Consider the following 223,710-nt stretch of genomic DNA (forward strand, 5'->3'; position numbering starts at 1 on the left):
GCCGTTTTATTGATGTTGCCTACCCCAGCCCATTATGCTGTCGCAGTCATTTAATCATTTTGTGCTTTAGTTGAAGCCGACTAAGTGAATTCTTAAATCTAAGTTGAATTAAAGAAAGTTGAGGTTTTTTACTTGTTTCACTAACTTTACAATTCACATAGATGTCGCTAAAATATTTTTTTAAATGAATATTTTTTTGTAATATTGTAGACATTATTTAAGAATCGTTAACGAAAGGAAACATAAATGCTATCCCAAATCGTGTAAATTCATATACATTTATATTACGCATTTGTATGGCATCGCTAAAGCGATACTTAATTAAGCATTCTCTTGAAAATGTCTTAGCTAGAGACAGTTGATGTATGCAAACATTTGGTCTTATTATATAGATTTTACTTTTGCATTTCTTTACAAGAAGAGAAGAGTCCACAAGTAAACGTTAAAAGGAAAACTCATTAAAGTTCAAATAAGCACGTTGGCAGAGCAAGGAAGCAAGTAAGCCGAACATTAGATCCTCCTCAAATTTGTAGTAAATACAGGCGTGTGAAATAGAAAGGTCAACTGTCTTCTCAGCTTTGTTAAAATATCTTTGTTAGTATTCAAAATATGTACTTTAAAGACAAGCGTACTAATGGAAACTAGTACGTTTAGATACCGTGAGAGTTAATGGAAGAGTGAAGGGTCCAAGTAAGAAATTTACAGAGTCAACATAGTCAAGTAATGTGTTTAACATGTTTTAAATTTTATCCTATATATAATATAACAAGCCAATATGAAGACTTATTATATTATTATTATATAGTACTACTCGTATATTATTTAGGGAAATTATTTCGAAATATGTGATATTAATTCAACCAATCTAAGGGTCTAGAGGAATGTCGAGACCAATTTTATCCTTTTTTGGTACTTTTGGACACTTATTGACCGATAAAAATAATCTTAAGGGTTACAGGAACATACTTTGGTACAATAATAAAATCTATTGACAACGATCTATTTTGAGATATCCGAGAGATGGATCTATATATTTCGAAAGGGGACTTAAGGAAAACCCACTTAGCATATGTATAAGGAGTTAGTTTTATTTTAATATCTGCAAACTGGTGGGACACAAAATAAGAGTAGACGTCTTCCCACAACAGCCGGTTCTGCAGTACCGAATTCTTTCGAATTTTATCCGTCCAGCGATCTAAACCCGTTTGGATCAGTAAGGTTAGTAGACGTAGTTATGATGTGATCTGATAAATTTTTAAATCCCGAAAAGCGGTCATCGTGGTAATTAAGACGGTTAGATAAATGTGACAGTTAAAACTCATGTTAAAGATCAGCGACTTATCGAATTTCATAAGTCCCTTCAGGGTTCTGTTAAAACTGGGTAGAGATTATCATATCTTTAATAGTTTCGTACTCATAAGAACTTTATATTTTACCGGTTTTCTTCCAAATTAGAGTGTTTGTAGACTGTGGTTAAAATGTTATCGCTTGCATAGTCGTACATCGAGATAGTCGAATATTCGGAAGAGACGTCATTGACTTAGGAACATGTTATACTCTCTGTGAAAGTCAATGTCCAGTTTTCGACAGACTAATTTCTAAGCATCTCTGTAGGCATTCTGTCGGTGAACTCAGCAAACTAGCTGAACTCAAGAGATTTTTAAAAGTTTCAATCGCTTTGTCGATTAGAGAGGATAGTATGGATCCATTGAAAAGACTGTTTTTTGTTGGCATCAAAAAGGGGCAGCATATCTAGCTTTCCAATCCAAATAAGATCCGCTGCGACCTAAACCCCAAGATCGGCCTTTCAACCTAATCTAACTTATTTCAATACGCTATCTTCTCGTATTATTTCATGGTGTACAATGAAATATAAATAAGCAAAGTAGTGTATTCTTATATTCTTCAAAATTATACTTAATTTCTTTTAAAATGTCGTTTAATATATTTTAACATTGGAAAACCATTTCCCTCAAGCAGCAAAAAGTCGTTAATTTGTATTAAAATATATGCATTAAAACAAACAGAGACACTAATGAATGCGGCAGCCTGCTGTGGTCACTTCCAGGTCTCGAAACAATAAAAACATTTACAAAATAAATTGGTTGCAAAAAATGTAGATTCATATACACCTACAAGCAAGCATGAAAGCAAATACTTCAAAGGCAATGTTTTTGAAAGGAAACGACATTTTGTTTAACCATTGAATACATTAAGGGTACATGAAATGAGTAGCGCGACTGATCCGACGCTTGCATTTAGCACAGCAACTTAAGCGCTTCGGATACACTCGCGCTTTGCGCACCGCTGCTTTGCCAATTGAGAACCCTTTCATGGCGCACTTGGACAATTAGAATTGTCGTAATTTAATTTGCTTTGTAGCTAAATAAAATACAATAATAAAACGAAATGAATAAAAATTAAACAAAAGAGCAGCCGAGGGCGCCGAAAGTGGAGCACATGAAAGCGTAGCAGCCTTTCGGTATGAGAACGCAAATAATTCGTCAATTAAATGTATTACTTACTAAAGATTGTGTTGAACGCAGTGGAAATAAATGCTTGATTTATTGCTAAATATAAAATGAAATTGGTTTAGAGGTATTAATCTGAATGGGACTGCATTTGCTTAAGCAAACGTAATACAGCTTTAAAATGCACATAAAAATAATGTTTAATACTTGTCCGCCAAAAAATAGTGTGTTCAAAAAATAACGGGAATTTTCGTTTTTTTATTTTTTATTCTTCTTTAATGTTCACGCCTTCAAAATAGTTCCATTCGTATCATATATACTTGACGTTTCTCACACTTCAAACCTTGTTACACATTTACATTTTCTGATTATTTATATATATATCAATACATATCTGATACTCTTACACACATATGTACGCCTACTCAAACCGCGCTCAACCACCATCAAAGAGCCGCTACCACCAACCTTTATCGCATACTGCTGCACTCTGTGGCATGATAACTTGCAGCGAAATATTTAACTAACGGTTGTCATCTTCATGTACTCGTATATACATAACTCAAAAGCAAACTGTTATTTCCATTGCCAACGTCAACGTATTCGGGTCAGTGGTCAACGTAAAGTCCATTAGCATTTTAATCTCGTGACCACGCGCAAAAACACTCGTGACCCCCATTGTGAGCATTACCGTAAATTTACGCATATCCATATGAAAGTGAAAAAGTGCAGGCGGAAAGGAACAGAAGTATTTTAAATATACATAAATATTATCTACATAAATATTTCGTATATCTACAGCTGTCATTGCGTAAAAAAAATGTGGTTTATGAGGAGCTGTAATGCAAATTATGAATATTTCAACTAAATGAGGAGACTAAAAATATATTTGTACTTATGCTTTAAAATTCATTCTTTTCCTTGATATTTACACATATTTAATGGTAGCGTATTAAATTCGAAAATCACTTCCCGGAATCGTTTGTTTCGAAACAACATGAAAGCTTGATGAATTGGCATAACTAAAAATCAAAAGAAAGACAAGATAGAAACTTTTAAAATTAATGATGGATGAACACAACTACCTCTCGAATTAATTTATTAGCAGAAAATTTAGAAGTGGTAAATCGAAGACGGAACTCGCATAAACTAAATATAGAAGCAAATAGCAAGTGTTTATACTGACTCTTTAATGGGTATGTAAAAATTGTCTTGTATTCTAGTCATCCCGATAGCTTACAAAAGTAATTTTTCGAACCAGAGAACAGTATTTCAGAACATCGAGCAGATCCAAAATATATTGAGAAGTAGTAGAGGCAAATCATTCTCGGAATTCTTACCTTAATTGCATATGTATGTACTGAACATTTTTATGCAATTTAACAGCGAATTATTCATATATTTTTTTAATTAATTGAATCTCAATAGTCTCAATAGTATTGATATCTCAAGAGAACTTTAGATATTTCCATATAGTATTACTTATTTACATAAGATGGTACAGGTTCAAGTTAATGATTATCTATTAGAAACTGCAATCGAAAGCTTAAATTCACGCGAACAAATGAACGCGTCCATGCAAGCGACAACTTAAGTAAAATTTGAGATATCTTTATGAAACTTGGTACAAATTTTCCTTGACCAAATTGGACCAAAGCCAATGAGCAAAAACTTGATTACGACCTCTAGTCTTTAGTGTCCGTTGTCTTTCTCTCTAATTATGAATGCGTTGAAAACGCTCAGAGTTCGTCGTTTTGATACCCTCACCTGGGAATTATTTCCAGAAAGTTGAGATTCTAGCAATAAATATAGTCTATGTTACTCGGGGTGAATTTAGCTTTCCAATGGTGTAAGATTTTTTGAAACTTTTTAACTTCTGGTGGACTTTATAACTTATATACATATCAGTTGTTATGTGAGATGCATATCAAATTGAAATTTAATTGAATCTTGGATATAATGAAGCGAAAATAAAGGTATTTCAATTATGTAACGATTTCGATTACTTAAGCTGGACTTTCACTTAGTCACAATATACCCAATAGCGTGGTGACATCGTTCTAGACCTTGGTCTAGTCCCTATATTCAGTGAAAATAACGAAACGATAAGTAGTAGCTGAAATCGTGCCAACATTCGTCATTGCAAAACCGCTCTATATAAATTACGTGTGCCTGTGAAATGGCTGAAGTGGAAAAATACAATTATTGTCGATCTACTGATTTCGTTTATGCCTATATATCAGTCAATCCCACATATTGATCTAAAGAAATTTTATCGGTGATAATTCGATGAGTCTGTAATGTGGTGGTTAGGTAGCGATTCAGTTGGTTCCGTCTCCCAACAATCATTTTGAAACAAGATGTTTTAATCAAACCAAGTGGATACGTGATTTCTGCCATAAGTTATTTAATTTTATAACATCTTAGAAATACTCAATTCACTCTTTTTTAATACCTACAAATAGCGAGAGTACTATATTTCATATTCGGCTGCTCCCGAACTTAGATATTCCTTACATTTATATGTTCGCACAGGTTTGCTCCATCGCCGATTTCTATTTCATTTAAATAAACAAGAATTCTGTGCGAATGCAAATTGTGTTGTCTTCTTATTGCACTTTCACTTGCATGCAGCTCAAAACTTATTCCCTAATTCGGCAACCAAGGGCAACATTTACCCGTTCAACATACAGCAACAAATTTCGTTTCCGCTCAACTGAACTGAAAGTTGATAAACTACAGCTAAAGCAAATCAAATGTTATTTTAACTCGCTTGTTACTATAAAATCGTTATAATATTGTCGAGCGTAAATCCGATTAGGAACTTGTCACCAACACACCTACGAATTTGCGCCCAATGTCGATGAAAATGCTGGTGCAAAGAAAAAAACATGTCGAGCGCTAATGAAAGCAATGAGTGCGCACTCGATATAATTGCATTAAATGCAACTAGTAAAAATAAAATAATTTCGCAAAATTTTTTGCTACAAATTATTAAACGGAATTTATTGGGAAATTTTATGCTACAAATGTTATTTCAATTAGCTGTCAGGCAGTGGAATTTAGAATATTTAAGTTGTTAAAATCGCACTTTGCCATATTGCTTTGCGAATTACCCACAAATTAATTAGTTATTTAAAGGCTTAGCCTCAATTAAGTTGCATTTAAAGCGAAATCTACACTATTAAATTAGTATTTAATATCGCGTTTAATATTTGAAAAGGAATTTGTACTATTTCTAGCTACAATTAAACAGCTGCTTACAATAAAAAATTCTGTCGGAAGTGGATTAAATTGAAATCCCAAAAATCTGCTTTTCATAATGCAGCCAGTTGAATTTAGCTTTCAACAAAACGAAACACCTTTCACCAAACCTGTTTTGAAAATAAAAATTATTATTTTTAAAGAGCAAAAAATCGCAAACTTTGCATATTGCAATTATCTAAGAGTCTTAAACATATAAGACACTCGTTTATATGCAATTCACCACGTGACACCATTTTGTTTCATGCATGAGACTTGAAAATGACGTACTTTTATCTACTTATATTCTGTATGGTTCTGTTATACTTGTGCTTCTACAAAATTAACATTTTCTTTGCTGATTTTATGCCACATGAAGTCTTAGTAAGATATGTTTAAGCTCTGGCCGGAGTACATCCCGAAATTTGCAATTCCAATTACACATCTGGCGCTGGCATGCTTGTAGGCGAAAAACAGGGGTATGCCCTTTTTGTTGTTTTCAAGATTCTTTTACGAAACTTTAGTGTTAGGGACGTCTCCACTCTGAGAGCAAAATATACCGTAAACAATCATAAAACTGGAACTAAATAGAACTAAATTTGTACATAATGTTTTGTTTTAATATTATATAATACACAATTTGACCCACATATTCGTCATATATATTGTATAAAGTCCATTGAAAGTTGGAAACCATAATATTAGGTTAGAAGCACCGAGGTCCTCGGGTTCGATATATGGGGCCTTAAAAACCTATGGTCCGATTTCGGCGATTTTTAGAATGGGGCTGCCACACTATTAACATAGTATTTGTGCAAAGTTCTGTTCCTATATCTTCACTAGTGCTTACTTTATATATTGTAAAGTAAACGATTCAGATCGTCTTCAAAGTTCTGGTATATAGGAAGTAGGCGTGGTTGTGAAGCGATTTGGCCTATTTTCACAACATATCATTGCGATGTAAGGAAACTATTATAAACCAAGTTTCATTGAAATCGGTCGAGTAACTCCTGAGATCTGGTTTTTGACCCATAAGTGGGCAACGCCACGCCCATTTTCAATTTTGTAAAAAAATCTGAGTGCAGCTTCCAACTGCCATTTCTTATGTGAAATTTAGTGTTTCTGACGTTTTTCATTAGTCAGATAACTCACTTTTAGTAATTTTCAACCTAACCTTTGTATGGGAGGTGGGCGTGGTTATGATCCGATTTCTTTCATTTTTGGAATGTATTAAGAAGTGGCTAAAAAAGCGACTGCAGAAAATTTGATTTATATAGCTTCATTGGTTTGCATGATATATACAAAAAGAAACGAGTTCTCGATGCAAGGCAGATCTCGAGAAAATTGTCGGTATTAAATGTTCGGTGTACGATATATATCGTTTAATTCTCTTATTGCTTTCTTTCAAAATCAGAATATTTTTCAAAAAATAAGGGCAACAATTATGACTAAGAAAAAAACAAAATGTACTTGCTCATAGTATTTTCTAACATTTTCACCAATGTGCCACACTAGTTTCTCCTCAATAACTATATAGAGCAATAAAAGTACTGACACCTTAAATATTCAAACAAAAGAAACAAGCTCACAAAAACAGCGTCAAAGTATTTTGCTGCTTGTCACTGTGGTCAACAACATATGTAAGTGTTAATTTGATTATCCTGAATATATTATAATATCGACAGCACTTCTGGAATAATAAGTGTTAACAAAGAACATTTTATGGAGCATTGAAAAAGTCGATCATTATTTCGCATGCAGTCAATAGGTTTACTCAGATACATATACAGATTTTACATATGTGTGCACATATGTACCTATGTGAGCTCTGTACCAGCTGCCCTATAAGGTGTTAAACAAAATGCTTGGCAAACCAGGCCTATACAAACGAATACAAAACAGTTATGGGTTTTTTTGTTCTGCTGCCGCTCACTCTGTTATGGGGCCATAAGCTTGTGGTGATTGTATTGTATATTGCATTTGCAAACAGGTGAACGAAGTGTTGTGGTCAAATGTCCAGGGAAGCTGTCACTTTTCCGCTGCCAGTTACAGCTGCTGCCCATATGACCTTTAATGTTTGAAGCCTTTGTGTGCGCTCTTCATTTGGAATTCAATTTACAGCGCCGCATGAATACCACAAGGTGAAAAAGGTGAACAAAGAACTTGTCATAAGGTAGGCTGTGTTGTACACTGCTTTACGGTTGCTTTGTTTATAAATTATTTCGTTTTATGTTGTGCAACTGGATATACTTGCCATTGGATGGAAATAAACTAATAAATATAATTAAATTTGTGAGCATGTACTTGAGAGTGTAAATTCGGAGAAGAAATCATACTTATGATACAGATTTCCGAAGGTTTATAATTTATTTAAATATAGAACAGGGGTAAATGAAAGATATAAGAGGTTGATAAATCAGATGGATATTGTCGATTATTTGCCTTTTTGAATTTTGAATTTCGCGGCTTTGTATAAAGCGCTACAGAGTTCGTTTCTGGCAATACTACACATCTTTGAATGGTCTTGACATAACCTACAAAACGACGCTTAGCATTATTAGTTTGGATATTGCATTCAACAGTTATAGACGTGTAAACATGGAGTTCACAAACGCCGAAATTTGCGCTATTTTAAAGGTTTCCTTCGTTAAAGGCAAATCCGCTAGAGAAACGTTCCGTGAGTTTAATGGTGTTTTGGGGGATGGTACTCTATCACTTCGAACTGCGGAGGAATGGTTTCGACGATTCAGAGCGGATAAGCCAACCGGCGGAAGACCTGTGACGACGAATACCGATCAAATCATGGAAAACATCGAGTTAGACCGGCATGTGACATCTCGTAACATCGCCTAGGAGATGGGAGTTAGTACCAAACCATTTTAAACCATCTGCAGAAGGTTGGATACACAAAATATCTTGATGTTTGGTCCTTCTGGACCGAATCAACGACTGCTGAAACGGAACGAACTCGACCCATTTTTGAAGCGGATGGTGACTGGCGACGAAAAATGAATCACATACGACAATACATCAAGCGAAAACGGTCGTGGTCGAGGGCTGGTGAATCGGATTGACGGCCAGGAAAGTTTTGCTGTGTGTTTAGTGGGATTGGAATTGGAATTAATTCACTATGAGCTGCTCCCATATGGACAGAAGCTTAATTCTAACATCTACTGCGAACAACTGGACCGCTTGAAGCAGGCGATCGACTAGAAACGTCCAGAATTGGCCAAGAAGTAATCTTGGGTAACCCATTTTGAAACAAACGCTTCTTCAGAAAAGAGCTTTTTATTGCGCTTAGAGTTGGACGAATGAAAGATTGTATGAGTTAGAATTGTATAACTCGGTGCCAACTTGCGAACCGAATACATAAGCTAAAAGAGTTCGAGTGGTTGCCGCTCCATCCAGTTCCTAGTTTAACACTTTTCCAGAATCATATGAGAGTATGCGAACATCTCCGCCCCCTTTTTAATTTCGCTTTTTTCTTGCTAGCAATGCATTGCAATGGAGCTATTTGTAGAAAAAGACAACCTTACACCTGTCAGCATATATTTCGGAGGCTGAAAAAGGGCAAAGCGTAAATTCATGTTTACAAAATTGAATCTCAAATATTTTACAGCGCTTGGGGTAAATGGAGACAAGTGCACAGCATTCGCATATCGCAAGCACACATGCAAACACTTGAGGTATTTACACACAAATAGGACAGAAATATTCACACCTGCGATAATCCGGTAGCAAGAGCACATAAAATATGAGTGGCATTACAAACACGCACAACCGATGCCGAAGTTTTTCACCTAATAAATCAATTTTACCTCCAAATTTTCACTCAACTGACACCCAAATGTGTGGCATGCAAGCACGATACATATGTTGGGAGGTATGTAAGTCTCAAATATAGGTATATGTTGCTTTGATATACGAAACTCAAGAGCAAAGTTGTATGCTCCGCTCCATTTTAATTTGAATAAAAATGCACCTTCTTCTTGTCTAACCCCACTTTATATACAGACTTCTTTAACTTCCATTTACCGTTTGTTGTAACTTTTATTTGTCATAGATTCTCAACATTTAAGTTAACAAATTTTGATGTCATGCTACATATACCTACATATAATATATAGACAGATATACGTACATGTGTATTAAGGGCTTCCACACAATTCATTCAACCCAATCGCAAAATTAAATTGAACGAGGCCGGAGGGTTGTGCCCTTTATTTTTGCACTTGTCTGTGATCTTTGAAAAGGGATTTGCGCTAAATCTCTCTTGAAATATGCGATACACATAATTGAAATATGCTCAAGACAATAATTCTAATAGAGGCTTTGCTCTATCTACTCGAAAATCTTAAACTTTAATGTAGGCGTGCTCTTGCCATACAGCTGAAAATGTATGTAAAGTGCATGTCTATGTGCCATAAATGAATTGTGGTGTTGGTTAAACATGAATTTTATATTAAAAGGATTCGATCATTAGGAAAATTGGATTAGTTGAAATCAGAGAAAGTTATAAGGGAGAGTTTTTATTATGAGACAAATGTACATATTTTGCTTAGTCATTTTACGAAAAGTTTGTTTCTTTTTACTAAACCTCTTAAAAACTAACTTCAGAGTTAACTAAATGCTATTAAGGACCTGTTAAGACAGAGAATTTTCTGAGGAAACCATCAAAATCAAAAACATATTTTTTATAGAACTAACCTTCAAAAAAGTCTTATTAAAATTCCACAGATTTCGGAAAGTTGATTCTGTGTAAGTGGCAGTTTGAGTTACGGAAATTTCTGATTTTATAAAAACAATGCATCCATAGGTCTTTCCTGTTTGAATTAAAAAGACTGCTGATACCAAAAAATGGTATGAACTAGATAAAGATGAACTAGTGCCAATGTTCAGAATTCGTAAGGGTTTTGCAAATTTTCGTACATTTCATATGGGTACCAAAGGCGATGAACCAATGAACTTTCACAAATGTTCAGAGTGAAACTATAAAACACATTTACAATACGATGTTTGATGTCTTTGAAATTTGCGTTTTTGAGAAATCTAATATTCGAAATATATTAGAGGATATTTTGCACGAGTTCCGAAGCGGACGTCTACGTACTAAATCCTTATCTCTCACTTAATTCCAGACTTGTTGCGATTGGATCTTGTGCTGCACTATATTTCCCGGAGTTATTTGCTCTTTTAGGAATTTGTCTAATTGATCTCTTCCACCTTCATATTGCGAAATAGATATGTACTTTTTTCACTTGCAGTGCCACATAAGGAGAACTCAGCCCCACCCCATGAACTTATCTTTGTATCTATTTCATGAAGAAACCCAGTCAGGAACTGCGTCAAATAACAATCGATTTCGCCATACCACTCTTGGCGCATCTGATGAGCCTAAGTGCCCATTTACCCATCTTGTCTCATCTCTGCCAAGAATTATGGCACGTTTGTCTTTCATCCTTCCACTCTTCGATTGTTATACGTCAGCCTACGATTTTAGTCTTGTTAAAGCTTATTTTTTATTTCAAAGCCATAATGCTTGGTGGCATGAGACCGGCTAGAACCCTGACAGTGGGAAAGAGTGCCACGAACATTAGTACAGACGGACTCACTTTAACCAAGACCTTGCTTTAGGTCAGTGGTCGGCACGAGAGGAATTGCGACTGTATAGGTGAGCACGAAATAATGAATACCCAGTGAGAACTCTGTAGCCTAACATTTTAAGAATGTTTTTAATTTTTTCATAAAACATGAATTTTTGCGCTCATTTATTCATTTTAGTTATTTTATTATTTAAAAAAATATATTAGAACACAAAAGCATTAACTTTTCTGTCTTTAAATAGCTTAAAACCATACATATAATACATAACATAAAACGGCATTCATTAAATTTGGCATTTCGCGCAGGGTACTTATGCAAAGTGCCATAACCATGCGCGATGTTTACTCGTTGCTGGTTCGACAACGACTGAATGATAAAGCCTAAGAGTACGTGTGACTTGAGTCGGCACAATTGTGGTATGGAATGCCGACCACTGCTTTAGGTCCACCAATGTTGACCATTATCATCGATAATGCCGACGTTACCCTTGCCGTTTTCTCATAGGCTTCGACAATGTATATAGATATTCCCATATGTTCTACAGTACATTCCACACAAGTGTAGTTATTGACCGATTATATAATGTAAGTACAATGCTTTCACTGGGCTTAGTTGAAAAAACTCCGATGACTTACGAGATGATTGCAATATACTGCACCTTTCAAATCACATATGACTCTTATTTATCCTTAGTGACTAATGTCGGAGTTTCCTTGTTTATCGGTTTATTATGCAGTTATACACTTTCAATAATATTCGAATAACTCCGTATTCTGAGCCCATCCATTGTCTTTTATCTTAAATATCATAGAACGAGGGTTTATTATGTACGATTTGGAACAAGTTTAAGTCTATCTTATATACAGAAACGATGTTTATGAAAATATTCTGGATTGATTTACCATCAGATTAAGGACAGATGACGCCATACACTATGTATATCAAATGTGTCTCTATCGTGCAATATATATTTTATATCAATTATTTATAATTCCAACTGAGGTTTCCCTCCATCCTTCAAGTATCCCCCTCACAATAAAAAGCCCAAAACATGTAAATTACCCACAATTTTATTCCACTTATTAGTGACAGTTCTGTGACTTATCTGTGACAGGTCTTAAATAAAATTCTTTCGGATGTTGCTTTGTATGTCGCACAAATCTGCAATTTCCTTTGTATGAATTCTATTTCCTAACGAAGCACAAATATCCTGTCGCACAGTAACTTCCTACACCCCAAACCCAAATGCAGATCAAACATGTTAACAACAACTTGCTTTAGGCATTTTGATGAGCCCACATTTATCGACGACATTCGCATTTATTCTGATGAGACGCAATTCGACAAATAATTGTTGGTCTTTAATAGCTATTAATGAAACTTTGCATTTGTACAACAATAAATACTTGTGTGTCGAACATTAAAATGTTATCGTACGCAATTTTACACATAGCCATATGTACATATGCATGTACTTGGTATTGACACGACAACATGACATAAAATTAATTTACCGGAAATAAAGTGTTTAACGAGGCGTGAAGATCTAAGCAAATGTTCACGGCTAATCACAGAAATACACACAGAAACATATATACATACATATGTATGTGTTGTGAGTAGGGAACTGTAGGGAAAAGTCGCAAACTTTATAATTAGACATTGATTCGAATTCGCGACAATTCCTACTCTAGTTAATATTATATTTGGAATTCTTCTGTTCATCGATGGCTACAGATTCGAAATTTTATTTTGGAGAACCAGTTCTTGAAAATGTGAGTTAAATTATTTATTTCTTATCAAAGCAATCCAAAAGAAATTCATTGGATTTATGTCCCTTCGACTAATCAATAAAGTATTCACAGCAGATTTACCCGATCCACTGATGTAGTCCACACCGTACTTTAATAGATATTTATTCGACCAAATTTATTAGAATTGTGCTCTGCCCAATCCATTAAAAGGGAGACCCCACAATCTGTGGCAATTACCGTCGGATAAGCCTCCTAAATATCGCCTATAAGGTTCTATCAAGCGTACTGCGTGAAAGACTAAAGTCCACCGTCAACAAACTGATTGGACCTCATCAGTGTAGCTTTAGACCTGGAAAATCAACAACTGACCAGATATTCACCATGCTCCAAATCTTGGTTTCAGACAATGATGCTGGAAAAAATAATACCAGCTGCAGAGCTAAATAGAGAAGGAACAATCTTCTATAAGAGCCGCGCCGTTTGTTCTACTTTTTACCGTCTGGATAAGGAAATGAAGCGAATGTCTGGAGGTGAATGAGAACAAGACGAAATATCTCCTGTCATCAAACAAACAGTCGGCGCACTCGCGTCTCGGCTCCCAAGTCACTGTTGACAGTCATAATTTTGAGGTCGTAGATATTTCGTATACCTGGGAACCGGCATCAACAACATCTCGAAATCAAGTGCTGTATCTCTGTTGTTTGGCTGAATAGGCAATTCAAAAATAAAGGCCTCTCTCGACGAACCAAAATCAAACTCTACAAGTCGCTAATCATTCCCGTGCTGTTTTATGGCGCAAAAGCGTGGACGACGTCAACATCCGATGAGACGATACTAGGAGTTTTCGAGAGGAAAATTTTAGGCAAAATTTAGGTGGAGAGCGACCACCAGTTACACTTGGGATTTCCAACTGGCGTCGAATTGCGAAGTAAAGAAAGGAATGCCGCGCTGTTGTCGATTAGGCTATAAACGGCTAAATGCTTTCTACGCCTATTACATACATACATATATTTCATTAGACACAAATTTTCTCTCAAACTGACGAGGTCAGTAATTGAATTAGGTCTATGTATGGATTTGAAATATTAATTTTAATAGTAAGCACCTATTCGAAATTAAAAGTGAATGAATAGTCCAGATTGACTATTCAGCATTTTTCAACCCAGTTAGAGACTTCTTATATCTATGCCGCCATCAGCTGTACCTTTATTTTCAAAACTGGAGAGCTGACATCTATTAAAAATATTGTTCCTAATTTTTACAGCAGAACCTTTCAAATAACCTAAAAAGTTTTAGGGCCTTCCAGTATACCCAAAATATAATCGAAGTTTGGCAGAAAGTGCGGTTTTCAATACGATCTAATGGAGTTTTATAAAGGTTAGAGACTTTTTCACAAAAAGAAAATACTAACAGCCCTATTCTGAAAAAACCTCATAACTGATTTGTGAGGAAAATTTTGTGAGGTTTCTTGTGACGTATATTTTGTGAGTCTATTCTGGCGCGAACCTCATAAGAAAAAAGCTTAAAGGAGTCACCAATTGAGGTGAAAAGCATTTTGCTGTCAAACAGTTGTTTCAAAAGAAATAAATTCAAAATAAATACAAATTGATGTAAAATTTGTAAACAAATGAAACAAATGAAATTGCGTATTTACAGTCGAAAGTTAAAAAACAAAAGAATTATAAAACAAGTAAGGAAGATATGGGTTTTGACCCATAAGTGGGCGGAACCACGCCCATTTACAATTTTGTATACCATTTTGAGAGCAGCTCTTCTCTACCATCTTTACAATGAAATTTAAGGTTTCTGATGGGTTTCCTTACTGAACTTACTGCATTTTTTAGTAATTTTCAATATAACCTTTGTATGGGAGGTGGGCGTGGTTATGACCCGATTTGGACGGTATAAGGTAGTACCTGAAAGAAACAGCTCTAGAAAGTTTCCTTGATATAGCTTAATTAGTTTGCGAGATATGTACAAAAAACTTAGTAGTGGGCGGGACCACGCCCAATTCCCCAAAAAATTACATCCAAATATGCCCCTTCCTAGAACAATCCTTTGTACCAAATTTTCGGTTATCGCCATTTTGTGGGCGTGGCAGTGGTCTGATTACGCACATTTTCGAACTTAACCTTCTTATGGTGCCAAGAAATACGTCTTCCAAGTTTCATCAAGATATCTCAATTTTTACTCAAGTTACAGCTTGCACGGACGGACGGACAGACATCCGCATTTGAATTTTTTTCGTCACCCTGTTCATTTTGATTTACATATATAACCCTATATCTAACTCGTTTAGTTTTGGACTTGCAACCAACCGTTATGTAGACTATAAAAATAACCTGGGTGTAAATCTTCGTCTATAGAGGCTGTGCGTCAGTGTCCTTTGCTTTACAAAAATAATGCGTCCTTATCGGATCGTAGAGTTTTAGGACTCTAGAGTTTTAGGACTTAGGCAGCAAATCGCTAACAAATGAAAATGCAAGGTACGTCCAAATTGCTCCAGATTCGGTTAAACACAATTATTCGATAACTGAACTTTTATAGAGGCCATTATTTCAAAGAACAATTCCTCCATGCTCGTTATAGCACGCAAGTATTTACACATTTGTTTACAAATATTGCTAAAAACCAAAACAAACACAAATATTTTTGAATTGTGATGGCTGCTTTCACACGGCACAGATATTTGAGAAAATTGTGAGCATTTGAGCTTTTGAATTTTATCCAGCATAAGGTAATCATCACAAAATCCAAAAACCTCACAATAGTGAGTGTGGTGATTTTTGTGAGGGCATGAGAATAGGGCTGTAAAGTAATATTCAAAACGCTCCGAAAAAATTAAATCAAAATATTTATATTATAGTCAAAACACGTCGAGCTGAAGGTTTTCGAAATTCGGGAAAATTAAGTGATTTCCTATTTCGAAATTTCCTACAGGGCATTCAAAACAAAAAAAAGTTGACACTCGCTAATGTATGAGTATGTCTATTCTGATTCTATGTATGTATGAATGCTTTTCTAAATGCACATAACTAGTACGCTTAATGTGATGAATCGTCAACTTATAATTTCGTGAATTTAATTGAATATACATAAATGGAGCGATATGTGAAAGCCTAAGTACATAAGTACATATGTATATATACATAAGTACATACATTGGTCATGGCATTTGTAGAAATGCGCGTTTTAAAGACGTGCGTGCGTGCCTTTGACATATATACAAGAAACACATGAATATGCTTTGATTGTTAATACAAAGGAAAGCAAAGCCTTGATTCAGCAAAACTTTGCTTCGTTTGCCACAACTAATTGCCAACGGCTGCAATATTGCTTTGCGCTTGTTTAAGATGCTCAAATGCCAATTGCAGACACATAAGTAACCGGTCAATTGTTTTTTTTTTGTGTTTATTTATTGGCTAACGCAAGCATATTTCGATTTTATCGTCATAAAACAAGAAATTTGATCGAAATCGCGTTTATTTATTTCACTAAAAGTCACCGAAAAAAAAAATATATGAAGTTATAAATATTATATTTTATTGCTCCCACTCTTGTCTTGTTGTCAACTCTTAACTGAATTAAGTATCTAGTTTTATTATGATACTTAAATTAAACCGGTGTGACTAAATTTAGCACTTTCAATATATTGGCGATGGGTGTCTTGGATCAAATGGTTCTCTTTGTTGAAAATTATCTCATCATTCATATTCGTCATTATCAGGAATTTCTTGCCATCGAAGATTTTCTTAAAACCTGAGGAATAGAAAAATTAGCTAGTGTCCTAAGATTCACACATTTTGAAAATAGTGGTGCCACATCTCTGGACAATCATGTAAAATAAATTTTGTTTGTATGTGATTGGCGTTGCAACCGTTTAGCCGGTTATAGCCGAATCGACGATAGTGCGCCACCTGTCTCTCTCCTTTGCAGTTCGGCGCCAGTTGGAGATCCCAAGTGTAACCAGGTCGCTCTCCACCTGGTCCCTCCAACGGAGTGGAGGCCTTCCCCTTCCTCGGCTTCCTCCGGCGGGTACTGCATCGAACACTTTCAGGGCTGGAGTGTTTTCGTCCATTCGGACAACATGACCTAGCCAGCGTAGCCGCTGTCTTTTTATTCGCTGAACTATGTCAATGTCGTCGTATAACTCGTACAGCTCATCGTTCCATCGTCTGCGGTATTCGCCGTTGCCAATGTTCTGAGGACCGTAAATCTTGCGCAAAATTTTCCTCTCGAAAACTCCTAGTGTCGTCTCATCTGATGTTGACATCGTCCAAGCTTCTGCACCGTAAAGCAGGACGGGAATGATAAGTGACTTGTAGAGCTTGATTTTGGTTCGTCGAGAGAGGACTTTACTGTTCAATTGCCTACTCAGTCCAAAGTAGCACCTGTTGGCAAGAGTTATTCTGCGCTGGATTTCGAGGCTGACATTGTTCGTGTTGTTGATGCTGGTTCCCAGGTATACGAAATTATCTACGACTTCGAAGTTATGACTGTCAACAGTGACGTGGGAGCCAAGACGCGAATGCGCCGACTGTTTGTTTGATGACAGGAGATATTTCGTCTTGTCCTCATTCACATCCAGACCCATTCGCTTCGCCTCCTTATCCATGCGGGAAAAAGCAGAACAAACGGCGCGGTTGTTGCTTCCGATGATATCAATATCATCGGCGTACGCCAGGAGCTGTACACTCTTGTAGAAGATTGTACCTTCTCGGTTTAGCTCTGCAGCTCTTATAATTTTTTCCAGCATCAGGTTAAAGAAGTCGCACGATAGTGAGTCACCTTGTCTGAAACCTCGTTTGGTATCGAACGGCTCGGAGAGGTCCTTCCCAATCATGACGGAGCTTTTGGTGTTGCTCAACGTCAATTTACACAGCCGTATTAGTTTTGCGGGGATACCAAATTCAGACATCGCGGCGTAAAGGCAACTCCTTTTCGTGCTGTCGAAAGCAGCTTTAAAATCGACAAAAAGGTGGTGTGTGTCGATCCTCTTTTCTCGGGTCTTTTCCAAGATTTGGCGCATGGTGAATATCTGGTCAGTTGTCGATTTTCCAGGTCTAAAGCCACACTGATAAGGTCCAATCAGTTTGTTGACGGTGGGCTTTAGTCTTTCACACAATACGCTCGATAGAACCTTGTATGCGATATTTAGGAGGCTGATCCCACGGTAATTGGCGCAAATTGTGGGATCTCCCTTTTTATGGATTGGGCAGAGCACACTGAGATTCCAATCGTCAGGCATGCTTTCTTCCGACCATATTCTGCAAAGAAGCTGATGCATGCACCTTATCAGTTCTTCGCCGCCGTATTTGAATAGTTCTGCCGGTAATCTATCGGCCCCCGCTGCTTTGTTGTTCTTCAAGCGGGTAATTGCTATTCGAATTTCTTCATGGTCGGGTAATGGAACATCTGTTCCATCGTCATCGATTGGGGGATCGGGTTCGCCATCTCCTGGTGTTGTACTCTCACTGCCATTCAGCAGGTCGGAGAAGTGTTCCCTCCATAATCCCAGTATGCCCTGGACATCGGTTACCAGATTACCACCTTGGTCTCTACATGAGGATGCTCCGGTCTTGAAACCTTCGTTAAGTCGCTTCATTTTTTCATAAAATTTTCGAGCATTCCCTCTGTCTGCCAGCTTCTCAAGCTCTTCGTACTCACGCATTTCGGCCTCTTTCTTTTTTTGTCTGCAAATGCGTCTCGCTTCCCTCTTCAGCTCTCGGTATCTATCCCATCCCGCACGTGTTGTGGTCGTTTGCAATGTTGCGAGGTAGGCAGTCTGTTTTCTCTCCGCTGCGAGACGGCACTCCTCATCGTACCAGCTTGTTTTTTGTCGTTGCCGAAAACCAATTGTTTCGGCTGCAGCGGTACGCAGTGAGTTTGAGATGCCGTTCCACAGTTCCCTTATACCGAGATGCTGATGAGCGCTCTCAGAGAGCAGGAGTGCAAGTCGAGTAGAGTATTTCGTGGCTGTCTGTTGCGATTGCAGCTTTTCGACGTCGAACCTTCCTTGTGTTTGTTGACGGGCATTCTTTGCTGCACAGAGGCGGGTGCGTATCTTCGCTGCGACCAGATAATGGTCCGAGTCTATATTTGGTCCTCGGAGCGTACGCACGTCTAAAACACAGGAGACATGTCTTCCGTCTATCACAACGTGATCGATTTGGTTCCGCGTGTTTCGATCAGGAGACAGCCAAGTAGCTTGATGTATTTTCTTATGCTGGAATCTGGTACTACAGACGACCATATTTCGGGCCCCAGCGAAGTCGATCAGCCTCAGGCCGTTTGGCGATGTTTCGTCATGGAGGCTGAATTTTCCGACTGTGGCGGGGGCAGCGCTCATAGGTGCGTTCTAGGCGCTCATAGAAAGCATCTTTGGTCACATCGTCCTTCTCTTCCGTTGGGGCGTGGGCGCAAATCAGCGATATGTTGAAGAACCTCGCTTTGATGCGGATTGTGGCTAGACGTTCATCCACCGGGGTGAATGCCAGGACTCTGCGACGGAGTCTCTCTCCCACCACAAATCCAACACCAAATTTGCGCTCCTTTATATGGCCGCTGTAGTAGATGTCACAAGGACCCACCTTCTTCCGTCCTTGTCCCGTCCATCGCACTTCTTGGATGGCGGTGATGTCAGCCTTAAGTCGTATGAGGACATCAACCAGCTGGGCAGAGGCACCTTCCCAATTAAGGGTCCGGACATTCCAGGTGCATGCCCTTATATCATTATCCTTAAAAAGTTTGCAGGGGTCGTCATCAAAAGGGGGGTGTCTCATCCGAGGCTTTCGTAGATTTTTCATTGGGGGGTGTTTTTATGTGGTGGGTCCCAAACCCTACGCACAACCGCATAAGCGGGCTTCGCCTTCTCACTTTAGCTCGCCTTCAAACGGATGTCTGTTGGCTACCCAGAGGATACTTGGTCTAAAACCGGAAGTCGTGAGCTGCTTGAACCATGTGGAGAAGAATCGTTTCTGGCCACTCCCAAGTGAGTGACAATCAAAAACTTTCCTCACTTGCGTGAACGTCTACACATGATCCCATCCTCCCATTTACCACTTTTAAAATTTACCAAATTTAACTGCTACTACTCCAATAATTTAACTCATCACTAAATTTGAATAGATAGTCCCGTCATGACTACATTTCAAATATGTAAGATGTATTATATTTATGAGCAACATTATGTACAAAATATAATTATTCTGTGTATAAATTATAGATATTTAAAAAATTTATATACTTCCCTTTCAGGGTGGAAGTGGTCGGATTCTACCTCTACAGCTAATGCAGGGTGGCAGTATTTTAAAATCACTTGGAACATTTTATTGAAATTTCTCTATTTTCCTTCAAATTAACTAATGCAATTACAATTATTTTGTTTTCAGTATTTCTTTATTTATTGAATCTGCTCTTTGAAGCCTAACAATCTATACAACTATTATATAGAGGAAAGATTTATATATATGTTTGTAATGAATAAACTCAAAAACTACTGTGCCGATTTCAAAAATTCTTTCACCATTGGAAAGCTACATTCACCCCGAGTAACATAGGCTATATTTATTGCTAGAATCTAAACTTTCTGGAAATAAGTCCCAGGTGAGGGTATCAAAAAGACTCCGTGATTGGGATTCTTAATATAAAACTGAGAATCGTCTTTCAAGTCATTCTCTTCGCATCGCAATCGCGTGGCAGAGATTCGAGTAAAAATTGCTCGCATGTGAAGCTTGAAAAGCAAAATACTAGGATTTCGAACTCTGAGCGTTCCCAACGCTTTCATGATCAAAGACAACGGACACTTAAGACTAGAGATCATAATCAAGTTTTAGCTCATTGCAAATAATATATAATTTCATGTTCGAATTCTCCTCATTTCGCTTTTGTAAAATGACCCAAGCAAGAAACGGCAAAGTACATACATATATATATAAGTTTGTAAAAACTTATAGCTTTTGAAATGTTTTTTAAGCCCGTGCGAAGCCGGAGCGGTCTGCTAGTAAGTTATAAAATTTTAAATCTATTCAAATCTAGAGAAGCTCAACCAATTTACTCAACTGTTTTGGTGAAACGTTGCTCTTTAGTGCGATGATTACAGGAATGCACTAAAACATTAGCCAATGGATTTGAGTGTTTTCGGAGTTTGGATATATTATTTATTTCTACTGTCCTCTACTTATTTCTTTACCATGAGAATATCAAGATCTTTATGGATATTTTCATTACGCATGGCGAACACGTGATTGTTCTAAGCATTTTTGATTGGAATCTCTGAATTATATCTGTATTGGTTGCACACATCGTATCCCACAGTTGGATCCCATACATCCAAATCGATTTTATGACCGCGTCATATAACAGAACTTTGTTGTCTGGGCTAGTTTTGTTTAAAAGCGAATTTAAATTTGATGCTCTTATCTACATGCAAGTTGATTTACTCGCAAGTGCTATTCTAGTACTCTTGATGCTATAATGGGGCATTTCTTCCGGCTCACTAAATCTGTATCATCCACAGAAGTGAAATTCAATCGTTCATCAAATATGAAATCTCCTATTTTAACAGTAAATTTGCTATTTTTTAATCGGACTCCAAAGTTTCATGCAATTTGAGAAGTAAACTTTCTTTAATCTTATATAAAATATTTTAAAACGCCTGAGCCACATCTAGAAGTACAGCAGAACAATATTCCCTATGCTCGAATAGTTTTCTGATTTCATTAGTTATTCTATACGTACTCTACAGTGCCATGTTTTGCACGAAAACGGAATTAGAGCGTTGGTATTACATTATTTTCATGAAGTACCTGCCTTCATCTTTGATAGTAACACTTTTTCAAATATTTTAGAAAGACAGGGTAGAAGACTGATTGGTCTATATAAGGAAAAATTAGGGTGATGGAGGAATGAACAGACGTATAACTTAAAATCGAATATTCTTCTAATTTTAAACATTTCGATATATATTCATATAACTATGTATATCGCTTATTTCAAGATATTGAAAACAACTGTTAGAAGAGTATAACATTTATATATTTACAATGCTCAATATTTTTCTGGACTAAGTGATACGGAATGGTAGTTGATCAACATGTCGTATGAGTGATATTTTTATTTCTATTAGTATCTGTGTGGTTTGGCTCTACGCAACGCTTTCTGGAGAACTAAAATGTAAAATTAAGCGTGCATTATTTATGTACATTTGCTTTCCTTGTCAGTGATTACAATACAACAAATTCATCTAATACCAAAATCTTGAATGAAATGCATTTCAACTCAACTCACTTTCTTTCAGTTGAAAATAATTAGCGCCTAGCAAATTAACCTCAAATATTCCCTTTTGCTCACTACGCCAACATATTTTAAATGGAATTCGCTAACATCTTGAAAATGAAGACAACGCAATTTTTACACTCCACGGATTCGCTTTCACTTTCATCTTCAAAAATTCATTGACAGCCGCTTAACGAAAGGCGGAGGAGCTAAAGAAGAGTTGCGTGTTCTTTATCTCCACCTTCGTACTCGCCACAAAATTTTGAACATTTCATTTGCTATGGTATGTGGCGTGCCGTTGAACCGCTGGAATCGCAATTTTCTTTCGCTTTGCAGCTCAATTCACTACACAAACACACACAGCCAAACATACAATCGCACTCAATCGCATATGAAATTCGCGCTGACATTTGTTGGTTGTGTGTACAGGTGCTTATCTACGTACTTTCTGCTGTCATTTATGCTTGCTGCCAAATATGGTTTTGACATGCATTGCGCGCGTGTCGTTTATTTTATTTTCAGACATTTTTGCGGTGAATTATGGGAAAACAATCAAATACCATCGAGACTGAGATGTGATGAATAAAGGGAAGTTATTCGCCGTTGCGGTTTTGCAAAATACACGTAGTACATAGAGATGAAACACATATTTATGTACTAAAATCTTTAAAACCTGTGTACCTATAGTATACATGAAGTCTAAAAAACATTTAATTTATACTAAAATTAAATTCTAAAAAGTAAAAAATATATATCGCATTTATTTTATAAATCACTACATTTTACAAACGCACCACAAATGTTAGCGCAAATAAAAATAAATGAAAGCATTAAGGGATTTATGATAAGTAACTCCGCCGCTAATTTGCATAAAGCAATTTGCTGAGGAAAGAAATGAAAGCGCAGGCCGGAGTAGCTACAGTAAAGGGCCATAATTACGAATACCATTGGCTAAGAGAGACATGAAGAAGACGAAATTATATAGTTTTGCTTAGTTTTAAAGCTTCTTGATACCACAAAAATCTTGCTGCACAAAATCATTCTTTGTAGGCTATAAATTAAGAAAAAGCCATACGTTTGTTTGTGAAAAGGAAAAATAATTAATGAAAACTGTTCAAATTTAAAAAAATTAATGAAATGCGAGGGCAATCCGATGAGCATTTATCTATAAAGGAAAATTAAATTTTTTGAAAAAATGAGGTTTTATTTAACAACATAATCTACATTTTCTTGACCAAGCGATGCTCCGATTACCAGAAGTTTTAAGATATACTGGGTCAAATCTGGAGAATACAGTAAAGGGGACAGTAGGTCGTAGCGTAATCGGGCGTATTTCAATGTGACGACGGCGGAGAGATTATTCATTGTGTTGTTGTGCTGAGAGAACAATTTTTTTTAGCCCAAGGATACTAGTTTTCGCACTTCGACGTCAAATCAGCTCACTAATTTGACATAGTAGAAACCGAAGACCGTTTTGGGCTTCTCCAGATAGTTGATATACATAAATCATACTTTATGAATTCAAAGAAAACGAAGTGACCAACAACTTTCTGGCCAATAGAATAGTCCTCGTAAATTCGCTGGATGAAGCCCAATTTTTCGACTATTGTTTGATCTCTAATTTGTAATAAGATTGATTCTTCGTCGAAGTGTCGTGGAACAGCACACCTTAAATCGATTGATCTGCCAATATGAAATCGGGAAATTCATACAAATGTCCAATAATTCCTCCTCCAACAGGCGTATTCTCATCATCCACGTGACAAACGGACCTTAAGTATGTTCTTCAAATAGATGTTGTTGCCTAGCTCTTAATAAATGATAGGGACTGTAGGAATAATATAAAATATATGTAAATAAAACGTATTTCAATTCGTTAACCTGGGATGGATGAATCGAACAAACAACTGGTATAAATACTACCGACTATCATAATTAAAAAAGGGGTTTTATGAAGTGTCCAAAAACTCTTTTGCAGTGAATACATTTGGATTACTGGATTGTGACGTGTATACGTAATTTTTTCAGAAGTGAGAAGAGCTTAAAAATAGCGAGTAAAGAAGTGTCAAATCGAAGACTGCTAGTAATAGAATAGACAGCGAATATACCACACTTACGATATACAAATATAATATCTATTATAATATTGAAGCGAATAAATTTGTTGTTCCTCTATTATGTAAGTTTATATTTTTTATCAATATGCAGTACAAATCTTTACAACATCGATTGAAATACGAAGATAGATATATATGTATTCTCTGCAGTATTTTTTCCATTATAGCAAATTATAAGATATTTCTCAAGTCTTAAGCGATATTTCCCTTGAGTAAATCGCTTGATGATCTGCGAAAATCCGAAATGAGCTGAAAAGAAATTAGAAATTAATGCTTAGCAGCACTGCGCACACATGTGTTTACAAATTACACAGCGTGCATACTTAGGAACATATATTTGTATGTATGTGCACTTGCAATAAAAGTGAAAACATGTTATTTACACAGATATATGCATGTACATACTCACGCTTAACGCACAATATCCTTGGGCAATAATAAAATCAATTTAATTGTATTCTTAAAATATTCCCCCGCAACTGCTCAAGAGTAGAAAGTGAAATGTTGGGAGCGACATTAGAGTGAGAGGGATGATAGACAGCGACGTGGGTGCGCTAATGGAATTAGTCTTAAGTTGTGTGAATGTGTTGGAAATAAAGTAAATTTTCGAAATGCGATTAGTCCATCGAGAGCAGGTGAGAGTGACAGTGTTGTTCAGTGCAGGGTGTAATATATAAGTAGTCAAAGGTGGCATTACTAGCGATTTGTAAAGGGTTTTTCAAAAGGGAAGGTTTCCAAAAAAGAGTCGACATTTCTGGCTGAATAACTTCGTCAATAAAACTCCACGAGTCATCATTGCATCCCGAAAAAATTACGATTTGATGCGGTTTATGGGCCGGCGCCGTCATTGGGCCGTACTTCTTCCGTGATGATCAAGACCGGCACGTTACTGTGAATGGGAATCGCTACCGTTCAATGTTAACCGAATATTTTTGGCTCGAATTGGATGATATGGACAGAACGACGCCACAAGCCACACGCGAATGTATGTCACAATTGATTTATTGAAAACCAAGTTTGGTGAACGTATTATCTCACGAAATGGCGCAGTCAATTGGCCATCTCGATCGTTCGTTTTGAAGCTGTTGGAATATTTCGTTTGGGGCTACGTCAAGCCAGCGAGGATTGAGGAATTTTAAACAATTATCGAACTTGATATTGCAGCAGTATCGGCCGATTAAAGCTTGAAAACCGTCGAAAACTGGAAACCGTTTTTGTTTTATTAAAAATAAACTTTCGTAGCGCTCTTAATGAAAATCCCTTTATACCTTATTTGTATCTAACGAAATTTACATCTCTCTATAACAAGTGGGAAGGTGGTTGGTGGTTTCCCAGGTGCTATAACAGGTACAAAATTGTTTGCTTATCGAGATTTGTGTTGAATTTTTTGATGATTTTGAATTTTTCAGTTACCTAATAGTATAAGAGGCAGGAATTAAGTGGATGAAATGGAATATCGTAAGAAAATCAGAATCTTTAACGTTTGCGCAAATGATGATACGACTAACTCCGAATTGCTTTCGTCGATTGATGTTGAACAATTTAACTCAATAAGTCTAAAAAAATATAGCATTTTAACTTTTTATGTTAAACATTGATATTATTAATTGCAGAATCATGGAAATGAATTGTCAATTATATTCAAATGTGTTAAAAAATTTGACTGTTATATTCTCGCAACATGTCAGAGTTCTGGTTCGGTTGCTAAAACTAAACTAGATAGTTGTAGAGGTTTATACTAGGCCTCATAAAATTATTCGAATAACCTGAAAAGCGATTATTCGAATATATGGTTTGTAACCTTTCGTATGAATATTAACCGAATGGTAACATTGCGACTATTCGAATAGTTGATATGTTGCGAGTATTTGAATAAATAAACATTGTTTGAAATCCATGTAGTCTTTGATATTTGCTTGTTTTAAATTTGTGAAAAAACCAATCGTAGTTATATAAAATAGTATCGAATAGTGGACAGCGAACGGTTAACCGGATAGTCGAAAATGACCGGTTAATCGAATAGCCGACGACTTGCAACTATCCGGATACTGCAAACCGAATATTCATTTAAAATCATTACACACATTATTTGTTGATTATTATATCGAACAAGCAGTTGATGCCGCTGTCCTCACTATCGTCATAGCGGTTGATGCCGCTGCCTTCACTATCGTGCTAGCGGTTGATGCCGCTCTCTTCACTCGACTCACTCTACTCGTCAACTATATTTCTTTTATTACAAATGGTCGTCTGTGTCGTTGTGCTTTCGTTAAACTTTGCAGGGTTGTAATTAAAAGTAACAACCACTACGTGTGGACCTTTTACCCACAGGTTCCACTCCCACATGTATGCCATTGCGTCCGCCGGTACAGAAGATCACTACAAGAAGGAGATTAATTTCACGAAAATGGGTGTGGCGTCGCTAACTCTTGGGTTTTTCGACCCACATCTCAGAAACTACTCGACCAATTTCAACAAAATTGTGTATATAATATTTTCTTTTTCACCCAAATGTTACGTATGAAATGGACGAAATCGGTTCATAACCACGGCAACTTATATATAATATAATTATGAATTTCAACAAATTTGTTCATTTTACAGATACAAATCAGGAACTAATGAAGATATTGAAATAAAACTTGGCACAAATACTGCAGTGAAATCAATGGTTTAAAAATTATCGGAATCGGACTATAACTTTTCAAGGCCCCAAATATCGAACTTGAAGATCTCAGTGCCAATGTATACTTTTTTTACAGAAAATATGGGTACAATTCTCAGATATTTTATAGAAATTCAGAGAAATGTAATGATGTGCCTTAGTTCGTTCCAAAAAATGATAAAATCCAGTCATAACTTCCACTAGCTCCCATATAGCTAATATATGGATTTTCAAGCATACGGTGGGCTTTATATGTGATAATGAAGGTAAAGTATAATCTTGGATATAATGTAGCTTAGTGGCGAAAATGTGTGAAATCGGTCCAGTAATTACCCCAACCCCATGTATTATATATAGTGATTTCCGGTTTTCTAGCCTTGTAAATTGAGAATGTTTAAAATGTTCACTTACAACTGAATTTAGTCTCCCTTACTTTTTAATATTAATTTTCTTTTAACCTACCAATCAGAGAAGAGACGAATCGCCAACTGATTTTATGTAGTTAGTGCACCTTTTATAACCAATTTATCGTTATTTCGGCAGGAAACTTCTAACAGCATTATTTACATCATTACAAACTAATTACATGCAAACCGTTTGAGAATAAACCTTCGACCTTCGTTCTTAATAAGTGAATTTCTTTCAAAGCAAAAGGCAAAAAGGCTCTTCTTTGAATACCAAAATACCGGTGACAACACCTATATCTTCATAAATATTACAACCCACACTTTGAAGCTTCGACAAGGTCTATCATAAAAATGCACATAATTAATAATAATACAATCACGCTTAAATTATTACTCGCGTTGGCAAAAACAATAAATACAACCAAAAATGGTGGACCTTCAATGCATTCATTGCTTAAGCGCGTAATTAACTGTTTCTATTTGTTTGTAGACAAAACACGCAACGCTGCCACGCTACGAATATATTTAACGGACAATTACGCCAGGATAAATGAGGATATGAAAAACATTTTCGCGCCCGCAGTTACTGTATACCGTAATACAACGACAACAATGCAAACTGCGGCGTCCGTTCGTCCACGGCTGGTTGAATGGTCCATTGGGCCAGCGGCCTTACATTGGCGGTCAGGTGAAGCGTAAACATTTAGCATTTTGTGTCGACGGCATTAGGTCAACGAGTTGCTGCGGTTGACCCAGCAAGTGCTTTGCGTGGTTCGCGTGAAGGATTATTTAAATTTCTGCATGAATAATTCACTCGCTCACAAAGCCGATGAAAGAGAAATAAAAAGATGCGCCAAAACTGTGGGAAAACATAAGGAATAAGGAGGTCGGTACTTATACACCTCTCTCCAAGTGAAATATTTAACCGTTCTGTACTTTTGCGAGCACATGATTTATTCCTTTGTTCGCTTTGCGGAAATGCGTAGATTTGCATTACATAATTTCAAAGCACGAAGTAATGAAACAAAAAAGTTTTTTTCCACCTAGAATTACGCATGACAAAAGTGCAACTTTCTTTGGATGGATCGTGTAACAAGAGCATACAATTCAATGAACATATTTATAAGTACTTTATGAAGTATTTTATCCATTACATTACATGGTAAAATCGATTTTGGATGCTAACTTTGAAAAAACGGATCTTACTTTTTTAATTATAACTCAACCTCCTGAAAAATGTATAGTTTGGTCAAATATCGAGCCAAGTGTAGTATAGTGTTATATATAAACCACGGGAGCTACTAGAAAAATGTCTCAAAAGCGCTCAATTTGATGTCAATATTATCAGATTGGATGACAACATCAAAACACAGATCAGTTTGGATAGTTAGATATTTTTGGTATGCAAAACTGTTTTACATTATTTGCGTATTCATGTAATAAAATTCCAACAGCGTGCCAATTATACTGATTTCCATGTCGTTCTTATTGTTTCAAAAAGGACAACAATATTTGGAATATATTTTGCCACTGACGGCTCTTTAACACTATTATGTTCAAGTCAGAACAAAATGTTGCAAATTTTTTCCTATATTTCTTTTTTCATGTGCTTTAGATCGTTATCCTGTTAAAATTTCCAAATAGCAAACAATTTTCACTCGATAGGTCAACTTAACCCTTTTAGTATATCGACGAAGCTCTCCTTATTTAAAATTACATCAATGGTATGGTCGGTACTAACACTATCCCAAAAATTGAGTTTGAGAAGTGTTTCGACGATTGGATGTAGCGATGGGATAAGCGCATGATATCGATTGGGAACTATTTTAAATGCGACAACATTAATCTAGACGATTGAATATATATTTTTCCCGTTATATTTTTAACATATCTCGAAGCTCTGGCATTAAGAAAAATAAAACCTAGTATATATTTCTGGCCTATTCAACAATATGTGTTGCTAGGTGCAATCTGACATTTCCATTGGAAAGTTTGAAATTTTTTAGCATTACATCACTCAGAACGTTTTGTCATTTAATCGTGAATTGTTTTATTTACAGGGGATTAAAAAATTCATCTCGGCCAAAAAATGGAATTAACTCGTGAACATTTTCGTGCGATCATTTTTCACAACTTTCGACGTGGATTATCGCGACAAGAGTGCATCGATGAACTAAAATCTTTGTATGGCTATGAAGCACCATCCTATAGCACTGTGAAAAACTGGTACAACGAATTCAATCGTGGCCGACGCTCGCTCAAAGACGAATTCCGTGAAGGTCGTCCAAAAACAGCCGTTGTGCCAGAAAACATCGATGCCATACGTGAACTGATAATGCAACACCGTCATGTAACATACCTTCAGATAGAGGCATGCCTATGCATTTCTCCCACCAGCATACATTCGATATTGCATGAACACCTGGCCGTAAAAAAGGTTTGTTTTCGTTGGATCCCGCACAATTTGACAATCGCTCAAAAAAAGGCTCAAAAAAGTGCTTCGAAAATTGGTTTGAGCGCATGCAAAAGTGTATAAATCTTGATGGAGAATATTTTGAAAAACAATAAAACCATTTTCGTTGATAAATATTCCTATTTTCATTATTAGGCCAGAAATATATATAGCAGCCAACGTATCTGCGTCTGCACATAGCCTTTCTTTACTTGTATATTTTGTATAAATTGTCTTTCAATTCTTGCTAAAATAAGCTTAATTATTGACAATATTTAAATTTTTTATAAGAAAACTAGCAGCTAAAGTGCCATTAAGAGCTGGACTAAACAATTATCATAAAATATAAACAAGTAGATATGCAATGAACACATATGTATACGTATACTATACTCATAGTTGTGTACCAACTTTAAGTAAATATGACTCGTTGCCTGAATTTGTGGTCAATTCTGTCACACTTCACACATACTTTAAAGACATTAAGAATGCATGACATTTTCATTAGCATATGCACAACCACATATAAAAACATATAGTAGACAAGGTTATTAGCAGTAAAAGTTGAGGTTGGAATTAACCAACTTAATATACATATGACTCTTAGTCACAGTAAGGTTTACTCAGTATTTGTCTAACATAATAGCATACATACTTACATAAATAATGCTTATATTTTTGAGAAATATTTTAGACTACTTTTTTCCCCAGCTTACCAATTAAAATGAATAATAAGATTAATAGCAATTATAATAAAAATTTCGAGATTTTCCACCAAACGCTGCTCTTATTTATATATGTAGATTTGTATAATAAGAATAACGCTATATAATCGTAAAGAACACAACTTTCACACATGCACAAGTCATATAAATATTATGCTTACTAAACGTTAGCTAAATATTTTGCTTAGCAACGCTTGTAAGTTAAGCGTATTGCGAGGGTGAAAGGTTGCTCATACGTCCCGGAAACTGCTTATGACAAGCACGAGCCGTATGTCTGTCAACCTATGCGCCAGTGTGCTGTTGATTGTTTGTATTAGATTAAACTTTCGCACATTCGCACACATGCACACAAACATACATACATGATTTTTTTCATGTCTGTTCACAGCACAGCACGTGCTTCCTTCGCCTTTTCTTGTGCACACTTAAGCCTTTCACGGCGTATGCATGACTGTGCGTTCTAAGTAAATCGATTTTTCGCTATTTTCATTGGTTGTAGGTTAAGGGCAGTGCCCTTAACAAGGTAAATATGCATCTGCTAAGGTAAGCAGTAATCAAGGTTCAGTGGTTTAGTAATTTGACTTCAATGTTACATACATAATTGTATTAGGCTTAGCTAATTCGCATGTGAGTGCGCGTGGCAAGGTGTATTTTATAATTAAAATGGCAATTGTGCGTTAGTTAAATGGCATTTAATTTGAATGTGATACTGAGGAGTAAAAGTTTACGCATTTAACTCGTATTATACAGCCCAAGTATGCAAGAAAACTCTTTAAAACAAGTGAGGAAAGGCTATGTGAACCGAACATTTTATACTCTCCCAATTTATTTATGCAATTTTATTGAGATAAGACAAAATTTTACCTATATATTCGGCATAAAATCAACTAGAATAACGAAAATTATAAAATGTATATAGTACGAGTATATGGAAGCTGAGATAATTCCTGGACCGATATCACTTATTTTACCATCAAGCTACACTATATCTTTGTCTATACGTTCACTTAATGTTGATAAGATAACTCGCATATTAACCGATATATACGATATTACATTAGGTAGATAGGAGCTAGGAGAAGTTTGGACCCGAATTTATATGGGTACATTTTTAGAAGAAATATATTATCTCGGAATTTTTTTCAAATATCTGAGATATTTACGGCAAAATAGCATTGATAGGCACTGAGCCTCTCACGTTCGATATCTGGGGCTTTGAAAAGTTATAATCGGATTTCGACGATTTTGAAGTTAATGACGTCACTCCTCCTATACAGTATTTTTACATAGTTTTATTCCAATATTTTCATTGGTTCTTGATTTATATTATTGGAAAGTGAACGTATCAAGTGGAACTCAAAATTGAGTCCTATAGGGAGGTGTTTTGCTATCCGTAACACTAAGATATCCGGACATATATTGCCAGAAAGTTCTTGAGGTATGGTTTAGGTTAGGTTAGTCATCGTCGACTCAATTCAATATAGATATATGACTCTAATCTATATAACTCGTTCAGTTTTAGGCAAGTCAAGATGGAAACAAACACCTATTTTGAACATCTCGAAGCGGCAGCAATATTCTCGACACTACGGGCACTTCTTTGTCTCACTAGCACGGGAACATTTTGTAAATTTTTTTGTAAAATTCAAATTTTTAGACGCTCAATTGTTGATCTGACAGGACGATCATAAATTGGACGTAGCGTTCTCCACTGACTTCAAATTTTGTTAGTAAATTTTAATAAATTCGACTCGTTGTTGAAAACCAAACCTTACTCAAGAGAAATGTCAAAGAGCGAGAAAAAGTATGGCTTCGTTTGCTGTCCCTAAAACCCTTTAGAGCAAGTAATGTTAGAGGATCTATTGGAACAAAAGCAATACACTGGAGAGAGATTAAATCGATTTTTCAGCCCATATAGTAAATATATTTATGTATATATGTAAACATTTAGGCAAGGTAAAAATAAATATGCATGCTATAATTGCTATAAAAAATTATGTGAAATGAGCCACATACAAATACATATATATATTGTGATATTCTTATAGAAGCCAAGCATACTCGTATATTAGTCTTGGTTATTTTACCTTTAGGAATTGCCAATAAAGAGAGAACGTTGTATGTATATATAAGTTAGATAATATTAATTTCTTCAGACTTATTTTATTGCTGCTATTATTCTCGTCGCGCTAAATTTATCACCACGCTCGCGAGATTTTATTATGTAGTAAAAAGAAGTCGAAGCTCGATATGAAAAATCTACAAATTAGTAAGTAACATTGCGGTGTTTTAAGGAAGCAAAAAAATTAATACGATGAAAGATGCTATAAATATGTATCAAGTCTGTGAATTAATACTTAATTTAATTTTAAACATTGCCTTCACTCCGTGGAGAATATCTAGTGTTTCCGAGAGGAAAGTACAATCTCAGACAGCTAACTTGTGATTTCGAAGCTTCCGAATGAATGAAATGCGTGGGCGGTCCAATAAATGCTTAACTTTACCACCGAATAGCGCGACTATCACATAGTACATTTTCTTTTACAGTTACATTCGGAATTTCAGCCGAATCGAGAATTATTGACGGCGTGTTAAAGCGAATTTATCCACGGAAGGGTTCTACTTCAAAGCTCTCTGTGCTTTCCACAATGTCTTCTAAGTTTCGCTCTAACAGCACCGAACCATCTCCACTGTCTTCATAAGTGGAAACATGCCAATCAAACTGCAAAATTTTATTAACTTCACTTTGAGATAAATCTTATATGTTAATCTGTATGTAACTCAAAACAAAAAAAAATATTACCACCATGGACCAAAGTTGCCCATAGACAACTTGTGTGATTGAAAAATTCCTACCAGCGCTAAAAACAAACTTACTTTCCAATCAATAATATTTAATATTTATTTTTAAAATTTTGTTAATTTTGTTTTGATAATCATTCTTCAAGTAAAAATATAAAACACAGCGGTTTCTTTAAAACATCAAACTGTTGAAGTTGCTCTTAGGCATGGTCCGTGTCGAAAGGGTAACAGATTAAATTAGGACCGCGGCCTTATTGCCATATGCACATGTTTGAGAGAATAAAATCCCACACCACACCTTTGCCGTCATAATCTTCGTCAAATGCTCCTTCCAAATACTGACCATTCAGAATGCTGGATTTTACAAAAAATTTAATTTACTTTAATTATCATATGAGTTAAAAGTTATTCATAGATATTCGACAGTTAACAGTAAATACCTATTAAGACAGGCATTATACCACCAACCGCCTACATTAGCTTTTGCGCAATTAAACCCAACGAAGTTGTCATTGTCACTATCTCTAGTTGAGAATTTTTGACCAAAGTGATATCTCAGAGAATCTCAAGTTGTGCCATTATACTTTCCAAGTTTATTCAACGCATACTTTTGATCGGCATTGCCAATTGCGAAACTATCACACTTAGCAATACGTGTCTCATTCTCAAAATCTCTAAGTGAATCCACAGCTCATGTGGTCGCGTTTGTGTCAGTGCATGTATTTTATCTAAGCCGAAGAAAAAATTGGCGCTCAAATTACCAAATCCTTGTTCGTAACCAATCCAATCGCGATAGAAGTCGGTCTCGTTGCTTTGTCGACGTTGAATTAAAGTCCATGGTTCACCGCCATCGACATCTTGCAGGCAATATACTTGGAAAGCATGAGGAAGAAAATCAGCTAAATACAGTTCATACACGCCGCTCGCTGCATATGCGCCATTTGGTTGTAGCGTCGCCTCTGCGCAGGTCGTTGGAATTTTACATGTAGGTGTTAGTAGAAATTTGTAGTCTTCATTATGAATTCCAATTAATTTTATATGATCGCATTTTGTTTTTCTTTCTTTATCTTCACGTGCTAGCTGTTTCTTTATTGTCACCAACTCATTTTGTAAACTAACAAACAAATAAAATAATAAATAAAACAAAAAAAAAATTATTGAAAAGCAAAAGTTAAGCACTCAATGTTTATACTCTGTTAACTTGTTGTTCAGCTCATTGATAGTATTGACGGCATCATCACAAAGCTTGTTGCAGAATGCCTGTGTTGGATTACATAAATAAAAAAAGTCAATGATGATTAAATGATGACTTTCTTATCAAATTTATGAATATAATATATACATATGTAATTAGCTATGCCAGGTTTCTACTATGGAGGAATTCTGTAAGTGTAAATATGAAGCTAGGAAGTGATAAGTTCGGATGTAATCGCAAATTTTATACTCTCGCAATTTATTTATATAATATTTTTAAGATAACACACAATTCGTCCCGTATATTCGTCATATAGTCCACTAGAATAACGAAAATCATTATATATAGTATATGTCCTTGACCGATTTCAACCTACCCAATATACATCCAATATTATACACTCACTTACTTGGGACTTAAGATTTCTTACATATCAACCGATATAATTACAATAAAGTACACACCGGAGTTTGAGAATTCACTTGAAATAATATTTCACAACCCGCTGCGCACAAGATAAATGCAAAGAAGCTATAAAAATGTAGAAAACAATGTGCCATCTTCTGTGTCTAAATCGTTACTGAAATATAAATGGCAAATCTTCGATTATACTGAACGCTGAACGTGTGCCATATATTATTCATAAAAATCAAGTTGTGATAATGAATGACCTTTTGATCAAGCTTACTGCACAAAAGCACTTTAAATATTTTCTATACTCTGAGAGTTCAGTATTGACTCTGGTTTTCTTTATTTAAATATCTTTCTTTTATACATTTTATACTCTCGCAACATGTTACAAAGAGACTATTACAGTATTGTTAACACAACGGTTGTTTGTAACACCTAAAACTGAAAAATTCGGATATAGAGTTATATATACCAAAGTGATCAGGGTGGAGGGTAGATTTGACATCCGAATGTCTGTCCGTCCGTTCGCCGATGGAACGGATAACTTGAAACAATGGGATATCTCGACGAAATTTATCTTGGTACACATGTTCCTTGAAACTGTGATAGAGTTTCTATTGAAAATGGGCGAATCGGAGTGGGCGTGGCCCCACCACAAATTGGTTTTTTGTGAATATCTCGCAAGCCAATACAGCTATATAAACCAAACTTTCTACAGTCATTGCCCTTATACACACCATACAAATAGGTGAAATCGGATAATAACCATGCCCACCACTCATACAAAGGTTAGGTTGAAAATTACTTAACTCACTAATGGAAAACATCAGAAACTCAACAGTTTACAGAAGAAATGGCAGAAAAAAACTTGCACTCAGGGTTTTTTAATGGAAAATGGTCGTGGCGTCGCCCACTTATGAGTCAAAAACCGTATCTCAGAAACTACTCGACCAATTTCATTGAAATGCGGCATATAATATTTCTTGACACAAATGGAAAATGGGTGAAATCAGTTCACAACCACGCATACTTCCCATATAACACAATTTTGAATTCCATCTGATTCCTTCACTTTATAATATACACCTATGGAAAAATTGTCGAAATCGGACTATAAGTTTTCAAGACCCCGGATATGGAAAATGAAGAACTAATTGCCTAAGGATAATTTTTTTACCGAAAATATCGGCAAATTTCTCAGATATTTTAATGTAATTCAGAGGGAATCTTTTTCTTCTAATAGTGCAAAAATAGTTGAAATTGTCCAATAATTGTCAAAATCGGACTAGAGTCCCATCCATCATATTCTCCAGATTTGATCCCATTCGACTTCTTATGGTTTTTAAACTTGAAAAGTCACTTGCCGGGCAGAATTTTCAAGGAAAAGGAGAAATAAAACACTTTCGTTTTTCTTTGGGAAGCTAAGTACTTATCGGATCTCCTTCGAAGACAACGTCATGCATGAATAATTTTCTTTAAAAGGAGTTTTGAAATTACGGTCCAGGTGTGTTTACATACGTATTAAAGTATTTACTCTGGCCATTCACTAAAGACTCACTTGATTTACGAGTTCGAGCATACACATTTCGCCCAGTAACTGCTATTTGCAGTCATGCAACTACTAATGTAAATTCAGCTAAGTAAAGCTATGTGCCAGTGGTATGTTCTGAAATGAATGAATGAATCGCTATTGCAAACTGAAGCAGTATCCTGTTGGTATTTACATATGAAGAAATCACGTGTGAATTGAAAACAAAAATACATTGATGTGTTTACATGAATGCAAGTGCAGATGCAAATGAGCGCTGGCTACTCTGCATGGCAAGTGATTTAATTTGTCTGTGTAATTGCAGCTAACGGTTTGGCATGCTCGCCTGCATCCCACGTGTATGGAAAACAGCAAAATCAATTAGTTTAATGCATGCAAATGGCTGCGGATTGTGGATTTGAAGCACGTTTGTATGTCCTACTTGCAGACATATCACACGTATTCGTATGTGCTGGCGCTTGTAAGCAATGCAAATGATTAAATTTACGAAAAAAATTATAGAAGCGTGTATAAACAGCTCAACAAAGCGGAACAAACTCGAACTCCATGCTGTTAAAGAAAGCGGAAACTCACAAACACTGTGTTATTGCAATTTACGCTTTGTCTACTTTCAATGCATTCAGGCAAACCAAAAAAATAAATAAAAACAAGAACTTTCAACTCTTTTTAATCAGCACTTAAGCCCTTAGTATTACAGCGTTCAGTTTTTCACTTATTTATTTTTATTATTATCTTTTTTTTAAGTAATATATTTTTTTCATTTATTTTTTTTTTTTGTAATTATTTTTTTAACATATTTTTTATTTTTTTATAGTTAAATTTTTCATGCTCATTTCAATTTTCCCCACATGTATGCTAGTGGTATACATCACGATTTGTATTTATACATATATCAATTTGTATATAACTATTTACATACATATGTATATGTACATATATAGCAAATGCAACTGACTTTGACAGCAGAGGCGTGTAATTCTTTGTTTGGGTGCAATTCACATTTGTGAATTTTGTATGCCATAAGCACAATCACAACGAACACCAAGCGAATTGGCTTTATTTCCCCCAAAACAATAATAATGGCTACACTTGCATTTTTGCCCCAAACAATTCGCCACGTTAGTTGAACTCAACATTTTTATACTCTCGCAACATCTCTTTCAGATAAATCGGTAAATCTTTCAGAGGCCTGGAGGCCTTCTCCTTCGTCGGCTTCCTCCGGCGGGTACTGCATCGCCACTTTCAGAGCTGGAGTGTTTTCGACCATTCGGACAACATGACCTAGCCAGCGTAGCCGCTGTTTTTTTATTAGCTGAACTATGTCAATGTCGTCGTATAAATCGTACAGCTCATCGTCTGCGGTATTCGCCGTTGCCAATGTTCAGAGGATAAATTTTGCGCAAAACACCAAGAGTCGTCTCATCGGATATTGTTATCGTCCACGCTTCAGCGCTAAAATCAGGACGGGAATAATAATCGACTTGTAGAGTTCGATTTTGGTTCGTCGAGAGAGGACTTTACTTTTCAATTTCCTAATCAGTCCAAAGTAGCACATGTTGGCAAGAGTGATTCTTCGCTGGATTTCGGGTCTGTCATTGTTGGTGTTGTTAATGCTGGTTCTCAAGTAGACGAAACTATCTACTACTTCAAAGTTATGACTATCAACAGTGTCTTGGGAGCCAAGACGCGAATGCGCTGACTGTTTGTTTGATGACAGGAGATATTTCGTCTTGTCCTCATTCACCTCCAGACCCATATGCTTCGCTTCTTTATCCAGTCTGGAAAAAGCAGAACAAACGGCAATTTCCATTAATAGATTGAAGCAGTCGCACGATAGTGAGTCACCCTGAAGCCTCATTTGATATCTAATGGCTTGGAGAGGTCCTGCCCGATCCTGACGGAGCTTTTGGTGTTGCTCATCGTTAGTTTATGTGCATAGTTAGTATTAGTTTTGTAGGGATACCAAATTCAGACATCGCGGCATAGAGGCAGCTCCTCTCCGTGCTATCGAAGACAGCTTTAAAATCTATGAAAAGGTGGTGAGTGTCGATTCTTCTCTCTCGGGTCTTTTCCAAGAATTGGCGCATGGCTTAGCAAAATTAAATGAACGAATAACCCTGGATATAGTGTAGCTTGGTGGTGAAAATGTGTGAAATCGGTCAGGGATTATCTCAGCCCACATATACTATATATAATGATTTTCCTTAGTGAACTTTATGCCGAATATTTGGGTCAAATTGTGTTATCATAATAAAATGGCATCAATAAATTGCGACAGTATAAAACGTTCGATTACACCCGAACTTAGCCATTCCTTACTTGTTTTTCTTAGGACCAGTTCATATATTTAAAAATATTTGGATATTCACCAACGAGAATTGAGACACTTTATTTTGATTTTATTTTTGATTTTTTATCGCTTAAAATTTTCGACCCAAAAGAAACTATTTGAAAGATAAGATATTCCCTTATCTTTGTCAAAATATCGATAGGGATTGATATACATATATGATGCAAACCTAACCGGAAGTGCCAAAATCATTATATTTGTTAAATGAGGTTTGGAAAAGTACTGAACCGATTTTATATATTGTTAATACCAAGTCACATTATTATCTGGTAAAGTTGTTCTTTTCATTTCTTTAAGATAACTCGCCAAATGTTCTATATTTTATTACTATAGCCTTGGGCCTCATTGTATAATATAAAGTGATGGAGTTTAAAGTTGTGATGTAGGGCATGTAGGTCTGAAAGTACTTCGATTACGTCCATTTTCATATTGTAACATAAAAATCATATCAGAATAATGTTATGCGCCAAATTACTTTAAAATCGGTCGAGTTGTTGCTGAGATATGGAATATCGATTAAAAAGGGGTGGTGTCCTGTCATACAATCTTTACTGTAAATATTAATGTTAGTGATATATTTTCAGCAAGTATTGTATGGTCGGGGGGCGTGGTTATAAACCGTTTTCAGCCATTTTCATACTGTATGATTTGTGAATCACATAGTAGTTGGTAAGATATGTGTGATATTCGCTCACTTTTTACAAAGTTTTAAGCCACAGCTGTCGTTCACTAATAAAATTTATAGACTAACGGCATTTTGAGGGAGTGTCATTGGTTCGATTTCGCCCATCTGCATTATCAACCAGTTCAAAGGATACGAGTACTACATTTTAGTTTTATTTCTCATACCTCAGTGCATTTCTTAAATTGGTTCAAATAACTAAATTTCTATATTAAAAAAATGTTTATTATTCTCTTACTACTGCAATGAACTCTCTTGCAATGTTTATACAAATACATATGTACATCCTTGTGACTGAAAAAAATGGCGACACACACGTTAAATAGCATTACACATTACTTGGATTAGAAATGTAGTTATATACTGTATGTGTGCATTTATATTTACTAATGCAAAAAAATATGTTGTTACAGTCAAAATAAAAGTTACAACAATAAGTGTGTTTACATCTACGAATATATACAATTGTATGTGCTTGTGTAAGTGCGTTTGCATGAAAATGTATTTTTATAGCAGTCACTTGTTTACTATTTTACTACGTACAAATGTAAACACTTTTCAAAGTACATAGTTAAACGAAAATGTACGTGTGTGTATGCTAGTGAACAAAGGGCAGCACTTGACATGCATTTTATATATGTATTGTCAACAGTGAGTATGCAAATGTCAAGTGTACATGCCCTCTAGGGAAAATATGCGAACTAGTATGAAATTGTAAGAAGCTTTCTAGAAATGAAAGTGGTGCAGTTTAGTTGGGGATGTTTACTTTTCTGTTATATGTAATATACTCGTAATACTAAATATTTTCCATAGCGCCTCAAAAGTCCTGTTACTTGGTTATTATTAAATAACAAACTTTCAATCGTTAAATTAAACAAGGAAGGGCTAAGTTCGGGTGTAACCGGACATTTTATATTCGTACATTACGTTATATGGAGCTACAGGAAGTATTGACGCGATTTTGCCCCAATTTTGGCATAGAGGTACACTAGTAGAACAAATAATTTTAAATTTGTTTAGAATATCTGAGAGATTTATGTATATTTTTTGTAAACAATTTGTCACAAGCACTGAGATTCTCATGTCGATATTTGCGACCTTGAAATATTATAGTCCGATTGCGGTGATTTTGAGATGGGTGATGTCACATAAGAAATGCAAGTATTGTTCAGATTGGTTATAGATTCAATATTGGTTATAGATTGCTAAGTGAATCAGATGTGCATCAAAAATCTGGTTTAAGGAAAGTAGGGATGCCATGGTAATGTTACGAACCGAATTTTGCTGAAATTAGTCCGTTTTTCGAACTTCGAATCCAAATATTTCGATTTTAGAGGCTAACATCGAAAAACGAAGAATACGCTTTTTTATTTATGACCAAATCTCCCGGAAAAAATTTGTTTGATCCAGTACCCTGCCGAGTCGTGTGCAGAGTATATTTTTTCGCCATGTCCTATGAACTAAGTATTTCTTCAGACTAAATTATCTAGAGAATTATTCTGACATTTTTTCGTTCTCAATTTTTATATATAAAATTAAAAAAATTTAGATTTTGTTCCAGAGTATAAATTTAAGATCAGAACGCTACAATGACGTCAGGCCTATAGTAAACCAACAAGATAAACATTGGTTTATATAGATAATATAGTGTACTCAACATATATTTTTGTTATTGTTCTAAAAAAAAAAACTTGATTTTTTGTCGCATCATGTGACCCCTTAACCAATTCCATACAATGAAACCCTTAAATGCATGAAATCAGCCTCTATATGAAGACTTCCGACCATATTCGAGAATATCAACTTCTGAAAGCTATTTTTTAAATAACTGTTAGCATTTATAACGCATATTGTGAGTAAACCAAACGGCGACACAGATTAATTTAAACGAATTACGAACCCTTAATTGCCTTAAATCGCATGTACCATATATGGTACGCCATGCATTTAAGGGTTAAACAACAATAAACTTGTAATTTAATAAATCTTTTGGAGCTTTTCCTGTTTATTCGACTGAAGTTCTTGACGATTCATGAATCATAAACAAATACTGTATGGTTTTAAAAGAAAACTTGTACTTTCGAATTACTTCATTTATATCAGATTTTTTTGCTAATAGTCTCATTTACTTTAATTTCATTGCGATCCAAGAAAACCTTAGATTTAACTTAGAGACTTAGATAAAAATTTTAAGTTTTTCCTTATTGCTTCCACCGAACTGACAAGCTACCTTTAACGTTTTATCATCTTCTACATATTTTTTCATTTTTCGCTTTTCTTAATGGATCGATTTCTTATGGGGACTTTTAATATCAAACCTTTCCGGATATACTGACTTTAAGTTATATTTTCGTATGTAGGTGGATTAGAAGATTATATTTTTACATTTTGTGACTTGAATGTATAAACTCTTTCAGATATTAAATGGTTCTTGGGATAACTTTATACGGCTAAATTCCTTTAAATCCATGATATCTTACTTATTTAACAAATTTTTGCTAATATTGCCACACCTCTTTAGAAAGGTTTTATATTTTTTACTAATGGACATATAGAGCAAGATAACATTTCTTACAGAAACTAAAATGATTCTATAAATGGAATTTCAAAGCAATTTGATTAACAAAAAAAAAATCGATTCTAGCTCATTCGATTCATTTATATAATTTTACCTCAATTACTTTCGATATTCAAAATTAATATATTCATACTAGCAACTACAACACTGTTAAACTTTATTTTCCGAGCAGTTCTTTGCGGAAATACCATTTTTGAATGCGCACAGATTGCTCCAAGTTTTCTATTTCTTCTCGCAAGTCATCTTCATTGTGTTCTGGTTATGCATAAGCCGTTATTTTTATTTATTTGTACTATAAAATGAATTTCCCTTTTATGAACTTTGCTGTTTCATTGTGTGGATGAACTTTCTGAACTCAACCAACTTTCAACTTGTTGCATTTGTAATGGTTTAACTGACAACGTTGTGTGCATTTGTAAGTAGGTGTCTTTCTACGTTGTGCCCTAAGTGATGGGTTACAATAGCGCCTCTGCAGCTACTGGTGAGCTGACTAATTTTTCTTTGTCATGTTTACGTAGAAATTAATCAGGTTAAAAGGATTGCTTTCAATTTTCTCATTCACGCGGCTGACTTTAAATATATAATAGAGGTGTCTTCAAACCTAAATGCATAAGAGTATTTTTGTGAAGCTTTTAATGTGTAAAGTCTTCTTGTATCGTATTAAATTTTTCGTAATTTTAATCTTTTGGTTGGAAAACTGAAATTCAAAAATAAATCATTCAATTTGTCTATTTGTTTTGGGTGCATCACTTTTAAATTTAGCTTTGTACCTTATTTCATAATCTCGACGAAACAAACCAGCCGTTTCACTTATAAACTCAACACAATTATGACCCTATTCAATTTTTGAAAAGTAATTTTAGAAGTTTGAAAACTCCCCCTTCCTTGCTGTCAGTCTTCTTCGCCATAAAATGTGCTTCCATTAATGATGCTTGTTAAAGCTGAGTTGCTGTCAACTTGCGGTCAATTTCTATTTTTAAATTCATAAGAATATTTGTAGACATGTAACTCATGCTCGTTTATATTAATATCTGTTTAGTTGCAATTTATCGAATGCGAAATTATTTGAAAGGCTCCTTTGCTTTGATTAAATACATTAATTATACTGACCTTGATATTCAGTATGGCTAAGGTAATTCATGTGGCAGAGAGTTCTCTTCAGCTTTCTGTTTTTGTTCTGGACAAAATTTCAAAACATTGGTCGAGGAATTCACTACACAACCGATTGCTAGAACATATTTCAACATCAAACTTTTGTAATGCTTTGCGCATCTACTACAAAGGAAAAGAGAGTGCTGTCAGAAGCAAATGTAAAAGCGGTAGAATTGGCACGCTCTGTTGAAATAAGGGACGCAGACCCCATGAACAACCCAAGACTGTTCAGCTCCTTCTAGTCTACTCGAAGCAATAGAGAATGAAGAAACTCCCCAGCTCTTGGAACATTACTAATAAAGGATATCTGTGAATACCTAGATTTCAATCGCTAACAATACAAAAGAAACTGAGCGACTAGTTGAAAAAAATGTATGAAGAATTTAGTTGAAGTTGAGATCCTCTTAGGAGCCCTATGAGCTTAATGACAGTTAAAGTGTGGCAGCTTGCAGCTAGTTCTGCTTTCGACCTCCATTTTCAATTCATGCCTATACGAATTTAAATTTTAACAAATTAAATGAAATCACTCAAATACCACAATCTTAAATCGTCTTACCAAATACATCTTCAACAAACTATTCACAATCTTTCATAATCTCTATTTGAATAATTCTCATTAACAAAGTCACATTAACACCCTTGAATTATTTACATTATTTATTCGCTGTTGGAAACGCTTGGCATAATTCGAGAGGCATGAAATTACTTTCTCACTGAGCAAAAACGAGTATTCAAGTACGGCTTTTGTCAACAGCTATGAAATTAATTAAAATCTTATTATGTACCTATAATTAGCCAAAAGTTTTTGTCTGCCACGTAAATTCATACACACAAACATATACATATACATATGTATATGTACGTATGTATACTTATGCAAACAAGCAATCAGTTTTTTTTCTTGTTTTAAATAGTTGACATTTAATGCGTTTATAGCAAATAATTGCCTTGATTTGTAAAATTTAATTAGAATTTAATTGAACTTTGATATGCTTTAATACATACATACATATATGTATATATATAGTAAGTTAAAATAATTATATATTCAACACCTCCAGCTTAAATAGATAGCAAGTAAGGATAACGTCGCCTCATTTTCCACTCAGACTGGGAAGGAGCTGTAGTCACTTTGTCCTCATGCATTCTAACACTAGATCTATGGAACTCGCATTGGTCAAACGAGCTCTCTGCTCTTAGTAGGATTGTAACTATAAAAGTTGTCGAAATCGATTGTCCAGTTTAACGAATCAAAAATAATTTTTCAGGAAATCATCAACTAGTTTGCGATTTCACTTAATTCATTGAAAATATAAAGATAAACACGATTTTATCTACATGTATCCAAAACTGTTAGTTTGGTGTTTGCACCCATTGCAACATGTTGCAGAAGTTTCAACAAAATTGTAAAATGTGTATTAAAGCCATTGTGTTTGAGTACATACACTCATTGCAACATGTTGCAGAAGTCATAACAAAATTGTAAAATTTGCATAAACTGGTAACGCTATGGAAAATAATCGATTCAATTTTTACATATCACACATCCCTATCACAGCTGTTTTTATCCCACGCGATATAGATGTTTCTGTTATCAATCGCACATATTACTTAATTAAAATGTTGAAACAAACTAAAAATAACGCTTTTCTTAGTATATTTCGTTTATACACATCGGTGGCGGCAACGGCAATTAAACCACAAACAGTTGCAGCACCTGCCAAAAAGCAAAAACCATTAATCAGTTGTAAGCGCACGCAATTTAATTTATATGTACCCGCACCGGTAGATAGTGAATTTGGCACAATACCGCTAGCTGCCAGTGGTTGGAAGCATTACAAATCGAAAGATGACTTTATGATATTTAATGCTACCTTAAGTAAGGCAGCTATACAAGCTGAGATGCAAAATATAGCAGAATTTCTCAGCACAAATAATATTAGTTTGAACGAAAAGCTGTTGGAGAATCTCAAAAATGATTTCAATATAAACGCATTTACCAACATACAAACCAAAGCTATACCGAAAGTTTACGATAGTCATCATGTATTGATTGCGGCCGAGACTGGTTGTGGCAAGACACTTGCATATATGCTGCCTATCTTACAACAGGTTATTGAACGAAAGCAAGCATGGAATTCAACGCAACCGGAGAAAAGCAAACGAAAGTTCAATACGCCATTGGCGATCATCATAACACCGGGTCGTGAATTGGCAGCACAAATAGGCACTGTAGCTGAAAAACTTTGCCAGCAAACAGATGTGCAAATAAAAACAATACTTGGTGGAAACACAAAACGCTTAATGGTCAATCCAGAATTCGCTGATGTTGACGTGATAGTCGCCACTGTAGGTGCGCTCAGTAAGCTTGTAACCACCGGTATATATCGCATGGAAGAAGTACGACATGTTGTGCTAGATGAAGCAGATACATTGTTAGATGATAGTTTCTCCGACAAACTGGGATATTTTCTGAGACGCTTTCCGGTATGAACTTTATTAATTATTTTTAAATATGTTTACTAACTAAAATAATAAATCCCCAAACAGTTTCACAAAAATCACACGCAGGATGAACACACTGTCGGTACCCAACTAATACTGGCATCTGCCACAATGCCTACGAATACCGAGGAAATATTACAAAAAGTGATAGATGTACAAACGCTGCACGAAGTCGCAAGCCCAAATTTACACAAATTGATGCCACATGTAGAGCAACGATTTATGCGAATTTCGAAGCAAAGCCGTCCCAGCAATTTGCTAAATTTAGTCAAAAAAGATATCGCTAAAAAACAACCCGTCATAGTGTTCAGCAATAGATCGGCCACAAGTGATTTTGTCGATATATTTCTCAATAATAATGGTGTGCGAAGTGTGAATTTAAACGGAGATATGCTTATGAAAATACGTATTGGACGCTTTGAGCAATTCCAAGATGGCAAATATGATGTGCTGTCGACAACGGATATTGGCAGCCGTGGTCTAGACACTACAAGCGCACGACATGTAATCAATTTCGATTTTCCGCTGCACGTCTCTGATTATATACATCGCTGTGGACGCATTGGACGTGTAGGAAATTTGACACAATCCTTAGTTACAAATTTCATATCGTCACGTCGCGAAGTGGAAGTAGTGCAGAAAATTGAACACGCGGCTCGTACGGGCGGTCTGTTACCGAACGTGAATGCGAACATAAAAAATATTATAAATAAACGAATATTGAAGGATATGCAAGCGGCGGGCATAGCAACGCCAGAGGAGGAAGCCTTCTAATATTAAAATATCATTTTACTAGTCTTCGAGCGTAAAGTTTTGTTTTTAATAATTAAGTGTCTTAAGAAAATACATTACTTAGTAATAAATATAATATTTATATTCTTACGTAATAATAACTACTGAGTGGTATAATACGACGCTCGTTCGTTAGTGGTTTATAAAGTTTGCGCCGAGCTATAAGTATATCGTTATGTCCACTTAAAATACCTGATGACTTTGTTTCCGTGGACGTTATTGCAGCATTTGTCGCCCCTTTCGACTTAATTATTACTGGTCGACAGCCTGCAAACTTGAAACGTATATTGCCCGCACGGTTCAATTGTAGATTCGGTGCTACCAAATCTGGGAAGACCTCTTTGATTTTCGGCTTGGGTTTCAATGCCTTATTAGGATCATCGCCATGACACATGGCCGCAGCCAAAGCGTTCCATTCTAAACGACGTACACCTGGTTTAGAGTATATTTTAAATGTACCCAACTTACGCCGCAGGAAGCGCGTAGTCAAGAACTTTTCAAAATATTCTATGATATAAAAAATAAAATAATAAATATAATATGTGACGAGAATATAAGTACATACGCGCATAATATAGTAAATAGGGTTGTAGTTTGTCTGCGCCACATAAGTATTCCAACCACTCATATAAGAAAATATCATCAGGTCCCTTAATAAACACGGCGCTGAGCTTTAAGCATAAATATTTTCAATTAACAATAAAAACAAATGGATTTATTTTTTATAATACAATTACCGAGAAATCATTCCAAAAACTTTCAGGTACATCATCTACATTGAATTTGTAGATGAAAGGTATGAATTCACGAAAGGCGAACTCACCCAAAGCAATCAAACCACGCACAGCACGGCTTATGTATTTAAAATCTGTAGTGAGAAATAATTTTGTAATTGCCATTAGTTTAAAATATTGTTGTTATTATGACACTCACCCCTTTCGTTTGATACACGACGCCCATCGAAGAATCGTTGTAATCTTCTCGTTATGTGAAATATGCATTCTTTCTGGAAGTAACCATTTGAAGTTGCCAAATGACCTAATGTATCACACAAATCATCAACATGCTTCCACTCAACGGGACTGGCAAAATAAGGTGATACTTCAGGGCGCATTTCAACGTCTCCATCGTTATCATCATCAGTTTGCAATTTATAAACCTTTTCTTCATTCGTATTTGGTATATTAAATATATCAGATTGGTCCATAAATTCTGTTTTTACTTCCATTTTATCCTCAGCCTTTACTTCTTCTATTTCTGTTTTTATGGTCGCCTCATTGCAGTGGTCTTCTGTTTTCGTATTTGGTTGTACTTTTATGCTCTCATACGGCGCAAGCAGTTGTGATATAAGTATCTCTGATAAATGAAAATATTCCACACGTACGTTTTGCAGACGTGAATGTGTATTACATGCGCATGCGCGTAGTAAGCGCCAACAGCGCAAACTGATATCTTCATTTTGTTTAAATGCCAAGACTTGTATTAATTTAGAAAGTATAACACGATAGCAAGCACCAAGTAGTGGAGAAAACGCAGCTTCTGAGAGAGCGGTATCTAATTCATCCTCATTCCCGTACAGCACAACTTTGTTAAAAAAGTTCAATTATAGTAAAATCAAAAAAAGGTTTAAACAATTTACCTTTCATCAAACTGGGAATAAATTTTTTCATCAGTTCATTTTGCTTTTCGTCAATGGGCCAAGTGCATTCATAGTCAGGACCATCAGTTATTTCCATGGTAACTTCTTTCTGATATTCGTCTCGTAACTCTATAATTTTATCCTAAAACAACAAAATTGCAACATGAAAATTCACTAAATCATTTATTTATTTACCGAGTAAAAGAAGTAACTGCCATCATAGTCAATGCGATCCCATTCGCTATCCATTGCACCCAATGCAGGTGGTACATCAGCATCTGTTAACACCTCGTTTACCAAATCGTATGTGACAGTGCCGCCAGAATGTCGCGCATATGTTTTAATATTCTTAAATTTAAATATACAAATTTTCATTAATATTTACAAAAATAAAAACACAATCAATATTAAAACACTTACATTCACTAATTCCCACAGTTTATAAGATACATCTTCAGCAACACGCGTACATACTTCTGTCGATAATTCTAAATCACTCTGATCATGTTGCTCCCAAATAATTTTCACCGATCGCCCTTCCAGTCCAGCATAACTCTTTGCATGATTCTATACAACAATTTTATGTTTTATTGACGGCAAGTATAAAAATCCCACTAAAACTTACTCTGGAATTGCTATTGGCGTCCATGCCACTGCCGCCACCATTTGTTATGGTATTTAAAGATGTATCAAATAAATGGCTAGGATTGCTGGTGGTAGGCGTAGTTGGTGTAGTTGCAATATTGTTCGACGAAACACTTGTTTGGTTATTGCTAGGACCGGTCGAATTTTTCAGACCGCTACCACTGGCACCGGCTGTGTCAGTTTTAGTTGCTTTAGCACGAGATTTGGTAGACTTTTTGCTGGATTTACTTGACGGTGTCTTTGCAGACTCTTCTGCTGAATTAGAATTATTAGCCTTCATTATGGAATTTCTTTCCATACAATAAAAAAAATATAATATTCACATAACTTCCAAACGAATTATATACAACTAAAGATGTTAGTCGCAATAAATATAAAATTATCGTTAATTCCCAAACCATATCGATTATATTTCGATAACTTAAAACTATCGTGAAGAAAGTGATTAAAACACTTTCTATTAAAAGTACTTCATAAAATAGTTTAAATAGAATCTATATATGTATTTAACTTAAGAAAATTCCGAAGTTTTCAACAATTTAGCAGAATACCTCTGTTGACAAGATTAATTTAATATATTCCGTTGATCGGTTCTCTTTATTCGTAGTTGTAATAAATTATATGCTATCGCTAAATTCACATCTCTAAATCAGCTGTATTTTGTTTTGATAAGAACTAATTGCACATAATAGACTGCTATATTTATTTATAAAACTTTAAATTACAAGAATTAAGATGTCAGAGAGTGCTAATTTACGTCAGAATTTACAAAATGTACCTTCAATATTTGAAATAAGTGCCGCTGAAACTTTGGATTCCCTTATTTATCCAGCGCTTAGTAAAATATTTGATTACCTCCATCTTGGTGTGGACTTTAAGCTTTTGGGTGCATACAGATTAAAAGGAGAGGTGTCACCTGTATTGACATGGGTACTCCAATATTTATATTTGCGCAACAGAGGTTCTTCATTTGGCGAAAGTTTCTATGGTTTGCACAGAACTGGCATGACATCTGGTGAATTAATGACGCGACAGCAGAAATTCATATCCGCCACTATCTTAACATTAATGCCCTACTTGGAGCGAAAATTAAAAACACGCAGCGCTCATCATGAAGATGTTTCGTTTTGGGAACGACAATTGCTGAATGCATTACATGTATACCATGCTTCAAAAGCCATACACACCTTTCTATATCTAATAAAGTATGCCGGAAGTCATTCTCCAATTTTTCGCGCTTTAAATTTGTCATTGCGTTATCCTACCGAACCACCAAAAGATGATAAAACCACCTATGTCTTTCTCAAGTTACTTGAAGTCTTTGCTTTCTTTCTGCAATTCATACAGTGGTGGTATTCCAACGACCAGCGTCGTAAAATAGGAGGAACGTTAAAAAATCCAGAACCATTTAAAAATAAATCAGACATGTCAAGCGAAAATTTACCAGAAAAAGGTAATTGTCCGGTGTGTCTTATGAAAATTCAAACACCCACTGCATGCAGCATATCTGGTTATGTTTACTGCTGGAAATGTATAATTTCGCATTTAAAAGGACGTTCTACTTGTCCAGTTACTGGACACCAAATCACCTTAGACGATTTAGTACGAATTTACGAAACATGAGAATATATCAGTTGTTATTGTTTATCACACATTTATGAAATAGTTTAAGCATTGAATTTGTAGAACAGTGGACTTTAACGTTACTGTTTTGGTGGCTGTGCGATGTAATGTACCTTGTGTTTGTTCAAAATAAAAACAAAATATATTTAATATCTCAGCTAGATTTATTGTTATTGCTATCTATCTACTTGTATAATTTTATCACTAAAAAGTGTTTTGAGCAAAATATAATATACAAAGCACGTACATATGTATGTATGCATGTACACTGTTTTGAGCGTGCATTAAATTTTTTTATTATTTATAAATCACTGCTAAAGTTTCGGTAAAAAATAAGTTTTTCAATTGTAAAGTTAAGTAATCTCTCGACTTAAATTAGTTATACATATATATACTTGCACTAAAGCTGATAGAGTAAAAAAAATTATATATGCTATTGCAATTATTACAATTATTTAAAATTGAGATAAGTAAAGCCCTCGTTCCCAGTCAAAAGTAACATGCATTGCATGAAAATCCCAGTATGCAGTCATATGGTAAGCCATATTCGTTAGCACAACGATATACTCGAAGAGTGCAAAAAATGTGTAAACTGCATAAGAAGATACAAAGTTCATTTGTTATTAGATTACAATTACTTTTTCTTTCATTTTACAAACTTACCGCCCGGCTCGCAAGACGAATTATGCCGCAAGAAGCAATATCCCGCCAAAACAAAAGCTGTTACATTTGTTATAAACAAATTTCTTTTGTACAACAGTGATTTTTCTTCCATTTGTAAGAGCGGTACTTTACGTCCATTTTTGTTGAGGAAGTAAGATAAGAGCATATACATTTCACTACAGGCAATAAACACAACGAAAGAGTTTCGATGTATCGGATAATTATCTAACGATGTCCACAATGATAGACTTAGAAGCGCGAAATTCTCCACCATATTTAGTAGGCAAGCAATAATAGCATAAACACGTCGATTACGTCTTATTGTATCTTTATAGTATTGCATGTACATTTTGACAACAGCTATTCGAAAGGGTAGTTGCATTGTGATCGCCAAGCGCCAAACGGTTTTTTGTGGTTCATAATTTCCAATCGCCGCTGATATGGAGGGTAAATAGTTGGGTACATCACAGTGTGTCGACGTGGAACGGTCAAATTCGAAGATTAACGACCAAATTACACAAAATGCAAAACTGCCAAGTGGCAGACTCACAACTGCAAGTGCAATTTTTCCAAATGGAACGCGGAATAACGGTTTTGAACCATCCAAACGGGTATATGTGGTTAATGTTGGTAACATATCTTAAAATAGTTTTGTCACAATTTCGTCTACTTAATAATTAACATTGTATATTAATATATTAACTCCATATATTTTCCACGCCCTCAATATGAAGACATTTTTGCTAAAATCGAGCTGAGTTAGCACCCAAAACAGCTGAGGAGTTTGACAACTTCTTGTTATTGATTTTGGTAAACAAAAACAATAAATAATAAGCGATAATTCGATAAGCTGATGTTTTGTCAGACGATAAATAATCAACATTGATCTACATGATAGTTGGCTCCAAATTTATTTCCTCATTAAATATGTATACGAAAAGCTCGAACTTACAACTTTATTTGATCAACGAGAATATAAAGTATATCTCCTTAAATCTTAGTTTTACAATAATTACAAAGTTGAAATTAATTTCCTAAAAACGTCTAATTTTTTTATAATTTAATTACTTGCAGTATAATATGAAATTTATACAAATAATTTGTATATTGGTAGATTAATAATAATTAACAAAATTTTACAAAATATGTTAAAATTTCATTCATAGATTTGTTTTGAAATGCAACTCTACATTCAATCGCATTACAGCCGTCTTCATAATTTTTTCATGTTTTTCATTTCTCTGTATTCATATTTTCGTTGCAGAGAAAAGAATTTAGAACGCAAAAATACTTTGAGAAAAAGTACTGGAATTTAATTTAAATTAAAATATTGGAAAAAGGAACACTTGTATAACATTTTTTTAAAATTCAAATACATTCGACTGCTATAAGCTGCGGTAAAGATGACTATTTTAACAAAACCATCGAATGAGAAAAAAGCGGAGAAGGTACCACTGCCATTGGCTTTGGGTGGCCATGACGATGCACCAACATTCCGAGGAGGAGCCGCACATGGAAATCTTTTGGGCGTAAGTTTGTTTTTCCTTTTTTTGTCTCCTTTTTTCTTCTGCTAAGTACAACTAAATTGAAAGTGAGTTTTAAATACAAATATATTGCATATATATGTATGTAGTAGGATAAATATTTGTATGCAAATAAAGGGCACAAATTCAAATTAGTTTCCACTTTTATTTTATATTATACAACAAACACAAGTGTTAACCTTCCAATTATTGCATTTACAAGTGTAAACAACAACGTAAGTGGTCGTAACACATTGAAGTTCATTTCATGCTATATATGTAGTACATATGTTTATATATATTATAGTTGCAATTGTGTCCTTTATAGTAAGGACACTTATTGATTTTCCGAATATAAGAGAAATATCATAAATTTACCTATTGCAATTTGACTAATGCGTATTATATTAATGTGTAAATGTAGGAAATATTTTTTACAAGTTCTTGCAGACAATGTCAAGCTCTTGGCGTATTATGTGCAATGTATTAACAAAAAAATTATGTAGAAAATACAATCCATACATAGTGTGCAATCAATATAAACAATTACACATTAGTTTAACTCTACTGTACTTTCTTATGTTGTCATATTCTGAACAAAGATTGTTGCTGTTTTACGTTTGTGAAATTTTCACACATGCAATCAATTAGTTGAATTCATTTTTTAACTACTTATATACAAACATGTATATCTATGTAGTAGTATATGCAACTCTATGCATTTTTTTGTTTTTGTAAAAAAAACTTCAACAATATTTCAAATACATTTAAAAATATTTTTTATAAAATAAATACTACAACAGAAATAATGAGTAAAATAAAAACATATATCGGCTTTAAATTATATTTCTGCCGTTATTTCCTAGGAAAATAAATAACCACTTGTTCAAATCCACAAATTCCGACATACAAACTTATGTATTATGTTTATAGCTGTACATAATGGTTATAGTCTGAATAAGCAATTTTCGTAAGCGAACTGCTTTCGCATCAAGTTTATAAAAATGAAGTACATTCAGCGTTATTCATTGTTCTATTGAACTTTAGCACCTTTTGTTTTCATTTTTGTTATGCCTTCATTTTTATATATGCATATATCATATATTTAGATAAGCGCAATACAAATGAAGTTATGGAAAGCAATGTAATTGAAGTGTTGGCGGAGACCCCATTTTACTACCCTAATGTTCTTTCTTCGTACAATTTGCATATAGGACAGCTCATTACTAAAAAATTGCTTACATATAGGTTTTCAGATATTATACTATGAGACATGTTTGTGGTATTCAGAAAAATGAGTAATTTGATCAAATATGGGTTTTTAAATGTATAAGAAAACTTATTATTGGCAATATTGGATTTAAAACTTAGTACAGCTTATGTCATAAGAATATTATTAATTTGCTTTTCTATATACATATTATACACCCAGCCCCGCTATCACGGTGACTTAGATGGCGAATCTATGGTTTTCAATCGTCCACCATCGTGCATCAAAACTGTGTTGTTATTCCTAATCGCTGTTGTGGTCATGATGATGGGCCTGCTCGGTGGATTTTCCTTATATCGCGCATATGCGCCCACCCCTTCAAATTTACATTATCGTGCACTTTGCGATATCCCATACATGCAGGCTGGCAACATAAGTATGCCACGTCTATATGAACAAAATGATGATCTCGATTGGCGTAACTTCTTTACGCGGTTCACAAATTATAATGGTAATAATGATTTGACTGATGACTTCTTCCGTGAGGAGATCGAAATGGATATGAGTGATAATGAAAGTTATGCCAAAATTGATGTACCCGATTTCAAAGATGGACGCCGTGGTCGTTTTATGCATGATTTCAAAAAGAATCAATCGGCCATTATTGATACGTCAGCAAATCGTTGTTTCATAATGCCACTTGATCGTGACACCACATTACCGCCAAAGAGTTTCGTAGATCTAATGCAAAAGATGGGTACCGGTTACTACAACATTGACACTGATCGCGTACGTCGCAATATGCGTGTGGTCACACCACCTGTAACCGATCTCACAATGATCTCGGAGCGTATTGCTAACGAATGTTACGATATGCGGGTTTACATGTTGGAGAACTACGTTTCAGGAGGTTAGTATTTATTAAATATATAACTTAAACTTAACACACACGAAAACACAAAATTTAATTCTTCAATTTTTTTTAACTTTCAGTATTTAAACGCGAAGCTAATCCTGTGGCCGATTCGGGCAAATTCGCTGAATTCATGGGCAAAGGTGTTGTTGAATTTAATTTGGTAAACATTGATGATATCGAGCAGTTCGAAAAGAATCAGGAGTAAGCTCATTTAAGCAAATGCAATGCTGTCAAATATTCAAAATTTATTTACAAAACGTATTATTTCATTTCGGTGCTTGCAACCATTTTTGTAGTATGTAGTTTGTATGATTGTTAAACTTGATGTTGATAAAACAGCGACTAACTCTAAATTTAATATTCGACAACAAAATTATTTTTACTGACATACTCAACGACTGAATTACTGCTTATAGCGAATTATTGAATTATTGTATGAAAAGTATTTGCAATTTTATATAATTGTACATTTTTTATCATTCAAAATTATCATTATTAGAAAATTATTGGTCGATGATCAATACTTATTTTTATTACAAAAAAAATTTTAAATAACTATTAGCAGAAATGTTTATGAAAATTCATTTTTTTTCATTCATACAAAATTGTATTTTATATATTTACCTCAAAATTTCTTGTATTCACTTGGCTATATATTATTAAATAAAATCGAAATAACAATCAAAATTGCATCAAGTTGAGCGATCAAGTATGGTTAACAAATATAATAAAAAAAAAAACAAAAATGAAAATTTAATGACAACCAAATTAAACAACCCGAAATATTATCAATTATTGTGCATAAGAAACAATGGCGTACCTAAAAGAAAATTAATTGTGACAAATATTTAAAAAACAAATCATGCTAGTATATATATAATAACATATATATGTATGTCATGAACTCGCAGTGCGGCAGCACCAACAGCTGTAGGTCTCAGGCAAGTTGTTAGTAAAATTGGGAGAGTCTTCAACAATATGACTAAAGATAAAATATGCATACTGAACTTCATTGTCGCACTGTTTATACATTATAATTATTTCCTATTACAACTTTACAAATGCTTTAGTAATATACTTTAAATATTCCAATGTACTATAATAATGTTTACACATATATTCATATTTTTATTGGGAACCTCTCTTTTTAACTCATAAATTGTTTTACATAATTGTAAAAGGTATTGTATTATAATCGATTGTGATGCACTAGTTCCATTTTGTATCATTTGAAAGTGCCCCAATATATATATTTTATAATATATGCATATGATTGCCGAGTTTTGTTTTGAATCGTTTGCAGCAACTACTAAAGAATGCTCTCTCGATTTTCGACATAAAAATTAGTTGAACAATTTAAATTTTCAACATATCAATATAATTGCTTTTTACGATTCATTCGATATTTAATGAGAACCAGAAATGCAATAAATCAACTTTTCAATGTTAAAATATGATGTTAATAAAGGAAAATCCACTTCAAGTCTTAGTTGTTGTTGTCTTATTATTTCACTAATTAGAGGACGGTTTCATACTTGTTAGATGTACTGGGAAATTATTTTGATGAATTTTTGGGATATTACACCTCGGAAAAACCATTGTTTAACCTTGTCAATGGAGGGTGGAAGGGCCACAAAATTTTACCTTTGACCTTAGTAGATATATGTATGTAGATTTAAACGTTTTATTTTTTAATTTATTTATTATGCTAAGTTTGCTTAAAACTACTTAAAATATATGTTTCCAGTTATTCAACCTTCAATACAATAGAAATATTTATATAAATGGCCGACACAGTGCCAATGTATGATCAACACCAAAAGCAACTTTAATTACTTTGCCATTCACTGCTGTTTTGAAGGGGAAAAATTGATCTTTTTTGTGACCCAATCCAAGATGACCGAAACGGTTCTTGCCCCACATAAAGAGATCACCATCAGAGTTTATTGCACCCATGTGAAATACACCACACCCGATAGACGTCACACTAGTTTGGTCACTGAAGTCATTACGCCCAAACAAAGGTGGTAATAATTGTTGTGGTTTCGAAGTTTGCTCCACATAAGGACCAAATCCGAGTATACCGTAACCCCAGGTATATACAAGTCCCTCCTCGTTTAATAACATGCAAAATGAGCCGCCGGCTGCTATATCTTTCACCTTTCCTATGCCTTTAGTTAAGGTTAATGCGCGCGGTGTATTGACTTGAGTCTCGGCATTTTCGCTATCATCTAGTTGTCCATATTCAGAATTTCCCCAGCCAAATACTTCTCCTTTATCGTTTAAAGCTAAAACACAATCGGAAGCGCATGTCAATTTCACTATACGTTCGCCAGTGATATCTCCTTTGGCTAAGTCAATTTCACCACTTGTTTCGTAATGCCCTTTTCCTGTTTGGCCATCTGCACCCCAGCCACATGTGTATACACAACCCAATTTTGTTAGGAACATAGTGTGATCTTGTCCACATTGTACAGAGACAATTTCATCATCTGGCTTACAAATTTCCGTTTCGGATATACGGTGTATAAGCGCACTACCACGATAGTCTTCATTTTCGATTATAGCACGCCCGCACTGACCATAGGCATTGTTACCCATTGTGAAAATGGTGCCATTTTGTGTAATTACAACCAAATGTGCGCGTCCAGCTGCCATACAACGCACTTGCATGTCTGCGTCAGTTTCATTTTCGCGCCTTGGCAGATTTATGGCGGTAGGATAGATTATTACATCTAATTTTGTGGGCTCCTTTATGCTACCCTTAACTTGAAATCCCAACTGGGAATCAGTGTTTAATCCAGAACCAAAGAGTGTCTGACCATCGGAACGCTGCACTGCAAACGCAGAGAATCCATAACCGGCTGCAATATCTGTAATATCTGTGTTAACTGAGAACTGCATTCGTGTTGGATGATGTACCATTTCGGTGTAACGCTCCTTCGATTTGCGGATATTACTTTGTAGACCCAAAGCTCCTGTCTCTTGAAAGCCCCAAGCATAAACCCGACGCTGTTTCGGATCTGATACTTTGGGAGTGTAAGCTGTAAAGGCAGTTAGTAGTTAAACATTTCGCGCCATAAACCGGTCTACTTACTTAAAATCTTCGATTTGTCTTGCATTAAAACACTCCGTTTTGCTTTCGTAGTATATTGACGATCTGACAGTCGGTAAATTATTTTTAAGTTTCGCAACATTTTTGCAATCGATTTAAGGATTATTTATTATGAAATTTAGCAAAGGAGAATCCACCCCACCTGAATTGGAATGAATTAGAACAGTTTACAACAACTGTTTCCGTATCAACAGCTGTTTGTGGGCATGTCAAATCGTGTACATATATATATTATGGTGGTCCATTTTCCAAACGGCGTTTGAGTAAAAGTGGTGATATTTAAATTTATTTTCACATTCAGTTTCTGAAGTTATCAATGCAGACAGTCATTAAGGATATTGTAATTGGAATCCTGTAGGCGGTGCAGCACGAAATTGTAGGCATATACATATTTAATGGCAAAATCATATAATTTTGTTATATATATTATGTTTAATCCTTTTACTCTTTTTTATACATATGTATGTTTTTAAGTGATAAGTAAATAAGCTTTCCCACTTCCAAAGAGTAAGTATAAAACGTAAAAAAAAATTTATATGACAGCGCCATCTATACTTTGGACATAATAACATTGATAGTGTGATTAATTCACGATAATATCACGTAAAAAATTTTGATTTGGTAACACTAGTGAAATATATGGAATGTTTACTTGGATACCCTGGTTCAGGCCGCAGACAGATGGCGATGAAAAAGAGTTGTTGAAACGAAGTTGTCAGAGTGTCAAAGTGTCGGAGAAAAATCGTGAACCAGTGAAAATTTGATATGATTGAAAATATTTAAAATACTTAGTTACAGTGAATATATTAAGGCTCATATATTACAGCGGTATTTAATGATATGAGTAAAGTGCATTAAACCAATTTTTACGTTAAAACGTATTGGCTAATGGGCAAAGTCACTAAGTGAAAATTTCAGTGAAGCAGCTTAATTAGCTATACAAATCAATATTAAATTAATAAAAAAATTATAATAAATACCGTGAAAAAGTGTTGAAAAAAAGTAATTCACTATTATACCGGTAAAAGTCAATTCGTCGATTTTCCTACTCGGTGAAAAATTTGTTATAATTAACGAGCGCCGCCCTTAAATAGTGTACCAAGTACCGAGCGCTAAGCGAATACATTCATATAGTTCATTGAATTTTTATTAAAACAATTTCTAGGACAATATAACTGGATTAACAACAATCATTTTTGGCAAATCAGCGTAATGTTATTGCATTAAAAGGCTGGGGCTGTGCGAAATTGCTTTTGCCATAAAAACCGAAAATCGTCTCCGGTAGGTACACACAAAAATTCATTCTACTTTTTGCTCCTCTTTTCATACTCTGTACACATTCGCTCGTGTGCAATATGCGCTCCTGTTCCACAATTATACTTGTTCATACTCTCCACTCAATATATAGGGAACCTTCCTACCTATAAAATCCTTTGCCAATAAAGCCGTATCTTTGGCTTGTGAATCTACACATGTACATTGATACAAAATTTTGAAAATTTTTCGTATGCCATACGTTTGGCCTTCCTGTTACGGTTTTTCACATAGACATATGGTGGTGGGTGGATAATGGATAGGGTGGAAATCCGTTTAAGCTCATTCGGTATGTTTCGGTTTCACGAAAATACGAACACAGCGCTTATGATTGGAGTATCTGGTTCTCCAGTAGTGGTTAAACTCACCACTCAATGCTCAATATGGCTTATAAGTTTTAAAATAAATAAATATAAAACTAAACAGTTTTAAGCACGACTTTTTAAAGATAATTTTGTATTTTATAAACAATTTTATTGGAAATAGAAAAAAGCAGTTGGTATGATGTACAATTTGAAAATTAATAATCTTCCTTTTTCATCCCTTAAGGAGTTTCTCTTTTGCATTATGAGAGCTATATTTTGCAGACTTCGGATGGGAGTATGTGTTCATATTCACCTTATTTGTTTTCGCGTCTTCTCACATTCTACCATCCCAAAAGTTAATAATGCTCCTTTCGCACATTTAGCGCCTATTTAATAATTATTATGTTTTTACTCCATATGTTTAAAGTAAAAAAAAAACTTGGGCGTGGTCGTTTCCATATTTTATAAAATTAATTATTAAATTTTGCAAAGACATATTGAAAAGAGATAAGTATAACTGAATATTACAAGTGCACATTGGAAAAATTCATATATTTTTTGTATAATTATCTGTATTTTATACCAATAGTTAATATGTAACTGGAAACAGAAAATAAAATCTAATATCGTTTTAATTTTAAAAGTATGCCGCGTCTCAATAAGCGGTAAATTCATAAAAAGTTTATTTTCGTGTTAGTATACCAGTAAGAATAACTAACATACATTTGTGTTAAATAAAAAGCATTTATATATATAATATGGCACACGTTTAGGAAGCATGTAGTTACATATTAATATGCGCGGATTCACATCGGTGGTGGTGTGACAAACGATAATTCATTTGTGCTGCATTTCCTTTTGTGCCAACAACTTAACCTTTGCCGTATACTTCCAAAATGGGGGTTATCGGTAGTGCACATAGTACATGTTGTCATTCTCAATGTTTGCCATACTATATTCCAAAAAAAAAATAAAATAAAACACCACCTTCCTCCTGGCAAGGTAAAGTGATATTCTCAACACACCACCCTTCAAAGCACTTTCTTTAAATTAATGTTTACATACTACTCTTACTCAGTGTCAATATATTTCTATAATATATCTACATATGTATGTATGTTCATACATAACATTCATATCACATGCCGTCTGCAACAATAGGCTTTGGTACTTCTACTACTACTGTACCTGCAGTGACCAATGTTCAGCATCCCTCTGCTGATTACCATTATATAGATTTCTGTCTAGCCCTTACTTTATGTCCAATTTTTGACGTTTATATTACAAATTAAAACCTTGTTGTAGATAATATGTCAAGCCTGTTTGTACCAAATAAACTTGAATATCGGAAGTGATATTTTTATATTATTTGCAAAGTTGTGCCAGAAAGTATTTTAGTATTTTTGATAACATAAACGTCTCTTATATGTACGTAGAAAGAATGGACCCGAATAAAAGGCAGTCAGCTTAAGATTTTACTTATCAATTTTTGAAATTTTTTATTGCTAGAACAACAATAAAAACAATAATTACAACCGATTTTTGGGTAGTTTTCGTAACATGTTTTGGAAGTATTTCATCTTTTCAAATAACCTATAATATGTTGACCACCCTAATGCCCCCTAAAAGCATACATACGAATATACAATACGTTCTATATCCTTGTATGTCCATTGAAGTGTGCGCACGGCAACAAGCAATCAGCAGCAAAACCGGCATCAACAAATGTATACCAAAAGCAAAATGTCCATGCATAAAGTACCGCTGCCTATGTAAATTTACCGATTATTTACAAATTTTACGAACATCAGTTTACGTTCTATATAATACATATGCATGTATGTATGTCAGCCTATACAAGTGCAAATTTTCATTTTTGTGTACGTTGAAATTCTGATGACATTCTCTTTCAAAGGATTATTTCGCAAATGCCATTTCATTAACCGCCGACATACATATGTATATGTACATATATACATACTTACATATGTATGTATAAGCCAATTTTAGTTTTTGTTTACTTCGTAACTCTTCTGGCTTGTTGTCATTGCTACAGAGCATATAAAAGTTAACTACTGTGCAAACTGCTGTAATCATGAGGAAAACAGAGTTCAGCAAATTTACTTTTCCAATTTCAAATATTGACATCCAAATATTGTCTGCAGATTTCAGATATGTAGTCAGTTCTAGGGAAACTATTTGGTTTGGAAGCAGTTAGGAAATCTTTGGAAACAATTTATTTTACAGTTTTGTTTGTCAAATAATTAAAACGTTTGAATATTTATTTCAAACCATATGAACTATGAAATATTGCATTCCTCTGAGGTTCTTTATTCATAATTTGCGAATAAAACACTGCTTGTTAATGGAATGTAGAGAGTTTGTTGTGGAGCTTCTGACCAGGCGTTCACAATTTTCAGAAATCGTTATAATTCGTCATCATATGATCGAAAACAGTGAGAATAAGTTTTTAAGCACTTAAAACATGACGTGTTTACATCTTGAGTCTGGATAACTATTACAACAATAACAGAAACAGATTCTTCTTAAGTGGGTTTGGCAGAAAAATACCTCAGTTCGTGACGTCATAAACAAAGAAAGCGGAATTATTTGTTTACAGTTGCTAAAAACGATTGAAAGTTAGTTATGACGTAGTACCTCACACTCTTGTACTTATTCATTATTGCAAATTATCAGTCTGGAAAAATTGTTAATTTCTACTTTCTGGCAATTCAGTGTGTAGCTGTTCGAAATGCGAAAGAAAACTAAGAAAAGGTTTCGTAGAACTATCCAATAATGAATTTCTAAAGTAAACGGGCGAGTGTGAACAAACAAATGTTAATCTAAGTCAGTGCGTCAGTCCGTGTGTCAGTGTTTTAATTACTACTGTACGGAAACCACTTTCTTTAGAGCGGCATGATGGCATGTTACTACTTCTTCAACACTCAATTTATTTTACGTGATTTTCTCATTTTTCTGTAAAGTTATGCAGCCAATTTAAATTACTGTCAGCAAAAAATATATATTTTTATTTCCTATATTTAAATTTACCCAACTTCACGTGCCATCTCGGTTTGTGCCAGTTCTACATTGCGTTGGTATCTTCCATTTCACTGTTGTGGGTTGACATTTTGACTTTAAAACTTTTCTATCTCGTAAACTTCGATGTGCATACTCGTACATTAGAAATTATGTTGACTTTTTTGTGCGCTTTCAAGGCGTACCCGCCACCGTTATAGTTGTCTGCCATTCACGTTTTGCTTCAGCAGAAGAACATGGCACAGATTTTGTGTCATTCGTCATTTTCTCTATACTGTAAACTGAAAATATTATTGTAACGTACCGAAAGCCAACGACTGTGGTTATTTGCCGCTTTGCTGCAGAGACCTGAAGGTCTTCACTTCATTCTAATGAAGATATGGTGTGGTCATAAAGCGAAAGAGTGACGAAAAAGAGCTACAAACAATGCAAGAACTTAGAAACAAGCACTTTGAATAATAATCACACTCAGGCAGGAAAATATCCACATACATATCTACGTTCATATTTACATGGAAGCAAGTGCTGCGCGAGTGAAGTGAAGTTCATTGGCCATAAACTGCAGTCGCTGAAGCGCCAAATGAGGAGCTACTGTGGCAAAAATAAATTAAGTAACAGCAATGCTTGTCAGCAGCATTCGTTTATTTACTATATACAAACATACAGACATACTTACAGTCTATGTATGTATATGGTGCATGCAATTAGTAAGGTGCTATATTGCTTTTGTCGTTTTCTTGCCTCTGTTTGTTATTGTGCGGCACAATGCGATCTCTTAGCTGGCGCATGTGCCCCAAAGTTATTGATTGACGTCCACTATTTTTCACAACAACAACAAAAACACATAGATAAATAAATAAGAAAATGCAAAGTGTTGAGTGCGTGTGCACCAAACGTCGGTTAGAAAGTCAGCCGCAACACAGTCCCTTGGCAATCAATATTTATGTGTGCTTTACACGGAGGCAGTTTAAAACACTTCAACGTTGCGCCACAAATTTAAGTGAGAATGAAGTGGATGCTGTGTTATGATTTAAAGAATATATACTGAAATCTATGTAGATCTTTCTTAACAAGTCATTTGGTTCCCAAAAAATACTGATGGACTTTATAATCTATATATTTGTCTATATATAAAATTAAAGCAATTTCATCGTATGTATATTTACTGGTCGCCTTCATGTTTTGCAAAAACTTTAATTTGCCAACATGTTTATATTAAAACAGGGTTGCCAGCTTTTCAATGTTCTAATTAAAAAAGCAAAATAGTACAGTTATACAATTAGTTGAAACTTTTATTATAAATCAAATTTTTGTTTTTAATTAAAAAATAAATAATGTTAAATTGTTTAAAAAGGTTTCTAAGAATCAGCAATAACCTAAATTAATAATAAAATTGTTAAATTATAAAATTATTAATAACAAGTAAGGAAGGGCTAAGTTCGGGTGTAACCGAACATTTTATACTCTCTATTTATTGATGTAATTTTATAAAGATAACACAAGTCGACCCATATATTTGGTATAAAGTTCAATAGAATAACGAAAATCATCATAAATAGTATATGGGGACTGAGGTAATTCCTAAACCGATTTCACTCGTTTTTCCCACCTAGATACAATGTATCGAAGACTATACGCTCACTTAATTTAATATTACTTATAATTAGGTATATGGGACCTGGGGGAAGTTATGACCCGATTTTTACCATTTCAGGCACAGAGAGAAAATGTTATAAGAAAAAAATTCAGAGGGAATGAATTACATTAAAATATCTGAGGGATTTACCGATAAATTAACCTTAGGCACTGAGTTCTTCATGTTCGATATCAGGGGCCTTGAAAAGTCATGGTCCGATTTTGACAATTTTTCCATAAGTGATGTCACAGCTCAAATACAGTATTTGTGTAAAGTTTTTTTCCGCTAGCTTCATTGGTTCCTTATGAATACATTATAAAGTGAACGAATCAGATGGAATTCAAAATTGAGTTATATGGGAAGTAGACGTAGTTGTGAACCGATTTCGCCCATATTCCACCCGTGTCATCAGGGTGTCAAGAAAGTGTTATATACCGAATTTCATTGAAATCGGTCGAATAGTTCTTGAGATATGGTTTTTGACCCATAAGTGGGCGACGCCACGCCCATTTGCCATTTTGTAAAAAAATCTCAGTGCAGCTTCCTTCTGCCATTTCTTATGTAAAATTTGGTGTTTCTGACGTTTTTCGTTAGGGAGTTAACCCACTTTTAGTAATTTTCAACCTAACCTTTGTATGGGAGGTGGGCGTGGTTATTATTTGATTTCTTTCATTTTTGGACTGTATAAAGAAATGGCTAAAAAAAACGACTGCAGAAAGTTTGGCTTATATAGCTTTATTGGTTTGCGAGTTATATACAAAAAACCTATTTGGGGGCGGGGTCACGCCCACTTTTCCAAAAAAATTACATCCAAATGTGCCCCTCTCTAATGGGATCCTATGTTCCAAATTTCATTTTCATACCTTTATTTATGGCTTAGTTATGACACTGTATAGATTTTCGGTTTCTACCATTTTGTGGGCGTGGCAGTTGACCGATTTTGCCAATTTTCGAAAGCAACCTCCTCAGGGTGCCAAGGAACATGTGTTCCAAGTTTCATTAAGATATCTTAATGTTTAGTTAGCAAGTTATCGCTTGCACGGACAGACGGACAGACAGACGGACGGACAGACATCCGGATTTCAAATCTACTCGTCATCCTGATCATTTATGTATATATAACCCCATATCTAACTCTTATATTTCTTGGTGACACAAACAACAGTTATGTGAACAAAACTATTATACTCTGTGCAACATGTTGCGAGAGTATAAAAATATAGAAAGAGGCGTGTATGTTGTAAATATAACTGTAAATAAATACACACCAAGTATTTTCAACAAAATGTTTATGTTTAACACTACATCATCTCTCGACATTTCAATTGCTTGCAAGTGATAAACTACCATGATCCGCGCAATGTACAAGTGTTTACATTTACATATTTCTATGCACTCGGTAACCTAATTAACTTCCTTTACACTGCTATCGGTCTGTGGATATGTGGTGTGTGTTTATTTTGAATAACTTTAATATGGTGTTGCCATGGATTGGTTCTTTTTTTTACGCCCTTGAATTTTTTGTAGACGCTTGCCCTAACACAAAATGCATGTGCATAAACATCCGTAAATATGTTTACATATGCGTGCTGAAATCGTATCTGCTGTCAGTGTTAGAGATAATGTTTGGTTTTCGATTTCATTTTTACATTAATTTTACATGGTCTATCAGCTAAGTATCTAATTAATTATGTTTACACATGTAATTAGATAAATCGTTTTGAGTTCTACCGGAAGAATACGTATTACATACGTAAAAATCTGTCCAAAATCCATGTATCTTCATTCGGTACAAAACATTTCGGCATAGAATTTCAAAACTTGATTAATAATTCTACTTGAATAATTTTCAGTATGCAGACCAAATAAAAAATTATGAAAAATACTGCTTCATCGTATGTCAACTCCACCCCGTCGAAATCCCCTTTAAAAAGCTGTATAAATTTAAAGAAAGAAGATATAAGCATAGGTGTTAGCTATTTTTAGGAAAAAATCTTGTGATGCTAAAGAATTGGTTTTATTTCCCGTCCTTATGATTGTTATTAAAAATAAGTTCTTTGTGATCCAAAAACATTTCTTGACGAATATGGATTCCTCTGGATAGTAAAAGAAAATAGAGTTAAATTGTTTAAGCCTAAACTGAAGCTACTGTTAATGGCATGTTGATGACAGTGCTTTAATGGTCCCACCTTTTAATTTTACAGTCATAGGTTAGGTTAAAGGGCTCATCCAATTGATGTTAGACGGCTCTTAAATATAAATATCGCAGACATTCCAAGAGTCGACCAAACGCTTTGAGCCTGCAACGAATTTGTTGAGGCGGTTAATATCTATTCAGGTAAATTCATCCGGTTCGCCGAAACTAGTGTCTTAGTCTGGCGAAAGTGGGACAGCGATGGAGAGAGTGTTTTGAGGTTTCAAACTCGTCCTCCTCCATACATCATTGACAACTTACGTCCTGCAGAATGTTTAGCCTCACGGCATGCGAGTCCATTGGACAGTGTTCAATAAGGAATCCTACGCCTGCGGAAAGCTGTACTTTGCTAAAAGAAAGTACCCGTAAGACAAAGATGATCTAGCAGTCATGCAGGTGCTGATCGTTAAACAGCGTCTACAGAGCTCGTGCAAGATCCACAGATCCAGGAGGATAGTGGGGCACCAGCTCGTTCCCAGTCTGATGAGATTGCGTCTATAGCGTCTTTATGTACAATATTCACATTCATAATATGACTAACAAGTTCGGTATATTACGATTTTTGTCTCTTTAATAATACCCTTCAGAGAATGTCCCGTGTCACTTATAAAAGGCATGAATGTATCAAATTTCATTCGCAAATTGACTCTTCATTCCCTCGTTTACTTTATACAGGGGAACGTCTGATTTCCCATATTAAGTTTAAACTAGTGTTCTTGTTTTGCAAATCAACCCTTTGCATTTTCAATACACTTCACACAGTGAATTTATTTCAATTGAGAACGTAGTAAATTTAAAGCACTCTCTGCAGGGGAAAAGTGCTGAAATATTCATTGAATAGCAGTAAAGTTATTTTAGTGACTGATGTCTAAACTAAATAAAGCAAACATAAAATAATATTTAAATTGATAATCAGTATTCATATAAATTTGGCAATACTAAAAAGGAAACTCCTAAATTATGTATTATTTAGTGAACTCAGTTAATACCAACGAGAAAAATAATTAATGAAAAAATTTTAATTTTTTTTACAGTTTAAGTAATCGCATTATCTTTGCTTTTGAGTTTATTTCAATAATGATTTTTCCCAATACCCTTGGACGAAATTAAAGTAGAATCTATAATGTGACCACTGCAGACTACGGTGTCATCTGCACAAACTGGGAATGTATTCGTCGGTTCTTTGCCGATTCTGTGATACCAGAGCACTTACTCCTTGACTGTCCGGCGATCGCGAAGATAATGGGACAGACAATTGGGGCTCTATATCCCCAATGAGGAAGTATCACATGCATCAACCCTGCAGCACTGTGTGTTGAAGGGGGTGCTGTGATAACTGGAGAGGGCACAATAGACCTTAGGTCGCGGTGCAATCCTCACTATATAATCTAATCTAATAATGTGAACACAGAACTTCTTGTTTTTACCATATATGTGTGATAATTGAAGGACCAGGGTACTCACAAAGAAAATCGATAAATCTCTATATATTCATATATAAAAGAATACATTACATTGAAATATTTATTAGATCACTTGTATTTATCTTCTCATATCAATTTTATTATTATCTTAACATATACATTAATTCCAACGGTGAACTATAAAGAGTAATGCTATATATTGGGGCGTTTTTCTGTTAGGTTTGTGTGGCATTCAACATACAAATAAGAAAAGATATATCATATTTGGTTACTTATTCCGCAGAAAACTCACCAATTTCAACATAATACTGCCATCAGCATATTCACATTTGTTTAAAAGTTCCGGTCGCGACCTTCACCTTTAATGCTTTTCTCTTTAAGGTGTCAATGTGCACATTTTGCGTGGACGCACTGCTGTAGACAAATGGAGTAAAGCAAATAAATGTTACGCATATATTAATGTAAACCAATGAATGATTTGCTGACACAATCGAAACAAACCAGTCTTGCATTTATGTTTTCTTTCTCACGCTCTTCCGCTCCCGATCTGTCTTGACTGCCCATACGTAATTTGCAGATCTACAATCAAACCTATATACATATGTATGTATGTTTAAATTAAGTAGATCGTTTAAGCCGAAGTGCTTGTGATTCATTGGCTTTTGTATATTCATAGGTACAAAAATATGTTTTATTATAAATTTGTATTTATCATAGACACGACACGACTGTATAGTAAATTCAAAGCAGCACAATGGATTAATAAAAATTCAGAATTACTCAGCTTACTCTGTTTAGTATACGAGTTTACTGGATTGTAAAAGACATATGTTTAACAATTCGTTCTTCTCGAGTTCATTTGAGGTCGTGGGTGTATCGGAGTTTCCTTGAACAAACAGTATTTCTTATGATTTTCATTTGCTTATTTGAGTTATGTGAGTTGAAATCATAATTATTTACATATATCTAAGATCTTGACGGCTTTGCTCCGGTTTCAATTTCTACATACATATATTTGGCCTATAAAAGTAAGTTAAAGATACAAAAATTGCTTGTGATTAGTTCAATTATTTAGATTTCAGAATAGTCAATTGTATAATTCATAAAATAATGAGGTCATACTTGGGTACAACATTTATGGACATTTTCACATGACATTTCAAAATTGTTTTCCTAAAATGTTATTTTGTGTTTGGATTCTAACATGAAAACTGTTCTAAGATGTCCTCTCAAAGATTCTTGAATTCTTTATACCAACGAAGCATTCAACTTCTTACCAATCTTCGAACTGTATAGATTATCACATTGGTTTATCTCACGATTCAAATTAATTATTTTTACTGAGTTTAATACTTCAGTCAGGTGCAAAGTACTAGTTCTTTATAATTGTGGGTTATGTTTAATAAAATAGAAATGTATAAATATTTAACAAACCTAAAAAAGATTAAGTATATTTTTCTCATTGCGAATACATATTTATCTACTCGTATAAGGTTTAGATGGTGTTTCCGTTGGATCATTTCCGGAGGCCTCAGTCTGTGTACCAGAGCTATCGGTCTGTGTAGTGTTCGAACATTGAGAAAACGGCTCGGTCCGTTTTATTAATTTCTAATAAGAAGATGATAGTGGATAAATTCTGATCGAAATACCGTTTTCGAATCTTGGACATATTTACACCTTTAAGATCCCAGATTTTCGGGATGAAAGGAATTTGTAATTTGAAATTTATCATCAAGTCTAAATATTTATCATAAAGTCTACAGCTTCTCAGTAATATTTGCCCAACCATTACTTATAAAATAAAATAAAGTAAAAAATTTAACTGATCTGAAGAAGAATTAGGAGATAACTAAGGAGTATATTATAATCTTACCAAATATTAATGTTCGGAAATAATTTTATTCTGTATATAGGGGCTGGGGGATTTATGGAACTCGGATGTAATCATCAAGCATAAAATTATTCGGGGTGATGAGTTATAAATATGTAAATAAATGCAAATAAAGTTCTAGCCTTATAAATATCGTCACACATAGGTAATAAAATATAAATAAAATGTCCTAGTACTGGAATAATGTAAAATACCGTAATGATCAGATCGCTGACTCATTAACATACGGACTTTTATTTTCATATAACTAAATGAGGGTGAACACGATATTATTGTAAGCTGTACATATTATAGGTTTAGCTGTTAATTTTTCCTTTATATGCTATAAATACTTTCCTCTGACCCATAGCGGAGTCTGATAAGCAACTTCGTCGTTGTGAGCCACACAATGAATGTCTCTCTTTGAGAACCAACAGCGGCAAGTGTGTCGAATTGCATGACGAAGTTTTATTTTAATTTTTTTCCGATAGTGGAAACCGCATTACAAAATATTATATGAATGCATATGCAGGTTGAGTAATGCAATAGAGTAGGACTTTACATACGTACAAGTTGCATTTGTGTTTAAAAATAATGAGTTTAAACTAAATATTTCATTTAGGTTATGCACCCGTAAAAGTTTTAATAAGCCTACAAGTTGGCATATTCACTTTTACAACTAATTACTGTATACGAGTACAACAAATAGGCTCGAAATAGAGCTTATAATTAAAGTCAGCTCGCCTACGTATCAGACGTGATTATTGGTTTGATATTTTTTGTCGCCGACATAAAATTAATTTATGTCTTTTAAATTTTGATTTTTTTCTATGATAGCAGTATAAGTGAAAAGTGAATCTACTAATGTTTCGTTTTTTGTTGTTGTTAAATTGAGTTTTCTATTTGGCAAGCGAAATGTTTTACTTTTTCCAAGCACTTTTATAACCACACTTGTTGTAATTGTTAACTTTTTGTTTTTGCTGCGGTTGCCTACTGTCGTCGTCGTCGTCATATGCCAGTAAATGTAGTTTTTGCTCCCAGATACTACAACTTTCACTTGTTTTCGTTTGTTTGCATTTTCAATCTTGTCATGGCTGCAGCTACAGCTACAGCTGAGTTGAAGCATAACATGAGCCACATGCAATTACGAATAACCAACAATTATTATTATAAGTTTCAAACTGATTTTTTACCTTTTTCGGCTGTTATGAGTGGTTCATGTCTGATAAACGGAATTTAAGCGCTTATGTACAAGTATATGTATGTGGGTATGTTTATATGTGTACGAACTTCTGTTTACTATTTTCGCACGAAACAAATGATAAGCATTTAGAAAAATTTTGTCAGTTTTGATAAAACGAAATTTAATATATACATATGTATGTATGTATTTACATTTTGTATAAAAATAGCTAATTTTGCAATGACAATATTTTCTTCTTGCCTAAAAAGTTAAAGTTATAAAATTATAGAAAAGAAAGTTAACATTTTTCCAAAGTACCTACTCATTTTTTCTCAATTTATCTGTGAGTGATTCAACATTTGTAATCAAAATTAATAAGAATTGATTTCTATGATTGATTTTCGGTAAATCTCAAATAAGTAATTATTGTGTACTAATTTCTTCACAAACACATAATAATTTTATTTAACTATAATATTTTAATATTATGTATTATTATTTATTCGAAGAATATGGGAACTGATTTCATGGATTTTTAGCTGTAAATTACAATATTTATGGAAATTCAATTAACATCAGTAAAATCGCTTATATATTAACCGGTATATTCGGCATAAAGTCAACTAACGGGTGATTTTTTTGAGGTTAGGATTTTCATGCATTAGTATTTGACAGATCACGTGGGATTTCAGACATGGTGTCAAAGAGAAAGATGCTCAGTATGCTTTGACATTTCATCATGAATAGACTTACTAACGAGCAACGCTTGCAAATCATTGAATTTTATTACCAAAATCAGTGTTCGGTTCGAAATGTGAAATCCGCTTTTTTATCGACAAATTTTGTTCAGCGATGAGGCTCATTTCTGGTTGAATGGCTACGTAAATAAGCAAAATTGCCGCATTTGGGGTGAAGAGCAACCAGAAGCCGTTCAAGAACTGCCCATGCATCCCGAAAAATGCACTGTTTGGTGTGGTTTGTACGCTGGTGGAATCATTGGACCGTATTTTTTCAAAGATGCTGTTGGACGCAACGTTACGGTGAATGGCGATCGCTATCGTTCGATGCTAACAAACTTTTTGTTGCCAAAAATGGAAGAACTGAACTTGGTTGACATGTGGTTTCAACAAGATGGCGCTACATGCCACACAGCTCGCGATTCTATGGCCATTTTGAGGGAAAACTTCGGAGAACAATTCATCTCAAGAAATGGACCCGTAAGTTGGCCACCAAGATCATGCGATTTAACGCCTTTAGACTATTTTTTGTGGGGCTACGTCAAGTCTAAAGTCTACAGAAATAAGCAAGTAACTATTCCAGCTTTGGAAGACAACATTTCCGGAGAAATTCGGGCTATTCCGGCCGAAATGCTCGAAAAAGTTGCCCAAAATTGGACTTTCCGAATGGACCACGTAAGACGCAGCCGCGGTCAACATTTAAATGAAATTATCTTCAAAAAGTAAATGTCATGAACCAATCTAACGTTTCAAATAAAGAACCGATGAGATTTTGCAAATTTTATGCGTTTTTTTTTTTAAAAAAAGTTATCAAGCTCTTAAAAAATCACCCTATAGAATAACGAAAATGGTACTCATATTCGATATCTATGGTTTTCTGCTGTTTTCATTGCTTCTTGAGTTATCTATTTTAAAGGGAAAGGATACAAATTTGTACAACTTCATACATTAATACATTAAGTTTGAACAGAATTCCGAATTTGTGAGTTTTTTCACAAGCGGAGGAAAGGATATATCGCCCTAATGTACATATATACTTATATATGTATGTATATATATACAGCTGTGTTCAAAATAATAATAGTACTAAGAAGTCAATGTTTGAATTTCTTATAAAAAGTTTATTAATTTTTTTTCTGTGTTGAAATTGAGTACGAACATAACAGAAACTTTAATTTTACATATTATATGGATTTTACTAATCAATATTCAATAACGTTAATAAAACTAAAATAGTTTGAATATTCGTTGTTTAAAAAAAGACCAGTATTTTACATCTGGTTTCAAAAATTATTTGAAACATGGTAAATCTAGAGTAAGGAAAGGCTAAGTTCGGGTGCAACCGAACATTTTACACTCTCGCAATTTATTGATATATTTTTATTAAGATAACACAAAATTTGACCAATTTTGAAAATCCTATAATTAGGTATATGAGAGGTAGGGGAAGTTACACTATTAGAAGAAATATGTTTCTTCTAAATTAAATTAAGATACCTGAGAGATTTACCGAAATTTTTGATGAAAAATTGCCATGGGACACTGAATTCTTCATATTCGGTATTCGGGGCTTTGAAAAGTTATAGTCCGATTTCGACAATTTTTTCACAAGTGATGCCACAAATCATATACAGTATTTGTGTAAAGTTTTATTTCGCTATCTTCATTGGTTCCTTATGTATATATTATAAAGTGAAGGAATAAGTTGGACTTCAAAATTGAGTTACATGGGAAGTTGTCGTGGTTGTGAACCGATTTCATCCATTTTCCACACGTGTCATCAGGGTGCCAAATATATACCGAATTTCATTCGAATCGGTCGAGTAGTTCCTGAGATATAGTTTTTGACCCATAAGTGGGCGATGCCACGCCCATTTTCCATTTTGTAAAAAAAAATATGAGTACAGCTCCCTTCTGCTATTTCTTCTGCACAATTTAGTGTCTCTGACGTTTTTCGTTAGTTAGTTAACCCACTATTTTCATGGTGTGTGGTGGGGTACGTAAGAGAGTCGACTGCAGATAGTTTGGTTTATATAGCTTTATTGGTTTGCGAGTTAAATACAAATAACCGATTTGTGGGCGGGGCCACGCCCACTTCCCCAAAAAAATTACATCCAATTATGCCCCCTCCTAGTGCGATCTTTTATTCCAAATTTTACTTTTATAACTTCATTTATGGCTTAGTTATGACACTTTATGTGTTTTTGGTTTTCGTCATTTTGGTCCGATTTGGCAATGGTCCGATTCCGCCCATTTTCGAACTTAACCTTCTTATGGTGCCAAGGAATATTTGTGCCAAGTTTCGTCAAGATATCTTAATTTTTACTCAAGTTACAGCTTGCACAGACGGACAGACAGACGGACAGTCAGACGGACAGACGGGCGGACGGACAGACCATCCCTCCGAATTTCAAATCTACTCGTCACCCTGATCACTTTGGTATATATGACTCCATATCTAACTCTTTTAGTTTTAGGTGTTACAAACGACCGTTATGTGAACAAAACTATAATACTCTCGTAGCAACTTTGTTGTAAGAGTATAAAAATTATGTACAGATACAAAGAAATGGGTCCTTGGTCGAATAGCATTACAGGGGCGCGGCATAGAGTTGACTAGGCCTTCATAACGGGCTTTAGGTATTTCTTCCCAAGAATCCTTCACTAATACCCAATATTGCTTTTCTGAATATCACCCCATAGGTTATGTATGGGATTTAGGTCGTACTATTGCTCAGACCAAGGCATGGCATTAATCCCTTTGATACGAAACTCCTCCTTGGTTAGTCGACTTTTATTATTCGGGTCATTATCCTGCTGGAAGACCCATTTCAGAGGCATTTCGTTTTCAGTATAAGGTATAAGGCAACATTGTGCTATTTAAAATATCAACGTACGATATATGGGCACCATAAAAATAAAAATCCAACTAATATTTTTGATCCACCATGTTTACCGTTATGATAGTGTGTCTAGGGTCTTCGGTGGACGATGCACATAATGTCGTCAACCTATACCTCCAAAAAGCACGTAATTATTACGTCTTCTCTCAATTCGTCTCTTTTTTCAATTTCAATGATAAAACTCTAACAGACGCACTATTATTATTTCGAACACAACTGTATATATTTTATATTGTAGAAAAATCACATCCTAGAGGCATGATGGTCTAGAACGTACCAAAAAATCTGACTTTATCCTGGTTTTACACCGAAACCGTTTTTATTTTTTTCCGACTCTATGAAACATATATCTGAGTGTTTATATTGACAAAATGTCGGCTACAGAGGCAATATTCGAATTCAAATTTTTCCAATGGATTCGGGCCTTGCTGTTTCTAGGAGTTTGTGGAACGAAATATTCTACATAAGGCTTGCTAAAAAATTACGTTTATTGGTAGCTTTAAATAAATGTCTCCCAAAATGGCATAGTTACCCATAAAGGTGCATTAACAAATTATTTCTAAAAAAGGAAGGACTCAATTCGGCTGTAACCGCTCATTTTATATTCCCACAACTTATTTACGTAATGTAATAAACAAGAATAACGAAAATCATTATATATGGTATATAAGGGCTGGGGTGATTCCTGGACTTTCACTTATTTTCGCCAACAAGTTACATCATATCCAAGATTATCCGTTTACTTAACATCATTACGATATCTCACATGTTTATCGATTTATACGGTATAAGGCCCACCAAGTTTAAAACCCTTGGTACATAAATATATGGGAGCTATGAAAAGTGTTTACCCGATTTTAACAATTTTTTGCACAGAGACACATCATTCAAAGAAAAGTGAACAGATTAGGCCCATTTTCCACCGATAGTATCAGGATGTTGAGAAATTTTATGTATCAAATTTTATTGAAATGGGTCCAATGTTTAGTAAATGAGTAGTGTGGGTGGTTATTATCCGTTTTCAGTCATTTTCATGGTGTATAATTGGGTTGCTATAATGGCTGTAAAGCAACAATTATTAAATCTGTTATAGTCTCCGAGTATCATCGATGTCAGATTTGAAAAATGCAGGTTAGAGAAAAATTATCGGACTCTAATAGAAATAGGAAATGTTTTTTGTACTTTCAGCAAAAAAAAAATCGATTTATTGGAAATCCTATGAACTAACGCCTTAATGTTAATAAATATAAAAACCATATGGAAAAATAAATGATTTACAAATATAATTATTATCTATTTATATTTAGTTTCTGTCAGATAATTTTGCAAATATACCATTATCATTCATCCCATCATTGCATACATATCTACATACCATGCATATTTGAACTTATGTAACCTCAGTTTATCGAAATGACGCAAGAGCAGACGCAGTGACGTTTTTCGCCATAACATAACATAATAGTATAGAAACGTACCGTAAGAGCATATTTGATGTCAAATATTGCATCTGTTGTAGTGTCGGAAGATTTGTATGTATGTGACATGAGATAATCAAAACTCTGATAGCAGATGTGTTATGATATCTCAGTGATGATTTATTAAGAATCAACTTAACAAACAGTATGTAGGTTCGCACATATATCATACAGAAATCGAATTTATTCGCCTTTTATTTGAAAAAAAAACATTGCATAAGTGTACAATACATACACATACACATACTACTACGTATTTATACAGCACATCATAATTTGAATTTTTTTGCAAAATATGTTTCTTTGCATTTGCTATTTTATTGTATATAATTGTTATTCTATATTATTGCTTATTAACTGCTAGTGAATGGCTTCATTTTAATTTGTTGGCCTTTTTCTCTTTCTTTATTTATTTTCTTGCTGCATTTCTTGTTTGATCACATCAACTACAACTACAACAACAACTCGTATGCACAACAACAATTTCGCTTCACACACATCCATACACATCGTTTGACTGTCTGTCGTCCAATTCGTTGTTGTTGTTGTTGCTAACGTTATTATACTAGCAATGAATGAACTCAATTGGCAACGAGTCAGACTAACCGAGGGCAACATTGAAACTATTTTCACTTATACTCAGGACGCGATTCGCCAACGTTGTGAATAGCAAAGTGCAACAACTGCAAGGCAACTAGTGAGCACCCGTAGGACGTCGCCTCCTCCGCGCTTAGAGGAGCACTGGAATGTTGGAATATCCCCAACGCTTTGCTCGCAATATCCCCGATTCCTCAACGGCGAGTAACGTACCGATAAATCAACAACAACATCAACATCAACATCAATTACAACATCACAACAATCATAATCAACAATCATCACACGTACTAATAGGCAATAGTAGTGGTGGTGGCTTAGTCGGTGCCCACTACCACCAACAATATCCACCCCAGCCATATCCAGCGACACCGGGTTCACCAGCACACCAACATCGTCACATACCACAACAACAAGCAATTGCCGTGGCTGCCTCATATCAACCACGTACACAGTCGCAACAGCAACAGCAGCAGCAGCAACAGCAACAACACCAACGCACCCTGTCGACCGCGTCCAGTTGTAGTGCACAGCACAAGAGCGTGACCTTTGGTCAAGTGACGGCAGCGTCCAATATCGCCGGTTACGCAGGCGATTACAGCGGCGGCAGCAGCAGCGGTAACTCCAGTTGCGGTCAACAATCAATGGCGGGCAACATGAAACACGGTGGGTACAAAAACAAAATTGTAGCTCGCAAACATACATACATACATGAACAGTTGCATAAGTGGGTCGATATTTAGTAAATATGCATATAAGTAACGCGCTGTGGCTTGGTTAGGCCACAACTAAATTAAACTGTTGCAAAAAATGTTGTTCCGAAAAGATTTACTAAACAATTTTTAATCAAAAATAAAATTTTTAAAATTAAGAATTTTTTTTTTTAATTTAAGAAATTATTTTTTTAAATTTAAGAAATGTTTTTCTGTTAAAACATGCTTTATGTTTTAAATCAAACACCCAGCGCTATAATTATGTATGTGTGTGTTGCTGCTTTCAATTTCAGTCGTTTGTAATTGTTTATATTGAATGCAAATGACTTGTTTTGATATTTTTCTCTGGTACTTCACAGGCAAATCACAAGAAGACGTTTGCTACGTTGTAGCCAAATACGATTATGCGGCGCAAGGTGCGCAAGAATTAGATTTGCGAAAAAATGAACGCTACTTACTGCTAGACGATTCGAAGCATTGGTGGCGCGTGCAAAACAATCGCAATCTGTCAGGTTATGTGCCCAGCAATTATGTGAAGAAGGAGAAACCGTCATTGTTCGATAGGTGAGTTGGCGCGCCTACTATATAAGTACTTAGTAGGAGAACATTTACAATTTACTGCAACTGCAACACTTACACTTTTTACTGTTTAATAAATTCTATTTGCTTTTTTATGAATGCAACACTAATTAGAAATTTTAATTTCTGTAATGTGTTAGTTTTATTGTATATAATTTTATTTTATTTTGGTATTCATGCTGCTTTTTATATACTTTATGGTTTATTCGTATTCGTAGTTTGCTCGCGTATTGTTTGCAATCATTACACAAAAGACACTAAAACCAAATTGAAGTCATCTTTTTTTGTAGAATGATTCGATTCGATTTATTCTTAGATTGGCTGACTGGAAGTCTGTTAAGTGCAATCTTTGTTGAAAAAACAATATTTATATTTCTGGCATGTTACAAAAGTAATTCGGTCCTTCTAAAATCAATCTAAAACTTACCGCTCCAAACAACCTTGGGCAGATAACAAGCAAGGTTTGCTTTTAATTGACGAAATTTGTGGAACAATTCGATGTAATAGGGGAAACTTCAAATAGAACAACATTGGGCTGTAATTCCGATGTCAAATTCTATTCTCTCAGATAGATTATACAGTTGATGATATTTGGTCCAAGATATTTTGATTAATATAAGAGTGTCTCGTTATTATAAATAAATGTTTCTAAAAATATAAAATTTGGCTTTGAAAACGGTAACAACCGATGTTAGAAAAACTATCTTACACTATTAAATCGTGTTTATAGTTTCAAAGCATGTCCCCCGAATTATGCAGTTCTATTTTTTTCCGCAAAATAAAAGTCACTCCCATATTTGGCTACTATTTTTTACTTTTTACTTTTATTGAAATTTGAACATCTTGTGATGGGTAATGCGACAGACATTCTTTCTGTCAAAACGAAAGTCATTCCGTGACAGAATAGTTTACAGCATAATTATATAATTTCAGTCTATTCTGCAGTTTGAAATCACTAAATTATGTTAAGATTATTCGCGGACGAAGCACGATATTGGCTTCTGGTTGACATATTGGGGAAAGAGCAACTAAGTGTAGTATTAAAAACGTGTATTAGTGTATTATTAAATTCTATGTTATTAATATTGGGTCGTTCACTAAGTAATATCGTTCTTTTAGTGCAATTTAATCAAGATTTAAATAAGACAAGTCATCGAACAACGACTTTATTTTATCCACATCGGCTTCAAGAGGCCTAAAGCTTAACTCACACCAGATTAATCAAAAACGTATTTCACTAATAAGACATACAAACATACTTTGCTGTAGTCAAAACCAAGCGAGCATGCGTTTTTGACTCGTCACGTTTTTGGGTTGTCACATATGAAGCAACTTGCAACAAGCAAGAAAAGACGTCTGGACTAATACGGTGAGGGTTAGGACGTGGACATACTCAGGTTCGAAATTTTCAGAACAGAATTTTGAAATCAATTTTGGCATTGGCGTTTTGTCAACATATCTCCGTACTCATCCTTCTTAAACTGCATTTTTAAACTTTTCAATAGTAAAAAGTAAAATTAGTCGAATTAGAAATTGTGTTCCGTTCTATATCAGCTGTTCAAATATATAACGGTATATCGGTTATACGGTAAATCGACTGCGAAAAACAGCTTTTATCATCAAACGAAATTGCTTAGGAAACTACCAAATAACTTAAATAAAGAAAAACTAATATTAAAGTTATAATATTTTTCAAGGTAAAGAAATGTTTTAGTGAAAACATAAATTGTAAATTATTCTAAAAATGTATATAAATGACCTCACGACTTCATACAAATTTATTATACTCAAAAACTTTGGGTATCACTTTTAATTTGACAAAGAAAATTATTTTTTGAGAAAAAATTATATTTTGTAAAATTAAAAAAAAAATGTAATTCAAATATAATTACATAACCTAAATAGTATTTAAAGCTCCCTCCTGGTATATACATTCGTAAAGGATTTTCAAACCTGTAGAAATGTTTCATAATTCATTTACTCGAATTTCATTTATTCGAACAATCATGTAGTTATACAGTCGTCAGACATGTACAACCCTATGTTTTGTAGATATCCTGCCTCGTTAAAAGAAATGAAATTCACATATTCTATGCATATATTTTGAATAAACACATCACCCTTGAATTGCATTCCATGACTTGTAATCAACCCCCATATTGAAGTTGTGGCGTTAGCCAATATTTTATCCAAGCATTAAAGCATTCATTCTTAGCTTTGTTCATTAAAAAAGCATTCATCCTTAGCTTAGTTCATTAAACAATTGATGAAAACATGTTTTTAAAGTAATTGTTAATTTCAAATTTATTTACTTGCAGCATTAAGAAAAAAGTGAAAAAAGGCTCGGGTTCGAAAACTTTACCCAATTGTTCGCCCTCAAGACAAATTGAAAGTCCAACAATGTCACGACGTTTACCACCAGATCCAGCCGAAGCTATTGGCACTGCAATCGTTAAATATAATTATCAAGCCCAACAGCCAGACGAACTGTCACTGAGCAAAGGCACACGTATACTCATACTCGAAAAGTCAAACGATGGCTGGTGGCGTGGCCAGAGTGGCAATGCCGTCGGCTGGTTTCCAAGTAATTACACAACTGAGGATTGTGATAATGACGGTGAAATACACACATATGCCATGGCGGAGAATGTGCTCGATATTGTGGTAAATATTTGTTTTTTTTATCTAATTGTACAATTATTTGAGAATATGAAATATCTTACAATAATTGCATTTAATTCACTTTAGGTCGCGCTCTACAGTTTCTCATCGAACAATGACCAAGAGCTGTCATTTGAGAAAGGCGACAGACTCGAAATTGTCGATCGTCCAGCTTCGGATCCAGATTGGTATAAAGCCCGAAATAACCAAGGTCAAGTCGGTTTAGTTCCACGCAACTATCTCCAAGAGTTAAACGATTATCTAGCTACACCGTTCCGCAATAATAGCGGTGGCAATGGCAACGGCGGTGGCGGCGGCAGCAGTGGCGGTGACTCAATCGATCGACGCAATGACGGTATGTCAGCGCAATCGTCACCACCTATGGCACCGATGGAGCGTCCAAATCTCGCTGGGAAATCTTGGTATTATGGCGCTATTACTCGCAGCCAATGCGACACAGTATTGAATCAGCATGGACACGATGGTGATTTTCTTATACGCGATAGTGAGACTAATGTAAGTGTGAATATAGGAGTCGTTTAAAAAACGAAACTTTTTTGTTGGTTATTTTACGAAATTCTTGAAGAAGACTATATTCTTAATCTATATCGGTAAATGATTGAGATCTTAGCTGCATTAACCAAAGCAAAAACGCCTTCTTTAGAGAGGTATGCATTCACTCCGACAGCAGAGCGGCAATACTAGCATTGAAATCGATGACAGTACGCTCTAGGCTAGTTAATGACTGTCTAACATCCTTATCAATATCTTCTAGCTACTTTGCTCTCCGACTTGGGTGGGAATCGTTGTCAACCGCTAAGCGGAAAAGCTTGGAATAGAGGATACCCTAGCAATATTGACGTCGGAATGGGAGCGTATTGGCAGTACATGGCTCACTTCCGTAAGGGGCAGGACATACAGACAACGCATGAACTCATCAAGCGCTAGGCAACAACCAGCACCTGTCATTTGGCGGGCAGTGGAACGTAAAGGTTCTTCGAACTGTTTGCTGTGCTTACAGGACATTGTCCGATAGCACCCATGCTTTGAGAATAGGGATTATGGCTTCTTCTAAGCATTTCCTCCTCCAATGACTAGCTATTGACTGAGATTAAAACACCTTGGAAGGCTCACCTTCGGCGAACTTAGCGAATTGGCTAGAATTGACATTTGCCGATTCAAGAAGTTTGTAACAGATTTCAAGCGTATTGTCGATTCATAAGGTTCTTTTTGATTGATTAGAAGTTTATTAGTTTCACAAAGCGCGGCGCTCAAAACTGTCTAAGACCTTCCTTCATATGCCTATTAACCTAACCTAGCCTAATCTATACCATATCCATCCTTTATGGAATCAATCGCCAGTTCCTGGCCCTCAGCACTTTCTCTTCGCTGTGCAAGTCTTAACTACATCAGAACTTGCCTTGGGCCAGGCTACATTCCTTACATGGCCGGTGTTAGTTACAACAACAACAGATGTAGACTCGACTGTGGTCCATACAGGATTCTTTTCCAGAAACAAATTAAATTGAGCTACAAAACTACATCCAGCTGCGACAACCACTCCAACGGGTTCTATAGTACTCAAAATTACCATATATTAGACTTCTCCAATTTAAGATAGAATATATACAACCGGTTTGATAATTATTTTAAACTGAACCCCCTCTAAGAAATTTCAATCAGTAACTCGTGAAATTGACTACAAGTACCTTTAAGCCTTGAATGATTTTATTTGAGTGAAAACTGTACCAGTACTTGGTTAAACTTCTACCCTACCAAAGATGATCCCCAAATCTACTTATTCGTTTTTTATGGGTCCAACAAGACGAAAGAGTTCCTCTCTTAACGCTTACGTTATACACCGACACGTCAATTTTACAATACAGATATCTCGTCAGCAACATTAATCATTCTCTAATCTATTACTGAATTGCCATACAAATGATTCAAAACTGTTTTAATTTCTATAGTTTGCTTTAAGAATCAAAAATACTCAAAAAAGTAATTTAAATATAATTCCATATATTAAAGAAATTTTATTTCAATTACAGATGGGCGATTATTCCGTTTCTCTGAAGGCGCCAGGCCGCAATAAGCACTTCCGTGTACACGTTGAGAATAGCATGTACTGCATTGGACAACGCAAATTTCACACACTAGATCAATTAGTAGATCATTACCAAAGAGCACCGATTTATACGAATAAGCAGGGTGAAAAATTATATTTGGTACGACCGTTACCAAAGGCAAACGGCACGTAAGCAAACTACATTTGCACGGCAGCAGTTTGGCATAAATCTCGTTATGCCAACACCATTACATTCATCAAGAAGAAAAAGAAAACTCAAGCAACTATATAAATACACACAACTCATATACATCATCTATACAAATATTCATCGATACTAAGCCACTACAGGAAGTTGGCTGCTGCTAACAGCTGCTACTACCCGACTGCGGCGGTATCACCAACAAATCTAGATATTATTATATAATTTTACTGATATACATAAATGTAATAAAAAAAGAAAATACGATATTACTTACTGATAACGATTAATGTGTAAATGAAAAGCTACAGCAAGCGCTAAAACGAAGTAAGCAAATTCCAAAACAAAAACCACAAACAACAAAATATGCTAACAATTAGAAAGAGATGAATATCGTCAAATTATCACAATTTAATGCGAAACCTTTGCTATTTTAAAAACTATAAAGAGCAAATTAACGTAGAAGCGACTACCAAAAAACGAAAAAACTTAAATTTATATATATATATATATATATACATAAATATATATATATTGCATAAACTTATGAATCAATTAATGGATAAAAAATACATATATATATATACAACAAACAATAAATGAGCGTAAACCACTGGCACTTGCATAGTATTGTATTATATAATTTAGTTGTTTAAACATTAACATAATTATTAATTTAGATTATTTGTGCTTCTTCAACTCGACGAAATGAAGACAGTTTTGAAGAAGGCAAGCACGGAAAAAAGCGGGTTAATTCGATTTAAGTTGCTAACAATTTTCAAGTAGCCAGCATTTTCGACAACATTTGTTGGAGCACTTGCAAAATGCGTACGCAAGCGCACTGAAATCTCATTGTTTATTGCAAACATATTTATATAGTTATTTATATAAGATTTGGTAGAAGTGTTTAATTTTAAATAACAGTTAGGTTTTTTACAATATATACGAGAGAACAAAACTTTTGGTTGTTGCTGGCATTATTTTAGATAGATATGAAACGCAAAATTAGCGCTTAATTGACTTAAGTAAATGCTGCACAATTTTCAAATTTATTGCCGTATCTAATTTGAGAGCAATTTTTTAAGCGCGAAATTTGTTGTAAATAATTAAATTAGTGAAAAATAAAATTTGGCGTAATATTTTCGAAAAATAAATTGAAAAGAAATTAAGTAGCATTTAACTAAATTCTATCAAGGAATTTATTATGAAATGCATACTTGCCGATTTTCTTAAAATTTTTTAAAATACTCAACGTATTGCTTACTTTGTTTATTTTTATAAAAGATAACTGCTTGTAATTTAGACGAATGCAAATTTTCAAATTTTTTAAGTTATATGTATGTATATTGGAGGAAAATTCGAAAAATCAATTTTGGTTGATAACACTGTACAAAACTCGGCTGGGTATTGAACCAAATTAAGTTTTTTCAAAAGAGTCAGTCATAAGTAATTTATTGCTAATTGCAGGATATAACTACTAAAAAATCCACAATATAGAGAAAAGCTAAATTTTATTCTTAAATCAATGATATATAAAACTTTTTCGTCTAGCTTATATGACAGATATTATAAGGGGTATTTTTCGATAAATATTTTTTTATTTTTTTCGAAGATCTAACTTTGACCTTTCATAACCTCTAACATATAAGCTTCACAGAAAAATTGTATACAACATTGAATAAAGAGGTAAATGCAGATTATAAACATATTATGGATCTATATTCAGTAATTAATAATATTTTTTTTTAAAGTCCTTTTTTCGAAGTTCGAATTCAAAAAAATCGATTTTGGCGACTAACTCCGAAAATGGAAGAATATAATGTACATACTTATGGCTCAATCTCCTGAAAAAATGTAGTTTGGTCCAATACCCAGGAAAAAAGTCGATTTTGTCGTACAGTGTAAACTCTGTTTGTTTTTGCAGTTTGTATACCACTTTTATGAATGTAGGGTCTGGAAATATTTTTTGTAAATTTTCTATGAATTGTTTATATGCGTTTGAACTCATTTGTAGCAGTAGATATAAAGGCTTTTATACTAAAGAATGTTGAAACATTCAAACGTTTATTGGATCAAAGTCAGCAGAAGGGCTCATAGATACATATTTTTAATTTGGTGAGAATTATTCAAAAATCTTTTATAATATTCTGACTATTCTAACCTATATATTTTGAGACAAGATTGCCTAATTTCCTTTTTTCCATGTATAAAAATGAAAAAAAAAATTGCGCCATTTACTACGTTTGCTGAAAATTTATTAGTATTTTCGACACGCTCTCGCTGGTTTAGTGCAGTCCAACTTAACAAAATGTGAATATAATTTAGTGAATTTGAATTTAAACTAGCTTTTAATACGATTTTCACTACATAGTAATGTATGGTATGCTTTGAATGCAATTGTAAAATAATATAAGCAGATAATACACAGTAAAAGCTTTTTTAAGGCAGGTCTGATATGAAGTCATAAAATGTCACAAATATAATTAGCATATACCGTAATTAAAAAAAGACAAAAAATCATGCCACATGAGAACGTAACGAAATAATAAATGTATGAGGCCAGAGACTTTGCAAAAATGTGCTAAGAAATTTAATACAAAAAAAAAAACGGAGAAACGATTTTGAAGTGTTTGTGTTTATGCTGTTACGAAATTATGTAACTTTTGAGTTGTGCAACTAAAAAAAAATACTTTCGCAAAAAAACCAATTTCAAAAACTAAATTAGCTTTTTAGTGAACATTTAATAAAGCGAAACCGGCGTACTCACAAACCGCACACTTCAACTTCGTACAGCTTGCACAGACATACTAGTGTGTTTGTAAGCTATATAAAGTAAAATAAAAACAAAAAATAGTAATACTTTATACATACATACACTATAAAAAATATTAAAATATGTATACTATACTATGCAAAAATATATGTACGAATTTTCATTACTATATACATATAAAAATTATTCGAAAACTTGAATTGGTGATGATTACAAATGCATATACACGTACATAAAATATACAAAAACACTAAAAATATAAAATAAACATATTTTAAATAAAACAGCGTAATGTAGGCAAGTAAAATATAATGTTTATATACACATACATACATACTTATGTACTCGTATAGTATGTGTGTTAAAGGCATTCGTGGTCTCATGCACCTCATGTACTCTCGTATGTTTGTAGCCGCTCAGCGCTGTAGTCAACTATTTAGCACTAAAAGCAACTATATAACGGAGCGCCAAAACCCGCTTCTACCTACCTTACAACGGTAAACACTTTCGAACCAGCCCAGCTGCTTCCTTTTTATTATTAAATGTATTAAATTATTATATTATAAATATAAATATTATATAAGTAATACGACATAAAAAAAAAACAGTAATATTCTAAAAGTCCCACTTGCGAATATAAATAGTTTAATTCTTAACTTTTTAAATTTATAATATTTGAAGAAAAAAACTAAAAATAATTATAAGACAGCTAAATGAATGCAGACAACCACTGCTGTGCTGCTATGTAGTATGCAAAATGTGCAGGAGTTATGAGTTTCAATGATAAATGACGAATATTTAGATGAAATAATATTAATTAGCTGCGTATTTTAAAAGTAAAGTAATTTTTTAATTTGTTTTAGTTTTTCACTGTGTTCAAAACGGAGTACATAGTCATTATTGTTTGTATGCTAAAACTTAAATGCATACAAAGCAAGTTATTTATGTTCGTAATTTTAAGTTTTTTGTTTTTTTTTTTATTAAAATATAAAGAAATTGTACAGTTTTGTTTTTGTTTTTGTATTTAAATATAAAACTATTTTTTATACCAATGTCTTTTCAAGCGTAATCTCTACTAGATGTTAATGGCCAAGCGCTATGCTTCCATTTCTTAAGCATATCTCATTCTTGAACAAAATATTAGGCGAATCATAAATGTACTGCGCTCATGATAATATGAACATTTCGTTTCGAACAAATATTCATATATTAAACACAAGCGCTCAACCGACTGTAGCTAGAGTAAACGTGCCGCAAGCAGTATATTACAGCCGTTTAGCAAATTTCCAACATTCACTGAGCGCTGTACTTGATTGAATGACATGCTTAGCTATTGCTTTCTCTATATACTATACTATAACTAATAAAATATTATTTTATACTTTTATGTAAGTATTGTAAAAAAAACGTTTTTTATTTGTTAAATGAAAATGAGTAAGCGAATGTAAAAGAAAATAAATATAAATGAATATACAATTAATATATAATAAATAATTATTAAATGACACAGTAAACCGAATTAGTACCATGTGTAGTTGTATCTTTTTTCTACTTATTTAATATGCGCAATTTTTTACTATTGAATAATGAATGGAAAACATGAAAACTATAATAACAAAAAAAAAACACAAAACAAAAAAAACAGCATACAAACACGCGTGTGCAGTAGAAGATATCGTGTGCAAGTTGAGTAAATAAATGCAGCAAGGTGAAGCGCAAAAATGCTACTAAAGATATTAAAAGAGAAAATAAATGAAATGAGTGAACAAACTAGTAATTAAACCGAAATGGAAATACGAATAATAAAAATGCAAATACATATGGAAATAATTGAAAAATATATATTTGGCTTTTTATTTTATTCCAATAAGTGGCTCTTAAGAATGGTAAGAATTAATTTATGTATATTCTGTATTTAGTAATATTTTTTTTTAAAGTCCTTTTTTTGAACTACGAATCCAAATATTTCGATTTTGGAGGCTTTCGAAAATATGAGAATACAATTTACTTATGACGCAATATCCTGGAAAAAATAAGTTTGGTCCAATACCCAGAAAAAAGTAATTAATATAGTACACATATGTATATTATAACCTATTCGCACAGCCAAATTAATTTAACATAATAAGATTATATGTAATTGAGAAATGAGTTTTTGCCTTTCGTACAGCTGACTACTCAATTATCGATCAGCTGTTATACATTTTTGTTTTTGCTGTTCATAAAAACTTGTTAAATTTCATCATCTGATTGCTATTTTATCAATAACTACAATCAAATTTCCAGCGTGGTCAACAACGCGGAGAGTTGCATTCCAATTTCAACTCGATTTGTATTCGATTAAAAGTTAATGTAGTAAAGAGAGGAAAACTCTATCATGTGTGGTAAACTATCGAAATCAGCGCTTTGATCGATCCCTAGCCCTCAGATAAAGTGCAAATACAATACCCTTCACGTTCTGGTGACGAAGTGAGATTGAAAATCAAAGGAAAGGGTAATAAAACTAAATTTTAATATACTAGGTCTACAACTTTGCCTCCGCCGTTTTCCAATAGATGTCTCTAGGGTCAAGCACTGGTCGATTAAATCGTTTTATATCGATCTTGGACATTTGTGCCAACATTAACTCAACAAAATATTTGTAGAGATCTGTTTGCATCCTAAACTTATTCTCAGTTGAAAATGTCACTTTTTGAGCCGAATTCTCGACATTTGCGGGAAATTTTACTTTTCTTTTTTAATTCCAAGAAAAGTGCGGCTGAGGCTCATCGACATTTGTAACCGTTTTTATACAAAAAAATTTAAATTTACGAAAAAAAAACACTTCCTTCTATACAATTTTCTCAAAGGTTCACTTTTTTATATCCTTTTATTTGCATAATTATCTTTTAGTTTTTTAAATAAACTGTTTGGACGTTATCAGTGTAGCTTTAGACCTGGCATCTCCACCATAGACTACATGTTTACAATAAAATCGTCAATTCCTGGAAAAGACCCTCTCGATAGCAGCGAGAGGAGCTGCCTATTCGACGACATGTCTAAATTTGTATCCCTGCGAAACTCATACGATTATGTATAATGACGTTGAGCACAACTATTAGCTCCGTCAAAATCGAGAAGAATCTCTCCGAATCGTCGATACCAGGCGATGTTTTACCCTTTGGTAAGTCATCTGAAATATAAGACTGGAAAAAGTTATACGTTTCGCTAATCTGAACCACCCTAACACTATCTATTCTAAAAGCACTGGGATAGGCGGATGACAAGCAAAAGTGGTTGGTCTTAAGGAGAACGAGTGCAAGAAAAAGACCACACTTGGAGGCCACACACAAAGATTCCTCGCATCTTGGGGAACTATGCCACTGTGGGCAGCTTTAAATTTGAAAAAGTTAAGGACTTTGCTTAGCTCGGAACCGACATCAATTGAAAAGCAGATCCCTCTCTCGACGAACAAAAATTAAAATTAGAAACATGGACGATGACAACCTGAGATCGTACTTGGTGCATTCGAGTGAACTGTCCGCAAATCCGCAAGATCTTTAGAGCCCTTTATGTGAGCGAGGAGTACCGAAAAAGACGGAAACATGAACTGTATGAGCTCTACGCCGACATGGATATAGTTAATCGCATACCATTCTAACGAATGCGCTGGTTAGGCCATGCCGTACGTATGGAAGACGATGTTCTAGCGAAAAGATCCTTCGATGCGAGACACATGGGTGGGGAATGGAAGCAAGGGCGCACACGCATCCAAAGGAAGTGAGGGACCTACCTGCACTTGGGATGTACAAATGGCGTGACTTCGCAAAGGATAAAGGAAACTGGTGAAATTTCGTGTTCTCGTCCAACCCGATCGACCCGACCCACGATAGTAGTGCCAAAGAAGAGGTATCTTTTTTAATGTTATATGTCCGGAGATAAAACTCCAATGTAACTTTTGCAACTTACCAGAAAAACAACTACCATATGCGTTTATGCATAAGTAACTCGTACTAAGATCGGTAATTTATGTAAGTATATTTATTTATTTATTTGTATACATATAATTTCGTTATGATTTAAACTTTTGATTAGCCATGTAAATAGATACATTGCCACAAATGTGACAGATGTATAAATGCGTATTGTTGTAATGAATAAATGTATGCATTCTCCACAATATGACTTTAACTACATAGAGCATAATGAGAAATTTAATTTTATTAGTTATTTAAGTTATCGCAATAATTTTTTTTTTCAAACAAATTCGAATACAAAAATATTTTATAGACATGTAGTCATTGAAAACGTTTAATTTATACGAATAAAACATGTATTCGTTGACTTAACTAATTAAGGCCACAAAGCAGTTAATTAATCCTTGCATAAGTAACAAAATTCATATTTTTGTTAATTAATTTTAAAACAACAAGCGAGTAATTTATATTTCGCTAATTATTATATATACAAAATTTAAATATAATTATATTTAATAAAAAACAATTTTATTCTATTCCAAAATTATGCTTTTAAAAAAATGCACACAATTGTATTTCAAGTTTGTTGAAAAATATACACATTGCACTGAAAAGTAAAAATAATAAAATAAATAATTTTTTTAATGTTGCTTTTATATTTAAAAGAACTCTATGAATCTTTTTCTTTAACAAAAAAAATGCGTTCATCAATGTATGACAGCTGTTAATGGGGTCTGTTGTGTTTGTTCTTGATAAACTGAGTGTTGCCCGCTAATAAAAACATATTTTATTTTTTATTCTATTACGCTATATGGTGCTGTAACTTCCTTGCTACACGAAATAACACCCTTTTTAGCTTAAAATAAACTATACTTTAGGAACTGAAGTTGAAAGAGGTTGAAGTAAGGAGTTATTTGGAATGTCTACTGTTATTTGGGACTATTTGATTCAGTTATTCTAAAGTTCTTTCATTTGACGACCATTACACAGCCACAAAAAAAATTTTGGGGTTGCTGAATCCGAATCCGAGGTCCATTTAACCCCATCAGATCAGGATTGTGACATAATTCTTGAAAACCAATATGGCGGACAGCTTGAAACTCGCTACTCGTGTGTTTTCGGGGTCGCTGATTACGAATCCGGTGTCGAATTTTAAAAATTCATAATGGCGGATTCAATATGGTGGAGGCTATTTTGAATAATTCATCGGAATTACTCGAGACTTGTTATTCGGGGGTTATCGGGGTTGTTGATTACGAAGTTGACGTTACTTTTAAATAAATTCAAACTGTCGAACCAATAAGGTGGTCAAATAAGAAAAAAAAAATAAACAAGTAAGGAAGGGCTAAGTTCGGGTGTAACCGAACATTTTATACTCTCGCAATTTATTTATTTAACTTTATTAATATTATATAATACACAATTTGATCCACATATTCGTCATATATATTGTATAAAATCCATTGAAAGTTGGAAACCCTAATATTAGGTTAGAAGCACCGATGTCCTCATGTTCTATATATGGGGCCTTGAAAACCTTTGGTCCGATTTCGGCGATTTTTAGAATGGGGCTGCCACACTATAAACGTTATCCAAAGTTCTGTTCCTATATCTTCACTAGTGCTTACTTTATATATTGTAAAGTAAACGATTCAGAATGTCTTCAAAGTTCTGGTATATAGGAAGTAGGCGTGGTTGTGAAGCGATTTGGCCTATTTTCACAAAATATCATTGGGCTGTAAGGAACCTATTACAAACCAAGTTTCATTGAAATCGGTCGAGTAGTTCCTGATATATGGTTTTTGACCCATAAGTGGGCGACGCCACGCCCATTTTCCATTTTGTAAAAAACTCTGAATGCAGCTACCATCTGCCATTTCTAATGTGAAATTTAATGTTTCTGACGTTTTTCGTTAGTGATTATCCGATTTCTTTCATTTTTGAACTGTATTAAGAAGTGGCTAAAAAAGACGACTGCAGAAAGTTTGGTTTTTATAAATCTATTGGTTTGCGAGATATGTACAAAAAACCAATTTGTGGCGCCCACTTCCCCAAAAAAATTACATCCAAATATGCCCCTTCATAGTGCGACCCTTTGTACCAATTTATTTCCATAGCTTTATTTATGGCTTAGTTATGAAGCTTTATGTGTTTTCGGTTTTCGCCATTTTGTGGCCGTGGTAGTGCTCCGATTACGCCCATTTTCGAACTTAACCTTCTTATGGTTTTTTACTCAAGTTACAGCTTGCACGGACGGACGGACAGACAGACATCCGGATTTGAACTTTTCTCGTCACCCTGATCATTTTGATATATATAACCCTATATCTAACTCGTTTAGTTTTAGGACTTACAAACAACCGTTATGTGGACAAAACTATAATACTCTCGTAGCAACTTTGTTGCGAGAGTATAAAAAGTTATTTGAACTATTGTTTTTGTTAATATAACAGTGAACTCTTTAAATTGTTTGTTTTTATACCTATTCAGTAAGATATTAGAAAGCAGAAATAAATTGTAGTAAAACATTACATAAAATAAGTTTTGGTAATCAAGTACAACAAAATCGCACTTTAACATACCCGTCGAAATAATGGGTTTCGTGGCTGTAAATCTAGTGTAAACAACCATTGATAACTGTCAAAACCCTTCACCTCTAGCTCTCAGCATACTACATATGTTCTATTTTGTTATTGTTGATATTTCGAAAGATTTTGACCATATTGCATTTCCATTTATCATTACAGATTTACAAAATCTGTTTGGAATCTAGTATTATTTTTTTTTTTTTTGGGAAAACAATGTCTTCTGTGTCAGAAATATAATTTTTTTAGTAGCTTATGGAGTAGACATAAATATTGTATTATTTTAAGTTTTTCATCTTGAAAATAACAAAACACCTGGACGGAAAGATTTTCAAGCATGAACTGCACTTCGATTGACAAAATATTTTGGAATCGCAATGGAACACAGTTTTTCACTTTGCTAACAATAAATTGAAGAAATAATGGCAGCGCTTTATTTTTCCAACCTTTAACGCTTCGAAATGCAGAACATGCCTGTTAGATTTTCAGGTTCAAGTTTTGCATATTTTTCCATATCCACTTTATTTCAACTATTATAGCATTCAACGAGACACTAACTACTACTATATTTTTCAGTTTAAATAAAACAAAAACAATTGTATTTTTCACATGTTAAATATGATGTGTGTGTGTGTATATATTTCGTTAAAAATGTAAAAATAAAATTTAGTGCTTACAAATGAAAAGACTATAAAGTAACGTAAAAATATTGCATTAATAGAAAAAATAGGCTAACAAATAGAAAATTAAAAAAAGTCGTACGTGTATACATACATACATACATATATTTAATTTACAAAAGAGAATACAAATTTTTTTATATTTATTTTACGTTATACATACATATACCAGAAGATAAAAGGCGAATAAAATGGTGTTTCGAGTATTAGCTAATTTGGTAAATAAACATACACACGCACATACTCTAGTTTATATCTAATTTGCTTGAAAATAAATATTAATTAAGAAATTTGATGGTTGTTTGAATGATCGTTTGAAGCATTTACAAATTTTTAAAACTTCAATTCGTTAGCGCTTTAAAATAAAGAATGTATTAACATTTGGTAACTATACAAAGCCACATTGGACAAAGCTTATCGATTAAATTAACTGTTTCGTAAAGCGATAATATATATGCATATACTCGTATGTATGTAAGTTTAAACATTTCTGTTGTATTTTACATTTATGAAACCGCCTTTCCGCATATGAGATTTCTGCAAAACTTTCTACATGTTGTGGCTATCTAATTATTATTATTATTTTGTTTTCATAATAATCAAAATATTTCATTTCACTTATTTATGCAACGTTTCTATTTAATATTTAATATTTAACATTTTTGATTTACAGTTCACTTTTTCTAGTTGAAAATTTACATTTTTTGTTAGGTCGCTGTTAAACCTAAGTATATTTTATTTAGTATTTAGTTAGTTTCATCTTAAAGCATTTCCGTTACATTTTGTTCTATACAGCTGCTAGAGCATTTTTGTTGTATGTACGATAACTCTATGGATTTGTTCTTTTCAATGGCCAGCAAAAGTTTTTCTTTTGTTGTTGTGTTCGACAAAACTAAAGGAAATCCAATACTAAAATTCCAAATCTTCATTGATTATGTGTGTATAAGTGTTTCGTTTTGTTTTTGTAATTATATAGACGAATTTATGCATATTAAGTTATCCGATTATTCATACATATTATTAGTTGTAGATGTATGTAAAAGAGCTTTACGCCTACTAAATTTTTTTACTCCGCATGAAATGGACTATTTTACGCTTTATTTATAGATATTTTAATGTTTTCACTATTTTAAATTTTTTCCGTTTTTTTGGAGTTTCTTAAACACCCGCTGAGCAATTTAAATCGTGAGCAATTCAGGCAAATCATTTCTACTTCTTTTTGGTTGGTTGTCATAAAAAGTATCGTTATTAATTTTTGTTTTTGTTTTTTTTTTTTTTCGTATATATATGTATATATACAACAATTATATATATACATATATAAATTTCATACGCACGTTCGCAATTTAAATATATTTGGAAACAATTAATTTGGTTTAATGAACATTATCAACTTTCGCCACAGCATTAAACTAAACTATTCTTCCTGGAAATCAAGTATGTGTGCTGTCCTTGTTGCAGTACCACACGCTGGGCCCACAAAATTCCACTTAAATATATAAGTAATATTTTTTATATAGATTTAGTAAGGATGCGCTTTGTAGTTGCGCTTCGGCTCCGTCTCATAGCGATTACCGCAAATATCTCATAAGAAGGGATTATTGGTGGCCATCGCGCCGCTTGCCTGTGAATGGTAAAGCAAATATTCAGTTATTTAAGAAAATTAAAACAATTAATGGCTACATACCGCAAAGGGATTGTTGAAAGCTGCACCGCCTCCGGCGCCAGTGGCCGCAATCGCCGTTGGCTGTAGTGCACCTAGACCGAACCCACAGCCGCTTGGTCCAGCCGCCATTACAGTGTGCGGAAACATAGCAGTCGCTGTGCCGGCCGTAGTTGCTGCATTGCCAAAGCCATTGGTGTAGTTGTAGAATTGGGCGGCGGCTGTTGGTGCGTGTGACGGCATGCCATTGCCGTTCGTTATCACTGTCATTTGACCAAAATAGTTTTGTGTGGCTGTTGGCGATGTGCCGTGATTGACTGCCTGGAACGGATTTGCCTGCTGATGCTTAAAGGGATTAACGCCGTTACTAATGCCAGCTGCAAAAAAAATTTAAATTATTTTTTAACATTTTAATTGTGTAGTTAATAGGGTTTACAGTACATTAACTAATCGTTTAATATAAGAATCATCACGTTTTGAGGTGTGACAAATATTTGCTTGTTTACCTTGACTTGACTTTGAGTTTTATCTATAATTAAGAAGATATTTTGTTGTAGAAATAAAAAAAATTATTTTTTTTTTTTAAGTTTAACTTTTTAAGAATACAATCAATCAAATAAAAATTCTAATTATTTTTAGAGATACAGGTATTTTTCTGACGCAACATCCAAACTGGCTCGGCTTGACTCGAAACTTTAAATGAGTTTATCTCCAAACTGTCTTTATCAAAACGATAACCACGAATTATCCATTTTATTGGAACGATTTATCGGAAAGTTTTGGAGAGCCTTCTTTATAGACATATCTATCGCATGAACGAGTCTCATCTCCAAATTTTAATTTTTACCATTTTTTTAAATTTCGAAGGAGTCGGAAAAGTTAAAAAAAGAAAGGTACAAAAATATTTTTTTAGGCAGTCGCCTTTTTGTGAATTTATTTTTTCAAAATTTCGGTAGTTTCAACCAAAGCAATGTAATCTTTTTTTGTGTATTTTAGATTTCCTGGAGGATTGGAAACGTGGGTATGGTCATTTATTTGATCCAAAAATCAATCTCCCGGTTTGGTTCAATACCCAGCCGAGTGTTATACAGTGCAATCCAATAACAATCTCAATGTTTACTTACTATTTCCGAATGCGTCCACACTATAGGCATTCACAACTGTGGCCGCTGCTTTGCTTTCGCGCAATTGCTCGTCCAGATCTTTGAGTGCCGCATATCTATCCTCGCTGGGTGTTGAGCTAAGTGCATTATTGTTATTGTTGTTGTTGTGGCTATTATTCTGGTGAATGTTCATCGTTCGAGAGTTGTTATTATTATTGGGTATCGGTAGACCTGTTAATAATTAATAATTTAAAGAATTTGTTTAACCATCGTAAATATTGCAAAAATATGTTAGTTCTAAAAATGTGTGTACGTGCGAAAAATAATTGGTAAATAGTTATAAATAATTAGTTTATACAAATCAGGTATTAATATGGCATTTGGCATTTTCAACAGTAATTGCAGTAATCGCCCCAATACACATTTGCACCAGGAAACTGTGGTAGGTAGCCTATAAAGGAGAATATTAGTTCAACAAGTTGGCAAATTGACGATATACAACGAAAAACCTACCATTTTGAACACGACGGTACTAAATAATCGTTCTTGCACAAAATTAAAAAAAAAAATAAAAAATCTAAAAATACTTGTTAGCTATTATTTTTTACTACAAAAATGGTGTCAAATGATAAAATTATATATCATTTACGTGTTTATGCAAAATATTTTGATTTGAGTGTGGAGAAAAAATTTCAGACCTCAATTCGAAGCAAAAATGCAATATATTTTCCAAAATTGATGTTTATTTAACCCTTCCAATTTGGAAAAAAAATATTGATTAGAATTTAATAAGAGTTTTATTAATTAGATCTGACAATTTAATTGGGATTTTTCGGGTATTCAGATATTCGAATCTAATATTTGACCACATATGAGCTATTAATGATATTCGCAGTAATTCAGTTGTGTTCACTACAAACTAAACGCCAAACTTGAAAAGAAACCAAAGTTCAACAGGTGCTACTTTGGACTGAGTAAGCAATTGAAAAGTAAAGTCCTCTCTCGACGAACCAAAATCAAACTCTAAAAGTCGATCAGCATTCCCGTCCTGTTTTATGGTGCAGAAGCGTGGACAATGTCAACATCCGATGAGACGACACTAGGAGTTTTCGAGAGAAAGGTTTTGTGCAAGACTTATGGTCCTCTAACGAATACCGCGAATACCGCAGACGATGAAAATATGAGCTGTATGATTTATACGTCGGCATTGACATAGTCCAGCAAATAAAAAGACAGCGGCTACGTCATGTTGTACGGATGGATAAAAACACTGAAGAGGACGACCTGCACTCCGTTGGAAAGGGACCTGGCTTCACTTGGTGTTTCCATTTGGCGTCAAAAAGCAAAAAGGAAGAACGAGTGGTGCGCTCAGGTGGATTCGCTCCGTAAGGATTCATATTTCATATACCACCGGCTAATTATCAACCAAATCTAGTACACTCCAATCATACTATATGTTCTCTTAATATATATTAGAAATCGACAAAAGTAAGAACTTTATTAGGGGTGTTAACAGGTCAATGTCTGATTTGGAAACACGCCAGCAGACTGGGATACCTTACATCGATGATTGTAGAAGCTGCCAATGAGTAGATGCAGATGCAGATCCTTCTATGCGAATGTAAGGCTCTGCGTACGCGGTTTCCTCGATGATGTGGCGGAAATTCGGAATGGCGGAATTATTTAATATTTCATGACTGGGTGGTTCAAAGAAGACATATGTAATATGGGAGTGGATTCCAGTACCGATGGTATCACAATGAGCCTCCCAAAGGCCAAAGTGCGGCGACAGACAACCACTTAAACTAACCTAAACTAAGTGAGGTCGTTGTTGAAACATGGCAACTGATACAAGTTGGACACGAAAAATTATTGAAATCGATCTATCCCCGACTTATAAAAAATTCGTCGCGGTAAAGTTGAATTTAGCAACCTTATCTTATAGGCTGGTCAAGGTATCAGAGCACTGGGTTTAAAGAGTAAATTAAATATTTGCAATTGTAAGTTGCGAGTTACACTTTTAAAAGTTTAAGCAGCAACGAATAAATATGGCCAACTTGAATACAACGAAAGCAATAATAAAATAAAATATGCAACAACAACTAAACAATACAACAACGTATCGAACAAAAGCAGCATAATCAAAAAACAGAAACCATAATAATAATAAACACAAACGAACGGGAGTAGCAAAAATGAACGGCAAATTAAAACAGAACTAAACAGAACTTACACCAATTGCTACAGAAGCAATTACTATAAGGTGAGTGCAAATTGCAGGATGGATCTATTATTGGATCCCCCACGGGTATTGAATTAATTGGCATACAACCCTTCGCACAACTTCCTGAAATGCAATTTGGATGAAACGGATTGTAACATTCGGGGGGCACTGGCATTGGTGCCAGCGGTTGCATTTGTGTTTGTTGTAAAAATGGATTCGAATATGCAGACGCATGTGGCTGACAGTAAGATCGATTATATAACGTACTGTACGATGGTGTTGGTTCCAAACATGCTTCGGCATTGATTTCAGGTCCATGTTGTGGTCGATTCTGCGCTGTATTTATAATGGTCTGTTGTGGTATGGCGGCATAACTGAGACCAGCGACAGTAGCGTCCACTTGTGGCGGTGGTGTACAGATATTTGGGGAGCAGGGTGTGGCAAAGCCTGTCGGACCATAAAATTTTGGTTGCGCGCAAAATATTGGCGGACACTGTTGTGGCTCGGCATTTAGGGAATTCGGAGCGGGCGCAACATTTGATACCATGGGTGTATTGCCTTGCATATTTGGATTATTGGGTGGCCAAAAGGGTGGACTATTTGCATATTGACACCAATCCATTTGCGGCACATTACCATTACCAGCACAGTAATTGCCCTGATCTTGATTCGGCTGTTGACTGAGTGCTTGATTACACATATCAGGCGATTGCGGCACACAATTGACCTGTGAACCATAGGCACAATAATCAGCTTGTTGTGGTGTCGGACAATGGTCCGGTGGTAGACAGGATTGTGTATTTCTCAGTTGCGATGTCAATTCGCTGACGGCATTTTGCATTGTTGCACCAAGCACTTGCGGTGATTTCTCTACACTATTCAAGATTTTAGCCGGTTCCATTGGAATATTACTGACATTTTCCACAATGATTACGCTCGATTTACGGTTGCCATTGGTGTCACTGGTGCTGGCAGTTCCAGAATGTGTTGAGGCTTGTCTAATGTCGGCGTATAGATTTTTATCTAACACATATTCTGTAGCTGATACAGACTGTGGGGTAGATCCAATATCGGTGTGAACTTCCGAACTTTTCGCACTTGAGACAGAATTCTTTTTACTGTCTTTTTGCGAGCTACCGACATCCGAACTTTTCGCACTTGATATTGAATTTGGTTTACTATCTTTTTGCTGGCCACCGACGCAACGTTTAATCACAGTCTTCCTGACAAAACTAAAGTTGGCTGTATGGAAAACAATTATAAGTTGTATCAAAGGAAGGCAAAACACAATGACAGCTATCGAGGTGAAAGTGCAAAAGTTGTGTGTTTTTGGAAGAAGATGAAATGATAATGTTTCCAATTTATAATTCGTATGCTTAGAAAATATGATGAATAACCGTTAGTCATAGCACAGAATATTGATAAATATGGCAAGCTTCATACAAAATAACTAACCTTATGGATCATGAGTCTTTTATATATAATATAATATGATTTTCTTAAATTGCATTCGAAATTAGCCTCCAAAATCGAAATATTTGTTTTCGAAGTTCGAAAAAAGTTTTTTTTTAATATTAATTATTAATTTCAGGATATACTATTTCAGGATAATCTATATATTCTTCTTAATTCAATGATGTATATAATTTTTCCACCAAGCTTATTTGACAGATGCTATTTTTTGAAGATCTTACTTTGACCCTGTAAGTAGTAATCATTATTGAAAACTCGAACTTCGAATAAAAATTTCGAATTTGGGGCTAACTTCGAAAATCGGAGAATCATTTTTTTTATTTATGTCTCAATCCCCCGAAAAAGTAGTTTTGTTTGGGCTAACTTCGAAAATCGGAAATGCATTTTTTTATTTATGTCTTAATCTCTCGGAAAAAGTAATTTTGTCCAATATCCATCCGAGTTATGTTCAGTGTAATGAATAGTTTTGTGAGAAATCTCGGCTAACTTCACATTTACTTTGACCTAACAATTAGATTTAACTTTGAACTCAACATCCAATTGATTCTACAACACACAGAAATATTCGAGGTAGTCGATGAATACAATTCTAGTTCTTCTAATTCTAATTCTTTAATAAAATATTGCCTAATTTTTGCTGTCTTCCTGAACATGGTTATGTTGATGTTTAAGAGCAGATATATTAGTTTAGTGTCTATAGTGTTACTAAATATATGTATCTATCAATGGTTAATGATTTGAAAATGATAATTATTATAAGTTATTTGATTTATTTTGACTAGCACCTGACAAAAAAATGTGAGAGAATCAAATTATTCAAGTTAAGCGCTGAGCTATTTGTGTTAAAGCTACCACAGCCAAACAGGCGCAGAGGAATGCAACGACTAAAATTCGAAGATTGAACAGATTTTCAATGTGGGTTATCGCTGCATTACAAATTCACATATACTATATACAAACATTTACATATGTAGAGAGAAATGAGTAGAGTCGATTATATTATATTGCAAACAAGCTTGTATGTAAGTACTTACCAGCCGCATTGAAAATGGGCGCATGCTCGAAATCGGCAAAATTCTCCGATGTACCATTGTCGATCGTATCGCCGTGAGAGCTATGACCATTCGTCTGTCCATGGCCATTTAATAGTTGGTATTGTTGTTGTTGCTTCTTCAATGGTTGTATTCTAGCATAACAGTTACTGGATATCGCACTGACACCGCCATTCAATATTGGAGGCGAACTTATTTTGTTACGGCTCACCGTTGTGGCATCGAAAATATTCGCCGAACCAAAATCGGCAACAAAGTCTGCGTCCGCGCCAAAACCATTCACACTTGTCGAGCTGCTACTGTCCGACATACGGCTGGATGTCATATGCAAGACATTGAGCTCATTATGATTGCTACCGCCATTGCCGTTGTTTAGATTACTGTTTTTCGGCATAAACGCATCCTGCAAATGGCTGTAGCCGTTTTGTTGATGCTGTTGTGGCCGACTTATGGCGGACGTTGACTTGCCCGAACTATTTGGTGCCGACACCGATGTCGTAGTGACGGATTTATGCAAACCATTCATTGTGGTACGCTGTGTACTGGGCGGCGTCAATTGAAAGCTACGCTCTCCATTTTTATATTGATTTTTGGTATTGTGCCCATTATGACCAAAACCATTAGACACGTGCGCAAAATCGATTTGCCCATCACCGTTGCTCTTGTAAGTGCTGCTGCCGTTTGTTGCTGCTGAGGAGCTACCTGTTGTCGTAGCCGCCCTTACGCCTGATGTTGTTGCCACATCCACACCCGTTGCCCCTGACGTCGAACCGTTTTTGAGCGAAACCGCATTCGTCAAAGATTTAAGTGGACTAGCTGGCTCCAAATAGTAACGTTTACGCTCGTATTTGTCAATCATCAATTCCCGCTGATCTTGATGCACGGCACGCTTGGGATCCCAAAGGCCCAGCCAGGTTTTAGCGCATTCATCATTTCCATGACTTTTCAGAAAATCGACATCATCTTGTGTGAAAGTAGCCATAGAAATTGATTTGACTCTATGTGGTGGGGTGAGACCGCGTCTGTGAACAATAAAGTGAAGAGGCATGTTAGTGACTAGGTTAAGCTGGTGTAATTAATATAGAATAATTTTGAAAATATTTTTTTTAAATAATATTGAAGTACAGATAAATTTCAATATTAGTTAATTTTAAAACGGAGGCCAAAAGGAAATTTCAAAATTTAATTTGAAAGGAGTAGAAAGGTAAAAGTTTAAATTTAATTCAAAGGTAATATTCTAGAGTATATTTGAAATACGCACATACATATACACAATGTACATATGCATGTGTAAGTTAATAATTGTGAAGGATATAACCAAGCAGGATCTGTCCTCTCTCAACGAACAAAAACTAAACTCTACAAGTCCCTCATCATTCCCGTCCTACTTTATGGTGTAGAAGCGTGGGCGATGTCAACATCCGATGAGACGACACTTAAAGTTTTTGAGAGAAAGGTTTTGCGGAAGATTTATAGTCCCTTAAATATTGGCAACGGCGAATACCGCAGACGATGGAACGATGAGCTGTACGAGTTATACGACGACATAGACATAGTCCATCGCATAAAAAGACAGCGACTACGCTGACTGGGTCATGTTGTTCGAATATACGAAAGTGCTCCAGCTCTGAAAGTGTTCGATGCAGTCCCCCCTGGTGGAAGCCGAGGAAGAGGGAGGCCTCCACTCCGATGGAAGGACTAGGTGGAGAAGGGCTAGTCTTCACTTGGTATTACCAATTGGCGCCAAACTGCCGAAAGGAGAGATGCGTGGCGCGCTGTTGTGGACTCGGCTATGACCGCGTAAGCGGTGTCTACGCCAGTCAAGAAGAAGAAGAAGGAACTGACATTAAAGTTTGTATTGCTTGAATTTATGGATAGTTCGATTTGAAAAATCAGGTTTCAAAGAAATGACCAATTTTAATAGTATTCATAATTATTTCGGAAGATATATAAAGTTAAATATGTATGTATTATTTTTATTATTATTTTCTTAGTACTAAATTTGAACTAGCCGAAAAATATGAATTGGTAGTTGCGTTATTTTATTTACATACAATTAAGATTATTTGAATAGAATTATTAAAATTATTATTATAAAATTGTCCCTTACTTTATTTCAGTAAGTAAATTTTGAAGATATTTGGCATTCGCTAAATATTGAGTTGGTTAAAAAAATGTTCGAAATCTCAACTTAATAAGGAAAAATATCGCTGAAATAGTAATGTTTTACCATGGAAATTCTCATTATAGTTGTACAATCTTAAAATTAAAGCCTACGGGACTCTTTTCACACCTTCTAGCGACAGTCAGTACATTGTTCTTAAAAGGTATGTTTTTGAAAAGAAAGGTGAACTATTTCTGAAGTAATCATTTATAGATCCCATATTTGGAATAGGTTTGGGATTAATTCCCGACTAGACTATTTGTAGTTTTATTATACTTGCTTGCTTTCTTATTTAGACTTAATTTCTAACAATAGGCGATATTGATAGATAGATAGATCCAGATTTGTACGAAACAGACAAGGAACAAATTTTGAGTCAAACGAACCCTCATTCCAGCACCTGTGATCTTCAGATATATCAATTTGGTCTTCTCTTAAAAATAATTTTCTCAAAACTTTATTAAGGTAATTCTAAATCTTTGCTCTTGAACTGTTTGTTTCTTTAGCTGAGCTGTTTAAGATCTTGACGGTTAAAAAAAACCCTCTTTTCGACCCCGCGTCATTTGGGCGCGAGGAGCGCAATCGTTGTGCATATTATTATGCTTCAGAATATAGAGAGTAGCTCTGATTAAATTCAACTCTACCTTGCAGTAGCTTATACTCAAACATAAAGATTAGTGAAATGACTTTGTATTCACCTTATCCGGTAAAATTCAAACACACGAGGGGAAAAAGCTCAAAAACTGTTTTATGTATTTCCGCAGTTAAATGAGTCATGAAAACTTTGAAAAGACAATTTGACTTCAAAATAACGCTTTGCTGCAAGTAATTTGGTAGATAAGAATGTTTCAATTTACTGCGCTTTGAAGTACACAAACGACCATAGTTTTATTGCCATTTGTACATACTAATGAACATAACATACATATGCATGTGTGTGTGTGTGTGTGAGTAAATTTGTGCCTGAGTTATTAACTGCAGGAAGTCACTACAGCATATGGATAGCCGCCACTCAGCATGCCGTTCCAGTAATAGCGCTGACAACAAAGACACACAAAATACTTTACAACCGCCTACGAAAACGTATTTTTATTTGGAAATTTAACGCCTGTTGCACACAAAATCCAGCTGGCACAAATGTTCAGATACTAATCGTCGACATATATTAGTAAGTACTTGCATAGGTAAGACATGCGGTAGACATTATATCCAACAGACAAAGGCATCAGGCGGCAACTGCATAACGGACCGACAGAACGGCAATCAGTTTGGAAAGGTCGTTGTTAGTCGTGTTGTCTGGTCGACTGGAATTACCTACCGCTGACAGATATACATATGTCCATACATACAGTAATACTTATATGCAAGCATGCATAAGTACTTAAGTCCGTATGCTTTATATACATATTTAAGTTCAGCAAAGGTACGTTACGGTCTGTTTGCTTGTCAGCAAAGACTGAGACAGTAGCTTTACGTAGCAGTCAATTAGACAAGAGTCATATTGATATGTACATACGTAAGTACGTAAGTACGCATGCATATATTAATTCCAAGTTTGTTTGTGTGTATTTTGGTGCATTATTGTCGATTCTTTAGGGCAACAACCCACAAGCAGGTCAGTCCACGCAGTTGTTGGGCGCATTACAGTCAATCGTCTTTTGAACTCTTGTGTTAGTCATGTACAAGAATAAAGTGACAGCAGGCAAATGCTGCATTGGTTGCAATGAATTGAATTTTCAATAATTATACTATAGACATTGCGGTTTCTCATATCTATATATTATTCTAAGACAAGGCGCTTATTTCCAGAGATCTACAAAACGTACAGAGACAAATAATACATCAAATTAAAGTGTGCGATCTGAAACTTTGCACAAATTTTACAGATTTTAAATTCATTAAACCACTTTTGATATATTTGCGTTTAAAGTTCTTCAATTTTTACATTAAGCTAATATAAGCAGCGCTTCTACAGAAAAGAGCATATATGTAAGAGAACGAATAATTACAAATGTTTCTGTCATTTGCTTTCGTTACATACATACCCACCAGAGAGCTGCAACGGATATATCATTTTCGTGCACACTCGAATGTCCACTCTGATTTTGTTTGATTAAACTTTTCGGTATGAATATACGTATTGATCGTTTGGAGATATGTTCAAAACGAACGAGCCTTTCGCGACACTCGAAACACAAGCATATATGCTTGTTTTAACAGAGTGCCGAGTTGACACTCGTTTGTGAACGAGCTAGCACTCTAACCCGATCGTATTGAATGTGATCGAGTCACACACGAGTGTGCACAAAATTTCAGAATATGTATGTATGTAATTGGCAGTCATGCTATTATTGCGTAGTGATTGTCAACGATTATTGGTTTTGTTTGTTTTGTTTACTTTTTATAATTCATAATGACAACGATAGAAAATTCGGGTTGTGAGAACATTTCCAATGGCACAAACACCTTATCTGGTCTACACCTGAAATTTGTGATTTAAAAAAAAATTAAAATATTTAAGTGCAATAAAATGTTTTTTATTTATGATTTATAAATTAATAAATAAAATAAGTCTTGAGTGAATTCTATTCTTAAATTGAATTATTCTTTTATAATATGTACTATGTACGTCTAATATTCAAATTATTCAACCAAAAAAGCTAAGACAGAACGCGTCATCCCGACGCCAACATATGTACATACATATGTGTTTACGTATGTTTATCTATTATTTTTTGGTCTTCGAGTGCCACTCGAGTGTTTCGATCACAATCAACACGTGCACGACACACCCGAAAATATAATATACATAAAATCCGAGTTTGCTGCTTGCACTCGAAGATAGGACCGTCTTGATTGTTCGTTTGCGTTATTTTCGCTTCGGGTTCTAAACTCGATCGAACACGTGTTTGAAGAGTGTTACGACACACTCGTACCGAATTTAAGCTAGTGTGATTGAACACACTCGAACATACCCGAAGCTGCTCTCTGATACCCACATACGCGAAGGCGCAAGTGCGAAATCTAACAACAACAATGTTGCCTGCTCGGTAGCAAAATGACAATAAGAGATGCTAAGAGAATGTTTGCTTTGGCATGTGCAGTGCGTAGTTGTATGAATTGTACATACATATGGGACATACATACATATGCATGCGCTAAGGCGCTATCTACGATTTGACATGCGCTCTCTTCTATGTTGTATATTCGTACGTATATGTATGTACGAACTAAGGAACACTGCGCTTTGACATGAACACTCTACTTTGTTTTATACATACTCTACATAAATACTTACAAATATATATGGGCGAAGACGCAAGTGAAAAATATAACAGAAATATTGTTGTCGGCGTTATTTTGATTAGAAGTGTTATTGCGTTAGGTAAGCTTTGAGTCAGTTCAGTTTTCTTCCAAAAGTCAAGGCGGCTATTACCAGCGAATACATACATACTACATCGAATTTCAGTGCAGATTCAGATTAATTATTAAAAATAAAATGCCAAACCAAAGGCGAATTAGACGAAAAAGGAGTTTAATAGGTCGAAGAGAAGAGGTGAATGTTATAGAATTTTTAATTGTTAATGTATGTATGTATATGAATTGACCTGTTTTATTAGAGCCGTAGTCATACAGGATCTATGGCAAGTTATTTCAAAGCTGCCCTAAACTCCGTAGTTCTTCCGGAGTATAGTTCGCTTGGGGGTTTGACTAACATATGTGTACACTGTAAAGCAAAACATTTCAGAAGTGAAAAGGTACCTATACTTTTCATTGTTTTATATTCGTAATGTATGTATATATATATACATAATTATTGTATGAATTATGTTTTTGAAAGCTGTGTTAGAAAATGATTTGAGCTCTTGGCGGGGACACTATTTGGAGAATATTCGGCAGCTAAATAGTTCGTTTGCTTTTGCATCATTCGAAGCGAAAATTGCGGAGCCTACAGGGCGCGGACCATATTGCTTCCGAATACATGGATCAATATATCATAGGGTAGGTCCATTGCATGCAGATCATCCTTCAGAATCCTTTTGGTGGAAAGGTTATTTTGTTAGGTGGTGATTTCAGGCAAGTTCTTCCTGTGGTGCCCAATAGCTCACGCGCCGCTATAGTTGGTAATTGTTTGAAACGGTGCTCACTTTGGAAATTTTTTAGGTGTCTCAAACTCTCAACGAATATGCGTTCTAAAGAATCCGTATATAACAGTTTTCTTTTGCGTGTTGGAGAAGGTCGAGAGCTCTCTCCAGAGTCGAAAATTAATATACCAGAAGAGATAATTTTGCTAAATGAAAATTTAGTGGATTGGGTATTTCAGCCTCAGTCTGGTGTTATAAGTCAAAACCATTTGGAGGATCGGGCAATTTTGTGTCCAAAAAATGATCACTGTACGATAATAAATACCGAAATAGTAAATATGTTGCCCGGTGAAGAAAGGGTATATTATAGCGTGGATACTGTCGTTTCTGAAGATCCTCAAGAGCATGTCAGATTCCCTACAGAATTTCTAAACTCCCTTAATTTCAGTGGAGTAGCGCCTCATGAATTAAGGCTTAAGGTTGGAACAGTTGTGATGTTAATCCGCAATCTTAATACATATGAAGGGTTGGTCAATGGGACACGCTTGATAGTAAAAGCACTACATTGTAATTTTTTGGAGGTCGAAATTTTAACCGGTGAATCACAAGGGAAACAAATTTTATTGCCCCGTATAAATTTACAGCCCAGCGAATCAACACTTCCTTTTATTTTAAAGCGTCGCCAATTTCCAATAATTGTAGCATTCGCAATAACAATAAACAAATCTCAAGGGCAGACTCTAGCAAGAGTTGGTGTTTTCCTCAAGGAGGATTGTTTTACGCATGGCCAGCTGTATGTCGCATTGAGTCGAGTACGATCTTCTCAAGATATCAAAGTTAAGACTTACGACCAAAATAAAACCACTACGAATGTAGTTTTCCATGAAGTACTTGAATAAATTGAGTTTTTATAAAAAAAAAATTGTTTACTTTTTTCATTTTAAATAACGGAGTCCCCCGATTATCGGGGGTTATTACTAGTATTTATTATTCGATGTCAAAGATTTTACAGTTTTGGCTCACTAAATGAGCTGTTTTGACCGGTGAAAATGGGTTTGGTGTTTTCAAATTTAGTTCAGTTCAAATTTCCGTTTTGAAATTATTGGATTATTATTCTGATTGTGTTCATCTTTAACAGATAATATTATGAATATATTTCTAATAAAATATATCAGTTTTTGGCGGCCCATAACTATGTATAAGGATCCTTCATTTAGTAGATATCTAGCAAATTCAAAATTCAGAATTATTTTATGAGAACAATCTGTTGTTTCTTTTGGAATTTACAGCATAGATTTTGTACTTTCATATTATAGATTTTATGTGAAGAGAGTTTAAGAAAATAAAATATTGTTATGATTTAAATGTTTATATTGTAAACTATGTTTCGATATCTCATGTAAAAAGATAAAACAGCGGTTCTAGGACCCATGAAAAAGCCAATGAGAAGACATGATGAGACGAATCATTTTTATTTTTCCAGTAGAGTTAATTTACTAAGTGAGTGAATGGTATTGTCACTTCGAGACTTAACTCCTTTAGGGATATGTATTGGAACCTTTGCTAAAAAAAATGGCACATTGATATAATAGCATTGTAATAGATGATCTTATGCGCTTTGGAGCTGCGGAAATCGTTATTACATCACTTAACTTCATTTTAAGTTCGTGATGATTTGTTAGAGCTTTTTTACTCTACCCACCAACAAATCGTGAGTTCGCACAGTTATCTTAATCAAATTATATTTGATTTGAAAATGGTTTAATGTTTTAAATTATCAATAGTGGGAATACACGTGAAAGGAATTAGGGATTGAACTAATTTTTCGAAAACAAGAAAGGAAGGGCTAAGTTCGGGTGTCACCGAACATTTTATACTCTCGCAATTTATTTATTTAACTTTATTAATATAACAAACAATTTGACTCACATAATCGGCATATATATGGTATAAAGTCCATTGAAAGTTTGAAAACCCTAATATTAAATAGATGGGAGATAGTGGAAGTTATGACCCGATTTCACTCATTTTTTGCACGGAGGCATATTATTAGAAGAAACATATTCCCTCTGAATTTCCTGAAAACTTATGGAACGATTCCGACGATTTAGATACCGCTCTTTAAATGTAGTATGTTTGCAAAGTTCTGTTCCGATATCTTCACTAGTCAGTGAAGTCGACTTCAAAGTTCTGGTATGTGGGAAGTAGGCATGGTTGTGAACCGATTTGGACTATTTTTAAATAATATCATTGGGAACTAAGAAGATATTATGAAACGAATTTCATTGAAATTTGTCGAGTAGTTTCGGAGATATGGTTTTTAACCCATAAGTGCAGCTCTTCTGTACCATCTTTATAATGGTATTTAAGGTTTCTGGTGGTTTTCCTTACTGAATTAAAGCATTTTTAGTAGATTTCAACATAACCTTTGTATGGGAGGTGGGCGTGGTTATAATCCGATTTCCTCCATTTGTTTGGACTGTATTAGGTAGTACCTAAAAGAAACGACTCTAGAAAGTTTCATTGATATAGCTTAAGTAGTTTACGAAATATGTAGAAACTTAGTAGGGGGCGAGCCACGCTCACTTTCCCAACAATTACATCAACATATACCCATTCATAGGGCGATCCTTCATACCAAATTTTACTTCAATAGCTCAATTTATGGCTTAGTTATAGCTCTTTATATGTTCTCTCAAGTTTCATCAAGATATTTCAATTTTTACTCAAGCTGCAGCTTGCACGGACGGACAGACATCCGGATTTGAACTTTACTTGTCACCCAGATCATTTTGATATATATAATCTTATATCTAACTCGTTTAGTTTTAGGACTTACAAACAACCGTTATGTAAACAAAACTATAATACTCTCTTAGCAACTTTTGTTGCGAGAGTATAAAAAATCGCTATATAGTGTCAATTTCAGTTTGATATTAGTTCTTTGGATAAGATGTATGGGTTCAGTGCCGAATATATTTATTATACAAAAGAAAATAAGAGAGTGTGGAAAATGCATTGAGTTTTCTTGGAGTCAACTAGCGACAGAGAGAATGCTGCTGAGTTACTATGAATTCTATAAAAATTTCAACGGCGGTCTTCAAAAATAGCAAACATTGTTAATTGATTTTTTTGCTGCCTTTAGAAGTTAAGTGTGAGATTCTGCATTAGATACGCGTTAGAATAAACAAACATTCGTGCATATACGTATGTGCATTTGTGCATATCATAGAAAGGTGTGTATTTGTAGAACTTCAATGTAAATATTTTCCCTGTATGAGTTGATCTTGACACAGTTCACTTAAATGCACATAAATAAACAAAAGTATCCAAACGTAAACGATTGCATTTGTATACAGGTATATCTCTGTGCATAAGTATATTTACCTAGAACAGCGACCACACGTGTATGCATGCCATTTTGCGCTTAAGATATGTATTAACCACCTCATGCGCGCATATGTGAGAAGCAATCTTCACATCTGTGATAATTTTTTTTTTCTCGAAACTTGCCTTGCATTTGCGCAGAATTACACAAAAGAATCAGCGCCATTGGACTTCTCATTGTAGTGAAAAGAAAATAGTTTCTAAACGCCTGCAAAGTCATTAACAACGAGACAAAAGCGAACGAAACCAACGGACACAACGAGGAGGAGGTGGCGTAGGCGAGCAGGGAAATATGTAAGATGAAAAGGTAAAACGCAAATGTGCATATTGGATTGTGTTGTAAGAATGTAAGAAAAGACCGGCCATCCGCCTCAGTGGCAATTTTTCGCATTGACATACAAACACATATCCTAACTGCGTATTTTTTTTACGGTGCATGTATGCATTAAAGATACCTGCTACGCATTTGAAATGTGTGCTAATGGCCAATGTCATAATGAATGCATATTTACCATGCACTATTTCATGCCACACATTAGAAATTGCAAGGCCTTTATGGCGTTATGGTAATTTTACAATTTTTTGTGGTGACTACTATTACATTTTGCTATAAATACATACATATATATATGTATTTAAATTTAAGAAATTATTAACCGATGTCAGAGGCTTTAAATATATTTCGTTGTAATTCTCACATCTTAGATGAAACCGGTAACTAATTTTCGATAGAATTGATCTGAATATAATTCTAAGAGATATACCCTGTGGAAGTTTCGCCCATCTCGGCAGGTCAGTTTCAATTTCAAACTTTAATGAAACGATTTTGTTCAAATTTTGCACAGTTATTTGAAATTACATTATCTAGTTGTTGAACGAATCATTTTAATTTTTTTGTTTTTCGAGACAAGACACAAATTTTACTAAAAAGTGTGTTTTTCTGTTCAAAGTCTGTCAAAATGTAAAATTGTAATATTTTTTGTTTCCTTCATTCAATAACGAGATTTAACGAGTGTTCGGGCAGAAGGGCACGAGCAAAACCGACCACTGACCGACCCAAAAAAACCGGTTCTTCACAGAAAACCGACTACCCACTCGTCGAAGTTTTGCCCCAAAACGCCCCAAAGCCCCACCCAGCGACCGCCTACACTGCCACGAGTGTGTCCCAAAAAAACCGGTTCTAAAAAGTAACCGGTTACTGCAGTACTAGGCATATGCCGCAAAAAACCGAAAAAATTCGGTAGCAAGTGGGTAGGAGTATAAAATAGCGAACTCAAGAAACATACCACGGAGTGTCATATCAGTCATATTTTAATTTTGCATGTGAAACAACAACAGTGTTGATATGACAGTCATAAAAAATATGACAATATGACGAATCAAAATGTTAAAATATCCTTGTTTTTAAACTCTGAAAGCCACATAATCCCTTAACCCGAATTAACCCACGATTACCATATAACGCAAAATTATCCCTATATTTTCATAAATAACTGGAAAATTTCACTATAAAACAGCAAATTAAGCTGGTTTTTCGCATTTTCCGAAAAAAAATTATATATTTAATTTATATATTATAATGAATCGCAAAACTGATTTCATTTTCGTGCACAGGCGGTCAATATACATAGGTGTATTTCATTTCAGAAAACTCTGAAACGTAAAAAGTTCTGGGCATTACTGGGTTAAATGTTATGTAATACTATAATTGCTATTAAATAATGTATTCAATGCACTTCAAGCGCCTAGCGCGCCTTTTAGCCACGGTGGTCTTTTATATCTTAAACCCCAAAAAATATGAGAAAAGGATGAGCTTTAGTAAATTTTTTAGTATTCTACAAGAGTGTTGACTTTTCTATGCATGGTTTCATTATCACTAAGTTTTAGGATAGACCTTTTTCCATGATGTAGTAAATAGCAAAGCTGGAGTCCAGAAAACTGATGAGTGATTCAATATTCTCAACATATTCCACTTTCATAACGATCTTGTATTTTTTAAACTCGTCGTATATCTTATTTTTAGAAGATAAAATGATATAGTAAGGGTTCTCTTACATTACATAAAACTTATTTATGGATACAAAAGTTCTGAGGAAATACATAGATAAAACCCGATGCAGTAATATACAATTTATTCTCTGAATGCAACACTGCACATTGAGACTTTCTCTGTAACCATAATTCTAACAACCTGTGTAGTACCAAGAAAACTATAAGACGACTGTTGGCAACTCTTGCCCGAATACATATATACACATGTTAAGATTTAATTTCTATGTTTATTTTACAGTTGAATGTTTCATTCTCATTTATCTTTAAATAGTCGTGAGCTTCATATTATGTACATTATGCCAACTGTGAAGTTCCCGCTTGCTTGTTTGTGCGATTTGTATATTTGTCATTTCCCTTTCTTTCGCATAAGCAGGTAAGCGCGGACTCCAATTAGTTACATGAGCTTATGTACTTGTTGTTTGTAAACTGCAGTGTGCTGTTCCATTTTCCAAGCTGTGCTGATCTATACGGTAAATGTAAATGCCTTTGTGCATATATGCCAGTGCACATCATTTTTGAGCTTTGTCATCGATCAGCCAGGAAAGTGGAAGGACATACTGCGGTAAGTATTGAATTATTTGTACATGCATATTTTAACATACATCTTTTAGAAATAAACCATTTGACCATTTGGAGTGCCATTAGCCAACACAAATCAAATGCGTTAAATTCGCCCCACTTTATCGATGACAAGTCTTTATTTCGCATTCCAACTATTTGCAAGTTTGGTTTGTGATTTCTTTATTTCGGAATCCATTTGTGCCGTATTATTCGATGGGTAAGTCGCCTCGCCGCCAAACTTCTGTTAATTCGCCAGTCATGGACAGTGGTGCTTCTACGTCATCAGCATCAAAACCCAGCCAGGGTAGCAATGCATCAGCCACCGTCAATACAGCCAGTGATTTACCAGCCGGTCCTACAGCCACAGGAGCCACCACTCGAGCATCATCAGCTGCTGCCATTGCACGCCAGGATAACGTGATCGCCGCTCTACAAAAACGTATCGCCATGCTAGAGATTAGTTTGTCGGCCTCCCAGCCACAATCACGTGCTGAAACGCTCAACGTGGGTACATCAAACAATAATGTTGCCGCCGAGGTTCAATCGAGAACACAATTGCCAACGGTTCAATTGCCAGAATCGCAGTCGCCAGCTATAGCTAACTGTACAGTACCATTGTCACAGCCTACCGATATCCGTTACACGCCGCCGCTATTTGCTGCAAGTACCGCTGCTGCAAACCACATGTACAGTTCTACAATTTTAGGGATCGATACTCCTTCGATTCACTCTAATTCAACGACTGTTCCTACATTCGCCAATACAAGTGCTACGTCTACTCAGTCATCGAGTTTGCCCAGGAAATTGCAGGATTTGCCAGATTTTTGTGGAAAGCCGGAGGATTGGCCAATATTTTATACAGCTTTCATAGAGTCAAGTGCAATTTATGGGTACAGCAATTATGAGAACAACCAACGATTATTAAAGAGCCTAAAAGGATACGCGCGTGAAGCAGTCAAGTCACTGCTAATCCATCCGAACAATGTCGGTAATATAATTGAATTATTAAAGTTTCGGTTTGGGCGCCCTGAGCAGTTAATCCGCAGCCAGTTGTGTCAGATAAAGGAAATCGCACCTATATCGGAAAATGCCATGATCAAAATTATACCGTTTGCAACGAAGGTATGTAACATTTGTGTCTTTTTACAATCTGCTCATGGTGGTGACTTACATTTGTCAAATCCTACGTTACTCGACGAACTTGTCTCGAAATTACCAATGAGCAAACGTGTCGAGTGGGCTAGCTTCGCAGCGCTTCTGCAGCCACATGCAACAGTAAAACATTTTAGTGATTGGCTCTCGAAATTAGCTAATATAATTTGTACAGTTTGTGATGATCCATACAGGGATTCGAAGGCGCGCATGGTATTGCATACAGTTCAGCCTCAACGATCTACAAGGTGCCCAATTTGTCAGGAACAACACAAAGTAGCAGAGTGTGCGCGTTTTTTAGAATATTCGGTGCCAAGAAGATGGACAGAGGCGAAACGACTTCGATTGTGTTTCGCTTGCCTCAATTTAGGCCATTGTACACGCAATTGCAACCGACGCATGTTATGTTCAGTTGAGGGTTGCAGGAGAGTGCATCATAAGCTCTTACATGAAGTTGTAGAGAATATTAACAGTTCGTCAAGGCAGTTAAGTCCGCCTAATGTAAACACATATGCCAATCGTAAGACTACATCACCACATCGTTCACTCAACAGTCAGCAGTCATCACTAGAAGCAAGATCAGCAGTTTTAAGTTGCAGTTCTACCGATAATAAGCTTCTGTTTCGTATTCTGCCGGTTACCCTATACGGAAATCAAAGGCGTGTTGAGACATATGCACTTCTCGATGAAGGTTCATCCATCACAATGATCGATAGTGCTCTTGTTCGAGACTTAGGAATGCGCGGAAGTGAGCAGTCTTTAAATGTTCAGTGGTTTGGAGGACATGTAGCGCAGGAGTCAACGTTTGTAGTGGACTTATTTATTAGTGGTGCCGGTATGCAGAAACAACATAAACTACGCAACGTGTATGTTGTGTCGAACCTACAACTTCCCGTACAGAGCTTAAACAGAAACGATTTGGGTCACGAGTGTGGACACATAAGCCAACTTCCGGTACAGCCTTACGCCCAGGTCAGGCCCAAGCTGTTGATTGGTCTTGATCACTGCCATTTGGGATTACCATTAACAACTATGAAGGTAAAGGGGCATGGTCCATTCATTGCCAATACGGAGTTGGGTTGGGTGGTGTTTGGCCCAACATCAACTACGCTACCATCTCCTATTTCATGTTTACATGTGAACCGCCAAGCTGATCAGACACTCCACAATATGGTAGCCGAATTTTTCGACACTGAGAGTTTCGGTGTAAGAGCTGCACCCCTGTTAGAGAGTGAAGAGGACATCCGCGCCAGAGATGTTCTGAAGTCTACCACATGCCGCGTAGATGGACGTTTTGAAACGGGTCTCATATGGAGTAGTAACAACGTTAAGTTACCTGACAGCTATAATATGGCCCTAAAAAGATTAGTCAGTGTAGAGCGAAAAATGAGTCGTGATGTGAATTTTGCCGCCGAATACAAGAGCATCATGGACTCTTACGTCGCAAAGAAGTATGCACGAAAACTACCGCCAGCAGAAGCCGCTGTGTATACGCCTACTACTTGGTATTTGCCGCACTTTGCCGTTGCTAATCCCAATAAACCTGGAAAGCTACGTATGGTATTTGACGCCGCTGCTGAGGTAAGTGGAACTTCCCTGAATTCACAGCTTTTGAAGGGTCCACAAGAATATCGCCCATTGCCATCGATATTATTTCATTTTCGCGAGGGTGCTGTTGCTGTGTGTGGAGACATAAAGGAGATGTTCCACCAAGTGCTTATACGAGAAGACGATAGATGCGCACAGCGGTTCCTCTGGCGTGGTGGTGATGCTACTCAACCTCTAGATGTTTACGAAATGTGTGTGATGACGTTTGGTGCAGCCTGTTCACCGTGTGCTGCAAATTATGTAAAAAAAGTTAATGCGCTCGAGCATCAAGATGAACACGGAACTAATTCCCGCGCGGTCAAAGCAATATTAGACCACCATTATGTCGATGACTTCGTGGATAGCTTTAGCTCGGAAGAGGAAGCCATTTCTGTATCAAAACAAGTTCGAGCTATTCATATGAATGCTGGGTTTGAGCTTCGCAATTTTACATCCAATTCACAAAAGGTAGTAGCCGCACTCGATGGTACTGATGTCACACGTTCGATTGGCAAGAAAGAAAGTTTCGTTGGTGAGAGGGTGCTTGGCTTATTTTGGCAGTCATCGTCAGACTGTTTTGGCTTCAAATTGAAATTCCATAACGTTGATGAAGCAGTGATAAATGGAGAGAGACGCCCTACTAAAAGAGAACTTCTAAGCATCGTGATGTCTATATTTGACCCTCTAGGATTCCTGAGCAATTTCGTCATTGGAGCCAAACTACTTATGCGTGAGCTGTGGAAACACGATATACATTGGAACGATCCATTGCCAAACGATATTAATGTCGCATGGGTGAAGTGGCGCAAACAATTACCAGAGGTTGTCAAATATGCCATACCTCGTTTCTATTTTAGAAATGGTGCACCTCAAATACTTCAGCTCCATGTATTTGTTGATGCCAGTGAAAATGCCTTCGCCGCCGTTGCTTATCTTCGATCTCAATCTTCATCTGGTAAAATTGATGTTGCCTTCGTTTGTGCCAAGACGAAGTGTGCGCCAATGAAACCCCTCACCGTGCCACGCCTTGAACTTCAGGCAGCGGTCTTGGGCACTCGTCTTATGCAGTGTATTCGCAAAGAACATTCTCTCAAGATCAAAGACTATATCCTATGGAGTGATTCAAAAACGGTGATCAAATGGATTCAATGTGAACATCGACGTTATAAGCCTTTCGTACAGCACAGAATAGCAGAGATATTGGCCGCTACAAGCATATCAAATTGGAGATGGTTACCCACTAAGCACAATGTAGCCGATGAAGCCACGCGAGCAAATGATCGCACCGATTTTAATCCAGCAGCGCGTTGGTCACGGGGACCCCCATTCCTACAGCAGGATGAGCAAGGATGGCCCTCTGAAGACGTTATAGTTACCGGAAATGATGAACCTGATGAAGAACTTCGCTCTAAATTTACCTTAGTTATCGTGAGTCATAACTTTCTAGATTTTAATAGATTTTCTTCTTTTCGAAGATTGGTAAGAGCCGTTGCCTGGGTCTTACGCTTTGTCGATAATTGCCGTCGTCGTGTGCAGCCAGATCGATGTTATGGTTTAACCGCCAAAGAAGTAGAGAACGCCAAACGCCTTTTATGCCGGATAGTACAACGTGAAGTATATGCAACAGAGTTCCAGTCCATCGAAAATGGTCATGACATCGCCCATGACAGCAAGCTGCTGCAACTTTCACCGTACAAAGATGAGGAAGGCGTTCTCCGAGTACATGGACGCATCGACGCTGCCAGCTGGCTTCCAATCAGCACACGAAGTCCTATTATTCTACCGCCTGATCATCAATTTACGAAGCTATTGGTGTTACATCACCATAGCGCCATGTGGCACCAGAACATAGAGGCTACTATTGGTGTCATCCGCCGCAGTTATTGGGTGCCACGACTGAGGAGTTTGTTGCGCAACGTCATTGCCAGTTGCGCTGTGTGCCGCTTGAATAAAGCTACTCCGTCAGCGCCATGGATGGGGCCGCTTCCGTCAGACAGACTCACTCCTCACGTGCGCCCGTTTAGCTACACTGGACTCGATTACTTTGGACCAGTAACTATCACTGTTCGGAGAAGTACTGAGAAGAGATGGGTTGCACTATTTACGTGTCTTACAGTGAGAGCTGTGCATCTTGAGCTGGCTCACGATTTGAGTACAGACTCCTGCATTATTGCCATACGAAACTTTGTGAATCGACGAGGTGTGCCCATAAGAATTAGGTCAGACAATGGAAAGAATTTCGTTGGCGCCGACCGAGAAGCCAAGCGATTCACTGAAGTGTTCAATTGTCATCGCTTACAAAGTGAATTATCACAGAAAAACATCCAGTGGGTGTTTAATTCACCATTTAACCCTGCGGAAGGTGGCGCATGGGAAAGAATGGTACAGTGCGTCAAGCGAGTTCTACGTCAGACTTTAAAGGAAGTTTCACCAAAGGAGCATACTCTGATTAGCTTCCTGATTGAAGCTGAGAACGTTGTTAACTCTCGTCCACTGACGCATCTGCCTATCACCGTCGACCAGGAACAGCCGTTAACTCCTAACGATTTCATCCTGGGAGCAGCAAATACAGCGCAGACCCCTATAGCAGATGTCGACTTGGAAAAAACTTGTTTGCTACGTAAGCAGTGGCGTATCGCTCGCCAATTGAGGGATCATTTTTGGAAGAGGTGGATTACTGAATATCTTCCTACATTGACCCGCCGTGTAAAATGGTGTCAACGCACGAAGCCATTGAAAGAAGGAGACTTGGTGTTCATATGCGATCCTAACGTTCCACGGCGAGAATGGTGCCGCGGTAGAGTGGAGAAAGTATACCCTGGGATTGATGGCGAGGTGCGAAGAGCAGACATACGAACTTCGGGAGGACTTAAGCGACGAGCAGTCTCAAAACTAGCCGTTCTGGACATTGATGGTGGTGAATCGGGTTGATTCACGGGGGTGGGGATGTTGGCAACTCTTGCCCGAATACATATATACACATGTTAAGATTTAATTTCTATGTTTATTTTACAGTTGAATGTTTCATTCTCATTTATCTTTAAATAGTCGTGAGCTTCATATTATGTACATTATGCCAACTGTGAAGTTCCCGCTTGCTTGTTTGTGCGATTTGTATATTTGTCATTTCCCTTTCTTTCGCATAAGCAGGTAAGCGCGGACTCCAATTAGTTACATGAGCTTATGTACTTGTTGTTTGTAAACTGCAGTGTGCTGTTCCATTTTCCAAGCTGTGCTGATCTATACGGTAAATGTAAATGCCTTTGTGCATATATGCCAGTGCACATCATTTTTGAGCTTTGTCATCGATCAGCCAGGAAAGTGGAAGGACATACTGCGGTAAGTATTGAATTATTTGTACATGCATATTTTAACATACATCTTTTAGAAATAAACCATTTGACCATTTGGAGTGCCATTAGCCAACACAAATCAAATGCGTTAAATTCGCCCCACTTTATCGATGACAACGACTAACCCTACTGGTTTCACCGTCAAACGTCCTTGTTCTATAAATAGAACCAGAACTAGTGACCTTATTGACAGCAATTGTAGTAAGAATTGAATATATTTTTGGCAGTGTGAAAACTTTACAGTTAAAGCCTTGAAGTGCACGTTTTGCTCTTCCGTTTTGTGTTGTGTTTACAGGTTTTTCAGTGTTCTACTGTAACGCTTCGGTTAGTTGCTTATGCTGCTGAATTGGTAATTCATAGAAGAAATGGTGCACTTTGCGACGAAAACGATTTTTCAGCAACACAGTAAGCATACACCTACAAATGTATATGAATATGTATGTGTGTATGTTTGCATGCGCAGTGTACATAAATGCACTTACACGTGTCACTGGAGATCGAGACGACCTTGAGCTGGGCATTTTGCAACGTTTAACTTTATTTTTATACACTTCTGCAGTGCGCTCGTATACACTCATATTATATTACATTACATAAATAAATACATACACATACAAATTTACCCCACTTTAAAAAATCTATTGCGCTTTCGCATATGGCATATGTATGTATGTATGTGTTCGTAGAGTGTTCAGTCAAAACAACTGATTGCGGTGTTTTCCATATTTGAAAAAATACTTTTATGCATATGCAGCAAGTTAAGTGTTTGTGTACCTAAGTAAGTTTGCATGCGGGTATTTGTAATCAGCATAAGCTAAGAAAGTAGGCTATAGGATTGAAATTCCACACTTATGTACTTATGTATGTCATTGGGTACAATATGGAAAGACGAGACTTTAGATTCAAATAAAAAGTAAGAATTATTAGTGTTGGGGAGTATCACGAGGGAAAATACTCAATGGCAGATTTTGAAAAGAATCAGTAGTACGCGGTTTTTAAAAGTACTCTGATTCGAAATTACGTAAGATCAGAATTTCTAAATTTGAAATCTAATACGATATAATATAAATATCGAAGTTTGTAAGAAATCACTTCTTAATGAAAATAAAGACCATTTACTGTACTGCAGAAAGTTGCAGATATTTATTCTATTTTTTGAATATTCAGTTATAATTTTTTTTTTGCCAAGGTGGTATATTTAAGTAAAATTCGCGGTGTTCTGTTAAGTACCCGATTTTTTTAAAGTACTTGTTGCTTCCCAACACTAATTATTATTTGACAGTATCAAGACAACAACAAATTATATCACAATTTATACCGTATCATATGTGCTTTAAAATAAAATAATGCATAATATAAAGTATTCCTTTTCAGCAGTTTGGATTTTGCATAATGCTTGACACACTAGATTGACGAATTGCTTACTACAGCGATTTTCGCACTTTCAATTAAAACAACTAGAAATTTATGAAATTGAGGAAGTCCAACAGGCTCGTTTTACGATTTAAAAAATAATATTTTGTAACTGTAAAATAATTTTTTAACTTGGTTAAAATGCTATTTTCGTTTGAAGTTTACAGATCATGATAAAATGAGTGATTCCGAGGACGACTTGAAAAATATTCAATTACAGTGGAACTTCACTAACTCGAATCACCATAATCCACGATATAGAGGGACTCTTTTAAAATTCTGCTGCGATAGTACAATTTTAAATTTTGTATTATGCCATGGAAGATGATTTATGGAAGGAAATTTCAATGTCACTTCAAGAGTTCGAGTTATGGAAGCAAATTTGTATGAAATTTGATTTCTAAACGTTATTGCCAACTCAAAAGTTCAAGTTATGGAGACCTTCGAGTTATGGAAGTTCCAATGTATATACATATGTACATAAATAAAAATTTGAGTAGAAAATACCTTTTTAATAAAATTTAAATGTTACTTTCAACGAGTACTTTCAATTTCCAACTCATCAAAATAATTTTAGAGAAGTTGGCTGTGGTCAAGAAAGTTATTAAAATATTTTTTTTTGTTTTCTACAATTTGTGCCTCCACGTAATTCTTAATCAACATGATAAAAATAGACACCTTTGTGTTGTTGTTTTGAGATTTATTGTATGTTAATGATAATTTTTTATGTTAGAAGTAATTTTTAAAGAAAACGTTGTTTACGACTTATTTGAATTGACACTAAATATGTTTAAGGTTTGTATATTTACTTTAATTTTAACGATATTAAAAATAATGTGTTAATATATCTACTCATACAATACATACATAAATTATTAACAAGCATTCTATTGAACTGATTTGAATTGTGTTCTTTATTTATATACTATATAATTTATTTAACATAAAAGTGTGAAAATATATAATAAATATTATTTTCGCAATAATTAAATTAGCTGACTGACTAAGTGACAACTTTTAAAAAGTATGTAAAAATGTATATGTAAGTTTATCTTGAATATTAAGTGTTATAAAAGAAGTATTTAAAAAAAATCGGGTCATTCAATAGGGGTATGCCGTTGTTTCATATATTTATAGGCTTGTTATGTGTAACTTCCTAAACTAGAAGCTGCTATGTACCAAAACAACAAAATGGCCTATCTGACAAAGAATTCGAATTTCAACAGCTCTGTCAAAATGGAAATTTGGAAAAACACTTAACCTGGTATTGATGACACATACATTTTAGACCTCCGATCTTGCTATCCATTCACCTGCGCCATTTACAACACCCTTTATGTATACACACGCATATTAAGAGTAACTTTGGAATGAATCTGAGTAACTTAGATGCATACAATTTATTATGATTTGCTCTGAGGCTGTCGTACAAAGATTATTCAAGTAATTTACACTTTCCCTTGTACAGTATACATATGTATGTATGTATATGTATCAACAATGGCATCAAATTTTGCACAGGCGACATGTTAATTACCGGTCAACGGACAACTATTGACGTCAACATCTCAATGATAAACTCATAAATTCAAATATATACAAGTAGATAGATAGCTATATATAAGAATATTATATATACAGCAATAACATGCATATTCAGCATGCAAATATATGTATATGTATGAGTGAATGCACAGCATTATGAATAAACGCATTGAAATGCGAAGTTCAGGGATGGAAGAGAATTTTTATTATTTGATTTTATTATTATATATATATGTACATATGTAGCTTTGTGATATAAATATCGTACGCTTAATAATATACAAATATAAATAATTTAGCAATTTTTGATTGGAATTTCGGGGAGAGATATTAAGGCGTCAGAAAATATGCTATAATATATATCTATAAATATATAGAATATTTCATACTGAATTTCGCGATTAAATTTGTTGGAAATTACATCGAACAAAATTATATAATATTGATGTATTCGCTAACTTTTAAGGCTTAATAAATTATCTTAATTTAATTAATATATTTTTTTTTTCAAATATACTGACATAGAAATCGGTTTCAAAGTTTTTAAACTATCAATTTGATTTTGGTATTTAAACGATCCAATGATGATAGTTTATTTATTGTTTTGTCATATACATAATGATTAATTTTAGTTCAGACCAAATATCCCTCAATATGTTTAACACAGATGGGATTCTTACCCCTCAGATGTCAAAATGCTCATTTTGCATTTCGCATTCAAATAAATATATTTATCTCGTTGAACCTGAACAAAATACTAGACCTACAACTACTTCAAACTACTATTTTAAATTTTTGCAATTTAAGTGAAAATGAAAGGCAAGGCACACAAAGCAACCAGCGAAATATATATAAATAAATATTCATATATTAATCATTAAATATATGCACTCACAGGATTCACATATATAAATTGCCAAAATGCTTGTAGCGGTACTTTCCAGTTGTCATTGGAGCACGTACGAGTACTCAAAAACATGACGGCAGCTGGGCATTCGAATTATTTGTGTTCGTACGCAAGCTGATACACCCCTAACAGGAAACTTGTAGACGGAAGTAAAATTACGAACATGCATCACTTTTAACACGCTCAAATTTTAATTGCGTTCAATGTCATGTTGGTGATAATACGATTCAAACACAAAAAAGTTAAGAAATTCCATTTAGCTGCCATCAATATACCAAATATTGCGTAATAGCGAATCGAACAAGGAATTGGTATAAAGCAAATAGACTGGCATAATTAAAAAGGCAATAGGCAGGAGATTGTAATACCAAAATAAGGTATCTCCATACTCTATTTTATTGAATTGAACTTTATAACTTTGTTAACATTTCTACATATGAGTATTTAGACGAGATCACAGCTCAAACTTAGCGAGCAGAAGCGTCTTCGATGTCTGTTATAAATACAACACTGTCATATTTGTTTTCTACTAAAGACAACATATAAATTTCAGTGCCTTCTTCTCTTTAGTAGATAACGCTCGTAAAATGATTAGAAATCCCTGCAGGGACACTGCTCACCATGTGCATGTGATAAATCGTTGGCGTGAGTCGAAAGCTGCATTATTTTCTCAAGCGTCATATAGCAAACACGTCACAATCAGGTTTACAACACTGTCAACTATTTGGCTTTTGGCCAAGCAAAGACTCATACAACAGCTACAAATAGCACTTGGCACCCAGTCACTTGTACGTGTAATTTGCAGGATATGCTCTTCACCGACAATGGAATGGATATGCTAGCGAATACGAGTACGTACATAAGTATAGACATTTTCGAGTGGGCCTTCGTGTGGCGCTTAAGCCATAATGCATACTAGTTAGATACTTGTATTTTGTTACTTGAACTTGTTTTGTTGGCAGGTCAAATATGTGAAAGAAAGGCATTGTATTGTTATAGTGAAAGAAAATGGTATTAACCTTGCACACATTTTCATAAAAGTTAAGTAACATGCATATTTATATTCAATCCGTTGGTTAGCAGAGTTGTTAAATTGAGTAATTGACAATTTTGCATGAACTTACTAAACCGAAACTTAATTACTTTTGAAAAAATATGATATGAATAAATATTTATTATAGAATATATAATAGTAAAACATGTTTACGTCTCAATTATATCTCATGTCATTCAATGACTCATATACGTAAAATTACATTCTTAGAATTCAATGTTTAGTCATCGTTTCTCAGATAGGATAAGCAACACTACCTATTTTAACACGTACGGTAATATAATATATTTTTTAAATTGTTTAATGTTAATGTCACGAGAAAAAAGTGAATTTCACAATAAACAGGTTGTTTATTATACATTATTGAATAGAAAAGAAAGAGGAAGAAAGAAAGACGTTTTTATCTAAACTATACTTCTACTTGTATCGGAGTTTCTAGTTGTAATAACTTATTGCTTTTGCTTTATCTAGTGTATGGATATATGAAAAGTATCAACAGCAAGGTTGTATCTTGAGATCAACAAAATGGAAACCGATATTTGATAATATATAATTAATTTCCTCAAAATATACTAACTTTTAACACGTGTCTGTATAGTTCTAGAACTATATGTCTTATCTAGGATAAACGAGTTTGTTGCAGAAGTCTTATGTTTTTGGTTACTCGTACATCGAGTTTTTAAATTTCTTTGGAGCCTTTGAAATGGATGTCAGTCACATTGAATGGTGGAAATGTACTTGATTGAAATAATAAAACTGTCTTATAAAAACCATTGCTTAGTGTTTAGCGATCTTTTATGAGATCTTAACCTATTCGGTCTCCAGAATGTACTGATCTGATTATTGAACTTAAGATCAATGCGGAATATCATTAAATAATTGAACGAAGCCACTTTTACAATTTTTAGATTATTATTTTCGTTGGTTAGTAGCTTAAAAGGAGAAATCGAACGAATGTATACCAGAAACGGTCTCATTGGATTGGATCAACAATGGATTTCCAAGATTTGCTTGGATGAAATTCAATAGAATATTTCTAAAAGAACGTAATGTTCAAATAACAGTGATAAACTATCTATGAACAGCTTTTTCAATAGAGCAATAATATTGAACAATCTTACAAAATATCGCAAAATATAGTACATAGATACATGAAATAAACAGTAAAGTATAAAAAAGTTAAAATATATCAAATTTATTGCTGTAGCATTTATCGGTAATATGTCTACAAAATCTAGTAAGTAAAGAGACCGAAAAATAATGACATAATGGAGATGGCTGGCGCATGAAATTATTGCCGCTACTTAAATTGTTACAAGGGTAAACTTTCTACTTCACACAATATTATTTAATATTGTTTATGTATGATATTAGGGTGGTACTAATGTTAGTAAATTTTACATTAGTGTTTATAAGCAATACTTGAGGGCACATTATAATGTATTTAATTAATGGAATTATTTCACCAAAGTTATAATAATAACAAAAATGCACTCATCAGTTTGATTGGAGTTTTTTTTACTGTCAAATAATGGCAAATATTTTTACATACTAAAAAATTCTTAAAGAACACTTCTTTTCGACATTTTATATATTGAAATATAGAAATGCGAAAATTTCGTGATATCATTTTAAGTTTGACAGAAGGGAAGAAAAAAGACAATCAGATTGAAATCCAAAAAATTATTTAAACATTTGAAAACAATTAAAAAAACATAAAATAAATATTAAGTTTTAAATTAAAAGCTTAAATTAATATTTTATCGGTTTGTATTTTAGGACACTCACACTGGAATTGGTTTTTAAAAATTTTTAATTTTCAATAATACATAAATGGCAAAACAGTAAAATTTTGACCAACAAAAAAATGTACCACCCTAACAATGAGCCATTAACCAACAACATCAAAATGAGTGTACATTTGATCATTAAACGTTTGTGCTTGTTTTGAGTTGACACTTGCGGCTGATTGCGCAATAGATGCGATAAAATTACAATAAAGCGTGGTTTAACAAAAAACAAAAACAATTTAAAATGTTACGCTACAAATGCTGACAGTGCGTTACATTGACATACAACCAGTGACAAACCGGTAGCAATTAACTGATGATTAACTACTACTGAACAAGCGAGACACGTAAAAAATGTAACAATAGCAAAGGCAAAAAAATCAAAACAAACCGCACCAAAATTACGAATTATGGAATTAAGTACTTATACACACATTTATAAATACATTGAAATTATATTGAAACATCGGAAGCATTGCGATAAAATCAAACAAATTGGCGTTGATAAATGTGCATCCGCAATGAGTTATCGACAAAAAGTCACAATTTTTAATGAATAATCGCAATTTCGTCTGTGCCAACCACAACAATTTTCTTCTCCCTAGCGGTTGCGACTAATTTGGGGTGTATCATTCAATATCGGATATATGTATATGTGCTTCAAATGTATCACACATGCTAAAAAGTGGCTTGGAAATTCTCTAATTGCAGTTCAATAAACTCGCAGGTTAATTGAGTTTAAAGTTCATATTTTTGTAAGATTTGATTGATGTTTGGGTTCAACAAATGAGACACCCACATCAAACTGTCGCTGATATCTACTGAGGTTAAAACTGAAATTTCGACTCAAATTCTTATTCGCCGAGTGGCTTTTACAAATTTTGCGGATCGTATTAAAACAACAACAATGTTAAGTGGTTTCATAACTAAAAACCATTTCCCATGCCCAGTATTTCATTCAGGTATGATCCACGCGGTCCTTTTAGATGCATATTGTCTCAGCTATTTAGTGCATGCATCGGTGCTCCACAAATTCGGGTTGATGGACGCAAATTTATTGAACAAATGTTCAAAATAAAGCTACTAGTCCGAATTCGACAGTTATACAAGATAGAAAATTTTCTAGATGATAATTTCCACAGAGATAAAGAGATGTACAACACTCATGTCATTGCATCGTAAATCACCTACACAGCTTTGACAGTTGACTGGATTGGATAGGTTTAGACGTTTAGATATTGGAAAGACTGGAACTACCAGATTGAAATGCTGCCAAAAAACCGAGACATTTGTAACCGTCGGGCAAGATCAAAAATAAAAATTTAAAAAAATATAAATATGAGCGGAAACGTGATATTTAGGAGTACTTGAAGAATGTTTTGTGATCTGCAACACCGGGAAATTAATTTTTCATGAAAAATTATAAAAACATCTATTAAATGCCCAAAAATGAGTATTTCGAACGATTTCGCAACAATACAAATTGTTTTAAAAGTGCTAATTTGACCCTAACTTGGCCCTGGCCCTAACTTAACCTTGATTTCAGCAAGAACAGCTGATTGCCACTGGATCACTGAAAAGTTATTTAGATTGAATGAAGACGTCAGCAGTGATCGAATACATAAGATATCGAGAAAAATAGAAAAAAATTATGTTTTACATTTTTATATGTGAGAAATGGAATTTTTTAGATACTCTCGACACTACCATACAACAGAAATACAACTCAATAAAATATTAAAAAAAAATTGTACATACACATTTACATTATAAAAAATTATGCATAATTTGCGTAAAAAATTGTTTGCCTATGACTTATCACCAACACCATGCATGATGTACATTAATACGTATTATGACTTCTTAAGTTTGAATAGCTAATTAAAAAATCTTTAGAGTGTACATATGTGCATACATACGCTTTCCAAGCAAGTTTCTGTTACGTTAACAATAAATAGCTAGATAAATAAAATACATACAGACACAGCGCCGTTAACCACAAGAAAGACTTAAGAAATTTGTAAATTATATGTATGTGTATGTATGTAAATAAATAAATAAATAAAAAAGTATTTTAAGGAGGAAAAGAGAAAACTTAAAAGTATTAACGTGTATGCTTGATAAGCGTAACCACGCGGTAAGCGGCTAAAAGAAAGTGAAAGTCTAATGTTGAATACGTTTGTATATATATATGCATAATTACATGTATATATATATATATATATATATATATATATATATATATATATATCTGTAGGTGCCTTTAAATCTGTGTAAATGCTTGTTTTTCGACATTTTCCAGTTGCAGCGTATTTCGTGGTCGCTGAAGTGTGTAGTATATTGCATTTAACCGCACAATGGCAGTGAGGAAACTTTAAACGAGTCTAAAACAAAACCGCTAAAAATTAGCTACAAAACCGCAGATAAATACTGTAATGTGAACATACAGACATTTCTGACTATATACTTATGTATATATGCATATATTCATAGTAATTGCATTTAACTGGAAGTAAAAGGCAGTACTGTAACCGCTGCAATTTCAAGGCAGGCTGTTATATGTACAATACATACGTATATAACAACACATATGCATATACATGCATATTCATCTCCGTCGACTTAATATCAAATAAATTGAGTTTAAATGGGTTTTACCCTCAATGCATGTGAGAATTACGTCAAAGGGCTGCTTGTCAAGCCATTTTACACAAAGGTCTCTCTGCCAATTTGCCATAAACTTCTTTCAGGCTTGCGCCCTCAACAGCGCATAATTGAATGAAAAGTGTACTGCGTCCTAATAACAAAACAATTATATTTTATATAAAAGGATTTTCCAGTTGCAGTGCCATATGCCGCGTGGGTCCAAGCTAGCGCTTTCTGTCAAGTGGCAGATGTGGGAATTAAAGTGCACGGGCCATTTTTTGTTTTGCTATATACACCCAGTCACGAGTATTTAATTAGCTATTTCTGCTACGTATCTATTTGCCAATTATGAAGTCGGTCATGTTTACACTAACGTGGCAAATATTTACAACGAAGCAATAATAAAGTGGGTGATGCTGATGCATACTTAAGTTCGTTTTTAGCTTAGAGATGTAGAAAAGAGGTTATGTTGAGTATGTGATCGCCAAGTGATAGTTCGTGGGATCAAATGCTGCCCTAAATCTAAAACTTAAATGCAAGTTTTCAAGTAACAATTTGCTCTCAGCCACTATATCAAACATTGAACTCTATTTTTGACTTCAGAATTTTCCATTAACTCTTCGGTAGTAGTATATAATTTGCAGAAACATTATTCATCGATTGAAGCGTTGCGAATCTGGAGTGAGAAATGATTGTTTAAAGATGGAATTATCTATGCTATTTGTAAAATCTTCGGATAATTTATGGACTGAAATTAATAAAAATAATTTGAAGAAATCTTAGGCGAATACAAGGCCACACATGAAGTCTTCCTAGAAGAGCGGTCAAAACCAGACCTACATAGTTGCCCAAATTTCGTGCCTCCGGTGTTTAGATGGGTTTTAATTTTCTACTAATACCTTCCCGAATGTTACAATTTAAAAAAGATAAAATTCCAATAATTCAATAAAAGCAATAAATTCTACGTTTCCACAACAGTCTAGGTTCTACCTAATCGGAGGGGACCCGTATTTTTATCCGGCTGGGGACTGTCAAATCGTCAGCATTACTCAAAATTATTTGCGGAAATGGTAATAAATTCTGATGTCTAAATTTTTTTCAAATTATTTGGAGAATGTTTGTGAAATAAAAATAGATAAATAAGTAATAAATTCAGATGTCTGCTCTACTCTTAATTAGTATAAAATTCTTCTGTAGATACGTGTGTTTGTCACTGAACTCCTCCTAAACGGCTGGACCGATTTAAATGAAATTTTGACAATTGTTTGTAGTCACTCACCATTCGGTCAAATTTAATTAGTGCATTTAATTAACTTAAAATTTCTAAATTTTTTGATGTTTTATAAAAATAGATCTGTTTGTACAAAAATGGATCTGTATATATAGATAGATAGATTACTGTATAGAAACCGCCTGAAGGTATATACAATTTTTTTTGATTGGGAAATGCTTTGTAATTGGATGTCGGATTTTGTTTAATATCCTAATAGCTTGAAATATCATGCAGGTCAAGGTCGTTCGAAATGTATAAATGATATTTGATAAAATCCCAAAAACACCAAACTAGTCCATGTCACTTTGACGTAAACAAACCCCAACAAACACTAAGAACCAACTAAAAATATTACTTCGAACAGAAAATACAATGTTTTTAAAATTCTACACAGTTTTTGTTTAAGTGTATGCGCTCTCAATTGTTTACCACACAAATGCACACAGAAATATTTGCAAATATTACATCATAGCTTTATCGGCACTGGAAATACTCGAACACAGAATTCTTTGTATACATTTGAAGTGATAAACAAATTACGTACGAAACGGTAAAATAACACAACGAAATGAAAAAAAAAAATTAATTGCTTCCGTTAAAGCAATATAGGTATATATAGTATAATTATAGAACATAAAATCAGCCAAACATTACTAATATTTTTATATGTGCAAAGGCATATTTGAAAGCAGAAATTGAGCAACAAGTTCATAAATATGAGTACAATTCTTATCACACCGAAAGAGTTAAGGTTGGTTTTATACTTATACTTTTGACTTTATGAAACAAAATACATAAATACATTATTGTTGGATTAAATTGCCATTAGCATCCATCAACTACACTTAAGCCAAGTGACATTTAAACAATAACAAAATGCGCGCTTAGTTTCAATATGTACATGTGTATTGTATATATTAAGCTGTGTGTACATAAATATATATGTACATATGTATATATGTACTTACTCACTGTGGCATATAAATAAAGTAACGTCATTATTGCAGTCAGCTAAGCACGAAAACCCAACCTCATTGTCGGTCTGCTTTGTACTCGCAGTGTTAGGCACCGGCCGACACAAAAAATTTGCACTAACAAAATTGCAAAACCCAAACAAACCGAAAGGTAAACAATAAAAATAATTACGCCGACGACTCAACAAGTCATACCCCACACGAGTACGTAGGTGTGCGTTTGGAAAGTTTGTATGTAAGGTAGCCCTACACATACTACTTATAGCTTGTTGAGTAGAGTATTCAGCAAAGATTAACAATGACTGATGTTGACAATAAGACAGCTGATAGCAAAGTACCGGCGTATAGAAATGTATAACGAAAAGTAATATATTTACCGAAGTATACGTGAAAAAATACAGATGGGTAAATAAAATCACATTTCAATAACTTTTGTTGTAGAACAGCTGATTTCCTTTGGAATACAGTTCACTCTACGGCTAAAATATTTTAAATAACACAGAAAATCCCAATGATGTTGAAGGTATGCAGTATGTATATATTTTCAAAAATATACAAACGTAGATATATTGTTGGAAAAGTTTAAAATAGCAATGAAAAATACCCAAGATACTGAAACCAAAAGCAGCACAATTAAACTCATTCATATAAGCATATATACATATATGTAGACATATAAGCACATAGTGGATATGTATGTATAAGAAAACTGGTTTTATTTATTATACTAACGTACATCTTCGAAGTTGTTGCTTAAAGTCTTAAAATTTGCACTCGCTTTGTAGATAGTTTCATATGTGTTGTACATTTATTTGTTGTATTATATATAAGTATGTATAAGCAACGAATACTTGTTTTTGTTCCATGCCATCTTCGTGACTTGTTTCCTTTCTTTTCCTTTTCATTACTCATAAGTGTGTGTTAATTGATGAAATACAAAAAATTATGTATATATATACATATATTAATAATAATTATAATATATTTGTAGAGATAGGTAACACTGGTTATAACTGCAATTTGTATGCGACCGGTGTGCCGGCATAGTAGCTACAAATCTCGGCTAAAGCAGAATAATAACAGCACCGGTTTCAATTTGGCAGCAAGCTTATGTGTAGGCGGTGCGTTCGAGCCATTCATCCATACTGAATGTCGCCCGATTCAACTCATCCGTGTCGCGTTCGCGGAATATATCAATGTATGACTTTGTCTTCACCGAGCACATCAAAAAGTCATCAAAGGTGATTTTCCCCTCGCGTGACGTGTAACGTCGTCCCAGCGCATTCAACACACGATTATTCAGGCGGTAACCAGCCGAATTGAGTGCGTCACGCAATTGGAAACTTTCTATTTCGCCACTGTGTTGGCGATCGTAGAATTTAAATACCGCTTTCCATTTGGCAATGTCTGTGAGCAGTGATTCGAATTCTTCGAAACCTAAATTGCCCGATTGGTCTTTGTCCATCATGGCGACCATTGAACGGCAAGCGTCTTTCGAGAATGTGTTACCATCGATCATAACATCGCGCAATGAATGATCCAATATGCGTTTGAGTTCCATCCAATCCACTTCCATGTCGCTGCCAGCGATACTCTTGAAGAGGCGTCGTAAATTCTCACGTTGTGGATCCTCTTCTTTGGGTGGCGGTATATTTGGTTTGATGCGATCATCCACCTCACAATAGCCAACCGAGTCATCGTTCTCATCCATAACGTTCGCAGTTTCAGAGAAAACGCGTATAATGTATTCACCCTCTTCGTTGGGATCAAAGGTTGACGGCACAATGAGATAGTTGCCTGGCGGCAACTTAAAGCGCGCACATACCTCGCGTGTGTTAATAAAATGCGGTGAACGCGCCACAGAAGCGCGATATTTGAAGAAATTTAGACCTTGTGGCCGTGCCTCCATATCGCGATCGGTTAAGTGATAAATTGCAAAACCGATGGTCAGACATTCCATGCCACGATTACGTTTGGAACGACGATTCTTCTGCATCAATGCAACAATGACGGTGCACTTGCCATCATCGTCATCCTCATCCGGATCGGTCAGTGTGATCACATATTGCGGGTTATGCCAGAAAGTTTCTAGGAAATTACGGCAACCGCCAGCTGTAACACCGGATAACCATTCACCTTCAAACATTTTCATTTCCCATTTTCGCTTGCCACTATCTTCTTGCTCTTCGGTCAACGAGTCGGGTGATAAATTACAAATCTCTACGCGATCGAAGTTGTTCAAGAAATCTTGGAAAGGCATCCAAAATTCACCATCTGCATCGAAAGTGAGTCCCAACTCTTCTTTCTGTGAATCGGGTATGTAACGCCATTCTGCTGAGTTATCACTGAATGGACCATTCCATTCGGCATCGTTACCCCATGGATTGCGCATACGTATCATCGGTAATTTGCCTTGACGATTTGGCGTATGTATATCGATCATGCAGACGCGCGATATCGAATAGGCATGACCACGTATCAATCCTCGTGGAGTTTCTGCCTCAAATACATTTGGATCTGGTTCCAAAGAACAGCCCATTAACGAATTGCGATTCATAGCCTTAATGAGTATATTAAATAGATTTGGTGGCGCTTCCTTCAAGTCATACCATTCGGTAACGCCGCCAGTGAAATCTTCCATAGCCTCACATGTGGTACCGCCTTTGAGCGCCTCATAGGAACCATGTAATTTAGCATATGCTTTTTCTAACAAAGCACTCCAGAACTCATTGCGCTCCGTGGAGTGCATATAAATCAGTTCTCCACGGTATGTTGGTAGACGATCATCCACAACTACCTCCACCCATTTGCCATACTGCCAGAAGCAAAAATGAAATATGCCAGCGTAGTTGTCTTCAAAGCTTTGGTCAGGCGGCACCACTCGGAAGAACAAGTTTGGATCCGAAGTCAAATTGGCTGCAGCTGCCAGCAGCCAACAGTCACCCAATTCACCTTGCTGCACATCGAAACGCGAGTAACCGTCAACAAAGAACTGTGGATCATCGGCAATTTCATGCGGACGCAACCATTCAATGTAGCGATCAGGGCGGCGTGAAAACATAAGTGAGTCATTATTCGCTGGAAACTCCGGATCTTCAAACATTGTGCCGTTGTCTAAACAACTACTACGTAGCGTATCATATGGCACGTGTGAATCATCTTTTGCTTGCAATGCAGCCGTCTTCTCCTTCATCCAGAACATATTCTCACTTTCAGGTACCTTCACAGCGGAGAAGGGTATCTCCGGCACCCCCACAGAGGGCTCCTCATCTGCTGATGGTAGTGTCTCATTCGCTGACTCACTTACAATACAACCACCACCACCACCATATGTTGGCATTGCACCATCTGGTAGTGTTGGTATCGTCGGATAGAGGCTGGAAGGTGACGTAGGTGGTGGCACACTATACGGCAATGGCATGCCAGTTGGCATCGATGGATAGGGCAATGCTGGCGCCGCAGACGATGGATACGCAGTCGGATATGGCGCCATTGGGTATGGCGCATACGGTTGTGGCATACCAGTCGGGTAAGGCACGTTTTGTGAAGGTTGCGGCCCCAAGGTCGGATATAGCGATTGTCGTGGGGGATATGGCATAGCAGATGATGGTGGATATGGTGTTGACTGCTGAATTCCAGGCATTTGCGGTGGTGGCGTTGGCATGCCACCATAGCTTAAACGCACCGCATTTGGATCTGGCGGTGCTGTTGGATATGGCAGCGCTGGATATAGACCCGTTTTTGGTGTTTCACTAGCACTTTGTTCATTCTTATTATAGCCCAGTGCGGCTAAGTTCACCAAACCAATTCCAGTGGAATGGTAATTTTTTGGAAAATAGTTTCTTGGATCGTACATTTCGATTATTCTGTACGAATTACAATTAAATTATTATAAATTTGCCTTGTTTTCTTTACTGGCTTTGACACTAAATCGATACGAAAGAGATACACTCGCACAGACGTTTCACTTCATCAACTGTTTCCATACACTAATTTCAACGCATACCACGACAAGGCATCAGAACTGCTGCTGTTGTCTGACATTACAGAATTGCTGACTGGCTGGTCGTGTTAAGTTAATACAGTGTTGCATTGCAAACGGGCAAAAGTATTTACACACAAACGGAGTATACAAAACAATAATACGGAATGCTTTTCGTTCGTATGCTTTCAGTTTTTGTTTTTGCTTTCATTTTTCTCTCTCGCTTTTCGTTTCGTAAAGTTGAAATTCGTTGACAACACGCTCTCTATCTCTCTCTGAGGAGAACTTGACAAATCATCTTGAATGAGAGTGTGCCAGGTGTAAAAATGTATGAGAAAAAGGTTGTGGTTTTTGGGCTCACAGCGAATTTTGACATATTTTTTTATGCTAAATGGTTATGTTTATGATTTTGAGTAAAGTAGAAATATGTAAACTCCCACTATTAAATATCATGTCTGCTTGAGGAAAATATTTAAAATTTGTTAATTTTTAATAGACGGAGCTTTTCGAATTTTCTCAATTATATTCTGTCCTTTTCAAGCAAAATATTGCGGAAAAGCTATATTAGGCGTCAAGTCTTCGAATTGAATTATATTAACTCACTTACAAATCGAAATAATCTCAATTAAAATAACTGTAAAACTAGTATTAGATTAGCTCACAATATTAAATACACTTTACTAATTGCACAAGGGAACATTTCTATTTAGTTTGTGTCAATTGCAACCCTGTGCTTCGTACTAAATACATTCGCTTCGCATACAAATGCAATCAAGGTTGAAGCGACTGTGCGCATTTCATATGCCTGTGTGTCTGTTCAAGCATTTTACTTGCTTGTTGGCGCTCTTGGGGCTAAATTTATTGCTGTTAAACTGAATTTTCAGGTTATTGCTTGCTGCTGTAGTTGTTGTTTATGTTTAAAGAGAAATAAATGTGACTCACTGAGCACTGCCGGGCCAACGTAACATATAATACGCAGAGCTCGTTATACATTCATACCAAAGCACAATTGTACCCACTTTGGAGAGCAGCGGCGAACATATGGAGGCATATAAAAGCAACAGCTGAGTTTTAATAGAAACGAATTGCAAAACAACGCAATTCTTTTCATGCGATAAAAAATGACGATTGGTTAATAGATAGAGTGCATACAAGTACATACAAACAATATATGTATTTGGGTGTGGGGCAATTTAGAAAAAATATCATGTATACATATCTACATGTGTGTATTTTCTAATAAGCTTGTATAAAATGTTAAGTTAATTATGTATTATTCATTTAATGCACAGCATACATATGTACTTACATACATATATAAGCATCGGCAATGCGCTACAATTTAAATTTATTTATAAAATTAGATTGAATTATATATTATATAGCTAATTCGTTGAACTTTAAAATGATAAGCAAAACAATTCGACAGAAATTTGTTTTTATAAAAAACGAATTCCGAAACACCGTATATAATATATCAACAATTAAAATAAGTAAGTTGAAATATAAAATAAAATACAGTAGCGGTCAAATGAAGGGTGCCATAAATCTATATTTTAAAGTAACTTAAAAACATATCTAAAATATATTTTTATTGATAATACTGTACAGCACCCGGCTGGAAATTACACCAAACTATTTTTTCCGGTAGATTGACTCAAATTCCGATTTTCGAAGTTAGCCTCCAAAATCAAATATTTGGTTTCGAAAAAACTAAACAGATTTGGATAAAATCTACATTTTCCTCTTAATTAATGGTGTATAAATTATAAAATCTCTATGCTATGATAGTATTCAGAAACAATAAAATTTTATTTGAAAGTCATAGAACTCAAGAATTGCAATTTTAAAAGCCCAATATAGTTGAATAGTTACCTCTAAGGCATACACAGTACAGAAAAATAATAATTTTTAAACTAAAAACTGCTCATAAATGGTGCCAAAAAGATATATTATGGTGTTAAAAAAATTTATACGTCAAGGGGCGACCACTATTGGGTAAGAATTTTTACAAATCGGTCAATTTCTTCGGTCTTGTGGACAATTGAACAACTAAGAAATTTTTTTTTTTTAATCTTAATTAATTTTCAGATATTTTTTTTTCAATCAATATGTTACTCATACGCCATGCTGTACAAATAACCATTTTGATACTTTCCACTACTACTACATATCTATTTCTTCCTGAAATTATATTATAAAGCTTATTAATTACTGATGAGCCAAGATATTGCTCACACTTGGAAATTGTATGATGATAACCTTTATGTGGCCACTAGTGTACATATAATGAAAACAAATAAAAATTAAAACCTAAAAGTAAACTTTTTTTTGGCAATGAGAAGAAGATTCGTTTCAAATAGTATATTTAAAGAGAAAATATTGCATTATACACATTTATTCAGAAAATATATAGTATATACAACATATTTATGCACATTTATCAAAGTCTTAAAGTAGACAGAGGAAATTTTATGTTGACTGCACAAACACATGCATACACACATAGTTATAGGACAATATTTTATATAAGAAATTGGTTTTTACGCTGTATATCTGTTTCAACTATACTATGTATAACTATTCTCATTGGAATTCCACTCATATCTAATAATTGTTTTCTAAGAAGAAATCTTTGTGTTTAACTTGTGTTAAATATCTATCAGATTGTTAATTTGATTTGACATCTTTCGCTCTTTCTCTCTGATTGTAAATAAAAGTAAACCCCTGACAGGTGACAGATTTTTTTCTAATTATTGATCGACCAACTTCTCAGTAGATAACTAACATTTTTCCAGAATTAAATTCAGCTTAAACATAGGGCGCAGTAAAGTGGCAAGTCGAAGACGATGGTACAATCTTTCACCTTGGAACACAAATCCAAGAGTAATAGCGCAATTTAATGTTAGCGTAAAATAAAGAATTTTGAAAATGCAATGTTCAATTTTCAATTATTCTCGAAAGTATTGGTACTACAAATTTAATTGAAATTGCGCAAAATCTTTTGTCAATATTTATTGAAAACACAACTGAAAGCCATAATTGTGTAGTTTACATGATCACAAAAATTCTCTATCAACAAATGATGATCAAAGTGACGTTTTATGTATTCCACGAGCTAATACGTGAGACGAAAACACTATTTTCATGAATTCCTTTATAAATTTTGCTTTAAATTGCCGCGGCGAAATTGTTTGTTTTATTGCTATTGTTTATTGTGCCTCGTTTTTTGCACGTTTCTTACGAATATAGATGTAAACAGAAGCGGCAAATGATATGAAATAGTGTTTAGAAAATGTTAAATAAATATATGCGCCAGATTTCAAAATATGTATAATAGGTGTTCCCCCCACTCCCATTCTGTAGCACCAAACAATTCATTCGTCATTCAAAACACGCGCTGTCCCATTCTGCAGCACCAAACAATTCATTCGTCGTTCAAAACATCGTGTCTGTCTGCTTTCTTTCTTTTTTATTCATTTTTATACCCACGTAACAATGGGTGCACAAAGGTATTAGCATAGCAAGAACGAACTTATATAGTATAGTAAGATCGAGAACGTGATTTTTACGTCTGGAAATGATTTTTCATAGTAGATCATTAAACTATACTTTAATACAAAATGACCTCGAATAGCGGGCGTGCATATAATGAGTCTCATGATAAAATAGTAAGCTCATGCTCAGACTCAGTTTTTCATTGACGAAATGAGCTCAAGCTCGTAACGGATACTGATATTCGCTACAAATCATAAGCTCATTTTATATGGGTGACAACCAATGACTTTTAGAAAATATTATAAAAGCAATACATATGTATAGGCCATAGTCGTCTTGCAGCGACCAATATTTCGAATGTCGTCTTTTATTTGTTAATGGATACTTAGAAAACATTCTTCTTCTTTTAAATAAATTAAATTTTTTGACATTGAAAAACGCCTCGCGACTGCTGGTAGTTATAATTTGGACTTCATTTACTATAAGTTTTTTATTTCTACAGAGCAACAAAAAATATATTACCAACAAATATAACTTTTTAGAAAAGGTGATATTTGTCACAGTTGTGTCAAAATTTCGTTTTTTTTTAATTTGTCTGACATATAAACATTAGTGTGCCTATATTTTCAACGATTTCTGTACAGTGGAGTGGGGCAAATTGACACATTTGGACTTCAAGAAAATGTGCCAAATTTAAAGTCAGACATAGTCGTCATTTTTGTGAACTTATGACACTTTTCGAGCGAAATTGTCAGTTTAGGTGAAGAAGTTGCTTGCCAGTAAAGTATAAAACTTATTACTATTTGAATATTTTTGCTTAATTATTGTAATATAAACACACCTTTAAATATCACTATTGTCAGTTTAGTGTCATTGAATTTGACATAAACAAGTAAGGAAAGGCTAAGTTCGTTTGCAACCGAACATTTTATACTCTCGCAATATATATATATATATATTTTCGGGGAAAAATTACCCTTAGGCACTGAGTTCTTCATGTTGCAGGGTGTCAAAAAAATATTATATACCAAATTTCATTGAAATCTGTCGAGTAGTTCTTGAGATATGGTTTTTGACCCATAAGTGGGCGACGCCACGCCACGCCAAAATTACATTCAAATGTTAATATTTTCATAACTTTATTTATGGCTTAGTTATAGCTCTTTATGTGTTTTTGGTTATCGCCATTTTGTGGGCGTGGTAGTGGTCCGATTCCGCCCATCTTCGAACATAACCTTCTTATGGTGCCAAGGAACATGTGTTCCAAGTTTCATTAAGATATCTCAATTTTTACTCAAGTTACAGCTTGCACGGACGGACGGACAGACAGACATCCGAATTTGAACTTTACTCGTCACCCTGATCACTTTGGTATATATAACCCTATATCTAACTCGTTTAGTTTTGGGACTTACAAACAACCGTTATGTGGACAAAACTATAATACTCTCTTAGCAACTTTTGTTGCGAGAGTATAAAAATCGCGCATTAGCCATTAAGTTTATTACTTAATAATATTATGGTATGTCCATTTTGTTTCATGTGATCAACGGACAACTAGTAGACTTCTTCTAAGAGAGCACACTCTGATATAGGCTTCTCGTTAACTTTTAATATAGACAATCGCATCGTGCACTGGGCATAAAAAAAGTTTGGTTGCAACTGAGCGCAAGTTGCCTTACTACTTTTGAAATTATTTTTTTTATATTTTTTTGTACCTTGTTGACGTCCACTTTGTTGCGTTTTGTATGCATTTCTAAATCTTTAGTAGCTTTTTGGCTTCTTTGCTGGTGAAACCTAAACAATTGACTTGGTTAGACCATTGTCGCCGTCACACTGCGTGCAGTTAAATGAGACCAGCTGTGAAATCAAATTGTTTTGATTGTGTGGGCGCTGAACACGTACAAAAACATTACAAAGTTGGAGTGACAAAAGTGTGGATAGACAAGTAATGAGTTGACGCAGATAGCGAGCTACCGCCACTGATGGCAGGCATTTATTATGCATGGTGTATGATACAAATGATTTTATATATGTATGTATATAAATAAAAACGCATATTTTAATACATATATGTGTAGTTAAAAGTTATATGTATATACAATATATTCTGTTGTATAAAAACAAAGAAAATTTTCTATAGTTATTCTATATGCTCACTGGCATAATGGAAATGTTGAATAATTTAATCAGCGTTTTTTGCAATTGCTCACTTGTTTCACTTCCTGATAATTTTTTTCTAATTGTGGAATATTTTATAACTTTTACTATATGTTTGGCCAAGCATCTGAATTGATATGTAGTGCATGTTTTGACTTTTTAATCGGCATTCTCAGAAATTCAGCACACTTTTGGCTGGGTTGTATTTTACACTTACGTATATATTGTTATTATATAAAACACATATACTTATATGCTTCCAGAACAGCTGAACTTGATATTGAATTATTGTAGTAATCGTTTTTATATTGCAATAAAACAGCAATCTACGTTTCATTTCAAAACTTAGCTTTCTGTATACTATAGTTTTCTTTTTATAAATACGCAGATGTATAAATAATTAAATAGTTCGAATGTGATAAGAAAATATGTGAAGAATTTATCCAAAGCGCATACCCATGGTTAGAGAGACTGCATTTAATTAAAGCGACGCTAACATTGTCGTTCTACATACATATATACCAGGAAGACAGAAGAGTGTGCTATTAACGGTTGCTACGAGGTTGCATAATAATTTTCGAGATAAATGCAAAACAATATACGATACTAAAAGACGAAAGGTACTGTTATTTAAAGGAATGCAACATGGAATCAAATTTGAGCCGAGCAGCCACCGTCTAAAAAAGGGACATTATTCCATATGAAAAAATAAAATATGGGTAGCAAAAAGGAGCAAGGTTTCAAAAAAACTATATACATATATACCAGCGGATCCGACAGACCTTGCCTTGTATGATATTCAAGCAATTAGGATATTAAACAAAGTATTTTTTATTTAATTTTATTTTGTTGGAACAAACTGGAAATTAATTCCAGTTCCAATAATTGATTGAAGATATGTTTCCAAAACACTTTTGTATACCTTTAGGCGGTTTCTATAGAGTAACAATGTCATCTATTTTTGGGCAATATTTAAAATTATTTAATTTTAATTTTTAAAATTTAAAACTAATTAAATGCACTGCATAAATTGGACCGAATTATGACAACAAACCATTATCGAATCCAGCTGAAGACACATACATATAAACTTTCATTCAAATCGGTCCAGGCCTTTAGGAGTAGTTCAGTGACATACACAAGTAGAGAAGAATTTTATATGTAAAGATATAAACGTGTACTTTGGGAAGTTTAAGACTCTAAGTGCGTCGAAATTAAATTAGTTTTATTACTTATTTATATATTATTGTATTTTACCCTATAAAGCTTGCAGCTCAGGATCGTTCTAGTGATTAGAAATTAGAAACATGATTGAAGGAAAAACAATGTGTTCATAAGATAACGCGGGAAAGGTGAAAGGTTAAGAGGTTTTAATTCCAGGAATACTTAAATTCGTGATAAGACAGTTTCAAGCATATACTAACACTGGAACGTTGAAAGGTTCAGAAGTTTTAATTCCAGTAATATTTAAATCTATGATAACACAGTATTAATACAAATTTATGTAGGTGCGACGCTGACCGGTATTTACGGTAATTAATATACTCAAAGCATTACTAGCAGTAATAATGACGAGAAAATATAATAATACCCTTAAATCAATCAGTCTATTTTTCGTAAATATATGTAAGACAAGTTTTATAATACTATTTATATAATCTATAACATAGTAAACACATGTTACAGATCTTCCTATGTAAATAGTATTTACCATATATGTAAATGAAGCTATAAAACGCATTCAGTTCACAATCAAATGAGTATAAAGTCATTTTATTGACAGCAGCCAACAGAAAAATAAGGCCGTTTTATATAATTGATTTAAATTAAATTAAGTGCTCCTTATCGCACTCAAGCAAGACGATTGCAAACCAACCATTCCGCCAGCGAAAATAGCGATAATGCACTCACCTATTGACTCCGGCGGAGAAATTCAAGGAAATGGAGAGGGCAACAATAAATTTACCTCAGAGGGCAGACATATATAAATACCTATGTTTGAAAAACCCCAAGGATAACAATATGCGAAAATTTATATAATATATACATCTATGTATCAGAATCGACAAACTTAACAGTTTACAACAGAATAACAACGAACTAAAATCGAAAAAGTCAGAAATTCAGTTTGCAGCAGGAATTTTTGATAATCTAGTACTAGTTGATTTCTCGCTGGGTAATTACAGCGCGACACGTACAGTAGATCCAGTGAACTGGATGACGCGCTACGTTGAACAACATGTTAAACTTTAAAATTCAGCGTTTCACAACTGATTTGACTTGATGAATGTGTGTGATAACGCATAACAGGGGATTTATTAATATACGCCTACGGAGGGGCAAATTGAAGCGCGAAATAACAAAATTGTGCATTGAACTTTGTTAATCGGTGCAGATAAGAGTGTTTTTTAAATTACCATAATAATTACCGTAATGATAATTAGCTGACTCATGGGTTTATTGCTAATTTTGGTATTCCAGAGTTTTAGCGAACATTAAAGTTTAAAAATCATTAAATATAAAATATCATTTAATTGTGGTATTATGGTCTGTGGTTTTTTTTTCGAGTTTGACAAAATTCTAATTAAATTGGATTTGTTATCAAATATTAAATTATTGATTAGACTTTCTTCGTACAAAATACTAAATATTTTTTAAGATAGTATGTTGTGGACCAGTTTTAAATATTATCTTATAATAATATAAATTTCAAAAAATGTATTTTTTCGATAGAATCCATTTACATTTGTCAATTCAAGAACATTTTTATTATAACACACTGATTTGCAAAATATACACAATGTCATTCCAATCTAAACTTCATTGTTATGAAACGTTTAATGTAAGATCTAGATGAAATGTCTAAAAACGCAAACGTTGTAACCCTCACTTGGCCACCACTATATGCAAATAGTTACTGTTTGTGGATTAGTATGCATTTAAGTACTTATGTATATACCAAGTACGTTGACTTAAGCAAGAGTTAAATTGTAAACATAGACACTAAATGATATTGCTCTATGAACATCAAGTGCTATAGACTTGAATAAATTCATTCATGGTGCTGCTTCAATGGACAATTCAAAATGCTCGTGTATATAGTTCGTATATATTCTTAGATATATTCAACTCAAAGCAAAAGTTTTTATTTTTAAGTAATCTCTTGTACACACACTACTAGTCTAGCGTGTATGCAAGTACAATAGCTTTGTAAATTGCACTCAATGGAATATCAGCAATTTTTGAATCCATTCTTTCTTATCTCGAGATGGAAAGTCACAAATATTGATTTGCTTTGAAGTGTACTCGGATGTAGTTAACTATTTGTATACATACTTGCGTAAAGTATAAGTACGTACTTGTGTGCGATGAGTCTGATTTCAATATTCGATTAGTTTATATAAACTACTGCTGTTAACCTGGCGGGTCGGCATCTTTGCGCTTAGTAAACGTGAGCTGGCATACAAGTTATTAAAGCATACAGTAATTAAAAGCACTTAAAGGAATGAGACGCAAATTAATATTTATAAATTTATAAACTTCCCGTAAAGCATACATACACGAGTATACATAAATTCAAAATATACCACGTTTAAGAGCCGCTTAATTGCCATTTTCCACAGTATAGCTACATCAGCAACGAGTATACATAAACTTAGCTTATTCAAAGCAATATTACTGATCTGCTGATTTGGTTTTTCTATTAGCCTCGTGTTCCTATTTACTTGGCATCATTTGTTTTGATTATCTATATACATAAGCAAATGGATGTAAACTGCTTTAATGTATTTACTGCTTGAATGCCGATTATATCCCTAACGACTGTTGCTGCAAAAGGTAACTTTTGTTGTTATAGATAATTCCTTGTTACCTTAAACGGTGCAATGGACTCGTGTGGAATGATCAAGAACCAAACTGAAAGTATGCTTCAGCAATTGTATCATGCAGTGGACCATGCGCAAACCGTTCAATTAGTTGAGACAATCAAGGTGTAAATTAACTCAAAATGTTTGGTGTTCAAACCGAACCAATTTAACTTAAATAATTAATACTTGACAATTATTTAATTTAAATTTTTTTTTTGTAAAAACCATTAAAAACGTAACTATTAGTCCATTTTTATACCCTGAACAGGGTATATTAAGTTTGTCACGAAGTTTGTAACACCCAAAAGGAAGCGTCGGATGCCCTATAAAGTATATATATAACTGAGTCGGTTTAGCCATGTTCGTCTGTCTGTCTGTCCGTCCGTCTGTCTGTATATATACGAACTAGTTCTTCAGTTTGTAAGATATCGTTTTGACATTTTGCAGATGTTATTTTCTCTTCAAGAAGCTGCTCATTTGTCGGAACTGCCGATATCGGACCACTATATCATATAGCTGCCATACAAGCCGAACGATCGGACTCAATGGTTTGTATGGAAAACTTCCGCATTTGACGTGGTATCTTCACGAAATTTGGCATAGATTACTGCTTAAGGTAATAATATAATCTCCGAAGAAATTGTTCAAATCGGTTAACTATATAACCTTAATGTTTCTAGCAAACAATCCGGCTAAAAAGAATTACTAAAATGTTTTTTTTACTTACTTTTTCTTACGTCTTTAGATTTGCTTAATCACAGAGTTACTTAAAGAAATGCACCTGTGAAGGGTATATTAGCTTCGGTACAGCCGAAGTTAACATTTTTTCTTGTTTCTTTTGTTTTTTGGAAATAAGGAACAATTAAAGAAGGTTTATGGGGTCTAAGGCAAGTATTAGTGTATTAGTCAGATTGTTACAAATTTTATGTTCCAGGGCACATTATTTATCATTAATATGATTTTAATAATGTAAAGTTAAAGAATCTGAAATGCCAATTATAGTGTAAAATTCACGCAATTCACGCAAAAATGTTACCCGTCGTTTTCATTATTTTGCTATATTATATTTTCATTTCTCAAAGTGTATTCGGTCTTATTCAGGCTAACAATACATGCCCGGTGTGCGATTGCAATTGCAATTGTTTTGTGCAATTAGAAGCGTTAATGATGATCTGGATGAAGATGTGCAAAATAGTGAAAATAAAATCGATACGAAAGCTTCGAACAACGAAAAGCAGTTAGAAATTGCAGATCGGTAAGAAAGCTTTTGTTTTTCTTAACATCTTAAATGTATTCGAATTATAAGTACCTTAATCTATTAACTGTATATTCAGAATATGTAAACCAACTAGTTACGTGCCAGCAAAACCATCAAGCTGTATGGGAGCAGCAGCTAAAAGCTTCAAGAGTGGTTTATATAAAATTAAGCTCGAAAAGTTGAATATTACCGAATTGGAGGTATTTTGTGAAGAAGACGTGGATTTTGGGGGTTGGTTAGTTATTCAACGGCGTCAAAGTGATTCTGTGGATTTTTACAGAGATTGGCATAACTATATGGAGGGATTTGATGACTTAACGGAGAACTATTGGATCAGTTTGGAGAAACTACACGCGCTCACTAGCAGCTGTGAATAAGAGTTGTATATTCAAACAAAAGCAAATAATAACAAAGAATATTATGCCAAATACACAGAGTTTCTTATTAGGGATGAAACAGAGAGCTACATTTTGAAGAAATTGGGTAATTTTAACGGTAATGCAGGCGATAATTTAAAGAGTCATTTGGGAATGAAATTTTCAACGCATGATCGTAATTATGATATTACCCAAAAAATTTGGCAGTAATTTTAAGCGGCGGTTGGTGGTTTAACGATTGCATATATAGGTAATTATTTTCGCTTATCAATGCTTGTTATGATATGTATTTTATTTTTCAGTATTCCAAATGGAATATACGCAGCTCCTATCCCTCGTATGAGAAGGATTAATTTCATGTTTATACAAATGATGATACGACCCATACAAAAGTGCTTAAGACGATTGCTGTTGAGCAATTTAAATTGATGTGTCAAATGCATATAATAACTGTTTGTATTTAAATATTGTTATTTATAGAATTGTGGGAATTAATTGTCAAATATAATTATACTGCAATGGGTTATCTGTCCAAGCACTCAAGATAGATTTAAAGTTATATGTATATAGTATATCAAAATTATTGAGATGACTACCATAGAATTTGAGAAAAATTTATATAGTTTTTTACACGAGTTTACTGGAACTCAAAGATGCTTGGTATTTCATAACGTTGCCACATATACATATATAGAAATAATAAATATTTTCTCAAAAATATCATTAAAAACTGTAGAAACAAGTACGTGCTGTTGAGCGCATAGACCAAACCACACAAACATGAATTGCGGTGAGATAAAAATTAATAATTCTTCACAAAATTTAATTGTTATTTGTTTACGTCTAGGGAATGTCTTAAATTGAAATCACACACTATTAACAATTTGGACAACTGAAGTCAATTAACGGGTATTTGCACAAAGTCAGTAAATAACAACTGAAAACTGAATATTTATATACGACATTTGTACAATAAAGACGGATACATAGATATTTAATGGCATTATAATGGCACTTCTTGAAGTAGTATGTCGTGTGCTCAAGACTTGAAAGTTTGAAAACCCTAATATTAGGTATATGCGAACTAGGGGAAGTTATCACCGGATTTCACTCACTTTTGGCACATCGACATATTATTAGAAGAAAGATTTCATCAAAATATCTGAGAGCCATATCCATACTTTCGGTAAAAAATTTATTGGAAGCGCTGAGGTCCGCATGTTCGATATATGTGGCCTTGAAAACTTATGGTCCGATTTCGGTGATTTTTAGTAGGGTGTGTCTGCAAGAAACGACCCTAGAGAGTTTCGTTGATATATCTTTATTAGTTTACGAGATATGTACTTAAAAATTAAGAAGGGGCGGGGCCACACACTCTTTCCCAAAAAAAAAAAAGACATCCAAATATGCTTCTTCCTAGCACGGCCAGCTTTCAGATCTACTCGTCACCCCGATCACTTTGGTGTATTTAACTCCATATCTAACTCGATTAGTTTTAGATGTTACAAACAACCGTTATGTGAACAAAACTATTATACTCTTTTAGCAACTTTGTTATTAGAAATTGACTTTTAGATGCAGCCATTATTACATGATTAAAATATTTTATTAGAAATATTTATGAATCATCTCCTTTCATATATAGCTTATATAATGTACTTTGCTGCAATTACATATATAAACTAAGCAACTTAAAAATACACCATATATGCATAAATGAGTGTTGTAAAGAAAATCTACATAAACCTACTAACTTAAGTGGCGCTAGCAGCAGTAAAGTGCCTACAAAGCCACAACAGCTGCATTCAAGTAGCTGTCATCCGCTCAGTGTTATGAAAGCGCCGCTAGTGAGGATTACGCAGTAAAACTTTAAGCGTGCCACCTTTGAGAGACTGCAATTTAAAAGACACACAGCTTAATGTACGAGATTGAAAACATATCCATAGCATAAGGATCTACCTGAACTTGACTCACATGCACATAGCACATACATGCATTACATGGTACCAATTGCATACTATGGTTGTGAGCATCTCTTGTACAAATAACCCTGTTAAAAGGACTCATTCGTATGAAATGTGTGTGTGTGTGTCCTACATTGTCTTAATGACTTTGCGTAAACGAAAGAAGCTTTATTGTAATTAAATATGCAGTTACCGAGTAGCGCACATAGAAGGTTAAATATAATAACTTACATGCGTAGGCACACATAAAGAATAATTAAACATGTAGTTGTCGAGAAAGAACTTACCTGCAAAGAAAAAAGAAAAAATGTGAATTATAAAAATTTTTGTTTTGCTTAATTAAGTTTAAAGTTCTTAAAACAATAATTATAAAAGTGAATTTCAATAAAAAATTACCACAATATTTTAAATTAAAAGATCATTGTATAAAAATAAATTATTTTTTACCAATTATGTCTTAATCTCACATCCACCATAAAATCTTTTTCAATTAATTTATTTTACCAACAAAACATATTATAAGAAAGGACCCTTGCTCATGACGGAAATATGAACTTTTACTCTTTTTTTACCCTTACTTACTCCCTTATCCTATAGATTACGTGATTCGTTTTAAAAGTCCAACAAGGAAACACATAAAAACAAGTTGGAATAAAGAGAAGTTCTTTATTCTTTTCAAAATGTTCTGGTACGTTTTTTCTGAGTTTTTTATTATGGAAATAAAAGACAAATAATAATGTTGAAGGTGTTAGTGTTCTCAATATGATATAGACTGAAATTGATTATGCCTGTCTTCTTGAAAATGTACATTTTGCCGACCTAAAACGCCGTTTAGTATAGACTTCCTAAGGATGCGAAAAATCCCAATTATTTTTTTATCTTAAATAAATGGAAAAGTCTGTAAAATTCTTGAGTTCAAAATCCAAAAAAATATTATTTCTGATTTTGTTTACTTTGAAGTTGTTAATAAGTTATGGATTTCTATACTGTATTCACTTTAAAATTGTTGTTAAATATATATACTTTGGGATTATATGAAATGATGAGATGAAATCATTTAGTTCCCAGTCTTGACAATATTCTCATACTTGCAAAGCTTTTCATCTTATTTGTGAATCATATGAATCTGGATGATATGCGAAAAAATTAGAAGTTTGAAATTGCCCTTCGTGAGACGACTACCGTTTTTTATTTCAGGGCGTTTCACAACCGAATTGAGGTTATTAATCAACAATTGCTTTGTTTTTTAGAGGAATTTTCTATTTTAGCGAGTGTTTTTTGTCGCTGGTTTATAAGATAACGGTATTTAACGAACAAGCATAATTGCTTTACTTCATTATAATTTAAAAGATATATAACAGAAGTTAATTTAGATATCAAAGGTTCTGAAAAGCGCCATAGTGGGATCAAATTGATATGAAATAAAAAAAGAAAAAAAATTGATACGGGCCTTAGCAATTAAAGTTTTAAGATTTCAATAACTATAATATCTTTACCCTTTAATGATGACATATTAACGAGCTAAGACGCAATATAAAAATATTAATAATTGCTTCACATAGTCTAACATAGACCACAGCTAATATATCATCAATTTATGTATATTTGTTCTACCAAGTTAAATCAGAATATTCCTATTTATGCCAATCAGCTTATTTTATCTGCAAAGCCAATAGCTTTGGCAGCAATATGCTTGAAATAATATTATGGCAATAACTTTCCCAGCGAGTTTGGCTAGAGTGATATGGCGCACAATATCAAGTCATTTAATAAAATCCACAGTAAGCGGGCGCACACAATGAGGACAAAAGCCTTTGGTTGGTAACTAACTTTTACAGCCACATAAATACACACACACATACATATGTATGTATGTATGTATATAGAAATGTATGTATATATGTTTGTGATATAGTGCAGTATGTGTAGGCGTCCATTAGCACAAATAAATAGGAACTCTGGCGACAAATCCCGTGGGTGGCAAATCTGTAGGCACCGTAACATTTTCGCAATATTACAAACACAAACACATATTTCTATTGAGTTACAAGCTTAAAATAGCACATTTACAGCAGTATTAGTAATAGTAGTAGTAGTGGCATACTGGGCGTCAATGGCTGTTACTATGATGGAAACTTGGTATGAGCATGCCAATTTGCGAAATATGGTTGTATATACAGATTTCTGTGGAAGTGCGTTTCGTGTGTTTCTCTGCGTTTTTAAGCTGGCTAAGAAGTAACTGTAAATTTCTGGAACATTTGCTAAATTTGTGGTTTAGTTCTTGTTTTTATCAGCAGTATTGAGTAATATTTTTTTTAGCCGCATTTCGTTATCGTTTCAACAGTATTCGGTGGATTCAGGTTTTATCTTAGTTATGAAAATAGAAAATTAGTCATATTTATGGTATTAAGCTTGGTTTACTACATTCATTATGGTAGTACAATAAAATAACTGACGGCTAATCAATAGATTTTTTTTTTAAGAAAAATATATATTTTTTATATTACTACTATAAATCTCCCCAGATTCAGATGGTAAAGTATATATTTGCTGAATTTCGTACAAATGATGCGCCCTCTAAGAGACAGCATCACCAGAAAGCAATGTGGAAATTCGTAAAATTTTGTTGGATTACAGAATAATCAATTTAAGTGAGTCTCATAATAGGCCTCCCAAAGGTCCACAGACAACCACTAAACCTAACTTAGTTGAATCATTGCTAGTCAAAGGGACGCACTGGACATACCAATCTCGAATTCTCACAAAAGCAAAAACGTTCCAGTGATGGATGAGCCGATTTTTAAACATCAGAAAAAGACAAAGCAGACTTTCAAAAGCAAATTGGGTACGGATCACACTAAATAGGAACGAGATTGTGTAAATTTGTGACAATGGATGAAACATGGATTCAATTTATTACACACCCGTTTCCGTTTGGCAGTGGGTTAAATGGCTTTTGCTTGAAGGAAATCGTGCAAAGCCCTCAAAAGCACTAACCAGTCTTTATTGGTATTCACGAGAAATAATTTTCATCCACTACCTCGAAAATTGTAAAACAATCAATAAATATAAGAACTATGAGTAATTCGATGGATTGGACACGAGGCCAAAGGCTTTTCAACCTATGAAGTACATACAATTCAGTTAAAATTTTAGGCGATTCGGTTTCAAAAAATAAGTAATTTGAAATTAAATTTCACGATTTAAATTTAAACCAGCCAGGCAAATACGGGAACAAAGTTCGCGTTTAACTTGACTTAAGCTTGTCTTCTTCTTTTCTTCAGCAAATAAATATAGACACTTCATGCAGCTTATCCATATGTAACCAAGTACATCGCAGTCTCATTTAATTTCTCAGCTTCAAAATGTCGGTAGGCAAAATGCACATTGCTGTAAATTACACAACTGGTCTCTAAATGTCTTGTTAATTAAAAAAATGCACTTTGTGCGCTAAAACCGGTTTCAACGTTAGTGCGGAAAATCACGCAAGCTTCAATTTATAATTTTCAAGAAAATCTTATTGATATATACAAACAAATATTTTTTAAATAAATTTTAGAGAAGTGCTTAATTGAGATTGATTTTAAGCGAGTCAAAAAGACAAAATGTTTGTAGAGACCGCTCTCGTCTTTCATTAAACACAAAGAGATTTGCCTGATGAACATTATTTGTTTGGCTTTAAGAGTACCATTTTCGTCGAATGCAGCTAGACATACGTAAAACTGTATGTATTTAAGTGAAAATCAGTTTAGGACGGTTGATTTATTTTGAAATTGGTGCCAATGCTTGGCCGAAAGCAGCATTGTTTAATTTTGGCAATGGCGTTCGTAAGTCTACTCCCAGCTACGAAATATGTCCTTACGTTAAACAGACATATACATATCTATGTATATATGTTTTTTTCCAATTTTCACTCTGCTCCGCCGCTATTCGTCATTAGTAGCATCATAGTGAGGATGAAATATAAAACGAAAACCCAAAAAGGGAAAAGCAAAAGTCAAACATTTCAGCAGCAACAACAGAAAAGTTCAAGGCAAATAAAAAGTTTAGCACATAGCCGAGGTTGCATTGGTGTGAGTGCCGCCACACGCTCGGCGCATGCAAATATGTACAATTCGACAACCCAACTATTTGCATTTACTTGCCTCATTCTTTTTTTTTTTTCTTTTTTTCGGCCTAAAGATTCAAGGAAAACTATGATAAATAAGCTTCACACAAAGGCATCGCATGCAAATAAGTCGAAAACAACATTAGCATTAGCACTGCAGCACTCGAGAGGGCAATGATATTGTCGCCCATTTTATTCGTTTCTTAGTTTCTTTTTTTTTTTGTTTTTGTTGTTTTTGTCATCTGGCTCGGTCGTCTTTTGTCGTCACATTGACAATTTGTACAAAATGAGAAATTCTATTATCATGCAGAGCAACACGCAGAGTTGCAATAAAACCTCGAGAAATGACATTATTGTGTTGCTATATATCCATCTATATGTATGTGAGTGTGTGCTTAAGTCAGGCTTTTAGTCATTCGATCATAAAAACTGGAAATGAAAATAGGCACTGTTTGTAGGGACAACTGAGTGACACATTGACATGAAGACGGGTGACAGCATATGCTTCAGGGAGCAAGCAAATATTTTCAAAGATGTTGAAATTTAATTATATATTTCAAGAAATATAATTATGTAAATTTGTATTATTTGTGTACTCTGCAAAAACAAAATCTTTTTAACGCATTTTATTATATATATATATATATATTAGGCCAAATTTATTTCTCTCTATTTTATTGGCGGGTTCAGAAAAATTTTTGGGGGGGGGTTTTACGAAAAGTTTTATTACTCAACGTATTTTTAATATAGCAGTTCCCTCGCGAAAATTCAGTTATTATAGGACACGTTTTTTATACTCTCGCAACAAATGTTGCTAAAGTGAGTATTATAGTTTTGTTCACATAACGGTTGTTTGTAACACCCAAAACTAACCGAGTTAGATATAGGGTTATATATACCGAAGTGATCAGGGTGAAGAGTGGAGTTCAAATCCGAATGTCTGTCTGTCCGTCCGTCCGTCCGTCCGTCCGCCTGTGCAAGCTCTAACTTGAGTAAAAATTAAGATATCTTGATGAAACTTGGCACACTTATTTCTTGGCACCATAGGAAGGTTGCTTTCGAAAATGAGCAAAATCGGACCACTGCCACGCCCACAAAATGGCGAAAACCGAAAACACATAAAGTGCCATAACTAAGCCATAAATAAAGCTATGGAAATAAAATTTGGTATGAAGGATCGTACTATTAAGGGGCATATTTTGATGTAATTTTTTTGGGGAAGTGGGCGTGGTCCCGCCCCCTACTAAGTTTTTTGTATATATCTCGCAAACCAATAGAGCTATATAAACCAAACTTTCTGCAGTCGTTTTTTAGCCACTTCCTAATACAGTCCAAAAATGAAAGAAATCGGATCATAACCACGCCCACCTCCCATACAAAAGTTAGGTTGAAAATTACTAAAAGTGCATTAACTCACTAACGGAAAACGTCAGAAACACTAAATTTCACATAAGAAATGGCAAATGGAGCTGCACTCAGATTTTTTTACAAAATGGAAAATGGGCGTGGCGTCGCCCACTTATGGGTCAAAAACCATATCTCAGGAACTACTCGACCGATTTCAATGAAACTTGGTTTGTAATAGTTTCCTTACATCCCAATGATATGTTGTGAAAATAGGCCAAATCGCTTCACAACCACGCCTACGTCCTATATACCAGAACTTTGAAGACAATCTGAATCGTTTACTTTACAATATATAAAGTAAGCACTAGTGAAGATATCGGTGCAGAACTTTGCACAAATACTATGTTAATAGTGTGGCAGCCCCATTCTAAAAATCGCCGAAATCGGACTATAAGTTTTTAAGGCCCCATATATCGAACACGAGGACCTCGGTGCTTCTAACCTAATATTATGGTTTCCAACTTTTAATGGACTTTATACAATATATATGACGAATATGTGGGTCAAATTGTGTATTATATAATATAAATAAAGTTAAATAAATAAATTGCGAGAGTATAAAATGTTCGGTTACACCCGAACTTAGCCCTTCCTTACTTGTTTTTCTTTATTTTTTGTGTATTTTTCCCAAAGTACGTATTTGACGCTAAAAAAGCTCGAGAATTATTTTCTTTTTTATGAAAGGGTGATCAACTGTTCAGAACAAAACTTTCTTGCGGAGGTGAAAATGTGGAAACAGCGAACGGAATGCTCTCGAAGCTTTAGAAGCAGTGAACAAAACGTCTTTTGGGAATGTTTTCAAGATTTTATGTATATTGGCGTTATTGCCTGTTTCAATAGCATCACCGGAAAGAAGTTTTTCAAGTTTAAAGAGAATTAAAACCTATTTACGAAATACGACAGGTCAAGATAAGCTTAATGGTCTAGCATCAAAGAATATTCATAGGGATATTGATCTGTCAGTTGATGAAATACTAGAAGAATTCTTTCAAAAACCAAGGAAAATATAACATGGAATGTGAGATCCCGTGTAATCCTCAATTAATCACTGAGCTTCAGCGATACTGCTTGTACAAATGTAGAGAAAGTTCGAATTATATGAATAACAAAAAAATCATGTAACTTATTATAATTGCTTATAATTTGACGTGATTTTTTTGATCAATAACCTCATATCAACAAACATATATTTTTCTCTGAGTTTAGGGGGTGTTTTAACACGTGGATCTGCCACTGGCCGTTTTCCAATAGATATCTCTACGGTCAAGCACTGGTCGATTAAATCGTTTTATATCGATCTTGGATAATTGTTTCAACATTAACCCAACAAAATATTTGTAGAGATCTGTTTGCATCCCAAACATATTCTCAACTGAAAATGTCACTTTTTGAGCCGAATTCGAGACATTTGCGGGAAATTTTGCTTTTCTTTTTTCATTCAAAGAAAAGTGCGGCTAAGGCTCATCGACATTTGTAACCGTTTTTATAAAAAAAAAATCAATTTACAAAAGAACGGAGCAAAGTTGTAGACCTATAATTTATTCAAGGGTCTATTACTGAGAAAACTCTTTCAGGACTAAAAAATATAATATATTTTCGATAATCTCTTCCAATTAAAAATATAAACCTCTACCTGGTGACCTCTAAAACCCTAATATTGGTGTGTTCGATTCACCACCCGTTAGAGAGTAGCGAATTGAGCAAACTATACTATGCGATGCAACATAACACTAACTTGTTCTCTGAACCCTCTCATTTATCAGTAAAACTCGTATATAATCTGATTTACAAAACTCAGAAGCATTAAAGAAATGGTTTGATACCTCTTCAAAACTCTCTTGTATAGAGTTCAAATCCATAACTTTTTTTTTAACAAGAGAGCAGCGCTCGTAGTTAGCGAGCAGAGAAATGGCGAATCGAAGACAGCTATTGTTGCATTAATATTATTCAAATACTAACGGAATTATTTTGTGGATATCATTCATTCTCGATAACAATACGCAAGAAGCAGAGTTTTGAAAAGCAGGAAGCCAAACAGTTCAGCAAAAACCAAAAACAGGCTTAACCAAGCGAAATCGAATGCTTGCTGAAAATAAATAAAGACAGTACACCAAAATCGTAATGTCACGCAGGAAGCTTGATTACAAGAAGCCACACATAAGACACATTACACCTCGGTATAACTTATGCGCATATGGGCGTTTATCATGCAATTCCCATAAGCAGTTACTTTCAATGGACAATTTATACAGAATTATATATACATATGTACATATGTACTTAAATATTCGCAAATAAGTGTACAACCGGCTGAGAAGAGAAACTAATTGCAATTTAGCAGGGAGAGCTCTCATATTACAAGCCAAATGTAAGAATGCATTTTAAGCATTTAAATATATGCACTCATACATATGTACATATTTATGTAAATGCATATATATATACATGTGTACGCGTATCGTGATAAAGGGTGATTTTTTAAGAGCTTGATAACTTTTTTTAAAAAAAAAACGCATAAAATTCAAAATTAAAATTTCATTTAAATGTTGACCGCGGCTGCGTCTTAGGTGGTCCATTCGGAAAGTCCAATTTTGGGCAACTTTTTCGAGCATTTCGGCCGGAATAGCCCGAATTTCTTCGGAAATGTTGTCTTCCAAAGCTGGAATAGTTGCTGGCTTATTTCTGTAGACTTTAGACTTGACGTAGCCCCACAAAAAATAGTCTAAAGGCGTTAAATCGCATGATCTTGGTGGCCAACTTACGGGTCCATTTCTTGAGATGAATTGTTCTCCGAAGTTTTCCCTCAAAATGGCCATAGAATCGCGAGCTGTGTGGCATGTAGCGCCATCTTGTTGAAACCACATGTCAACCAAGTTCAGTTCTTCCATTTTTGGCAACAAAAAGTTTGTTAGCATCGAACGATAGCGATCGCCATTCACCGTAACGTTGCGTCCAACAGCATCTTTGAAAAAATACGGTCCAATGATTCCACCAGCGTACAAACCACACCAAACAGTGCATTTTTCGGGATGCATGGGCAGTTCTTGAACGGCTTCTGGTTGCTCTTCACCCCAAATGCGGCAATTTTGCTTATTTACGTAGCCATTCAACCAGAAATGAGCCTCATCGCTGAACAAAATTTGTCGATAAAAAAGCGGATTTTCTGCCAACTTTTCTAGGGCCCATTCACTGAAAATTCGACGTTGTGGCAGATCGTAAGTCTATTCATGATGAAATGTCAAAGCATACTGAGCATCTTTCTCTTTGACACCATGTCTGAAATCCCACGTGATCTGTCAAATACTAATGCATGAAAATCCTAACCTCAAAAAAATCACCCGTTATATTGCGAAGTGTTGACTTTCAATGCAGAAATAAGTTTAGGGTTTGATGCGTCATACATAAAAATATGTGAGCGTACAACTTATCAAATTAAGGTTGGCTCTACGAATTCTAAAAGGAATTTGTTTGTTATTTTTATCTTTTCGAAAGCTGTTTAGCATTTACAATAAATGAAAATAAATCGCGGACCGTATTTATCATCAAATTTCTACATACATTTTTCAGTTTTTAAATTTCAAATTTTAATTCCGAGAATAAAGATAAATAAAAGCTTCGCTTTATACTGAAGTTTCGAACCAACAGTTTTGACAAATGTGGCACGTAACAGATTGATTCATAAAAAATATATGTACATATGTAAAATGTATCAAATGAATTATACAAATAATTTAATACATTTTCGAAATTTGATGGAAAAGTGCTCTAACTCGCAACTGTAAATCTAAATGACGTTGTTCTAGGCAATTCCACGAAACTATCTTTGGTGACTATGTGCAAACTTTGACCTCATGCACTCAGCACACAAAATTTTGTAATATGAGTCCATATCTTATAGCTGAACTTGGAAGATGACAAGGCGTGACATCAACATATTTTATAAAAATGGTTATAAAACTATGATAACCAAATTTGGTAGTTACATTCTACCAAATGAAATAACCATCTCATACCCACTCAAAAAACAAATTTGTTCAGACTTGTGCGTCTCAATGTGTAACTCATGTTTTTTTGATCGCCGAATCCGATTCCCATCAGATCAGGGTTTTGACATAACAACAAAAACAAAAAACAGCTTTGTTACAATTCAAAGGGTTCGCTTAAAACTAGCTACTCGGTGTTTTCGGGATCACGTATTAGAAATTGGATTTCGGTTTCCGAAAGTTCAAAATTGCGTACGCTTTTTTGAAAGATTCATCGGATTGGCTTGAAACTCTTTCTTGGGTGTTTTCGGGATGACGGATTACGAATTTGATGTCGGCTTTCCAAAATGCAAACTCGTTTCTCGGGGACTTTCGGGGCCGCTGTTTACGCTGTTTGATGTTACTTTTAAGAATTCAAATGGTCGGACCAATATGAATTTATTTTTAAAATGTACCCGTCTCCAAATTGGACAATGGTTGGCGACCGCCAACTTTTAGTTGAAATTTCAAATATCATAAACCACTCGACCAATTTAAAGCAAATTTAGTACATAACACAGTATTCGTATCAATCTTATTACAATAGTTTGAAAATTATCGCAATCGGACCACAATAGTCATTTTGATTCCCAAAAAATTCTTAACCAAAAACCACCAAAAATAAGATGATTATGAATAAATATTTTGCATCCGGTTGAGGGAATACGAATATTGGGTCGGTCAATATATTATATACGGTTTGATAGGAGACGAATAACATCTATTCCGATGGTCTCTAAGTCGAATATACAAAATATATTAGTCCATATATAAGTTATAATAATGAAATTAAGTGGATATAAGTGTGTTCTTGACTATAGAGTAATTTTGAGTAAAGAAAGAGCAATAATAATAATTATCATTAAAACCACATTTTTTCAATTTTATTAAATATTTATTATTATGTATGTAGATTTCAAAGAAAAATTTGCTGTCGACCCTAATGTTTCTACATATTCTAATCAGTTTAATTTGCAAAAACTAGGAAAAGAAAAATATTTATATATTTAAAAGTGTGAAAATAAACAACGGCATTTTACGGCGTAATAATACTTCGGATTGACTTTTGCGCTGGCAAGCAAATTCGCAAGCTCGTACACATTCCTCTAACAAAATATGTAAAATGTGCATTATATACATACGTACATTTATATATTGAACATACATATAAATAGACGTATAAATATATGTTTTGTTTACAGCCTTGCACTTGAATTATTAAAACGCAAAAATAGTCTGTGTGCATTTAAATCTGTAATCGATAATGAAAATGCATACTGTTAACTGATTTATAATTTCGTTATGTACATACATATGTATTATGGAAAATAATTTATAATTAACTGTTTATTGTATCGGTTGAACTTTGTGTTTTGTAGGCTGCTTGTTCGGCTAGTATATTCTTAAAACCGGGTCAGCTAAAAATGACTTCAAGAACCGGTTCTCAATTTTATTAATTTTCTTTTTCAGTCTGTGAGTCATATACTAAAGATATAATATGTATATATACAACGCGATAATGCATATTTATAAGCCAAAAACGCTAATTTTATATTTTTTAATATTTGAAAGCAAGTGTTACTACCAATTTGTATGCGCACTGTAGTGTAAAAGTACAATCCAATTAAACTATAAATATTGAAAAGCCATAATATTTTATAACTGTATTTTACATTTTAAATTTCATACAGTTTTTGCTAACAATTACTAGTAGAGATCTACTATTTGTATGTATGTAAGTAAGTATAAAATAGTAATAATTTATTGCTTGTGTTATCAATACAAGTATAAATAAACTATAACAACCATCTTGAAATCAGTTAAAAAAGACAAACACTGCAGCTGAATGAATTGTATACGTGACTACCATTAGGAAAAGTCGTGGCTTTGGAAGCAAACAAGAATTTACTTTGATACTGTTTCGACTTGAGGAGACGCTGCAAGCCAGCCAGAATGACTATTTCAAGAAAATAATTAATTAATTAAGTAAATACACTCATAACAATAGCAGGGTTGTAAAAATCCATTAATAAGACTTTAAGAGATTATTCGATTAGAATTCTTCTTAAGAAAACAAATTACATATTTTGATACAATTTTGAAAAGCTAGTATTTTACTTATAATGGTAAACACACCGGTCTATTGTTTTTTAATCAATTAGTAATAGAACGCTCAATTCAGATAAAAGTTTCCTAAAGCTATAGAACAACAACGAATATTAGGTAAAATGGGTGCTAGGGGAAGAGACGACGTTATTTCATCCATTTTCAGCACTTAGGCACATCATTAGAAGAAAATAATTCCCTATGAATTTCTTTCAAATCTCTAAGGTATTTTTCGAAGTATTTTCGGCATTGATATATGGAACGTTGAAAATATATAGTCCGATTCCGACAATTATTAATTCAGTTTTAAATGAGTAAATTCTGCGAAAAAGGCATGTAATCCTTAGAACATGAAATACAAAAGCAGGTCTTATGTAGATTAAGACATCTTTTTGGTTTGCATGCGTTCACAGAAACATCATTTCTCATATAGGATCTCTTGGAAAAGGTGATTTCGAAGATTGGCTCAGTAACCGCCAATTTATTATTATTTTTTTAATGTGAATATAAACATTTTTATACACTCAAGTTCGAAAGAGCAGATTTATTTAATTTTGTTCTATGTTCATATGAAATTATCAAAGTTGAGCCTTTTCTGGAAAGGATACAAAATTTCTGAATTCATACAGAATGAAAAACTAGAGTGCCAACAAATAACTTTTGTTTATTTTTTTATATCAAAATTCGAAGTCGTTTTAAAGATACAGCAGTTAGAAGAAGGAGCTGTTCCAAGCGCAGAGTATGGCAGCTAGAAACTTTGTACGCGTTTTTCTCAAAACTCTGTCTTTCAAACGGTCTCAAAAACGGCTTGACCGAATGACTTGAAATTCGTTGGATACACTCAGCTCTAATATTAAACAAAAATTCCCAACTATTTATAGCAGAAAACTAAAACAACGTAAATTCGCAATTTTTTTTTTTCAAATGTCTACCAAAAGTTCAAATTTTGGTAAATTGAAGGTGTTGATTTGAACGTAGTTCATTCCATGCATTTAGGATTATTAAAACGCCGCTAATCTTTTTTGTTACCGATAATCTATCAAAATCATATCTGCCAATATTTTTATAACTATTACTTAAATCTCAAAGTAATTAGAGAATTTGTAGACTGTTATTAAATATGTTCTAATTGCATATATTTAAAGTAAATATGTAAATTTAAAAATAAAAATATCTATGTACAAAGGTTAATTATAGGTTGTATCAGTAGAATTGATATTTTCTTTCAGTTCCACTATGACAACAAACAAAACAAAATAGTTATATTATACATGTACATATGTTTGTATTTTCTATAAAAATATCATGAATTTGTTTATTAGTTTTTGCGTATTTTTTACGTTTTATTTTGATTATTTTTTTCATTTGTTGTATGTGTGACTCAACGTATGCAAATTTAACACAGAAATAGTTTATGAAAACAACAACACGAATTTATTAAATAAATTTCTTCACTACTCGACTCGGAACGATTAGTAATCATATTTACATATTTTCCGCTTTTCGATTCATATTTGTACACTTTCTAATTTTTCATTGTTATGTTTTTGCTTTCAGCTGTTGTGGTCAAAGTACATACATATGTATATGTGATATAGGTATGCCTGTACAAAACAATATTTATTTTAATACATAAAATTTATTGCTCGGTTTATTTATTATTTCTTTTTTATGGCTAGCCAAATGCAATTTGTTATACCGTGCGTTAATTAGCACACTTGAGGCAAAATAAAAGTTGTGTGCCACAAGCTTCCAATAGCCGTGATCGTCTAGTGGTTAGGACCCTACGTTGTGGCCGTAGTAACCCAGGTTCGAATCCTGGTCACGGCAATGTTTCCCAGCAAACATTGTCACGGATGGAAGTCGGAACTTTTTTTTTTAATTTGCGACAATTGATATTAATTCTGCACAACTTCAGAGCTTTTAATTAAGTGAAAATTTAGTAAATATTTAATGATTTTTTTTTAATAATAAAAATAATTTTAAATCAAAAAATATTTTTTTTGATATTTTTTAAACATATTTTTATAGAAAATATTTTATAAGGGAAATTATGACCTTGTGAGGAATATAATTTGCTGCTAGTTGTTCACCCTTTTCAACAGGGTGTGCCAACGGTGTAATCTACAAGCGAATGTCACCAACTCATACATAATTGTTGGCATCAAGCCTTATAAATGTCTGAATAGCTATGTAACGGCTCGAATGACAACAGGTAAAGCGTTTCATTTATCTAGATTGCGGTGAAACACGCAAATACTTGTGACTGATGGGTAAACAAATAAACCAATTTGTACGCGTGTGTGTGTATGTATGAACATATTGAACATTTTGTAAATGTACTTAAGCACTTCAATTGTATTTCATTATTATTTTCATGATAAACGCACTGAACAAACAGCAACACAAACACTCACTTAATTATTGTGATTAATCACCCGACAGGTTGAGGCGCCAAAAAGTCTTTGTCGCAAAGCCCCAAGCACAAAATTTATTGCCCAATTGTTATCACATTCACTTGGCAGTCAGTCTGTCCAGCTGGAAGCCCGTTGATAATAGCGTCATTCTGAAGAAAACACATTTATGCCAAAATAATGCTTCAAGTCAGCAGTGTCACGTCTGTTTAATAAGTTTTTGTCATTCGATTTATTGGGCCAAAAATAAGCTAGGTGAAAAGAAAATAGTTGGCAAAATGACAAATCAATAAATAAGTAGCATAGAATGCTGGCATTAATGAAATCAATTTCTTATACACAATTCAAAAGCGAAACAGATTCGTTTGTCTGGTTTTGAGTAATTAACTGCTTGTGGACCATTATAATTTTGGTATATTGTTTGGTAGATAAGAAGTATATTCCTTAAAAATTTAATTTTTTTAATGAATTTTTTAAAGTAATTATATTCGAAAAAAAAATAAATATTAAAAAAATTAAAAATTTACAACAAATATTATTAATAAATGATTGAAATTATTTTAATTGAATAATATTTTTACTAAAGCATATATTCAAATTTATCCTTAAAAATTTCCGTTATAAATTTGCCTTCATTACATTATTATAAGCATATTATATACAAGAACAATTTTTGCACTTGCTTTGTTTTGAAAATACAAAATATGTGCTAATTTTAATAGCAATTATTCGTTGTGTGTTTCTAAAAATAGGTATTCTGTCAAAATGTCACTTGGCAGCTGAATATAATACAGTGGTGCGTACTAGTTTAAACATGCACAGATTAGTATGGAGATTTAAAGCAGGAAAGAAAATTTAAAAAAGTAAAAGATTTAAAAAACTTCACAACTTCTAACTCTAGGTCCTAACTCTAAATGGTAGAATTAAAAAATTAAGGAGTTGTATGAAATTTCCTCTGAAATACTTCCAAACCTACTTCATTCCATGGCAACTTATATATATTTACAATGTAAATATTAATAATTTATTAAATTTTAAACTAAGTTTTTTAATACAACAAATCCTTGTAATTGCGATTAAGGGGTTAGATGGGATTGGAATTAAAAGACATCTATTAGTTTTTTATTTTATTAAATATTACAATATGTTTAAAATATTCTCCTTAAATTTCAAATCGATCAAAGTAAAATTGAAAATAAGATAGACCCTTTGAAGCTCCGCCCTTGGCCTGATGGCCAGTTTCAATTTAAAACTTTAAACGTATTTATCTCAAAACTCAAATTTTTAAGTCGATGGACACGATTTCTCGAAAAGTTATTAGGGAATTATGTTCGAATTTTGCACACATCTTTGAAATAGCATTATCTAGTCATTGAACGATTGAGTTTTTTATTACAACTATTTTTTTGGAGACCATAAAATTTGACAAAAAATATTTTTTTTTTGTTAAATCTTTCAAAAAATCAAATTTTAATATTTCTTTTTTTCCTTTTTTTCAATAACGAAATATATCAATTTACTATCTCTAAATATTTTTGGTTTATTGATTTTAGATGGACCAGTAATGAGTTATGTTGTCCACGGCAAGAGCTTTTTTTTGAGACGTCAAGGGAGATGAGGTACCCGACAGTTTAGTTTTCGGAATTTTTAAATTACAACTTCACAAAACGTTGTTGTGGCTAAGGTATAAGGTAATTAAGTTGGTCCAATCTCGGCGACGATATTGATTACTCGAGGTCGATTTATGTTACGCAGCATGATGACAACTCACAATACTTTTAATTGCAAAGTGAGTGGTGATAGTACAGGCAATTTTAAATAGTTTGGGATAATTGGCTACGTCATCCTGGTTTGTAGCTCTGTCAACTCTCCTGGACTGAAATTCTAAATTGTCGCATTAAGATCATCGATATCTTTGTTTTTTTTTTTTACCACCAATATAGGTCATTCAATCAGTCATTTATGGTTATCATATTGAGGTTTCATGTCAGGAAAACTTCTCTTTCAAGTCAATGAAGTGACAGAAATCTGTTGGAAATGCTATTAATCCGTCGAGATGTCAACTGCGACCCTACCATTTCCAACTGCTTCTACAATCGCAATTTGATATTGTTACAAAAACTCTCATATGTTAGTTGTTAATTGGCGATACTTTATGTGTCGCCACAAATTAAATGATTTTAGGCATGCGATTAGCCTGTCAGTAACAGTTGATCTAGGAATAATTGGAAGGTCTGGCGTAAATCACCTGCTAACAGAAACCTGGCTCCACCAAAAACGTTCATCGACAATCAAGATCTTTTAAAGTCCTGTGCAGTACTACCAGCGACTTCTTGAATATTTGGAAAATCTTCGTTATAGCGCTATTTTTGGCGATTTTGCCGACTGGTGTTTCGTTCATTTGCAATTTAGGAGTAATTTCAAGACCGAATGTGCCGTTTGTTTGCCTACTAACAGGTGCCAAGTTACCCCTATTCCCGTTAACCTTGGTGGGGAAAATGAGTGAAATTGGTTCTGGAATTACATCAGCCCTCATATACTATATATGATGATTTTCTATTGGACTTTATGCCGAATATATAGGTCATATTGTGTGTTATCTTAATAAAATTACATCAATAAATTGCGAGAGTGTAAAATGTTTGGTTGGACGTGAACTTAGCCTTTCCTTATTTTTTACAAATTGTTTTGGGCTATCGACACAACCTTATACAATTGAACAATAACAAAAATATTTTAACAAAGCAACAATGACAACCTTCAAAATATTATTTTTTTGTTTTCTCTTTTTATATTTTTCTTGTCAACTCGAATAAAATTCTCTTATTTATATCTTTCTCGCAATTTTGCCATATACATATACTAACTTTCTAATCTTTTTCTGGCCTTCCACGAATATTTCAAGACTAAAATTAGCCGGATCGGTTTGAACCTCAACAACCAAAAACTTCCCGATTTTAGAAAATTTTTAATTTTCTTCGCGGAAAGTTAAAAAAATTTAGGGGTGGACCACCCTTAACATTTAGGAGGATGAAAAATAGATGTTGTCCGATTCTCCACCCTAGCCGATATGCACGCTAAGATACACGAAAATCGGTCGAGCGGTTTCAGAGGAGTTCAATAACGTACACCGTGATACGAGAATTTTATATATTAGATGTATTAAATAAAATGGTAAAAATACCCTTTTTTGAACCTCTGAAACCAACATAACCTCTTAAACCTCTTAAACGAATGTTTATCATTGTCGTTCATAAAATGTATTTGGTTTTATATATAACTCATTATCTATAATCAACTTGAGAACTTAATTGTGGCGATTATCTTCTATATTTATAAGATAATAAAATCTTCGAAGTCTGGGCTAACACTGTGGGTATAAGGAGTCTATCAATGGACAAATTTATCCCAGCAGTCCACTCAAGATGCCCTTTGGAAAAAAAATCATACGTTACGAAAAATTTCGTCTAAAACAGTTGCAATGGACGTTTTGTGATTAGATAAACCAAAAATTGTTTAACATGAATATATATCGCTCATTTACTTGAATAGTGTCATAACTCAAAAAACACGATTTTTGAGTTGAGTATGCAGAAATGTCAGTTGTGCCAGGATTAGTTATAATTTTTACGAAATAACGACATATTTTGTGTTCCAACACATATTAATTAAATTTTTCATATTCCTTTTTCCAGCATAAACGACACATTTGACTTATGACGGCGAAATTGATTTATATTTTTCACAAATAACGGCATAATTCAAAGTGAGTCACATTTATGCCCAAGAAAAAGCATTAGTACACTCTATTTGGTCCATTTATGCTCAGCATTGTATTTAATATATTACAGGCAACTAGATTTGTCAATAAACTGATGGCAGTTTTCTATATTTGCTAAATAAGAGACAATTGTAAACTTTAAATCGCTCTCCTGAAAAATCGACTTTTTTGAGTTTTGACACTATTCAAGTAAATGAGCGATATGCCACGCGTTCGATTTACATATACACGTTATACCGGAAGAACCTTGAAACCTTTATTATCCCATTGTGAAACTGATTTTCATACAACCAGGAATCATAATATCTATCTATATGAAAGTCATTTATGGATTATGGAATGACCAACTCGATCGCCTGACCTAAATCCCATACTAAACTTATGGACATATTTTTTAAGAAAACCAGGACATAAAATATTACTGAAGTGGGTGAGGTGGCTCTACACAACAATCAATAGGAAAAAGAAAATGTGAGCATATAGTGGACTCTACGAGGAATGCTGTCAAATATTACATATTTGTACTATACAAGTATGTTTGAATAGAAACTTTAAATACATATCTGACGTTAGAAAATGTAGCTTTCATTTTTCAAATTCAACTAAGTAAAAGTAAAGTGTGCATATTCAAAACTTCATTCACAGTTCCAAGAGCAAAAGTTGAAACAATTAAGCTTAATAAAACTTTCGACTAGAATATATGTATGTCGTCCGTTTTGTGTGCTCACTGACACATTTACTTATTTGTAAGTAAAATTTAACCCCAGTTTAAATGGATCGTTAACGCGCCCTGCACCATAAGAATGTGCTAAATTTTAATATACATGTAAATTCCATTTCCTATTTGCATACATATGTGGAATTATTACATACATATAGCTAAAGTATATACATATATGTCTATTTATTTATACATATCTCCATATTTATATATGAGAAGACTAAAGTGAAGGTGAACTTTGACTAACAATAAGTGCTAGACTATAAAAGTGCAAGATGCTTTAAGGGAAGCAACAATAACCGAAATTGTTGTGAATTGCGAGTATATACAGTGGTGATATTATTATTGGATATACAAAAAAATATATATATTTTATTCTAAACTAAAATTATTTTAAACAAACAAATTATGTTCAAATTTTTTATTTAGTCATTATTATATATAATCATTTTAGATCCAGCCATATTTTGTAAGACGTACTACTTTAAAAAGTGCAAGGCAGTCCTTGGCCAAATAAACATAAATCCGGCCTCTTCCAAGTACGCAGCCCCAACAGTCTTTCGAAACATTATTATTTTAAATCGCATCCAATTCTATGACCAGCACTGTACGAAAGCATGTCGCTTGTTATTTCACAAATAAAGTCAGAAAAAGGTCAAACAAACAAGTGACTTAAGCAAAGACATGAAAATAATGGTGTGTTGAATTCAAATGGTCAAATTACAGTATACTCCCAGCAGCTAAGAAAGCAACTTGCGAAATGTAATGTCTTTAAAATACAAATAAACTCACATACATAGTTACAAGCATATGGTTGATTGTTTTTGTGTATAAAATAGATTTTTATATGTATGCACTTTTGTGTAAGTAGTTGTGGCCTGCTGTGAATTCCCAGAGCTTGAAAGGCCAAATAACTAACTTTGCAAATCGAGCGAAATTGCTCGCATCACGCTGTGTACTTGTCTGCTCACCTACTTGTTTCTTACAACCGGGTCTGGCTGTGCGCAGTCAACAGCAGATGCGTAAAAGAAAGAAATGGAAAATTAAGATACCACCTTATTTTAGCAGATAAAATGCAAAAGAAACGACTGTGTGAATAGACAAAAGATAAGATCCAACTTAGTTTAGAGTTTTGTGCCTTTTATTGAGAGAAATTGAAAGTAAATAGCATTTGAGGAATGATGTGTACGCATGATAAGTTGATATTCAGTAGCTGATTTTGAGAAGGTTTGTTCGAAATTATAATTAATACGAATGGGAATATAATTGCAAAAAAATTTAATTTTTTTAAGATTATGTTAGGATAGAAAATATATTGCAAAGAGTGGCTTAAGGAGGATTAGGATTATAAATTATTTTTAAACTAGCTGCCTTATTAAATAGTACAATATGTTCAAAATATTCTCCGAAACGATCTTAGTCAAATTCTAAGAGATAGCCCTTTGGTCCCTTTGGTTCCGGCTATCAGGCCACGTCCCTTTTCAATTGAAAACTTTAAACTCGTTTATCTCAAAACTAAATTTTTCAAGTCGGTGGACACGATTTCTCGAAAAGTTGTGAAACGTTTTTGTTCAAATTTTGCACACATTATGAAATTCAAATTTTAATATATTTTTTTCTTTCGTTCATTCAATAGATTTATCCATGTACTATTGAAATATTTTTAGTTTATTGATTTGAGATGAACCAGTAAAGAGTTATGCAGTCCTCGACAAGATTCTTTTTTAATTTGAATTAATATGAGGAATCAACTGTATAAAACTTTTCGATCAACCCTTTATGACAGATACTGTAAGGAGTTCAGTATTATATGCTATAAAATTTGTATATTTTTCGAAGATCTAACATTGACCCTTCATAGAATCCGTCTCTAATGAATGAAGAGAAAATGTAGATTATACCAATATTTTGGATATCGAATAATTAATAATATTTTATTTTTTTTTATCTTTTTTTTTAGGCTAACTTCGAAAATCCAAGAACACACTTTTTTCTATCGTGACAATCTACCAGAATAATTAATTTGGTCCAATACCCAGAAAAGAGTATGTTTTATCGTATAGTGCTATTATTATTCATTATTGCCTCAGCTTCTCTCTCTGTATGTGGTCTGATTTCATATTGATTTTTAGGATCCCATACATTTTAATAAATCTCCGAGCAGTTCAGCTTTCCCACCGATGAGCATCTTTATACAATTCTTTATTTTTTTTAAGACTGGAATATTTGTGCATATTTTTACTATACCAAGGCGATACTACCCTTGTTTTTTATTTAAAACATTGGTTTCTTCTATTACAAAAAATTGTAGCTGTTTTCAATTCGATACTTCTTTGCTCGGAACATATGTAGCTTTACTCTGTTGTCAAAAATTTGCAGGTGAACACAAAAGCGAATTTATTTAGAAAGAGTGAACAGATCACTTCAAAAATATAATTTAAACTCTATATTTCTACTTTCGCTATTTAATTGATAGTCTATTCGATTTTGCAGGCTGTTTGATCGATTCGCCTATCTCTAGCGATAATATATATTGTTTTGACTATATCTGGCAAAATGGTTGCATGGAAACCCGGCAATACACCGGCTATTATTAAAAGCCGTTTTCTATGCACACAGCACAAATGTCAATTATGCTATAAAATAATTTTAGGCGATAAGGAATTAATGTAAACTACTAACACAAAATAAATGCCAGTAAATGGTAATAGCCTCAACGAAAACCTGACAGAAATACTATATATGCAGCGTTTGAATAAAACAAGATTTGCGCGTCGATAGCCAACGGAAATTATAGTATATTCGAGAGGTGTGTGTATGTTTTCTTCGGCAAAATGTTTAACTTCGATTATGTCCAATACAAGTATTTGCAACGGATACGTCAATCTCGTCGACGGTAATAGTTTATTGAGCATTTCCGCGTACAAAATGTAGAAAAGGAAATAAAATATTAGTAAATAATGCCATACTATATACATATATGAATGTATGTATGTATATATGTGTGCGTTTGTGTGTGCATTTAGACATGCCCACTTAACTGCCAATACATGCGGGCATACATATGCCTATGTATGTATGTATGTATGTATGAATGTTTATGACTTCTTGTATGTGCACGCCAATGAGACCAATAAATTAATGCGTGTGCACAGTTTTTGAGTGAACGGCAGTCTAACAACTTCCTCATCTGCTCCCTTCCGCGTTAATTCTTTGCTGCTGTAACAAGTTTTTCCACATCACACGACGAGCAACAAGCCATCAACCTATTTAATCTATGCCGCATCAAATGCAACCTGATCGCCGTCACTGTGAAATGCGTCTCACATTTGTGACAGCAGGTAGCGGGGTGGTGCATAGCGGAGTGTGTCGGAGTCACAAATGCAACAGAGGAATTCAGCTTAAGTAAATTGGGTCATTCGATCGTTAGAGCTATGTATGCGCGAGAACATATGCAGAACTAACACAAGGCGAGCAGAAAAAATATGTATGAATAGGTATGTTTTCATGTTCATTGATAGAAAAATAAAAATATAATTCAGCACCACTGAGTTACAAACATACATACATATATAGACATAGAGATATGTGCGTTTCCATGCGCGTTTTCTCATCGCACACAATTCCAAACATTTTTCATATGCTAAGCATACAAAATTATATATGCATCTATTTCAATGCACATAACTGTATATAAATATGTATATTTTACAATTCTGGATTGTTGCATTACATGTGTACTATCCAGTTTACATGTGATAGTCAGCCAAATACACGTGCTACACGGGCCTTATATGTATGTACCTACATATGTTCCATGAGCTCTTGCAAAACCGAAAACTACAATTTCAATGCATAAATAAAAGCTGACATTAAACTAGCGTCAACCTATTTACATTTTTATTGATTTCAATTAACCGATACTTGAAGTGTTTCGAGGTGTATATGCATAGAAATCGTCAAATTATTACCCATGCATACTTACATATATACATACATACATACAAAAATACATAAGTTTGCATATAAATATATGGTAAATGTGATGTACACTGGGACGCCCAAGTTTTGTGACCTAAATATCAATTAACTGTAATAACTAAATCATCTTTTCAATTACCATTGTTTTTATGAAAAGTTTTCCTGCGTTTAAAAATTCTTGAGGGCTGTAATTTTGAAGTTTGTGGACAGTTTGCTACACAAAGCTGCTGACTATTCATTTCATTCACACGGTAGACGGATTTACGTAAACAGAACGGTTCTGTATTTTCATCCAATCAAGGAATGTCAACTCCGCTTAATTTTTTATTTATTTGTGGAATATTATTTTGCAGCTATAACCACAACAAAAACGTCGCAAGTTAATATATGTAAGGGAATTCAACAGAAATATCCGTAATTAAGTTCCAAACTGCTTGCAAATATCTCAAAATCCTCAAAATCAATATCTCAAAAATTTTGACACACGCACTTAAAGAAAGCTAGAACTAGGATTTTCTTCCCAGTTTTCGAATCGAACGAGTTTTCCTATTTCCCCTATAGACTTTTAACCAATGCTTTATGTAAACGGAAAACTCTTCGATGGCGTTTTTATGAAAATTTTCTATTTATGCATAGAAACTACTGGTTCGTAAACAACTAATGTGTGCACACATACATACATATTTAAATATTTACCTACATACGTATGTATATGTATGTATTTATAAGTGATGCGCAATTTGTTCATGCCAACCAGGTAAAAATTTCACTTTTTAAACGCCGAAGACAAATATAGATTATGAATTCGTTTCTACTTATGCAAATAGCTATGTACATATATGTATGTATGTATATATAAAAGTACTTGTTTATGCATGTACATGGATGTGTTGTCGTTTTGCATGCAGTCATGGCCATGACTTTGAACTAAAAAGTAATGGTTTAGAAATCATTAGTAAAAATAAAAAGTTTTCCAATGAACAACTATGTATGAACGCAAAATATACATTCATACATAAATATGCATGTACATAATTAATACTTATTTGAAATAAAAATATCTGTGGCAAGTATCTAAAGTGAGGATTTACATATAAAATATTTTTTTTATTTGTTCTATGTATTTTAATTTACCACTTTCTTGTGTTTCAAAACACACCTTTGCGGAATCAAATTATAACAAAGTTTATTATTTCGGCTTTGTTAAATAACAATTTATTAGCCAAATTTATATCTAGCACTTAGTCGTGATCGCATTTGCTAAACGAATTCGCAAATAGGGAATCATTGCAAGCCAAGAAATGTAAATATCTTATCATATTTGAAGAACTACAACCAATAACGGTTTAACTAACACCCTTATTATACCTGATACCAAAGCAATGCATAATAACTAACAGGCATTATACTAAGCAAACATCTTTTTAAAATAACTTTGACTTTATAACCGGTATTTTCACAAATCACTTAAATTTATTGATTTCTCGGCGATAAAATTATAAACACTTCGAAAATATGTTTCTCCATTGCATATTTCACACAACAGTGAGTTAAACATGCTTTCAACACATTGGAACACTCATTTAGAATAAGTTTAAATAGTTTAAATATTTACTTACAGCACTCCGGAACACCTTGTACAGACGAACGATCCAATTGTCATGTTGACATACGTGGGACCCTTCTGTCCACAATCGAAACATTGCCTATTGCCACCACCGTTGGTCACCAATTCTCGCAATACCTGCAGATACTTGTCATCCTGTTTCTTGCGCACCACAGCTGCCATATCCGTAATTTGTGATAAATGTGTCTGCTTAGTGGTACTAAATTGCGTATGAATGCTGTTGTTTTGTTGTTGCGTTTCTCTGCGTATTTGTTGTATTATATATGGTTCCGCAGCCGATGCCGTCGTTTTGATCCCCGTGGTTGTAGCTGTTGTTGCAAATTCAACTTCACTGTCAGATGACGCAAATCGCTCTGTATCCGATGGTGGATTAGAGACGGACGTCCCTTGGGGATCCGTAGTTTCGGAATGTAATGAAGAGTTGTAAACAAAAACGAATTGAATTTTGTTGCCTTTTTTTGGTTTTTTCTTTAATTAAGTATTGGAAAAGGCGACACAGTTCATTGAAATTTTGTTATATATATTTTTGAAAATCAATTAATTTCACACGGTAGATTTCCCCCTATAATTTTGATAATATACTGCCCAGAATATTAGCTCCAAACCACGGTGATTAATAGAAGACACAATATATTTTGGGAGCACAATATCACAGCACTACACACTTTTACGTACGCTGCGCAACCAACCAAACAACTTATTTATGCAACTGCCACTGCCACTGACACTTTTTACAATGAATCCACACCAACCATAGCAATTCATCGACAAGTAGTTAGGCACGTTATATATACTATGTGTGCATATATATATATATTTGTATTTTGCTTTAATTATTAACACACACTGCACTTTACAAACAAACAAAACACCACTTTTTCATTTATTAGTATTATAATTATTTAATATTATTACTTTACTTTTATTAAACTGACGGATTTTCGTGATTGGAGTGCTAATTTCGCATACTTTCCGGAAATGTTATTTCATAAATATTTGCTAATAACAATAAGGACCGTAATATAAAATTCCACAACAATACACCTATAATTCATCAAATCTAACAAATCTACTACCTCTGCTCTTTTTGCTCAACTGAAAAATAACTTTTTGGACTAGTTAACGTCAAGAGAAAACTTCCGAGTCCAGTGTTGTCAAACACTTACTAAATACTACTTTTGCATGGTATATTATTTTTACCCTGCCTATTTGAAAAGAGGAGTATGCAACTATTTCCCACAAAAAGTTAATAAACAATTATTAAAACATTTTTGTTTTAATTTTCACGGAATTTTGAAAAAAAGAACTTTATACATAATCATTTAACTATTTAATTATTTCACAAAATTACAAGCATAGTTGTAAAAGTCGCATTGCCACACTTTTAAATGCGTTCGCAGATCTTTGTAATGTTATGCTACGCTTACATTTTGAATGTTGTTTTTGCCCAAAATAAACAACACTTACGTATGATTATTGACATGTAAATTAAAAGTTTATAGATAATATATATAAATAAATTGCACGAAATTTATATCAATAAAAAAGTACACCTAAATATTTGGATACTAATTATATGTCATATGTTTCCAAATAGCGCTAAAACTTAAATTTTTGACAGCAACTTGCTGTCCAATGTCATTTGAGCTTCATAACAAAAGCAATTTTGCGGAATCATAGCAAACAAATACGAAATGGAGGTATTAAATGCGGTCACACAACAGCAAATTGGTTTCCAGTCACAATTTAACTGCAAAGTTAAGGAGCATTTAACGAAATTCGTTATACATCGTTTTGCCAACAAGTGTGTGGTGCTAGTTACACAGTATGGTGGTCTCCCAAATTTATACACGGTCCAATTTGATGCCAACGATGAACTCGAGAAACGCATCTCACCGTTGGTAAGACAGACATTTTCAATGAAACAAATGTACTTTATAATTCCCACAAATTTTAGAATATGTCCGAGCTACACACATCGGTGCCGGTGACTATGAAATGCTTATTGGGTGTTGACAAAGTGGAGGTGCGCGCCGGTATACAGTTTTTAATTAACAGAACTAAGCTAAGCCAATGTAAAACTGAAATTTTAATAACGCTTGGATTGAGGGAAACTGACGGAGATGTGCTTAAAGAAATAGCAGGTATTCTGGATAAACAAGCTTTATAGTATAGTAAAATATTCGTTTAACCACAAAAAATAAATGTTTATATACAATTAATATATAAATAAAAATAAATTTAGTACACAAATTCAATTTGTATAACAAATTAAAGCGTATATTTTTTTAAGTATGTGTATGCTTATAAAACATTGAATTGAGAATCCTCAGAAAAATGAAAAACAATGAGCTGATAATTGCAAATTTTTATTGAGCGAAGCCGTTACAGCGTAAACCAAAATTAAAATAGTTTCAACTGGTAGTTCTGAAGAAAACTCCAACTGCACATATTTTGGGTTTCGTATATAGTATCTTACAAAATTATAGAAATATACTAAATATTGTACTTTGAAATCTCTATAAAACCAAATACATATATGTTTAATGCTTAAAACTAATATTTTGCTTTTCATGCTTAATTGTTTTTTTAATATAAAATGTTCAAATGCTTTCTTCTTATAATAATTGCTCATTTATCTGAGAATAGTTAAACTATTTTCTAGATTTTTCTTAAATCCAACACAAAAACGCTACCATCCGAAGCGCTGGCACCCACTTTAGTACCCTTAGAGTTCCAACAAACTTCAAATATACCGCCTGTGCCCTTGTAACTGTGTACTAACTGCCCGGATTGAGTACTCCAAATATGTACACATTTATCGAAACTTCCCGACGCCAAATATTTACCGTCTGGACTAAATGCTACAGAATACACCGGCTCTGTATGTTTTGTAAGCGTGTGTATGCATGTGCCACGCTCAACATCCCATAAACGTACAGTGGAGTCAAATGATGCAGAAGCAAGTATTAGATTCGTGTTGGGATTTTGTGTACCCGGTCCAGTGGGCGACCATTTAATTGTGTAGATTTCCTTGTTATGAGCTTGTAAATCATGACAGCATTTGTCTTGTTTCATACTCCAAATTTTCAATGTCATATCGTCCGAGCAGGAGGCGAGCAAATGACCCTGTGGGCACCACTTTATAGCGTTCACCTCATTAGTGTGACCCTTGAATGTTTTAATGGGTATATCTGAGCCAAGACGGCACACATGAATACGTTGATCAGTACTGCACGAAGCGAATGAGACGTTCGTTTGCCAATCGACATCGAGTGCGGGTGCATTGTGGAACGAAAATTGTTGGTTACATTGCCCAGTCGAAGCATCCCATATTATAGTGGTCTTATCCACTCCAGCAGAGAGTATATAATTACCACGTTTATTCCATTTTAATGCAAATATTGGACCCTTATGTTGGCCCAGAGTTGATGCCAAGCGACCATCAGTTTTCCAAATGCGTGCATAACCATCATAACTGCCTGTAGCTAGTAGAGTGCCATCACACTAGAAATATTTTATATGTGTAGTTATATATCTCTAAACGTTAATTTTACTTACATTCCAATCTAACGAAGTAACATCTTTGTTGCTGGGCACTTCGGCACCTCCCTTTTGTATGCAGTGACGTAAAACCAATTGATTGGGGCTACTGGTTGCATCAGACATATCCCATATGCGTGCTGTGCTATCACCAGATCCACTGGCGAGAAGATCTCTGCTGGGATTCCAGGCGCAGATGAATACTTCGCTCTCGTGTCCACGTAGTACAGTTGCCTTCGATGCAGGTATTTCAATACTTTGATCGATATCCATTGGTTCTGTGCCTGATGTTGAAGTAGTATTACTGATTTGCATTTGTGCCAAAATTTCAGAATTGCCTGGAGCAGGGCAATTATTAGCTGCACTGCCAGTAGCAGCAGTAGTAGTACCTGTGCTTGAGATATTTGTTCCTGTTGTTGAGCCAGTTACTGCCGCATTTGTGGTTGTTGTTGGTTCATTTACATTTGGATTAGCGCCAGCATTATTGCCATTATTGACACTCGGGTTTGTTGTAAGATCATCTGTAGCTAACGAGCTAACCGGTGTTCCTTCGGAGGGGTTGGCCTTTTTATTCCCTGTTGAAGAAGTGTCACTAGTTGTGCCAGCTGTAGAATTAGCACTTCCAACGGATGGGGCGCCAGATGTTGTATTATTACCTGAAGCGGAATTGGCATTGCCATCAGTTTCATTAGAATCAGCAGATGTGGACGAAGCTCCTCCAGCACTTTGCTCGTTAGATGTTGCAGCTCCTGTAGCATTGCTCTCTGCTTTTACTTCCGATTTTACGACACCGCCCGTTGTTGTCGACGATGCAGCTGCATTGCTGCTCTCCACATTAGCTTTGCCAGGCTCTGATTTTACAGCTGCTGGTTTGGGTGGTTTTACTTCGGGCATAACGGCATCAATTAAACTTAATCCCTCAACTGGACGTCCAGCTTCACCATCCTCTCCAACGCTCCATTCTACCTCTGTATACATTAGGCCTTTTTGTAGAATGGTGAGCAGCGCAGCCGGTGGTACCAAAGCGCCATTTATATTACTCTGTGAAATATGAGACTCTACGCCAAAAACAAAAGCCGAATGTACAAAACCTATTAAATTGTATAATGTTTATTAATACAGTGAAATTATTTAACTAACGCAAGTTATTTTACCTGATTCCTGCAGGTATCTATAAACTAAAAAGTTCACCTCATCGCTGGAAAAGCTCATTTTTTGGCTTCACTTCACTTCACTGTCTGATTACACTTCAAAATCCTTGGATTAATGTTCTTTCTTTTCTCCCCTTTATTATACGCTTTGCACAAATTATGTATATATTTTTGTGTGAATTTTCAAGACATTTAATTAGGCTTATGCATAATTCAAAAATATATTTGCTGAAAATAATCAATGTTTGACGTGTTATTGAGATTTTATGTTACGCTGCCGTTACACGGGAAAGAACTTGCTTTCAAGTTGATCACACGAATTACTTGTCAAAATTGGCATAAATTGAAAGCCATGACGTAGGCTGCAGGCAACTTGATATTCAATTATTGTTAGCCGTCGTCAAGGAAACTGCTTCCATTTATCGCCAAAATGGATAAATAAGTCATTATCTTTAAATCAATCTGTAGATACGTCGGAAGATTCAAGTTCCATAAAATGCATTGTTTGTATACAATTTCGTAAAAGGGAGTAATTCACTTATTTCAACTTTATTCGTCATTTATTTCAAGTTCGGAAAGTGAGAGTGTATTAGTAAAAAACTGTGTGTGGCAACTTGAAAGCAATTTTCTGTCTCGTGTAACGTCCGGGTTATATAGCGAAGTTAGCTGTGAATATGTTAAGTAATAGACGTCACATAATAGCAATATCCAACAGAGACCTGTATCTACCATTTGCTTAATAACCGTAACATTAATAAAAGGATAGAAAAAATAGTATTTACTACCTCATTAATTAATGTTTTTGCAATTAAATTTAATGATGCATATTTGTGTTCTTCCAATAAACTTTGTTAAAAAGAAAAAAAGCAAATTTAAAATAAATGGGCATCTCTATATGTTGTAGGTGCCGGTCTATTGTGACTCGTTATCTTTTATCAAGAAGTGGCAAATATCGTATAATGGGCAGCACTGCTGAGGAAAAGCGAAAATCAGAGAAAACTGTGTAAAAAGTCAACGTAAGGAAAAATCAATAAAAATTTTCATTTTCACTAGTGCTGTATTGTATTGTATGAAGAAATTTTGTTAAACAAATTAGCTCAATAATTAATGGCGTTTAAAGTGAATTAATTAAACAATTGTATACGAATACATAAGCTATAAGAAGAGTGGTTTGCTACGCCCATTTTGACCGAATACGCTAGAGTCGCAGAAAGAAATTGAAATTATTGTTTAAGAAGCCGTCGTGTCGAAGTCGCGATCGGTGTCTACCCTTTCGATGCTGTAATCTTCTATAAATCTTAAATCAAGACGTATTTGTTAACATTGCGGTCGCCAGTTGGAAGTATTAAATCAAAAGTAAGCCGTACCAATTAAATAAAAGTGTGCATTCGTTAAAGTTGATTTTGTTACAACTTTTTCGCCTTCGTCATCGCTTAATGCAGTTAGGGGCGTTCAGCTAAAAGTCGATAGAGTCGTGTTAGTAAAACGATTTAATAGCAATTGCTATATAAAGTAGAAAATTGGTGTAATTAACCAAAAATTTTTTGTATTAGCTTAATGAAATGAGAAAATATCTATCAGTTATTAAAATGTGTTTTGTTAAAAAGCCGGCTAATTATTTTTGACTGAATTGTAAAAGAATTTTCAACTTGCATTCTTTATGCTTGTAGGTAGATGTGTATATAAGTATGTCTGACAGTAAAGGTATATCAAACTGTGCCAACGTCACATTACTTTTATTGTTTGTATTGAGATCTTAGATTAGCAATTAGAAAACAGTGATTGCAATATGTGTTAATTATATATATTTTTAAATTACACATGAAACATTTAAATATACATATATAGTTTGAATTTCACCAGACATAATAGATGCATGTAAATGCATTTTGTAAACCGTCAACCGGCCAGAAAAAATATGCATCATTCATTACTTTGTTCCTTATTTCTAAAAATTTTAGTAATAATTGATCAATAGAATTAAATTTATAAAACATATGTGAAATACAAAATGACCACTAAATCGATAAAATTATAATAATACACCCAAACGATTTGTAATCAAATAATAAAATGCTTAAAAATGATAACAAAATAATATTTTTATTAACACAATCATTTAAGTGCATTATAGTGTTGTCATTGTAAGTAAACACTTACTTAACATTAAGTAAACATATGTACATTTGTACTAAAAATATATGTATATATATTACAATTGTACAATTTATTTAAAGCGCAGAATTGAAATGTTTTATGTATTTTTTGGCAAAGAATTGCACAGAGTTCTTTTTTTGGTTCTCGTTTTTTTGTTTGTTTATCAAATATATACGTATGAAAGTGTATGTTTGTGATTATAAGGTCAATAAGCGACTCTGTCCTCTCCATATATATATATATATATATGTATATATATATACATATATACAAACTTATGTTCATTTATAAAAGAAAACATATTTCCGTTAAATTTTAGATTAGTAAAATAATGAATTAACTTATAATATAACTATTAAATCAACTGTGCTTTATTTATCTTTATTTTTGTTCTCTCATTTCTCCGTAGGGACCGATTTCAACGCACAGCAAATCACTGCTTTGTTAATCAGTCAGTCGCTAGTAAAGTCAAACTACAGCAACTCGGTGGGCATCTTATCTGCCTTGATTGCTGCTGTCGTCTCTGCGTTTGTCAGCAAGCTCATCGGCACAAATACTCCAATACGAAGGTTTCGCCGTATTTTAAAAATATTTGTTCTCATTCAGCGTAAACTTTAAGCATCAGCCTCTGCAGCATCACCAAAATTTACGGAATATTGTTGTTCAACCTAAAAGCAAAGGTTTCTTGTCGCAGCGGATTTGCAGTAAATCAGCGAAAATTAATAAATTAACCACAATGGCACCTGTGCGGGGGGACGGTATGAGAGGTTTGGCGGTTTTTATATCGGATATAAGAAACTGTAAGTATTCCGCAATTCATGGATAATTAATACTAATAATTGTTATATGTTTAAAGCGAAATATGCGGGCATTGCTTTTTGTGATAATAACATGTATTCACATGCGTACATATACATGTGTGCATACAAACAAAATTATTTAATTTAAATGGTGTTCGTATCATAGGGGCGTAAAAATACACTACTCAATTGTACAATGAAGCGTTGCAAGCAAGAATTGCTGGTCAGCGACATTTTCCGCCTTAATTTTCGTATCACTGATTTACAGTGGCACTTGTGCTTTATAGGCGTATTTTTAAATATTATTGTAAACGTTCAAGAGAAATTATATATCGTGATACAGTGCACAGCAATTTCCCGTAGGTAAACAATTGTACATACGCTTTATTGTTGTGTTTGTTGGCGTGAATTTTGTGTGTGACCACAGTAAGTGACTGGTACTGCTTGGCGCCACAAGTTTTTAAGAATTGTTTTGCATATCGCAATGCAGAGGACGCATGTTAATTGAATGATAGTAGCAATTCAACAGATGAATGTTCATCGCATTTACACAGTGTAAACAAGAAACGAACAATAAATATATACATTATTTGACTGCAGTGTACATACATATACATATATTTCAGTGAATGGTTCAATTGGTGTGCCACAGAAAAGTTATTTTACTTTGATTCGAATTCGTGCAGTTAAAGTTATAGTGAACGCATAAAATTTGTCTATATAATAACAGCAACATTTTAGTATATAATAAAAAAATCTCAGATTTACATCATAATATTGTTTGTAAAACATAATTCATTGTGAAAATTTTAATTGAAATTATTTAGTGTAATATTGAGTAGAAAATCTTAGGGTTGCATTCGTAATATTAAGGAGCGTTACTTCAAAATTAATTGTGAAAATTTTAATTGAAATTAATAATAAATACTTTTGTTATTAGCGGTGAGTTTCGCTTTTTAAGCTATAGAATTTGTTATAATTTGTGGACAAGTTTTAACTTAAAAAAACCAAAAAATGTATTGCACTTAATTTATATTAATCATTAAATCATTGTGTTTTTAGGCAAAAGTAAAGAGGCCGAAGTGAAGCGCATCAATAAGGAGCTCGCCAATATACGTAGCAAATTCAAAGGTGACAAGACGCTCGATGGCTATCAGAAGAAAAAGTATGTGTGTAAGCTATTGTTCATATTTCTGCTGGGACATGACATCGACTTTGGCCACATGGAGGCGGTCAATTTACTCTCTTCAAACAAATATTCCGAAAAACAAATTGTAAGTATTATCATTTAATTTTTAATTCACGCCATATAAGTAAAAATAATTATATAATTTTTTTCCAGGGCTACCTATTTATTTCGGTCTTGGTGAACACCAATAGCGATTTAATACGCTTGATCATACAGTCGATCAAAAATGACTTGCAATCGCGTAATCCTGTGCATGTGAACTTGGCACTGCAGTGTATTGCTAATATCGGCAGTCGTGATATGGCAGAATCTTTCTCGAATGAGGTACCAAAATTATTGGTATCTGGGTGAGTAGCTGCATCTATGTATATTGTTTGTAATATTATTAATATTTATTTATGCACTACAGCGACACAATGGATGTTGTCAAACAATCGGCGGCGCTTTGTTTACTACGTCTGTTCCGCTCCAGTCCCGATATAATACCAGGCGGCGAATGGACTTCACGTATCATACACTTGCTCAGCGATCCACATATGGGCGTGGTAACTGCGGCCACTTCATTGATTGATGCGCTGGTTAAGCGCAATCCCGAGGAGTATAAAGGTTGCGTAAATCTAGCCGTTTCGCGCCTCTCACGCATCGTTACAGCCAGTTATACAGATTTACAAGATTACACATATTATTTTGTGCCGGCGCCATGGTTGTCAGTGAAATTGTTGCGTTTGCTGCAAAACTACAATCCGGTTACTGAGGAGCCCGGTATGCGTGCACGTTTAAATGAGACGCTGGAGACTATCTTGAATAAGGCGCAAGAGCCGCCGAAGAGTAAAAAAGTGCAACATTCGAATGCCAAGAACGCTGTGTTGTTCGAGGCTATTAACTTAATTATCCATAGTGACAGCGAGCCGAATTTGTTGGTGCGCGCCTGCAATCAGTTGGGGCAGTTTTTGAGTAACCGCGAGACGAACTTGCGTTATTTGGCATTGGAGTCGATGTGCCATTTGGCTACTTCGGAGTTCTCGCACGAGGAAGTGAAGAAACATCAGGAGGTGGTCATATTATCGATGAAGGTAAGTAGCCCCAGGCGTTTAGTTGCAAGCAAACATTAATATTTTTATTTTTGTATTTCTCTTTCATGCACACACACACACAGATGGAAAAAGACGTTTCGGTACGACAAATGGCCGTCGATTTATTGTATGCGATGTGCGATCGCGGCAATGCTGAGGAAATCGTGCAAGAAATGCTCAACTACTTGGAGACAGCTGACTATTCCATACGCGAAGAAATGGTGCTTAAAGTGGCTATATTGGCTGAGAAATACGCTACTGATTACACTTGGTAAAAATTATATTTTGCTTTGAAAAAAAATATATATAAACTGTATTAACTCCTTTGCGTAGGTATGTGGATGTCATACTCAATCTTATACGTATTGCTGGCGATTACGTTTCCGAGGAAGTGTGGTATCGTGTCATACAGATCGTGATTAATCGCGAAGAAGTGCAAGGCTATGCAGCCAAAACTGTTTTTGAGGCGCTGCAAGCGCCCGCTTGTCATGAGAATATGGTTAAAGTAGGCGGTTATATTTTAGGCGAATTTGGCAATCTGATCGCCGGTGACTCACGCTCCGCACCGCTCGTACAATTCAAATTGTTACACTCGAAATATCATCTTTGCTCACCGATGACACGCGCATTGTTGCTATCCACCTATATTAAATTCATCAATCTATTCCCTGAGATACGCACCAACATACAGGAAGTGTTCCGCCAACATAGTAATTTACGCTCAGCCGATGCTGAGTTGCAACAGCGTGCAAGTGAATACTTGCAACTAAGTATTGTGGCATCGACGGATGTCTTGGCAACGGTGCTGGAGGAGATGCCCTCGTTCCCCGAGCGTGAAAGTTCGATTTTGGCCGTTTTGAAGAAGAAGAAACCTGGCCGTGTGCCCGAAAATGAGATACGCGAATCAAAGAGTCCAGCACCAAATGCTTTGGCGCAGAATAATGTAATCGTAAATCACAAGTATGTATAAAATATAATTGTTTACATTTCTCTACAGTTTTATATTATTTCATTCAAATTATATGTTAATACAGAGTAAATAGCAATGCCAATGCAGACTTGTTGGGTTTGAGCACACCGCCAGCTGGTATGAATAACACTGGCGGCAGTGGCACTTTAATCGATGTACTGGGCGATATCTATGGCAATAACAATGCGGCGACTTACAACACCAAGAAGTTCCTTTTCAAGAATAACGGTGTACTTTTTGAAAACGAAATGCTGCAAATCGGTGTGAAGAGCGAATTTCGTCAAAACCTGGGGCGTTTAGGTTTATTTTATGGCAATAAGACACAAATACCTTTGACGGTTGGTTAATCATACTCAACATCAGCTTGTCTAATAAACTAATGTGTTGAAAATATTTTAGAATTTCATGCCAGTACTACAATGGAGCGCAGATGAAGCATTGAAACTTAATGTACAAGTGAAACCCGTCGATCCCACACTGGAAGCTGGCGCACAAATTCAGCAACTACTCACCGCTGAATGCATTGAGGACTACGCGGATGCACCCACAATCGAGGTGAATTTCCGCTATAATAATGTGCCACAGAAATTCAGCATAAAGTTGCCGCTGACTTTGAATAAATTTTTTGAACCCACGGAAATGAATGGCGAGTCATTTTTCGCACGTTGGAAAAATTTAGGCGGGTAAGTAGCGTTACTTTTTCAAAAAATTATCAGTTGCATGATTATTTGTAATATTATACATATCTATGTTGTTGTAGCGAACAACAAAGAGCACAAAAGGTCTTCAAGGCACAGCAGCCATTGGATCTGCCGGGTGCGCGTAATAAGCTCATGGGTTTCGGCATGCAATTATTGGAAAATGTGGATCCTAATCCCGATAATATGGTGTGTGCGGGCATTATACACACACAAACGCAACAGGTGGGCTGTCTGTTGCGACTGGAGCCGAATAAGCAAGCGCAGGTTTGTCTAGTGTTTTTATTGTTTTACGAATTTGAATGTAAATGCATATATTATTTTATTTTTTTTCATTAAAATTTCAGATGTTTCGTCTTACTATACGCGCCAGCAAAGAAACCGTCACCCGCGAAGTATGTGATCTACTCTCAGATCAATTTTAAAGCAAACTGAAAAATATGAACGACCTTCTATGCGTAGGCTAAAAAGTAAATATTCAATAATAAAAACAAAAACAAAAAACAATCTTAACTGATTAAGACACTACTTGAGCGCTTGCATAGGCTGCGGTTATTATGATTATTAAGCAAAGTACAGACAGAGATACAAAATGGCATAACGAAAATTATAAGAAATAAACTATTATCTCCTATTTAGCACAATTCACAAATCTAAAGGCAACACTTTTTATCAATATATATACATAAAAAGCGTATATAAAAAACAAAAAATTTCCAATGTATGAACAATTGTATAGCTTTTGCAAACCAACATTAGCATAACAAATTGTGTGAACAGTTTTTTTGATTACAAAAAAGTAATTCGTTTTCCATGTGTACGTGTGTGCGTGTGAAAGTGTTACGAAAATTCGCGGATCGTTAAAACTACGTTTAAATAACGCCAGATCCACAATTGAATGATTGACAGTTAAATGTTTGTTTACCATTCATGCTGACAACACTACTTAAAATAAATACACACAATTTCACAAAACTAATAATAATAAATAATCGCAATGTTTGTTCGTTAAGAATTAAAATATAAACATAAAATGTAATATTGAAAATTCATGGAAATCGCTCAGATATAAAACAATGCAAGTATATTATTTTAAGTTGAAACCGAAAATTGTTGAACAAAGCAACCTAAATGGCGAATAAATATGTAATTTATTATTTTTACATACACAACACATTTGTTTGCTTAAAATATATTATATTTGAAGGAAAACAATAATAATCCGTAGTAAATGAAATGTATAAAGAAAAAACACGAAAAAATAGCAATACTTTCAAAACAAGAACAAAAACAAAGTATAATAATAAATGTAAAAGTTTATCCCTTTAAACTCAAGTGGGGGGCGCAACAGCATTTGTCGAGTACACTTCGTGCGCAGAAATATTCAATGAAATTGAAAAGCATACAATTACGTTTAGTACGAAAACGTGTATACAACTCTATTCATCGATTTAGCTTTCATTAAAAAGGCGCAAAACATATACTGTACATACGTTTAAAAAATATGAGTTCATAATACTTAATATGCATAGTTAAAAAGGGGGTTTTGTTGTAATATATATATATATATATATATATATATATAAATATATAGATATCTGACAAAACTTTTGTTATCGTTATATCATTATAAACTTCAGTAACTACTGCAGTAGCGCAAGTATATGCATGCATTGATGTAAAGGAATTTAAATGAATTTAAATAATCTCATACTAGATAAATAATCTCACAAACGTGTTGAAAACCATGGATTTGCTGAAACAAAAAAATTAAATAGTATTAAAGTAAATTATGTTGTGCGATTAAGCGATTATTGTGTAACAAATTTTAACTGTTAATTACTGTTGTCTAACTAGCATAGCACCGTATTTTTTATGGCTCGAAAAACAGTTGACTAAGTTATAATAACGTTAAGTGTCCGACAGCTTTAATTTTTTGAATATTATCTGCAATGAAATACAAAAAAATGTAATTTATTTAAAATTTCTGCTAAATTTACTAAAAATCATTCCAAAAAAACTAATTTTTAATTGTTAATTGATACTTGAATAAATGTTTTAATGGAGTTCGAAAAAATTGAATTACTTAATCGCATAACGCTCATATTTTGTATAAACTCATGCATTCAACTCACCTAGTGGCAAAACATATTTATAAAACAGTCATAATGCGCCGCTAACGGTACGATGATATTACAATATATTTATGTATATTTTTATTTTTCTATTTTATATTATTTTCAAGCATTAAATGTACTATGCACGTTCAATGTCCAAATCGATACAACCTAATGAAAGAATTATTCTACTGTTTTTTGTACTCATTACGTTTTCATAATGATAAATAGTTGTAAGTTTATGAACCGTTCGATTTTCGTTTATTTTTTAGCAATATATTTTTTATGCATAAATGTTGAAGCCATCGATTTGGATTATGAGCGATTTGATATTGTCGTTAGATGCAAATTATATAATATACGGTGTACACAAGTAGTGCTATTTAACGTATTTCTTACTATTTTTGTTTTTGTAATGGCAAAGTTTTAAACTTTTTTATTTTATATTTAAATGAAATATATTTAATACACCATATTTTCATTACACCATTTTGACAGCTCTCAGTGTTAATATTTACATTTGCAATTCGATCAGCTGTTTTTGTTTATCATTTTTTGATTTGTGCAAAAATTAACATTGTAATAATTTAAGCGTTTAACATTAGTAAAAACAATGATATTACAACTAAATAGTAATTTTAATTTTCAATAGAAATACGAAAAATACCAAAACTTGTGTACACCATAATAGTATTAAATGTAGTATTTGTCAAATGGTCTATAATGAATAAAGTTAGTTAAGCTACGGCGTTAAAAAGCATTATGCCAACCGACAAAACGAATATTACAATTAAATAAAGTTTATAAAACCTTAAGTGAAAACAACTGCAGTCCACGCGTTATATTTACATACTTATATATAGAATCTAAATACCGCCAATAATCATACTATTATGTTAATATATAGTATTGTTAATTTTCATATAAACATATTACATCCACGTTACAATCTGAGCTATCAGTCAACCAATCAACTACATGACACCTTTTCCTCTTGTCTTGTGGAAATATCATGAACTATATATGTATGCATATGTAGAATTATTCCCATACATTTTTTCCTAGGAAATATGGAATTTGTTCTGTACTATATGACTACGCTTTAAGTACACACACACTTTAAATGCATTATGACTAGTAATTACTCAGCTCATAGTGTAATGGGAGTTTTGAAAAGTTAAAATTTAATTTAATTGCAGCAGCAGCATGTTATGTACAGTTAAACACACCTAAAAACACCTACCACAATATTATATATGTATGTATAGAGAATTCATGTATGTATTTATATTACAAATATGAATACACTGAGCGGATAAGTTTTTGAATATCTAATTTGTATTAAATAAATATGCATTACTTACAAAACAACAAAAATAAATAAATAGCAATTGCTGGTGAGCAAAATTGCATATGATTTGGCAAAAAACAAAATTGAATGTTGAACTAACTTAGAAAACAAAAACAATAAAGTTAAACTCCACACCTATAAATAAAACATATTCGAAACAGTTTATGAATTATCGTAATAAAATAATTCTATATTATTGTATATTTAAACACATATATAAATTTAATAAAAATACAAACCAGGAATATACAAAAAAAAAAAAGAAAAATGTGTGTCTTTTTATTTAAGAAATTTTAATCTAATTGCGATTGATGTTAAATGACTAAAACTGAACTAGCGACTTATTTCAGCTGCTAATATTTTCGGTTTTTCACTTGTTATTTTTTTGGGTTTCTTCTTTTTTGCTCAAACAAACCATCTCAAACCCTCTTGTGGAGGTTAAAATGATTCGCATTTCTATAAGCGATAATTTTATTAAAACACCAGAAATGTTATTATATAAATTTAAGAAATTTTATTCTTTATTACAACACACACATTTTCATACATAGTCATTACACATTAAATAGTCATCAACTTAAATCTCGCATTTATGTTCACCGAACTCAACTCGGTGACCAAATATTTGAATGAGAATGGTATTTCAATGTGTCCCACAGCGGCGCCATCACCGCACAAGCGACAAGTGTCTGGCATCGATTGCATTTTGCCAGTTTCTGTGCGCTTAATAATCTTCTTCAGTGGCGCTAATATACTGCCGCATTTGCTGCACACCAGTGTATGCGTCTTATCGGAGTTGTGGAAGAGACGATCTTGTAGCAGGAAGGCGGCGCCATGTGATATCAAAGCATCACGTTCCATCTCACCGAAACGTACACCACCGCCACGTTTGCGACCCTTAATGGGCTGTTGTGTTATGGCATCGACGGGACCGGTGGAACGCACCTGCCACTTGTCGAACACCATGTGACGTAGTCGCTGATAGTGAACCACACCAAAGAATATGTCTGCTGTCATTTCGCGTCCATCTACGCCGGAGTAAAGACGTTCTGTGCCGTAGTAATTGTAACCGCCTGCCTCCAGTAAACGTCCGAAATAATCGATGGCGGTGTGTTTCTCCGAGAAGCGGAACGGTGTTGCATCGTGTACGAGTCCATGTAAGGCGGCGCTTTTGCCTGCCATCGTTTCGATCATCATAGCTATTGTCATACGTGAGGGGAAACCGTGGGGATTGAAGACAATATCTGGTATGAGGCCCGTTTCACTGAAGGGCAAATCTTCGGCTGGATAACGCTGCGAACAAATGCCTTTTTGACCAGCACGTGAAGCGAATTTGTCACCAATTGTGGGTGGACGTGGTATGCGCAGCGTGATGCATACCATGCGGCGTGCGTTTGGCTTAAAGCTGCCGCAATAGCGTACGCTATCCACAACGCAATCTTCCTTTTCGTCTAATTTTTTCACTTTATATGTTGAGGTGTCGGCGTCAAAGTAACTAGAATTTGGAAATATTTATTAATTAATTGTATAAAAGCACATATTTCTTTGTAACCTACCAGTAGAAAGGACAACCATGCCATAGTCTGGTGCCAGCATGTGGCAAGCCATCGTTGTCCAACATCTTATTCAATTCTGGCATATGCGGACTGCGCGCAAAATAGCTCGTGCCATCCAATTCGATGAATTTCGACTTATATATGCTGCCGTAAGCGAAGCCACGCTCATGCGCCGACTTGTTTATTATCATGGCATCCTCCATATCATAGCCGGTGTAAGAAATAACGGCCACGATGGCGTTGGTGCCCATAGCGAAGTCATCGAGCTGTACATTGTCGTGATGTACGGGACGGAAGAGCGGTGTTGTTGGCGTTTGCAGACGATACAATTTGTTAGCCGCCTGCTTGGGCCAGTTAAGGCATGGTGTGCCCATAGTTTGTTTACCCATCTGACACTGATACATGTTTCTGCAAAATTATTTAATTTTAGTAAAAATTGATTGGCATTTTATTTTAAAACATACCTTGGCGATTGATTGTAGTCCGGCATGGGTATCAGGTTGGCTAGGTTACTAAGAAATTCTGTCTTCGACAATTCCATGTGTGTCGTGAAACCGGGGTAAAATTCTTTCAAATCAATAGCAATATCCATGTATACTTGCTCCAATGAGCCTATGTACTCAATCTTTCCAAGCGCTAAATTCTTCACTGGCCGCATTAGGCGTGCTGGTCCAACAAAAAGAAATAGTCCGGGAAATTGGCCTTTAGCTTTATATGGTATGAACGCAATTTCCATCATTTCCGGCAAGTGTCCTTCAATTTTTAACAAACGTAGTCTATTCACTATTTTCTCTGCATCTGCTTGACGTATGTGCCCTAATAGTTTGCCTTCCAGGAAGACGACAAACAACTTGGCATTTGTATCGTATACTTCTGAATCCAAAGGAATCATGCCCATTTCTATTAGATATTTTGGTATAGCCTATAAAAATCCAAAATTTTAGTGAATGTTGTTGTTGCTTTTTAATATCATTTACAAACCTTTACTAATTCCTTTTTAGGTATTTGCGATATGCGACACGACACAGTCAAGTGATTGAGCAAACCACATGGCGCACCATCAGGCGTGTGTACGGGACAAATGTAACCCCAAGCATCCGGCAGCAATTGACGTGCTTCGGTTGTACGCATTGTAGTGAAGTACGAACCACGATGTACTGCACGAAAATGTGACATGTAGCGTATGCGATTGATATTTTCGGCCATCACGACTAAACCAGAATTCTGCATCAGACCCAAGCCAGAACGTGAAGGCGCATTGCCTGTGGCGAGGAAGGATTCCATAGCGTGCGAAACGCCGCCTGCACTACGTAAAGAATTTGTAAGCACTGTTGGTGTTATAAGTGCGTCTGGTGCTTCTAAGCGTTTGAGTAAGTATTTCTTGGCATATTGCAGCCACAGCTCGATACGATCACCTAAAAATTTCTGATACAAATGACCTAAAATATATAGAAACGTAAATATTTTCATGTAATTCTGGAAATATAATAAAGTCTTACCAGAAAGCAGCACTTCCTGCATCATTACCGAATCAACATTTTCAATTTTGTAGTTTCCCTGCGCACATTGAAACAATTTTTGCACCATAAATACTAACATATCGAACTTTTCACGATGGGTTTCCAAGTGTATGAGTATTCTTTCATTTAGTATGAAGTCAGTGACATCTGTATCGGCTTTCCATTCTGGCACTTCTGGGAATTTGGTACGGAAAATCTTTCCCAAATATGATTTACAATCTTTATGCGTGTGCAAGCCCTCGCCGTGCACATCTCTAAGCATAGTCTGCACACATGACACATAATACTGATCTTTCTCATAACCACGTACCAGGTGGCGGTAAATCTGTTCATCAGTAAAGTCCACCAAACAGCGCAATATCAGACAAATTGGTATATAAGACATCATTTTCATTTGCGAGAACATCAGTTTTGCGGTGCCATTGTTGAGAAAGTGTAAAACATTGTTAAATGATGTCTCATCTTCGCGCACTGTGCGCACCATTATGCCAATTTCACTGAAATTTGCACCACGATCTTTCCAGGTGGATCGTTTCACTGCGATTGGGTAATTGCGTCTACTCATCAACAGCATACGTATGATGCGCTCATTGCCTTTTATGACAAATATTCCTCCCCATTCAGTATCGTGTTCACCGTGTTTAACCATTTCCTTCGGTTTGAGTGAACCGAGATTACATGCATTGGACTTAAGCATAATGGGTACTTCACCGAGATCGACATCTATCGGCGCTTTCTCCAAACCGCTGACAGTCCAGCCCACACGCACTGTGCACATTCCCATGTATGAAGTATGTAATTGTCTTGACTCAGTAGGGTAGGTCAAACGATCCTTCACATTTATTACGGTCATAGGCACTTGTGGGCGTGCGATTTGTATGCTTTCTATGCGTAGCTCTATTTGTTCGCCTGCTGGTGTTTTGAAGCTAACTGGAGTCATATACTTTGCGCAATTCGCCAAACCATCGGTTAACATTTCATTGAAGGAATTCAAATGTGGTGCTCCAAAATTTTCCAAATGCTAATAAGAAAAGTTGTTACGAGTGTGACAAAATACAATGGAAAACAACATACCTCGTTTAGTTTATCTGGAAACTTTTTGAAGTCGGGTCGACTATTCGTTAATTCTGGGTATATTTTCATTTTAAAGTATTTTATTTAAATACTATTTTCACAAAAATTAAAGTTTAAATTATATACAAATGTGCAAATAACGAAATTGTTATCAAAGAAATGTCAAAATAGTTGCTCGCTCGCACGTGTTGTGACAGCGAAGTATGCACAATTGCGGTGGATACACATAAACATATGTTTTTTCAACAACGAGTATAAATTGTATTCGGTTTTCTTACATTTATTTAATAATTTTAGATTTTACAAAAAATTATATATTTTAATGAATATTATAAAATAATATTGTTGGAAAAATGGTAGTATAGTCAGAAAATATTATTCAATGATTTTTGAACAAAGTTTAAACAGAGACTATAAATTTCGCTCCCTTCCGGTTACATAAATCCGGATGTCTATAAAAATACAGTATTATCCTAACCACTTAGACTTTTAGGTAAATGGGAAGTATAGGTATTTATGTAAACGTTTTTTATTAATTTTTTCAAATCTTCAATCTTTCAAATATCAAATTTCGTTATCTTCGGTAAATCCAGAGTTATGCAAGAAGCTATAAGCTGGTGGCATTAAAATAAATTCCCATGATAGTGGGTACCGTTAAATTTAAAAAATTAAATTTTCTGGCGTCCGACTTAAATTTCTGCTAGGCAAGTAACTCTTTCAAAATGGAAAAAGTGTAATTTAGGAAAAATTAAAGAGATCGTTTTTTCTACTCCGGCGAGCCGATGTAGATCATACCTTGTGGAAGCCAGGAAACGGTAGCTATTACCTGATCAAAAGGATAGCCTTCGCTTTCTTCGGGGCAAGATCGACAGGTGAAGTCTTTTTTTCAATGCTCCTTGGTCTCTGATCTATATTAGTGGATACTTGGGATATTGACGGATTCGACACGACTCTTTCAGATTGCGCTTAACAAAGTCAAACAGTTCTCTAAACTTGTCTGGATTGCAGTGACTGTTCCCCTTTGACCTTTTCATGTGCTTTGAGATGCCAAATACGTCAGCTATCTCGCTCACCTTAAATCCGCAGATTGCCAATAGGAGATCGCGGAATTTTGTCACTTTATCCCCCATGGTAGCCACGTTTTCGGGCATCTGGACACGGTTCATCATAAACCGACTGATATAAATCGACTAATTTAAAATCCCCGCCCATTCAAACCTAAAAGTAAAAACATGTTTGATTCGGATGAAGCCTACAATAGGCTGCACTACACGAGAGTTACTATCTCTTGACATATTCTAAGGAAGATAAAGGTTACTGCGAAGTAACATATAATATTTCGTACCTTTAAGCATATTATTGGAAGCGTAGTTTTCTAAATTTTACATACATGTATACGCCATTTATACAAAAACAAACACAGGCATATTGATTTATGTTATTATTCTTTTCTGAGGCGTCTGTAATTGCACGTGCTGATGGCACCTACTCTTTGGTGCGCAATTTTCTTTGTTGCAGACAAAGGAACCGTAGGCCAAACGCCAGCAGCTAAGAATGCACATACAGAGGTATGAAATATTGTGTCTATATGGTATACATATGCATATGAACGCCGAAGCAAAATCAAAGTGCACTGAACTCAACAAAGTTTATCTGCGACAAATTGTGGGGGCTCATAGTTTTTGAATAATGCAAAATCGAAAATATACTTACATACATGTGTATAGCTTTGTAAATTCAATGGTAGAGTTCTTGAAAGTAAAGGCATGTAAACTATCTTCCTATTTGATTTGTATCCGTCGTCGAAGCAAGCTAGTATACCCCCGACACCAAAGGGCAGGGTAAACAATAGATTTCAACTGCTGATTGTGCTTCATCATGACAGCGGATTGGCTCTTATTTATACTAAATAGCTATAACTGCCTTTAGGAGAGACAAAAATTTACACAAGAAGGAATAGTATGTGATGTATGTGATTGGCGTTCAACCGTTTAGCCGGTTATAGCCGAATCGATGAGAGCGCGTCACTCCTCTCTTTCCTTCGCAGTTCGGCGCCAGTTGGAGATTCCAAGTGTAACCAGGTCGCTCTTCACCTGGTCCCTCCAGCGCAGTGTAGGCCTTCCCCTTCATCGGCTTCCTCCGGCGGGTACTGCATCGAACACTTTCAGAGCTGGAGTCCATTCAAGAAGGAATAGTAGAACCTTAATAAAATTGAAAATGATGTCTTTGGCAACAATGTGCAACAGAAACATCAACAAAGATTCATTAAATTACTCAATGACAAAAGAAAATTGCACTGTAGCGGTGATGACGATTATGTTATATTTCGAGATGACGCTAAGTCTAAATATTAAAAACAAACATTTGTGTAAATTTAGGCATATATGAGAGTAAAAATCATTTAATATATGTATGTATTGTTTATGTTTATTTTGGCAACTGAAATTTGTTTTGATGCATCACAATTGTTAGGGGACAATGGGTAATTTCGCCAAGTCATTTGTTGACATTTGAAACAGCTGACTCATTTACAATTAATTGGAAATTTCTATATAATCTTATACAAAATAAAATGTTCATTTCGGGTTTGTAATTTCTACTTGATTTGGAAGTGTATCTCTAACTCAGAAAACATTATTTTTGGTAATGGTTGGGTAGTTGCCTATTGGTCCAACTTTCGAAGTTAATTTTCGTGGGGATAACCAACTTAATTACGTTTGACTATCCGTCAATTTCAGTATCATGATCGGACCAACAACTCGCTATATCTTAAACTAAACGAACTGCCAAACTTTCATGGTAAATGTAAACAAATACGATGACGTCATGAACTAATATACTTCTGTAAAACACATTTCAAAAAGGTAACGAAAGAAACTGTCTAATTTTTTTTAAATAACTGTTTGGTAACAGTTATTCGCAAAAAATACTTTGAAGCAGAACAAGGTTTAGAAATTCTTAAAAATCAACCTAAAGAAAATTTTGGATAAACGTAAATAAAAACCATCATTACTTTCCGAAATTATATGCCTAAATGGCTGTAAGAAACCCTAGCTTTAAGAGAAATTCTGTTCAGTAAAGCCCTCTCGCATTCAATAAAAATTACTGTCGCCCTCCACCAATAAAAACGTGAATTCCTACAAACAACATTAAGCTTGTAAAGCTTCTAAATTATGCACTATTCTTATATTATTAATGAAGAAAGAAACAAAGCAAAAAAAGAAATCATCATATGCATAGCAGCTGTTCTGACAGCCAAGGTGCATTGTTTCGTATTTTGCATCATCCGAAAAATGATGGATTGCTGCACACTTTACCTGTGGCATGCACCCAATTGTTTGTCTACAAGATACTTAGGGACATATTGCACTGGTTTTTTTTTTGGTTTGCTTAAGCGATTTTTATAACCTGGCGTTACATCCTACCATGGGGTATTGAGAAGTTGTCTGATTTTTTGATTTTATGTTAAGCTGTTGACAAAATTTTATGAACAGTGAAAGAAAATATGAAACCGGAAATAAGCGAGCTTATTACTCATTGAGTTTAATAATTTTCTGCTCCTGATATGCAATTATGACACTTCTGTCGCCCAGGTTCATAGAGTATATGGCACCTATTAATTAAGGGTCCGATTCCGAAATCTGAAGACAAAATTGACATATTCGCTCAGAGCGAGAGGTTAACTACGACATGTACGAGACCGCTCTCCAGTATAGACTGGTAAATAACAACAACTTAACAATTTGTTTTTAAGGACGGTAAATTAATATTTATTAAGATTACGAAACTCTCGGATTTTTTGTTGTTACATTTCTGGGAACAGCAACAATTTTAAACTAAAATCTCTGTATGGTACTTATATTCTAATTTTTATATCCAAATGAAGAAGATTATGGGTTTTTATATGATTCGACGAGTCTTTGTAATGAACACAAAATAGCTAAACGTACTAGATTACTACCAAACTAATATTTTTGATTTTAAACAGGGACAGAGAGTTTAATTTATTTTCTCAAATGTGTGTGTTAGGTTTTCGAATAAAGGAACGCTCTTTAGAAAACTGTTATAATTTCTAATCTTCTAGTCTTCTCATCTGCATTCCACGTCTTCTTCTTCTTGACTGGCGTAGACACCGCTTACGCGGTTATAGCCGAGTCCAAAACAGCGCGCCACGTATCCCTCCTTCTGGCAGTTTGGCGCCAATTGATTATTCCAAGCGAAGCCAGGTCCCTCTCCACCTGGTCCTTCCATCGGAGTGGAGGTCTCCCTCTTCCTCTGCTTCCACCAGCGGGTACTGCATCGAATACTTTCAGAGCTGGAGCACCTTCATCCATTCGAACAACATGTCCTAGCCAGCGTAGCCGCTGTTTTTTTATTCGCTGGACTATGTCTATGTCGTCGAATAACACATACAGCTCATCGTTCCATCGTCTGCGGTATTCGCCGTTGCCAATTCTTAAGGGACCATAGATCTTCCGCAAAACCTTTCTCTCGAAAACTCCTAGTGCCGTCTCATCGGATGTTGACATCGTCCACGCTTCTGCACCGTAAGTAGGACGGGAATGATGAGAGACTTGTAGAGTTTGGTTTTTGTTCGTCGAGAGAAGACTTTACTTTTCAATTGCCTACTTAGTCCATAGTAGCACCTGTTGGCAAGAGTGATTCTGCGTTGGATTTCCAGGCTGACATTGTTATTGCTGTTAATGCTGGTTCCCAGGTAGACGAAATTATCTACAACTTCAAAGTTATGACTGTCAACAGTGACGAGGGAGCCAAGACGCGAATGCGCTGACTGTTTGTTTGACGACAGGAGATATTTCGTCTTGTCCTCGTTCACCACCAGACCCATACGCTTCGCTTCCTTATCCAGTCTGGAGAAAGCAGAACTAACGGCGCGGGTGTTGTTTCCAATGATATCGATATCATCGGCGTACGCCAGTAGCTGTACACTCTTATAGAAGATTGTACCTTCTCTGTTTAGCTCTGCAGCTCGTATTATTTTCTCCAGCATCAGGTTAAAGAAATCACACGAGAGTGAGTCACCTTGTCTGAAACCTCGTCTGGTATCGAACGGCTCGGAGAGGTCCTTCCCGATCCTGACGGAGCTTTTGGTGTTGCTCAACGTCAGCTTACACAGCCGTATTAGTTTTGCGGGGATACCAAATTCAGACATCGCGGCATAAAGGCAGCTCCTTTTCGTGCTGTCGAAAGCAGCTTTAAAGTCGACAAAGAGATGGTGTGTGTCGATCCTATTTTCACGGGTCTTCTCCAAAATTTGGCGCATGGTGAATATCTGGTCTGTTGTTGATTTTCCAGGTCTAAAGCCACACTGATAAGGTCCAATCAGTTTGTTGACGGTGGGCTTTAGTCTTTCACACAATACGCTCGACAGAACCTTATACGCGATGTTGAGGAGGCTTATCCCACGGTAATTGGCGCAAATTGTGGGGTCTCCCTTTTTGTGTATTGGGCAGAGTACACTGAGATTCCAATCGTCAGGCATGCTTTCTGCAAAGAAGCTGATGCAAGCACCTTATCAGCTCTTCGCCGCCGTATTTGAATAGCTCGGCCGGTAATCCATCGGCACCCGCCGCCTTATTGTTCTTCAAGCGGGTAATTGCTATTCGAATTTCTTCACGGTCGGGCAATGGAACATCTGCTCCATCGTCGTCGATTGGGGAATCGGGTTCGCCATCTCCTGGTGTTGTACTTTCACTGCCATTCAGCAGGCTGGAGAAGTGTTCCCTCCACAAACTCAGTATACTCTGGTCATCAATAACTAGATCACCTCTGGGGGTCCTACAGGAGTGTGCTTCCCTCTTCAGCTCTCGGTATCTTTCCCATCCCGCTCGTGTTGCGGTCCATCGCAACATTGCGAGGTAGGCAGTCTGTTTTCTCTCCACTGCGAGACGACAATCCTCATCATACCAGCTGTTTTTTTGACTTTTCCGAAAACCAATGGTTTCGGTTGCAGCTGTACGTAAGGAGTTTGATATGCCGTCCCACAGCTCCCTTATACCGAGATGCTGATGAGTGCTCTCAGAGAGCAGGAGTGCAAGTCGAGTAGAAAATCGTTCGGCTGTCGGTTGTGATTGCAGCTTCTCGATGTCGAACCTTCCTTGTGTTTGTTGACGTGTGCGCTTTTCTACACAGAGGCGGGTGCGTATCTTAGCTGCTACAAGATAGTGGTCCGAGTCGATGTTGGGACCACGAAGCGTACGCACACCAAAAACACTGGAGACATGTCGTCCATCTATCACAACATCACCCTAGCGTTGAAATCGCCAAGCACGATTTTGACATCGTGGCGGGGGCAGCGCTCATAGGTACGTTCTAGGCGCTCATAGAAGGTATCTTTGATCACTTCGTCCTTCTCTTCCGTCGGGGCATGGGCGCAAATCAGCGATATGTTGAAGAACCTCGTTTTGATGCGGATTGTGGCTAGACGTTCATCCACCGGAGTGAATGCCAGGACTCGACGACGGAGTCTCTCTCCCACCACGAATCCCACATCGAATTTGCGCTCCTTTATATGGCCGCTGTAGTAGATGTCACAAGGACCCACCTTCTTCCGTCCTTGTCCCGTCCATCGCATTTCTTGGATTGCGGTGATGTCAGCCTTGAGTCGTATGAGGACATCAACCAGCTGGGCAGAGGCATCTTCCCAATTAAGGGTCCGGACATTCCAGGTGCATGCCCTTATTTCGTAGTCCTTTAAACGTTTGCAGTGGTCGTCATCAAAATTGGGGTCTCTCATCCGAGGCTGTTTTTTCTTTTTCATTGGGGGGTGTTTTTATGGGGTGGGTCCCAAACCCTACGCACAACCGCATAGGCGGGTTTCGCCTTCTCACTTTAGCTCGCCTTCAAACGGATGTCTGTTGGCTACCCAGAGGATACTTGGTCTAAGACCGGAAGTCGTGAGCTGCTTGAGCCACATGTAAAAGAATCGTTCCTGGCCACTCCCAAGTGAATGACAGTCAGAAACTTTCCTCACTTACGTGAACTTCTACATATGACTCCATCCTGCATTCCACGTGGTAATTAATATTCGGTTCCCCACGAATATGGCACTTCCTTCAACGCATAGCTTGTCATCTCTTAGCTGCACTTTGATGTTCCGCATGGTGTTGGCATTCCGTTGCAGACAAAGAAGTTCATAGCTGCCTAATGGTTGCTGTTACTTGCACTCGTTTTTTCGAATTTGTTGTGCTCTCTTTCTTAGGTACTTATAGATTTTGTAAATTAGTGAAAATGTACTTCATAGTACGCATGTAAATACTCAAAGAAAAATTCGTTGTAAAGAACAAGGGGGAGAACAATAACAAAATTCTCAGAACAATACCTTATGTGTCTTGTGTGCATAAGTGAACCGTTAGTGGTTAGTTGGCCCACTGCTAGAATGTATACATGTAATGTAATTTACATATGTATAAGGAAAGCATAAGTTCATTAAATTTAATATAATTAAGTCAAAATATGTTTCACCTTTGTCGAAAAGCATATTCCACCGCATTTAGACGAAAATATCTATTAAAGAGTTATTCTCGTAACAGTTTGCTCTATGTTAATGGAACGGCTTCGAAATTATATCTTAAAAAATCTGTGATTTTTACCTCGGCAATATTCCTCCAAACTGTTTGAGAAGAGTTTTATGCTGCCCTTTGGGAGATTTATGGAGTTTGTTATAAAATATAAAATATAAATAAATAATTGCTAATAGTAGATCCATAAGGAGGCTACTTTGCCCTGAAAAGACCAAGTGAGCAATAGACTTGAACTCACTTAGTGCTTTGAATGTCATCCAGATATCGAATAATTGGTTGTTATATTTAAAAAAAATTGATATATATATGTTTCTTGGAACCCAGAGATCTTTGTTATAGCATAATTGCATGATCGTACTATTACCACGCCCACAAAACGGCACGGAGACATATGTATTATTAGAAGAAAAATACAGTGGAACTTCTCTAACTCGAATCACCATAATCCACAAAAGCACTTTAGAGAGACTTCGAGTTATAGAATTTTTCATTAAAAAATAAAATTTATACACAGTTTTATTTATTCACTTCTCATAAAGTTTGCACTTTGCTATTGTTTGGCTCTTGACGTATGTATCTCATGCCTTTGTTACATGTTTTATAAAATCTGTAAGTGTAATATAATTTTTTTGTTCGCCTCCTTACGAATATAGTGACTCCTTTAAAAATGTTCCTGGATAGTAAAATTTTAAATTTTGTATTATGCCCTGGCCGGAAAGTTCGATTTATGGAAGGAAATTCGTATGAAATTTGACTTATATTGCCCATTCAAGAGTTCAAGTTATGGAGATCTTCGACTTATAGAAGTTCGAGTTATGGAAGTTCCACTGTATTCCCTTTGAATTTCTTTAAAATAAATATCTGGGAGACTTACCTATATTTTCGATAAAAGCACGTTTTTTAGAAGGTCGATCGATGCCACACTATAAATGCAATATTTGTGAAAAGTGTTCTTCCGATATCTTTACTAGTGCTTACTTTATATATTGTAAAGTAAACGATTCCGATCGACTTCAAAGTTCTGGTATATTGGAAGTAGGCGTGGTTGAGAAACGATTTGGCATATTTTCATAATTTCCTATTTTCATATCATTGGGAAGCCAGGAAAATATTATGAATTGAATTTCATTGAAATTGGTAGAGAAGTTTCTGAGATATGGTTTTTGACACATAAGTGGGGAGAGGCACACCCATTAAATATTTTGTTTCCAAAACAGACTATTCGTCGCCAAAGTTCGTCGATACATTGCTACGAATACCGCCACGTCTCGAAACTATTCGTTGGCGTTTTTTGTTACAACACTAAAAACATGTGAGTTGCTTTCAAATGTTCAAATTCTCTATTTTCAAGAAGAACAATTTTGAAAACAAAGCCAACAGCAATAATAACAACAACATACTATATGTATAGTGCCGCAAAGCTTTCACGTGAAAAGTGCAGAGAAATAAAAAATGTGAAAAGAAAAAAAAAAATAAAAATAAAATAAAATAAACAAAATCATATGAATTTGCTCGCCAAGATCGCACCGACTCGCTTGTGAAAAGCATGAAATTTTCTTTCTGGTACGCGTAGATTTTTTAAAAATAGCACGCGCTGTCAGTTTTTCAAGAGAACTGCTGCCGATAAGTTGCGCTGAATACGAAAGTTTAAAGTTTTCATTCACATGTTTTCGTAATAACTGGAAATTTTCAACGAAAAGAGTGCGTTAAATAATTAACTGTAATGTTTATGTGGAGTGTGAAAAACCTGTAGAAATAATTGTGAAACATACGAAAAGTATTTTTTTGAAATTATGAAATAAAACAGAATACGTGTTAATAAGTGATATTTATGTGTATACATATATGAACCTATATGTATGGATATATATTTAATATGATCTTGAATTATAAATACATATATTATGTATGCATGAAGAAGTAAAAAATAAATTGAAGTGATTGTGAAACCGCAAATTGGCAAAAAAGTGTGAAAATTTTCTTAAAACACATACATACATACATACATACATGTGAATGTGTTTAAAGCAAATCAGCATATCTGTATTGGTTAGTGTTGTTGTTCTAAAGTGATAAACGAATACAATCAGTCAGAGCAGGGAAAATCCTGTTTTTACAAAAAAGTACAAACACATATACATATTTAAATATAATAATAATATATTCAATTGAAAACGCAGTTGAAGATACATGAAAGTCTAAGACGCACACGGCAAAGTTCGCAATTACTCGAAGCATAAATAATTTTGTGGTAGGTAACCCATTACCGAGGCCAAGCACACGCGGCACACAGTCGGTCTTTTGTCTCGAAAGACGAAAATTCTTGTCTTGGCCGTCGAGCAGGCACAACGTTATTTTGCAGTAGGAAGTCGTCCGCACAAACAAACGGTACACATTTTAAACGCCGGTCGCAATCGCTAACACCGAGTATACAAACATACACAGAAGTACCGAAGCCTTCAACCAACAGCGATAGAAAGCACACCAATACGACCAATACTTAAGATCTCCTTCGTACGCGATGGATGAACAAAGCGAACAGCCCACACAACAACAACAACAACAACATAGCGGCACTACAACATTCGTCAATCAATCTTCAACAACGGCAATACAATCGCAGCCACACGACGACGACGCTTGGTGGTGGGAAGTGGAGAATGGTGATTTGATTTTAGACCTCGTGCCAAATATTGATGCGGCGTCGCATAGTGAAAGTGAAAATGTCAACAATAACAACAGCAACCACACCAGTGAATTATCAACAGATTTCGTCGCATTGTTGAAGAGTGGCGAAACGGTTAATGTGACATTGTTGGCGAACAATACAAATACCAGTGATGGCAGCGCTGATAGTGCGATTGTCGAAAACATTGCTGAAGCGACTGCAAGCCTTCACAAGCAGTTGACCGAGAAAACACAGGCTGACATTGTACTAGAGGTAGAAAATAACGACGCCACAACATATAATTCGCCCGACTACTCACATGATCCAACCATCGCACCCAGCCAAGCAGCTGCACGCGAACAAACGCTCGAAGAATTCAAAGAGGAATTGCGCATTAAGCGACTAACTCGTCAGACGGCTGTACAAGACTTACGTGATGAGATTGCCACATTGCGTCGTCAGTTGGCCGAGGAGCAGGAGCTGACGCGCCGCTTACGTCGAAACAATGCTGTGGAGGTGTCCAGCACTGATGTGGAGCCGTCATCGGTGGATGAAGAGGGCGCTATTGGTGGCACCACCAACGCTGAACCCGATTCCGATGATGAGGATCCACAGAGTCGCGGACGTCATGCTAATATTGAGTTAGCCAATGCACAGCTGGCACTTCAGATGGCTAATGCGGAGAATCTGTCGTTGCGCACCGAAATGGGTGTGGTACAAAAACAAGTCGGTACACTGAAGGAAGTTATCGCTTGTTGCAAGCAGATGTTGAATGTCAAGGAGGAGCAGTGTGTACAGGTGAGTGTGTGACCATTTTGCGCAGTACAATGTACGCTCTAATCTATTTCGCTCGACTTTTTCTATTTTATGCCATTGGAATTCTATAATTATTTACTTTTAACTTATTGCGTATTAACTCTTGAAACAAAAGGTGTGTTGGGTTCCTAATTCTTCTCGAAGTTTTCTAGAAATATGGAAGAAACTGTGGTCTGCCGTTGAAGCAGTATTCCGTTATAATAAAGAAAGTCAGGTTTTAGACTTTTCAAATAATTTATCTCAGTTCGAAAAACGATTAAAACTGATAACCTTGTATTCGTAGTAATGGAAAGGAGATGCTGGGAACAATATTTCTAGTTCTAGTTTAGAAGTTTTCTAGAAATATGGAAGAACCTGTGATCTGTCTTGATGCATTATTCCGTTATAAAAAAAGTCAGTTTTTAGACTTTTCAAATACTTTGCCTCAGTTTAGATATAAACTGATAAACCTGTGTCATTTGTAATGGAAGCAAGATACTGGGAACTATATTTTTAGTTCTAGTTTAGATTCAATTCGCCATGTTTAGAATTTACAAATTTGTTTGATGTTTGTCTAGAATTTTCGTCCAATTTGTGTTTGACTTCATACTATTCGACATATGGAGGGTCCTATAAGGTCTAAGTCATCTTCTAATGACTGGCGGTTTTTATGAAAACCTTTGTCTGTCTGTATAGTGCTCCATAGGTGCGTCAGAGTTGAACCAACAGTTAATTGGTTATGAATCTGGAACATATCAAATCGTCGGATCTCTAAAGCAACAAGGCAACGGTTTATTTGTATATCAATATCAACTAATTACCCATTTTCAACGGGTAAAAAGCTGTTGCCTTCAGGTTCTTATGAGAGTACACGCGTAGATCTAGGAGTATTAACGGTAAATTAGTTGGTTCATCTGCTTTATGGTGTTACTTCAAATTGGGAATTGGATTTTTAGTTTGAGAAATACTTAAAATTATTTTATTTTTGTTGCGACTCGCACATGCTCAATTAATCAAGTAAGTTTAACAAATATTTCCTTGTCAATGTTGGTGGTGAATACGCTTTGGTGTTATCTAAAATTATTGAATTCTTCTCTTTTACAGGATCAACTAAAGAATGCCAAGCTTACAGCCACTAAGATGCATCTAAGGTCCCTAAGTGATCGATGCTTTTTCTGTGGAGCTTTGTATATTGGAACTAAATTTAAATAATGTTTCGAGCATTCAGCATATATTTAAGTCCATAAATGTACATTTGTGATGGTATTAAAGAAAAAGCACACTTTTACTACTACTTTACTAAAGACAGTAAATTTGCACAATCGATAAAAGCACTTCTTGTCGATCAAAATATTGATCTCAATGGATTGGAAATTTTTTGTGTTTTAAAAAATCCATTCTTAAAACTTTAGTTGTACGATTTATTGTATATTGACTCTTGAAAAAAATCGTTTTACATATTGTTATTATATACTTATATACTTTTATAACATTACTAGTATTCTAAGTATTTTTTAATAAATTATTTATTATTAAATGCGTAATTTATGCGCAGAGATTCTGTTGGTAATTGATATTTTTTATGGATAATTTTTCGATAAGTATATACAGGCTGACCATTGAATATCACTTATGGAAAATATGTGATATCAACATATTTCCGTATATTTAAAATGCTGTATTTAAATTCGGCAATAATAGATATTTTGCATTCGCTCTATTTTCGTTAGTGTTGAATCGAACACACAACTGGTATAAAAACAATAAGCAGACTGGTATAATTAAATAGAAAGCGCTTATAACACTTAAAGAGCTATAAAATATACTTTCTTGTACTAAATTCGACGAGATAAGAACTCTTTAAATAGTTCGCTTAGTGGTGTATAGCATGTAGTAGAGTAAAGTCATGCAGTAATTACCGATTAAGCGGACATTACTCATACGCCACGTACCACATATACTATAATATTTACTGTCTACGCTTTCAAAACAATAAAATCTCTCATTATTACTCATCAAATGCTTTATTATTCACTCAACGCCTGCAAAGTAAAAAAAAAGCAAATTATCGTTATTAAAAATTGCATGCGACTTGTCAATGGCCTTGTCATTGAATTGCACACAAAGTGGCATATATGCTGCAATTTGTCCGACATCTGCTGCATTACGTTCACACTCTTTTAGTTTTCAAAAAATAATTGCGTTAACGCGACATCATCTTGTTGTAAAGCATTATTTTATTTTCGCTTAAGCTCACAACAGATTTCGACCAGCGCAGCAATACAATTAAATCAGCTATTTTATTGTAATTTCTGTGTCTAAAATAATTTTCGAACACTTGAGATTAATTATTTTAGTTGTGTAAATACACTCAAAGCAACGTTTCCATTGCTCCATTTTGCTCTTAAAAAGGAGTTTTTGGTTCTTTAATCAATCGACTTCTATTCGCCAACTCTCTGCTCGTTAAATTTGAGCACTCTTGATAAATAACTGGCAGAAATAAATTATACAGTTTAGATTTGTGCAAGGGACATACTCCCAAACTAATTAAAGTGGTATAAACGCTTGCTAAACTATACTTTAGATTATGCCAGTTTAAGAGTTTTATACCAGTTACTGTTCGATTCGCCAATCCAAGGTTTGACTACTGAAATAATATTATTACAACATTTGGTAATTAGAGTGAGATTAGGTATTGTTTAACAATACAGAATAGCTTCTGTAAATAAACAACTGGCCCAAAATTTTTTAAAATTTTATTTCAATTTATGTGCCACTAAAAATAATAATAAAACTCAAAATAATCAGTATTAATTGAGTTTACAATTTTCATTTTCAGCTTAAAACGAAATTAGACGAAATCGAAACGGCATTCGGTGAACGTGAATTGAAAATCATGTCGAGCAATTTGAGACAAGAATACGAACGTCAATTGGGCAACATACGGCAACTGCGTCAATTGTACGAGGAGCGACAGCGCATCGCATTGGCTGAGCAAGAGAATTTGCAGAGATTAATTTCGATCAAAAGAGACGAATTGGCTGCCGAACAGCAAAAGTAAGTGCCAAAGCAAAATATATATATAAAACAAATAAAAATTAATTGGCAGACATTAAAACTTGTGTTTTTCGAAAAGAAAAAAAAAAAACAGTCAATGGTGAAATTTTGCAATGCATTTTATTTACATATTTTCTTAAAATTAAATATTTCAGTTATGTGCTGCGACACTTTATATACACTTTATGTACACATATTATATATTTTGAATGATGACGCATATTCTATATTCTTATTTGCATAGTCATCGCATGTTAACTGAAATACACATGTCGAAAATGTAAATATGTTATATATTTTACTACATACTTAAGTGAATTTCATCAGAATAAGTATGTGGGTCTATGGTTCACTGAAATTTATAGCCAAAGTATCTGATTTAATTTTATGAGTATATTTATTTATGAAATATATTTACTTGTATGTAGATGTCATGTTTCATTTTGTTTACTAATTTCGAAATGAATAGCTAGCTTTGAAGCAAATAGTGCTCCTGAAGGTATAAAGGTGGTAAACTCTATAGTAAGAGAAAGTCCGTAAAGTTTAAAGAGTAGATTTCGAAAAGATGCTTTTACTATTTGGCGTTAGTGCATATCAAAGCGTCAATGAATTCACTTGAAAAATTATTCTTTCCGCTGGACTACTGCATTTGGAAACAATGTTCGAGAGAGCATTATCAAGTTTTGTCAAACAACATCCATTGAACTCCTTATTTAAGTAAATGGTGGCTGTTATATCAACATTACCAACTAAAAATCTGACCAAAAATTTAAAATATTTAATTGGGAAAGAAAAGAAATAAGATTTGGCTTTGTTATTGACTGCCATTCAATAATTATTAATTATTATTATAATAATTATTTTTCTGAATGCTTTAGCTGATTAATTCCATATTTATATTATTATATTTATTATTATTATATTTATTTTATTTAATTATTTAATACAAATACAAAACACTTAAACACGAGTTTAAGCTGAAACAAATTTGTATTAATTTTATTAATTAATAGTACTTCTTTCTTTTTTGCGCGATAGGCACGTTTTCGCAATCACAAAACAACTAACAATAGGCCACTAACAAAACAAACCACAAGCACTTGAATAAAAACAACATTTTGTGTTGAAAATGTGTATTTAATTCTATTTAATTTATATCGACAGCAGCGTGCTCACGAAACGTGGTATTTGTATAAATAGGTCTGTAGGGTTATAGAGCTGACCCAGCAGGGAAAACTCTACAGCTTAGATAAAATATTTGGACAATAATAACAAAATTATGAACGATTAAATATTTAATGATTTTTAAGATTTATACAGAAAAGTAAAATAACATAATTAATTAACAGAAAAAATAATAAAATTTATCAAAAATTAACAAAAAAGAAAATAATAAAAAAAATTAAAAAATAATTATAATAAATTATAGCAATTATTTAATCTAAAAAAGCGGCTTAGCTAATTTTTTGAATTCAAAAGTATGTAGAAGAGCTATTTGCTGTCCGATAAGTAGAATTTAATTAAAAAAATTACCATAATTGCTGCCATCATTAGGTCAAATTTAATGACAAAAATTCGATCACAGCTGTTAACCCAATTTGTTTCGCAATCATAATTTGAACTTTTTCATTTTAATATTTTACTATATTGCTAATTTAGCTCCAAAAATAATATACAATACAAAAATAAAATGACAAACATTTTGACTGACTGTTTGGCTGACCTTAATGTCATAATGATGTCATAACCATATTTAGTGGCAATAGATATATGTATATAAAGTATTATTCCTTGAAATTAAAATATTGTATTCTGTCTCAAAAATTATATAGAAACCGTTAAAAAGTGTAAAGGTTTATTTGTCAGTTTTTAAAACTATCAAAAATGGTCATTATTCTAATAATGGCAGAATTATGACATGTCTCTGACAAATATATAGTATATGAAATTCTGTGGATTTGTAAAATACTTCGTTGTCTAATAAAATCTATTAATTGAAGGAAGAGGAAAAAAAAATTAAGAAGTACTAAATATATTTTGATTTTCGAATTTTAGTACTCATTAAATTTTAGTACTTGATCACCTTAGTATAACGCATATGCAAGCACAGTGATATTTTTAGTGTATGCGCCTATGACACATGCAGACATACATATATGAGCACGTGCTCTTTCCAATTATTGTTGCTATCTCAGAGGGGTGAAGCGTAATTTTTGTTCTTTCACTGTTGCTTTGGTATGTGAGAAAAATTATGAAATGAAAACAGAAACAGAAACAGAAACAAAAGCAAAAATCTAAATACAACAGACTAATATAAACAAAGCCAAAAATTACAAAATTTTTTATTAGTTCCATGCGGGAAAGCGAAAAATGTACTCGCAAATAGAAAATGAAAAAAAAAAAAATGTGTTTACATATTGTATTTGCTGTGCAACAGCTTGACTGGCAGACTAGCTGACTTACATTTGTAGCAGCGAGTTATTATTTTTCGCTGTGTTAAAACTTTCAGTGCGCACAGTGGGCTGTTTGTGATTAAAAAAATTTATTTTTTTCTCACAAAAAATAATTCTTATGAATTTGTATTTTATTATTAAGCGCTGGGGCAAATATAACTAATAGTTGGTTCGGTATAGGCAGTTGATTCAGAAATTTTAATGTCTTCGTTTTATGTTATAACTATTGAAATTTTGGAATCAGACGTGTATAAAATCCTAAATTGCTGTTTTTGTGTTTGTGGGTTCATACTCCCTGAGAAAATTAAATATACAATATACTACATAGAAGCATCTTTTTGTGTGTTCCAAAAGTTCAGTTTTTATATTATTGAGTTTAGTTTAGCAACATCACTGTATTCGGAAATCTTATGCTGTTCAGATAATTTTTAGAATTAAAAAAATTTAAATAGTACCAAATAGACCTAATTGTTTGTCGAAATGTAAATGAAAATTTGTATGCATTCTTACTCCGCAATGACACACTATTCGTTATGCCTTCGCGGCGCTTGGGCTGTCACACGTCAATAGGCAAAGTTTGGTGATTCCCAAATTACGGGCGCAGTACGACAACACGAGTTCAGCTGCAGCATGCAGGAGGGTAGGCAAAGTTTTTGTTTCGCAAATTTCTGCTCACAACATAAAAGTGCGAATGTTGCTCAACTTTTTACGTCAACATATGCGCTCATATGCTCCTTCCCCACATTAAATATGCATGCGCACAAATTTAAAAGAATACACTCATATTCCCAACCAAGTTAGCTTGGCTGTGTAGCCTACTAGGAAATTTTCTGTGTGTTTAGTCTTGCGGTGACAGGCTATTTTTGGTTGCTTCCTTTTACTTTTGGTTGTTGTTTGCTATTTATTTTATAAACATACACACATGCGAACGCGTTGGTGTTTTAATACGCTTCCGGCGCCCTTTTACCCGTTGTTATTTGCTTGACATTATTATACAAACATAAAAAAAATATTAGATAGCGCCATGTATGTTCGTAAACAGCTGAATATGCTTGCTTATGCAGTGGTTAATTGAAATTTCTTTTGGAGAGTTGAGGTTATAATTGACAAAAAAAAGTAATGCAAAATATTGTTTTCTTACATGAAGTAATTAAAATGGCTACAATTATTTTATAACCACTTTGTACTGCAGTTTTGCGCATAAAAAAAAAATAAAATATTCAGTTTTTTTAAGTTTTTCAATATTAAATTTTGATTTCCGAAACACCTATTCATTGTTGGTCATGCGCAAAGGAAAATATATATAAATTCTATTTTAATTTTATACTGCCTCAACTCGAGCTTTGAGCAAATGATATTCTCCTTAACGGGAAATGAAATCTGAAAATGGCCCTTATATTCCATTAGTAGTTGGGAGCTTTCATATTATTTTAAAGGTCTCTTCATTTGTCGAATAATATCAAGGAGCACACCAAGATAGAAGAAGAGGCTCGTTAAATTATTTAAAGTAATCCCGAAACCTTTGAAAATCGTTTTATTAGAGTCTTAAAAAAAGTTACTTGCTGGTAAATTCTTGGCCTAAAACAATATTGTAATGATTCCCAAGCCTCCGTATTTGCGAGACATGACTTAGTGTGAACTTTAAAGAACCGTCGTTTTGCAAGCATAAGAGATATTGCTGAAAGAGTCAAAGGCTATCCCAAAAATCTAGTTTGAGAAGTGTTCTGACGATTGGAAGAAGCGTTGTCTTAAGTGCATATTGCCAAATGGGTGCTATTTTAAAGACGATTTTACTAGATATACTTTTGACTAAGATTTCCTAGACTCTGCACTTTAATGTATTTTAGTCGGTTTGTTTGAATTTATTTAGATATATTTTATGAACCATATTTCAATACAATTTAAACCATTAATCGCATTGCACCAAAACAACATACATAGGGATGCTGTACTTTGGAAATAGTCGTCTTAGTTGTGTTAATTCAATGTTTCGCCACTATGTCTGAATTTTGTATCCCCGAAAAACTAATTTGACTGTGTAAGCAGACGTTAAGCAACACTAAAAGCTCCATCAGGATCGAGAAACACCTCTCCGAGCCCTTCGATACCAAACGAAGTTTCAGACAGGGTGACTCAATAGACTCTTCAATCTATTGCTGAGAGCTAAATAGAGAAGCTACAATCTTTTATAAGAGTGTACAGCTGCTGGCGTACGCCAAAGATATCAACTTGGATTTTTCCCAACTAGCTCAGGAAGCGAAGCGTCTTGGCTCCCACATTGCTATTGACAATCATAACATTGAAATTGGAGATAATTTCATCTATCTTGGAACCAGCATCGACTCCAACAACAATATCAGCCTTCAAATCCAACGCAGAATCACTCTTGCCAACAGGTGCTACTTTGGAGGTACGTACTACTGAGTAAGCAATTGAAAAGTAAAGTCCTCACTCGACGAACCAAAATCAAACTCTACAAGTCGCTTATTATTCCCGTCCTGATGTATGGCGCTGAAGAATGGACGATGACAACATCCGATGAGATGACTCTTTGGGTTTTCGAAAGAAAGATTTTACGGTAGATGTATGGCCTTTTGAAAGTTGGCAAGGGCGAATACCGCCAACGATGGAACGATATGCTGAACGACTTGAACGTCGATATTGACATATGTAGTTCACTGAATAAAAACACATCGGATACGCTGACAGGTTATGTTGTCCGAATGTACGAAAACACTCCAGTTGTGAATGTGTTCGAAGCAGTACCCACTGGGAAAACCGAAGAAGAGGAATAGCTCCACTCCCTTTGTAATGATCAGGTGGAGAGCGATCTGGTTCCACTTGGTATCAGGAATTGGCGCCAAATTGAAAGAGAAAGAAAAAGATACGAATGGCGCGCTATTATTGATCGAAGAAGCCCATTTTTACTGTCTGCTGCGTCAAAAAACTTGTCACCCATACTGCGCTATCTTTCACTTTTAATCCAATGCTTCATTAACATCTTTTGTTATCTGCTATTCAAAAGTGATGACATTGACAGACCACACATATCTCCAGACTTGATTCGAGTTCAAGCCAATCTGATCCCGGTTTAACGCTATATCGACCCTGGATTTTGAAACCGTATTAATATAAATATAAAAGTATTAAGTAAAAATTAATGGAAACTATCATAAATATCAAAGGGACTTGGTTTTCAAAGTTATTCCATATTAACATACTGACAAAATTATGTCTCCACTTATATATTATCTATTTGCAAATATTTTAATTTTGAACAATATCACCAATCAATAATTCCAAATTATGTCTATAATTTATGTTGTACAATTATTTCCGTTAGGAACCATATTTTAAAGGTAAATAGTGTTTAGCACAAGTAAAATTTATTTTTGGTGTTAGATATTCTCAATTAAACACTTTGGCTCCAGCAGCGCTTATCATTATTTTTAAGGTAAAATTTTTAATTATTGCAAATATAAAATGTCAACAATGAAGCTACATATTCATTTACTTCAAATTGTAGTACAAATAAAAATAAATCCAGATTTTTCATATTTCCCTTTCAACAGATTAATTTCCAAATAGCAAACACTAAATGTTACTTATACGCAGTGTCGCACAATCAGAGTGACGCAGCTGTAGCTGCAAATCCAGAATGGCATACGCCATTAAAAACGTGCTGACATATTTTAACAAAGCCATAAACGATAATATGTTTGGGAAAGGGATTTGCAACTACATATATGTATGTTCGATATATGTATATGGGTGTTTGTGCACACATAATCTGTCATTTACACTTCTCTCTTCGATTGTCGTTTAATCGTAAAATGTTTACATTTGGCAAATTTTTCCCATTTAATTGCAAGAAAAATGCAAACATTCACAAATTCCAACACACACACACACAATGCAATGCTTGTCAAAATATTCCATGAGCTTATATGAGTTTGCACAGAATTTCTGAAGAAACTTCTTTTAATTTTTTTCTTTCTCTTTCTATATTTGCAGAACGAAAAACTTCGAAGAGCATAATCAAACATTGATGAAGGAAATTGAAAGCGCAAATATAGAATTGGCAACATTGCGCGAAGAATGCAACGAACACAAATTCGAGAAGAAAGCACTCAAAGAGGAAATGGGCACAGTCAATACGGTGCGTATAAGAATTTCTATTATACATATGTATGTGTGTGCGTTTGCATGTTTTGTATGTGTATGTAGTAACTATGACGCGAGTATGGTAAACGCTCGTAAGCGGATTTCAAGTCAATTGTAAACTTGGAAATTGTTTGCTTTGTGTCTTCACTCACACAATTACAATGTGCATCAGAATGTGTGTGTGTGTTTAAATACCACATATGTATGCATGTGTATGTGTGAATGCTCATGTTTTCATTGGTAAAAAGTTTTGGTAAACCGGAATGACAGGAAGCGTTGATGCATTCCTGCATTTCCAGCAGAATATTTCCAAGTGTCGAAATTTCACTTGATAGTCATTGAGTTGATTGAATTTGCTTAAAATCATATTTGGATAGAGGGTGCGTAAGTGTTGGCATTGTAGATTTTAATAGCAATTAACAGCAATTGTTAACATTTTCATTTCTCTAACAAGTCGTTGAGAATTCATCATTTTTTATTTCCTTTTTTTGGAAAACATTTGTGAATTGATAGTAATAATTGAAAATATTTGTCACAGCAAATATTTAGTTTTATTTTAAAATCTATAGGACAAAATTGTTGCTCTATCCTGACAACTCGATAATGACCAGTCCAAACTTATATTACTGGATAAATCAGTAAAGTTTTTACGATTCTTTACGGGTTTGGAATTAGTTAATGTTAACACAAGTTTGTCAGTAGCTCAATGCTCAGGAGAGTCTTAGCAAGCCAGAAGAGGGATGTTTGATTCAATCAGCTAACAATGGGACCATGGCCAATTAATTTTGGAGCTAGTCTAGCCTTTCATTGTGACCAGAGCTCATTTTGTGAAATTAGTCCGCAGCATAAATTCAAATCCTTTAAGTCTTCTGTTTTCGGACGTTAAATTCAATTCATCCCTAAAATTCAGTGCCGAATTTGGGCAGAAGGCGTCAAGGCACAAGCGAGTTATTATAAGAACACGACTCTAAGTTTTCATAATTGAGTTGTAGATGTTGCATAGAAGTTATTCCTAGATCCAGAATATTACTGATTTATAAGTAAAAAAGATTGACGGTAGGTGAGTTAACGGTCTATTAAATAAAATATTCCCAGTCAAGATTCTGAAGTAAAATGATGATAAGCATTGATAAGATCAAGTACAGCGATGCAATAAAAATACTTAACAATTAAGGTAGTTTTTTAGTCCTTGGTCTATTGCTGAACCTAATTTTGGGTCAGATAGTCTACATGGAAAAAATATTTTACTAAGCTTAGTGGGTTTCATATATATATATTTAGCGTAGGAATCGCTCAAGGGATTATAACCGAATCCAACAGAGCGCGCCACTCATTTCTGCTTCTTGTTATTTGGCGCCAATTGAAAATACCATGTGAAACCAGGTCGGTACTCACCTGGTCCTTCCATCGGAGTGGAGTTCTTCCTCTTCCTCGGCTTCTACCGGCGGGTACTAAATCGAATACTTTCAAAGCTGGAGTCTTTTCGTCCATTCGGACCTAGCCAGCGTAGCCGGCTTATCGTTCCATCGTCTACATTCAAAGGATCATAAATCTGTCGCAAAACCATTCTCTCGAAAACTCCTAGAATCGTCTAATCGGTTGTCAACATCCGTCCACGCTTCTGCACCAGACACCAGGACGGGAATAATGAGTGACTTGTAGAATTTGATTTTGGTTCGTCGAGAGAGGACTTTACTTTTCAATTGCCTACTCAGTCTAAAGTAGCACCTGTTGGCAAGAGTGATCCTGCGTTGAATTTCGAGGCGCACATTGTTGGTGTTGTCGGTTTCATAGATATTTTCTTTAAATCGATCGTATTGTTGCACCTCCACTATTCAAGGCATATATTTCGTTTTCAAGTTATTAAAGACGATATAAATTTTCCGCGGTTCAAACCCCGTATCTCCATTAGATTTGATAAAATCAGAAGGCATTTTATATTAATTTACCGCTATTAAACTCCCATCAAGATTCGTTCAAATTAAATGTTGCCAGCCTGTATATCGTAGCCCAACTATTGGCCATGATGAAGTGAAAATATTTTTCCTTAATTACAAAAGGCCAGCACACATTCCCACAGCAAGCATGATAACAGGAGCTCGATTAAAATCACACTCACACACACACATACGAGTATGGATATGCATACTGCGGTACTTCAACGTAGCTGTGTGCTATTGCTTGTCTTACGCTACTTGTATTTGCTGTTGCAAGCAATTAATCACACTTTTCTACATTTGCAGCTCTTTAGCCAGATGGTGATGGGCTTCAATGGCGAGAATAACTTGGATATTGATCGACTGACGACGATGTTGGAGGAGAACCGCGGCCTGCTCAACGACATGGCAACGAAGGAAGCAAATTGCACTGATGGCGCAACGTTACCGAAATTATTATTCGAATTAGTCGAAGAGGCGGGTATGGGCGGCAAGTCCACCGAGTGCAATCGTAGTCCAACACCTACGTCAATTGTGAACAACAGCGCTGACGAGGAAGACTACAAACTGCATAGAGATACACCCGATCGTGGTGAATGCCGCAACTTAGAAAGCGAAGAACTTGTGTCTGCTGAACCGGCCGCTGTGGCAGCCGACCACAACAATACCAATTGCAAGACTGAAAATGCTGCCGTCACTTGTGCCACTGCCACAGCCAACGCCACTGCAGGCGCTTGCTGCGGTAGAAGACACCATCGTAAAAGTGCCGGCAACCGGATGAAATTACCAACAGCCACTGCCGCAACAGACTGCACTGCAATGTCAGCTACTGCATTGAGAACCCATGAACCAGAAGTTATGAGTAAAGTTGCAACGACACAAGAAATTATTGGTAACTTGCCGAAAGTTTGGAAAGTGCTAATGGAGCTCTTAAGTCACCACAAAATCGAGCGGGTGCAATTTGAGGAGCATGGCGCCAGCGAGGATTGCTACAAATCCGTTGAGACGGCCAATGGACCAAAGGCGGAACTGAGCGTCAGCAAGACATATATTAAGTTAAAGGTGAGTGTAAAGCGCGTTGTAACACACACACACACACACACACACTTTAGCTTTGGCATAACCGTTATGCCATCGTCTTGTCTTGCACTGTGTGTTGGTGAGTTTGGGTACGGCGCGTCAGTCAAGCTTGTTAGCAGCCACTTCCGTTTAGAGAAAGCGTGGCGCAACGCTGCGGAGTTATGTAAAGTGGCCGTTGCACTTAACGACGTGTTGCGCACAACTTTTAACATTTTTCACTTAAACAGTTTTATGGACCAACCCCCCACCTCTTATTTCAAAGTTGCACTTTTCAGGTTGATTATTTTTGTCAGACTTGAGTAAATTCAAATGCGCTCTTTTCATTACTCACGAAGACTTTCGACCACTTGTGCATGCTGCGACAGCACGTAAATGAATTAACGATAACATGCGGTTGAATACTCAAGCGGCACTTTATAAAAGTTGATGAAGTTGTTAAGTAGACGTTTGGTACTTTTAATAGATCACTTAATGTTTGAATGCCACATGAAGCAGGTCGTAAATTTTATGAAATGACATGTGACTATAAACCGTAAGTTAATCGGCTGCGCAAAGGGTGTAGTTGTCATTAACGTGAACTTGCTTGTAATAAGTAAAATTTATACCGTCAACTTCTAAGTCTTTAGGATTCAATGGGTATTCAATATCTAATAGTGGTATTAATAGTACTTGCCATCTGTATAAAGTTACGATGCTGAAATGAGAGCTATTTAAATAGTCGTCGAATGGGATATCGTGGAATCGATTTTTGTGAAGAATCTAGACTGTATGATTTTAAGAGATGCTACGACTTCCTTTCGAAATGACGTAGAAAACTCAACAAGTTAGCTATCCATAATCCATTGATTTAACCGATCTATATATGGTGGCTTTAATATAAAATTCTTTTATAAATGATTTTTCATTAAGAGCGCTACAAAAACGCTTTGGGATATCAATACAATTACTTATTCCTGTGAAAGAACATTCGATAACATTATATAAGGAACCCGATTTCTTTTGTATGGCCATCACGGGCACGCTTGTAGAAGTCCAGATGCTGAACCCAATAGTCGACGATTTTCACGCATAAATCGGCCGATACTGCGGCAATTTCATGTTCGATATTCGTACGAAGTTCATCAATCATCGCAGGCTCGTTGGCATAGACCATAGACATGACGTTTTCCCACAGGAAATAGTCAAACGGCGTCGAATTGCACGACCGAAGCGCCCAATTGACTGGGTCATTTCGTGAGATAACACGTTCACCAAACTTGATTTTCAATAAATCGATTGTGACATTCGCTGTGTCGCTTGTGGCGCCGTCCTGTCCGTTTGGAACCAAATATTGTCCAAGTCCATTTCATATAATTCGGGTCAAAAATATTCGGTTATCATTGAGCGGTTCCCATTCACAGTAACGTGCCGGTCTTGATTATCACGGATCACGGATGCCGCCAGCTCATAAACCACATGCAACCGTATTTTTTTGGGATGCAATGGTGACTCATGGAGTACGTGTGGATAGCTGCCTGACTAATAACGCTATTTTGCTTATTGACGAAGTCATTCAGCCAGAAAGGAGGAAGATGATTTTTCGATGATCCGGATAATTTTCAAGTTGTTGCTCAGCCCAATTCACGAACATACTACGATTCTGGTGGTCAACCGACTTCAGTTCTTGCGTCAATTTGATATTGTAAGGATGTAGGCCAAGATCGGCAGGATATGACCAAATGAAGTGTTTTCAGCGAGTTGGTTAAGACTGTTTTCGTAGTTTAGCAGATAACTACATTGAATTAGTGAATCAGGAAGGATTCAAAAGTAGTATACCCTTGTGCAATAATCCTCCACCCAATATTTGGATCCGCTTAATTTTTTCCATTAAGATCTTTTGGCTGAGTTATCTCAAACTGTAAGTGATATGTATACCGTCCAGAGACAATAATTATATCGAATATATGAGTTTTGGGGAGGATGCAATCATTAATCATTAAGAGTAACGAAAATATGAAATTGTGTACAGTTATTTACATATTTACTTTACTTATTCATATTTTATAACTTTTTAATAAATATTTTTTTCTCATTCGCCAACGATAGGATCTAATATTGGAGAAAAAGTCGTTAGTGAAAGATACGAATCGCCTGAAAACCTTAAACTGCCATCTTGAATATCGATTGAACGAACAGGAGAAGCGCTTAAGTGCCGTTAGTTTGGAGTTGACAAAAACTTGGCATTTAGTTGGCAAAATGCAGCGTCAACATCGTCAGCTGCACACACAAGAGCAAATATTGCGGTATCAATTGCAGCAAAAGCGGCGCTTACTCACCGAACTGAAAGACGAGTTGGAGTTTTGTCGACGCAAGTGGGCGGCCGCACGTGCCAAAAACGATGAGAGTCAAGAGCAGTGGAATGATTTACGACGCGAATTTGCATTGCGAAAACTAGAGCATGCCAACAATTCAGCCGAGAGCGGCTACAGTGACTCCGGTCAGGCTTCGGATGAGGAAATAGTCGTGGCAGCGCCTACAAATTTAACCTCTGACATGGAGACGACAACTTCAAATGGTGCAGGTGGAGGCGGCGGTGTCGGTGGTTGTGCCGGTGGAGTTGGCGGTGCGGCTGCGGCATGTAGGCGTAAACGTTTGAAGGAAATGTTCGAACATTCACGCAAGATAAAGCGCATGCAAAGCACTTCGCCCGGACGTGCCGGTGATGGTAGCGCCGAGATAGTGTTGCGCTGGAATAGTGCGCCACCAACCTGTGGTTGGCGTGACAGCAGCGAGGCCAATCATGGCGTGGTCGACATATACGGCGATGAAGATAATAACGCCAGCGGCGGTGATGGTGAGTTTGCCGGTGCAGTCGATTTGACAGGTGTAACCGCAACCAGTCGCGGCGCTATACCAAAGAATATTGTTGCACGCAATAGACATCACAGCAGAAGGGATGATATGGCAATGGAGACAGCGACGGATGTGGTCGACGCGGATGATTCGCGAGGTGAACGCGCCGAACGTATACAAAGGCTTGAGGAACAGTGTAAATCGTTGATTCAGCGAGTACTCGAGACATCGGATAATCGTGAGCGGTTAGAGGTGCAATTGCGTAGTTTTCAGGATGAGATCGCGCCGGTGCAATATGCAGTGCCACTGAATGATTTATTTAAAAAGAAACGTATTGAACGCATGACACGCGCCAGTTCTGTGCCTGTTACTGGTACACTCACGCCGAGAGAAGAGGAATATACGCGTAAGCGCTCCGAACGATTGGGGCGGTTAGAAGAAGAGAGTCGCCAATTGTTGTCGCGCATCAAGCGCACATCAGATCGTGGACATTATCTGCGTTGCTCCTTGGACCGTTTGCGACGTGGACCAAGTCGGGAGGGTAGCTTCGAAAGTAATACGGAAGAAGAATCTATCAAAACTGAGGAGAAACCATCGTCTTCTAAGCTAAACATGTTAAAGGAAGACAAGCAAACCGACGATATGATAACTAAAGATCAAGACACAAATGAAGTGGCAGCGTCCGAACCACAGGTAAACTTGAACCCCTTAACAGCAAACGAAGAAGCTTACACAGCGCGACGTTCGGCGCGTCTGCAGCGTTTGGAGAATGAGAGCAAAGAACTGTTAAATAGACTTTCGCGCAACAATGAACGCGGCCAACAATTAGGTAATAAATTGGATGCATTGCATGAGCATCACTCAGATGTGCTTACGAATGGTGTGGATGCAGCTCCATCTAATACGACATTGCCACCAACCACGCCGAAAGTTAGCATAGAGCAGCGTTTGGGAAATATCGAGCAAATATCGTCCAATCGTATGGAACGCTTGCGCATACTCGAGGAAGAGGGCAAAGAGTTGCTCAATCGATTAGCTGGCACTTCGGCGCGTGGTACAGAGATGATCAATCGCATAGCTGCGCGTGAGCAAAATCGCCAGACAACTGCAATTGAAACCAGTGATAGCGAAATACCAGTAACCACCACAGCAGATAAAGTGACTGATCCCGAAGATGAATGTACGGCGGGTATGGAGGCCACCGCGGTAGCTTCAGTGTTGCCTACACTCAATAATGTCGCCTGTTCTAGTATCGTATCAGAGGAATTAACGGACCGCGTTACAGTCACTACCATACCCAGTCAAATTGCTGCACAACAAGGCGCTATCCCAAAGCAACCGCGTACAAAGCCTACGGGCTTGGTGCTGAATGCGGCACTTCGCGCCAAAGCAGCTAACAACAAAGAACCGAAACAAAAACAAAACAATCAGACAGATGGTGAGAGTTTGGAAGATATGGTAAGACGTCTACAGCAAACTCCATACCCGGAAGAACAAAATGTTTTGCAAGAGAAAGGTGATAAACTGGAAGAAATAAAAAAAAAAGATGTGGATGAAAACTGTGAAGTGGGAACTGAAAAGGTGAATCCAAATACTAGCGATACAACGGAATAAACATTTAGAATTAAGTAAATAATCGTATTTTCCGATCTTTATGAATTTTATTCTAAACAACTTGTACTTGATAATTGTAATGAAAGACTTCCTCTTCGTGTTCAAGTAAATTTATATCTATATCTTAATAAAACGATTAATTTGTATGCGTCTTAGAACCAATGTGTTTTCTGGGTGCAACTTTAAGAATGGTATTATGAATGAACAACTGACTCTGGTCTGCAATTAATCGACGAGTCTCTAAGCACGTATAAAAAACGCTCGCTCTTCTTTTATATATGGTTCCAATTATTTCCAAAACATCCGATCTCTCGTTTTAGTGACAACAGTGTTCTCATCCAGTTTAAAAAATATTATTGCCTTCTAGCCTTTTTGAACAGGAGCTAATTGATTAATTAACCAGCCTTTGCTCTATTAGAGCGCTGCTTTATATTGATTTATCATAATAAATATAAATCTAATATTTCTACAGTAATTTGTAATCGAATTATAATCGAGTTGAAAATGCAATTCAATTCAGCGAGTTGTTGTTCACGCCGTAAATTTGGCTGTATTTTTTTATAGCAGTAATACTACTAGACGGTAGATGTCGCTGCTGGAAATAAATAATAAAAAACAATCAGCTGATGAGACTTACCAAATTCTTATGAAAAGCAAAAAAAATCTGATCGATTATCAAATAGCCGGCTGTGCGAAAGGCAAAAACTGGTTTCTCAATTATAAATTTAATTGGTCAATTAATTTGGCTATGCGAAAAGGCTATTATTTGTTTAGTATTGAAATTAATAATGGAAAACTGTATTAAATTTTGTTATGCTTACAGTCAATCCATGAGTTTCTAGAGGTCTAAACTTTTTTGTGTCAGCAGTGCAATAAGACGGGAAAATACTCTCAGGTCCACAAAGAACAAATATTCGCTAACTTTTTGAAGCGACGTACCATTGATTATGGCAACTCTTTAGAATTATACATACATAAGTGTTTCCAAGCAGGGTTGCATTTACGTTTTCGACTCGACTAAATTTATTTGACTCGAAAGGAATTGAAGTTTTAATACCGGTACATTTTTCCTGATGATTTTAACAATATATGTTTGCTTTGTTTTTCTGTACCACAAGTCTGTTGGTAGCATGTCTTTAAAATAAACTATGTAGATATGTACACAATTTCTTAGATAAACTCTTCGTGATAGCCGACTCGCACAGTTTGTTTATTCCATTAAATAATTCACAACCGTCCCATGGGAGCGGCAAATTAAAATGATAACAGATTATGAGATTGTCATATTTTTTACCTGTAGCTCATTACCGGTGCTGTGGTTGCTGCTTGTCTGCTAAATTACTTTCTCTTTGTGTGGGGGCTACGTAGAGGGGGTTTCAATTGCTGCGTATGGGTGGATAACTATTCGCAATATGAATAGTATGGATATATGTATATTATAATACATAGACGTAATGTAAAGTGGTTACCAAGATGTTGTGAGGTGTAGGCCCTAAAAGTTTTCGGAGTAGAAGGATGTAGTTAACAGAATTGGATTATTCTGTGTTTGAAATAAATTCCGTACATTGTCACTTGTATGTTTGTAGGTGCGCGAAGTTGTTCATTAAAAATTTAAAGTTTTTACATATTCTAGTAATATATTTCGTTTTTAATTAAGCGGGGCTTATATATTTTGGTCTAGGTAAAATATTGAGTGAAATCGCACTAAGTACGAAATATAAGAAAGCCAAAAGGAATTTATCATGAGAATATCTAGCGCAGCTCAAGATGAGTGAATAACAGAAAGAGAGAGAGAGAGAGAGAAGGAAAAACGCTTCATGAAGCGTCAAGTAAAAGTAGATCACATTATTCGGTTATCTCGAGGTTCAGACTTATACCCCTGACAGACGACGGCGTTAATTCGTATTAACTGCTTTAATCAGGGTTAATACGAGAGTTATCTCAGTTAACTCCGTTTGCTAACTCCCATTTAATCGTCAAAATTTTAGAGATTTAGTGGAAGTTCGCGGCATCGTTGGCAACATTGTTAAACATAGCCGCTTTTAACCTATTGTGAATGAAAATATGCAATACAGACAGCTGTTTTTCAAAATGCAATGAAATAGCTAATTTTTTTTAAATGGAAGTTCTAATAATAGCGTATTTAAGTATATTTTTATACTCTCGCAACAAATGTTGCTAAATAGAGTATTATAGTTTTGTTCACATAACGGTTGTTTGTAACACCCAAAACTAAACGAGTTAGATATAGGGTTATATATACCAAAGTGATCAGGGTGAAGAGTGGAGTTCAAAATCAAATCAAAAATGAGCAAAATCGGACCACTGCTACGCCCACAAAATGGCGAAAACCGAAAACACATAAAGTGCCATAACTAAGCCATTAATAAAGCTATGGAAATAAAATTTGGTATGAAGGATCACATTATGAAGGGGCATATTTGGATGTAATTTTTTTGGGGAAGTGGGCGTGGCCCCGCCCCCTACAAAGTTTTTTATACATATCTCGCAAACCAATAAAGCTATATAAACCAAACTTTCTGCAGTCATTTTTTTTAGCCACTTCCAAATATAGTCCAAAAATGAAAGAAATCGGATCATAACCACGCCCACCTCCCATACAAAAGTTAGGTTGAAAATTACTAAAAGTGGGTTAACTCACTAACGAAAAACGTCAGAAACACTAAATTTCACATAAGAAATGGCAGATGAAAGCTGCATTCAGATTTTTTTACCATATCTCAGGAACTACTCGACCGATTTCAAAAAATAGGCCAAATCGCTTCACAACCACGCCTACTTTCAATATATTAGAACTTTGAAGACAATCTGAATCGTTTACATTACAATATATAAAGTAAGTACTAGTGAAGATATCGGTGCAGAACTTTGCACAAATACTATGTTAGTAGTGTGGCAGCCCCATTCTAAAAATCGCCGCAATCGGACCATAGGTTTTTAATATTCTAATATAATGGTTTCCAACTTTCAATGGATTTTATACAATATATATGACGAATATGTGGGTCAAATTGTGTATTATATAATATAAATAAAGTTTAATAAATAAATTGCGAGAGTATAAAATGTTCGGTTACACCCGAACTTAGCCCTTCCTTACTTGTTTAGTGATGGTTTTGTAATAATTGTGCGGCTAACAACCGCAATATTCGCTTTCTATACAATTTTATTTTACCAAAATGGAAATATTATTGCTAATCAGCTGTTATGGGAGTTTATAACTCGCTTTGCTGCCGTCTGTCACCTACATATGTGGAACTGATTAAAAGCGCAGTTAATACGAATGAAATTTGCCGTCTGTCTAGGCTATTATCCTCATAGTATTTTAATTTGGGGATACTTTGAAAATAACGATTTTCACAGCAATTCAGTGTTTCTTGGTAGTATTAAAAGTATGAGTACAGAACATTTTGTGAAACAGTCGTTAAACCTACATGGAACGTTCCGCTTCAGGCTGCGATAGTGACAAATTAACAAATTACATTCATAATAAATTAAAAGTTTTTCAACTGGTGAGTATAAACTACAGAAAGTCACAAGATGTTTGCTTCATTTTATGTTTATATATTAGTTCTCTTTGGAATATTATGACCTTGGTTTTATTGTAATCAGTTCAGAAATTTATTACAGTTTACATTTTTCTTCATCTCTGGTAAATCTAACTATGAGGAGGCCTCCAACTTAGTGGGGTTTCAGAGCTGGTTAGAGTAAACTCATCAAATGATATCCGAGTTGCAAAAGTGCTATTTAACTGTCTTAATTGCGTCTGCAACTAGGGAAGGTAAGCCCTTAGACCTAACCAGATCATTTGTAAATTTTGGCAAGGTAAAAAACTCAAGTATCTAATTAACAATCAACGCATTGACATCTCGGTTCCCTGTCGTGGATATGTACATATATATATATACCCAAAGCTGAAGCGTGGAGGAAGACCTTATCAGATGAAAAGCTCGACAAATATTTAACTTTCACGTGGGTCAAATACTACTGATTTAATATATGTATCCATGCAACTTGGAAGTACATGTATAGAGTTCTGCTTAATTTTTAACCCAATAAAAGTCAACATGAATCCTTATGATGATAAAGATGTTCCTCTGCTGATTTTACATAAATTCATATTAAATTTGCGCTGCTTCATGCCAAAAACTCAATCACTAAAAAGTGTGGTGAAACTTTTTCGGCAAACCGTTGATTTTCACTATTTTGTGTGGAATTTTCAACGAAATTATAGCAATATGCTCTGCAAGCTCGTTGGCTGAAATTTCTGTTTGAGTTGTCGGTTGGTGCAGGTTGCGGCACACTATAGGTCGAATTTAAAGAGCACGCGGTGAGGTAAACTCCAACGTATGGTGTCCTAACGCCAGCTCAACACAATCCAGAGATGTTGGTGAATATAGTGCACGAGTGAGGAGGTGTGCGGAACATTTTGCGGCACCATCATATTTACATAATTTTCGTTCGTTGAGTTGAGCAGAAAATTTCGCAAAACTTTTGATTTTGCCGCCTGCCTGCCTGCATGCCATTTGTTGTTGCTAACGGTTGTTATCTTTTATCTACTGACATTGTTGCCGCAGCTGCTTGATCTTTTTATCAACAAAATGAAAATGTTACGAAAAATTGCAACTGCATATAATTTATACATTTCATATGCT

The 223,710-nt window shown here is 34.8% G+C and overlaps 16 protein-coding genes, 1 non-coding gene and 1 pseudogene across 38 annotated transcripts; 10 read left to right on the forward strand and 8 right to left on the reverse strand.

Annotated features, from left to right (window-relative positions):
* Positions 1–33,597: 33,597 nt before the first annotated feature.
* On the reverse strand, positions 33,598–35,489 carry LOC105214811 (microfibril-associated glycoprotein 4-like; annotated as a pseudogene).
* A 9,492-nt stretch (positions 35,490–44,981) lies between these two features.
* On the forward strand, positions 44,982–46,820 carry LOC105214809 (probable ATP-dependent RNA helicase DDX28). The gene is made up of 2 exons (XM_011188467.3): positions 44,982–45,920; positions 45,984–46,820. Exons 1-2 carry the CDS (start codon positions 45,054–45,056, stop codon positions 46,710–46,712), a joined length of 1,596 nt encoding a protein of 531 aa, XP_011186769.1. The 5' UTR covers positions 44,982–45,053; the 3' UTR covers positions 46,713–46,820.
* LOC105214810 (uncharacterized) lies at positions 46,781–49,386 on the reverse strand. The gene is made up of 8 exons (XM_011188468.3): positions 48,995–49,386; positions 48,790–48,936; positions 48,565–48,717; positions 48,370–48,511; positions 47,664–48,314; positions 47,468–47,598; positions 47,296–47,401; positions 46,781–47,237 (listed from the first exon to the last, which is right to left on the reverse strand). Exons 1-8 carry the CDS (start codon positions 49,310–49,312, stop codon positions 46,810–46,812), a joined length of 2,076 nt encoding a protein of 691 aa, XP_011186770.1. The 5' UTR covers positions 49,313–49,386; the 3' UTR covers positions 46,781–46,809.
* Positions 49,387–49,650: 264 nt separating this feature from the next.
* Positions 49,651–52,708, forward strand: LOC105214806 (peroxisome assembly protein 12). Its single transcript, XM_054226572.1, has 2 exons — positions 49,651–51,911; positions 52,565–52,708. The coding sequence occupies exon 1, from the start codon at positions 49,750–49,752 to the stop codon at positions 50,635–50,637; it is 888 nt and encodes a 295-aa protein (XP_054082547.1). The 5' UTR covers positions 49,651–49,749; the 3' UTR covers positions 50,638–51,911; positions 52,565–52,708.
* LOC105214807 (post-GPI attachment to proteins factor 2) lies at positions 50,783–52,129 on the reverse strand. The gene is made up of 2 exons (XM_011188464.3): positions 51,301–52,129; positions 50,783–51,229 (listed from the first exon to the last, which is right to left on the reverse strand). Exons 1-2 carry the CDS (start codon positions 51,935–51,937, stop codon positions 51,093–51,095), a joined length of 774 nt encoding a protein of 257 aa, XP_011186766.1. The 5' UTR covers positions 51,938–52,129; the 3' UTR covers positions 50,783–51,092.
* Positions 52,566–56,438, forward strand: LOC105214808 (integral membrane protein 2B). The gene is made up of 3 exons (XM_029042002.2): positions 52,566–52,829; positions 54,256–54,943; positions 55,027–56,438. Exons 1-3 carry the CDS (start codon positions 52,704–52,706, stop codon positions 55,152–55,154), a joined length of 942 nt encoding a protein of 313 aa, XP_028897835.1. The 5' UTR covers positions 52,566–52,703; the 3' UTR covers positions 55,155–56,438.
* On the reverse strand, positions 55,825–58,259 carry LOC105214805 (RCC1-like G exchanging factor-like protein). The gene is made up of 2 exons (XM_011188462.3): positions 58,047–58,259; positions 55,825–57,993 (listed from the first exon to the last, which is right to left on the reverse strand). Exons 1-2 carry the CDS (start codon positions 58,144–58,146, stop codon positions 56,726–56,728), a joined length of 1,368 nt encoding a protein of 455 aa, XP_011186764.1. The 5' UTR covers positions 58,147–58,259; the 3' UTR covers positions 55,825–56,725.
* Positions 58,260–58,734: 475 nt separating this feature from the next.
* LOC105214804 (cytoplasmic protein NCK1) lies at positions 58,735–87,580 on the forward strand. 6 transcript variants are annotated; one of them, XM_054226570.1, is made up of 7 exons: positions 58,735–59,166; positions 59,230–59,345; positions 76,717–77,410; positions 77,817–78,021; positions 80,355–80,700; positions 80,785–81,213; positions 82,749–87,580. In XM_054226570.1, exons 3-7 carry the CDS (start codon positions 76,894–76,896, stop codon positions 82,956–82,958), a joined length of 1,707 nt encoding a protein of 568 aa, XP_054082545.1. In that variant the 5' UTR covers positions 58,735–59,166; positions 59,230–59,345; positions 76,717–76,893; the 3' UTR covers positions 82,959–87,580. The 6 variants fall into 6 exon arrangements, with proteins under 6 accessions (XP_054082545.1, XP_011186763.1, XP_011186761.1 ...); XM_011188461.3 differs by having other exon boundaries at positions 58,735–59,085; XM_011188459.3 differs by having other exon boundaries at positions 58,735–58,908.
* Positions 87,581–93,440: 5,860 nt separating this feature from the next.
* LOC105214799 (probable inactive serine/threonine-protein kinase scy2) lies at positions 93,441–172,801 on the reverse strand. 6 transcript variants are annotated; one of them, XM_029042031.2, is made up of 7 exons: positions 171,684–172,799; positions 100,459–101,498; positions 98,219–99,193; positions 97,961–98,074; positions 95,749–95,958; positions 94,649–95,001; positions 93,441–94,585 (listed from the first exon to the last, which is right to left on the reverse strand). In XM_029042031.2, the coding sequence occupies exons 1-7, from the start codon at positions 171,851–171,853 to the stop codon at positions 94,547–94,549; spliced, it is 2,901 nt and encodes a 966-aa protein (XP_028897864.1). In that variant the 5' UTR covers positions 171,854–172,799; the 3' UTR covers positions 93,441–94,546. The 6 variants fall into 6 exon arrangements, 5 of the variants coding, with proteins under 5 accessions (XP_028897864.1, XP_054082553.1, XP_028897865.1 ...); XM_054226578.1 differs by lacking the exon at positions 171,684–172,799 and adding an exon at positions 101,602–101,620; XM_029042032.2 differs by lacking the exon at positions 97,961–98,074 and having other exon boundaries at positions 171,684–172,798.
* Positions 112,330–121,015, forward strand: LOC105214800 (uncharacterized). 4 transcript variants are annotated; one of them, XM_054226574.1, is made up of 3 exons: positions 112,330–118,803; positions 118,853–119,018; positions 119,075–121,015. In XM_054226574.1, exon 1 carries the CDS (start codon positions 112,939–112,941, stop codon positions 118,393–118,395), a length of 5,457 nt encoding a protein of 1,818 aa, XP_054082549.1. In that variant the 5' UTR covers positions 112,330–112,938; the 3' UTR covers positions 118,396–118,803; positions 118,853–119,018; positions 119,075–121,015. The 4 variants fall into 4 exon arrangements, with proteins under 4 accessions (XP_054082549.1, XP_054082552.1, XP_054082548.1 ...); XM_054226577.1 differs by having other exon boundaries at positions 112,330–112,726; positions 112,776–119,018; XM_054226573.1 differs by having other exon boundaries at positions 112,330–119,018.
* Positions 131,068–134,760, reverse strand: LOC105214801 (calpain-B). The gene has a single exon (XM_011188451.3). It carries the CDS (start codon positions 134,273–134,275, stop codon positions 131,528–131,530), a length of 2,748 nt encoding a protein of 915 aa, XP_011186753.1. The 5' UTR covers positions 134,276–134,760; the 3' UTR covers positions 131,068–131,527.
* Positions 144,469–146,770, forward strand: LOC114804304 (ficolin-1-like). 2 transcript variants are annotated; one of them, XR_008470242.1, is made up of 3 exons: positions 144,469–145,180; positions 145,260–145,810; positions 145,863–146,770. XR_008470242.1 is itself a non-coding variant. In XM_029042039.2 (2 exons), the coding sequence occupies exons 1-2, from the start codon at positions 145,038–145,040 to the stop codon at positions 145,558–145,560; spliced, it is 444 nt and encodes a 147-aa protein (XP_028897872.1). In that variant the 5' UTR covers positions 144,469–145,037; the 3' UTR covers positions 145,561–146,770. The 2 variants fall into 2 exon arrangements, 1 of the variants encoding a protein (XP_028897872.1); XM_029042039.2 differs by having other exon boundaries at positions 145,260–146,770.
* On the forward strand, positions 160,926–160,997 carry Trnah-gug (transfer RNA histidin (anticodon GUG)). Its single transcript has one exon. It is a non-coding gene; the product is annotated as a tRNA-His (tRNA).
* A 252-nt stretch (positions 172,802–173,053) lies between the features above and the next one.
* On the forward strand, positions 173,054–174,292 carry LOC105214802 (uncharacterized). Of its 2 annotated transcripts, XM_011188452.3 has the most exons (3): positions 173,054–173,174; positions 173,289–173,592; positions 173,649–174,292. In XM_011188452.3, the coding sequence occupies exons 2-3, from the start codon at positions 173,386–173,388 to the stop codon at positions 173,859–173,861; spliced, it is 420 nt and encodes a 139-aa protein (XP_011186754.1). In that variant the 5' UTR covers positions 173,054–173,174; positions 173,289–173,385; the 3' UTR covers positions 173,862–174,292. The 2 variants fall into 2 exon arrangements, with proteins under 2 accessions (XP_011186754.1, XP_028897873.1); XM_029042040.2 differs by lacking the exon at positions 173,054–173,174 and having other exon boundaries at positions 173,181–173,592.
* On the reverse strand, positions 174,045–176,940 carry LOC105214803 (F-box-like/WD repeat-containing protein ebi). Of its 3 annotated transcripts, none has more exons than XM_029042035.2 (4): positions 176,389–176,940; positions 175,891–176,325; positions 175,253–175,809; positions 174,045–175,198 (listed from the first exon to the last, which is right to left on the reverse strand). In XM_029042035.2, exons 1-4 carry the CDS (start codon positions 176,444–176,446, stop codon positions 174,353–174,355), a joined length of 1,896 nt encoding a protein of 631 aa, XP_028897868.1. In that variant the 5' UTR covers positions 176,447–176,940; the 3' UTR covers positions 174,045–174,352. The 3 variants fall into 3 exon arrangements, with proteins under 3 accessions (XP_028897868.1, XP_011186756.1, XP_011186755.1); XM_011188454.3 differs by having other exon boundaries at positions 175,253–175,518; positions 175,624–176,325; positions 176,389–176,937; XM_011188453.3 differs by having other exon boundaries at positions 175,253–176,325; positions 176,389–176,939.
* Positions 176,941–177,289: 349 nt separating this feature from the next.
* Positions 177,290–184,209, forward strand: LOC105214798 (AP-2 complex subunit alpha). 4 transcript variants are annotated; one of them, XM_011188447.3, is made up of 11 exons: positions 177,290–177,401; positions 178,952–179,342; positions 180,405–180,616; positions 180,685–180,878; positions 180,941–181,604; positions 181,688–181,875; positions 181,938–182,564; positions 182,639–182,912; positions 182,974–183,257; positions 183,335–183,539; positions 183,620–184,209. In XM_011188447.3, the coding sequence occupies exons 2-11, from the start codon at positions 179,279–179,281 to the stop codon at positions 183,695–183,697; spliced, it is 2,790 nt and encodes a 929-aa protein (XP_011186749.1). In that variant the 5' UTR covers positions 177,290–177,401; positions 178,952–179,278; the 3' UTR covers positions 183,698–184,209. The 4 variants fall into 4 exon arrangements, with proteins under 4 accessions (XP_011186749.1, XP_011186751.1, XP_011186748.1 ...); XM_011188449.3 differs by lacking the exon at positions 177,290–177,401 and adding an exon at positions 177,408–177,861; XM_011188446.3 differs by lacking the exon at positions 177,290–177,401 and adding an exon at positions 177,408–177,741.
* Positions 184,210–186,477: 2,268 nt separating this feature from the next.
* Positions 186,478–191,077, reverse strand: LOC105214828 (DNA-directed RNA polymerase I subunit RPA2). The gene is made up of 6 exons (XM_029042030.2): positions 190,891–191,077; positions 189,796–190,837; positions 189,278–189,735; positions 188,761–189,218; positions 188,297–188,704; positions 186,478–188,235 (listed from the first exon to the last, which is right to left on the reverse strand). The coding sequence occupies exons 1-6, from the start codon at positions 190,957–190,959 to the stop codon at positions 187,302–187,304; spliced, it is 3,369 nt and encodes a 1,122-aa protein (XP_028897863.2). The 5' UTR covers positions 190,960–191,077; the 3' UTR covers positions 186,478–187,301.
* An 8,918-nt stretch (positions 191,078–199,995) lies between these two features.
* Positions 199,996–219,201, forward strand: LOC105214796 (uncharacterized). 2 transcript variants are annotated; one of them, XM_011188445.3, is made up of 6 exons: positions 199,996–200,135; positions 200,615–201,900; positions 204,737–204,954; positions 211,422–211,566; positions 213,815–214,570; positions 216,674–219,201. In XM_011188445.3, the coding sequence occupies exons 2-6, from the start codon at positions 200,956–200,958 to the stop codon at positions 219,032–219,034; spliced, it is 4,425 nt and encodes a 1,474-aa protein (XP_011186747.1). In that variant the 5' UTR covers positions 199,996–200,135; positions 200,615–200,955; the 3' UTR covers positions 219,035–219,201. The 2 variants fall into 2 exon arrangements, with proteins under 2 accessions (XP_011186747.1, XP_054082743.1); XM_054226768.1 differs by having other exon boundaries at positions 199,998–200,135; positions 200,489–201,900.
* The last annotated feature ends 4,509 nt before the right edge of the window (positions 219,202–223,710 follow it).

Source organism: Zeugodacus cucurbitae, chromosome 3 (assembly GCF_028554725.1).
Source record: "Zeugodacus cucurbitae isolate PBARC_wt_2022May chromosome 3, idZeuCucr1.2, whole genome shotgun sequence".
In the NCBI taxonomy this organism is placed as follows: domain Eukaryota; kingdom Metazoa; phylum Arthropoda; class Insecta; order Diptera; family Tephritidae; genus Zeugodacus; species Zeugodacus cucurbitae.

Coding starts and splice junctions, on each gene's coding strand:
- LOC105214798 (XM_011188447.3), top strand. CDS start 179,279: ATGGCACCTGTGCGGGGGGACGGTATGAGAGGTTTGGCGGTTTTTATA. Junction 180,617..180,684: donor AATATTCCGAAAAACAAATT/GTAAGTATTATC, acceptor ATTTTTTTCCAG/GGCTACCTATTTATTTCGGT. Junction 183,540..183,619: donor AGCCGAATAAGCAAGCGCAG/GTTTGTCTAGTG, acceptor TTAAAATTTCAG/ATGTTTCGTCTTACTATACG.
- LOC105214810 (XM_011188468.3), bottom strand. CDS start 49,312: ATGGAAAGAAATTCCATAATGAAGGCTAATAATTCTAATTCAGCAGAA. Junction 47,402..47,467: donor GTTTTTGGAATGATTTCTCG/GTAATTGTATTA, acceptor TTATGCTTAAAG/CTCAGCGCCGTGTTTATTAA. Junction 47,238..47,295: donor CTATTTACTATATTATGCGC/GTATGTACTTAT, acceptor TTTATATCATAG/AATATTTTGAAAAGTTCTTG.
- LOC105214801 (XM_011188451.3), bottom strand. CDS start 134,275: ATGTACGATCCAAGAAACTATTTTCCAAAAAATTACCATTCCACTGGA.
- LOC105214807 (XM_011188464.3), bottom strand. CDS start 51,937: ATGTTACCAACATTAACCACATATACCCGTTTGGATGGTTCAAAACCG. Junction 51,230..51,300: donor TTCGTCTTGCGAGCCGGGCG/GTAAGTTTGTAA, acceptor CTTCTTATGCAG/TTTACACATTTTTTGCACTC.
- LOC105214809 (XM_011188467.3), top strand. CDS start 45,054: ATGTTGAAACAAACTAAAAATAACGCTTTTCTTAGTATATTTCGTTTA. Junction 45,921..45,983: donor ATTTTCTGAGACGCTTTCCG/GTATGAACTTTA, acceptor ATCCCCAAACAG/TTTCACAAAAATCACACGCA.
- LOC105214799 (XM_029042031.2), bottom strand. CDS start 171,853: ATGGCAGCTGTGGTGCGCAAGAAACAGGATGACAAGTATCTGCAGGTA. Junction 98,075..98,218: donor GGAACCAACACCATCGTACA/GTACGTTATATA, acceptor ATTGCATTTCAG/GAAGTTGTGCGAAGGGTTGT. Junction 94,586..94,648: donor CTTTCAACAATCCCTTTGCG/GTATGTAGCCAT, acceptor TACCATTCACAG/GCAAGCGGCGCGATGGCCAC.
- LOC105214796 (XM_011188445.3), top strand. CDS start 200,956: ATGGATGAACAAAGCGAACAGCCCACACAACAACAACAACAACAACAT. Junction 201,901..204,736: donor AGGAGGAGCAGTGTGTACAG/GTGAGTGTGTGA, acceptor TTTCATTTTCAG/CTTAAAACGAAATTAGACGA. Junction 211,567..213,814: donor AAATGGGCACAGTCAATACG/GTGCGTATAAGA, acceptor CTACATTTGCAG/CTCTTTAGCCAGATGGTGAT.
- LOC105214802 (XM_011188452.3), top strand. CDS start 173,386: ATGGAGGTATTAAATGCGGTCACACAACAGCAAATTGGTTTCCAGTCA. Junction 173,593..173,648: donor AGAAACGCATCTCACCGTTG/GTAAGACAGACA, acceptor CACAAATTTTAG/AATATGTCCGAGCTACACAC.
- LOC114804304 (XM_029042039.2), top strand. CDS start 145,038: ATGCCCGGTGTGCGATTGCAATTGCAATTGTTTTGTGCAATTAGAAGC. Junction 145,181..145,259: donor CAGTTAGAAATTGCAGATCG/GTAAGAAAGCTT, acceptor CTGTATATTCAG/AATATGTAAACCAACTAGTT.
- LOC105214805 (XM_011188462.3), bottom strand. CDS start 58,146: ATGTTGCGAAACTTAAAAATAATTTACCGACTGTCAGATCGTCAATAT. Junction 57,994..58,046: donor AGACAAATCGAAGATTTTAA/GTAAGTAGACCG, acceptor CTGCCTTTACAG/CTTACACTCCCAAAGTATCA.
- LOC105214800 (XM_054226573.1), top strand. CDS start 112,939: ATGGGTAAGTCGCCTCGCCGCCAAACTTCTGTTAATTCGCCAGTCATG.
- LOC105214828 (XM_029042030.2), bottom strand. CDS start 190,959: ATGAAAATATACCCAGAATTAACGAATAGTCGACCCGACTTCAAAAAG. Junction 190,838..190,890: donor TTCCAGATAAACTAAACGAG/GTATGTTGTTTT, acceptor TTTTCTTATTAG/CATTTGGAAAATTTTGGAGC. Junction 188,236..188,296: donor CATGGTTGTCCTTTCTACTG/GTAGGTTACAAA, acceptor TCCAAATTCTAG/TTACTTTGACGCCGACACCT.
- LOC105214806 (XM_054226572.1), top strand. CDS start 49,750: ATGTCAGAGAGTGCTAATTTACGTCAGAATTTACAAAATGTACCTTCA.
- LOC105214803 (XM_011188453.3), bottom strand. CDS start 176,446: ATGAGCTTTTCCAGCGATGAGGTGAACTTTTTAGTTTATAGATACCTG. Junction 176,326..176,388: donor TAGATACCTGCAGGAATCAG/GTAAAATAACTT, acceptor ACAATTTAATAG/GTTTTGTACATTCGGCTTTT. Junction 175,199..175,252: donor TTACTTCGTTAGATTGGAAT/GTAAGTAAAATT, acceptor AAATATTTCTAG/TGTGATGGCACTCTACTAGC.
- LOC105214804 (XM_029042037.2), top strand. CDS start 76,894: ATGTTGGAATATCCCCAACGCTTTGCTCGCAATATCCCCGATTCCTCA. Junction 77,411..77,816: donor GGCGGGCAACATGAAACACG/GTGGGTACAAAA, acceptor GGTACTTCACAG/GCAAATCACAAGAAGACGTT. Junction 78,022..80,354: donor AAACCGTCATTGTTCGATAG/GTGAGTTGGCGC, acceptor ATTTACTTGCAG/CATTAAGAAAAAAGTGAAAA.
- LOC105214808 (XM_029042002.2), top strand. CDS start 52,704: ATGACTATTTTAACAAAACCATCGAATGAGAAAAAAGCGGAGAAGGTA. Junction 52,830..54,255: donor CACATGGAAATCTTTTGGGC/GTAAGTTTGTTT, acceptor TTATACACCCAG/CCCCGCTATCACGGTGACTT. Junction 54,944..55,026: donor GGAGAACTACGTTTCAGGAG/GTTAGTATTTAT, acceptor TTTAACTTTCAG/TATTTAAACGCGAAGCTAAT.